Genomic DNA, 288,358 nt, shown 5'->3' with positions numbered 1-288,358 from the left:
ATGTGTTCTCTCTCTCTTCATTACTTTCCCTTACATCCTGATCCTCAGTAACAGTAATGAAGTGCTTACCACGGCCAGGCCCTGTCCTGGGCATTTTATACATATTTAATTGCTTAGTCATCATTCACAATGCCACAGGTACTATTATTGCTATTGTCCTGTTTCACAGAAAACAGACATTGAGGTGGAGATTGATTAATTAAATCATCCAAGATAATACACTTAATAGGTGGCAGAACCAAAACTGGAACCTGGACAGTCTGACTTCAGAGAGCAAACTCATAACCACAATGCAAAATGCCTTTTTGCTGACTATAGTGACTAGAAACTCTTTGGAAAGACCAATTCTGGCCATGGCAAAGTCAGAGTCAATCTCATGCATAATATCAAAAGAATATATTGAAGGTAGTCCATTTACGGGATTCTTGAGAATAACTCAAGAAACAACTAAACTTTACCCATTTTTTTCTCTATTTTTTTCTGCTTCTTGTTCTTTTCTGTAGCCACCTACATTTAGAGAGCATGACCTTCCTATTTTATTCTCCTCATTTTCCAGAGCTTGAGATCATGGTATTGACATCACCTTCTCCAGTGCTTCTTCTTACTTGTGTAATGTATTTTCTTAGGATCAATTCTGAGGTGCATGGTGATCAGGTGGGAAAGTTGAGCTTAATTTGTCATGGCTTAGCAGGTACTAGTAGAAGATGGACATATAGATGAAGTGCTAACAGATCTGCTATCTAACAGATCTACTAGAGATAAATTAAGAGGAAGCAAAGAAGAGTAACAGAATAAAGGAAAGATGCCTACCACTAATGAATACCCTACTATAAGCAAAACAGTCTTCTGGGAAGGGTTTGTTTTCAGCATCCTGGGAAATTAGGAATATGTTCTCTAGTTTATGAAGCCACAAATGATCGTTAGCGGATATGTTTGCCTCTTCACCTATACTAGGAACTCAGAAGTGGGAACTGAGTTAACTTCACTCATATACATCAAGTTTTTTTTTTTTAAGACTCTATATATTAACTACCACAATCCAAAGGAAACAGTTAATATTTGTCTTTTTAGGCCTGGCTTATTTCACTAAGCATAATAATCTCCAGGTGAATCCATTTTGTTGCAAAAGTCAGGATTTCATTATTTTTTATGGCTCAGTAGTATTCCATAGTGTATAAATACCACATTTTCTTTATCTAGTCATGAGCTGACGGACATCTAGGTTTATCCCATATCTTAGCTATATTGTAAATTGAGCTAATATAAACATGGAGTTGCCTCCTCACTTTGCTTCCTTTGCTGTACAAAAGCTTCTTGGCTTGATGTAATCTCATTTGCTTATTTTTGCTTTTATTGCTTGTGCTATTCACATTAGAACAAACAAATGAAATACTTAGCTATAAATCTAAGATAATATGTATCAAATCTATCTGAGATAAACTACAAAACTATAAAAATAAATCAAAGAATAAATAAATGGTGAGATATTCCAAGTTCATGGCTAGAAGGATTCAGTATAGTTGTGATGTTAGTTCCTATCAATATATTTATTATGTCAGTTCTTCCCAATTTGACATAGATTAATACAATGTGAATTAAAATCCTAGAAGATTATTTTCCAGATATGGAAAATCAGATTCGAAAATTTATGTGGAAAATTGAAAGACTCAGGATAACCAGCAGAACATTGAAAAAGATTAGTCACTGACACTGCCTGACCTCAAGACTTACTATAAAGAAAGAAATATGACAATGGTTAGAGAATATACAAAGAGTTTAGGAGAAGAAAACAGATAATCGATGAAAATATTCACACAAATGTAATCAATTGATTTTTGCTAAAGAACAGAAGTAATCCAATGGAAGAAAACAAGTTTTTTCAACAAATGATGCTGGAGCAACTGGGCATCCATATACCCAAAGCAGCATAAATCTACATACAAAACTTACATCTTTACAAAAAATTACTAAAAATGGATCATGCATGAAATATAAAATTATAGATCTTCTAAAAAGTATCATAGGAGACTTTATAGGGGATGATTATGTCTTAATAATGGAAGTTTGTCAAAACTCATCAAATTATATACTTAGGTAGACTTTATTGGATATAAATTATGCAGCAATAAATGAATTGATTAAAATAACTGACAAAAGCTATAACTTAGGCATTGATAATGGCACAAAGATGTACAAATAGATATATGTAACAGAAATATAGAGTCTGAAAATAGACCAGTGAATATTTGGAGAATTTATTTTTGACAATGCTGCCCTGCAGAAAAATATGCGGTATATAAATTTGATTACATTCAATATATGGAAAACACAAAATTTGGTTCCTAACTGAAAAAGAAATCTAGGTATATTATTAATCTAGATGAGAATAAGGCAACTATAAAGCTACTAGAATAATACATAGGAGAATATCTTGATGTACTTGGAATAGAAAATTTCACATCCATGAAGTAAAAGATTTATAAATTTGACTATATTAAAAATCAGTGCTTTTGTTCATCAGAAGAGATTACTAAGACAGGGTAAAGGTAAGGCACAGGCTGCTACTTTAAGTGCAGTGTTAACTTCATATTGCTCAGTCACCTTCATGATCTTTGTTGAGGGGCACACAGTGAAACAGTCCATTCTTTGATGGTTTCTTTTTTTATTTATATAAAGGGAACAAATTTTATGTATTTCACATATATAGTTTTTTTTAAAAAAAATTATTTATTTGAGAGGCAGAGTTACAGAGAGGCAGAGAGAGAGAGAGAGGTCTTCCATCTGCTGGTTCACTCTCCAAATAGCACACAGCTGGAGCTAGGGCAATCTGAAGCCAGGAGCCAGGAGCTTCTTCTGGGTCTCCCTCGTGGGTGCAGGGGCCCAAGCACTTGGACCATCTTCTACTGTTTTCCCAGGCCATAGCAGAGAGCTAGATCAGAAGTGGAGCAGCCAGGATTTGAATTGGCACCCATATGGGATGCTGGCACTGCAGATGACAATTTTACCTGCTACACCACAGCACCAGCCCCTATATATATCTAGTTTTAACAGCATAATGATATTTCCCATTCTGTCCTCCCTCACTCTCTCCTACCTTCTATCTTCCTTCCTTTCTTATTTTTCTTTTGATTTTTACAATAACATACTCTCAATCTACTTTGTAATCACAAACTTAACCCTCCACTAAATAAAAAATTCAGCAAGTAGTAAGTAGAAAATCCACTGTTCCTCAAGAGTATAGACAAAGGCTATAAACAATAACCAAATATCAAAATGTCAATTTCGTGCATATACATTACTTTTTTTGTACTCTATTAGTTACAACAACTTATGCTAAATTTGGGATTCAGAGCATGATAAAGAAATACTCTCTTTCTCTAAAAGTACACTTCCAGGTCATACCTTCTACATATGAAAGGTCAGGATCTAAGGTATAGGGGACAATGTGAGAAAGAGATTGGAGAAAGGAACAATGTTTTTATCATGACATTTTTATAGATAATTTTTTATAAATTCCCATTCTCTTGTATGTCCCCTCAGAATATGTCCCTCTGTTTAGTAGTGATACATAGTCTTTGTCTGTGTTCATTTCTTCTCAGTTTCCCAAAACAACAGAGATTTAATAAGGGAAAATATTTTTGTGCTAAGTCCCTAAATATGGCCAAACATTTACAGTAAGTTAGTGTTTTCATCTCGGCCTAGGCTGAGACATAATTAGACATGGAAGCAGTTACAATTGTGCATTTTTGTAGATGAGTTTAGAGGAAATTTCAAGATACAGGAAATTCTTTCTAGGCACTGATGAGTTCTCGAAGTAATAGAGTTTTGTTGGTAAAATGTGACTTCAAGACAAAGTTGAAGACAAAATGGTGTGACTTGTCATTGCAAAAATCCAAAGAAAAATAAGAAACAAAGGAGTATGAAGGATGATGGTGAGGGAGGGAGGGAGGGTAGAATGGGAAGTATCATTATGTTCTTAAAACTGTATATATGGAATATATGAAATTTGTCTCCTTTATATAAATAAAAAAAATTAAAAGGCATCAGAAAATTTAAGGTGGAGCTTTATAAGACTCTCTGAGAGAGAAAAAAACATGATTTCTAAGAATCTTAAGGTATTCAAACAATATAAATATCTCTTGAACAGTAAGCTTTCTAAGAGTTTTGATTATTTTATCATGCCATTGACTGTCTTACAAGGAGCATAAGTTAAAGAAGGGTTTAACTCTTGAAAGGATTTGTGGATTTGGCATTCATCTAATAGAGTGATTAATTGATACATAAAACTTTATAAAGTCTTTAAAGGAATTATATCAGCATACACCCTTAAACCAAAAGGAGTAGAGACAATATAAAATAAAATGAGATGTTTGGACCCCTTCTAACAGTCACTTTTTATGGAGAAGGCTCAGAGGACACAACAAAAGGTAGAGATGACAGAGCCAAGAATCAGGAAAAACAAGTCCCCAGAGAGCAGGACTTGGTTCCAATTAAAAAAAAGAAAAACCTGGCAGCATGGGTCCAATTGGCTTTAGAATATCCATGAAACTATGAAATTTCTGTGCCTCCTTTCTTTCCCCATTCTGAATAGGAGCCTCTATTGCAAATACCCTATGTGTTTCCCACATTTGTATGAGGTGAGGTAGATAACTTGTCACTTTAGCTCAAAGACCTTCAGATCAAGGAAAATCATAGCCAAGAAATTGAACATGGAAAATTTCATTGACATTCTAGTCCTGATTTAGATGACAAGATCCTGGACCTGATGCTATAACAGAAAGGTACTTTGGATATGGTGGCAGTAGGTTATCTTGAGAGAGACAGAGTGTGTTTTGCCTGAAAGAGGAATAATAATAGGTAGAGAGGTGTGGATTATGGTGGTTTTAAAGTATGATGGAAAATCCTTTGACACTCTTCCCATCAATAGGAGGAAATTCCACTCCTAATGAATCTAAGCAGTCTTGGGTTTGCTTTGACCAGTAAAGTGGAGGTGATGCTATATTATTTCTAAGGCTAGTGTATGGAAGGCAATGTAAGCTTCTGCCTTGTTATTGGAATAGTCATATTTTCTGCCCAAGGCTACTATATATGAAATTCAATAATCCAAGGCAGATCTGCTGTGAGGTGTCCAAACTACATGAAACAGCCACCTGTAAGTGCTTTTGAGTCAGGCAAGCCAATCCTTTAATTGTCCCATCCTCCTTTGTGATAGATATGTAAATGAAGAAGTCTTCAGATACTTCCAGACATTCAAGACATATACCCCAGCCATTCAAATGTTTCTTACTGTGCTCTATCCAAATTTCTGACTCACAGAATTAATGACCAAAATAAACTAGTTCTTGCTTTGTATCCCTATGCTTGGGGTGGTTTGTCACATACCAATCAATAAATGGTATATTCCTCTCATTAACAATATGTAAATAATATAAAAGTTCTTAAGAAAATGGCCAAAAAAAAAACCAAACAAACAAAATGAGAGAAAATGGGCAAGATAATTCAAATAAATACTATCCAGAAAAGAATATCAAAGAGTCCAATATGAACATGATAAAAGTGCTCAACCTTAGTCATCAGGGAAATGTGAATTATACTACAATGAGATACCACTTCACATCCAATGGAATGACTAAAACTAAAATACAGAAACCAAATATATATGTATAGCTAGAGAACTTTCATCAACCCTTTGTGGAAGTAGGAGTTGATTCAAGCACTTTAGAAAAATCGTTTGGCAGTAATTTTCCTGGTTAAACATGTGTATATGTGGCCAGGGAGTGCAGTGGAGGATGGCTCAAGTGCTTGGGCCCTGCACCTCATGGGAGACCAGGATAGGCACCTGGCTCCTGCCATCGGATCAGCGCGGTGTGCCGGCTGCAGCGTGCCAGCCGCAGTGGCCATTGGAGGGTGAACCAATGACAAAGGAAGACCTTTCTCTCTGTCTCTCTCTCTCTCACTGTCCACTCTGCCTGTCAAAAAAAAAAAATTAAAAAAAAAGATGTGTATATCCTGTGGATAGTAACATCACTCCTAGACTTATATTTAACAGACATCCATGTACATGTGCACTAAAACGCTTTACACAAATGTTCAGAGTAGCCCTATTCATTAAAGGTAAAAATTGAAATCTACCCAAATGTGCTTAAAAAAGACTGATTAAAGTATACTGAGGGTAGGTGGATGTTTGTTCTACCAGTTAAACTGTTGAATTGGGAAATCTGAATTCCAAATCAGGATGCCTTGAGTCCTAGCTCTTCTCCTGATTCCAACTTTCTGCTCATACATACCCAGGAAAGCAGTAGGTGATGGTTCACATAACTGGGTCCCTGGAAGACCAAGATTGAGTTCTGGGTTCTTGGCTTCAGCCTGGTCCAGCCTTTGCTTTTGTGGGCATTTGGGGATTGGACCAGAAGATGGATGATCTCTGTCTCTGTATCATATTTACATTAAAATAAATAAATATAAATTTTTAAAATACATAAAAATAAATACATTGTATATTAAATTGGAATATTGTGTATCAATTAAAATGAATGATCTATACCTTTATGCAACAACATAAATTGATCTTACAATATAAATCTTGTTTTAAAAAAGCCAAATGTAAATAATGCATGCTGTATGGTTACATTTATAGATAGTTGTAAAAAACAGGAATAAGTGATTAGTAGTGGTAGAAGGCACAACCACAATTTCTTCAGGAGTGGATGGGAAAAGTAATGATTGTAAAGGAGCATGAGGAAATTCCAAGATCTTAGAATAGTTGTTTCTTCATGTAACATGTTGTTACATTTGTGTTTTTACTCAGTAATAACAATTAGTTAATCAATGAGTATGCAATTTTTGTAAGTAGGTTATATTTCACTAAAAGAAAGTTAAGAAGAGAGGCAGTGGAAATAATGAGTTGGCAGCAGAAAGGAGGTATAAATGTAAAGGGAGGAAGCTGTGAATTCACTCAGAGTAAGACTCAAGTAAGGCCATGTTGAATGAAAGCCCTTTCATCAGATACAAAGTTCTCATATATGTGTGAAGATTTCCCAAATGACTTGCAAGAAAAGGGAAAAGTATCCATTGCTCTTTCTTCATTTAATTGGTTTCTTTTTCATTGCTGAGCTTTTTCAGTTCATTATATATTCTAGAAGTTAACACGTTATTGGGCAAGTAGCTTGTGAATATTTTCTCTCATTCTGTTGGTTGTCTCTTCACTCTGTTGATTGCTTCCTTCACTGTGCAGAAACTTCTGAGTTTCATGTAATGCCATTTATCTAGTTCTACATTTACTGCCTGAACTTTTGGGGTTTTATAAAAAAAATTGCCTACACTAATGTCTTGAAGTTTTCCCTATGTTTTCTTTTAACAGTTTTGTGGTTTCAGGTCTTACATTTAGGTCTTTGATTTGTATTGTGTTGATTTTTGTACATGGTAAGAGACAGTGATCTAATTTAATATTTAAGCATATGTGTATCCAGTGTTGCCAGCACCATTTTCTGAATAGATATTACTCAAAAGGAGTAGTATAAACAATCAATCAATATTTGAATGAATGTTCACTATTACTAGCCATGGGGGGGGGTGCAAATCAAAAGCCGCAATGAGATATCATCTCACTGTTAGAATGGCTATTATAAATCTCTCTGTCTCTCTCTCTCACTGTCCACTCTGCCTGTCAAAAAAAAAATATATATAAAAAAAAAAAAAGAAAGTAACAAATACTGCTGAGGATGTGCAGAAAAGGGAACTTTTATACACTGTTGGCGGGGATGTAAATTAGTACATCCACTGTAGAAAACACTATGGAAATTTCTTTAACTCTAGAGGGGTACAGCATGTTAAGAAGCCAGCTATGACACTGACATCCCATTTGGGCACTGCTCCGAGTCCCAGCTGCACCACTTCCAAACCAGCTCCCTTTCAATGGGCCTGGGAAAGTAACGGAAGATGGCCCAAGTGCTTGGGCCCCTGCCACCCACTTGGGAGACCTGGAAGAAGCTCCTGGCTCCTGGCTTCTGATTGGCCCAGCCCTGGCTGTTGCAGCCATTTGGAGAGTGAACCAGAGGATGGAAGATCTCTCTCTCTCTCTCTGCCTCTCTCTCTCTCTCTGTGTGTGTGTCTCCCTCTATTGATGTAATTCTGACTTTCAAACAAATAAATCTTTAACAATACACATTTAGTATGAACTTTCTGAAGACCCCTCAAGCTCTATAGTGGACAGTCTTCTACCTTTCCCTTTTATCTCTTTTATACAGCAGGAAAAAAATAAGTCCTATCATTCCAACAGGTTTTTAAACATATTTACTCATGTATTTTATTTACTATTTTATTAATGCTTGCTTATTGCCCACTTATTTCCTTTTACTTTTTTGCATTTGCTATATATTACTCAGAAATACTTTTGATTTTTAAACAATGAACATTTTTTATTAATAATACTTGTTCCTATTTTTGGGTTATGGTATGACATTTCAATACATGTATCCTATATGTATTGATCAAATCACGTTAATCAACATTTCCTCCTCTTTGTCCTTACTTTATGAATGGAGCATTCCTTATGAATGGAGCATATTCCTTCTATATAACTGATTTCATACTCCTATCCAAATTCCCTCTATCCCCACCTCCCCTTCCCAGATTCTAGTAATCACTAGTCTGTGTTCAGATTAATTTCTTTTTAGATTCCAAATATGAGGGAGAACTGCACTATTTTTCTTTCTGTGCCTACCTTATTTAACTTAAAAAAATTGTCCACCAGGTCCATCCATTTTCCTACAAATGACAGGATTTCATTATTCTTATGGTTGAATAACATTCCATTGTGTACATACCATATTTTATCTATCTGTTCGTCTGATGATGGAGAACTTGCTTGATTCCATATCTTGTCTATTGTAAGTAGTGCTGCAATAAATATGGTGGGGCATGTATCTCTTTGATATCAGGGATTTCATGCCTATGAATATGTATCCACTTGAGCAATTGTCTGATCATTTGGTAGTTCTATTTCTAGGGTTTTTTTAAAAGATTTATTTATTTTAAAGTCAAAATATTTTGCACCAAAATAAGCTTATCTTTTAATTCAACTTTTCCATGAAATTTTTGAAGTACCCTAGTACATGTCTCTCCATAACAACTGCAAAATACAATAGAATTTAATATATGTGATATGAATAGCTATCTTCTGAAGCAAGAGGAATCACAGAAACTGTATTATCAGGATATCACACTGCTAGAGGCAGCGGAAATAAGGACCTGGGACTCCCACAATCTAGAAGGTGAGAATCCTATCTGGGCTGGTTAGTGAGCTTGCAGGTTTGATAGTTTTTGGTAAGTATCATCAATTACACACGTGATTCAGAGCATCAAACATCAATTGAGATAAGTTGTGTGAAAAAGTTCCACTTTTTCTTCGCCTACTCAACAGATTGTGTGTGTGTGCATGCACATGCAAGCTCTACATGATAGGGCCTACAGTAGGCCCTGTGAAGAAAGATGAGTCCTTTTTCAGATACACAAACTGGTTGGAGACACAGAGGAGCAGTCTGTTCTAAGAGTGCAGCTGAAGTGTTAGAACTCATTTTAGAGCAAGGTACCACCAGGAAGTTCTACAAAACAAGGAGAGAGACACATATATATAAGCAGGAAAGGGCACACTTGGCTGAGTCTCAGCAGGTCGTTCAAGGAAATGAAAGTAACTGTGGCTGGCTGGACCAAAGGGTATTAAGGGAGAAATAGCAAGAGATTCAACGGATGGCAAGACAACCATCAAGACCATGGTATTAGAAACTGTGCAGCATCTGGCATTTTATGCTACTTGTCAGTTAACAAGTTCGCATGCCACAGTCTCATGAATGAGTCCAGGATCAGAAACAAATGAAATTATTACTAGTGCTACAGCAAGAAGCATGAATTTCAAGGTTTTGTCAGTTTATCTTAACTTTTCTTCACTGTTCTCAAGTGCTGACATAGAGTGACCCATTTGGATACTGTGAATGGATTGAGTTAGGGCAATTGCTGTGGAACACCAGGGTTATGAAACTTGAATATTTATAATGGACCATGAGCAAATCTGCTTGATCTTGCCCTGGAAGGAAATATTAGATGTTATCTTTTTTATATTGACATATCTGCCTGTTCCTCTGGAAGAGAAGACCATTTCTATATTCCAAGGATGTTTACTATACAGACACCCTTGAGAGACAAAATGTCAGTTTGTGCATCACCTTCCTAGATACACAGAAATACAACCACCTGCGTCTAATTTTCCCCAATACTACAGTATGAAGTAAAGCAGCTTAAAGGTTATATTCTGAAAGTAGAAGGAAGGTAAGGGGTGAGAGGACTTTTAAACATGGTGGTATTTTGGTTTCTTTGTTTGGCTCTGTTTTTGGTAAATAGGCCTTAGTTTTAGATTTACAGAAAAATTGAGAATATACTGTAGAGTTCTCATATAACTAAGTTTCTCTTAATTCTATCTTACTTAAGCATGATACATTTGCTATAATTAATTAACCAATATTAATACAATATTAATTCAAGCTCATATTTTATCCAGATTTCCTTGCTTTTCATCTAATGTCCTTATTGTTTTCTTATTTTGTTATCCCATTCAGGATGCTACAGTATATTCAATGTCACATTTTTTAAAGTTACTCTTGGTTGTGACAGTTTCTCAGACATTCATTGTTTTTGGTGAACTTCACAATTTTGAGGACCATTAGTTAGGTACTTCATAAAATGTCCATATATTGGTATTCATTGGATTTTTTTTTCAGTTAGATGGGGATTGTGTGTTTTGGGCAGAAGATCATAGAGGTAAAGTGTCATCTCATCAACATAACTCACCATTGCTGATATTGCAGGGATACACCATATCAGTATGACTTACCACTACTCATATTGAATTTGATCATCTGGTTGAGTAGTTGTCAGGTTTCTCTACAACAAAGTTATTGTTTCTCCCATGTCTATACTGTATTCTTTGAAAAGAAATCACTATGCACAGTGACTTCTTTTTTTTAAGATTTATTTATTTATTTGAAAGTCAGAGTTACACACAGAGAGAAGGAGAGGCAGAGAGAGAGCAAGGTCTTCCATCTACTCGTTCACTCCCCAATTGGCTGCAACGGCCAAAGTTGCTCCAATCTGAAGCCAGGAGCTTCCTCCGGGTCTTCCCATGTGGGTGCAAGGGCCAAGGACTTGGGCCATCTTATACTACTTTCCCAGGCCATAGCAGAGAGCTGGATAGAAAGTGGAGCAGCCGGGTCTTGAATCAGCGCCCATATGGGATTGCCGGCATTGCAGGCAGTAGCTTTACCCACTGTGTCACAGAGCCGGCACCACAGTGGCTTCTTTTTGAAAAAGCTGTATATACTTACCTATTTGAAAGGCAGAGAGGGAAGGATGGAAGGAGGGAGGAGAATCTTCCAGCCACTCCCCAAATGTTTGCAGCTTTGGGTCTTCATGTGGGTGGCAGGGTCCCAAGTACAAGGGCCTTCTTCTGCTGCTTTCCCATGCTAGATTACAAGTGGAGCAGCCGGAATTTGAACTAGGAATCTAATGAGTGATGTGATCGTTGCAAGCAATAGCTTAACATCCCCATCCCCTACATAATAGCTTCTATTCCACACCTAAGGAATGGGAATTTATGTTCCTGTCCTTAGGCCTTAGGCCTTTTTAATTCTTCTGTAGGAGGTGTCTGTCTTTCTTTCTTCCTTCCTTCCTTCCTTCCTTCCATCATTCATCATATTTATGTCAACATGGCCTTATAAAAATTTATTTTATAATTTGGGTTGCAATCCAATACTAATAATCTGTTTTATTGCTGTAGCTTTGGGCACTGGGAGCTCTTGCAGTTGAATCTTTGGTCCCTTTGACATACACACATCAATGAAGATTTCTTTCGTGACACTTTATTGCTTTTTGGTACTAGAAGATGCTCTGGCTCATTGTGTATATTTCTTGTCTCAGTTCTAGAATCATTTCTCCAAAGACTGTTGTTTCGTTTATTGTAGAATTGTTGTAGAACTCTAAGTCAACAGATATGAGTTCTCTTTACTACTGGAAATATATTACTTCTAGGCTTTCTCAGCTGACAGAATGAGAAGATAATGTGTGTATACCAATATGTGCTTTTGTGTGTATGTTTAATATATTAAACAATCTATATTTATATGATACAGAACATGAGGTTAAACTAATGTCTCCAACTGTAATTCATTGCTCTCTAAATCATTGTCTCCTCTTGCTTATCTAAAATCTAACACTTAATAAGTGAAAAATCAGGTTTTCCCAACTGCCATATATTTACTTAATTGTTCGACTTCAGCATACAAGAATGGCTAATCTGTGCTCCCCAGGGAAAACCATGTTTTCAAATAGAAACATGCTTATGTGCAGTTCATTTTGCCTTAATCTTACATTTCCAAAGTTACTTTGGTCACCAGCTTTTCCCTCAACTCCTTCACTAAGATTGCATCATATACTTATAATACAGCCAGATTGTATTGTCACAGTATCCTTCTTCACATCATCCTAATTATTTTTTAATGTACCTGTAATGAGATTTACTCTTTGCATTGGAAATTTCCATGGGCTTTTACAAATACATAATATTATGTATCTGCCACTAAAGTCCCATATGCAATACTTTTAACCACCCTAAAAATCCCTTGTGCTCCAACTTTTTAATCCTCCTTCCATCCTCTAAACACCTAGCAACCACTGTTTTTTCACTTTCTCTATAATTTTGCATTTTCCAAAATTCATATACTGTGGATCATACATTTTTCGCCTTTTCATATTTGATTCTTTCACTTAGTAATATATAGTCAAGGTACACACAGGTCTTTTCATCACTTTATAACTATTATCTCTTTTTAAAATTATTTATTTATCTGAAAGGCAGTGTTACAGAGGGGCAGAGGCAGAGAGAGAGAGAGAGAGAGAGAGAGAGAGAGGTCTTCCATTTGCTGATTAATTCCCCAATTGGCCGCAACGGCCAGAGCTGTGCCAATGTGAAGCCAGGAGCTCTGGGTCTCCCACATGGGTACAGAGCCCCAAGGACTTGGGCCATCTTCTACTGCTTTCCCAGGCTATAACAAAGAACTGGATGGGAAGTGCAGCACCCAGGATTTGAACCAGTGCCCATATGGGATGCCAGCACTGCAGGTGGTGGCTTTACCCGCTATGCCACAGCACCAGCCCTGATTTCTTTTTACAGTTAAATAAATTCTAGTGTAAGGATGCACTACAATTTATTCATCCATCCACCACTGAGAGGAATATTAGTTGTTTCCTGCTTCTGCTTATTATGAATAAAGCTGCTACATACATTATTTTTGTGTGAACTTAAGTTTTCAAATAAATTGTGTAAATACTCTGCAGCATGATTGCTGAATCATATATATTGCTTTTTAAGGCTATGTTAATTTTTGAATTTGTTGTTTATTTACCTTATTTATTTGAAAGAGTGAGAGAAAAGAAGGAAGAGGAGATACAGAGAGAGAGAGAAAGACAGTGATGGAGATCTTTCACTGTAAGTTCATTCCCCAAATGTCTGCAATGGCTGGTGCTGAGCCAGACTACAGCCAGGAGCCATAAACTCAATCTGGGTCTCCCACGTGGGTGACAAGGACCCAAGTACTTGATCCATCACCTACTGTTCTCCAATGTATGCATTAGCAGGAATCTGGAATTAGGAGTTGAGCCTGGACTTAAACCCAGGCACTCTGATATGGAGTATAGACAATCCACATGGTGTCTCGATTACTATGTAACAAAACCTGCCCTTGTGTTAGCATTTTAAAAAAACTGCAAACTGTCTTCCAAAGAAACTGTGCCTTTTTACATTCTCATAAGTAATGAGTGAAAATTCTTGTAATTCTGCAATTTGTCAGTATTTAGTAATTTTTAAAATTTATAACCATTTTTGAAAAATCTATTCAAAAGTGGCAGACGGAGTGAGAAGGCCTGTATTTGCAGGTTAACTTCTCAAATGCCCATAATGATTGGACCTGGACCCGGACCAGATCCAGAAGTAGGCAATGTAATACAGACTTCCCCAGTGACTGGCAGGGACCCAATCACATGAGCAATCACCTGCTACCTCCCAGGTTCTACGTTGGTAGGAAGCTGGAATTGAGAGCTGGAATTAAGACTTTAGAACTGGATGTGGGCATCTTATGTGGTGTCTTAACTATTATGTCAAATGACAACCTTAAATTCTAACCAATCAGAGCTGGCATTGTGGAGTATCGGGTTAAGCTGCCATCTGCAGCACTGGCATCCCATATGGGCAATGGTTCGAGTCCCAGCTGCTCCGCTTCCAATCCAGTTCCCTGCTAATGCATCTGGGAAAGCAGTGGAAGATGGCCCAAGTCCTTGGGCCCCTGCACCCTTGTGGGAGGCCCAGCTGATGCTCCTGGCTCCTGGATTCAACCCAGCTTAGCTCTGGTCATAGAGCTCATTTGGGGAGTGAACCAGTGGATGGAAGATATCTCTCTGTAATTCTGACTTTGAAATAAATAAATATTCTTTAAAAAAAAAGTCTAACCATTTTAATAGATATGTAGAGGTACCATGTTGTTATTGTGGTTTGTTGTTCTCTAATGACAAATGATTTTGAACATCTTGTATGCTTGATTCATATCTGTATACCTTATTTCGGTGAGATCTTTGTTAAGATCTTTTTCTATTTTTGTTTGGGATGTATGTTACCTTATATCTAAGTTTTAAGTCTTCTTCTTTCATTAAGCTCTTTACTTAGTGTAAGGTTAATCTTATGAGTATAAAGTAAACTGAAAACAGATTTTTGTAAAAATTGAGACTGGGAATAGGAAAGGGAGAAGGAAGACTGGTGGAAGCATGGGCTGGAGAGAGGGTAGGATGGGAAGTATCACTATGTTCCTGAATCCGTACATATGAAATACATGAAACTTGTATACTTTAAATAAAGTTTTTTTGTTTTGTTTTGTTTTTATTTTTTTCATTTATTAAACTTTTATTTAATGAATATAAATTTCCAATGTACACCTTATGGATAATAATGGCTTCCCCCTCCCATAACTTCCCTCCCACCCACAACCCTCCCCTTTCCCGCTCCCTCTCCCCTTCCATTCACATCATGATTCATTTTCAATTCTCTTTATATACAGAAGATCAGTTTAGTATATATTAGGTAAAGATTTCAACAGTTTGCCCCCATATAGCAACACAAAGTGAAAAAAATACTGTTGGAGTACTAGTTAAAGCATTAAATAACAGTGTACAGCACATTAAAGACAGAGATCCTACATAATATTTTTTTAATTAATTTTCTATGCCATTTCCAATATTTTTTTTGGACAGGCAGAGTGGACAGTGTGAGAGAGAGACAGAGAGAAAGGTCTTCCTTTGCCGTTGGTTCACCCTCCAATGGCCGCCGCAGTTGGCGCGCTGCGGCCGGCTCACCGCGCTGATCCGATGGCAGGTGCCAGGTGCTTTTCCTGGTCTCCCATGGGGTGCAGGGCCCAAGCACTTGGGCCATGCTCCACTGCACTCCCTGGCCACAGCAGAGAGCTGGTCTGGAAGAGGGGCAACTGGGACAGAATCCGGCGCCCTGACCGGAACTAGAACCCGGTGTGCTGGCGCCACAAGGCGGAGGATTAGCCTAGTAAGCCGCGGCGCCGGCCTGCCATTTCCAATTTAACACCAGGGTTTTTTTTTTTTTTTTTTCATTTCCAATTATCTTTATATACAGAAGATCGATTCAGTATATAATTAGTAAAGATCTCATCAGTTTGTACCCACACAGAAACACAAAGTGTAAAAATACTGTTTCAGTACTAGTTATAGCATCACTGCACATTAGACAACACATTAAGGACAGATCCCACATGGGATGTAAGTACACAGTGACTCCTGTTGCTGACTTAACAATTTGACACTCCTGTTCATGGCGTCAGTAATCTCCCTAGGCTCTAGTCATGAGTTGTCAGGGCTATGGAAGCCTTTAGAGTTCGCTGACTTTGATCTTATTCCAATAGGGTCATAGTCAAAGTGGAAGTTCTACCTGATCAGCTCTTGTCCTGACTCTAGATGTACAATGTAATACTTTATCCTTTTTAGTATTTGTTGTTGTTGTTGTTGTTCTAGTACTAGTGGTTGAACTCTGTAATTAACACACAATTATTCTTAGGTGTTTAAATTTTAACTGAAAAGTGATCCCTGTTAAATATAAAAGTGGAAAAAGAGAGGGAGGAGATGTACAATTTGGGACATGCTCAATCGGACTTCCCAAATGGTGGAGTTAGAAATGTGCCAGTGGATTCCAATAAATTAAGTTTTAAAAAATCTTCTAATTAATATATTGGATACATGTTCACTTTCATATATGTATTTAGAAAATATTTTTCACAGTCCATGGCTTGTATTTTCATTCTCTTAGCAGTGTATTTCACAGAGAAAGATATTTTAATTTTAATCAAATCAGTTCATCAATTTTTCTTTCATCATGTTTTTGACATAGCATGTAAAAATTCATTGTTAAAGCAAATATCATCTCAAGATTTATCATAATATTCTGATAATTAAGACAGTGTGGTGTTGTTTCAAGTAAAATAAACCAATGGAGCCCAAGATAGATTCCAGAAACAAATCTATATAAATATATGCTTTATGACAAAGGTAGCATTGCTGAACAATGGTGAATGGATGCTTCATTCAATAATATATTTAAAATTATTTATGTATTTATTTGAAAGGAAGAGCTACAGAGAGAGAAGGAGAGGCAGACAGAGCTTCCATCCACTGGTTCACTCCCCAAATGGCCACACAACCAGGGCTGGGCTGGGCTGAAGCCAGGAGTCAGGAGCTTCTTCCAAGTTTCCCACATGAGTACAGGGGTCCAAGGACTTGGGACACCTTCCACTACTTTCCCAGGCCATTATCAGGGAGCTGGATCAGAAGTGGAGCAGCTGAGACCTGAACCAGCACCCATATCGGATTCTGGCACTGTGGACGGTAGCTTAACACACTGTGTCACAGCACCGGCCCTTCATTCAATAAATGTACTGGGGCAAATAAAAAGCCATATGGAAAAAAAAAAAACAGAATTTGACCTTTACCACACAATCCACACAAAAATCAATTCTATAAGGGTCATAAATCTAAATAAGAAAAGTAAATCAATAAAACTTCTAGAAGGTAATAGACATGAATATTTTTGTGGCTGTAGGGTACGTAATGACTAAGCAAAACTCAACATAAAGCACTAATAATAAATGAAAAGAATGATACATTAAAAATAAGAACTTTGGTTATTATATAAAAAACATTACAGCCGGCGCCGTGGCTTAACAGGCTAATCCTCCACCTTGCGGCGCCAGCACACCGGGTTCTAGTCCCGGTTGGGGCACCGATCCTGTCCCGGTTGCCCCTCTTCCAGGCCAGCTCTCTGCTATGGCCAGGGAGTGCAGTGGAGGATGGCCCAAGTTCTTGGGCCCTGCACCTGCATGGGAGAACAGGAGAAGCACCTGGCTCCTGCCATCGGAACAGCGCGGTGCGCCTACCGCGGCGGCCATTGGAGGGTGAACCAACGGCAAAAAGGAAGACCTTGCTCTCTGTCTCCCTCTACTGTCCACTCTGCCTGTCAAAACAAAACAAAAAAAAAAAACAACAACAAAAAAAAAAACAAAACATCACAACAATGAAAGGGCAAGTCGCATTATGGTAGAAGACATTTGTAACGCACTGAATAAACCAAAGGCTCCCGTCTCAAATGTATAACTAACTCCTTCAAATAATAATAAAATGACAACATAATATCAAAATGTTCAAGAGAGTTAAACAGAAACTTCATAAAAGATACACAAATACACAAATTATAAAACAGTGATCAGTCTATCTGTTAAACACAGAAATGCAGATTCACACCACTGTACGACACTACGACATACCCACCACAGCTGATAACATTAATATAATTGTTTTAAATGAGTTATTGATAAAAATATAAACTAACAGGAATGCTCAATATACACAACTGGTGGTAGTGTAAATTACTGTAACTACTTGGAAAAACAATAGGGCATTGTTCACTATGTTTGATGTAATGATAATATATTCCAGTAACTTTTGTGGATATACTTGTGAACTTTTGTGGTATTCTTAATAGCTTTTTCTTAGTACATTTTGTTTTTCCATAATAGAATAACTGATACTGAGTAATTTTTGAAAAAAATTTCTTACAGTTCTGGAAGCTCAAAAGTCTAATATCAAGGTGCTGGCAATTAACAAGGGCCTTCTTGCTGCATCATCCCATTGTGAAAGGCAAGAGGAAGGGAGAGAGAGAAAGAAATGCAACTCAAAGTCTCAAATCCTTTTATATAATCACCAATAATCCTTTCATGAGGGTAGAGACTTCCTACTGTTAGACTCCACCTTCCAACACAGTTGTAGTGAGGACCAAGTTTCCAACACAAGTGTTTTGCAAGATGTATTCAAACCATAGCAACTCTCAAACTGGAAAATCCTTAAATGTCTACCATTTATAAATGGATTTTAAAATGGTGGATTATTGATGGAATAATATACAGCAATAAGGATGGAAAAACAAATTTTAAATCACCAACAGGGATGAATCTTGCAAATATAAATCTGAATTTAGAAAAATATCCTTACAAAAATAATATATGCTGTATAATTCTGTTTATATAAACTCAAATATATGAGGTTCTAGAAACAGAAATCTAATCTGTAATAGCAAAAAACAGATAAGTACCTGTCTTAGTTCTAAAGTGGGGTCAGATTAATTACAAAAGGACTTGAGGAAACTTCTCAGGGTAATAAAAATGTTCTGTATTTTGATGATGGTCGTGGATTAACAGGCTATACATTTGTCAAAACTCTGAACACATAAAGGGGTGGATTTTATTGCATGTGATATAGTCCTTAATAGTTTCTTTTTAAAATTTAATTATTTTCATTGTGCATATTTATGAATTACAGTGTGTTAATTTGACACATGTATTCAGCAGATGATGATCAAATCAGGTTACTTAGCATTCTCACCTCCTAAAATATTTGCAAATTTTAAAAATTAACACTCAATAATGTCATATATGCGGTACAATGTGACATTTCAGCAAATGTACAAAATATGTGCCAATCAAATCAAAGTGATCAGTTACCCATTCTCTGTAATCATAGTTAAAGTTGATTTTTAAATAAAAAGTGTGCATAAATAATTTATAATGATAGAAATGATTATTGATAAATAATGGATATTGCTCGGTGAGTTGCTAACTGATAAAACACAAAAGATATTTCTGGGATCCTAATGATATTCCAAGTTAGGTTTGGGTGATAGTTAAATGACTATTTTTACTTTGGGAAATTGTATCTTTACATTATCTGTACATTATACTTTGTGGTCTTCTGTATGTATACATACAGTAAGATGCTTCTATTAAAATCTTCAATGAAAATATCACCAAGTATATGAAGAAAAATGAATTTTTATAAATTGCCAGAACAAATATAAAAGTATAAATAACCACTTTGGAAAGTGATTTGACAGTACCTACTAATTGTGAAATATGTATGTAGCCAGAAATTGCTATCCCAGGCATATACGTTAGAGTTTTGTTTCCCAAAATACATGTATAACAATGCTCATGGTCACAGCAGCATTTTGAAATCAATTAATTAGTTTTTTTTAATTTTAGGTAAAAAAAATTCATGTATTTCAAATATACAGATTTAGAAACATAGCGATACTTCCCCCACATTCTCCCTCCTGTTCAGAAAAAGGAAAGAGAGGAAGCACAGAAGTTTCATAGTTCCATGGATATTCTTTTTTTTTAATTTATTTTATTTATTTGAAAGAGTTACAGAGAGAGGTAGAGACAGAGAGAAAGGTCTTCCTTCTGTTGGTTCACTCCCCAAATGGCCACAACGGCCGGAGCTGCACTGATCCGAAGCCAGAAGCCAGGTACTTCTTCCTGGTCTCCCATGTGGTGCAGGGGCACAAGTTCTTGGGCCATCTTCTACTGCTTTCCCAGGCCACAGCAGAGAGCTGGACTGGAAGAGGAGCAGCCGGGACTAGAATTGGCACCCATGTGGGATACCAGCGCCACAGGCCAGGGCTTTAACCTGCTGCACTATAGCACCGGCCCTTCCATGGATATTCTAAAGCCAGGTAGACCCATGCTGCCAGGTTTTTCTTTTTTTTTTAATTGGAACCAAGTCCTGCTCTCTGGGAACTTGTTTTTCCTGATTCTTGGCTCTGTCATCTCTACCTTTTGTTGTGTCCTCTGAAACTTTTCCATAGAAAGTGACTGTTAGAAGGAGTCCAAAGATCTCATTTTATTTTATATTGTCTCTACACCTTTTGGTTTATGGGTGTATGCTGATATAATTCCTTTAAAGACTTTATAAAGTTTTATGTATCAATTAATCACTCCATTAGATGAATGCCACTTTTTTCTTCCTTCCTCTCTTATTCTCTCTCTTACTTTTTAAATGATCTGCTTTCAGTTTACTTTATATTCGTAAGGTTAACCCTATACTAACTGAAGAGCTCATCAAATACTAAGAAGGAAAAAAAAAAGTACTGTTCCTAGACAGTAGACACAAGGACTGTAAACAATCATCAAACCTCAAAATGTCAATTTCATTCTCATACATTACATTTTTGGTACTCTAGTAGTTACCACAGATCAGGGAAAGCACAGGGTAATTGTCTTTTGGGGGTTGGCTTATTTCACTGAGCATGATGGTCTCCAGTTGCATCCCGGTTATTGCAAAAGACAGGATTTCATTCTTTTTTATAGCTGAATAGTATTCATATATATATATATATATACACACATGTATACACACACACACACACACATATATATATATATATATATATATATATATATATAGCACTATTTCTTTATCCAATCATCAGATGATGGACATCTGGGTTGATGTTGATTCCATATCTTAGCTATTGTGAATTGAGCTGCAATAAACATGGAGGTAAATATCACTCTTTGATATGCTGATTTCATTGCCCTTGAGTAAATTCCCAGGACTGGGATGGCTGGGTCATATGGTAGGTCTATATTCAGATTTGAGGAATCTCCATACTGTCTTCAACAATGACTGTACTAGTTTACATTCCCACTAACAGTGGGTTATGGTAGCCATCCTATTATTAGACAAAATAGACTTTAGCATAAAAGCTGTTTTAAAAGACAAAGAACAGAATTATGTAATGATTAAGGGATTAATTCAACAGGAAGGTGTGACTATCATAAATGAACATGCACCCAATGCCAGGGCACCTGGTTATTTAAAACAAATGCTAATGGATCTAAAGGGAGACATAGACTCTAATACAATAATAATAGTGGACCTCAACAACCTTCTTTCATCAATGGACAGATCAACTAGACAGAAAATAAACAAAGAAATAATAGTGCTAATTTACACTATGAACCTAATTGATATTTACAGAACCTTTCATCTTATAGTTGCAGAACACATTCATATTTGACAGATCTATATACAATCTGAATATGCTTCCATGGTAGTTAAATAACCACTGTGATACACGATGCAATGAAATATTACTGAACAATAAGAAGGAATGAACCACTGATATACATAACTTGAATGAATCTTGAAGGCATGTTCTTAAGTGAAAGAAGCCAATCTCAATAAATCCATACTATATTTTCCATTTCTATTACATTCATAAGAAGACAAAACTACAGTCATGAAAATGTTTAAATGGAAGAATTATGAATGCAAAAATAATCGTATGAGGCACAGTGAACAACCAGGAATGTAACATCAGTAATGGTGAAGTATTAACAATATGATGAATAACTGACTTTTTTTCAAGGCATTTTTTTTTTGGTGAAAGATAATCATGTGTTAGCTTAAGAAGCTATGTTTTCAAAACACATTTAGGGAAACATAAATTGTTGTTGGAAATATATTGCATACTTCTTATGAAAACCAGTGTTTAAAATTTATATGTTCAACCACAAATCAAAGTTAACGGTATTAGTGACTGAAAAACATTTTTTAATACCATGTTTTAATTTGTTTAGTATAAGTTTTTGCTACTGACATATAACTAGCTTTTAACAAAAGACATGTAAACAAAACATGTAGTAGTGAAAGTTATCATGATAATTATACTTGCAGATATCCCCTTCATTCCATCCAATCATGTCATGGCTTACATGAAAATATAATTTCCCTTTTAAAATAAAAGTTACTACTCTTTCAAGAGGGAGAGTATGGAAAACATGATGAACTCTTAGCTGTGAAGCATTGTATTTGAAAGTCCGAGAGAATTTGGATGATAGACATGCCACTTAATTGAATTTCAAAGTTTGTTGTTGTTATTGTTTTTTTTAATACTTACACAAGCAGCGAGCATGTTGGGCGCTAAATATAACTCAGCAGGAAGGCAACCAATATTGCAAACAAACTAGATACAGACTATGTGTTTATTTTTAATAGTCTAAATTCCATGTTAAAATATTTTCAATATTTTATATTTATAATGGTAATTTATATATACTTTAGAAGTATTTATCACATAAATAAGAGAATAAAACATCACCTATAATTCCATAAGCAAGAGAAAACCATTTATTATATATACTCAAGTTCTATATGTGTATATTTCTATTAATATCCATCTATCATGTATCTATCTGTATCTACCTAGCTATTCCACAGTCTTTCCTTCTGATTTTAATTTGACTAGGTTGAAATGCTAGAGCACTTACCATGGACAGATAAATTAAGTTTCAGATTTGGAGTACAGGACTTCTGTTTCCAGATGAGATGGAATAACAGGGACCAAAGTTGCACACCTATCTGAAACAACTAAAAACCAAACCAAAAAGAGAGAGAAAGGAAAAACAAGTGAAGCAAGCCCTGTGAATACACAAGTTTAATAACTAGAGAAATGTTACACATCATAGTGCACAGAAAGGGGAAACTGATTGTTTCCTTAAGCCGAGCACATGGAATTGGGAAGTTCTAAGGTGAGACTTCAGGATTGCTAAGGTGGAGTCTTCGGGACAAAATTCCAAAGATGGCAGGGCTCCAAACAAAGAAATCTCCAGAAATAATGTTATGTCTGATAATTATTCCTGTTCCTGCTAGCTGGAGTATAAACCTCATAATTCATGGAGCATTGGTTGGAGTCCATAGAATCGTTTTTACATTAGAAGTGGGAAATATTAGCTATAGACTAAACATGGATTTTTTTTTTTTGCTTCATAAATGTGAATTTACAAAGTGCAACTTTTGTATTGTTGTGGCTTCCCCCCCAACCTCCCTCCCTCCCGTGGCCCTCCCCTCTCCCTCTCCCATCCTGCCCTTTATCGAGTTTCATTTTCAATTACCTTCATATACTGAAGATCAACTTAGTATATACTAAGCAAGGATTTCAGCAGGCTGTATTCACACAACCGCACAAGGTATAGGGTACTGTTCGACTAGTAGTGTTTTTAAGTTTCATAGTAAAACACATTAAGGACAGAGATCCTACGTGGGGAGCATGTACCCAGTGACTCCCGTTGTTGATTTAACAATTGGCACTCTTATTTATGACGTCAGCAATCACCCGAGACTCTTGCTATAAACATGGATTTTAAAAGCAATATGAGGACGGCGCCGCGGCTCACTAGGCTAATCCTCCCCCTGTGGCGCTGGCACCCCGGGTTCTAGTCCTGATTTGGGCACCGGATTCTGTCCCAGTTGCTCCTCTTCACGTCCAGCTCTCTGCAGTGGCCCAGGAGTGCAGTGGAGGATGGCCCAGGTCCTTGGGCCCTGCACCCGCGTTGGAGACCAGGAGGAAGTATCTGGCTCCTGGCTTCAGATCAGAGAAGCGCGCCGGCCACAACCTGCCAGCCATAGCAGCCACTTTGGGGGTGAACCAATGGAAAAAGGAAGACCTTTCTCTCTGTCTCTCTCTCTCTCTCACTGTCTAACTCTGCCTGTCCAAAAAAAAAAAAAAAAAAAAAAGCAATATGGTCATTTGTCCTTTCAATTATTGTTTGTAGCTATTGTCTATATTCCCACTAAACTAAGGACTTTTTGCTTTTTACTTGTTAAACTTCTTATTCATTGAACTATTAACTCTTTTTACTATAATGTAAATTTAAAATGCTATCTCAAGAACCAAAGAGAGAGAGAGAGAGAGAAAGAAGGAGAGTAGGAGGGAGAGAAAGAGAGGGAGACAGGGAATATCATTAGGTTCTTAGAATTGTATCTACAAATCACATTGAATCTGTTAAAAACTAACTAAAAATTAAAATAAAACCATTTAAAAAGCAAGATTCTCTGCCTCATTTTCTGATTTAAAACATAAAAAATAAAATAAAAGCAAGATTCAAAGTAGTCAAATTGTTTCCAAGTAATTTAATTGCGTATTACAACAAAGCCTAAGAATATAATTTGCATATAGAAACACTAAAATATCTAGCACTCAACAAGATAAAATTCACAATGTCTGACATCCAATGCCAAATTACTGGGCATTCAAAGAAACAGGAAAGTTGGATCAATAGTGAGAAAAAAAATAAAACTGACCTAGAAATGAAACAGATGGTAGAGTTGGAAGGCAAGGACAGGGGCCGGCGCTGTGGCACAGTGGGTTAACACCCTGCCTGAAGTGCTGGCATCCCATATGGGTGCCAGTTCTAGTCCCGGCTGCTCCTCTCCTAATCCAGCTCTCTGCTATGGCCTGGAAAAGTAGTAGAAGATGGCCCAAGTCCTTGGGCCCCTGCACCCATGTGGGAGACCTGAAAGAAGCTCCTGGTTTCTGGCTTTGGATCAGTGCAGCTCCAGCCATTGCGGCCATCTGAGGAGTGAGGCAATTCCAAGAGCCCTAAGGCACATGCATTTGAAAACTTTGAAGAAGAGGAAAAACAAATGATAGGAAAGGTATTGGAGTAAATAATGAATGAAAAAAATCTCCAAATTTAATGAAAACTATAAACCTACCGATTCAAAAGCTAAGGCAGGCAGGAATTTGATGGAGTAGTTAAGAGATTACTTGGGGGACCAGTGTTGTGACAGGTAAAGCTGCTGCCTGCAATGTCAGCATCCTACATGGGCACCAGTTAGTGACCTAGCTGAAAATGCTCACCATTTTAATTGCTGCTGAGGAGTGACAAGGAAAATGCAGTAGCAGAGACCTCTTTCACAGAGGACAGTTTGCAGCAGGGCTACGAATGAAGGTAAAAACAGGGATTAGGGTGAACAGAAAGGAAGAGCCTATGCAAAATCCTAAGAAGGCTGGTGGGTTGAAAGGGGAGATAGCCAGCCCCATGCTGAAAGTGGAGAGTACAGAGTAAGTGACTGGGAGGGAGGACATAATGTGCCTCTGGTTGTTCAGGTGGGTTGGCAGGGTGGGAAGAGGCAATGAGGACTTTGCAAAACCAGAAACTGAATTGTCACATACACACAGAGAATGCCATTTTGGAAAGCCACGGGTTTTTGGCAGTGCCTGGCAGAAAACTGGGATTCAGTACATTTGGCAGAATAGTATCCACATAGATGCTTATGCAGGAGCATGAGAAAAATCTACCTCTAAAGGAAAGTCTTCTATCACAGAACTTTCTCAGCAATGCTCAAGGCTGTAGGGCCCACTTCCAAGAGTAGGTAGAAAAATGTTGGGTGGAGAGAAATTCAAATTTACAGTACTCACTTCAACCAGATTGTTCTGCCTTCCATATGTTCATGGATTGAGTTTCTGTAGAAGACATCATTTGGAATAAGAGTTTCCACGTGTAAAATTTTGAAGACCGATATCTACCTGTTAGATACACAATGCATTGTGTTGTCCTAACCCCCAAATACTTGGACCCAGTATTGTTTTTTGTCCTTTACTATGTTTGTTATGAGAATCTGTGCTTAGTTACTACAAAGCTTCCAGCAGCATAAAACAGCAAACTAGGTTAGAGGAGAAAAGTTTCAGGATACTGGTAGATATACACTTAGCCTTGAGCATTATAAGTAATATTATATACCAGATGTGACATTAAAAATGCATTATATGTAACTGTGTATGTAATATGAGCCACTCTAAATATATATACAAATATATATTCACATAATATAATACATATATTATATAAAAGCATGTATAAGTATATATGCATAATGTGATGTGTAAATGTTTGTATGTGTACTCACATACATATGTTTGTATCTATATGCATATATACACATACATACTTATATATATATATACAAATATATATACACAAATAGACTCATATATACATATAAATATGAATATTTCTCTTTATGGATTTCTGGAGAAGTTCTTTCTTACTTTAATATTATGCCTCTTTTCACCTTTATTAATATCTGCATGGCTTTGGTGTCTTAGTTCACTTTATGCTACTGCAACAGAACATTTGATATTGGATAATTTATAAGGAACAAAAATTTACTGTCTGGGCTGGCATTGTGGCACAGCAGATTAAGCCACCACCTGCAACTCTTGCATCCCATATGAGCATCAGTTCAAGTCCAGCTACTCCACTTCCAATCCAGCTCCCAACTAGTGCTCATGGGAAGGCAGTAGAAGATGGCCCAAGTGTTTGGGCCCTTGCACCCACTTGAAAGAGCTGGATGAAGCTCCTAATTCCTGGCTTCTGGCTTTGACCTGGCCCAGCCCTGGCCATTGTGGCCATTTGGGGAGTGAATCAATGAATGGAAGATATCTCTCTGCCTTTCCTTCTCTCTCTGTAATCTGTAACTCTTTCAAATAAATAAAATAAATATTTTTGGAAAAATATATCTTGAGGTTGGAAAGTCCAAGATCAAGGGGCTGCATCTTTCCAGTGTCTTCTTCTTGCATCACAACATCATGTGACTAGATAGAGCAAGAATTCAAACTTGCAGCCCAAGCCCTTTTATATTCAGCATTCATTCACTCATGACTGTAGAGCTGTTAGCAAAGATAAGGGATCTGTCTGCTTCGGGTGCCATGGAATAATCAGCCTCCAGTGGGAGCTCCTCAGAGGAGAGCTTTATTTACATGTGACAAGTAAAGGAGGTAAGTGAGAAATTGTCTCTTTGAGAGGCAGTTTGCCTGGGCTTTTATAGCAAGGGTTAGGCAAGTGTCCAAGATATAGAAAAGGAGGAGTGAAAGGGTCCTTCCTATCAAGCAACTTACATCTTCATACACTGCATGTTTAAATTCTGACTCATACTGGTTTCTTCCAGCTTTCCGTGGTTCACTGGGGGTCTGAAGTACAATGTCACAAGATAAGCTTTCCCGGAATATCCTCTGAAGAACAAGCTCAGAAAGTAAACTGTTTCAGATTCTTTGTCCCATGCCTGTGCTCCCCTCTTGCCTAAATCCTACATTCTTGGTTACAGAGCCTTCATGACCTAAACACTTCGCATAAGCCATACCTCCCAACACTTTTGCATGGGGGGTTAAATTTATAACACATGTTTTTTTAGGGGGCACATTCAAACCACAGTATTTTGTTAGTAAATAAATGTTTGTAGGAGAAGAAATAGTATCTTGTAGCACGTAGGCCAGTATCTACACAATACTTATTTGACTTTACCTAAATCTATGGCCTCAAATGACTTCTGATGTTAATCCAAGCCTAACGTCTATCAAATGCCCCTCTCCTAGTAGACCTGTGTTTTCTGTTCTCCACAGGACAGCCCTGTCTGCATAGGTACACGGTTCACACTGCACTTATCCTCCGCATGTTCCTTCAGTTCTAACCCTAATTCATATAATCACCAACTCTTCCTCCTCCTCCTCATCTACTTAAAAGGAACATGGCCTGCAGAGGCAGCCAAGTTTCAGAATTTAGGATCCTAGTGGAATGTCCCTGTAATTTCACACAGAACCTCACTTCCTAACTCTCATGAATTTTCTTATTGCCACCCATGGACTGAATTAAGGGCTGTGTCATTTTCTTTGAGTTTGTTTCCTTGGTATTCTTTCTCAGCACGTGTTCAGTAACAGTTGCTTGATAAATGAAAAACGAATGAGGGAATGAGTGAAAATACCATACGACCCCTCCAGAGATTCAAAGTGTGGAGCCTGTCACCACTTGGTCCTTTTGGTCTCCATGAAAAAAGGGCAGAGTTGGCTTAACTGCATTCATTTAACCTCAGAATTCCTCTCCACACCCAAACACCATCCCAGCAGGATGCTGCATTGGACCCCATCCATCCTGGAAGTTGAACAAGGAAGGGAGCCATCTCCCCAGGGTTTCCATCAACCTGCAAATGTCGGCACCAGACTGCAGTGGGGCCTCTGTCCCAGACGACTCCTGCTGGTGACATAGGTCAGCTCTCATGGCTACAGGACACCTGCCCCGGGTGCCAACAATTCAGAAACCATGGGAGTCAGTCTGAGGCAGAGGAATCAACTGGACTGTTTTTCAAGGCATGTGCACAACCAGCCCTTCATCTGCAGAGTTGGATTAACTGGTCCTAGGGCATTCTTCCTCCAGGGACCCGTCCAGGCTGATGACTGTTGCCTTCTACTGCTCATTGATAGTCCCTGCCTCTCTCAGTTGTCCATCAGTCCCCAGCCCTGTCCTTCACCTGCTGTGTGTGTGTGTGTGTGTGTGTTGGGGGGGGGCATAAGCTGCAGACGGGCTCCACTGAACCCAGGGGATAAAACAGCAGCTCCCATCAGATGTTCTGGCAGCTCTCAGTCCTGGGGCACAGGTGAAGGTGCATGAGAGCATGAGAATGGTCAAGAGATATTAGGCACCCGGAAGGATGCAGGGAGACAGCCATCCTCTTCCTGAGGGTGACCGGTGGGGGGCTTGCATGCTGCAGGCCCCTCATCTGCAGATCTCCCCAGGTAGCACTGTAGCTGGCAGCTGGTGAGGAAGATCCCCAGGTGTCTCAAGCCTAATCCTGTGTGTTGCCCCATGTGCCCCCCTCCTCTGCCTCTGGCCCCTTCCCCCACTGTGTGGAATTCTGGGTTCAGAGTTCTGAGCACTGGCCTGCCTGGGTTGCCGTACACTCGGTGCTTGATGTGTGTGGTCTCTCACAGACACTGGCCATTGCTCTTTCCTGGAACCTCCAGATGTCCATTGCTCTCTGAGGATTTCTTGCCTGTTCTCTTACCTTGGATGCTGGTCAGTCTGACTTATTTTTTTTGTAAAATTAAGCTGTCTCAGGTATTTTTGTTATAATGTTAAAAAGCTGACTACTACAGAGGGTGCTCTGGGGACAAGTGAAAGGTGCTGTAATGCAGAGAGTACTAGAATGTACAAAAATGTCAGCACCTGGTTACAGTCAGCTCTCAAAGAACCCTGGGGATTTGGACAAGAGGATCTTAAGTTAATAAACCACAGATAATGCACAGATTGTATTTGATCCTCACTGTCACCTTCTTTAGGCCTGCCTTTAGTACTTTGACAACATGTGTTTTCTTTTGTGTTTTTTTTTTTTTGTCCCCAGAGAGACATCTTGCAATCCTAATGAGAGAAATCAATTAGAGTCAGTAGGTTGGCCTCAGGCTGGAGAAGGAGGAGAAAAGTGTGGGACCCAGATAAATTCAGACCAGGGATCTCCTAGCCTGTCACTTCCTAGCCAAGGGTCCTAGGAAATGCCTAAGGTCTGAGCCTCAGTTTCTTTCTCAGTAAAATGAAGCCATTCATCCCATGCAGAACTGCTAGAATGTATGTACTATACATGAAGTACCTGGTGCAGTGTCTGGCATATAATGAAAATTTAATGATTGGAAGTTATTTTTAGTGTTACTTCGACCCCAAGTCCTGCCACCCTCTCCTCTGGAATTGTTATCTGATACATATCAGAACATGCAACTCATGTATGATGTGTAATACCAAACCAGCCAAAATCCTTTGTAAGTAAATTTAGCAAAGTTTCCCTCTTGGGGGTTATCTTTTAAAATTTGAATATGACAGAATCACCCACTGGATAGAATTCAAAGCTTCCAGAATTTGATAAAGGACCAGCTCCTTCCCTAACTCCCAGCTGATTTTCCACCCAAATCACTATTTTAACCCCACCCAGAACCTAGTCCTTGTTTAAAGTTGTCCAAATGACATGAAAGGGTAACTTAATTGAAATTTTCTTCTAATTGAGTTAGCTTAAATCCAGACATCATTCTACATGCATATTTATCTAGAAATCCTTATTTCTCAGGAAATCTTTGCAGATGCTGAGTATAAAATACCTAGTCTGCACACTGTTAAAAAAGCACTGACAAAAGAACTCAGGACACCTTCCATACATGCTGCAGGTGCAGATTCCTTTCTGCTTTATCCAACATCCAGAAAGGATTGTACATAGCATTATTAAGTCCCATGCTTTTCTCTCAGCCCTCAGACCCACTCCCTGAAGGAGTAGCCTCTTCCCCAACCCAGGCCCATCACATGGAACTCCTACAAAAGGAAACATAGTTTTCCAAAGCCTCAAACTGCCTTGGCTCATAGCATTTACACTCAACTATCTTCACTTGAAGCCCCAGCTGCTCAGCCGACTTTCCCTGATTCTGCGGGTCTCAGAGGACATCTCTCCATCTTCCTCCTATCGTGGCTGCTGCTAGACTCAACCCTTCTCTGGTAGGGTGGGTGTGGCCTGAACCAGAATCTCCACTCAGCACAAACAAAGCAGAGACTCCACACAAGTTTGGGGAAGAAATAAGCCAGAAAACAGGAGTTGTGTTTATTACAGTTTAATTTGCACCTGAATAATCTAACAAGATCCAGAAACTTATCTTTTAATCTTTCAGAGTAACACACTGAAAGGGATAAGGGAATCAATATGTTAATACTTAACTTTTTTTCTCTATGTATTGCTAAATCCTTTTACTTTTCCAAGGATACAAATATTCTACTGCCATGGAACTTTGTTCCAAATTACAAACAAGATGGAGGGCGTCCCAATTGGTTTTACAAAATAGCAAAAACTCATTTGCTTATTCTTGAAAAAAAATGTGAGAACTATAATTAATTAACAAATATAACAAATATTTAGAAGCTAATCAACCTTTTAGTAAAAGTAACAACATTTTAAAATGTCTGAGATAAAGAAGATAAATCCCTAAATCCTCTAAAGAAAACAGTAAGACAAAGATATTATACAATTCATTACCTCTAGGCCCAGCCTGGCCCTCCACTACTGAGACTTTTGACTTCCCTCTGAAAACAGAGTGAAGAATCTGCCTGATTTTACTCAGGGTAGGAGATGCTGCTACTGGCACTAGAACTGGCACTGGCCATGGCAGTAGTATCTACTGTGGTAATTCTGGCCTGGGCTCTCTCTGCCTCATCTCTCAAAGCCTCCTCATACCATACTGGGAAGGATCTTGGATCACTTCCATTGATCTTGGCCAAAAACTCCAGAAGACTCATCTTGCTGATCTCAGCATGGGCCCTTGGACCCCACAGCAACTCATAGCGAGCAGGATCACTGTTGGGTACCTGACGCCACTCCAAGTACCCTTCTTGCACCCAATCTTCTGTGAGGAGCTTTTCGGGCTTCCCATAGATATAGTGCTTCTCCCCAGGAGACAACCCCATCCCAATCAGCACATCCCAGATCTCTTCCTCAGAGGCATAGTTACCACTCATGAAAATGACACTCAGGATAAGTATCAGGAGGCCAGTCTTGGGCATGCCCTGGACATCACTAAGCAACCCATCATAGGTGAGGCCCAGGGAGATAACGAGGGCATAGGAGTGGTTAGTGGGGTCCACTTCCTTTACATCAATGCCAAAGACCAGCTGCATGCATTCAGAGGCTTCACTGAGGATCACAGGAAAATGATCCTGGTAATTCTGAATGACACACATCAGCATTTCTTCCTTGGTGGTGGGTGCATTTGTCTGATACTTGAAGAGCAAGAACTCCACCAAATTAGACACCTTTTCCTCTATCTTACTTCTGAGCAAAGACTCAGGCTCTCTCAGGGCCTGTGAGGTACTAGGATCCTCCTTATCTTGGCTGCTGGTACCCTCACTGGATTGGCCCCATGGAGTGGAGGTCATGCCAGTAAAGGAGGAACAGGATACCTGAGGACTCTGGAGAGAACTCTGTGTGCTGTCATCAGCAAAATCCTCCTCTGAGGTGCTTGACATTAGAGGATAGAAAGAGGAGGATGTAGAAGAGGAGGAAGAGGAGGGGAAAGAGGAAGAACAGGTAGAGGAGGATGAAGAAGCATCCTCATCCGTAATGTTCTGTGTCTCAATTTGGGCCTGAAGGTCTTCTTCAAGCACATACCGCCGACGCTTTGGAGCTCGAGGCATGATGACTCTCGTTGGAGGCAGCAGGCAAAAGAATGGGCAGCAGCTGAGTTATGGGGACCCACAGGCCTAGGGGAGAAAGGGACCAAGTGAGTGACATCAATTGAAAACTGCATCCTTGGCTCTTTTGGCAAAAGCCCACTTACAGGTTTTCTCTTTGGGTTGTGGTGCACTAGTGCCTCACACGGATCCTGTCCTACTGGTGAGACAGTCCCATGAGAAGTGCAAAGAAATGGGTCAGCAGAGAGTGAGACTCCAGGGCTGTCAGTGAGGGTGGGCTGGAGTCAAGCACTTTGGGGTTCCTTCTGTTCTGCTGGTGGGTTGCAATCCACATTCAAGGGAGGTACCTCACCTTGAGTCTTGGCACTGCTTCAGCCTTGTCTTCTCTGTGACCTAAGTGCACTGTCTCACATAAGTCTTTGACCAGCAGGTTTCTGGAGCTCCTGTAAGAAGAATAGAGGGGAGTCTAGAGTTCAGACTGCAAGCATTGTCCTGGGCCCACCAGTCAGGAGAGTGTGCTAGGTTCTGAGAGGTCCTCACTGTTAAAAGGTGGAAGATCCCCTTTGCACCCATTTAGAGTTCTCAATTTCCTCTGGCAGTCTAGACTCTAGCACTCCGCTGTCCTGAAGCAATAAAAAGCAGAAGTTCACCTCCCTAAGAGGCAACAAAAAGCAGTGAAGGGTCTCACATCTGGCAACACCTGGCAAAGCCTCATAGCAACAGTTTGTGACCCTGCTGTTCCATGTCTGATCCAGTTCCTTGCTATTGGCCTGGGAAAAGCTGCAGAAGACAGCTCAAGTGTTTGGGCACCTATCACCCACGTGGGAGACCAGGATGAAGCTGTTGGTTCCTGGCTTTGGCCTGGCGCAGCCCCAGCCATCGTGGCCATCTTGGGAATTAACCAGCGGATGGATTATCTTTCTGCCATTCTTTCAAATAAATAAATATTTTTAAAAACAAAAATAAAAAAGAAGAGGACAGCAAGTGTGGGGTCCAAATATATTGAGATGAGAGGGTCCCCCAGTCCTAACTTTTCTATTTGGTTGGGCCTGAAATAATTCTCTCTGTGATCTGAGTCTATAATTTTCATGAGATTTTAAGGAGGAAGTGTTGCATATCTTCTCATGGCTTACTAAAGGGCAGAATGGGGCTGGGATTCTTTCTGTTCTGTTGAGGGATATTTCCTCAGTCCTCAGCTTGAAAAATGGCATTATCTGGGACTCTTGCCTCTGCTGATTTGAGTCAAAATCCCTTAAACCAAGGTTTTCCTCTCCCTGAAAACGTCTACTTTAGATGTGTAGGCTACTGGATGGTGGTGGCCCACAGACAAAGGGACGTAGAGGAGTTTGTTTCCTTAGGGGTTAGAGGTCCTCTGAGTTCTTCCTCAGAGCCCTCATCTTGACTCCTGGCCAGGTATGGGGTCTTTGCTGTGATGACATGAGTGCAGCTCTCTCAGACCAAGGCCCTCACCTCTTTGACACCACCAGGCTAAAAATGGAGGGTACCTCAAACTAAAAGTTCTGCTTTGTGTTTTTCAGAGATGGGTGGAGAATCCCCTTGGTGCTCTCCCTCTGGGTATTCATATTTATTCCCGGAAGTACTTAGACCCTTGTATACATTACTTGTACGCATCTTGTATACATCAGTCCCTCAGAGCAATGCCTCCTCTCCCAAGAACCCTCCCCCACCCCCAAAAGTGGGAGCCTGCCACAACCAGCTACCTTTATGAGGGCCCTCCTAGGGCTAACAACAAGCAATGTTTAGATTTCTATGAGATTCCTTGTTTCTGGGCTGGGGATACAATTAGTCCTCAAAAAATCTGCATTTATAGTGCTGGTAGAACCTCGGACTCCTCCCTCTTCTAACCTGAGGCTTTCCCCTCAGTCGAAGTCCTTCCCCTCTCTGAGAATCCCTAGCTAAAATCCCTAGCTTGGTATCCCTTCTGGTTGATAGTGGGGGTAGGGAGGGTTTGTATGGGCCCTTTTGTGCTCTAGAGTAGGGTCTCCCTCATTTCTCCCTCTTAGTTCACACTTTGACCAGTCCTGGCGGGGCCTGGGCCTCCCACAGCTAACCTGACGCAGCATCTCTTAGACCATGGAAAAAATCTTCCTCAGATACCAGAAGGCAAACTAAGGGGTAGCCTCAGTCGGTAATTTATTCTGAAACTTTCCACAGCTGACAGCAGGAGCGGGGTAAGAGTAACCTACCTTCACGGCCTTTCCTTCTGTTTAGCTGACATCACGCACCTAACAAAAACCGTCAGTTCCTTTCTTCTCCCGGAAGTCAGGAAATACCACATCCGGAAGTCAGGAAATACCACATCCGGTTAGATGCCCCGGGGTCTCTCAGAGCTGACAGCAGGGGCGCTTTCTGTTCTGGAGCAGTTTTGTAATCTAGGATCTTCTCCATTCTCCCTTAAGATCCTAGCTTTATTCTTGAAACCTGGGACTTCGTCTTCTGATCTGAATTAGACCATTCACATGAAACTCCCCCCCCTCCCCCCCCTCCCCCCCCCCCGTCTTAGGGGAAGTTGGTCGCCGCCATGTCAGGCTGCATTCCTTAAGTCTCCAAGGGCTGTGGAACCAAGAAGCCTCCCAAGCTTTGACTCCTGTCAAGGCCCGGGATTCCTTTCTCTGCTGATTTCAGCCCATATCTTCAGATTCCAGCCCAGTCTTCACTTCTTTATTTTTACAGTGAAAAGACAAGCTTCAGGAGTTTGGGATGTCCTGACATTTAACTGCCCATTGCAGGAATTTCCATTTTTTTAACCTTCATTCCTAGTAAAAACATAGCTTTTACATCTTTACGAAATGTGTTTTAGAATATTCATAAATTTCATAAAACAATAGCTACCCTTACTATGTGTGATTCACTTGAAATTGTATTTTTGGTTCATTTATTATATTCTATTGAAAATTTTTTCAAAAAGGCCACTAGACACTAAGATGGAATCAGGTGGTGTTTAGCACAAACTCTGAAGTCACACTGTCCCAATCAACCCCATTGTCTGTAGGCCCTGATGCTACATGTGGGCTACCAGCATCTGTGGTGTGAGATGCTGTCTCAGGTTGTGCAATGAAGTGCGGGCAGAAGTTAAAACTGCCCTCCTGGTCGTCCTGTCATCTGTCATCTATGCAAGCTACAGACCCACTCCAACTTGTATACTACTCCCTCCAACCCAAACTCCAGTGACATTTCAACTGTCTCTTCAAGGGCTTTCTAATATTTGCTGTTTAGATATTTTGTGTGTGTTTTAATACTGATTTTTGGTGTATAAGAGAGCAATATACAGTTGATGCTCATCTTGGCCTACAAGTAAAGCAGTAACTCTGTAAATAATTTGAGGATCACGTACATCTTTATAATGTTCTTTCTTGCATTAATGAAAATGCTGCTCATGCTCTAATTGGAACTCTGTCACCTGAATCTATCAGCAAACTTAATTGTTTTCTCTATTAAGATCTTGTTCATTTTTGTTACGATTTCTTTTAGGTAATGTTTGGATTTTATTGCTCTTGTAAATGGGATATTTTCTATCACAGGTTATAATTTTTAAATTTCTTTTGTTTGGTAAGTTTCTTGACTTTGCTATAATGAACTTCAATACAAAATTTTTCTGATGTCCTTTATTCATTTAAATACTCCACATATATATTCTTTTGAATTTTCTTGAAAGTTAACCTTGTCATCAAATGTTACCTTTTGATCTTCAATATTTGTATCTCATTTGTTTTAATATCCACAGCTCTGGTTGTGTATTCCAGTGCAGTTTTGGACAGTAGAGAAGATAGCGTATGTATACATTTTGTCTTTCTCTGACTTCAATTGGAATTCTTCTATCATATAACTTATATGAGTGTTTGCTATAGATTTTAGCAAATGTAAATTTTGTTCTGGTGTTGATGTTTATTTTATTTTGATATACTTGTGTTGAATTTTTTTTCAAAAATTTTTTATTTACCCATTGATGTGATCAAGTATATTTTCTCTTTTCATTTAGGTACAGGGAATTACAACCGAAAGCATTTTCTAATGTTAAATCATACTTTCATTCCTTGTATAGAGCCTGTTTGTTCATTTAATTTACTGCTGTGTTGAATATCTATTAAATTATTTAGAATATTTGTTGCTGTGTGATGGAGCTTGGCTCAAGTATTATTTTCATGGGGTGTTCTCATCTGTTAGTGGAATCAAGGAGCTCTAGCCTAGCAAAATGAATGAATAATTATCCACCTATTGTATGCTTTGGAATAGTTTACATAAGATAGTGATTTGTTCCCCCCTGACCATTTCATGTAACTAACCTCCAAAACTACCTTGTCCTGGAACATTTGTTAGTGGTTTGAGTTTTAAATACAATTTCAGTTTATATTGTTTGATTAAACCTTTCAGTGTTCAATTTCATTTAAAGCATCAAATTTAATGGAAGGATATTTATTAAAGATTTTATTTAAATTTTAAATTATTTATTGATTTTATTTGAAAGGCAGAGTGGCAGAGAGAGAGAGAGAGAGAGAGAGAGAGAGAGAGATTGTTCTTCCATCTACTAGTTCACTCCCCAAATGACTGCAAATCCAGATTAGGACAAAATTGAAGCCAGAAGCCAGAAACTTCATCCTGATCTCCCACATGGGTGGCAGGGGCACTACCACTTCAATCATCTTCCACTGTCTTCCCACTTAAATCTGCAAGAATCTGGATTAGAAGCAAAGTAGCAAGGACTAAAACCAGCACTCCTATATGGGATGACAGTGTCGCTTTCAGCCACAACAACAGCCAATAAAAAAGTTTTTATTACAAAACTTTCAGCTCTTGCCACTTTAATAATTTGAGGCATATGTATACATCATATATTTTTATTTCTAAATATTAAATATGTTTTATGAAAGATAACTCCTTTATGAAAATAAATGCAATATGTTCCCTAAAAATTTGTTTTTTTGCATCGGAGTTTCATCATGTAGATATTACATGTATTTTGTTAGATTTAAATTTGGATATTTCATTGCTTTGGGTGCTAATATTTATTTATTAAGATTTTTTAAATTTATTTGACAGGTAGAGTTATAGACAGAGAGAGGGAGAGAGACGAAGAGCGAGGTCTTCCATCTACTGATTCACTTCCCAAATGGCTACAATGGCAGGAGCTGTGCCGATCCAAAGCCAGGAGCCAGGAACAACTTCTGGGTCTTCCATGTGGGTGCGGGGGCCCAAGGGTTTGGTCCATCCTCCACTGCTATCCCAAGCTTCAGACAGAGAGCTGGATAGGAAGAGAAGCAGTTGGGAAATGAACCGGTGCCCGAATGGGATGCTGGTGAAGCATGTGGAGATTTAGCCTACCATGGCACAGCGCCAACCCCTAATATAATTTATTTTTAATTTCAAGTTCCATTTATTTCATGCTAATACATAGAAAAGCAATTGACTTTTGTATGTTAATCTTTTTAAAATTTATTTTATTTGAAAGTCAGAATTACAAAGAGAGAGGGAGAGACAGACATAGATATATAGGTAAATAGATAGATAACCTTATATCTTATAGATAACATATATCTTATAGATAATAGATAGAAAGATAAATATAAAAATTTACATAATTATCAAATGCCCACCTATTTTTCACTTTTATTTGGCAGACATATACTTCAAAAAGTTATTTGAATCAGCACCCAAATATGATCTTCTCATTACAATTGTTTGTCTTCCTTAAGTCCTTTTAAATCTCTCTTCCCATTGCCTCTTTTTTTCCTTGTAACTTAAAAACAGATACAGAATAAACAGGTCTTCTGTCCAGTTTCCCATATTATACATTTTGGTAGATTTAATACTTGTGGTGCACCTTAAGTTTTTCAGATCTTATTTCTGACACTAAAAAATGCTTCAGGCTCATAATTGCGTTCATACTCTAGTTCTAGAATCCATTTCTCAAAGAATTCCTTAATCCTTTCACTGGATGATCATTTTAGAAACCTAGATCTCAGAGCTAGGTATGTCTGTTCCTACTGGACAATTATTATTTATAGGCCCTCTCAGGTCACAGAACAAGGAAATACCTATGTATATGAACATATACATATAAATATTGATATATGTAAACACATTTTTCTATGTTAAGCTGAACATGAGTTTATGATGATGCCTCCAACTCTAATCCACTAACATAAATATATTTCTAAGACCCTCCCTTGCTTAATTAATCACTCAATTCCGGTACATATGTGTAGTGGTTTCAGAATTATAAACATATTCATCTGAGGAAACAACGTTACCAACCAAAGTATAGCACTTACATACAGTTCTTTTTGACTTCAGCCTTATGACATTCATTGCCAAGTTACTTAGGGCAATAAGCTCTTACAACCTTCAGTAAAGCTTTTTTTCATACATTTTTAATAGTTAGAACATTCCACTACATTCTGTATCCCATTTTGAAATATCTTTCTCTCCTAAATTATTTTTTCAAACATTAGCTTTACTCTTGATGTATTAAAGTTCTATAACTTTTGAAAAATGCATACTGTCATGCATATACCATGACAGTTTCTTAAAAATACCTTCACTGTCTTAATAAATATCCTGTTTTTAACTTGTTTACACTTTTCTCTATGTGTTTACCATTTCTATTTTTCTCTTTCCAGAATGTTATATAAATGAAGTCATTTACTTTGCAGTCTTTTCCCACTGGCTTCTTTCATTTAAAAATATGAATTTATAATTTATTCATGTCTTTCTATGTCTTTTGGTCATTCTTTTATTGATGAGTAATGTACTATTATAAGGTTGTGTTACAATTCATCCATTTATCTGTTAAAGGACATCTTACCTCCAGTTTTTTGTAATGATCAAGTAAGCATCTATAAACATTCATGTACAGGTTTGTATGTGGATTTAAGTTTTCAAATTATTTAGTTAAATGCCCTGGAGTGTGATTTCTGTATCTATGGTCACACTGTTTATTTCTTTAGAAAATATTTATTTATTTATTTATTTACTTGAAAGGCAGAGTAACAGAGAAAGAGGGAAAGCCAGAGAAAGAGAGAGCGAGAGAGCGAGATCATTCTTCCATTTGCTAGTCTGCTCCCAAAATGGCTGCAACAGCTGGGGTTGGCTCAAGCTGAAGGCAGGAATCCAGAACTCCTGGTGTCCCAAGTGGGTGGCAGGGACTCAAATACTTGAGCTTCCCAGATGCATTAGCAGGGAGCTGGATGGGAAGCAGCATAGCCAGGACTGGAACCAGCACTGTGTTATGGGACGCTCACTTTGCAAGTGGCAGTTTAACCCTCGGAATTACAATATCCACCCCATGGTTAGTATTTTTAAGAAAATAACAAACTATTTTCCAAAGTGGCAGTACTATTTTGCATTCCCATCAGAAACAAATGAGAGTTCCCACTCTGCATTCTTACCAATTTTTTCACTTTTAGGTACTCTGGTAGGTGTGTAGTGGTATTTCACTGTTTAATTTTCAATCCTGTGATAACAAATGATATTCAGAATCTTTTCCTATGCTTATTTGCCACTTGTTTACTTTCTTTGGTGAGGTGTCTTCTTATATGTTTTGCTCAGTTTTTAGGTGAATTGTTTATTTTCTATTACTGAATTTAGATTTACGAGTTCTTTGTATTTTGCATACAAGTTCTTTATTCGATTGGTGTTTTGCATCTGTTTTCTCATTCTCTGTGGCTCCTCTTTTCATTTTCTTTATAATATCTTTCACAGTGCACATTTTTAAAAATAGCATTCAACTTTCGTGGATCTGAACACTCATTACCAAATCTAAGGTCACACAGATTTTTTTCCTATGCTTTTTCTTTGAGATTTTAGAGTTTCTGCACTTTACACTTAGATCAATAAGCTATTTTGCGTTAGTTTTTGTGGGAACTGTAAAATTTTGTCTAGACTTCTTTTTCTTTCTTGGCCTTTGTCTATACTCTTGAAGAACAGTGGTTTTTCTACTTACTACTTGTTAAATTCTTTATTTAGTGGAGGGTTAAGCTTGTGATTATAAAGAAAATCCAAAGCATGTCATTATAAAAATTAAAAAGAAAAGAAAAGAAGGAGGGAAGGTGGAAGTGAAAGTAGGATGGGAAGTATCATTATGTCCTTAAAACTGTATATATGAAATATGTGAAAATTTTTTCCCTTTTATAAATAATTTTTTAAATTATCTTTTTCATAAAAATTCTTTTGCATTTTTCAGAAATTTGCTGACTATGGATATAGGTCTATTTCTGGTCACTATTTTGTTTTATTAATTTACATTTCTATTCTTTCATCAATTCCATGCTGTCCTGGTTACTGTAAAGCTTAAAATTGGGTACTCCAACTTTGTTGTTCTGCATTGTGGTGGCTATTCTAAGACATGTTTTTCCACAGAAAATATAGAATAAGTTTGTTGACATTTAGAAAATAGCTTACTGAGAATGTGCTTGGTTTCATGTTGAATCTATGGAACACCTTAGGAAAAACCAGCTTATAACAGTTTTCTGTCTTCCAACCCATGAACGTGAAACAACTTTCAATTTATTTTGATCTTTGATTTATTTCACCAATGTTTTGTAATTTCTACACACAGATTCTCTGTTCTCTTTACTGCAGAAAGTTTGTGGAAATGGAAATAATAGATATATTTATTTTCATGCAAAAATATTGAAATCTATGCACAATTTTTAAAATAATGTACATTGTCATGAACACTTTGAAGACCCCTCATACACATGGATTCCAATTTTTTGGATCAAAATTACCTTATATTTTAACTCCATTTTCCACAAACTGAGGTATGCCCATGCATATTTGTTAGACTTATACCTAGATATTTTATTGAAATTTTTGAATATTGAATCAGACTTGCATACCCTATTTAGCTATTTAAACCATTACCTGCTGCCTCCCAGGATCTACATTGGCAAAAAACTTGAACTGGGAGTGAAGCCATGACTCAAACCAGGCACTGTGGTATGGGATGTCTCTAGTGGTTGGTGTCCCTAGTGGGGTACTAACCACTGCACCAATCACCTGTCATTGTTTTTTCCTTCTTTAAGCTGCAATCCTCTGTTATTCTGGTGAAGACCTGTTGATGTAGAAGTACAATGTAGGAGAGAGGAAGCCTTCTACACTCTTGTGATTAAGTCTCAGTTTTTATTTTATTTTATTTATATAAAGGGAACAAATTTCACATATTTCATATATACAGTTTTAAGAGTGTAATGATAATTCCTATCTTACTCTCTCTCCCTCCTTTACTCTCACCCTTCCCCCTTATTCTTTTCTTCATTTTCTTTTAGTTTTCACAATGACATGCTTTCAATTTACTTTATATTCTCAGCTTAACTCTTCACTAAATAAAGAGTTCAACAAGCAGTAACTAGAAAAACCACAGGCCCTCAAGAGTATAGCCAAGAGCTATAAAATGATCAAATATCAGAAAGTCAATTTTGCTTATATAAATAATTTTTGTACACTCTATATTAGTTACCACAAATCAGGGAAAACATAAGATAGTTATCTTTTGGAGACTGGTTTATCAGTTTTTTAGTATGTTGTTTTACAGGGCTATGTCCTTAATGGTCTTTTGTGTTTTGTTTTTATTTTATTTGTTTTGAATATTACCATCCTTTGCCACTTAGATGGAACAGAAGTCAGCTGAGTGCTCTTCTAACTGTGTGATATAAGGCTCTGGTAATTTTTTTTCATGAGACAGTAGGTCTTTGCACAGGGTATATTTAAAAAGTGGTAACGTTCTCCTCACACTGCCAAATATATGAGATTATTATTATTATTATTTCTTTGGTTCCTCATTATGAGAATCTGGTGGAGCTCTTGGAAGCAAAATCTAAGAAGGTATTGGGGCCTCCTTAGACTATCAGTCTAAGAATTTAACAATCTCATACCAGTGTGTCCTCTGCCTCCAGCAATTTATCAATGTTCCATTTAAGTATACCCATCAATTTGTAGTTTCAGTAGCTTCTGCTCCAGGTGTTGGTCTATGCCATGTTTGTGTTTATTCATTTGTCCTTCACAAATTCTCTGACAGATCCAAGAAAAGTTATTGATTTTTAGCTTGTTCAGCTTTTTCCTTGTTATAATGGTGAGAGTGAAAATTTCTAAGCACTTCAAATATGAGAGCTGAAAATGAATATTTACCACACTTTTAAATGAAAATTTTAAAATTCATTTTGGCAAATTAGAAAAAAAAACATAGAAGTACAAAAATAACCTTACAGAAACCTGTACCCATTAACAGATATTTATTTTCTACAGATTACTAAAATTTCAGTTTGTGTCTTAATTACAGGGAATGAGACTAGAGTCTCAGGCCAGTCAAAAGTCTATCAGCCAATGGTATTAAGTACAACAAAAAAATACTAAAAGGAATAAAGTAGTAAGTTGTTCCTCGACAGTCAGGACAAGGGCTGATCAAGTCACTGTTTCTCATAGTGTCCATTTCACTTCAACAGGTTTCCTTTTAGGTGCTCAGCCAGCTGTCACCAATCAGGGAGAACATTTGATATTTGTCCCTTTAGGACTGGCTTATTTTACTCAGCATGATGCTTCCATAGAGGCTTCCATAGCCTTGGAAGTTCATGACAAGAGCCTCGGGTGATTACTGACATCATAAATAAGAGTGTCAATTGTTAAATCAACAACAGGAGTCACTGTGTACTTACTCCCCTTGTAGGATCTCTGTCTTAATGTGTTGTACTATGTGAATTAACGGTATAACTAGTACTCAAAGAGTACTTTACACTTTGTGTTTCTGTGTGAGTGCAAACTGTTGAAATCTTTACTTAGTATATACTAAGTTGATCTTGTGTATATAAAGATAATTGAGCCGGCGCCATGGCTTAACAGGCTAATCCTCTGCCTTGCGGCGTCAGCACACCGGGTTCTAGTCCCGGTTGGGGCGCCGGATTCTATCCCGGTTGCCCCTCTTCCAGGCCAGCTCTCTGCTATGGCCCGGGAAGGCAGTGGAGGATGGCCCAAGTCCTTGGGCCCTGCACCCGCAAGGGAGACCAGGAGAAGCACCTGGCTCCTGGCTTCGGATCAGCACGATGCGCCGGCTGCATCGGCCATTGGAGGGTGAACCAATGTCAAAAGGAAGACTTTTCTCTCTGTCTCTCTCTCTCTCACTATCCACTCTGCCTGTCAAAAAAAAAGATAATTGAAAATTAATCTTGATGAAGAATGGGATGGGAGAAGGAGTGGGAGATGGGATGGTTGCAGGTGGGAGGGAGGTTATGTGGGAAAAAGCTGCTATAATCCAATGTTGTACTTTGGAAATTTGTATTTATTAAATAAAAGTTTAAAAAGATGTCTATCAGAATTTTCCTGGGCCCATTCTAGGGGCATCCAGTGTGTTCATAAGGGGCATTATGGCTTCAATAGATTATTAGATTTTTTCTATTGTTTTGCTGTTATAAGGTCTGGCACTACAAGTAACTTTGAATATATGTTACTTTGTACATTTATGACTACATCTCTAGAATGAGTTTATAGTAGTGAGATGTTTCTAGGTCAGAGGATAAGTGCATTTTCTATTTCTACTTTGCAATTTATTTTCTAGTATATTTCCATTTAATATAAATTGCCATGTATTCTGGCTACAGATTATTCATTGTACTTTGTTACATTTTAAAACTATATAATGGATTTCTATGTCACTCCTTTTTCATGTCCAGTTCAGTTTTATTTATCTATATGTGCTAGAGTTTTGTCTTACTGTTTTTAATATTATTTATTAAGTTTATTTTTCTTCTTTTCATATTTTTATTTCCTTAGATTCTTTTTTATTTCTTTTATTTTTTTTTATTTCATAAAATGTGAATTTACAAAGTGCAACTTCTGTAATGTTGTGGCTTCCCCCGCCAACCTCCCTCCCTCGACCCTCCCCTCTCTCTGTCCCTCTCCCTCTCCCATCCTGCCCTTTATCGAGTTTCATTTTCAATTACCTTCATATACTGAAGATCAACTTAGTATATACTAAGCAAGGATTTCAACAGGCTGCACTCACACAACCGCACAAGTTATAGGGTACTGTTCGACTAGTAGTGTTTTTAAGTTTCATAGTAAAACACATTAAGGACAGAGATCCTACGTGGGGAGCATGTACCCAGTGACTCCCGTTGTTGATTTAACAATTGGCACTCTTATTTATGACGTCAGCAATCACCAGAGACTCTTGCTATGAGCTGTCTAGGCTATGGAAGCCCCTTGAGTTCACCGACTCTGAACTTGTTTAGTCAAGGCCGTGTCACAGTGGAGTTTCCTTCCTCCCTTCAGAGAAAGGCGCCTCTCTCCTGTTCCTTCTGCTGGGGTCTTGTTCACCAGGATCTTTCATTTAGATTGTTTTTTGCCACCGTGTCATGGCTTTCCATGCCTGTGAGACTCTCATGGACCTTTTAGCCAGATCCGAATGTCCCAAGGGTTGATTCTGAGGCAGGAGTGCTGTTTTGGGCATTTGCCATTCTATGAGTCTGCTGTGTGTCCTGCTTCCCCCGCAGGATCATTCTCTCCCTTTTAATTCTATCCTTCATTATTTGCTTACACTGGTCTTATTTAGGAAATCTCTTCGACACATACCCTATCTTTTTGATCGGTTGTGTATTTATACTTATCACTTTACCAAGTGCGCTGGCATTGGTACCTGCCTCCTTGGTAAGATTGAGTTGAAATCCCCTGGCACATTTCTAGTTCCACCATTGGAGGTAAGTCCGAGTGAGCTTGTGCCAACCTATATATCTCTTCCCTCTCTTATTCCCACTCCTATGTTTAACAGAGATCACTTTTCTGTTGATTTTAAACGCCTAAGAATGATTGTGCATTGATTACAGAGTTCAACCAGTGGTCTTATGTAGAACAAACAGAGCAACAACAACAACACCACCAACAACAAAAATACTAAAAGGAATAAAATAGTAAGTTGTTCCTCAACAGTCAAGACAAGGGCTGATCATGTCATTGTCTCTCATAGTGTCCATTTCACTTCAATGGGTATCATTTTAGATGCTCATTTAGTTGCCATCGATCAGGGAGAACATATATTTGTCCATTTTGGACTGGCTTATTTCACTCAGCATGATGTTTTCCAGCTTCCTCCATTTTGTTGTAAATGCCCGGATTTCATTGTTTTTTACTGCTGTATAGTGTTCCATAGACTACATATCCCATAGTTTCTTTATCCAGTCATCCGTTGATGGACATTTAGGTTGATTCCATGTCTTAGCTATTATGAATTGAGCTGCAACAAATATCGAGGTGCAAATGGCTCTTTTTTTCTCCCCTTTGACTCCATTTGGGTAAATTCCAAGGAGTGGGATGGCTGGGTCCTGTGGTAGTGCTATATTCAGGATTCTGAGGACTCTCCACACTGTCTTCCATAGTGGCTTTACCAGTTTGCATTCCCACCAACAGTGGATTAGTGTCCCTTTTTCCCCACATCCTTGCCTGTATCTGTTGTTGGTTGATTTCTGTATGTAAGCCAATCTAACCGGGGTGAGGTGAAACCTCATTGTGGTTTTGATCTGCATTTCCCTGATGGCTAGGGATCCTGAGCATCTTTTCATGTGTCTCTTGGCCATTTGAATTTCCTCTTTTGAAAAATGTCTGTTAAGGTCCTTGGCCCATTTTTTATTGGGTTGTTTGTTTTGATTCTGTGGTGTTTTTTGATAATTTTATAGATTCTAGTTGTTAATACTTTATCTGTTGTGTAATTTGCGAATAACGTCTCCCATTCTGTTGGTTGCCTCTTCACTTTCTTGACTGTTTCCTTTGCTGTAAAGAAATTCTTCAATTTGAGGTAATCCCATTTGTTTATTTTATCTCTGATTACCCATGCCTCTGGGGTCTTCTCCAGGAATTCTTCGCCTGTTCCAATATCTTGAAGGGTTTCCCCTATGCTCTCAATTAGTTTCATGGTGTCGCGGCACATCTCTAGTTCTTTGATCCATGTTGAGTGGATTTTTGTATAAGGTGTAAGATAGGGGTCTTGCTTCATACTTCGACATGTGGACATCCAGTTTTCCCAGCACCATTTGTTGAAGAGGCTGTCCTTGTTCCAGGGGTTGGTTTTAGGTCCTTTGTCGAATATGAGTTGGTTATAGATGTTTGGATTGATCTGCGGTGTTTCTATTCTGTTCCATTGGTCTATCCATCTGTTTTTGTACCAGTACCAGGCTGTTTTGATTATAACTGCCCTGTAGTATGTCTTAAAGTCTGGAATTGTGATGCTTCCAGCCTTGTTTTTTATTGTAAAGAATTGCTTTAGCTATTCTCGGTCTCCTGTTTCTCCATATGAATTTCAGCATCTTTTTTCTAGGTCTTTGAAGAATGACTTTGGTATTTTGATTGGTATTGCGTTGAACTTGTAAATTGCTTTTGGGAGAATGGACATTTTGATGATATTGATTCTTCCAATCCATGAGCATGGCAGGTTTTTCCATTTTTTGGTCATCTTCTATTTCTTTCTTTAGTGTTTTGTAATTTTCATCATAGAGGTCTTTGACATCCTTGGTTAAATTTATTCCAAGGTATTTTATTGTTTTTGTGGCTATTGTGAATGGGATTGATCTTAGAAGTTCTTCCTCAGCCCTGGCATTATCTGTGTATACAAAAGCTGTTGATTTCTGAGCGTTGACTTTGTATCCTGCTACTTTACCAAACTCTTTTGTGAGTTCCAATAGTCTCTTATAGGAGTTTATTGGGTCCCCTATATATAGTATCATGTCATCTGCAAATAGGGATATTTTAACTTCCTCCTTTCCCATTTGTATCCCTTTAATTTCTTTTTCTTGCCTGATGGCTCTGGCTAACACTTCTAGGACTATATTGAATAGCAATGGTGAGAGTGGGCATCCCTGTGTGGTGCCAGTTTTAGATTCTGATATTAGTTTCTTGATCTCTAGATAATTTATAACAAATTCATTTAAAATATACATTTTCTCTGAATGTCCTTATTCATCATGAACCACATAGATATGTATTATATATAGTGATGTCATTGTCTTTCATGATCACACATTCATGGTTTTTTATTTCTTCTTTCCAGACATTTTCCATATGGTTTTTATGTCTATTATCTATATCTATCTATCATCTATCTTTCTGTCAACCATCTGTCTCTGTCAGACTAACAAATTTGCTGATTTTTGAAGCCCATTAGGGTACAAGAATTTGGCTTGTATGATTTCTGTGTAGGGAAATTGAGGAATGTTTAGTTTCCTAGTACATGTTTCAGCTATATTTTTAAGAAAGCTTTTATTTAATGAATACAAATTTCATAGGAACAGCTTTAGGATATAGTGGTTCTTCCCCCATACCCTCCCTCCCACCCCAACTCCTGTCCCACCTCCTACTCACTCTCCCATCCCATTCTTCATTAATATTTGTTTGATATTTTTTCCTCTGAGCATTTAAAATATATCACTATCATATGACCTCCATTGTTTCTGAAGGAAACAATGTTCTCTTGTAAATGACAAGTTATTTTACTCTTGCTGCTTTTAAGATGTTTTTATAGGTACCAACATTGTGGCACAGCAGGTTATGCCACTGCCTATGATGCCGGCATCCCATATGAGCACTGGTTCAAGTTTTGGATGTTCCACTTCTGATCCAGCTGCCTGCTAATGAGCCTGGGAAAACAGAAGATGGCCCAAATACTTAAGCCCTTGCCACCCATATTGGAGACCCTGATGGGGTTCCATGCTTCTGGCTTTGGCCTGGCCCAGCCTTCATCATTGAAGCCATTTAGGGAGTGAACCAGTGGATGGAAAATCAGTCTTTCTCTATCTGTCTCTTTCTCTCTGCCTTTCAAATAAATAAATAAAACTTCAAAAGAAGAGGATGTGGCATTGGCACTGGACTTCAATGTTAAAATGGATTTTCTCCCTTGGTTTTGCAGTCATTATTTTTACTATTATTTGTCTGATTATAAATGTCATTACCTTTACCTTACTTGGAGTCAATCTAGTTTCCTGGATGTCTTTTTCATGAAATTTAGGATGTTTTAACCAAATGTTTACTTGAATATTAGTTTCTGCTCTTTTATCTCTTTTATCATGGATCTTCATATTATCTGTGTGCTGTTGTGCCTAATGATATCTAAGACTATTCAATTTCCTTTTTTTCCCTATGCTTTTCCTACTTCATTATTATATTGATCTTTCTTTAAATTTTCTCATACTTTCTTCTGCCTTTTAACATCACTGATGATAATCTAGTGAAGTTTTCATTTGCGTTTGTAATTTTTTACTCCAGAATTTCCATTTAGTTCTTTTTGGTATAATTTTTATCTTTTTGATATGCCGTATTTGATGAGATATTGTCTTTATTTTTTTATTTACTTCTTTAAGCATGATTTCCCTTAGTTCTATCAAAATATTTATAATGGCTAATTTGAAATCTTTGTCTTTACATGAATCACAATTTTCAATGAAAATGGGACATTTTGGATAATGTATTGCAGCAATTCTTGGAAGGGTCCTACTATTGTTATTTTCAACTACTTGTTCACTTGTTTAATGACTGACTGAGGTATTTAGTGACATCTATTTCTCCCACACTGTGAACTTTTTGGTGTTGCTCTTCAGAGAGCAAAGTTTTTGGCATGTGCACAGTCACCATTTATGACAGTGGTTTCACTGTGGCTTTCTTTGACTCTCTTTCCCTGGCCACATCCAGCTTTTAAAGACTAGTAATTGCACATCATCAGCTCAAGCCATTTTCAGTAGTAGCTTGGAACACAAATAGCTCCATAGACTACCCACTGAAGTGTGGGCTGCTTCACAGAGATAGTTTTTGAGTTCAGTGTTTGAGATTTATCCTGACTCTGGAAGGCTCTTTGCTATTTCTTTCCCTGGTTCTTTCCAGTAAACTACCTGGAGTATGGTTTAGTTTATATGTCTATGAATATACCAGTCTGCTCTCTCTTATCTGATTTTATTGCAACATTCATTGTTCTGGGGATTGCTTTCATGCTTGAAAATCTCCATCTTCCATATCAAATAAAGTCAATTTCTTTTGGAAGAACCTCAGTGATCTCTGTTCATGCACCTTGCCTCTTCTTCTGGTCGGTTTCTGAGCTGTGGTTCTGGAGCTGGAGGCAGAGCCAGTGGAATTTTTTTTAAATAATAGCTCTCCTGCATGTTTGATGTGCCTGATAAGAGGGAAGTATCTGTAAATTCGAGTCTGTTTTACTTACCTGTCCTGACATTGGAACTCTGCTTTATGAATAAGAGTGGCACAAACCAAGCCCCAATACTCCCAGTACACTGTGCACAAGACAGCATTTCTAAGAAGGCTGAGAAGAAAAAGGAAACTTGCATTTCCACTTGCAGTTTTCTGGGACTTAGGATCTGGAGGAGGTAACGTAGGGATAATGAAAAATGATGTCTCGCTCCTCCTGGGAAGATACTGCAGTCTCCAACTGGAGCCTGTGGAAGAACAGGCTCTATATTCATGCCTGCACTCGTCTGGAGTGGCGTTCCCTTCAGGCTGTGATAGGAAGGAGGAGGGAGGAAGTGTATTATGATACAAACATTATAGACTATCACTGTTATGAGCAAATGTAAGTTTTCATAATTTTTTTCTTTATTTGCTATATGTACTTAGGTTCATTTCAAGAGCTTTTTAAATGGATGTTTTCAAAATTGTACCAGGTTCACTGCAGAGTGGGTCCATGGAGCTATCCATGCTGCCAAGGAATGGATCTCCCTTGGTATGATTCTTGTTAGATAGCTTTAATTTTTATACTTATCTTTTTTAAAAAAATTTATTTAGTAAATATAAATTTCCAAAGTACAGCTTATGGATTACAATGGCTTTCCCCCCATAACTTCCCTCCCACCCACAACCCTCCCGTTTCCCGCTCTCTCTCCCCTTCCATTCACATCAAGATTCATTTTCAATTATCTTTATATACAGAAGGTCAGTTTAGTATATATTAAGTAACGATTTCAACAGTTTGCACCCACACAGAACATAAAGTGTAAAATACTGTTTGAGTACTAGTTATAGCATTAATTCACATTGAAGACACTCTGGCAAAAACAAAAAAAGAGGGCCTAAATGAAAGATCTCTGCAAGTGAGATCCCAGTGGAAAGAATGGGGCCATCAAAGAAGGAGGTACCTTTCTCTGAAGGGAGGAGAGAACTTCCACCTTGACTATGACCTTGTCTAAATAAGATCGGAGCTGGCGAACTCAAGAGGCTTCCATAGCCTTGGCAACTCATGACTAGAGCCTAAGGAGATTTCTGACGCCATAAACAAGAGTGTCAATTTGTTAAGTCAACAACAGGAGTCACCGTGTACTTACTCCTCATGTAGGATATCTGTCCTTAATGTGTTGTCCAATGTGAAGTAATGCTATACTTAACTTTTTATAACTATTTTTCTCCATTTTTCCTATTAGCTGAATGGATTCCCTGAGTTCTTATGTTGGAATCTAAACACCTATATGATAGTGTTAATTGGTCATTTATTACAAAGTTATTAAGCCGGATCTGGCATCATGACACAGCAAGATAAGCTGCCGTTTGTGATGTCAGCATCCCATATGAGTGCTGGTTTGAGTCAGGGATGCTCCACTAATGATCCAGCTCCCGGAAAATGTGCCTGGGAAAGTAATGGAAGATGGCCCAAGTGTGTAGGCCCTTGTCACCCGTGTGGGAGACTCAGATGATGTTCTAGGCTCCTGGCTTTAGTCTGCTGCAGCCCCAGCCATTATAGCCATTTGGGAAGTGAACCAACAAATGAAAGACCTTTCTCTCTCTCTCTCTCTCTCTCTCTCTTTGTGTGTGTGTGTGTGTTCTTCCCTCTTTTTAATTCTACCATTCAAATAAATTAATCTTTTTTTAAAGTTATTAAGTCATGAGGGAGGACCCCTCATGAATGGGTCTAGGGCTTTTATGAAAAGACTTGAAAGAATCCGTTCACAATTTTCTGCTCTTCTACTATATGAGGATACAGTGCTTAACCCCTTTTTGCCCGTCATCCCTTCTGCCATGTGAGTACTCAGCAGGAAGGCCCTTACCTGATGCAAAACTTGCTGGAAACCTGATCTGAAATAAATGCCTATTTTTTTAAAATTACTTAATCTATGGTATTCTATTATAGCAGCACAAATGTAAAGAGACAATTGTCTTTTTATCTCATTTTTGTTAGTTGTATAGCATATTTCTCTCCTCTACCATAATCCACTGCTTTGGAAGTTCTACCATTTACTTACATTCTGCAAGTGTTGGCATGAAATTTCTAGTAAATATATTTAAATTTATAATATTCCATCAGCAAAAAATAGTAATCAATTTTAGCTCTCCCCTCAAACAAGATTTTTAGCCAGGTTAGAATACATTTTGCCACTTCCACATTATCTCAATTATATTGATACCAACTGAATTTTTATTTCAAATAATTATTTTCAGTAGTATGACATTTCTATTTTTAAACCATTACCTAAAAATTGCATTAAATTTTATAGCTTAATTATCAGCCATTTATTTCAAGCTATATAAGTTTTATTTATTTATTTATTGTTCACTACTATTTCTTGTACCAACAAAGATTCCTTGCTTGGGGGCTTGATGTTGCAGTACAGTGGGTTCAGCCACTACCTTTGATCCCATATCAGAGTGCCAGTTCGAGTCCCAGCTGCCATGCTTCTGATCCAGCTCCCTGCTAATGCTCCTGGGAAGGCAGTAGAAGGTGGCCCCCTGCTACACATGTGGGAGACTTCAATGGACTGCCTGTATCTTGGCTTTGGTGTGGCATAAACCTGCTGCTGCAGTAATTTGAGGAGTGAACCAGCGGATGGAAGATTCTCTCTCTGTCTCTGTCTCTGTCTCTCTCTCTCTCTCTTTCTCTATGTGTTTGTGTGTCTGTCTATCTTTCTCTGTTATCCTGCCTTTTTAATAAATAAATCTTTTTTAAAATATTCCTTATTTGGACAGCTTTATTCAGGTTTTTGAAACTTTTCCTAAGTCCAATTGTGCATTTCCTTGTAAAATCTAGTTTTAGCCAAGAACTCAGCTAAGTTAGCTTATCAAGAATCCCCTAATCATCTCTGATATATGATCTGGTTTTTCATCTTCCACCATCCCTCAGGTGATGGCTGATCATGCTGTCCTGTCTTTAGCAAGAATCCTGTTAGATCAGTTTAGCCAGAATCTCCCTTTATACTTGTGTTTCCTCTTAATGGCTTTCCTTCTGTTGACCCCCACCCAGCTCCTTGGCTATAAATTTCCTCTTGTCTCTGCTACCTCTGGACTAGAGCCCATTCACTTTTATTTCACTGGAAGATCCCAGATTCTTCCTCTACCTGATAGTCCTGAGTAAATTTTCCTCTCTATTCTTTAACAAGTATCATTGAATAATAATTCTTTAGAAGTATTTTGCCTTCCCTTTGCTTACATTCTGTTTTCCTTTTGCCAGAATATGTCTCAGAATAAATTTTTAAATTATTTTATTTATTTGAAGATCAGAGCCACTGAGAGAAGGAGACACACACACATACACACACACACGGCGGGGGGGAGTCCTCCATCCTCTGGTTCACTCCTCAGATGGCCTCAATGAAGGGCTAGGTCATGCCAAAGCCAGGAGCCAGGAGCCTCTTCTGCATATCCCACAAAGGTAGCAGGGGCCCAGGGACTTGGTCTGTCCTCCACTGCTTTCCCAGGCACATTAGCAGGGAGCTGGATTGGAAGTAGAGCAGCCAAGACTCGAACTGATCTCCATATGGGATGCCAGCATTGCAGACAGCAGCTTAACTTGCTGCACCACAGTGCTGGCTGCAGAATAATTTCTTAAGTGATGTGGCATGAGCTGTCAATTTTCAAAATCTATATAGCCTCAAGAAGACCTCAGTTTTGCTTTCATACTTGATTTATAGGTTTTCTGTTAGGAATTCTGGTTTTAAAAAAAATCCTGGTGTGAGGTTTTACTGCAGTAGTTAAGAATCCATTTGTGATGACAGTGCCCCATAGTGGAGCGATTGCATTTGAGCTCATACTCTGCTGCTGATTCTAGTTTCCTATTAATGTACATCTTATAGGCAACAGGTCATGGCTCAAGGAGTCGGGCCTCTGCCACCTACATGAGAGACACAGGTTGAGTTCCAGGCTCCTGACTTTGGCCTGCCCTAGCCAAAGCTGTTGTGGGCATTTGGGAGAATGAAAGGGAGATTCATTCTCTCTCCTTCTCCCCCTCCCTCACCAATTCAAATACATGAAAGCAAATTTTGAAAATTACAGAAACAATCATACAATAAAACATTTTTCCTCAGCAGTTTACAGAAGTTACTCCACTGTTTCTAACATCTTGTATTGCTCATGAGAAGTCTGATACCAGTTAGAATCACATTTGTTTTTGGAGATAACCTCTTCATTCTCAGTACAAAATGGGAATATTTTGCCTTTATCCACAGAGTTTGAGAAATGACCTAGGATGTGTCTAGGTCTCTTCTAGAAAGTCATTGTTACTACTGCCTATATGTTTCTGATTCTCCCCCCTGGACAAAGGGTTGTCTGTATTTTCAACTCATTTGAAGTTACATGTTGCCATGTGACATGTTTAAATAATAAAATTCGATAAGAAATGACATCATCTCTACTAACAAGCTTGGAGACGAATGTGCATTTTGCTGCATTTTCTTTGCTCTACAATAGGAATTGTAGAAGACTGCATTTATTTAAAACTTCTGTAAGCATGATCCCCAAGTGACTACAATAAGCCAAGCCCTCCTGATGTGTAACTTTGAACAGTCAATATGAAAAAATGCATTTCTTTGTTGTTTCAAGCAACTGACATTTTTGGGTTTCTTGATGTTACAATGTAATTTAGCCTTTCCAGACTGAAACAGGATTTGGTACCTAGAGGTGGGGTATTACTGTAACAAACATAATAACAACATTTATAATAATAAGACATATACACTGGCTGAAGTAGTGGATGGAAGGTACTGAGTTAACTGTTACCAGGAGGTGAAAAATTCTTGTTTTATAGCATCTAAATATTTGTTCAAATAGCTGCCTGTGTTAAATTGCAAGGCAGATCATCTATCCAATGAATGTGTAGCCCTAGAGAGATATTGGAATAGAGAATGCTGGCACTGTATGTTAGTTACTGATGACCACATTTGACAATGTATTGCAAAGAAGAGCTGAGGTCATAAAAAAATTGGCTGGTTTGCAAGCAATTATAAAAGTGAACATAGAGTCCAGAAAAGTAAAGGTTTTCAGGTTTGGAAGAGCTAACTACATCTCAGCCTTAAAGAGAGAAACACACAATAAAAGTTTTATTTTGAATGTGTATGTGTGTGTGTGTGTGTGTGACAAAAGTATATTTAAACTCAGCCTTGTAGCAATGATTGAATCAACAATATAACCATTTGACATCTCTGAATGGACTGTGTTGCTTCAAAGGAAAAATCAAATAAAGACTGCTGCCACAAACAAATTTTTTCCACTGTACAAAATGATTTAGGGAAATCAACATAGTGTGTAGATCTCCCATAAAAGCTGATAGACTCAAAGTACCCACAATGAAGTGGCGAGGGACATGAATGTGAGAAAAATTAGTGTAACAAATATGCAAAGTGATTATAGAAATTAATTGTGGTTCTACTCATCAGGTTTTGGAATTGAGTCAAACTAACTGGATAAGGAGCCTATACTAAGTTGACTGTGACTGTTTGAGGATTGAGTTTTGGGCTCCAAATCTACTAAAAACAGGAAGCAGGTTGTAAAGTTTCTAGTTCCCCAAGGAGTATGTATTTCCCAGTGATCAATCCAGGTGCGGTCAAGGAGAGTGACAGAAAAGCAACTCGCTGAGGACAGAGATGAGGTCTATAAAGAAAAATTAGCTGGGGATCACTCCCTGGAGAGGAGAACCAAGGCTTAGTCAAGGAACACTCCTACTCACTGAGAAGGGCACTCTTTCTGGTTCTGCCTAGTGAGATATCAGAATTGCTATTAACCAGTGACTGTGATTGTGATTCCCATTCTTCTCTTTGGAGATATGTTTATTGTTACTTATGTTTAATCTTCTTGATTAAAAGGAAATACCTCCAGACAGATAAAGAAATTCCTACCTACCCTTCAGAGATCATAGATGCTGAGAGTTAAAGAATGAATCTAGGCAGTTCTCATAAGGGAGTAAATGTGTTGCACGAAAAAAGTAAAGCAAGCAAAATATTCACTGACTAGAATGGACGACTGGGATGGAAATGAATGATATCTACTAAGTAATACAGTCCTCTTCTCAAGCTCTGGATATGATAGAATAGTGTGTCCGTCTTACCCCTTGAAGTTAGGTGTGATCATGTGATTTGTTTTGCCCAAGTAATGCGAGACAAAGTTATATATTTCACCAAAAGATAGAAGTTTTAAGAGCCAGTATGCAATTTCTCAGTTTCTTTACCCTGCTAAGTGGCTATGAGAGTAAGTGTTGTGATGAAGTCACCATTAGTGTGAGCCCCTGGGGAATTACAATGAGCAGAGACCCTGTGTGGACTGCAGTGGACACATCCTGAGAGAGGATATAATCCTTTGGTGGGTTAAGTTCTGTGATTTGAGGTCATTTATTACCAAATCATAGCCCGGCCTAACCTAAGACAAGTTGCACTGTTGACATCTTTTCTGTACCTGAACCTGTTTCAGTTGTCCTATGCCCTTTGGGTAGCCCTGTTACTTATTCAAACTCTTTGGCTAAGCAGGGTTCTTGGTGGCAGTAAGGAACTTGTTAAGCAACCGAGGCAGCAAGCTGCCATAATTGTTATTCCTGAGGTAACACAAAAACCACCAGGAGAAGGCTATTTCCCATCTTCCAGCTCTGAATTTTCTTCCTGTATTGTAAAGCAACTGGTAGAAAATGTGAGGTTAAGTAGATTCACAAACATGTGATCTATTTATATACACTATAACTATGTCCATGAGGGTTGAAGAAGGCTTTTGAGTTAGCTGACTAGGCTTATTAATATCATACTGAATGCACATGCAAGTTTTCTGGAACAGCATTTACTATCTACTTTCAAGCAAATAACAACTATGTGATTCTTCTGTGCTCTGATTTTTTACATTTGGGATGACAGGATGAGAGCTGAATGTTACCCTATACAAACAACTATTTCAAGCAGGTAATGCCCAAGTAAATCTGGGAATTTATACAGAAGATATTAGGGAAATGTTCCTGTTGGAAGGAAAAAGAAAAATTTTTGCTATTTGGGAAAGAACTGATATTTCTGCCATCCTATTGGAATGTGAATAAATGCCTCTATGGAGTAAGATAAGACCATTGTCTCCAGGTTTCCAATCCAGGAATGCCTTTATAGCCCTGAAGTGTAACACATACCTCTGATGATAAACTTCTCTGGAGTTCTTTCATTATCTACACAACTGTAAATTACCTTCTGTGGCTTGTGCTTTTGTCCCAGGCCTCAAGATTCAGTAAGATTTTCTCAGGGAGACCTAATTGTACAGGAGCAGTTTTCTCTACATGTCCACATAGGCCTGGTAAATCCCTTTTATTTACCTCCAGAGTTAACCCATATGATCTAATCTTTTCTGCACTACACAGTCCCCTCCAAACCTCTTTAAGGGGTAGCTAGATCCTTTAAGGGGTAGCTAGATCGATTACTGATTATTTTGCTTTTCTCCTTTTAGTATAAATAACATAAAAAGGAGCCTAAAATTGGGACAGTTTGGGGTAATACTTGTATAGCTAAGCCTTGCATGGAAATGTTACTGAATTCCAACTGAGTTTTTAGATTGTTTTGGTCACAGAAATAAGGACATTTTGCAGGCTAATTATTAACCTATTTGCTTCGTATCTAGCTCTTCCTTGACTCCACTAACTTAACAGTCTAGTTTCATCAACTAAACTCTTCCTGTTTTCCTCCTCCAAAAAATATACTTCTCTTTGATTAATTTTACTTAGTTAGGTGATCACTTTGTATCTTAAAACTCAAGTCTTGGAGCTGGCATTGCAGTGTAGTAGGTAAAGCCACTGCCTGTGATGCGGACATCCCATATGGGTACTGGTTCACGTCCCAGCTGCCTGTTCCACTTCTAATCCATCTCCCTTCTGGTGGTCTGCGAAGAGCAGCCAAGGATGGCCAAAGAGTTTCAGCCCCTGCGACGCATGTGGGAGACCCAGATGAAACTTCTGGTTTTGGCCTGGCCCAGCCCTGCTGTTGCAGGCATCTGGGGAGGAAACCAGAGTATAGAAGATCTCTCTCTCTCTCTCTCTCTCTCTCTCTCTCTCTCTCTCTCTCTCCTCTAACTCTTTCAAATAAATAAATAAATAAAAAATAAAAACTTCAAGTCTTTTCTTTAACTCAGAGAAATTTTGGTTCACTACTTATATGGTTGATTCTTTCCCTCCACCATCTCTGTTCCTTCCTTTTAGGACTTCTATCAGATAGGCATGTTCTCTTTCAGATATGTCCTACACATCTCCTAGCATTTCTGTTATAATTTTCCCAACTTTTTGGCACCACATCTGAGGAGAATACCTCCAATTCGTCTCCCAAGTCTCTAATTTTTGCTACATTTATTATATTTCTGGTATTTAACCATTTACTTGAAGATTTAACAATTGTTAGTTCAAAATCTCTGATTTCTCTTTTTAAAAAGTTGATGCCTCTTGCTAAAGTATGTGCTGCTCTTTTTTTTTTTTAAGAAAGAGAGCAAGAGTGATGGGTGTCTTCCATCTGCTGATTCACTCTCTCTCTTTTTTTATTTATTTGACAGATAGAGTTAGACGGTGAGAGAGAGAGAGAGAGAGAGAGAGAGAGAGAGAGAGAGAGAGAGAGAGAAAGGTCTTCCTTCCATTGGTTCACTCCCAAAATGGCTGCCATGGCCAGCACTCCGAAGCCAGGAGCCAGGTGCTTTTTCCCAGTCTCCCATGCGGGTGCAGGGGCCCAAGCACTTTGGCCATCCTCCACTGCCCTCCTGGGCCACAGCAGAGAGCTGGACTGGAAGAGGAGCAACTGGGACTAGAACCCGGCACCCATATGGGATGCCAGTGCTGCAGGCGGAGGATTAATCAAGTGAGCCACGGCACTGGCACCAATGCTCTTATAGTTTTAGAGAATAATAATGGGACATATTTTAAAGTTTTTTTTTTGTTTTCTATATTAATTACATTCTCAGGAGTTGGTTCTTTTTGTGAAATGAGTATCTTGCATTCATATTGTCTGCTTTCCTTGTCTTAGCAATGCTTGTATGTTAAAAGATACAAATTAAGATTTAACTCTTGTCCACAACCTTGGGATCTTTGAAAAACCCTGATGTATTAGCAGACACTAATCTTGTTTATGTGATCTCTTTGACACTTAATCCTATTATTATGATCAATTGTGAACTGAAACTGATCACTTTCACTAGTGAGATGGCATTGGTACATACCCCCTTGATGGGATTGAATTGGAATCTCCTGGCACGTTTCTTTTTTTTTTATTAAACTTTTATTTAATGAATATAAATTTCCAAAGTACAGCTTATGGGTTACAATGGCTTCCCCCTCCCAAAACTTCCCTCCCACCCACAACCCTCCCCTTTCCTGCTCCCTCTCCCCTTCCAATCACATCATGATTCATTTTCAATTCTCTTTATATACAAAAGATCAGTTTAGTATGTATTAGGTAACGATTTCAACAGTTTGCCCCTATATAGCAACACAAAGTGAAAAAAAAATACTGTTGGAATACTAGTTATAGCATTAAATAAGAGTGTACAGCACATTAAAGGCAGAGATCCTACATAATATTTTTTAAAAATTAATTAATTTCTATGCCGTTTCCAATTTAACACCAGGTTGTTTTTTTTTTTTTTTTTTTTTTTTTTTTTTCCTGGCACGTTTCTAACTCTACCATTAGGGTTAAGTCCGATTGAGCATGTGCTGAACTGTACATCTCCTCCCACTCTTATATTTAACAGGGATCATTTTCAGTTAAATTTAAACACCTAAGAGTAATTGTGTGTTAATGAAAGAGTTCAACCAACGGTATTAAGTAGAACAAAAAAATACTAAAAGGAATAAAGTAGTAAGTTGTTCCTCGACAGTCAGGACAAGGGCTGATCAAGTCACCATTTCTCATAGTGTCCATTTCACTTCAACAGGTTTCCTTTTAGGTGCACAGTTAGTTGTCACCAATCAGGGAGAACATACACTAAATTGATCTTCTGTCTATAAAGATAATTGAAAATGAACCTTGATGAAGAATGGGATGGGAGAGGGAGTGGGAGATGGGATGGTTGTGGGTGGGAAGGAGGTTATGGGGGGAAAAGCCGCTATAATCCAAAAGTTGTACTTTAGAAATTTATATTTATTTAATAAAAGTTAAAAAAAATAAAAAAAAAGAAAAACCTTGATGTGCAGACCCACCCATATACCAATTAAATGAGAATATCTGGAGGTGGCACCCAGACACTTGAAATTCTTTGTTTTTAGTTCCTTATTTTTGTAGATTTAATCTTCACAGTATAGTGTAAAAATTTTAAAGGTATGCAACTCAATAGATCTTTAAGTGCTAATTCAAAAAGTACACAGGTGAATGGAATGAAATGATAAATATTTTAACGGAAAAGTATTTGAAATGTACACACAGTTTTTTCATGATACATATTTTTATGAACTTTATGAAGACCTGTCATATGCATGAATTTCACCATTTTTGCAGGAAATAAACTTATCTTTTAATTCCATATTCTGTGAGATTTTTGAAATATGCATACATTCAAAATGCAGCACAACTGGCATAAAAATATAGGCCAAAGTATGGAAAATTTTTTCTGTAAAAGACCAAATATTTTTTGCTTATGTTCCAGGCAACCTCTATCAAAACTACTAAGCTATGTTTCAGTGGAAAAGCAGCCAAAGAAAATATGTAAATGAATGAGCAAGTCTGTGTTCCACTAACACTTTACAAAAACAAGAGGTATGTCCAATTTGGCCCAAGGGCTGTAGTTTGCTGACTCCTGATACGGACCATTTGTAGCATACCAGAAAACTCCCTCTTGTTCCTTCCCAGTTAATACTCTCCTAAAGTAAGCACTATTTAATGTCAGTATTTTAAAGCTATCTGAGGATTACAATGTGCAGCCAAGTTATACAATCAATGACGTACCCTGATCAGTATTAATAGCTGTATGTATTACACAACTTAAGTAAAATTTCCAACTCCCCACACTGACTCAGGATTCTGAGTATGGAATCATGGCTATGGTGGGGTTGTGGGCAAGCATGCAGGGGCTTTGTATCTCTTATGGTAGTTTGAGAATACCTGCAGAACTATCTGGCTTTCCTCACTGTAGTTTCAGTGAAAGAAATGGCACAATTAACTACTTTGAGAGCAAAATATCAATGAAGCTGCTTGCCAACACTTTAATTACTAAGATGATTTTCTATGACTTGCTTCCACTCTCAGTTATAACTGCCTATAATCTTTAGATCTTCCTGAGTTCAGAGATCATTTTCTCACCTATGTGGATCTTTGGTTTGCTCAATTTTGTTAAGGTCACCATTAATTTTATCACATTTAAATTCTACCTTCCAAAATTTGCTCCATGATTTAGACCATTGATAATTATTTTCCAAGACTCCTAATACTGCAGTGCAACTATTCTTATTTTTACATTCCTTTCACAATACTTTATGGTATTTTGGAAAAGAAGATAGACACACATGAGTTATTAGTCAGACATTGTAAAAGTAAAGTCCACTAAAACAGCAGGGTTTTAAGAACCTGTAAACCTGGAGAGATTTTGGCCATTCTTCCCTTGATTTAGATTCATTTTCAGTGAATACAGGGTTCTTCAAGAAGTTTATAGTTTTTGTTTCCCTATAATTCTGAATGACAGAAAAGTAGTATGGGAGAGCCAAGGGGTGGGGGACCATGAATGAGTTAGAATCTGATGGATGGTATTTCAGATTTTGTCCTCCCCTCACTTCATTTGGGAAAGAGTAGAGATAAGGTTCTGTATCATTCACTATGAATTTGACTTCAAACAAAAGAAAAAGAAATCAACAGCTAGTAGAATCATATAATCATATATAATGATTGGCTATTCTAGTGGCTGAACTCATGTCATCAGGGACCCAAATTCTTTCATATCTGTTGTCCACAGTCTTCCTGCTGTGACTGATTCATCTTGTGTTATACTGTGACTTACACAATCAAATGGGGTTATTTGCTTTCTCACTTGCATTCAAAGGAAGGAGAGATGGGCGGGCCCTGTGGCTTAGCAGGTAAAGCTGATGCCTGCAGTGCCAGCATCCCATATGTGTGCCAGTTCAAGTCCCAGCTGCTCCACTTCCAATCCAGCTCCCTGCTATGGCTTGGGAAAGCCGTAGAAGATGGCCCAAGTCCTAGGGCCCCTGCACCCATGTGGGAGACCAGAAAGAAGCTCCTGGCTCCTGGCTTTGGGTCGGCGCAGCTCTAGCTGTTGCAGCCATCTGGGGAGTGAACTAGCAGATGGAAGAACTCTCTCTCTTTCTCTCTGTCTCTCCTCTTCTCTCTGTGTAACTTTCAAATAAATAAATAAATCTTTTAAAAAGTAGACAAAAGGAAGGAGAGGATTACTGGTAGGAATTCTATTAAAAGAATGGGTGGGAGGAGGGTGGAATGGCAAGCCCATCATGACTGCCTATGCAAGCCAAGGCCACCCATGGAGGCTTAATCCACAATGGAGCTGTTACTTCCATCTGCATCTTTCTGACTCAGATGTCTCTGATCCAGAATTCCCTATGGAAAGAGAGGAGCTATAGATCCCACCCTTGAAATCCCAACTCAGATCTAGTGCTTTGATTGTTATTGGGACTGGTATTTACCTGTGGCCCAGGGATGGGGTCCCCCTCTTGAATTTTTCTCATCAGTCACAGTGCTGTTACCCTGGCCTGGTCCATCTGCAGTTCGCATCTGCAGTTCGACTTAATCCTCAGTTGGTTCCTTGCTACTCCAGCTGCAACCAGGAAGTTATCCTCAGAGTAGTTTGTGGGAAATGCAGGGTCTTAAATTGATCCCTGACCCTGTAAGAATTTGCATTTTAACAAGATCCCTAGGGATTCACAGGCACTTTACAGTGTGAGGTGTACTGACTTCTGACACATGCTTTCAGTATGTGTGGAGGCAGAGGCAGTTTGAGTGGGAAATTAGGCTTTCACAGTGATGACTCAGTCTTTGCTCTGCCCAACCCTCATGCCCACCTGTGTTATTGTATTTGTTGGTTTTGCATTCAAAGACTACCATAGCAGAAAAAAATTATATAGCCTAATATCATTTCCACCCACCAATGGGATTATTGTTGTTTGTTTTGTTTTAAATCCACAGCAGTAACATTTACTTCTGCGAATCCTGTTACAATTATTTATGTCTTTATCTCTTACCAAAAGTATCATCAGTATAATGAGAAGTCAGCAAACAGAAGGCTGTCCTTCTGTGAAACGCAATCTTTACACCCAGGCTTTGGAGGGCTCAGAGCCTCTGCAGCAAATATTTGAAGCATGTCAAAGGCCTACTCAGAGCAGGAAGCCTCACCCTGCTGGAGAATGAGACTTATAGAATGACAACCTTATCCTCAGAGTCTTCTCAAGGGGACCCAAAAGAGGAAACACTTATGAGAACTAACCAGGCCTTTTATTGTGAGGGAGTGGAAAGCAGAAATTTCCATAGAGTACAGTGGGTATCTCCTTTTTTTTTTTTTGTGGAGCCCAGACTTCAAAGACTTAATGCCACTCAGTGCTTTCATGGCAGCCTTTAAATGAGGTATTGGAATAGGATTCAGAGCAGCATCCAGTCCAAGGCTAATGTGTGTTGGACCTCTGAGGACTCTACCTCTTGCTTTCACATCACCTTTGGGAATTTTTTAAAGCCTCTCTCTCTATCCTACTGAATGTAAACCTGGTTCTGAAACAAGGATCTCTTTGACTGGGTCCCATACTTCTCTAGGTCAACTCAGAGAATCCCTTAGACTCATTTTTGATTCATTTGTTTGTTCATTCATGCATGCATGTACTCATCATTTTACTCTGTGTCAGGCTCAGGAGCTGAGAAATAGATATGCAATAATGGTATGAATTTTTTGTAGATATTTTTTCCTCACTCTAACACTAATGTCTTTAATCTCATTTTCAGTAAAAATCATGGCTCCAGGTTCACTCACCCTCATCTTCCCTGATCCAAGTTATTCTATCTTTCTGCATAGCTACAATATCCATATGAACACTCCATCTAACACCCTTGACCACATTACCATCAACATCTTTCTCCTTCAGTAGACTGCAGCAGTCTATTCCATTGATTATACTTTAAATATAATTTTGATATGTTAAATATAAGCATTCATGTCTTGTATTTAAATAGTTATGTCATGCCCATAACTACTATTGTTATAGTCACTCATATCTGTTTTTCAAACTCTTTTTTAAAAATCTGTACCCTCATATTTATTGCAGTGCTATTTCCAATGACCAAGTCCAGCTTAGTATCCAGAAATAGAGGAGATGGTATAGAAAATATGACAATATACACAATGTAATACTGTTCAGCCTTGAAGAGGGAAGAAATCCTGTCATTTGTAACAACATGAGTGATTCCAGACAAGATTACATTAAGAGAAATAAGCCAGACACACACACACACAAAACAAATACTACATAATTTCCCTTATATGTGGAATTACAAGAAGTTAATCCTATAGTAGTAGAGAGCATAATGGTGTTTACAGAGACTGAGCAGTGTAGGGGGAACGCAAGGAGTGGGGGAAGTTTGGTCAGTGGCTACAAAGATATAGTTAGTTGAGAGGAAATAAAAACATGGTGTGCTATTGCATAGTAGGGTGACCATACTTAACAAAAAGGCATTGTATGTTTCAAAATAGCTAGAAGAGAGAACAGTTAATGTATCACCACAAAGAAATGAAAATTTTTTGAGGTGAGGATATGCTAATTAACCTGATTTGATTATTACAAAGTGCATGGTTGTATTAAAACACCTCAATGTACACCATAAATGTGCGCAACTACGTGTCATTTTTTTAAACTGGCATGGTTTCCAGTGTCACAGAGCTTCAAGAATGGAAGGGTAAATGATCACTGTACACACCTTACATGAATGCCTTAATACTTAGATGTGTGTGCATCACATTGAAAAGCAAGTAGCAAAGGTCTTAAAGTCTCTAAGTATCCTGATGGAGGAGTAAACAGATCCTTGGTGGAACAGCATTTAAAGTAGATTTCACGTTTTATTATCCCATAACCTTTCTTCCAAAATTTCCTGAATGTTTCTGTTCACTTGTCAGTTCACTCATGGTGGCTGAGGCAGGAGTAAATCTCATGTTTGCCTTATTCTTGGCTTATGTCATAAGGCAATGGTTTCTAAATCATTTGTGAAGTATCTCTGTTACTGTGTATAGGGAGGTATCACTGTTGCTGTGTTTGGTGGTCTCTGATTTAGGATGGTTCTACTTAACGATTCTTTTTACTTTACAGTGGTACAAAAGTATATGCATAGAAACATTCAGGTTTTCATTTTCATTACACTATAAATTGAACACCTGAGTAAAAACTAGGTTTAGTATTAGATGATATTGCCTGATGGTTGGCTATAAGTGTTCTCAGCATGTTTAAGGTTGGCTACTAAGCTAAGCTATGATGTTTGGTAAGTTAGATATACTAAATGTACTTATTTTCAACTTATGATGTGTTCATTGGAATGTCATTGCATTATAAGTTGAAGAGTATCTGTACTTTTGAAACTAGAAGAATATGCATGTGACCTTTTAAATGACAGTCTTCCCATTGAGTTATGAGGTCTATATACTCAACTACCTGTTAAGCAGAGCTGACACTATTGTTTGCTGGTTACTCACAGATGTCTAGGGTTGTGTCTATAAAGGCTGTGGGCCTCTTTCTGGTTCATTTGGATCATTCTCCTATGGAATCCTTGGCTACTAGATGAAAGCTCCAAATGCCCTGACACTCCCCTGCTACGGGAAACCCAGAACACACAGGAGTTGTTAGTAGGTCCTCCAGTCATATATAACTTCCACAGCACACCTGGGAGTGAAGTCACCTCCAGATTATTTCAGTCTCTTGCCATGGATTCACTGCCAGCCAGTGAGTCATCTCCTCAGTCTCCAGACATCAACCAGAAGAAATGAGCCATTTCCACTGAATCTTATCTGAATTCCTCTTCCTGAAACTCTTAGTAGGCCTTTACATTTCCTCATGACATTGAATTGATTAAGATATTTCACTCTTGACACTTTTTTCATTAACAATCCTTTTCTATTGAAGACTTCAGAGTTAATATTCTTCTCAAACATGGAGGGCTGGGTAGGGTTTATTCCTTTGCAGTGAGCTTCTGGTATCCACTTGCCACCTCCAGTTCTGGTAGGAATCTGAGAAAGAGGGAGTCTTCACAAAAACTGGGGGAAATTCTTTTCAACTTTCCCCACTGAGGTCTAATATTTGCCAAGACATAATGTTGCTAAGAATAGGATATGCCATGTTACAGTAGAAAATCAAACTCCCATTATTTAACCTAGTCATGGTTACTGTACACTGAGAAAGAAACTCATGTTCAGGCTTCTGAGGTGTCTGGTGTCCTCCATTGAGGCTAGGTCATGGATCAGTAGTGGCCTCTCTCATGTATATTTCTTGGTATGTATACTTTACTTTGTTAAAGTGTTTTAAAAATTCTCCTATATTTTCTTGGCTGGGCTGTTAAAGAAACTGGACTTCTTGCTTTCACTGTCTTTGTCCAGAACACAAGGTATGTCCTAAACTACTTTAGCATAATCCTGCATGACTTCCTTGCTTTCAGTGTTGTTGTCATTCTGTTCTACCAGCAGCAAAGAGAGTTTTTAAAATATCATTTGATCATGTATTCTTCTACTTAATGGGCCAAGTGGGTACCCATTGATCATATATGTCCAAACTCTGTACTGCTGTCTTCTACTTATCTCTACATCCATATATTTTCTTTACTATGGGCCTTTATACCCTGTTTTCTGCTCTCCCTCTTTGAGTCACACTTGATGTCTAAAAGTTCCTCAACAACTATTTGCTCTCTTGAGACTCTTAATCTCATGAAGTGGGGGCAAAGGGCTACAAAGGACAATAAGCCACAGTTTTAGATATTCAGACCAAGGTTTATCTTGAGTTTTCAGCTTTGCAAATAGAAGAAAAGGAATATATCTATGTAGCCTTGAAAGTGGAGAGGGAGAGGGAAGAAAGGGTTGTCCTCCTTGATTTTTCTCTTCTTTGCCACCAATCCCACCAGTTTCCACCTCTATTTTCACTTACCCTATCCCCTCAGAGGGTTGGCAGATAAATTAAATTCATTTGAAATATGACTTCAGTGGGTAACTGTGGAGAGAGTACCATATTCCTGACATGCCAGTGACTGGGGCATTGTTACAAGTTGAAGATGTCTGAATGTAGTTCCTGGATAACATGACATCACTCTTGCTTCTTGATTTCCAATAGACCTGAGCACATATACTCTCCCTAGCTTGAACTCCCAGGAAAAAATGTGAAGTTTTTGCCAGCCTTGAAACACAAGAACCACAGAGGAGAGGGACAGGGAATTGACAGTGAGTGAATGGGGGATTTGTTACTTTTTGTCCTGTTGTCCTCATTCTCCAAATGATGGCAAATAATCATCAATGCAGTAGCCTTGGAGTGATTTATTGGTTTATATACACTGTAAGAAATAATTCAAAAACTAATTCTGTGCAATATATGTTTACATAAAAGGAAAATTTTACTATAATAAATCTTGTTTAGGTGAGAATAATATATGAAGTGAAGGAGTCATTGGTTTCAGTTTAAAATTTTCCTGGGAGCAAGGGATAGTGAAGTGCCAGTTCTGTATTCCCTAGGCATCAATGTCTCTCATGTGGAAAGGTTGATGGAATGTGACAGTTGGCAAAATCAGGGTCCTTCCTCTACCAAGAGGTCAGGGAGGACCTGCTGAAACAATGTTCACAAGGCTGTCTCTTCCTGGTAACTGAATTGGTTGCAAAGTGAGAATATTTTACATCTAAAAAATATTTTAATTGTATATATTTATGAGGTATAGTTTGATAATTAAGTACACATATTAATTGTTTGATGATCAAATCAGGTTATTTCACATCTCCATCCCCTTAAACATTTTTTTTGAATTGATTAACACAATAATTATATACATTTGTGGGGTACAGTATGATATTTCAATAAATGTATGCAATGTGTGCTGATCAAGGATAATTAGTGGTATTCTTCTTGTCATAGTTAATCTATGTTTAGCTATTCATAATAACTAAGATGTGGAATCAACCTAAGCGTCCATCAATGGATGAATGGATAAAGAAAACATCAGACATATGCACACACACACACACAATGGAATATTATTCAATCATAAAAATGCTATGATATCTTTCATTTGTAGCTAAATTGATGGAACTAGAGGAGATCATGCCAACTATAACAAATAAGACTCAGAAAGACAAACACCATATGTTCTCTCTCATATGTGGAAGCTAAAAATAAAGTGGCAATCTGAGCTGTTAAGTGATTCCTTAAGAAATACAGATCCTGTACAGAAGACAGAGCTCAGAGGCTACCCCAAAGGGCTACAGATGGACCTTATATACAGCCACGCCCTGCTCCCACAACCCCTTAATTGCTGGAATTTCTCTTCATGGCTGCTTGCCGAGGTCATCTTTCAAGTGAGTTTCGTTTAGTTGTCAATCCTTTGGGGAGGTGGGTGGAAGAGTAAGAAGATCAATAATGGAAGAGGCTTGGAGTGCTGGCAGCAACAGAATAAAAAGGTCAAGAAACATGACCCTTGCCTCCCTTCTCCATTCCCTTACCGCCCTGCTTGCAGAGCTATCTATATCTTACACTGTGGTTTATGGTCTCTGTGTGTTTCTCTGTCCCACTCCACCCAGAGGCAGAGTGTGTGTCTGGAACTTGAAAGATCTGGGAAATGCAGAAATAAATAGTCCCTACTCTCAAGGAGCTCATGGTTTTGTGGGAGAGATCCAGGAAACGGCCTGCACTGACAACATATGGCTGTCCCAGCAAGATGATCCAGGAAGCTAGGACAACCTATCCAGGGATCAGGCAAATCTTCAGATATTCAGACCTTCAATCCTTCTATTTCTTCCCAGTGTGATATTGTTCTCCAGGTAGCATTGTCCTCCAGGTCCAAAGTCACCTCTGTGTCTTTGAATGCCATTATAAATGCTTTGGCCCCGTCACTTATCAAGACCCCAACTTGTATCATTTCTTCCAGCCTACATGTGTCTTTCCCAGGCAATCCAGCCCTTCCCTGTTCTCTCACAGGTTCTCTTTGTTCACCTTTAGGGAGAAGAACATTTCTGGTAAAAGTCACTGACCTATAACAGGCTTTATAACAAGATTTTTCTAAAGGTGCAAAGGATTGGGCATCTGTGCTGCAGGCACCCATTTCTTGTTTCTTGTTACTAGAAACCTCCCTCTGTGCCTTTGCTGTTCAGCCTTGGCTGTTCTATTCACTGCTGTATTCTTATCACCTTGTATAGAGCTGTATGTGCAATAGATATTTGTGGAATGAACTTCACGCCACTCCAAGGAAGATTCTAACAGAATTTTAATAGGAGTCTTGTTTTCTGAGGGCTTTTTAATGTTTGCCCAAATTAGTAAACCAGCACTGAATCTCACATTCTTCAGTGGGGCCTTGGTATTTTCTAATGACTAAAAGCCTGAAAAGGTATAATGGTAATGGGAGCTAAATTGGTTTATTATGGCTAGTATAACAAAATAACTACGGAATCTCTGAATTTAGTTATTTAAAACAACCAAAATATAGTAACTTACAGTTCTGGAGGTCAGAAGTCCAAAATGAGTCCCCGTGGGCTTTATTTCTTCTGGAGACCCTGCAGGAGAATCTGCTTTCTTGCCTTTTCCAGTTTCTAGCATGTGCTACTGCCTTCCTTCTGCCATCTTCAAAGCCAACAATATTGAGTTGAGTTCTTCTCCAGCTGCAGCCTCTCTGGTTTTCTCTTGTACTCTTCTCTCTACCACTTTTAAGGACCCTTGTGTTTGTGTTGGGCCCACCCAAATAATCCAGGATAATCTTATTTTAAAGTCAGTTGATTGGAAACCTTAATCTCCCTTTACTATGTAAGATAACATGCTCAAATACTGATGATTAGGAAGAAGAACCTTTTGGGGATGCCATTATTCTGCTCACCACAAGAAAGATTCTTGGCTCCAAAATCTCAACACATTTCTGATATGCAAGCACATCTTTTCCTCTAAACATCCCTGTGCCTAAAGCCCCACCCAGTTCTAGATATCTTCTTTCTTCTCCTTCCCCTAACTCTCCCTCATTACCTCACTTCCTTTTCACTTTTCTCTCTTTTCTATTAGTTCTTTTCCCTCAGCCTATAAAGCAATTTCAGTTTCTCCCAATATAATAACTAAATTATCACAAAATGTCTAAACCCTACATCCTCTCCAGCTACAACTGTATCTTTTTCTTTTTCATTTTCAGCAAAATGTCTTGAAGGAGGTCTTCATTCACTATCTTTCCTCCCTCACTTATCAACCCATTGTGCTCTGTGTTCTCTCCCTATCACCGCACAGCCAGCATGTTCTTGCAAAATACCCAAAAGTCTTTTGTCTATATATCTAAAGGAGATTTGTGGGTCTTTGTCCTTCCTGAAATCATTACTAGGAGCCAAAAGTGCTGAACACCTTCACCCCTCCTTCCATTTAGAAATTCTCTCTTCTCTCCCTCAGCATTCATCTGTAACATCATCTCCTCCTTGTTCACCTTGTACTTGTCTGGATGGCCATTCTCAGTTTCCCTTGCTGGCTTCTTGTCCCAGGCACACTACTTAAATGCTATTGGTCTTCTTTGGGCTCTGTTTAGGCCACATTTTTAAAGAAGTTTTTTTTAAGACTTATTTTATTTATTTGAAAGGCAGAGTTATAGAGAGGCAGAGCAGAGAGAAAGAGAAAGAGAGAGAGAGAGAGAGAGAGAGAGAGAGATCAACCATCTACTTATTCACTCCCAAAGTGGCCACAATACCAGGGCTGAGCCAGGATGAAGCCAGGATCCAGGAACAAATAACTTCATCCTGGTTTCCAATGTGGGTGGCAGGGGCCCAGGGCCATGTTCCACTGCTTTTCTCTGGCTGTTAGCAGGGAGCTGGATAGTAAGTGGAGCACCTGGGATTTGCGGTGCCAGTGTTGCAGGCTGTGGCTTTAACCATTACACTACAGTGTTGGTCAAGATTACTCTGTTTTTGTTTTGTTTTGTTTTTTAAACTTTTATTTAGTAAATATAATTTCCAAAAAACAGTTTATGGATTACAATGGCTTTCCCTCCCATAACTTCCCTCCTACCTGCACCCCTCCAATCTCCCGCTCCCTCTCCCATTCAATTCACATCAAGATTCATTTCCAATTATCTTTATATACAGAAGATCGACTTAGTATATATTAAGTAAAGATTACATCAGTTTGCACCCACACAGAACATAAAGTGTAAAATACTGTTTGAGTACTAGTTATAACATTAATTCACATTGGACAACACATTAAGGAAAGAGATCCCACATGAGGAGTAAGTACACAGTGACTCCTGTTGTTGACTTAACAATTTGACACTCTTGTTTATGGCGTCAGTAATCTCCTTAGGCTCTAGTCATGAGTTGCCAAGGCTATGGAAGCCTCTTGAGTTCGCCAACTTTGATCTTATTTAGACAAGGCCATAGTCAAAGTGGAAGTTCTCTCCTCCCTTCAGAGAAAGGTACCTCCTTCTTTGATGGTCCCGTTCTTTCCACTGGGATCTCACTCATGGAGATCTTTCATTTAGGTCATTTTTTTTGACAGAGTGTCTTGGCTTTCCTTGCCTGAAATACTCTCATGGGCTCTTGAGCCAGATCTGAATGCCTTAAGGGCTGATTCTGAGGCCAGAGTGCTATTTAGGACATCTGCCATTCTATGAGTCCACTGTGTATGCCGCTTCCCATGTTGGATCATTCTCTCCCTTTTTAATTCTACCAGTTAGTATTAGCAGACACTAGTCTTGTTTGTGTGATCCCTTTGACTCTTAGACCTATCAGTGTGATCAATTGTGAACTGAATATGATCACTTGGACTAGTGAGATGGCATTGGTACATGCCACCTTGAAGGGATTGTATTGGAATCCCCTGGCACATTTCTAACTCCACCATTTGAGGCAAGTCTGATTGAGCATGTCCCAAATTGTACATCTCCTCCCTCTCTTATTCCCACTCTTATATTTAACAGGAATCATTTTTCAGTTAAATTTCAACCCCTAGAATAATTGTGTGTTAATTACAGAGTTCAACCAATAGTATTAATTAGAAAAAAATACTAAAATAGATAAAGTATTAAATTGTACATCAACAGTCAGAACAAGGGCTGATCAATCACTGTTTCCTTTTTTTGTGGTTGGTTAGTTGTCACCTATCAGGGAGAACATATGATATGTGTCCCTTTGGGACTGGCTTAATTCACTCAGTATGATGTTTTCCAGATTCCTCGATTTTGTTGCAAATGACCGGATTTCATTGTTTTTGACTGCTGTATAGTATTCTGTAGAGTCCATATCCAATAATTTCTTTATCCAGTCTACTGTTGATGGGCATTTGGGTTGGTTCCAGGTCTTAGCTATTGTGAATTGAGCTGCAATAAACATTAAGGTGCAGACAGCTTTTTTGTTTGCCAATTTAATTTCCTTTGGGTAAATTCCAAGGAGTGGGATGGCTGGGTTGTATGGTAGGGTTATATTTTGGTTTCTGAGGAATCTCCAGAAAGACTTCCATAGTGGCTTAACCAGTTTGCATTCCCACCAACAGTGGGTTAGTGTCCCTTTTTCCCCACATCCTCTCCAGCATCTGTTGTTAGTAGATTTCTGCATGTGAGCCATTCTCACCAGGGTGAGGTGAAACCTCATTGTGGTTTTGATTTGCATTTCCCTGATTGCTAGTGATCTTGAACATTTTTTCATGTGCCTGTTGGCCATTTGGATTTCCTCTTTTGAAAAATGGACAGAGGTTAATCAAAGCCTCTTATATTGCTACACATTAATACTTAAATGATTGCCTTTCGTACAAGGTTCAGAGACTGCTGTATCTGTCATAATGTCTCCTTCAAGGATACTGTAGTATGATCATGACTCAAAGCCAAATTGCCTAGAACCTCTTCCCAATTGAGGCAACCATTGAGCAAAGCACCAGCCTTTGGCAGCATTTCCCATTGATCTTAACCTAGAAGAGGCCCACTAGTGACACAGAAGCTGGAAATGTTGACTGTAACTCATAATAGGATGCCAGATCAGCATGTATGTGGCTTGAGGAGATTGACAGCTTTGGGGGTCAGTAGCAGATGTTCCTAATATCATCATCATGGGAATGTGATGACTAATGAGACCTTGGATGTCATTGGTTGATACTATTTCTACTAGTAATTTTTTACTTTGTCAATAAACATTCATTAAATTTCCTTAGGTCTGCTCTCATCTAGAAGTGGGGTGGGGGGAGGATAACGCTGTGGCATAGTGGGTAAAGCTGATGCTTGCAGTGCCAGCATCCCATATGGTCACTAGTTTGAGTCCAGGTTGCTCCACTTGCAAAACCAAGCTCTCTGCCATGGCCTAGGAAAACAGTAGAAGATGGTCCAAGTCCTTGGGCTCCTGCACCCACGTGGGAATCCTGGAAGAAGTTCCTGGCTCCTGGCTCCTGGCTTTGGATCAGCACAGGTCCAGCTGTTGCGGCCATCTGGGGAGTGAACCAGCGGATGAAGACCCCCCCATCTCTGCCTCTGCCTTTCTGTAACTCTGCCTTTCAAATAAATAATTAAATCTTAGAAAAGAGGCAAGGAGGGGCACATGCATGATTCTAGTCTAGATATGGATCCTGGGAAGAGGGCGCAACTTGAAGTAGTTGAACATCCTAGAGCTCTCATCCAACACGTCATCTGCATGTAGAAAATTTCATTTGCTAGAATGCAGAGTCCTAAGCCTCCATACTGTTGTCTTTTAGGATTATCTTGAGACTGTGATAAAACCTAGTTTACTGCAACAGAATCTAGCAGTATACTAGCACTCCTCTTCATTCATTTGACCCTTCAGTGACCTGAGAAAGGGTCCGTGGATTTTAAAATAGTGTAACGAAATGTATTTGTTGGGCAGAAGGACAGAGAGAGGTTGCAAGGAAAGGAAACTTGTCCTGAATGTGCAGGAAATTGGCTTGAAATGGTGATACCAACTCCAGGGATCAGTAAGAGCATTTTCACCAGGCATCTCATGGGTGCTACTATCATCTTGCTGGACCTATATAAGCCAACCTTCTGGGTCTAGAAGAATATGGCATGCATCCAGGTTTTTTTGGTAGATGAGATATTGTGTCTCCTATATTACCTTTTAGGTCCAGAGCCACTATAGTCACCATCCACCCTAATATATAGAATATCTGGACAGTTAGAAGAAATAAATTTGGCTATATTATGGTCTCTCTAACTCCTGGATTTTGGAAATCCTGTCTTAAATACCATTATCTTCTTTGCTTGGGAAACTCTAAATTACCCATAAAAGCAAAAATCATAAGTTATTTTATTCAGTAAATATTTGCAAAGTTTGGACTATGGTTTTGGTCCTACATTGTAGTATTCAAGGATGGCTCTCCCTTTCAGTGTTTAGTCTGCAATGATACTTGAGGACTTTTGGAAGAGTGAGAACATTTCTGAGTTCAGTGAAAGCCCACATCACTGGTAAACACTTATTCTGGGAGACAGCAGCATAAAAGACATGATCTTTCAAGTGAGAACTGAGGGATTAGCTAGATATTAGTTTGGCAGTCAGCATAAAGAAGGTATAGAGCTATTCATATATTTCTAAAAGTCTTTGACTCTCTGTGCCTCTCTCCTTGACTCTGAACAGGCCTAAAATATGCTACATGATTTTCCAGGCTAGGACAGTAAAAGTCATGCCGCTTCCATCTGGTTTTATTGGACCACTTATCCTCTGGAGGAAACCCTTTTTGAACCCAGGTACTATTCTGTGAGAACCAATGGAAAGGTCGTGTATAAATGATCCAGTCAATAGTCCCAGGTGAGTGAAGGACCCCATTCTGGAGTTTGGTACCTAGAACATACTTTTTCTTTTCAGTTTATGGTCAAACTTTTATCCTACTGTATAGTATTTGTGTTTGGCAACTAGTACACCTGCATCTTGCTGCAGAATCCTTTGCCAAGTGGGGCTGAGAAGTGGATCTTTCATATGTCCCAGTCAATTAAGTCACCCTGTGCTTGTTTGAGTGTTCCTATCTGTGGCCCCAGGCACCTTGGAGAAGTTAACAGCCATATTTTCTTTGCCTTGTCCACATTCTTGAGTCATGGGTATAATAAAAGGGGATTGTTTTACTTTGAAATAGTTTGTTACACAATAAGAGATAATTGGATTATGTGGTAACTGAAAAGCCATCAGGAGAGATGAGGTCATTCAGGGAGACTATGGAGAGGGAAATGAAAATAGGAACAACTTTGTAGGGAACTTCAGCCTTTAAGGGGAAAGAGAAATTGAATAGAAAAAAGTGACAAACAGAAAGGTGGCAGGGCAAAAGATCAGGGCTATCAGGAGTGCATGGTGTCATGGAAAGCAAAGAGATAGTCTCATGAATAAAGTAGTCGTCAACAGTGTCAAATGCTGCTGACAGGTCAAGTAAGATAACTGAAAAATGCTTTTAGGTTTTAGTAACAAGGGCAGTGGTGAGTCAGCAAGAGCAGCTTCACTGAGAGCTGATAACAAAATTAGAAATCTTTCAAGAGAGGAGCAGAGATGAAGAACAAAGGAGGGGCTGGCCCTAGACCAAAGGGAGGCCACATTTTTCCTGTGACAAAAGAGAAAGAAAGTATGGTGTGTGCAAATCTTGGGAGGTCTATTTGATCCTAAGCCTAGGAAGTTCCCTCCTAAGAATTTCTGTTTTCCCTTGAACTGAATATTTGGAGGACAAATCAAAGGGTGAGGTGTATTTTCCCACACTGCTCTTTGTTTACCTGAAGGCCCCCTGCCTGGCACAAGAACCCCATTAATCTCTGCAATTCAAGATCTAACTTTTTCTATGTTGGGATTGGATCTGGGCCACTAATAATACTACATCTCACCTCAGTACATCGTTACATGAAGCTTAGGGTAAGGATATGGAGCTGGGGGTGGGGACCTGGGGTAATCACTGCTAGACCCGAGTGTCTGACTCTGCATGTCCAGGTTCAATCTTCTAGTTGTCCTTAGTTGGTGTTTAATCAAAGTGTTATTAATCTACCAACCTGAATTGTATCAAAGAGAACCAAAGGATGATGTTTGTGCTCCGGTAGTGGGAGAATAGCAACGTAATCAGGGCAGGGTACATGTGGAGACACTTAAGGGCAGACTGTGCCACCAGGGCAGTGACTGGAAAGGGTACTTGGCTGACTTGGCTTTGATCAGAATTTGATTTTGCTAATGGGGAAACTAAGTTTCAGCTCAGGGGAGGAATTTGCACAACATTACACAGAAATTGTGACGGTATTGAACCCTGGCACAAATTCAGATGTCTATTCTCAGTTTTTCCTATGATATCGAATTGTGTAAGTGGAGGCAAAAGGAAAGTAGATCTAGATTATCCCTGTTGTGACAGCATGAATGGAACTGGAGGATATTATGTTAAGTGAAATAAGCCAGGCAGCTCACTCATATGTGCATTCTTAAAAAAACAATAAAACAAAACAAAACAAAAAAAAACCAAACCAAATCTGAATGTGTTGATTTGAGTGTAATAATCAATTTATTATGCATATGTTTATCAAAACATCATGCTGTACACCTTAAATATATGTAATTAGAGAAGAGCAAAAGATCAGGTAGAGGCCCCAGAAGGCAGCACAAAGACAAAGACAAAGATCTTTGTCCTCACTCCAGAGGGAACCTATGTACTTCAGAAGTTTCTGAAGCTGAAAACAAGAAATCCCTGCCTCCAATTGTAGGGCCCTATTTGACAGGGTTTCCCTCAACTGCTTCCTTCTCCTTCCATTCCTCTTCTTATTCCTTCCAACTCCTGCTGTTCCACCTGAAAAATGTAGCTTTTCAGAAGGCTCCCTTTCCAAATTTGCCCTGAGTCACCCCCAGGATGTTATAGCACAGATGCATCCTAGAAGGCCAGCGAGCTATACTTGAAGCCTGTTTCAGAAGTCTATGTCACTCAGTCATGCCTTCCTCTCCTGCCCCAAGTACTCTAGCATGAGGACCCGATAGATAATTAGATGAAACCCCCAAATTTAACAGCCCATGAGAGCAAACGGTTATTTAATTTGGAGAAAGATATTTAAGGTGGCTTGAAACAGAGAACATTTTATTAGTACAGAGATGCTGTTAGAGCTGCTTTAGAAGACTACACATTGCATTTGTCTTCATTGATTATGGTTTGGCTAGTCTCCTCTCCTGTCACTCTGAAGAAACGCACCCCCATGTAGCTCTGATATTTATTTATTTGGCAGAAATAGACTGACAAACAGAGAAAGAGAGGGAGAGGGAGAGAGAAAGAGAGAGAGATTGATTGATTCTATCTGTTTGTTCACTTCTCAAATGCCCACAATTACCAGGACTTGGCTGAGTCCAAAGCCAAGAGCCAGGTAAGGTATATGGGCATCCTAACCAACAGCTTAACTTCTGCATGAAATGACAGTGCCGGTAGCTCTGACCTAGATTAACATTCATTTATACAACTTGTTGAATATTACAATAAGTGCTGCATTAAGCCTGTGATTATATAATGCATTGGCATTATGGTTTTTGCAAAACATAAAGAAAAAAAGAGAGGAAGGAAAGAAGAAGGGGAATTGAGGGGGGGGAGTATGGTTATCTTAGAATTGTACCTATTAAATACATGAAATCTGGTCTCTTTATATTAATAAAAATTAAAATAATTTAAAAATTTTATAAAAGAAAAATCATAAACACATATTGAGTGCTCTCTATGTTCTAGACACTCTTCCAGCAGCTTCTAGACTGGTACCCTAAATGATCTTCTGAGGAAATCTCTCTTGCTCTAATATATACCATAAAATACTTGAGTTCAGAGGTACCAGTCCCAGCCTGGGGCAGGGTTTCAAACTCTAAGAGAGCTCAACAAAAGAAAGTCTTGATGGCAACAGCTTTGGCTTCCCCAAAGACTAGCGGAATAGCTTTCAGGGGCAAAATGGATTCATGGGGTTCTTAAGGAAACAACAACACTTAAATACCGCTGTCAGGCAATTTTATAAAGGAATTGCCCCCTGTACCTTCTATGGTTCTCAGGGTATGATTGAACCAGTCAGGGACCGTGAGATTGCTGTACCAGAAGGGCATTCATCAGATGATCATAGGGCTGAATTGCATCAGGCATGAGATTGTCTAAGTCTCTGCTATGATTTCAGACATAAAAAACATTTTATCTGATTTGAAATGTTCTCCCAAGAATGTTCCCATCCCTTAGTGGCCAGGTAATTTTCTCAAGCAGATCTCATGAGATTTCCCAGATTGTTCTTAACTCTGTAAGAAAAAAAAGGGTCATCATTCATTTCCCAACATATAGTTCAACCAACCAGACAATCACTGTCACCCTGCCTGGTAACTATTGCCTAAGAGAACTATTGCCTAAGGGAAGGAGTAATCAATGAAAAAAGGGAAGACTTGGGAATCATGATAAAAATATCTTTTAGCAGAGCATGCAACACAGCTGTTTCCTTTTCTTTCATGTTGAATAATGAGACCCCTGAGTCAATCAAAGATATGTTTTCATGTAGGTTCCATTTTGTATGATTTTTAAAAAAATATTATTTATTTGAAAGGCAAAGTGTCAGAGAGAGATGGAGGAGAGAGAAACAGAATGAGAGAGATCTTCAATCCACTGATTTACTGCCCACAACAGCTAAGGCTGGTCCAGGCCAAAGCTACGAGCCAGCAGCTCCATCTGAGTCTCCCACATGGATAGCATGGGATCAGGTGATTGCGGGCACATTATCTATGGCTTTCCCAGGCTCATTAACAGTAAGCTAGATCAGAAGTGGAGCATCCAGGACTGAAACAGGTGCTCTAATGTAGAATGCTAGTGTTGCAAGAGGTAGCTTAACCCACTGTGCCAAAGTGGTGACCCCTGGATGACTGTAGTAGATCTCTTTGCTCTGGGTATAGCTGAATATTCTAATGTTGTTTGAAGTGGAAAGTTACGTGTGTTATGAGAGTGGGGATGAAAGTTAGGAAATGAATAACAAAAAAATTCCCCAGCACGAGTACAATTCAGAAAGGGTTTAATAAACAGCCGCTAAACATTGCACCAAAGCATTTGGAAACACAATTTCTACAGAGAGGCAAAGATCAGGCTTCCATTCTAAATTCCTTTAAGACAATCATTAACAGCCCCACCCACCCCACCCCCATCCCCACATAACCACAAGACTACACTCTTCTAGTCATGAATTTACCTACAGACACAGTCTTAGGAATAATGGGACTGGCATGCATTATCCCAGCAATGGCAAGGAAGCAGGGGATGGGGGAAGATGGATGAAAAGGCAACCAGCAGCTAATGATACACCCCTTAGGAGCTTTGTTCAGGGGGTGGGCAGGGAGAATCTGCTTGTGGTGCCATCAGAGGCATTACCTTGGACTTCTAGGATATTCTGGACTGGTGAAGGTATTCAGATCCAAAGTGGCTGGGGCTGCCCTCTTAAATGGTCTCATTTCCTTAAGTCATGACTACTAGAAGTTGTCTCCTTGGGTGACATATTGTGACTTTCTAAAGACTTTTTTTGTCCTACACATCTGCACCTATGACACAGAAGGCCTTCTGAGAACGTGCTGATTTTGAGGCCAAAGTGGCCCTAGCTTCTCTGTCCTTTCTTTATTTTGGCCTTTAGAAAGAGGTACATGACAATTTTTTATTAAAGACACTGTTAATGAGTCTAGGCAAGTCATTCAAACTTCTGGGACTCCATTTATCTACCTTATAAAAATGTTTATATATATATATATATATATATATATATATATATATATATATCCACAACTCATATTAAGAACAAATGAGATCAAATGGATTCTAAATAATACATTATAAAAGTAGTAATAAATTTAATGGTTTAGCTGACTTAAAAATTGACTAGAGATATTTGTATGAATATCCAATTTACCCCCTCATAGAATCAATGTTAACAGAGGACCAGAGGCCGCTGACATGGTGGGAGCAAAGTGCCTGTTCATGGGCTAGGGTGTGGAGGGTGAATGGTATGGAAAGAATTTTACTATCACCTGCCAGTGGCCTTCTCTCTTGAGCCAAGGTTCAATCCTCCACTACCATCTGCCCCTCTTGTCCCATCCAGTATTTTACCAATTGCCTTGGCAGGGAAGTAATTTTCTTTCTCTCCTATCTTAAACATTTTGGTGTAATCATTTGATCTAGATCTCTTTGTTTCTATTGGTATCTCCTTAGCTGAAATTAAAAATGCTTGAATGCTTTTCTCCTGAAGAGTTTTTAGGCAGCATTAAGTCAAAACTAAGCAGTGCCCAGCTGGCTACAAGAGGATCAAAGGCATTGAGGGAAAATGACCTTCCTAGAGGGAAGATATACCAAGGAAGGTACTATTTTCCTGAGGGGCTGGACATAGGGCACCAGCCATCTTGGTGCCAGACTGGTCCAGCTAGTTCTTACATGGTAGACAGTGGTTAACCTCAATTGTTCTCACTAACTCCAAGTCAAAAAGGGGTTGGGGCTATGTTCAGAGGTTAGTTCTGGCTCTTGCCTTTGCTGTCAATATTAATTCCTAGTAGACCCTGCTGTTGGCAGAGAAGGGAGTAGGCGGAACTGCATGGGATAACCCAGTCATGGTCAGAATCATCTGATCCAAGCAAGTCACCAATTGTCCTTGGTCTGGATCTCCCAGACAGCCAAGGTTTACACTATAGGGAGTGTTCTGTTCTTTCTGCAGTGGGCAGAGTGCAATGAATTACATGCGGAGCCCTCAGCTGGTGGGGGTGGGAGGGGACTTTCAGACTAAGATGGACAACTGGACAAATGTGTTTGTCTCTGATTGGGGTATACCTAGCAATGTTATAGGGACAAGTAGTTTTTCTGTAGTTATTTTTTTTTCATTGAGACTCATAAATATGAATTGAGTGGCACAGTTTGGGAGAGGGTTAAAAAGAAGAATTCTGAAACATATGAAGGGAAACTCCGGAGTAGGGTGCCTGGATGCTTCATGGGGTATACAGTGCTGTGGTTGCTGTGTTGTCACCACCATCTACTGTTTGCGGATCATTCCCTTGATAGCTGACTCCCGGTTGACATATGTGGCCCAATACACCAGATTAAATATGGCAAAGAGCACAGGAAAGATGATACGGGAAATTTTGTCAACCTTGCTGACACTGTTGTAGGTCTTGGTCTCAGTTGGGCTGTCCTGCACATAAGTGGCCTTGGGTGAAGCAATTATTGTCGGGGTTGAGGATGCACTGGGAGCGGCGCCCTTGGAGATGGTGGAGAACTCAGGGTTCTTGGCCAAGTTGATGGGATAAGTGGTTCCCACGATGTTGAATGTGGCGCTGGTTTTCTTTGTCGGAGCTGCTGGTGTTTTCTTCTAGAGGCCAGGAAAAATAGGGGAGGAAGGGAGAACAAAATAAAAGCTAATTGGTTCATTATACAGAGCACATTTAGAAGATGCAGGGAGGAGCCATGAGGGAAATTAAGCAACTGGGGCCACGAAGCCAACAGCAGTAAGTAGCCAGGTTTATGTCTTCCAGGATATTGGAAGATGAGTTTGAAAACAGAACACTTCCATCATTTTGGCTTATTAGCTATGAGGTTTTGGCTAAGTCTCCTGTTTTACTTGAGCCTCAGTTTCTTCATCTGCAAAATGAGGAACAAATAATTGGCAGGATTGTTGAGAGGATCAGATGAGAGAATGGTAGTAGGAACCACTGCTAAACTGTGGAATTTTGGTCATCAGTGGGGTTTATATGTCATAGGATTTGATCCTCAAAGCAAGCCTATGAGGTAGGAAGGAGAGATTACTCCCATTTGACAGATGAGAAAATTCAGTCTCAGACTAAGTGGCACAGCCCCCACTTGCAGTCTTGGCTCCTGACTTTGATCCAGGGCTGCACTGTTCTGCTTTCTACAGGCATGAAACACTTTTTGGTTACCCGAGAAATAACTCCAATAGGCTGCAACCATCAAGTGGCACATCTCCTGTGAGGAAGAGAGCTTGGTGAGTCGGAAAAGTCATTTTGCCATAAAGACACAATCAATACAATGGCATGTTCACATGGATCATTACAATAGCATCCCACCCTTCATGCACTGTAAAACATGGTCAGCAAGCTCAGGGACACACCAAGGTTTTGCACACTTGCAATGTTGTAGGCAGGAGCCATAACCTCCCCCACAGAGCTATGCAAATGACCCCTTCTGACACAGCAAATGCAGTCAGTTGTGGGCTTGCTATGGCACTATTCTTTGTGTTTATTTTTCAGAATAAAATCCTAAATACCTAGTGGGGAGCAAGCACACACACATACATGTTCACTTGTTCTCACATATATGACTCAGGTATACATAGTTGTGGCTCCCTTGATGCCAAAGAAAGAAGAGGAGATAGAGCTATTTCTGGATCAGAATAGAGAGGGTTAAGTGCAGAGAAGGCTAAGGAGGAGGCTACCCCAGATTCAGGCCAAAGATGGTGGTCTATCTCAAATCTATAATATTGTCTGCTGCTTCACTCACAATGTCCTTTTCTTCCTTCCATCCTTCTCTGCCTCTAGGGAAAAGTTGCTAGAGATGAGCTTCACAAATGCATCCAGAGTTTACTTGTTTACTCCTCCACTTCCTATTTGGTTCCTTTCTGAGTTTCTCTCTTTTCTCCCTCTGGTATTGACCCCTTTCTCCTAATCTCTTTTTCTTGCTTCTTTTAGGTCATAGTCCCCAACATTTTAATCTTTTGTCCTTTACACCTCACTGCTATTTATTTTCTTGATTTTATTAACAACTTTTGCCCAACATTGAGTGAATACCAGCTTGGCCAAGAAAAATGCTAGGTACTTAGGGGATAAGTAGGTTAAAAGATGAGTCAAACTTCAGTTGTTGTCTTCTAGGAACTCACAGTCTGGTATGGGACAGAACCTTGTGAACTCATCATTGTATTTTTAAAAATTTTTTTATTTTTATTTAGTAAATATAAATTTCCAAAGTACAGTTTATGGATTACAATGGCTTCCCTCCCCATAATTTCCGATCCATTTGTGCCGCTCCCATCTCCCACTTCCTCTCCCATTCTATTCACATCAAGATTCATTTTCAATTATCTTTATATACAGAAGATCGACTTAGTATATATTAAGTAAAGATTACATCAGTTTGCACCCACACAGAAACACAAAGTATAAAATACTGTTTCAGTACTAGTTATAGCATTACTTCACATTGGACAACACATTAAGGACACATCCCACATGAGGAGTAAGTACACAGTGACTCCTGTTGTTGACTTAACAATTTGACACTCTTGTTTATGGCGTCAGTAATCTCCTTAGGCTCTAGTCATGAGTTGCCAAGGCTATGGAAGCCTCTTGAGTTTGCCAGCTCCGATCTTATTTAGACAAGGTCATAGTCAAGGTGGAAGTTCTCTCCTCCCTTCAGAGAAAGGTACCTCCTTCTTTGATGGCCCTGTTCTTTCCACTGGGATCTCACTCACAGAGATCTTTCATTTAGGTCTTCTTTTTTTTTTTCCAGAGAGTCTTAGCTTTCCATGCCTAAAATACTCTCGTGGGCTCTTCAGCCAGATCCGAATGCTTTAAGGGCTGATTCTGAGGCCAGAGTGCTATTTAGGACATCTGCCATTCTATGAGTCTGCTGTGTATCCCGCTTCCCATATTGGATCGTTCTCTCCCTTTTTTATTCTATCAGTTAGTATTAGCAGACACTAGTCCCGTTTGTGTGATCCCTTTGACTCTTAGACCTATCAGTGTGATCAATTGTGAACTGAAATTGATCACTTGGACTAGTGAGATGGCATTGGTACATGCCACCTTGAAGGGATTGTATTGGAATCCCCTGGCACATTTCTAACTCCACCATTGGGGGCAAGACCGATTGAGCATGTCCCACATTGTACATCTTCTCCCTCTCTTATTCCCACTCTTATATTTAACAGGGATCACTTTTCAGTTAAAATTTCAACCCCTAAGAATAATTGTGTGTTAATTACAGAGTTCAACCAATAGTACTAGAACAAAACAAAACAAAAATACTAAAATGGATAAAGTATTACATTGTACATCAACAGTCAGGACAAGGTCTGATCAACTCACTGTTTCTCATAGTGTCCATTTCACTTCAACAGGTTTCCCCTTTGGTGCTCAGTTAGTTGTCGCCAATCAGGGAGAACATATGATATGTGTCCCTTTGGGACTGGCTTAATTTACTCAGCATAATGTTTTCCAGATTCCTCCATTTTGTTGCAAATGACCGGATTTCATTGTTTTTGACTGCTGTATAATGTTCTACAGAGTACATGTCCCATAATTTCTTTATCCAGTCTACTGTTGATGGGCATTGGGTTGGTTCCAGGTCTTAGCTATTGTGAATTGAGCTGCAATAAACATTAAGGTGCAGACCGCTTTTTTGTTTGCCAATTTAATTTCCTTTGGGTAAATTCCAAGGAGTGGGATGGCTGGGTTGTATGGTAGGATTATATTCAGGTTTCTGAGGAATCTCCAGACTGAATTCCATAGTGGCTTAACCAGTTTGCATTCCCACCAACAGTGGGTTAGTGTCCCTTTTTCTCTGCATCTTCACCAGCATCTATTGTTGGTGGATTTCTGAATGTGAGCTATTCTAACCGGGGTGAGGTGAAACCTCATTGTGGTTTTGATTTGCATTTCCCTGATTGCTAGTGATCTTGAATATTTTTTCATGTGCCTGTTGGCCATTTGGATTTCCTCTTTTGAAAAATGTATATTGAGGTCCTTGACCCATCTCTTAAGTGGGTTGTTTGTTTTGATGTTGTGGAGTTTCTTGATTTCTGTGTAGATTCTGGTTATCAACCATTTATATGTTTCGTAGTGTGCAAATATGTTTTCCCATTCTGTCGGTTGCCTCTTCACTTTCGTGACTGTTTCTTTTGAAGTACAGAAACTTCTCAATTTGATGCAATCCCAATAGTTAATTTTGGCTTTGAGTACCTGCACCTCAAGGGTCTTTTCTAGGAAATCTTTGCCGGTACCTATATCTTGCAGGGTTTCTCCAATGCTCTCTAATAATTTGATGGTGTCAGGTCGTAGATTTAAGTCTTTAATCCATGTTGAGTGAATTTTTGTGTAAAGTGAATGGTAGGGGTCTTGCTTCAAGCTTCTGCACGTGGAAATCCAATTTTCCCAGCACCATTTATTAAATAGACTGTCCTTACTCCAGAGATTGGTTTTGGATCCTTGATCAAATATAAGTTGGCTGTAGATGTTTGGATTGATTTCTGGTGTTTCTATTCTGTTCCATTGGTCTATCCATCTGTTTCTGTACCAGTACCATGCTGTTTTGATAACAACTGCCCTGTAGTATGTCCTGAAATCTGGTATTGTGATGCCTCCAGCTTTGTTTTTGTTGTACAAGATTGCTTTAGCTATTCGAGGTCTCCTGTTTCTCCACATGAATTTCAGCATCACATTTTCCAGATCTGAGAAGAATGTCTTCAGTATTTTGATTGGTACTGCAATGAATCTGTAAATTGCTTTTGGGAGAATGGACATTTTGATGATATTGATTCTTCCAATCCATGAGCATGGAAGATTTTTCCATTTTTTGGAATCCTCTTCTATTTCTTTCTTTAAGGTTTGGTAATTTTCATCATAGAGATCTTTAATGTCCTTTGTTAAGTTTATTCCAAGGTATCTGATTGTTTTTGTAGCTATTGTGAATAGGATTGACCTTAGAAGTTCTTCCTCAGCCATGGCATTGCCTGTGTATACAAAGGCTGTTGATTTTTGTGCATTGATTTTATATCCTGCTACTTTGTCAAACTCTTCTATGAGTTCTAATAGTCTCTTAGTAGAGTTCTTTGGATCCCCTAAATAAAGAATCATATCAACTGCAAAAAGGGATAGTTTAAGTTCTTCCTTCCGATTTTGTATCCCTTTAATTTCTTTTTCTTGCCTAATAGCTCTGGCTAAAACTTCAAGAACTATATTGAATAGCAATGGTGAGAGTGGGCATCCCTGTCTGGTACCAGATCTCAGTGGAAATGCTTGTAACTTCCCCCCGTTCAACAGGATGCTGGCCGTGGGTTTTTCATAAATTGCTTTGATTGTATTGAGGGATGTTCCTTCCATACCCAGTTTGCTTATAGTTTTCATCATGAAAGGGTGTTGTATTTTATCAAATGTTTTCTCTGCATCTATTCAGATAATCGTATGGTTTTTCTTCTGCATTCTGTTAATGTGGTGTATTATGTGGATTGTTTTAGGAACATTGATCCATCCCTGAATACCAGGGATAAATTCCACTTGCTCTTGGGGGATGATCCTTCTGATGTGTTGTTGCATTCTATTGGCCAGAATTTTATTGAGGATTTTTGCATCTATGTTAATCAGGGATATTGGTCTGTAATTTTCTTTCATTGCTGTATCTTTTTCTGGCTTAGGAATTAAAGTGATGCTGGCTTCATAAAAAGAATTTGGGAGGATTCCTTCTTTTTCCATTGTTCTGAATAGTTTGAGAAGAATTGGAGTTAGTTCTTCTTTAAATGTTGGTAGAATTTAGCAGTAAATCCATCTGGCCCTGGGCTTTTCTTTGTTGGGAGGGCCTTTATTACTGTTTCAATTTCTGTGTCAGTTATTGGTCTGTTTAGGTTTTCTATGTCTTCCTGGCTCAATTTAGGGAGGTTGTATGTGTCCAAGAATCTGTCCATTTCTGATAGATTTCCCTGTTTGCTGGCACACAAGTCCTTGTAGTAATTTCTGATGATTCTTTTTATTTCTGTGGTGTCTGTTGTTTCGTTTCCATTTTCATCTCTGATTTTATTGATTTGAGTCTTTTCTTTTTTTTAGTTAGTTGGGCCAATGGGGTGTCAATTTTGTTTATTTTTTCAAAAAACCAGCTCCTCGTTTGGCTGATTTTTTTGTAATGTTCTTTTTGGATTCAATCCTATTGATTTCTTCTCTGATTTAATTATTTCTTTTCTCCTACTAGATTTGGGTCTGGTTTGCTGCAGATTTTCTAGATCCTTGAGATGAATTGAAAACTCATTTATTTGGTGCCTTTCTAATTTCTTGATGTAGGCACCTATTGACATAAACTTTCCTCTTAACACTGCTTTTGCTGTATCCCATAAGTTTTGGTATGTTGTGCTGTTATCCTCAATTACTTCCATAAAATTTTTGATTTCTCTTTTGATTTCTTCTATGACCCATTGTTCATTCAGGAGCATGTTGTTCAGTCTCCATGTGTTTGCATATGCTCTAGGGATTCCTGAGTTGTTAACTTCCAACTTCATTCCACTGTGGTCTGAGAAGCTGCATGGTATGATTCTAATTCTTTTGAATTTGCTGACACTTACTTTAGGGCCTAGTATGTGGTGAATCCTAGAGAAGGTTCCATGTACTACTGAGAAGAATGTAAATGCTTTATGTGTCAGATGAAAAGTTCTGTAGATATCTGTTAGATCCATTTGGGCTATAGTGTCATTTAAATCTACTTTCTCCTTGTTGATCTGTGCTGTTGATCTCTCTATTTCTAAGAGTGAAGTATTGAAGTCCCCCATTACTATTGTGTAGGAGTCTAAGTCTCCCTTTAAGTCCCTTAACAAATCTTTTAAATAAACCAGTGTCCTATAATTTGGTGCATATACATTGATAATCGTTATATCTTCCTGTTGAATTGATCCCTTAATCATTATATAGTGCCCTCTTTGTCTCTCTTAACAGTTTTTGTGTTAAAGTTTATGTTGTCCAATATTAAGATTGCTATGCCTGCTCTTTTTTCATTTCTGTTGGCATGGTATATCTTATTCCAGCTTTTCACTTTCAGTCTGTATGCATCTTTGTTGAAAGATGTGTTTCTTGTAAGCAGCAAATAGATGAGTTTTGTTCCTTAACCCCATGAGCCAATCAGTGTCTTTTTAACTGGACAGTTCAGGCCATTAATGTTCAATGTGACTATTGATAGGTAGTAACTTTGCCCTGACATTTGCCAAAGATATTTTCTAATATATGCTTTGAATTCCCTGTGATCTTTTGCTGTGAGGTTTCCTTCCTTTACCTTCTTTCATATTGATGACCGTGTTTCTGTGTTTCTGTGTGTAACACATCTTTAAGCATCTTTTGTGGGGCTGGACGAGTGGCAACAAATTCTTTCAATTTCTATTTGCTATGAAAGGTCTTTATTTCACCTTCATTCACAGATGAGAGCTTTGCAGGATATAATATTCTGGGCTGGTAGTTTTTCTCTCTTAGTACCTGGGCTATGTCTCGCCACTCCCTTCTAGCTTGTAGGGTTTCTGATGAGAAGTCTGCTGTGAGTCTAATTGGAGATCCTCTGAGAGTAATCTGACGTTTCTCTCTTGCACATTTTAGAATCTTTTCTTTATGTTTCACTGTGGTGAGTTTGATTACAACATGTCGTGGTGAGAATCTCTTTTGGTCATGTTTATTAGGGGTTCTATGAGCTTCCTGTACTAGGATGTCTCTGTCCTTCTCCAAACCTGGGAAGTTCTCTGCAAGTATCTCACTAAAAAGGCCTTCTAATCCTTTCTCCCTCTCCATGCCTTCAGGAACCCCTAGAACCCGAATGTTGGGTTTTTTAATAGTATCCTGTAGATTCCCAACAATATTTTTTAGATTTCTAATTTCCTCTTCTTTGGTTTGACTGTATACTTTCCTGTGCTCTGTCTTCTAAGTCCAATATTCTCTCTTCTGTTTCACTGACTCTGTTTTTAAGGCTCTCTAGTGTGTTTGTCATTTGATCTATTGAATTCTTCAATTCATTTTGATTTCTCTTCACTATCACACTTTCCTGTTCTACTAGTTTCTGCATTTCATTTTGATTCCTCCTTAATGTTTCATTTTCTTGAAGGAGATTTTCCATCCTGTCCAGTATGGAATTCAGTAGCTCAAGCATTTGTTTTTGAAAACCTGTAATTGTTCTTGCCATAAAGTTTTTGAAATCCGTACCTTGCATTTCTTCCATCTCATCATTTTCACAATCTTGGCTTGAGGTGTCTTGTTTATTTGGGGGTGTCATAATGTTTTCCTTGTTCTTGTTTCCTCGGTTTCTGCGTTTGTTGCTTGGCATTGTGGAGATATTCTTTGGATTGTTCTTCCCTCGCTGTGTTGTTTTTTCTTGTTATACTATGACTGGATTAAGTGGACTGTCTGCTTTTGATGGAGCCTTAGAGGCTTGAGATGGGTGTGGCCTGAGAGCTCTGGTTCCCCAGGTTAAGGGTGTGCCAAAGGTGACACTCCCAGGTTAGGCATTGTAAATCTCTCTTTCTTTCTTTTTTTGATTCAAAAGTGCAGCAATTCCACACAGCTGAACAGAATTGGAGGTAGTTAGCAGGCGAATGATATACCCACAGGAGCCAGAGATTGGAAGCTCTTTCCCAAGGACCACACAAGGAATCGGTGCTGCCCTCAGTGTGGGCTCAAATTCTCCTGCAGTCTCCCACTGGGTTGCCAACGTTACTGAGTTGTAGCCTCTCTGGAGAGTACTCATGTGAATTCTGTGAGTTCTCTCCCCCACAGTCTCTTTTTTCACAGTCTCAGTTCATTAGCACCACACATTCACTAGGTCTTAATCTCCTGTTATTTCTTACCCCCCGCCCCCGCCCAGAGTCAGGTTTTTCTGCTAGGCTGAGGGCCGGTGCAGACCTGAGGTCCCCTGCTTATGATGTATGTCCAAAATGGTGTCTGCTCTTTGTCTTGCTCGCCTTTGAGAGGTGAGCAGAGAGAGAGAAACTCGTGTCCGTATCAGTCACTTTTCTCTCTCTCTCTCTCTCTCTCTCTCTTCTAGTTAGCCTGGTGAACTTTTCCCCACGGAGTTTCAAGCCTCGTTCCCTCTAATCTCCTCTTTCCACTTTCCTGCTGGTGTCTTGGGCTATTGAGGTTCGGCTCACCTCGCGTTCCAGCGCTGGTGTGTTGAGTCTGCCGCTGGTGTCCCGAACTTGGGCTCCCACGCTCTCCACGCAGGTCCACTGTGAATCACTAGTTCTGGAAGAGTTTCCTCTGCTGTTTCTTCTCCTACTCTTCCTTGACCCTGCAGTATCTCCACTTTTACTAAACTGTCTCTTCCCGGACTATCAGTGTGCTCCCTTCCTAATCTGCCATCTTGCCGCTCCAATCTCATCATTGTTATTTAATGTAATCAGAGTTCTAAAAGAAGTTAACAAAGTGTTGTGGGAATTCAGTAAAGGGAGGGACTAGGTACCTGCATTAATTGGAAAAAATGGCTCAAAAAAGTCCATGAGGTTTGTGGTCTAGGACAAAAACAACAGGCAGGAGTGCCTTAGATGCAGCAAAGACCAGGGCATAGGTCAGGGGAATTGTTTGAGGGATGACAAGGAATTTGCTGTAGTTGGATCACAGTGTGTAGAGCAAAGAGTTATAGGAACTGACTGTGTAGACAGGCAGAAGCCAGATCTGAATGACCTTGAATACTATGTACTCCTGCTCTGCTGGCCTATGCTGGTTTCATTGTTTTCAATCTGGGAGGGAAAGTGTGTCAGAAACGAAGTTTAAGTGAAGGAATAATAATCTCACTAATAGAACATTGTAAAAGCAATACTGTTTTTTAATTTTTGAGGATGCAAGTCACATTGCTACAAGTGGAAGGGGGACAGAACTGGAAGGCTCCTTAGAACCCTGTGTATTATTTAAATTTTCTACATAGGATTCATTTGTATTTAGCAAATTCATTGTATGAATAGAGTCCTGCTGCTAAACGCTATTGCTATTAAAAGAGCACTTTAGCTGTTTGCCTGCTCATTTATTAATTTGTTTAGTAATCTCTTTTTTCATGGATAAGCCAAAACAATTTTAAAAAGAACAAAGAAGAAAGGAAAAAGGGAAAGGAAAAAAACACTACCATGACTTGATTAGAAGTTTTCACATTCAAGTATGTTATTTCACTTACTCATCTTAACAGCTGGTTATGAACAAATCTCTGAAACAATCATTCTAAACAGCAAACAACTTTTCTTTAGCGCCATAGGCACATTGTGTTCTAGCATGGGAGAGAAAGAGTAATTGATTTAAAAGATTTTCTTAAATAGTAAAGGAAAATTACCTTTAAATTCCTCTCACTATTACTAAAATAAAACATTTTAATCAACCACTATAATTTTTACCTAAATTGTGGAATGAAATCAAAGAAAATATTGTAGTGTCAAGAACACAGGAGCAGGAAGTAGAGATTAATATTTTCCCATTTCTGTCTCTAGTTTTCTAATATTTCTCCTTGCTTTGTAATTTGAAACATACAAATTAGACAGTCTTATTTTTCTTTTCTTCCATTTTCAATTTATTTTTAAATTTTAAGATTTAACAATTTTAACATTTTTTTTGACAGGCAGAGTGGATAGTGTGAGAGAGAGACAGAGAGAAAGGTCTTCCTTTTTGCCATTGGTTCACCCTCTAATGGCTGCTGCGGCTGGTGCATCACGCTGATCCGAAGCCAGGAGCCAGGTGCTTCTCCTGGTCTCCCATGCGGGTGCAGGGCCCAAGCATTTGGGCCATCCTCCACTGCCTTCCCGGGCCATAGCAGAGAGCTGGCCTGGAAGAGGGGCAACCGGGATAAAATCCGGTGCCCCAACTGGGACTAGAACCCGGTGTGCCGGCGCCACATGGCGGAGGATTAGCCTGTTAAGCCATGGTGCCGGCCAACAATTTTAACATGTTGTCATTCACTTCAGGTGGAGATATTATATACATACACAGACACCATTTTTTCTTGAAAATAGAGATATTAATATAAAATGTGGGATTCATGAAAATGATAATAGAGGGAGGAGAGAAGGGTATATTGCCATGTAGATGGTATATTCAGTGAAGACAATATTTATCTTTATACCAAATAAGATGACATCCATACAATTTTAGTTTTATATATATATATATATACACACACATGTGTACACACACATATATATATAAACTTCCACATATAACATAAAATGTGATATTTGTTCTTCTGTGTCTATTTCATTTCAGTTAGCACAATGATCTCCAGTTCCATCCATTTTGTTGCGAATGTCAGGATTTTACTTTTTTTGTGACTGAATAATATCCAATCCTGTGTATATATCACATTTTCCTTATCCAGTTATCAGTTGATATGCAACTAAGTTAATTCTATATCTTCGCTGTTGTGACTGATTTAGCTTTGACCAAGTTTCTCTTCTATTCCTACCTCCCTAGACAAGTACTTAACCATTAGGCACAGTACGAATGGTTACTGAATGAAAAAATGACCCTCTGATTGAAGATTCTCAATGGGATTTCTGGTCCATCCTTCTAGAATTTTGACTTCTGTCATACAGAGAGCATATCACTATAATTCAGCCTGAGGTAATTTCCACACCAAAAACCTGAACATGACTCCTCCAAATTCCCCAAGTAGCCTGATTCCAGGACAAACACCTTTGCTTCTGACAGGTGCCTCTGTATCAATGCCTTTATAGGAACTCAGCTTACCTGAACCCCAATTTCTAGAAGAAGGGCAAGGTAATTGAGTGTATGCTAGGTGGGATTCAAAAATGGATAAGATCAGCATTAAAAACCCCAAGAACCCAATTTAAAAATTGGAATAGGTTGGGACTGGCATTGTGGTATAATAGGTTAAGCCATCACCTACTATGCTGGCACCCCATATTGGTACAAGTTCAAGTCCTAGCTTCTCCATGTATCAGGGTCCCTGCCGATGTGCCTGGGAAAGCAGTTGAAGATGGCTCAATTCCTTGGGTCCTTGGACCCACGTGGGAGACCAGGATGAAGCTCTTGGCTCCTGGCTTTGGCCTGGCCCAACCACAGACATTGTGCCGTTGTGGCCATTTCTCTTGGCCTTTCAAATAAATAACATAAATCTTTTAAAAATAACAATTTGAGGGGCCAGCGCAGTGGCTCACTTGATTAATCCTCTGCCTGCTGCGCTGGCATCCCATATGCGCACCGGGTTCTAGTCCTGGTTGCTCCTCTTCCAGTCCAGCTCTCTGCTGTGGCCCGGGAGCGCAGTGGAGGATGGCCCAGGTGCTTGGGCCCCTGCACCTGCATGGGAGACCAGGAAGAAGCACCTGGCTCCTGGCTTCAGATCGGTGCAGCGGCAGCCATGGTGGCCATTTGGGGAGTGAACCAACGGAGGGAAGACCTTTCTCTCTGCCTCTCTCTCACTGTCTATAACTCTACCTGTCAAGAGAGAACTAAAACATAAGGGAGAAAACAGAAATAAGAAACACTCAGGCATAAATAATGAATCAAGGAAATTCAAAAGAGGAAGGAAGTATGCTGGATTTGAAAGAGCAAGGTAAATCAATAGAAAGGTGTGAGGATGCAGGTGGAAGAAAAGTAATCACTGTATCAATTTCCTGAAAGGGTGGGATGTATCCAGAGTATAAGTGGAGAATTACCCCAGTTCAGAAAACAGCTGAGATCGACAGAATGGATGAGATTCTGATACTATTTACATTTTGTTCGGGAGAAAGGAACACAGTAAATTGAGGCAAATCTCATACAATGGTTTTCACATTCCTCATGAGAAAGGTGAAAGGAATAGCAAACACTTAAAATAGATTTTATAGGAAATAGAGGGCAGAACAGATTAGGGACACAGAAAAGGACTGCAGGTACAGATTGAAGGACCAGAAGAATGCTAGAGTATAAGCTCATAAATATCCATCAATGTGCACAGTTGAACTTTTTAAAAAAATATTTATTTATTTATTTGAAAGTCAAAGTTACGGGGTGGGGGGGGAGACAGAAAGAGAGAGAGATCTTCCATCTGCTGGTTCGCTCCTAAAATAGCCACAACAGCCAGGGCTCTGCCAGGCCAAAGCCAGGAGCCAGGAGCTTCTTCCAGGCCTACCATGTGGGTGCAGGGGCCCAAGCAATTGAGCCATATTCCAGCACTTTCCGAGTTACATTAGCAGGGAGCTAGATCAGAAGTGGAGCACCTGGGACATGAACCCATGTGTATATGGGATGCCGACACTGCAGACTGACTGTAGCTTAATCTACTGCACCACAGCGCCAGCTCCCTGGATTTCTTTTTTCAGAGAGAAATAGAAGACTTGGATTGAAGTGACTGGGGAGGGTAAGGGTGCTGGTGAGTGACTGTAGTGATGCACCATGGTGCCTATGCTGGACAGCAAAGCAGAGAAAACAGAGGGAACTATGTATATACTATATGACAGGTTCTGTGCTCAGAGCCTGGGGTAAACACCCTGTGAGCAGTAGACACCCTTTCAAGGAGTTCAACATGGAGCATATAGTAGACATGTAAACAAACATATACAGCAATGTAATGTCAGGAAGTGAGAGTTATAATGGAGACAGAAAAAGCAGAGAGATGCAGAACGGGATGATGAATGATAGAGAAGGTCTCTGGGAAAGTGAGCAGAGATCTGATCAAAAGAAAAAAGAAACTGTGAAAAGGGCCGGCGCCGCGGCTCACTAGGCTAATCCTCCGCCTTGCGGCGACGGCACACCGGGTTCTAGTCCCGGTCGGGGCACCGATCCTGTCCCGGTTGCCCCTCTTCCAGGCCAGCTCTCTGCTGTGGCCAGGGAGTGCAGTGGAGGATGGCCCAAGTGCTTGGGCCCTGCACCCCATGGGAGACCAGGATAAGCACCTGGCTCCTGCCATCGGATCAGCGCGGTGCGCCAGCCGCAGCGCGCTACCGCGGCGGCCATTGGAGGGTGAACCAACGGCAAAAGGAAGACCTTTCTCTCTGTCTCTCTCTCACTATCCACTCTGCCTGTCAAAAAAAAAAAAAAAAAAAAGAAAAAAGAAAAAAGAAAAAAGAAACTGTGAAAAGATCTGGACAACACCAATTCCAGGGGAGGGATGGAGAGAGAAAGGGAGAGAGAGAGAGAGAAATAGTAATGAGAAAGCACCTTGGTTTGGAATTAGACTGACTTATTCAAGATCATCAAGATGATCACTATGGGCTGAGTGGAGTGAATGAAAAAATTTGTTAAAAGTATAGTAGGCGGTACCATCACAGATCTGGGAAGCATCCTGTAAGGCTTTGAAAGGGATGGTAAGGGCTATAGAATGTAATCTAAGTGTGGTGGGAAGCCATTAAAGTATCTGAAGCAGAATCGTTCTAATATACAATGGAGCCGGCGCCGCGACTCAACAGGCTAATCCTCCGCCTTGCGGCGCTGGCACACCGGGTTCTAGTCCTAGTCGGGGCGCCGGATTCTGTACCGGTTGCCCCTCTTCCAGGTCAGCCCTCTGCTATGGCCCGGGAGTGCAGGGGAGGATGGCCCAAGTGCTTGGGCCCTGCACCCCATGGGAGACCAGGAGAAGCACCTGGCTCCTGCCTTCGGATCAGCGTGGTGCTGGCTGCGGTGGCCATTGGATGGTGAACCAAAGGCAAAGGAAGAACTTTCTCTCTGTCTCTCTCTCACACTGTCCACTCTGCCTGTCAAAAAAATTTAAAAATATATATATACAATGGAAATGGTCTTTCCAATTATTAGGCAGAGAATAGGTGGTAGGCATGAAAGCAGAGGACGAAAATTAGAAAGCTAGTCCTAATGACGCTAGCAAGAGATGTGGTGACTTGAGTGTCAGGGAGAAAAGAAGACAGATGTAAGATATCCTGTGAATGTGAGACAATCAGGACTTGCTGATAAGTTAGGTTTGAGTGGTCTGGGAGCAGGGTGAGAGTACAGGTGAGAAAAACACAATATTCAAGAACGAATCCTAGGATCTTGGCCTGAGCATTTGGAAGAATGGTGGAGCTATTAGCTATACTGGAAAGATTTGAAAATAAGTAGGCTTGGTATAGAGCAAAAAATGCATTTGGATATATTTACTATATTCCTATTGGACATCCCAATGGAGAATATATATATATATATATATATATATATATATATATATATATATATATATATGAATCTGCAGTTCAAGGGAAACATTTGGGCTACAGATATGTTTTTTAGGGCCATTAGTCACTGGATGGCCATCCATTGAATGACTTGGGATTGAATGAGGTTGCCTGAAAAGTGAGAAAGATTGAGTACAAAAGAAGTGTGACTACTGATTCCTGCTCCAATATTTAGGTGTCAGAAAGAAGACAAGGATAGTGCAAAGGAAAATATGGAAGAAAATGAAAAAGGAAATTCGAATATATGAAAATATAAGTAAAACCTGGAGCTTCCCCTGAGACATTTTGAATACAAAAGAGAGTGGGAAAACAGTCATCCTGAAAGCAATCTTGGAAGTTAACAGGATATGAATTAACATTCTGCAAAATAGGAGTTGGAACCAAAATAGGAGAGGGAATAGTTTTTCAGTGAAGAAGCTAATGATGCAGAATGATTTATCTTCCAGAGAATAGTGAGGGAGAATTTATGAGGAGGTAAGGAAATAAATTTAGAAAAAAAAATCCACAAGAGTGTAAGAATAAGAAATGAGAGAGGATAAATGAACATAGAAGAAACTACAATTTGGGCATTGACTAAGGTTGACATGAAGTTGAGCCCTGTAGAACCTATGGACTTAATAGTCCACAAAGAAGTTTATTATGAGGCTTTCCTGCTATCAGGTGACAGTTCAAAACATACTATATGATTATCTGACTTACTTTCTCACGGTCTTCCTGAAAAAACAAAACAAAATATTAGAATGAGTAGACAGGCAATCATATAGGTTCATTTGTAAATATCCTTAGCCTGTGCTAGAAACTGTAACAGTTCCTGGAAATGGAACAACCCAGACCTCATTTGATAGGGTCAATTCTAGTTTATGATGTCACGTAAGACTACTGGGTGAGAAACAAAAGGAATTTGGGGAGGATGCTTGTTATAAAAATCTTCCATGGCCTTGGCAGCTCATGACAAGAGCCTCAGGTGATTACTGATGTCATAAATAAGAGTGTCAATTGATAAATCAACAACAGGAGTCACTGTGCACTTACTCCCCATGTAGGATCTCTGTCCTTAATGTGTTGTACTATGAGAATTAATGGTAAAGCTAGTACTCAAGCAGTATTTGATACTTTGTATATTTGTGTGGGTGCAAACTGTTGAAATCTTTACTTAGTATATACTAAGTTGATCTTCAGTATATAAAGACAATTAAAAATGAATTTTAATGAGGATTGGGATGGGAGAGGGAGTAGGAGATGGGATGGTTTGCGGGTAGGAGGGTGGTTATGGGGGGGAAACCCACTATAATCCAAAGGCTGTATTTTCGAAATTTATATTTATTAAATAAAAGTTTTCTAAAAAAATCTTGTATATAAAATGAGTACAGAGAAGAGACAATAGCATTGGTAAAGTGCTCAAGGTGAAAAACAACAGAGTGATATAGCCAGATGAAGTGGACATCAAAGAATGAATCAATTTGTATGAATTAAAGGAGTAAGTAAAGGCTTGGATACTCTTGGCAAGAGGCAATGGAGGAGTGGCTTCCAATTGCAAGGGTAGTAGCTTCCTCAGGAAATTGATGATGTTTGGGGCTGGCGCCGTGGCTCACTTGGTTAATCCTCTGCCTGCGGCGCCAGCATCCCATATGGGCGCTGGGTTCTAGTCCCGGTTGCTCCTCTTCCAGTACAGTTTTCTGCTGTGGCCCAGGAGGGTAGTGGAGGATGGCCCAGGTGCTTGGGCCCCTGCACCTGCATGGGAGACCAGGAAGAAGCACCTGACTCCTGGCTGGGCACAGGAGACTCCGGATGGGCACAGCGCCGGCTGTAGCGGCCATTTGGGGGGTGAACCAACGGGAGGAAGACCTTTCTCTCTCTCTAATTCTGTCAAATAAAAGAAAAAAAATCCGTTCTCGGTTTGTTTAAAAAAAAGAAATTGATGTTAAACAGACAGACAAAATGGAGAGGGATCATTTTGTTTTCTCCCTCCTATGACACAGTATAACCGTTCTCTGTCTGTATGTATGTCTATTGGTATGAGTATATTTTCCTTACTTGTCTTTGGACCATCAATTCCTGAGCGCTGAGGTCATATAATGTTTACCTGTGCATCCATTGGATATTCTAGAAATCATTACTATGCTTTTGTTTTTCATTCAAGTCAACTGATAGAGTATGATTATTGTAAGGTTATTTATGCTTAGTGTAGAATACTTTGGGAGGACCATTACTTTATGCATAAAATCTACCCCAGTTTAATGTTATCCCAAAGAGAAATAGCAAAAGTGATTTGATGTGGAGCCATATTTATAGGAATGTCCCACAGATTTAAAAGACATTAATGGTAAGAAACTAAACTTATGCAAGATGTGGATAGAAGTTGAGAATGTCTATCAATGTAGGAAAGATAAAATATTATTCCAGAGCAAGATGTCAGGTTTTTCTCATTTGAACAAATAGGAAAATGAGCTTAAGAATTACTCTGTTTCCAAAAAATTTAGGCAGGTTATGAATTTTTTAAAAAAATAAAGTAATATTTATTGCCCTGGGATTTGGTATAGTGGTTAAGATCCATGTATTCCTTATGAGAGTATCTGGGTTTAATGACTATCCTGAATGATTTATTGTTCTTTCAAAATAGTTGGAAGAAAGGATTTTCAATGTGCCCAGCACAAGGAAATGATAAATATTCAAGATAATGGATATGCTAAGAATTTATGAATATTTTTAAAGTAGATCTAAGAATAATTATCTTCTTTTTAAATGTCAAAGTTGAATTCTTCATTTTAATTTGTATTTATTTTAAACTGAAACATAAAATTGTACATTTATGGGGTACCATCTGATGTTTTAAAACACACATACATTGTGCAATGTTCAAATCAGGGTTAACACATGATCCATAAAATGTTCAGTGACCCAATCAAAGTAGTAATTAACATAGTTTTAAAAAATAGAACTTGAAGGCTTATAATAAAAATCATGAAACTCTTATTCAAATACACCCCAAGTTATTGTCCAGCTCCTCATAGCTAATGATTTTCAACTCTCTTAGCTAATACTTAGAAGAGTTATTTCTATTTTTCCAAAGATATATATTCTGTTACTAGTTTTGCTCACTGCCAATTGTCTTTTCTTTATAATGATTTATCTCACTTAAGCAACCCTTCCTACATCCTCCAGTATATTGAAAACAATTTTATTTCAGTTACTAGTCAGTGATAACATCATTTGAAATGACCATACAGATCCCTCTAGTCACCTGTTTCCTGCTAGACTGATTCTTCTGCACTCCCTTTCCTTTCCTTTTAAATTATTTTTTTATTTATTTACTTATATCAAAAACTAACAAAAATTAAACATATTTATCACAGACAACATGATGTTTTTAAATATATATACACTGGGAATGGCTAACTAAGCTAATTAACACGTATCATCTCACAAGCTGTTTTTTTCGTTATTGTTGTTGAACATATTTAAAATCTATTGCCCTAAAAATCACAAATATTATATTGTTATTGCTATTCTCTATAATCACCCTTTTGTACAGTATAAAGCTCATGAAAGTATTTCTCCCATCTCATTGAAACTTTGTACCCTTTGACCAAAATTCCCCAACCTCCCATTCCTGTTGGCCCCTGGGAACCACTATTATGTTCTCTGACTCTTTGAGCTTAACTTTTATAGATTTTGCATATAAGTGAGTTCATATGGTATTTATTTTTATCTACCTGGACTATATGCTTTAATCTAAAGTCCTGTGGGTCCTTCTATGTTTTTGCAAATTATTGTATTTCAAACTTTTAAAAGGCAATTAGTGGGGCCTGCATTGTGGCACAACCGGTTAAACCACACCTGTGGCTAGTTCAAATCCTAACTGCTGTGCTTCCAATCCAGCTCCCTGCTAAAGTATCAGGGAAGGCAGCATAAGATGACCCAAGTGCTTGGGCTCCTGCCACCTAGGTGGGAGACTTAGATGGAACTCCTGGGTCCTGGCATCTGTCTGACCCAACTCTGGAACTCTGTTGCCGCCATTTGGGGAATGAACCAGGGGATGGCAGATTCATGCCCCCCTGCCTTTCAAATAAATACATAAAAATTTTGAAAGTGATAAATATTCCACTGTATATATATGCCATATTTTTCTTTATCCATTCATCTGTTGATGGACACAACATATCTTGGCTATTGTGAATAATACTGCAATGAACACACAAATGCAGATCTCTTCAACAGACTAAATGTATTTCCTTTGGATATATACCAGTAGTGACATTAGTGGATCATATAATAGTTCTCTTTTTATTTATTTTTATTCATTTATCTTAAAAAATCATGTATTTATTTGAAAGACAGAGTGACAGAGAGGAAAAGACAAAAAGAGAAAGATCTTCCATCTACAGTTTTACTCCTGTAATGACCACATTGGCGGGGGCTTGGGCTGGGCCAGGCCAGAGCCAGGAGCCGAGAATTCATCCGGGGGGCCAGAGCTGTGGCGTAGCATATAAGGCCACTGCCTGCAGTGCCAGCATTCCATATGGGTGCCAGTTCAAGTCCTGTCCACTCCACTTCTGATCCAGCTCTCTGCTATGGCCTGGGAAAACAGTAGAAGATGGCCCAATTCCTTGGGCCCCTGCATCCACTTGGGGGACCCAGAAGAAGCTCCTGGCTCCTGGCTTCGGATCAGTGCAGCTCCAGCCATTGCAGCCAATTGGGGAGTGAATCAGCAGATGGAAGATTTTTTTCCCTTTCTTTCTTTGTCTCTCCTCTCTGTGTGTAACTCTGACTTTCAAATAAATAAATAAACTTTTAAAAATAAATAAATAAATTTTTTTTAAAAAGTCCATCCAGGTCTCCCACATTGATGACAAAGCTGTTTCTTCAAGGAGCTGGACAGGAAGTGGAACAGCCAGGATTCAAACAGGCACTCATAAGGGATGCTAGCATTTCAAGTGTACCACAATGCTGGCTCCAATGGTTCTATTTTTAATTTTTTTTCATGACTCCATACTGTTTTCCATAATGGCTACACTAAGTTACATTTCTGTCAACAGTGTGCAACACTTCCCTTTTCTCCACACCCTTATAAACTCTATCTTTTTCATCTCTTTAAAAATATCCATTCTAACAGGCATGAGGTGATATCTCATTATGGGTTTAATTTGGATTTCTCTGAAGGATAGTGGTGATGAGCAATTTTTAATACACCTATTGGCCATTTGTATGTCTTCTTTTGAGAAGTATCTATTCCAATTCTTTAATCAATTTTTAATTGTGTTATTTCTTTTCCAGCTATTGAGTTGAGTTCTTTATATATTTTGCATAGTAAGTCTTTATTAGATATATTATTTGTAAGTATTTTCTACCATTCCATAGGTTGACCTTTCATTTTGTTCATTTTTTTCTTGTAAAAATATTTTGTTTGATATAATCTCATTCTTCTGTGTTTGCTTTTGTTGCCTGTGCTTTTGTCATAACTAAAAAGTTATTGTCAATAGCAATGTCACGGAGCTTTTATTCTATGTGTCCTTTTAGTAGTTTTATGATTTCTGTATTATTAACAGTTTAAAGTTTTAAACTGTTATGACTTTGTTTTTGTTATTGTTGTGAGATAAGGGTCTAATTTCATTTCTCTGTCTGTGGATATCCCGTGATCACAACATCATTTATTGAAGAGACTGTCCATTTTCTACTGTGTGTCATTTAATTGGCCGTGAATGCAAGGATTTATTTCTAGGCTCTCTATTCTTCTCCATTGGTATATGTGTTTTTCTTTATGCTAGTGCTATGTTGATTCACTTATTAAGACTTTGCAGGATATTCTGAAGTTAGATAGTGTGATACCTCCTGCTTTGTTCTTTTTACTAAAGATTTCTTTGGATAATTGGGATATTTTGTAGTTTCATATAAATTTTAGTTTTTTTCTATTTTCATGAAAAAATCATTGGAATTTTGATAGTGATTGCATTGAATCTGTAGATCACTTTGGGTAGTATGGACTTTTTTTTTAACTTTTATTTAATGAATATAAATTTCCAGTGTACAGCTTATGGATTACAATGGCTTCCCCCTCCCATAACTTCCCTCCCACCCACAACCCTCCCCTCTCCCGCTCCCTCTCCCTTTCCATTTGCATCAAGATTCATTTTCAATTCCCTTTATATACAGAAGATCAATTTAGTATAAAGATTTCAACAGTTTGCACCCACATAGAAACACAAAGTGAAACATACTGTTTGAGTACTAGTTATAGCATTAAATCAAAATGTACAGCACATTAAGGACAGAGATCCCACATGAGGAGCAAGTGCACAGTGGCTCCTGTTGTTGACCCAACAAATTCACACTCTAGTTTATGGCGCCAGTAACCACCCTAGGCTCTCGTCATGAGTTGCCAAGGCTATGGAAGCCTTCCAAGTTTGCCGACTCTGATCATATTTAGACAAGGTCATAAAAGACAGAGTGAGGATAGTAACCAATGATCCTAAGAGTGGCATTAACCAGGTCTGAACAATTATACAGCATTAAGTGGGGAAGAGGACCATCAGTACACACAGGTTGGGAGTAGAGCCATTGGTGGTAGAGTATAGGTTATGATTACAAAGGAATGAGGCCCAAGTGCGCTAGACAGGGTCTAGAACAAAGGACAGAGTCATTATTAGAGGAGCTAAGAAAGGTGCTGTCTAAGCTACAATTAAGTTTTCTGACTGAGAGGCAAATAGAACTTGATAGAAGGGGCTTGATAATAATCTGGTGGGCTTTAGGCCTTGTAAGTTAAGAGGCCCAGACCTATCTATCTCTTCACATGGGGTATATCCTAAGGGAGGTGTGAACCTCCTAGGGGAAGGCACTCTGTTGACTTTCATTACTTGGCTGGCCTGGGAGGAGAGCTGGCCAGGTAAAGTATGGACTTTTTAACAATATTAGTTGCTGTAATTGGTGAACACTGGATACCATTCCATTCATTTGGTATTCAACATCTTTCATCAATTTATCATTCCACTATACTGTTCTTTAAGTTTATTGGTTAAATTTATTCCTATTTTTTATTTTTAGATATTCAGAGTAGAATATTTTTCTTAATTTTCAGATAGTTTACTTGTGGTATATAGAAAATTACTGATTTTTAATATTAACTTTGTAGCCTGCAACTTTACTGAATTATTTGTTTAATTTTGTTTGTTGGTGGAGTTTTTAAGGGTTTCTATATGCAAGATCATGTTTACTTGAAAAAAAATCCATATTCTGCTGCTGTTAGGATGTTTTATATATGTCTGACAACTCCAATACAGAATAAAAAGAGGTTATTGAATAACTTATTCTAAGTGAGTTAACTCAAATCTTTTAAAAATATTTATGCACTTACTTGAAAGAGAGAGAGAGAGAGAGAGAGAGAGAGAGAGAGAGAAACACACATTCATTGGCTCACTAACTCACTGCATGTTTGTCCCTCACATTGGTACAAGGATTCAACTACTTGAGCCAATACTTACAGTGAACTACTTGAGCCAACACCTACTGTCAACTACTTGAGCCAACACCTATTGTCTCCTGGGGTGCACATTAAGCTGGAGTTGAGAGTACAGCTGGGCCTCAAACTCATGCACTCTGATAATGGATGCTAGCATCCCGACTGATGGCTTAACCACTGCACCAAACACGAACCTCTTGACTCATATATAAACAAATTTGGACAGTTCAAGAGTTTTAGCACATGGTAGGCTTCCACAAAATTTGTGTTTCCCACGTCGAGCATTTTTTTCTTTACGAATGACATTTTTATTAATAAAAGGAGAACAGATTTAATGTAGTTCATAGATATTCAAAGTATATAATGACTTTCTTTCTTTCTTTCTTTCTTTCTTTCTTTCTTCCTTTCTTTCTTTGTTGTTGTTGAGATAACAGTTTTAATTTCCTTTAATTTATATTCAAAGATTTATTGTCAAATGCTTAGGGCTCCACTAAACAAAGAGTTCAATGAACATTTTTTAAGCTCTCCATTCAAGAACTAATTTTGCACCTATGTGTAAGAATTTTATTTTGCAGATGTTAAACTTCTAAGCTCAGCCTAACCTTTCAATTTTTAGAAATACTTTTTGATCCCCAATTCAGAAATTATTCCTCCTCCAACTAAAAGACGAAGTCCTGGGTATTATTTCCAGGGACCTCCATTGAAGATGAGGTTCCATCAGACAATTCTATTTGACTTCAAAAATATCAGCCTACTTGGTTTTTTTTTTTAACTGTTTTTTTTCTTCATGGACACATAATTTTAAAAGAAAGCTACATGAATGCCTTGATAATATCTATGACATTTCCTGGCCCACCAGCGTGGTAAACTTTTCATGAAATCTCAGGAGGTCAGTTTGACATAATTTCTTATTTGTGAACTCAGGCTTATATCAGTGATTGCTGTTAATTGCTCTTGAAACATACCTTTTCATAATGTATTCTATGGTCTTTTCCATTTACTATTTCAGATTAAGGATGTCTTTGCTCCCAGATCTTCCCTGAAGCTAACCAAAACCAATTAGGCAAATGAGATCTAGAAACCAAAACTCTGTGCTTGATGAAAGTTGGAAGTTTTTATAACCTTGAAACCAAAAAGTAAGGGTACTCAAATACATTGAAAATTGGAACAAGGTAAAGAAAACACTGAGAATGCTACAGACAGAGTCCCAGAAAAATGGGTGATATAACCTGAAAGAAGAAACAAATGTTCCTTGTTTTAAATAAAATCAATTTTCATGCTTGTGGGGAGAACATCCTGGAACTCTGATCACCACATAGTGGTAGAGGAGGTAGAGACTGGGAGAGTAAAAGACACACACACACCCCACTACTACTCCACACTATGCAAACAGGAGTTTCCTAGGAGCAAGGGGAAATTCTTGCTAGTTAGAAGTAGAATCACAACTACAGGGAGAAGTATTCATAAGAGTTTATTTAGACAGCAAATGATATTCAACCTACCTATTCTCTATTAATCACTTGCAACCACTCATTACTATCCTGTTCAGTTGTTCAATCACTCCACAAATGATACTTCCACATATAACAGAGCTAGTAAATAAATGCTCAAAAATAACTTAAAGTAATAACGGAATACAGGCTACAGTGGTACTTATACAAAACATCTTGCAGAAAGGAGGAAATAATTGGTGAAGAACATACAAAAGAAACTTGGAACATAAGAGAAAATATGTCAGAACCAATTACAAAAAAAAAGTGAAGAAAAATAAATGAAGGTAACTGACACTGTTGAAATGGTCAGGACATGCAAGACCATATTGAAAAAAAAAACTGAGCTAAAATGAAATGGAAAATAGAGCTAAATTTTTAGAGAAGAAATTATAACTATTGAAGACAAAAATGTCTAGCATATGTATAATCTGTGACTCTAGGAAAAGAATAGAACAGGTTTATGTTTCCAGAAAGCCTTTTCTAAAACATAGAGTCATAAATCTAAAGATTTAAAGGGATATTTGGTAGTCTAGGAAAAAAATCATAGAGATTGACCAAGATATATTCTTATAAAGTAACCAGACATTACAAAATAAAGGTATATTCATAAGGGCTTCTAAAACGTAAAATCAAGGACCCTGTGATGTGAGAACTACTGAGGCTGGCTTAAGATTACCAGTTAACAACATTCAGTGCCAGAATTGAGTATAGTAATATATGTTTACAGAGTTATCAGAGAAAGAAAATATGGTGCATGAATTGCACAATTGCTCAACTATAATTCAAGTGTAAATGAAATGGACAGATAATTCTACATATGCAGGATGGTAGTAAATAAGGTCCTCATGATTTCTTCCTAAAGAACATTCTAGAATATAGCTTTAAGGTAAATAAGCAATTAATGAAAAATGGATAAAAGGACTATTTTTTAAAAAGTTAGAGTCCAAGCCTCTGGGTGACTTTATGAATACCAGTGAGCCCCACTTGAGTCTAGTAGCATCACACCTAAGTTTGATTGCACACCACTAGACATAAACCCTCCATGATACCCGCCCTCTTTGCTTTTGTCCCACTGACACTCCTGGTTGCCAAGAAGCACTCCAGTTGAGAATTGTATTGATGACCCCAGTGAATAGCACATAGCCCTGCCCAGTTCCTGCAGGCTACAGGCTACTCACTCCTGGTCCCAATACATTTCTCTCAGGGGGTACTTCCTAGCCTCTCGTTTACTACAGCTTACCTTCATCTCCAGGGCCTCAGGCACCTTCTTGCCTTCCCAAGCCCAACTCCGTTTGGTGAAGTAGTTAACAGTAGCAAATTCAATCAGTGCAGAAAACACAAAGGCATAACAGACGGCTATGAACCAGTCCATGGCCGTCGCATATGCCACTTTAGGTAAGGAGTTTCTGGCACTGATACTCAAGGTGGTCATGGTGAGAACAGTGGTAACACCTGGGGAGAGAGAAGATGAGAACCAGTTGCAACTGGAAGATTTTAAGAGCGTAGTTAAATTGAAGACTGTCCTTTTATTCACTTGTAAATTCCATTTAAATTATTTCCTGATCTTCTCATATGTTAGATATGCTAATGAGCAATATACTGTCATAGTAAACAGTATAAGCTTCAGAGTCAGATTGAACAAGACTGAAACCCAGGCAATCTTATTTACTAGTAATATGACCTCGAAAAAGGTGTTTTACTCCATGAAGCCTCAGCTTTATCATGTGTGAGGTAAGTTTGATAATACCAGGTGATACACAAATTTGTTGAGGAATTGAATGAGATATTTATAAAGTTTATAGCATAGCATCTGACACAACATAACTCCATAAAAATCATCTTCTATAATTAACATTGCTATTACTTTTACTGTTATCAACAGTATTGTCTTAATTATAGTAGTATAATTATAAGATTGTTAGCAATAATACTAGTTTTACAATTATTAGCAATAGTACTGTAGTTTGAGTACTATGCTAGAAATTAGAAATCCTGAGTGCTGCTACTTACCTGGTTTGTATGAAGAGTCTTCAAAAATTTGTGGAAAATATGTACTATGGAAAAATAAAACTATGCATGTTTTTAAAGATTTTGCACCAAAATTAACTTATCTTTTATTTTTATTTTCAATTAACTTTTTGATATACCATTGTATCTTGAAAAATTTCCTCAGTCTGTCTGCCTTCATTCTCTTCATGTTTGAATATTTCCTATCATCTTGCTCCCCCAGGATTATAAGGCAGTTGCTATACTCAAGCTCAATGAGAATTGAAGAAGGAGAAATGATTAGAACTCTTTGGCATACAAAGGAAGATGGAATGTGAGCCTCATGAGTTTTGGCCAAGTAGGCCATGGAATGAAATTCTAACGGGGTGAAGTATGCTATATATATATAAAAAAAAAAAAGAGAAAAGACGTGGCTTCTATTATCTCTACCTAGAGTTAGCTCTGTGTGCTATAGCCTCTTGGGCATTCCCTCCTATTTTTCTACCTTGAGTAAGCTTTACTTATTCATTTGCTATCTAAGTGAAAACTTATACTGAAGAAGATTCAGTATAGTTTCAGCAGAGAGTACTGAAAGGATCATATTTGCACATACTGGACAGGGAGTAATCAAAGCTGATTAGCAATAACACATTTTTAGCCATGTCAGGAATCTGCCACATAATTTGTGCCTTTTAACAAACTATCTGAATCTGTAAACTCTGAGAATAGACCCAAAGATCAGTAGCCCTCAGATCATATTAAGTGTTACAAATGGAACAGAATTTGGCTCCCTAACTGATGAAGATGTTTAAGTCACAAAATCATGGATTAATGATACTTACAAGGTTGAAGACTTGAGCCAATTATTCTGTCTGAAAGGTGGATTTTTGGGAAGAGTTTAAATTTGACTACATTACTGTCTGTAACTCTACCTCTCAAATAAAATAAATAAAATCTTAAAAAAAATTTAACTACATTGCTGAGGTGGAGCCCCTGTGAATCATGGTTTCTTTTTAAGGAGAGAGAATGCTCGTAATCTCTGTTTCTAGCTGGCCACGTGATCCTTGTCTGTGTATTCTACTATCCACTACTCTCCTCAGACACCACTTGGTCTGTGACTGTGAATCTTTAAAACCATTAACAGAAATAAACCTTCTCCCTTTATAAGGTGTACATATTCTTCTGTCATGTATTTGTCATAGAGGGAAAAATGATAACTAATGCATTGATCAAGGGATGACTAATAGGTTATCAGCCAATGCTATTGTCCACCTTGGCACATTTGTAGCAGTATACTAGTGCTTAGATGGAGAGAACTTTACTGCAATCTAAGTGTTCCTGTGCCATATCACAATAGCGATTTTTAGAGTTCTAGCCTATAGGGCTTAATTAGAACTGCCATCTTCTGAAGAGCTCTTAGCTCGTCAGAGCTGGTAGGACCCTTAAGCATTCGGCACACTGCATGGATGGATGAAGAGATTCTTAGCATTTTAAAAAAGAACAAGCCTGTCACCCACTGCTTCTCTTTAAAGATTCTTCTAGGAAGATGTCCTAGGCAACCTGGTGAGAGAGACATTGCAGGGAATCTGAGCTTACACTGAGGACTGCACAGATCCTTTGTTTAGTCCTTGGGACAGAGCAGAAAAATATTATACCCACTAAGACTAGTGCTCAGGCACTGATTGCCATCGAGGAGAAAAGGTCAGCTGAGTGGAATTACCTCCCTTCTGAATAAAGAGAGAGAGAGAGAGAGAGAGAGAGAGAGAGAGAGAGATTTACCACGCCAAACCTGGGTGTGTCACCTTTGGCACACCCTTAACCCTAAAGAACCAAACGGAGCTCTCTGACCACACCCACCATAAGCCTCTAGAGATTCATCAAAAGCAGAGAGTCCACTTAATCTAGAGTCATAGTATAACGAGAAAAGCCACCACAGCAAGGAAAAAAAAAAGAAGAAACCAAAGAATATCTCCACCATGCCAAACAACAACACAGAAACCTAGGAAACAAGAAAAAGGAAGACATTATGACACTCCCAAATGAACATGAGACTCCAATACAAGATTATGAAGATGATGAGATAGAAGAAATGCAAGATATGGATTTCAAAAAATTTATGATAAGAACATTTAGAAGTTATCAAAAACAAATGCATGAACTACAAAAGTCCATACAGGACAGGGCAGAAAATCTCTCTCATGAAAATGAAATCTCCAGGAGAAATCAAAATGAAATAAGGAATTATTAACATTTTAACTTGGAAGTTCTCACATTGATGCAGTCAGTGTAAATATGAATTCTAAATTAGTGTAAGGTCAAGTTTGAATTAAAAATGTATTCCCAAGTAATCCCATATTTCACACAGAGCTCAGACCCAAATAATCATGCTTCTGCATTATCTCCCTACACTGATAAGTGTACGTTTCTAGTGCTCTCTTGCATTGAAAGCATGTATAACTGTTCGGTGGTATTGGATTTATGGGAAGGCTCCTTGTATTAATTTCCTATGGTTTATGTAAGAAATTTCCACAAATTTAATAGCTTAGAACTACACAAATATATTCTTACAAGTATTGATGCCAGAAATCTAAAATCGGTTTCACTGGGTTAAGGTCAAAGTACCAGCAGGGTTGCACTCACTATGTAGGCTTTACAGACAAAATCCACTTGGACTTCATGGCTCATAGTTCACATCCTCCTTCTTTCAAACCAACACCTGACCATCTTTCAGTCTCTCTTGTTGCCATCAGCACACTGCTTTCTCCTCTGTAGTCAAATACCACTCTATCTCATTCTTTTTTAAAAAGATTTATTTATTTATTTATTTGAAACTCAGAGTTACAAAGAGAGAGAAGGAGAGGCAGAAGGAGAGGCAGAGAGAGCAAAGTCTTCCATCCGTTGGTTCACTCCCCAGATGGCCACAATGGCCAGAGCTGTGCCGACCTGAAGCCAGGATCCAGGAGCTTCTTCCGGATCTCCGATGTGGGTGCAGGGGCCCAAGGACCTGGGCCATCCTCCACTGCTTTCCCAGACCATAGCAGAGAGCTGGATTTGGAGCGGAGCAGCTGGGACTCAAAGCAGCACACATATGGGATGCTGGCACTGTAGACTGTGGCTTTATCCTCTACACCACAGCACTGGTGCCATATTTCATTCTTAGAAGAACACTTTTGATAGTATTTAGTGTGCATCCAATAATCCAAAATAATCCCCCTCATCTTAAATTCTTTAATTTAATCACAGCTGAAAAAATTATTTTTGCCGTATAAAGTCATGTGTTCACAAGTTACAGGGACTACAACATGGATATCTTTGGGAGCCATTATTCAGCCTCTCAGTCTTAATTCTAGTTGTCTCAGGCTCAGTGCTCTTCTTGTGTAACCTTAAAGCTCAAACTCTTGCTTCCCAAGACCAGTCATCCACCCACTCATTCTCCTGCTACAACAATATCTGATCTTGTGATTTACACTCCAGTTTTTTTTGTTTGTTTTAATTTTTTTTAAATTTAAGTCAGATGAAATTACTTTTTAAAATATTTATATATTTATTTGAGTGCCAGTGTTATAGACAGAGAGATAGAGAGACAGAGAGAGGTCTTCCATCTGCTGGTTCACTCCCCAAATGGCTGCAATGGCCGGAGCTGGTCCGAACCAAAGCCAGGAGCCTTTTTCCCACTTGATAGGTCACCCCTTTTCTCCACTGCTATCTTTTCTTATATCTCACCTAAATGCTGCTTCTTTCTGAAACAGTGTTTGTGCCTCACAGACATAATTACTTTGGAGCAGGGGTAGGGAATAGCTGGCCTGGAGGCCATATAAGGCCCATAAAATCATTTGGTCTGGCCCTGCCAAGGCAACCACAGGCAAGACTTGAATTTCAATAAGTCTATGGTGGGTTAATTTTTAAGGTGGTGATTTTCTGTGGCCCATGAATGATATTATAATTATCCAAATGGCCCTTGGCAGAAAAAAATTCCCTACCCTTGTGGAGCTCAGTAGCCTAAAATAATTAATGAATATATATCTCCTAAAATATTACAGAAGGTAATCTATGGAAGTGAAATTGACACTTTGAGATGAAATGACTATGAACAGCTCTTGTCTCGACTGTTGAGGAACAGTTTTTTCATATTATTTATTTGTTGAACTCTTTACTTGGTATACAGTTAACCTTATGTGTATAAAGTTAATTTAAAATAGATTTTAGTAAAAAATACGAATGGGAATACAAGAGGGAGGAGGAAAAATGGTAGGAGTGTGAGTGGGAGGGCAGGTACGGTGGGAAAAAATCACTATGTTCCTAAAATTATATTTATGAATTGCATAGAGTTTGTATTCCTTAAATAAATGGTTTCTGGGGAAAAATATTACAGTGGGTAAAACAAAATATTTTCTATACTTTTTCTATGAGGAAAAAGATGTTAATGAAATGTAAATAACTTCCTAGATATCAGTACATTCACACTAAAGAAAATTCCTCTGATTATAGGTAGTATAGAAAATCCCTTCAAACTTTGGGCCATCTTTACTGAATATGAAATAATTCTAAATTTCAAAAATGATGGAAGAGAAGTAGCAAGGTTCAGTGCTCAAACCAAAAAAAAAAAAAGTCTTTAAAAAGCCACAAATTCATTTATCTGTTGTCACCTTAGTTTCCCACCGTTCACCTTCTGCAGTTTGTGCACTAAATTCCTCTCCTTTTAACTGAAGTTTCAATTCCTTTCCAGCTCCTGAGGCAACCCTAACTGCATCAAGAATCATTTCAGTAATCTCACTACTGCAATATTCTTCATTTTCCCACTTCTTTGTTAAGAATCCAGTAGCCTGAACCCCATTATCTGATGACTTGATTAATACTGTTAGGCTCAGGCATTGCATCAATTATCTTCAGAAAAGGTCCTTCCATCTTTCCCACCTATACTCTGACTACCCAAGGTTGCAGATATCTCCCCCATTCTCTGTAAAGCAACACTCACCAAAGACTGTGCGGGCAGGAACAGACTCTCTGTTGAGCCAGAAAGACACCTGTGACAGAATGACAGTCATGATACATGGCAAGTAGGTCTGGATCACAAAGTAGCCAATTTTTCGCTTGAGATGGAAGTGAGTTGTCATGACAACATATTCTCCTAGGAAGAGAGTAAAATTAGGCAGTAGGCATCCACAGAAACATTCTTAGATCAAGTTGGGCCCCAGCTCAGTTCACAAAGCTCCTACATCTCATATTCAAGACAAGACATCCCAGCACCCCTCAAGTCCACATAACTACTTCTCTTTAATAATCACAAAATAGTGCATTTCATGTGTGGGGAAAATATGCTAACAACGTACCAATGCAAGTTTTTCAAAGCAATTCTGACACAAGTTCATTCAAATAAATTAATATTCTCATTTAAGTAATATTAAGAAGTAGCAATCTCTTACAGCAGCTGTATGAAGTAGGAACTATTGTTACCTTCATTTTGCAGGTCAAGAAACTGAGAGATTAAACAACTTACACAAGGTTACCCAGCTAATAGGTAGTGGCACTCTAATTTAAGTCCAGATTGGTTAGCTCAGCAGTTTATTCTTTTTAACCATTATGCTCTGCTGTTCTAATGGGCTTGCACAAAGAGCTCACACAGCAGAATGTGGGCTACCCCACCCCAAAAGTAAAAATGAATATTACTGAGCTTTGATTGTGTCAAATAATTTTCTGAATGTTCTTGGAATATTAAATTTATGTTCTTCCAATATTCTTTTCAAACTAAGAAATAGGTAGTAATTATTACCCCATGTTGTTCAATCCAATAGTCGGTTCTCGGTTTTACTGGGTTTGTTAGCAATATTTAATACAGGTAAGCCCTTCATCCTCCTGGAATCAATCTCTGCATGGCACTTCCAAGCCAAGGTGCTCGTCTGCTTTCTCTCCTACCTAACCACTCTTCTCCTGTCTCCCTTGCTGATAACTCCCTAGAGCACACCTTCTGCCTGGATTTCCTATCTATTATGCATTGAATTGTGTCTCCCAAAAAGAGAGGGTAAGTTTCTAACCCCTAGTATCTCAGAATGTGAACTTATTTAAAAATAGGGTTGTTGCATATATAATTAAGATACAGTCATACTGGTTTAGGGTGAGTCATTAATTCTTCTAAGAAGACATAAACAGGGAGAAAACCATTAAAGTCAGAGACAGAGATTGGCATGCTGTATCCACAAATCAAGGAGAGCCAAGGATTGCTGGCAACCATCACGAGCTAGGAAGAACATGGGACAGATTTCTTCTCAGAGCTTCTGAAAAAAAAAGCCCTGTAGATGGCTTGATTTCAGATTTTTTAGCCTTCATAACTGTGAAAGAATCAATTTCTCTTGTTTTAAGTTGCTCAATTTGTGGAACTTTGTAGCAGGAACCCTACATTTTCTATTCAACTCTAAATTTATATATTTACCTGCTAGCCATTACCACTTTGGGATCTAAATGGCATCTTGACCTAAGATGTCCAAATCTTGGCTTTTATTTTCCTATCCCTCATCCCCTTCAAAATTGGCTCCTCCAAAAGATCTTTCTTTTTCAGTAAATAGTAGCTAGCTCTCAAGTACCTAGGCCAGAATCCGACCTTCAAAATTCTCAATATCATCACCATCATCATTGAGTTCTCTCTCTCACACACACATATGCACACATAATCAATCCATCAGCAATCTCTTCAAGTTCTTTCCTCAAAATATACCCATAAATTGACCACTCCTCACAACCTCCACTGCTGCCACTCTGGTCTAAGCCACTGTCATTTCTCATTAACTTTCTAACCAGTCTTCTTTCTTCTTTCCTTTCTCCCCCTTCAATGTATTAGCACAATGCCAAAAACAACCCTATTAAAACATAAGTCAGATCCTGTTTCTACTTGAGACCATCCAATGGTTTACCATCTCTAAAAAGGTAAAATCCAAAAACTTCAAAATAATCCCCCAAAGATCCATGCAGTCTGACCATTATAATCTCTCTCTTATCAGAGCTTTTCATTTGTCAATTCTCCCCCTCAGTCCACATTTGGTTTTGGCAGGGCTCCTGAATGAGGAAACGTCACACATTCCTACCCTTCCCACTCCCTTGTGTTATAAGCCTAGGAAGCACCATCTGGTCATCCCATGCTCAATACTTAATCCATATTGTGTGTGTGTGTGTGTGTGTGTATCTACATTTACATCCTAGCTTAATTATGTGAACATGAAAAATATATACAGCCTTCTTTTTAATTCAGTAAAGAATCTCATACACAGCTATGTGGAATATTTTCCTCATTACACATGTGGATGTCTATTTTCTTTTTCTCTGCCTCTTTGTGAAAATTTCTGTTTCTTTGTTTTCTCTGTCTCTCTGCGAATGTCCAGCTATACTCCTTTCTCTTGTTTTCCTTCCCTTCAGTTTCTCTTCCCACTGATAAGGCACTGAGGATTCCTTTTTCATCGGAGTTAGACTTTGGTTAGCTTGGATAATTTTCTTCCTGCCCCTATCATTTTCACATCCCTGAACCCCTAGCTATTATTGCTATCTCTTTTCCTGTGAAATATTTAATATATAAAGCATATAATAATGTTATTCATAAGTTAGTAACATTTTATGGATCTTAAATATCTTAAAAGCAAATGGACTTTTAAAGATTTATTTTATTTATTTAAAAGGCAGAGTTATAGAGAGAGATAGAGACACAGAGGGGGAGTGAGAGAGAGAGAGAAAGAGAGAGAGAGAGTCTTCCATCTGTTGGTTCACTCCCCAATTTGTAATTTACAAGTGGTCTTTTATAAAGCTTACAAAATTCATTCATTTATAAAATGAAAAAGTTTTCTTAAATACAATTGTAACATTTTGTATCTGTATACAGAGCTTCTCTGCCAAAGTGAGAACTGAAGTTTTACTCAGGTTGGAAGATTTTTTCAACTTCCTCTGTCCTGTTTCCACCTTTATGTCCCAGCTTTTTAACCTGATTAAATACCATTTGTGTTGCATGTGAAATATTCAAGGGTACAATATGAAACATATAGTATGTGCTTATTTTTAAATTAATTATTATCTATGATTCAGAAATGCAGAATGACTTAGCAAGTTGATGCCTTACATAACTGAATATATTTTTCTAAAGTGGAACTTTACATTCCCTTCCTCATTGCCTCTATTTTCTGTCCCTCTCTCTCTCATTTCTTATTAGGAAGGATGACCCCTTAAGTTGTTTGAGAAATATCTCCCCTGCTTTTGCACTCCAGCCTATTAAACTCCATCTGTGTTAAGTGTGAAATACTGGAAGATACAATGTATCCTTAGAAGCTAGTTTCTAAGGTTGTGAAACAAAAGTTTTTAAATAGCCTGGCAAATTAACTCATTATACCAAGTAAGTGAATATATTTTCTTAATCCATGTTTGGTATTTTCCATCTCCCTTCTATTTCTTTAGCTTTCCTTTTGTATTCATTTAATCTCTATCCCTCTAGTTTCTCTTTGTGTGTGTCACTTTCTTTTTTTAAATTTTATTTAAGTTATACACATTTCATGTATTTCATGTATACAGATTTAGGAACATAGTGATGCTTCCCACCCTACCATCCCTATCACCCATGCTCCCACCCTTCCTCCTCCTTCCTCTCCCATTCCCACTGTTAATTTTTACAATGATTTACTTTTAATTTATTTTATAAGATTAACCCTATACTAAGTAATAAGTTTAAAAGTAGTATGAAGAAAAAAAAAATACTGATCCGCAACAGTAGAGACAAGGGCTGCAAAGAGTCATCAAACCTTAAAGTGTCAATTTCACTCCAATACATTACATTTTTGGTACTCTACAAGTTACCACAGTTCAGGGAATATGTGATATTTATCTTCTTGAGCCTAGCTTATTTCACTAAGCATAATGGTTTCCAATTGCATCCATTTTGTTGCAAAAGATAGGATTTAATTCTTTTTATGGCTGGAGTACTATTCCATAGTGTGTATATACCATAGTTTTTTGTCCAGTTATCAGTTGATGGACATCTGAGTTGATTCCATATGTTAGCTATTGTGAATTGTGCTGCAATAAACATGGGGATACAGATAAACTCTTTCATATGCTGATTTCATTACATTTGGTTTATAAATTCCCAGAAGTAGGATGGTTAAGTCATATAGTAGATCTATTTTCAACTTTCTGAGGTATTTCCATACTGTCTTCCATAATAGTTGCAGTAGTTTACATCTCCCACCAACAGTGTATTAGGATACTTTTTCCTCCACATTCTCACTGGCATTTATTGTTTGTTGATTTCTGTATGAGAGTCATTCTAACCGGTGTGAGATAAAACCTCATTGCAGTTTTGATTTGCATTTCCCTGACAGCTAGTGATCCTGAGCATTTTTTCATGTGTCTCTTGGCAATTTGAATTTGCTCTTTTGAAAAATGTCTGTTCAAGTCCTTTGCCCATTTATTAACTGGATTGTTTGGTTTTGTTGTTGTTGAGCTTCTTGAGCTCTTTATAGATACTGGATAGTAATCTTTTTTTTTTGACAGGCAGAGTTAGACAGTGGTAGACAGAGAGACAGAGAGAAAAGTCTTCTTTCCATAGGTTCACCCCCCAAATGGCCGCTACGGCCAGCGCACTGTGCCGATCCGAAGCCAGGAGCCAGGTGCTTCCTCCCGGTCTCCCATGCGGGGGCAGGGCCCAAGCTCTTGGGCCATCCTCCACTGCCTTCCTGGGCCACAGCAGAGTGCTGGACTGGAAGAGGAGCAACTGGGACAGAAAACAGCGCCCCAACTGGGACTAGAACCCAGGGTACCAGCGCTGCAGGTGGTGGATTAGCCAAGTGAGCTGCGGCACCGGCCGGATATTAATCTTTTTTTTTTTTTGGGGGGACAGGCAGAGATAGACAGTGAGAGAGAGAGAGACAGAGAGAAAGGTCTTTTTTCTGTTGGTTCACTCCCCAAGTGGCCACTATGTCCAGTGCGTTGCGGCCAGCGCTCTGCACTGATCCGAAGCCAGGAGCCAGGTGCCTCCTCCTGGTCTCCCACGTGGGTGCAGGGCCCAAGCACTTGGGCCATCCTCCACTGCCTTCCCAGGCCACAGCAGAGAGCTAGACTGGAAGAGGAGCAACCAGGACAGAATCCGGCGCTCCAACCAGGACTAGAACCTGGGGTGCTGGAGCCGCAGGCAGAGGATTAGCCTAGTGAGCCACGGCACTGGCCCGGATATTAATCTTTTAAAGTTGCATAGTTTGGAAATATTTTCTTCCATTGTTGGTTGCTTCTTCACTTTGCTGAGTGTTTCTTTTGTAGTTCAGAAGCTTCTCTATGTGTGTCACTTTCAATCTCTCCTGTTATCTGTACTTATGATTGCTACACATCTAAAGAGATGATATATACAAAGACAATACTAGCAAAACTGCTATACTTTTTCAAAAGAAATATTTATTTGAAAAGTAGAGTTGGAGAGAGAGAGAGAGAGAGAGAGAGAGAAAGAGAGAGAGAGAGATCTCCCACCCACTGATACTCTTGCCAAATGGCTGCAATCGTCAGGCCAAAGTCAGGAGCCTAGAACTCCATTCATGTCTCCCACATGAGTGGCAAGGGCCCAAGTGCTTGAACCATCTACCGCTGCTTTCCCAGGTGCACCAGCAGGGAGCTGGATCATAAATGGAGCAACTAGGACTCAAATCCATGCTTATATGGGCTGCTGGTGCCAAAGGCATCAACATAACCCACTGTCTCACAATGACTAAACCCATAAGTAGGAAATTTCAATAAATCATGTTAAATATGGAAGGATACAGTATGAATACTAAATCCAATCAGGATGTGAGGCAGTGTGCCATATCAAAAAAGTAATCCTGAAGGAACTGCCATCCCAGTATGTACTGAAGTCACAAATAACCCATGGTGCTATGAATAATGTTATTTCTGTTTTTTAGTGAATAGATCTAACTAGTGATGTTGGGGTGTGTCTGTGTGTAGTTTATTTTGCTGAAAATTTTTATTCCATAAACAGACCATTTATTTAAAGTAGGGATAAAATAATTTAATATCAACAACACATTAAACTAAGTAGAAAATACCAATATATATCACATTAATATTCTATCACACTCTAATTATCATTTGTTTTATTTTCCCATGACAATCTATCTTCCTTCTAACCAACACAAGGAGTTTAGCACCCTTTACCTACAATTACCTACTCTTCTCCCTATTAAAAGATAGATTTTATCTCCATGTTTTAAAATTTATTAATTTTAAATTACATGGGGCTGGCACCATGGTGCAGTAGGTTAATCCGTTGCCTGCGGTGCCGGCATCCCATATGGGTGCCGGTTCTAGTCCCGGCTGCTCCTCTTCCAATTCAGCTTTCTGCTGTGGCCTGGGAAAGCAGTAGAAGATGGCCCAAGTCCTTGGACCCCTTCACCTGCATGGGAGACAAGGAAGAAGCACAGCTCTGACTGTTGTGGTCATTTGGGGAGTGAACCAACGGAAGGAAGACCTAGCTCTCTCTCTCTCTCCCTCTCATTGTCTGTAACTCTACCTCTTATAAAAATCTTTAAAAATTTTAAATTACAGCTGGCGCTGCGGCTTACTAGGCTAATCCTCCACCTGTGGTGCTGGCACCCTGGGTTCTAGTCCTGGTTGGAGCGCCGGATTCTGTCCTGGCTGCTCCTCTTCCAGTCCAGCTCTCTGCTGTGGCCTCAGGAAGGCAGTGGAGGATGACCCAAGTCCTTGGGCCCTGCAACTGCATGGGAGACCAGAATAAAGCACCTGGCTCCTGGCTTCGGATCAGCGCAGTGCGCCAGCCGTAGAAGCCATTTGGGGGTGAACCAACAGAAGGAAGACCTTTTTCTCTGTCTCCCTGTCTCCCACTGTCTAACTCTGCCTGTCAAAAAAATTTTTTTAATTACACAACACAAATTGTGAGGTAATAATATCAGTCTTTATTTACCCCACACCCTTGGCCCTATTAACATCTTCTATTAGTATACTTGTCAGAATTAATTAACTATACCCAGTTCCCTCTATTTTATCCAAATTAATTTTATCCTACCATCCTCTATCAGTCAACATTCTGTGTTAAGAATCCTTTTCCTTGTTTAATTTTAATTTCCACGTGAAAGGGATAACATGTGGTAATTGGCTTTCTGTGTCTACTTTTAGAAAAATTCATTTGTGAGAGAGGAGATAAGACAGAAGAGATAAACAGGGGCAGCGGAGACAAGAAAAGAAGAGGGGGACAGAGGAGAGGAGACTTGATATACAGGCCAGAGGGGATGTGATGTGATGATGTGCAAGGCAGAGGAGACATGAAATGATGTAGGAAGTCAAGGAGTTGGGGCAGAGAAGTGGAAATATGATGTGTCATAGGGACATACATAGGGGACAGAGCAGTTAAGATGTGATTTTCACATCCCAGGAGTGAAGGTTGGACCTCAGGTACTGAGCAGAATAACAAGACATGAGATTCAGAGCAGAGGAGTCTGAGCCAAGGAGTTGAGACTTGGCTTGCCAGGCAGAGGAGACAAAAGAGGATGAGATGTACAAGGTGGAAGATAAGGAGACACAACAGGCAAGGCAGAGACATCTGGGCTGAGAAGTTGAGACACGACATGACATGACATATAAGGCAGAGGATATGAACTGTGATGTATGAGGAAGAAGAGTAAGGGCAGAAAATACAAGATGTGATGTGACATGCAGGGCAAAGGAGGCAAGAAGTGACACGACATGATATACAGAGTGGAGGATTTGGGAGCAGAAGAGTCAAGGCTTTATGTACAGGGCAGAGGGGAAAAGACTTGATGTGATGTACAGGGCGGAAGTTATGAGACGCGACATATGGGGCACATAAGCCAGGAAAGAGACTTCAAGACATGATGTACAAGGAGGGGGGTACAAGACATGATCCACAGGGCTGAGGAGACAAGACATCACATGGTTGGCAGTATAGGATACATGCAGGAGTCAGGGCAGAGGAGACAAGACAGCACATGACATATAGAGTGGAGAACGAAAGATGTGGTGAGGGGAACAGAGGAGTCAAGCTGTGTGAAATGCAGAGGAGATAAGACATGACGTGAGGTACAGGTTAGAGGATACAAGACCTCAAATGTGAGGCAGAAGAGACCAAACGTGACTTGATATACAGGGCAGAGGATACAATATGCAAGACGCAGGACAGAGGAATTAAGACAGAGGAGTTGAGATTTGACATGTGGGGCAGAGAGGCCAAGATGTGACATCACATACAGGGAGGAAGATACTAGATGTGATGTGTAGGGTAGAGGAGTCAGGACATAGGAGTTATGCAGGGCTAAGGAGCATGAATTGATGTGTGGAGTAGAGGAGACCACATGTGACATGATGTCACAATACAAGATTTGGCATGCAGGGCTGAGGAGTCCATATATGACATGATGTTTGGGACAGAGATGAGACATGATTAGATGTATAAGGTGCAGATGAGATGTGACTTTTTGGTCCAAAAGGACTCAAGACTGGATGTAAAGGGTGTGAGATGTTATGTGCAGGGCAGATGGTATGTGACATGATGTACAAGGTTGAGGACACAAGTCGTGACCTGGAGGAAAAGGAGAGAAGTCATTACCTGACATACAGGTCAGATGATCTGGGACATGATGTGTGGGCCTGAGGAGTCTGGGCAGAAAATTGGAGATATGATGTGGCAGACAGAGGAGATAAGACGTGGTGTGAGATACAGAGGGAAGGAAATCAGACATGACGTGCAGAGTGGAGGAGTTGGGGGCAGAGGGGTGGAGATGAGTACAGCAGGATAGAGGGAACAAGATAGAGGGAACATGTGTAGGGGCTATCAAGTTGAAACACAGGAGGCAAGATATGATGTACATGCCAGAGGAGATGACACACGACTTGATGTACAGGGCAAAGGATATGACATGTGATGAGTTAAGGGGGAGAAGACAAGACGTGATGTATAGGACCAAGGAATAAAGATGTGTGTGGGGCAGAGGAGACAATATGTGATGTGACATACAGGGCAGAGGATATGAGACATGAAGTGTGGGTTGAGGGATTGGGGCAGGCAGAGGAGATGAGACATGATATGAAGAACATGGCAAAGGATGCAAGAAGTGATGTGTTGGGCAGAGTCAGAGCAGGGGACACAAGATGTGATGTTGGGGGCAGAGGACTCAGGGCAGAAGAGTCAAGACGTGTTGTCACCTACAAGGTGGAGGATATGAGCAGTGTTGTGCAGGGCCCAGGAGTCAGAGCAGAGAAATCGAGACGTGAGGAGACACGATGCAAAAAAATTGTCACAGTGTGTTTCCAAAACTGCTTTCTAACCAATGATCACATTTCTAGGAAAGACAGGGAAATACGATCATGCATCTAAGCCATCTGTCTAGAGAATTAATATAATTTGCCAGATGGGGGAAAATGAACACATTGTCAGGAATCGGCAATGGTATCAATAAATAGACACAGATTTTTTAGGCGTTTCATTCAGTTACTAAACACCTGTTTGAACTTGGGGCAAAAAGTCCTCTGCTTGGAGTTACTTCATACTGAGGACTGTCAGCATCTGGGGAGAAAGCTAGTCATACCAAACAAAACTCCCATGGATTGCGGCTGCGTTGTCTGGTCCAGTTTCCCATGCAAATGCTGGACCCTACATGGAGAAGCATACCCAGCTTCAAAATAGAATGTCCATAATTTATAGTCACAAACAAAAATAACGTACATATATGCAAGGTTACAATACTCATGTGGTTCCTAAATCAAAAATATGTTTAGTATTCTCTTCGTGTATGTGTGTTTGTATGCATATATACTTTCAATACTAGTTTGAAAGCATTTATCTACAATATTTCAAATATATAATACAATCTATAATATATAGAACAATGAAATAACATTAATACACAGATATACGTGTACATATGTGTATGTGTGTGCCCATATGAATTTAGTATATGACCAAAGAAGTATTTCAAATCAACGACGAAGGATGATATTATCCACTAATGGATACCTTACTTTATTGTGTAAACCAAAAAAATTTCGTTATATTTCAGATGTAATTTTTTTATTAATGGAAACTGAAAGTTCTAAAAAAAAAAAGAGGTAAAATTTCAGAAGGACTTCCAGTTCATGATAGTTGACTGAGTAGTTAATTCCTCTTTCTCTAAGAGCCCATTAAGCAATAGTGGGGTTAGTAAAAATGGCATAGACAGGTAATATAGAAGGCAAAAAGAGAGGTATCAGCAAGTGAGTAAGTTCAACATACTTGTGGAATTCAGACAGTGCCAATGAAGGAAGTCAATTAGGAAAGCACACCTAGTGTGGATGGGAAGCAGGAAACCAGGGAGGCTCCCACCGGCAGCAACAAGAGAGGACTCCCCCCTAAAAACTGTGGGTACAATGGGTGGTGGCAGAGTGTCTCAATTTGAGGGCAGAAATCAGGGATGTTAACTGAAGGTATGTGGTATGTTAATAAAACAGTTACTATCCCTATCTCCATGGCCACAATGAAAGTAGTAAGATGTTTATTCTCCCAGGGAAAAGAAAGACATTGTCTTTTTCTGAAAGACATTGAAAAGACTTCCTAGAGAACTAGGGAAATCTAAGTGGGTGGTGGGCCCTTGAGGGAAGTGTAATTCTAATAAACACAGTATTTACAATACTAATGCAAATGTCCCATGCTGGTTTACAACTTTTAAAATCAATACAAGGCTTAATTATTGCTATAGAACTGCAGTACTTTCTTATTTGCAGTTTAAAAAAGAACCACAAACTTGTGGCTTAAAGCAGCACAAACTTATGCCCTTAAAGTCCTGGAGGTCCGAAATGAATTTTACTTTGTGAAATCAAGGTGTTGGTGGAGCTGCATTTTTTTGTGATGGCTCTAAAGAAAACACATTTTCTTGCCCGTTCAAGCTTCTTCAGGCTGCCTGCATTTCTTCACTTGTGGCCTCATGGGTCATCATCTTTAAAGTCAGTAGCAAAGCACCTTCTAGTCACTTTTCTCTGACTGTGGTCTTCCTGCCCTTCCCCCCTTCATAAGGAAGCTTGTGATTACATTGGGCCCACCTAGGTAATCCCAGGTCTGCTCTCTATTTTGAAATCAATTGATTAAGAACCTTCATTTGGGGCTGGCACACAGTGGGTTAATCCTCTGCCTGCAGAACCAGCAACCCAAATGGGCACCGGCTTGAGACCCAGCTGCTCCTCTTCTGATCTAGCTCTCTGCTATGGCCTGGGAAAGCAGCAGAAGATGGCCCAAGCACTTGGGCCCCTGCACTTGCATGGGCAACCTGGAGAAAGCTCCTGGCTCTTGGCTTAGGATTGGCGTAGCTCCAGCTTTTGTAGACATTTGGGGAGTGAACCAGTGGATGGAAGACCTGTCTCTCTGTCTCTCCCTCTCACTGTCTGTAACTACCTCTCAAATAAGTAAATAACTAAAAAAAAATTCATTGGCACTCTTGATCCTCCCTTTGTCATGTAGCTTAACCCATTCACAGGTTCTGGGGATTAGGATGCAGATGTCTTTGGAGGGCCATTTTTTGGCCTTCCACAAGAACTAAATGCACATTTTAATTGGTTTTGACAATAGAAAGCAAAATTTTATCTGGAAGAAGCAAGGAGATGAAGAGATGAAAACAAAAGTGTTGATAAAAACAAGAAATATAAGTAATTGTTCTATGCAGCCACCAAGAGATGGAGTGAGTATAATGGGAAGGGTGTGGTTTGGATAATCCAAGTGAGTGAGGCACTTGTGCACTTCAGACTTCAATATCTGTATTTCACTTCCTCAAGGCAAAATGTGAAGAAATTGTAATATAAATTCAGTGATGGAGGTAACCACCAGAAGTGAAACAAGTGCCTAAAATGAGAAATGCTACTTTTTAGTTTATTTATTTATTTTTTTTTGACAGGCAGAGTTAGACGGTGAGAGCGAGACAGAAAGGTCTTCCTTTTTCCGTTGGTTCACCCCGCAAATGGCTGATGTGGCCGGCGCACTGCGCAGATCTGAAGCCAGGAGCCAGGTGCTTCCTTCTGGTATCCCATGTGGGTGCAGGGCCCAAGCACTTGGGCCATCCTCCACTGCCCTCCTTTGCCACAGCAGAGAGCTGGACTGGAAGAGGAGCAACCGGGACAGAATCCGGCACCCCAAGGGGGACTAGAACCCGGGGTGCCGTCACCACAGGCAGAGGATTAGCCAAGTGAGCTGTGGTGCTAGCCATACTTTTCAGTTTAAATCTTTCTATAATTTGATTTTCCTCTTTTTTCTTTTCTTTTCCTTTCATTTCCTGTCCCTTCTCTTCCCTTCTCATTCCTCCTTTCCTCTCTTCCTTCCACTCTCATTTTCTCACACAATCTCTGTCTCTAAAAAGTAAAAAGTAACAGGACTGCATTCATTTTGACTATGAATGTACATTCTGAAAGCAGATTGCTGCCTGGTTTCAAAATCTCATTACAGCACTTGCCAACTCTGTGACCCTGGGAAAATAATATATTTATATTTCCTTATCTGTAAACTTGAAATACCAATACTGTCCATCTCAGAGTGTTGTTCACTGGTTACATATGTTAATACATGTTCTCAACCAGAGAAGTGCTTGAGATTTATTACATGCTCAAAATTGGTTAATCCTAACTCCACCACCATGCCCAAGTATTACTTGATCACCAGTAAGAAAACCAGAATGACGATATCCTCATGCAATAATTGGCCAAGTCTGTCATAATAAAGTATCACAAACTGTATGAATTCAAACAAAAATTCAGTATGTCACAGTTCTAGAGGCTAGAACTCTGAATACTTTAAGCGAATACTTCCTTGTGTCTTTCTAGCATCAAGTTATTTGCTAACAATTTTTCTTATTCCTTGGCTTGTAGACAGATGATTCAGATCTTTACCTTCATCTTCATTTGGCCTCCTGTGTGCATGTCTGTGAGCTCAATTTCTCCCATGTATAAAGACATTAATACTGTTAGATTAAAGGCTCACCCTACTACATATGACTTTATCTTAACTAAGATCTTCAAAGATCTTATTTTCAAACAGGTGATATTTGAAACATTGGGGGTTAGGGCTTCAGCATACAGTTTGGGGGATATAATATAACCCATGCCATCTACGTTGCCAAAAATTACGGGAACTACCATGCTCATACACTTATAATGGGAGAATAAATTGTTTAACCTTTCAAAACAGCAGTAGGTCAATATATTTTTTAACAAAATATATCTATTTTCTGAAATAGCAAATTCAATATTCCATCTTTATCCCAGGCAAATAATTACACAGGAGAAAAATGCTATGGAGACAGAATGTAATAATACATAATTTCTTAAAAACACATTATGATCCATAAAAGTGAGGCCATTAACAGTAAAAGTATTATATGATTAGGTTTCATAATGAAATGCTATACTTCTTAGTGACAACAATACACGTTTCATCATTGTCAACAATGCTTTGGCTTTGGAAGAGAACATTTTATTTTGTTATTTTGTATTTGAATTAAAACAGATACTTAATGAATGTGTGCCCATGCCAATTTTTAATATATTGTTACTAAGTTTGGGGCACATTTTATTTTGATCTTGTACATCTTATGAGATGAGCATATTTTTTCATGTAAAATTTTATTTAAAATGTATAAACAGTAGTATGACTCCATTTATATGAAAACATGTTTAAACAAAATATGCAAAGAAACATTCTTAAATACCACAGTATACAAGGATGGGAGTCATTGTGCACCTGTTCCCCATGTAGGACCTCTGTCCTTGATGTGTTGTACTATGCGAATTAACAGTGAAACTAGTACTCAAACAGTACTCTATACTTTGTGTGCCTATGTGGGTGCAGTCTGTTGAAATCTTTACTTAGTATATACTAAGTTGATCTTCTGTATATAAAGATAATTGAAAATGAATTTTGATGAAGAATGGGATGGGAGAGGGAGTGAGAGATGGGATGGTTGTGGGTGGAAGGGAGGTTATGGGGGGAAAAGCCACTACAATCCAAAAGTTGTACTTTGGAAATTTCTATTTATTAAATAAAAGTGGAAAAAAGAATCAGTTAAGGTGCCAAAATCGTCTAAGATTTTTCTAATAGTAGAGTTAGAGAACATGGTTGTCCTTCAGTTTACATGGAGAGATTGTTTCTAAGACTCCCATGGATGCCAACATTCGTGAATGGTCAAGTCCCTTATACACCATGGTATATATTTGCATAGAACCTATACATTTCACCTTGGATACTTCAAATTATGTCTATATAACCTATAATACTTAACATAATGCAAATTCTATGTAAATAGCTGCTGTACTGTACTGTTTAGGGAATAATGACAAGAAAAAGAAGTCTGTACATATTCACTATGGGCACAATTTTTTTAAAGTATTTTTATAGGAAAGTGTCGTGGTACTGCTTGTGACACATATATTGCTTATTTTAGTGCTAGTTTGACTCCAGGCTATAGTACTTTTTTTAAAAAAATATTATTTATTTGAAAATCAGAGTTATAGAGAATGAGAGAGAGAGAGAGAATGAATCTTCTGTCTTCTGGTTCACTCTCCAAATGGCTGCAATGGCCAGGGTTGGGCCAGGCTGAAGCCAGGAGCCAGGAGCTTCATCTGGGTCTCCCATGTGAATGCAGAGGCCCAAGGACCATTTTCCCAGGACATAGCAGGGAGCTGGATCAGAAGTGGGGCAGCTAAGGCTTGAACCAGTGCTGATATGGAATACTGGCACTGCAGGCAGTGGCTTTACCTGCTATGCCACAGTGCTGGCTTCAGCTATTGTATTTCTGATCCAGCTCCCTGCTAAAGCACCTGGGATGCACTGCAAGTGCTTGGGTTCTTCCACTCACTCAGAAGACCCTGATGAAGTTCCTGGATCCTGGCTTCAGCCTGCTTAATCTTGGTTGTTGGGGCCCTTTGGAGAATGAACCAGCAGACAGAAGATTTCTGTCTCACTGTCACTCTGCCTTTCAAATGAAGAAATAAATCTTTGATAATAATAAATCTTTTTGATCTGCAGTTGGTTGGATCTGTGAATGTGGAGCTTGTGGATATGTATTTTTAGTACTCAGTACTTGCTGTTCTGTATATTTCTAATTTTCCTATTATGAATTGTATTATCTGTGTGACAATGAAGAAACAATGTTTAAACCAAGCAAAACAGAAGTTGAGACTGCTTGGATAGGCAGTGATTGTTCTCACAAGTTGATGCCATGCCAGACAAGAAATGCTGAGGAGGGAGAGGGGAATGAAGAGTACATGCATACAGGTGATTCTCTCCCACTGCACTGTGCCCCGCTGTACTGTGCTATGTTGCACTGTGTTAGTTCTACCTGTACCACACTGTGCTATCTGTGTTATTCTGTGCCACAGTGGAGTACGCTCACTCAGACATCTGCCCTTTCTGAAAAATAATCTTTCCCTGCACCTAATTCCAGATCTCTAAATCTTGTTCATCCTTCAAATCCATTTCAAATGCCATTTTTCCCAGGTACCCTCCCCTTGTCCTTGGGTGGAGGGAACATGAGGGCAGACAAGATTGCATGTTGGGTGCCATCACAAGATGGAACAGATATGTTCAGAAAATGAAAAAAGGACAAGAGTACCCTACTAACATTCATCATTGTGCATTCACAGAGACAAGCATTGTTTGAAAAGTAATGTTGAAAGTTCTCATCCTTTCACAGCAAAAAAAAAAAAATGTAGAATATGTAGCCCCCAGGCTACGCTCCATTTTGCCATATGCCCTGAGATTAGTTGGGATGCAGGGTACTGCCATCCTCAGGTCCCAGAAACTGATCAGGTTCCAAATAGACCAGGCTTAAAAGTTACAGAACAAGTCTCCAGTTCCATTGACCAATAATTGAGTATCAGCCATTGGGAAGACCTGGTAAATATTGCCAAACAAGCTTTTTTTCTGAAGTATGTGATCCACTCATTAAAATAATTCCATGGTTACTCCCTGGATTTTCTGGTTATGTGCCTGACATCTACCAGGGTTCTTGTTGTACACTTCAGCACTGGCTGAGTTAAGCAAATGTAACAAAACCTGTAGGATCAAAGCTCAGCTTTCTCATCATCATGGCTTCCCTCTCTATTCTCTTCTACCACACTCCAGCACTAATACCTTTAAATTGTTGGCCTAATCCCCAAGAGACAGCAGGGCATAGTAGTTAAGAGGGGCTTGAGATAAAATCTGTTTGTCTTCAGATTTTGGCTCTGCCATTCTATGTATGCGTAACATGGGGAAAATCACTGAGCTTCTACATGCCTTAATATCCTCATGATAATAGTACTTTTGCTATAACACTGTTTGGCAAATTAAATTATTAATAAACAGAAAAAAGGAAATACCTGTACTGGACCGGATTATCTCTGTCCCAACAACATGACCCAGTAGATCATATTGGTTCAGACGAGACCCGTCCTGTGCCACTTCCACAGATTTGTTTTTCCCAAGAGTCCAGGAATAAACCACTTCGGCTGTTGTATAGGCATCTAAGGCAGAGAAGGGTGAAGGATAAGTTGAAGAAAAGGAAAAATGATTAGCTCTGATGCTGAACTAAAATGAGATGGAAATACAACTTCCATTCCCAAAGAGTTCTGGGTTTGTGTTTTGCCTTCAACTGAAATACAATCATTTATCCATTCATCCATCCATCCATTCATACATACATACATCTAATAAGCACTCATTGAATAACTACTAAAGTATATGCTATATACATAGACATGAACCCAATAAACATTTCCTTCTCTTGGAAGGTAGAAAGTATAATTAGGGGAAGAATGACCACAATATTACCTTATGCAGAGTTCCCACACTCAATTGCTTACAGAAGCCAGACAGGTAGTTAAATGAGCAAATCAGGGTAGTTGTAAGAAAAATAAGCTGGCAGAAAAGTAATAAAATTTTCTTTAATTGTAGAGTGAGCATATCAGATAAAGTGAAAATTCATGCTAGGTATATTTTAAATGAAAAATAAAAATTATAAATTAAAAAATAGTAATAATTAATGATAATAATTTTCCTTCATAATTTATTTGTTACCACTTTGATGTACAAACCAGAAACCTGATACCTTTCCTTCTGCACCATCGTGTTAATGGTAGGGCTTGTATTTGGAATTTTAATATCAAGTATAGAATTTTGTAGTGATTAGAAAAGATATAGGAAAAGGAATGGTAGGAGAATCAAGTGGAATTATTTAGTTTTAGTACTCTAAGGAATGAGTTGATTCCTTTACAAACATATTAACTTTTTGACAACAGATTTTATATTTGGGGTGAACACCTTACCCTAATCCAAGCACATAGACTTGTAAAGGGGAGTTGACCACCAAACTATTCAGTTAAGTTTTGTGCTGCTTTGGATGGGGTGGGGGTGGGGAGGATGGGGGTTTGGGGAAGTGTGTCCAACTCATGGTGGCAATAGATATGCTCATGTTGAGCTTTATTTAAATATGTTATTGCAAAATTAATAATTTCTGGCAAATCTGCCAAAGAACAAATGCAAGTGATGGGTCTCTGAAAAACTTTGAAGTGTTAGATGTACGTTTTATAAAAAGTCTGATGTTAATACCTACTCAGGCATAAATTATAATCTGCTTACATTATATTTGTAAGAACTTTTTTCAATATCTCTAGATTAGCCATTTCTTGATATATCTGTAATGTACAAGAGATCAAAAAGTTCTTTAGTTACATCAAAATTCTCATGGACATTATGAAAAACATATACATTATTTTACAGTATTTTTATATCTGTGTTGTCATAAGCTACAAAAGAAAATGCCAAAATAAATTTGATTTTTCCATATAACTTGCCCTGTATATGGTTCCAGTCATTTCTGCAAAAGATGGACAACAATGCATCCAGTTTGTTGCAATTAAATGACACATTTAAAATTTGTGATCTATAAAATATTTTCTTGCCTGGAAAACTTGCTGCTGAAAGCATAATTGCATTTCCCATCAGGAACACTTAGTGTATGCATTCAAATACAAAATCCCTTTAATTTGCAATCTGAGTTTTAAAAAATAATTTCACTTAATTATTTTATTTATTTATGTATTTTGCCAGGCAGAGTTAGACAGTGAGAGAGAGAGACAAGAGAGTCATAGACAGTAAGAGAGAGACAGAGAGAAAGGTCTTCCTTCCGTTGGTTCACTCCCCTAATGGCCGCTATGGCCGGAACTGCACCGATCCGAAGCCAGGAGCCGGGTACTTCCTCCTGGTCTCCCATGCGGGTGCAGGGACTCAAACACTTGGGCCATCCTCCACTGCCCACCCGGGCCACAGCAGAGAGCTGGATGGGGAAGAGGAGCAACCGGGACTAGTACCCGGCGCCCCAACCGGGACTACAACCTGGGGTGCCAGCGCCACAGGCAGAGGATTAGCCAAGTGAGCCATAGCGCTGGCCTGTTTTATTTATTTTTGAAATACAGAGAAAGGCCTCCCATCCACTGGCTCATTCTCCAAATGCCTGCAAAATCCAAGACTGGGCCAGGCCAAAGTCAGGAGCCTGAAACTCAATCCAGGCCTCCCACATAGGTGGCAGGGACCAAATTACTTGAGCTGCCTTCCAGAGTGCCCATTAGCAGGAAGCTGGAGTCAGGGGCAGAGTCAGGATTCAAACCCAGGCTCTCTAATATGGCATGCAAGCATCCCAAGTAGCATCTTAACCATTATGCCAAATCCCTGCCTCCAGTCTGATGCTTTAAGATTCTTTGTATCCTCTCAACATAGTAGATCCCCCTTTTTGGTGGTTTCACTTTCTATGGTTCCAGTTATCCATGCTCAATGCAGCCCAAAATATTAATGGGAAATTCCAGAAATTAAAAAAAATGCATAGGTTTTAAATTGTGCACTATTCTGAGTAATGTGATACCTTCTCACTATTTCTTGCCCAATACATAAATATTTGTCTAGAATATCCATGACACATATGCTACCTACCTATTACTGTGTAGCTGTCTAGGTTACAGATTGACTGTTACATTACAGCATTGCTGTGTTTGTGCCTAAGTAACTCCTACATTGTAGCTAGCACTACCTCATAATGCTACATCACTCATCTCATTGCATCATCTCACATCACCACAAAAAATGCTTAGTACAGTACAGTAGGACATTTTGACATATGAGAGAGATCTTATTCACACTTTTATTACAGTATATTGTTATAATTATTCTATTGTTGTCTTATCGCACCTAACTTGTAAATTAAACTTTATTATAGGTATGTACGGATAGGAAAAAACCTAGTATACATAGAGTTCAGTACTATGTGCACTTTAAGGCACCCACTGGGATCTCGGAATGTACTCCTTGCAGATAAAGGATGAGGCTACTCTATATCAATTAGAATTTTTGATAATTACTTGTATAATTTTGATATCTGAAGTTTTATCTTTTCAGCAAAAGCATACTTTGTATACAAAGTAAAGATGTAGAACTGTTCTTCACTTCTGTAAGGAAATGTAGACTTTCCTTTTTTATTCAAACATAGTCATCTTAGTCTACTTGGTAAGTATGGATACAAGAATCATTTCACTTTCCTCTTACTTCTATGGAGATTTCTTAATACTATTATAAATGAAAATAGAATGCAAGTGAGTGGATTAATGGCAACTGATATTGAACCTGGTCTTCAGGGAAAAAAGATAAAAGTTATGACATTTACCAGGGTAGCCACTACTCAGCTTCAGATGATTATGACCATGTAAGATTTGAACCCAGTGTTGTTAGATATTCTGGTCTCATAAAGTAATTTTTTTTTAATTTTTTTTTTGACAGGCAGAGTGGACAGTGAGAGAGAGAGACAGAGAGAAAGGTCTTCCTTTTGCCGTTGGTTCACCCTCCAATGGCCGCCGCGGTAGCGCGCTGCGGCCGGCGCACCGCGCTGTTCCGATGGCAGGAGCCAGGTGCTTCTCCTGGTCTCCCATGGGGTGCAGGACCCAAAGGACTTGGGCCATCCTCCACTGCACTCCCTAGCCACAGCAGAGAGCTGGCCTGGAAGAGGGGCAACCGGGACAGGATCGGTGCCCCGACCGGGACTAGAACCCGGTGTGCCGGCGCCGCAAGGCGGAGGATTAGCCTGTTGAGCCACGGCGCCGGCCGATAAAGTAATTTTAAAAATCTGAAATTCGATAGTACACCTTCCAAATTTCAAATATTGGTAAATATCCCAAAATTTATAAGCACTATCACATTTGTAGGCTCTAATTTGCAACCTATGGTCTAGAGACATTTTCCTATAAATGGCTTTGGTCCCTTGTAATTCAGCCTTAGAAGCAAATCATTCTCTGATGCCTATGTGTGATCTAGGACTCTTAGCTGTGATTGTAGTTCTTGAAACTACTGTCATCAATAAAAGGAAATCTTCTCAGGATTCTACCTAAAATTTATTCTAATATAATGTGAGAATTCTCATGGTGCCATTGGAGAAACGTGATATCACAAGGTTCTTGTGTCACTTTGCCCTAGTATTTTCTATTTGCAAACACCCCAAGAGTTTCACAATGTAAAAACTAGACAGCTTTGTTTAGAGAAAGTGTAAGCAATTGAAGATTTTTTTTCACCCATAAGAAAGTCAAGGAATTTCTTGCTGGATCTCTTAAGCTGAGGCCTGGAAAAGAAAGCCTTGGATACTAGCCCTAAAAATCCCAGTAGATCCTAGTGCATATGTGGCAAGAAATTATGTAGATTCTAGTGATTCAGAAACTTCAACAGGCCAAAACTGATGACTTCCTTTACACAAAAAAAGTATCATTCCTTTGATAATGTTATCTGGAAAGAGAAGGATTTGTGGGGGAAAATTACTCTTGTAAGCAGGAAAGTCAAGAATTAATGAAGGAAGAGAGAGGTAAATTTTAAAAATTGGAAAGCTACTTGATTGCTAGCTCAGAGACTAAACTTGTATTGATAAGTAAAGGTTAATGGAGTACAGAGGCCACCATCCAGGAGCACAAAAACTGTGGAGGGAGACACAGCCCAATAGGTACAGGGCAAGTTAGTCTGAACATAAAAAGTATGTATACTAGTGAAGTAAAAACAAGTGCTAAATGCAGCCAGGGGTGAGAGCTCTTACTCCTGTTCAGAACGGGGTGTATAGAAGGATCCATGTAGTATATGATACTTAGAAGACCAGGACACTTTTAAAAGGTGAAAAAAGGCATTTCTAGCAAAAGAACAACATAGCAAAGGCAAAAAGTGTGTGAGTGCATGGAGTGGTAAAATAATTAATGGTCACTGGAGTTATAAGCTGCAGAAAAGTGAAGGTAAAATAAAATATTTCACCCAAAGAAACATGGGTTTTCACCCTTAAGCTACAGGGAATTGTAGACTTGGCTGAAGGAGAGATAGGGCATGACCAGATGGATGCTTTGGAAGGATCACCCTAGCTGCAGCATGGACAACTGGTGCAAAATACTTCTAAACAAAGACAACCCAGAAACTGATATTACAGGAATGATATTACTTTGGTTTGTAAAAATCCAGGGACTTTGATGAGTCTGACAATTACAGTTTCAGGTTGGTATACATATGAAACCAAATGTGAGCATGGGTGTGTAGTTTCATAACTGAATCAAATCATTAAATTTCTCAGGAATTTTAATTGTCCAAAATGACAGACCAAGTTATAGTCACTACTTACTGGCAAATCAGGGCCAAATATTGGATTTCTAGCATGGGGTTTATGTGTTTCTGCATCTATTGAGTTATACTTTTGTCCTCAATTTTATTAATTTGAAGGAATCTATTGGTGTTAATTGAAAACAAGAGCAGGAAACATTGGAACATTGAGTAAAAAGTTTCCACATGTTCAGGTATCAGGACTGGAACATATAAGACTGAAGTGGTCAGTCTGATGAGTTGATTTTGTTTAATAAAAGTGTGCATTAGTATCCCTGTATTATGTTAATGCTAATTCAGTCTGCAAATTAAATATTAATAAGTCTATGCTCATAGAATATTGCATTTGTAACACTGTATGTACATATGTCCATAGTGTTCTTTCAAGGAATAACTGGTTTAGGAAGTGGAATAAATCCTTAAGCTGGCAATCTTGACCTTTGAATCTTGGTAATTTTTTACCTTACTAAGAAGTTCAAATGTTGTTATTCAAGTACTTGCTGACATTTTTCAGTGTCTGAGTATCTTCTATATGCTGTCAGACTTTGCTAATAGTTTAAATTTACTATTTCTCATTCTAAAATTTGATGTCCTTAATAATGTATAAGGAAAATTAAGAAGGTTGGACTGTTCTGTGAATAGCATGTGATTTATAAAATTCCTGGGAATTCCAAATTCTTTTTCTTTTTTTTCTTTTTTCTTTTTTTTTTTTTTTTGACAGGCAGAGTGGATAGTGAGAGAGAGAGACAGAGAGAAAGGTCTTCCTTTTTGCCGTTGGTTCACCCTCCAATGGCTGCTGCGGCTGGCGCATCGTTATGATCCGAAGCCAGGAGCAAGGTGCTTCTCCTGGTCTCCCATGGGGTGCAGGGCCCAAGCACTTGGGCCATCCTCCGCTGCCTTCCTGGGCCATAGCAGAGAGCTGGACTGGAAGAGGGGCAACCGGGACAGAATCTGGCGCCCCAACCGGGACTATAACCCGGTGTGCCGGCGCCGCAAGGCGGAGGATTAGCCTGTTAAGCCACAGCGCCGGCCCAAATTCTTTTTCTTGACTATCTTGTTTAGTATGTAAGGAATTTGGAAATACTACCAATAGCAATGATGCATAAAATATTAAAAATCCCAACACCACAGGTTTGTTTAGCCTATCTTTGTGCATGATATAAATTGATTTACATTCTATTAATATGCTTATGTGTCTGGTTTTTGCTCAGCATTGTATCTGTTATTCATGAATGTAATATGTGTCATTGCCAAAGATATTTAATCCATTCTGACAGACACTGGGATAGTTTTTCTTTTTCATTTTAGTCTTTCTAGTGAGTTGTTAGTGGAACCTTCTGATTTTAATTTGCATTTCCCTTCTAATGAATGGAGCACTGTGTATGTATGTATGTGTGTGTGTGTTTGTGTATGTGTGTGCTTGGGTATGTGAGCCAGTAGTTGGGAAGCAATGTTTTTTTAAGGTGTCTTTTCAGTACTTTTGCCCTTTTTCTACAGAGATTTCTGATTACTTCTTATAGATGTATAGGAATATTAGGGATTTGAGTCCTTTGTCACATATATGCTATGCATACTGCTTAGCCTAGAACTTACCTTTGCACCCTCTTAAGTGTCTTTTGATAAAGACACTTAATTAGTGTCTTTATCAAAGACTTTTTTAAATGAGTATTTATTAAAGACTCATTTTTAATATATTCCAAGTTATCCTCTTTTCCCTTTGTGGTTGGTATTTTTCTATGTCATGTTTAAACAATCTCTACCTTTTCCAAGCTCATGAAGTTATTCTCTTTTGTTTTCTTCTAAAAACTAAAAATAGATCTAACATATTATCCAGGTATTCTACTAGTGGGTATACATCCAAAGGAAATGAAACTAGTAGAGAAAATAAATACCTGCACACTCATGTTCATTGTCCCATTACTTACAATAGCCAAGATATGGCATCAACCTTGGTATCCATCAACAGATGAACAAATAAAGAAGATGACACACAAACATGCACACACACACACACACAAGAATTGTTCTCAGTCATGAAAAAAGGAAATCTTGTCATTCATGACAACATAGATGAAGCTCATAGACATCATGCTAAATGAAATAAGCCACACACAGAAAATCTAATACTGTAAGATCTCAGTTGTATGTGGAAGCTAAAAAAGGTTGATATAGGGGCTGGCATTGTGGCATAGCAGGTAAAGCCATCACCTGTCACACAGGCATCCCATACAGGTGCTGGTTCGAGTCCTGGCTGTTCCACTTCCGATCCAGCTCCCTGCTAATGGCCTGGGAAAAGCAGTGGAAGATGGCTAAAGTGCTTGGGCCCCTGCCACCCACATGGGAGACATGGAAGAAGCTTTTGGCTTCAATCTGGCCCAGCTCTGGCCAGTGCTGCCATCTAGGTAGTGAACCAGTGGATGAAACATTCTCTCTCTCTCTCTCTCTCTCTCTCTCTCTCTCTCTCTCCTATCTCCTATCTCCTATCTCCTTTCTCCTCTATCTAACTCTTACTTTCAAATAAAGAAAGAAATCTTAAAGAAAGGAAATGCTATAAAAAATGTTGATCTGTGGCCATTGGAGGGTGAACCAACGGCAAAAAGGAAGACCTTTCTCTCTGTCTCTCTCTCACTGTCCACTCTACCTGTCAAAAAAAAAAAAGTTGATCTGAACTTACAATAGGAACTATTAAAGGCTTTGGAAGGGTGAGAGGAGGGGGAATAGAGGGAGATTAGATAATGGATACTAAAGCATAGATTCTAGTGTTTCCCAGCACAGTGACAAGACTGTGGTTCACAAAAACCTATTATAAAAGACAGGAGCTCCAGGGCTCCAACCATAAAATAGTGGTGAGGAGAGAGAAACATTAATTCCCCTGATTTGATCAGTATCCATTGTGTACATACATTGAAATGTCACACTGTAGCCCATAAATAAATAAAATTATTATTCATCAAAAATACTTCTCTTAAAGGAGATTAAATTTCTAACTTATCAGATTTGATGCTCATGCTTTGAATATATGTGTTGACTTATAACCCTGTATCCCATAAGTATGTACAATAAAATTAATAATTAAAAATTTACATATTTAAATAATAGAAAGTTAATTTATAAGGGCAGTGGCATCACTAATGAGTGGTGAAAGGTGCTGGGACATTTAGTATATTCATTTGTCTATCACTGTGGTCACCCATTCTTGTGCACATTCTCCCTATATTTGGTAGTTTCTCACACATGAGGCTGTTCCTCAAAAGTAAGTGAGGAAGCCAGGTCGTAGAAGACCCAGCTGATAGATCTCTTACCTAAACAGTCTTGTGACACACCTCTGAATGTAACTGCTAGAAGGTTAGTCATTAACTCCAAGACTTTGTGAGCCACAAGAAACCCTTCTTATATTCTGTGCCTGCTTAAACTAGGCGGGTAGATTCTGTAGCTAACTAAGATGATAACTAATAAAAATTAGTCATTGAGTTTAAAAAGTAGTGTTTTACCTGTCACTTTTTTATGCTTAGATCTGCAATTCATCTGGAATTTATTTTTGTGTATGATATAATGTAATTATAAAATTATCTCTTTCTATTATGTGCCATTAGTATATTTACATATCATTGCAACAATGATAATTTGTCTGAATTTCTATAGATTTAAAAAGGTCTAAGATATTTGGGGATGCATTAGATTTAATCATAACTTCTCCAGCTCTTTTCTCCATCAAGATTATCTCAGCTATTTTTGACACTTTCATATTTCCATTGAAATTTTAGAAGCAGCATTTTTAAATTGTTATTTATCTTGCTTGGTGTTTGCATAACTTCTTAAATCTTTGAGTAGGTAATTATCATCAGTTTATGAATGATCAGTCTTTACTTAATAATTGATCTTGCTCCTTTCTCTGCCTGTTATCCTTCTGCAAAATTACACACAGTTCATTTACTGTGTCCCACATGCTTCTTACTCTTCTGTATTTTGTCTTTCTGTTGATTTGGTTTTGCTATTTTCTATTTACTCATTTTCCAGCTATTTAGTCCTGTCTTTTGGTTGTTAAATTTGTCTATACAATTGTTTTTTAAAGATTCATTTATTTGTTTGAAAGACACAGTTACATAGAAAGAGGGAGAGATAAAAAGAAGGGGAGAGATCTTTCATTTGCTGGTTCACTCCCCAAATGGCTGCAACAGCCCAATCTGGGCCAGGCCAAATCCAGGAGCCAGGAACTTCATTCAGGTCTCCAACACATGTGGCAGGGTCCAAATACCTCAGCCACCTTCCACTGCTTTCCCAGTGGAGCACTTGTGACTTAACTGGCACTCATATGGGATGTCAGCACTGCAAGCGGTGGTCCAACCCATTGCTCCAAAATACCAGTCCCTATGCATCCAATTTTGAATTTTAGATTTTGTACTTCTTTGTAAGTAATTTTCAATCTATTCTTGATATATTCTAATGTTCTATTGAAATTATTTTATACCTGTTGTATTCATCTTTTTTCTTCATTTTTAACATATTAGCCATAGTTTTTTTAAAGATTTATTTATTTGAAAGTCAGAGTTACACAGAGAGAGGAGAGGCAGAGAGAGAGAGAGGTCTTCCATCCACTCGTTCACTCCCCAATTGGTCACAACAGTCAGATCTGTGCCAATCTGAAGCCAGGAACCAGGAGCTTCCTCCAGGTTTACCCACATGGATGCAGGGGCCCAAGGACTTGGGCTATCTTCTACTGCTTTCCCAGGACATAGCAGAGAGCTAGATCAGAAATGGAGCAGCCAGGACTTGAACCGGCATCCATATGGAATGCTGGCACTGCAGGCGGCGGCTTTACTTGCTACGCCACAGCGCTGGCCCCTAGCCATAGTTTTTTTTTTTTTAAGTTTTTTTAAAGTCTATAAATGCTGAGATATAAATAACCTGTAGATCCATTTCTATATTTTATTTTTCTGTTTTTTGTTTTTACATCTTGGTTTTAGATCACATATGGGTAGTCATTCCCCTGCCTCGTGATTTTTTGTTGAATTCCAAATATTGTGTATAAAACTGTATAGTTTTCAGATGGAAGCCTCTCTTATCAGAGAATCTTCATTCTTTCCCTTACTATGCAGTTAGTGTGGGAAAAGTATCACTTTAATCTCATAAAGGACTGAGCTGGATTATAGTCTTGCTTAAATCCAGTCTGTTTCTGCTGTTCTCATGCAACTAGGACAAAGTTTCTGAAGTTTAAAATGATAGCCTGGCACTTCTTTTCAGCATATTGGGAGGCTTCAGAAAAGGTAGCTCTGCCTTACCATTTTTTCCTGGTAGTATTTATGCTCTGTGCATGGGGTCAACCTTGAATCTAAGCTGCAAACCGTGGCCCGAATTGGGATGAAGAAACTACAGGTCACACGATTTATGTATAAGAAGTTCTTCCCTTTTTCCAGAACTGTAGTCTGTTAAACTCTTATTGCTTCTGCAGTTTTAGGTTTTCTTGTTATTCATGAGGGGAGCACTGGTCACAGGCAGGCAATTCTGTCCTACCCACATGGAAATAATACTCATCTAATTTGATAGCAAATCCATTGGGATAATAATTTCATTGACTTGTTTCATTTGCTGCTACTCATGGGGTCCTGTTGCCCATGAGATCCAGAATCAGATCACCTCTCTTCAGTTTCACAACTATCACTGTGAACTAAGCCATCATCATCTCTCATGTGAAAAAAATACATCTTGCTTTCATTTTTCCTGTATTTATATTATTTTAAAAACATTTAATAATTATTTTAAAACATACAAAAATATTCCAATCACTCCATATTTTCTCTCAGCCTATAATCCAAAACCCTTTGATGGCCTACAAGTCTCTAAATGATCTGGCTGGTCCTCCTCCATATTATTCTCTCCTAATGTTTCTCCCTTGACCACTCTGACCAAGCACATTGGCTAATTTGATGGATCTTTGAACAAATCAAATACTTCCCTGAATTCACATCCTATCCTTGGTTGGTCCTTCTATCTGGAGCACTATTTCCTCAGATATGTGCATTAAGTGATTTACTTCCTGAAAATGTCTGCTCAAATATCACTTAAGTTATAATAATACATAATAATTACACATATTTATGGGAAATAGTGAGACATTTTGATATAATACACAATATCTGATGACCAAATCATTAGCATTTTGATCACCTCAAATATTTGTCATTTTTTTCCTGGGAACATTAAAAATACTTTTCTAGTAGCTATTTTGAAATAAACAGTAAATTGTTGTTAACTATACCCATCTCCACATGTTGTAGAACACCAAAATATATTCCTCCAATCTAACCATAATTTTTGTACCTCTTGACCAACCTTTTCCCTTCTCTTCACTCCCAGCCCTTTTTAAAATAAAATAGGGTGAGCCTGTTCACCTCATTCTTCAATATTTTCATGTTTTCCAATGGTTCTCCTCACCATAAAATCTACTTTGTATTTTAATTTTTTTCATTGTTTATTTTATTCCTCACCATCACTCTCCACTCTGTAATATAAACTCCAGAAGGATGGGGTTTTGTTTTATTCATGGGTACATTCCAAGTTTCTAGAAAAGAGCCTGGCACACAGGAGATAATCTGTAAATATCTGACAAATTAATGATTGAAAAAATATGTCACACATAATTATTTAGGTCTTTTCAAATGCGGCTCCTATTTCAAAGCACAGAGATAAATCCAATTTAGCCGTGATCAACATGGATCTTGATATATTACTTTGATTGACTCCCTATATAACTTACCTCTAAAATTCTTACATGCATAAATTCACTTAAATTCTGTTCAAGTTTTATTTTTCTAATTCATTTGAAAATGGATTTATGTATCTACTCTTTTGTCTGTGATATTTACAGCTATCAGGAAAGGAAATATGCTCAAAAATGAGCAAATCTCCAGAGTCACTTTCTATCATTTACTGTTGAGACTTGGACATAGTTGTGTGATGATGCAGGTAGAATGGATATTTCAAAACATATAAGCACATTCTGTTTGAGATATCTTACCCTGAGGAAGATGCTATTGTACTTTATGTCAGCTTTTCTCACTCTGTCCTCTGGGCAATTTAGAAAACAGATTTTTTTTCTTTTTCTTCTTCTTTTTTTTTTTTGACAGGCAGAGTGGATAGTGAGAAAGAGAGAGAGACAGAGAGAAAGGTCTTCCTTTTGCCATTGGTTCACCCTCCAATGGTCGCCACGGCTGGCACGCTGCGGCCAGCACGCTGTGGCCAGCGCACCGCACTGATCCAAAGCCAGGAGCCAGGTGCTTCTCCTGGTCTCCCATGGGGTGCAGGGCCCAAGAACTTGGGCCATCCTCCACTGCACTCCCGGGCCATAGCAGAGAGCTGGACTAGAAGAGGAGCAACTGGGACAGAATCCGGCGCCCCTACCGGGACTAGAACCCAGTGTGCCGGCGCCGCAAGGCGGAGGATTAGCCTGTTGAGCTGCAGCGCCGGCCTAGAAAACAGATTTTAATATTTCAATTTAATGACAGAGGAATTAGTCTAAAATGGTGAAATAAGATATGCTGCCTAGAAAGAACACTATATTAAAGGCTAACTTTCCTCTCCTAATCAGTTAGTACAACTCAATCTCACTCCCCTGACTCCCAAAGCAGCCAAGATTAACATTCTCACTTTTAGCAACACCTAAGGGACAGAATAGGATGTGTGAAGTTTCTTTTGTAAGAATCAGGCAAACAAAAAGTGAGAAAATACATACAGCTTCCAAACTTCAACGGGCAGGCATGCACATCCATGGGAAAATCTTCCAAATGCATGGGACACTCAGCATGAATTGTTAATCTAAAAGAAAAGAGGACATGAAATAAAATTGACCTAAAATAAATGCTATTAACACAAGATAAATTCCCACTCTGCAGCAATTGAGTGCCCCTAAGAATAACAGGTAATTTTGTTCAATTAGATTCACTGAAATTCAAATCTTTATGATTACAAGGGATGGGTTAAATAAATCAGATAGCTTGTCAAAGCAGCATTTTGTATTCAGATTTTTAGATCAGATCTGTATCTCATCCTATCTCCTTTAGAAAAACAAATATAATTCATCTGTCCACTTTTAGCCACCCCCTAAGAAGCCTGGAACCATCAGTTCCTGACTCATTCACTCCTGATCATACTTAAAATTATTTCTAAAATAATTCTTGATAGGTTTTTTGTATGAGTTAACCAATTAAAAAAGCTCCCTGAAGAGGTGAAATGTGTAGAAGGAATATCTTCACCCTGATAGTGAACAGACACAAACCACAACTCTGCTACACATAGGAACTGCTATAGCTATATTGAAAGAGATGACTCTTGGAGCAAAACACACACACACACACACACATACACACGTGCATGCTTGCACATGTATACAGTCACACAGCAACTGATGATGTCACAAGAAAAAAATACAAAGGTAATGGAACTAAAGAGTTCACACTTTGTCATGCATGGATTCCTCTGTGGAAATCTGGAAATGGGTACAATTTGCTATGTGCACATACTCATTCCCCTGCATTACTCTGTCTTATCAATCTACTCCAAGGTTTCCTCCTGATTTCTATTAAAATTTTTGAGGCTCCATTTTCATTGGCCTGGATAGTAGCCTCCTATGTATAAATGGGACTTACAGTTATTTGGAACCTACCTCTGATGAGTTGTTTCTATCTTTAATACCTCCTGCTTATATTGGGCCCGATTCCTGCCACATTCTTGGAGTTCTAATAGGTTGAGAAGTTTGTCATCAATTATTGTGTCATTCATTCCCCCAACAGCTTTCTCTTTTACACAGCAACTTCTGCTCATACTTTTCCAGGATTCATAAAATACTTAGCACCAGAATTCCTACTTAATGAAATACCAATCTATCAGTCTAAGGACTTTATCCCACTTCTAGACAATTATCAAAGAAGCCTGTTGGGGGAACTATCTTGTTGAAGTAAAAAAGAAATTCTTGTAATGAATCCCATATGTAGACTCCAGTTCTCACTGCCCTCAATCCCAGTGCTGTTGTAATGGTATCAAAAAGCAAGATCCTAGCAAGAGGATATCCCAAGACTATTGATGCTTTGTACTGGTTCTCTTTAGTTGATGAGAGTGAGCTACCAGGAAATATTTGTTAAATTATAGACATTCACATGTCTAGGAAGGCAAAGAGATTGAATGTATAATAATTATTATTATGATAGCCATTGATAATAACTCATGAGATGCTCACAGCATGTTACAACTTCTAAAGCACATTGTCATCAATAATTCATTCAGATAGAGATACTAGTTGGTTGTAACTGAGAATGCTGCTTATCCATTTGTTCCCTATGGTGATCTGTGAGGGGCATATTACAGGTATTATTTTCATTCCTATTTCAGAGACAAGAATTCATGGAGTTAAAGTGATTTTCTCAGAGTCACATAAAGTAGAGAACTGGAGTACAAGTCCAGTGTTCTTTCTATATCAACTATATTCTCTTCATCTGATGGAAAATATCTTCTCTCCTCTTTCAGTCATGTGAAAGATACTCTAATTATTTGCAGTTACCTTTGAGTAGACATTGCCTAGGAATAAAGTAGTTGTGGGAAGATACAAAGAGAAACAGAAGAACCAGAGTTGTAATCCAGAAATCACACCCTCATAATGACTATTGTAAAGAAGGTGAAAGATAACCGCACATATACCATTAATTGTTATCATAGGGCATGAGTTGAAGACATTAACCTGAGTATAGTCAGGGATTTTTCTGTTGCACAAAAAGCTGGAAGGAGTATTGAAAGTTGTAGCTAGGTGGAGGGAGAGAAGGAGGTCAAGAAGAGAAGTCAGTATGGCACTAGAAGTCAGAGAGCATTAGGATGTGTTTAGGAGCCAATAAAAAAAACACAGCATGTTTGGGCTTGTGAAGTACCCTGTCCCCACAAACATCTGCTATTTCCTCCAAGTTCTGGGCTTAGGTAGGATAGGAGGGAAGTGGATTGGATGATAGGAAAGCTATTATAAATTAGTGCTGATTCTAATCACAAATCACTACCTTTGCATCCTGATTTGATAATCCATTTGTTGTGATCTTATTTTCCACATCCCCAGGACTGCTGAGTAAGCATAAAGCAATTACCCTTTGGCATTACTCACAAGAAGAAGTATCTTGGAATTAATAATGTAAGTGGAGAAGAGAACACGATTTTCTTTATTAAACCCTCGTGGAATCTTTTCGGTATCTAACAAAAGAAGCAAGTTTCTCAGTGAAATATATTTTCCTTGTGTCTGATTCTTTGAGTCATGAAACCCTCTTTGTTCCTTAAGAATAAAAGTCAGATGGTAGGCTATTGCAAGAAAGCTTGAGAACTGAGCTTTTATCCAGGATATGGGGAATTTTCCAAATATCCAAGGGATTAGTTAAGTTTCAAGGACCATTGTCACCCTATTTCAACCTCTTACATTTAGATGGTGTTACTGAAAATAAAAGATGAGTATTTGCTGAAAGACACACACTTGGTTTCTGCCTTCCAGCCTGACAAGCCTAAAGTGAAACTTACAAAGTAGCAGATAGTACAGTTAAGAGACTATAGAGATGTTAACCAAGAGATTAGCAAAGGACATGGAAACAGACACTAAAACTATTAAGTCTTATTTAAGTTTAGGGATTGAAATTTTCTCAACTTTGTTCTCTTACCTGTATAAAGGAATACAGGGGCCAGCATTGTGACATACTGGGTTAATTTACTACCTGTGATGCCAGTATCCCATATTGGTGCCCATTTGTGTCCTGGCTACCCCACTTCCAATCCAGCTCCCTGCTACTGGCCCCAGAAAGCAGTGGAGGATGGCCGAAGTACTTGTGCCTCTGCCACCTGTGTGGGAGACCTGGAAGAAGCTCTTGGCTCCTGGCTTCTGCCTGGCTCATGCCTGGCTGCTGCAGCCATCTAGGAAGTGAAGCAGCAGCATATTGGAAGAGCTCTCTCTCTCTCTCTCTCACTCTCGCTCTCTCCCTCTCTCTCTCCATATGTGTTTGTCTATCTCTAACTCTGCCTTTCAAATAAATAAATGCATCTTTAAAAAATAGAGACAATAATCCCTGCCTACATAACCAATCCAATTACTCATTTGATAATTTCAATTACTCATCAATTACTCATTTGATAATTTCATGGATTCACAGGGTGTTAGGAGGAACAAAGCAAAAAAAGGAAGTAAAAACTTTATCTACTCCAGAATATTATCACTATCATTATTATCTTTATTATATACAGAGCACATTTTCTGAGAGACAACTAAACCACAATTAAAGTCTTTAGGAGAGATGGTTCCCTCTGACTTCAAATCAACAAGATAAACATCCCTGTGAAATTCTTCTTCACCTGTGTCTTGTTGCAATATTTATTTCTATTCATGGACTCACTTGTGGATCTCGACTAAGTCTGCTTGTATTTTGGCTAGTACTCTTGAATGAGATTTTCAAAGAAAGATCTGAGACCCCTCCAAATGTGACATTCAGATCACAGGGCTTTAGTTACAATTCAGAATTTGGCCTGCTCTGGGACCTCTGCAAAGACTAGATGGAAAGTAAGAGGCAATCTAGGAAACCCCCTTCTTTGGAGGAGGAAGATATAAATGGGATCTGAGGCCCTTTTCAGCCTTGCATACACACACATACACACACACACAACACACATACCTCATTTGTTGCCTTCATTCTACTGTTTTTTTTTTTCAACATCTTGGCTCCCTTATAGCCATATCCTTTGCTGTTAACCAGTTGACTTTTATCCTACAACATTAATAAATTAAAATTCTATTACTTCCATTACCTCCTAGTTGTGTCTCTGATTTCACTCATTTCCCTTACAGTATATTCTCTACATAATAGTCTTCTAGTGTTTCCCCATCTTATACAGAGAAAAAGCTGAAGTACTTATTCTGCTGATGGGGTCTGGTATGAATTTATTTTCCATTTCTTTCATGTGTACTTCCTGTTAAACCCTCTTTTTTCACTGGGCTCCAGCTCTTTTGACATGCCAGACTTTCTTAAATCATGGTCTTTATATTTGCTATGCTGTCTTCTAGATTGTTCTTCTCTCAGACACCTTGATGACTAATTCCAGTACTTCTTACAAGTCTGCTAAATTAGCATATTTTGATGGTGTCTACCCAATCCACATTCAGTTTGTTATTCACCCTACGGTAAGAAACCATATCATTCTTTGTTTTTCTATAGCATCTGACATACAACATGTCATATAATATAGATAGATAGATAGGTAATATTTTATTTAGTATCTATTTTCCTTCTTTTCATACTACAAGTTTGGAGTTTGTTTAATCTTATTTTTTCTTTGATGTGTACCAAGGGCCTAGTGAAGTACCTAGCATATCATAGGTATTAAATGAATATCTACTAGATGAATGAATTTCTGAATGATTTTTCTTTTTTAAAGGCATATATTTCTATGGAGACCTTGAAGAAAGCAGGTGCAGGTTGGGCAAGATAGAGTTGAGGTATTCGGGGGTTCTAGGTAAAGTAGCATTTTAATATGATTCATTAATATCAAAATATCTCAATTTATCTCCTTCAATAATATAGCTTCTTTCCTACAATTTCAGACCTGAAAGAATCTTATAGAAAAGTGTCTAACTTTGTCCCCTCATAGATTTTGTGTATGAGAAAACAAGAGGGAAGGAACTTATTCACGATCACCCAATATATCTGGGACAGAAAGGACTACAACTTTCCTGACTCCCTGGTGTACTCAACAAATATTTATTGACCACCTCCTGTGTCCTGGGTACTATTTTAAATAATGTTAAATATGTAAGTAGACTACTGTCCATATTAGACTACTGTCCACTTAGAGCTTACATTTGAGTAGCAGGAGACAAGAAATAAATACGATAAATAAGCAAATTATATAGTACATTGAAAGGTGATGTGCCCTAGGGAGAAAAACAAGAGGATGCAGTAGAGCATATTGAGAAGGGACTGAAATTTTTAATAGCGTGTTCTGGAGTACTTCACTGAGTAGATAACATTTGAGAAATGACCCAAAGAAGATGAAAATATGAGGCTTGTAGAAATTTGGGGAAATGGTATTCAAAGTAGCAGGGGTAAATGAAAAGGCCTAAGGTAAAAATGTGCTCATTGTGCTCAAAGAACAGGAAGTGGGCTACTGCAGCTATAGTGGGGAGACTAAGGAGGGCCATTAACAAAAGATTACTTTCAAGAGGAAACTATGGGACATGGACTATATGGCATAAGGCCTCCCAGCATCTTCTGACTTTCATTCTGAATGATATGTGGCAGCATTGCAAGACTTTCAGTGAAAGGATAGCTTGATCTAACATTTGAGGATTACTCCAGCAACTTTATGGAGAATAAATTGAATGAAGTAAGTGACAAAAGCAAGGAGATGAAACTCAACACTCATTCATGATTCAAAATACTCAAAATCTATGGATGGAAGACAAATTTTTCAATTGATAAACCGTATTTACATAAAAACCCACATTTAGCCTCATATTTATTAGTGAAATATTACGTTGCTTACCCCTAAGAACAGGAAAGGATGTCTACTGTCTCTTAATTTTTATTAGAGATTTTAGCCCATTTTAGAAGGAAAGCAATGAAGACTCACTGGTGATGGTTATGGAATTTTTTTTGAGATGACCAAAATGTTCTGAGATTAGATATTGGTGATGGTTGCTCAACTGAATATATTAAAATCATTTATTTGTACACTTTAAAATGATGAATTGTATAACTTGTGAAACACATTTCAATAAATTCATCTAAAAATTAGGCAATCAAAAGTATATGAGACAAAAGTTGGAAAGCAAAAATAAAAAGTATATTTTGCAGATGGTATGTTCAGACATTCTGGCTTAATAGATTTATAAGATCAAATATCATTAAGATTTCAAGTCTCTACAAATTGCTCTAAAGACTCAATATGCTTATGGGGCTGGTTTCTGATGCAGAGGGTTAAGTCACTTGCTTGGAACACAGGCATCACACATGGGGGCTGGTTTGGGTCCTGGTCGCTCCACTTAGGATCCAGATCCCTGCTAATGTGCCTAGAAAGGCACTGGAGAATGGCCCAAGTAATTGGGCCCCTGCATCCATGCAGGAGATGCAGATGAAGCTCCTGGCTCCTGGCTTCAGGCTGGCCCAGCTCTGGCTGTTGCAACCATATGGGGAGTGAACCAGTGGATGGAAGATCTCTTGGTCTTTCCTTCTTTCTCTGTAACTCTAACTTCCAAATAAATAAATCTTATAAAAATGGACTTAATATATTCTTTTGAAAATACTAATTTTTTTATGAAAGTGGTAAGCTATATCTAAAATTTGTACGGGAATTTAAGGAATCTAGAATTGTCAGAACATCTTTTCTAAAAAAGATTTATTTATTTATTTGAGAGAGAGAGAGAGAGAGAGAGGAGAGAAAGAGAGAGGGCAGTGAGAGATTTTCCATTTGCTGGTTCATGCCCTAGACAGCCGCAATAGCCAGGCCTGCGCCAGGCTGAAGCCAGGAGCCAGAATCTTCATCCAGGTCTCCCACGTGGGTGGCAGGGGCACAAGCACTTGGGCTATGCTCCACTGCTTTTTCCTGTCCATTAGCAGGGAACTTAATCAGAAGTGAAGCAGCCAGGAAACCAATTGGCACTGATATGGGATGCCAGCATCACAGGTGGTAACTTCACCTATTATACCACAACACCAGCCCCTGATAGATCATCTTTTAAAAAAATTGTTAGTGTCATTTCCCAATTTTAAAACATACTATGAATATAATGCTACAGTAACCTCTTTATTGCAATTTTGGCCTAAAGAAAGATACATAGTTAGAAATGGAAAATAACATAACATCTTAAAATAAAATTTTGAACTTAAAAACATATTTATCTATTTATTCATTTGAAGAGTGAGAGAAAAAGACTGAGACTCTCCTCTGGCTTACACCCTAAATGGCCACAATGCACAATGGCCAGGGCTGATCCAGGCCAAAACCAGGAGCCTGGAACTCCATCCAGTTCTCCCACATGAGGGGCAGAGGCCCAATAGGCAATCATCCACTGCTTTCTCATGTGCATCAGTAGGGGCTGGATCAGAAATGGAGTGGAGTAGCAGAGACTCAAACCTGTCCTGATATGAGATGCCAGCACTGCTAGCAACTTCCTATGCCACAACGTCAGCCACAAACTTTGAATGAACCAATGTGTGAAGGTACCATTTCTCAATGGAGAAAAGCATAGCTTTTTTTTCAATATTCAGGGCTAGAATTCCATATCCACATCAAAACAAAAACAAATGAATATAGATTCTTAGCTTACACCATAAGCAAAGGGAACATAACAATGAACTATAGGCCTAAGTTTAAGAGCTAAATTTGCTAAAGGAGAACACAGGAGAAAATTTTCATTACCTTGACTTACTCAAAGTTTTCTTAGGCACAACGCAAAAAGCATGATAAAAAAAGAAATGTAATAAATGTGACTTAATGAAAATTAAAACTTTGCTCACCAAATACAACACTGATAAAATAAAAATATGATATAGGCTATATGAATATATTTGAGAAAGGTGTCCAATCAGGAACTTAAATTACGTCTGTATATCTATACATATTAGGAAAAGAAGAAATGTACCTAAACACACTGAAAACCATACATGAAAAGCCCACAGGTCACATCATACTAAACAGGGAAAAAAGATGAAAGTATTTCCTCTCTGATCTGAAACAAGACAAGGATGACACTAATATCATTTCTATTCAAAATAATACTGGAGGTGCTAGCCAGAATAGTAGCTAAGAGAAAAAAAAAAGGCATCTAAATTGGAAAGGAAGAAGTTAAATTGCCCCTGTTTGCAGATGGCAGAATCATGTATGTAGAAAACTGTAAAGGTTCCACCAACAAACTGTTAGAACTAATAAACAACTTCAGTCAAGTTTGACACACAAAAATGAGTACACAAACAGTGATCTAGCTGAAAAAGAATAAACAAGGCAATCTTAATCATTATAATATGAAAAAACCTAGGAATAAATTTAACCAAAGAGATAGAATATTTCATACATTTAAAACTAATAAACAATGATAAAATACGATGCAAATAAATGCAAAAATAGTCTATGTTCATGGAATGGAAGAACAAATTTTGTGAAAATATCTATAATACTCAAAGTGATCTGCAGATTCAGCATAATGCCTATCAAAATCACAATGAAATTTTTCAGAAGAACAGAAAATCCTAAAATTCACATAGAACCTAATAAAACAATTGAGCAAAAAAAGAATTACACTTTGTTTCAATTTAAATATACTACAAATCAGTAGTAATCAAGCCAGCATGGTACTGACATAAAAACAGATACATATACCAATAGAACAGAATATACAGCCCAGAAATAAATCCAGACATTTACAGTCAACTATTTTTGGAAAAGATGAAAGAACACTCATGTGGAAAGGCCAATGTCTTCAATAAATAGTGTTGGGAAAACAGGGTAATCATATACAGAAGAATGAAATTGAATACTTACTCTCCTAGCATAAACAAAAACAAACTCCAAATAGATAAAGGTTAACAAATAATACCAGGTCGGCTACAAGATGGCGGAATAGGGAGAGAGTTCACTGATAGTTCAGAAAAAGAGAGTTTAATAAAAATGGAGATAGTGTAGTTTCAGAGAAGAGTTAGGGAAAAAACTGCAGAAGAAACTCTTCCGGAATTATTGGGACATGGTGGATCTATGTGGAGGACACGGGTGCCCAGGGCTCAGGAGCTCAGATGCCAAGAGTCTCCTCTGCACTAGTGCTGGAAAGAGAGGTGAGACGAAACCACAGTAGCCTGAGATACTGACGGAAAGGTGGCAGGAAGAGCCTAGAGGGAACGAGGCTTGAATCCCCCTGGGGGAAAGTTCACCAGCCTAACTAGAGGAGAGAAAAAAATAAAAGGGATGGTAGGACATGATTCTCTATCTTCACACATCTTATACAAAGGGGTGCAAGACAATAGCGCAGGCGCCATTTTGGACATATGGAACAGCTGCACCAGCTCAGGGCTGTGTCCGCCCTTAACCAAGCAGAAAAACCTGACTCTGGTGGGTAGTAATAACAGGAGACTAAGACATAGTGAATGTGTGGAGCTTTTGAACCAGGATTGTGAAAAAAAAAAAAAACTGAGGGTGTGTGGGAGAACTCATGGTGTGGCTGAGAGTGAGTAGTCTCATTGGGAGACGCCACAAACTTGGGTTGCCCTGGCTACCTGGTGAGAGACATTGCAGAGGAATCTGAGCTTACACTGAAGACTGCACAGATCTTTTGTGTGGCCCTTGGGCAGAGCAGATGAATATTATACAAACTGGGGCTAGCACTCAGGCACTGATTGCCATGGAGGAGAAGCACTCAGCTGAGCAGAATTACTTCCCTTCTGATTAAGAGAGAGAGAGAGAGAGAGAGAGATTTACCACGCCAAACCTGGGTGTGTCACCTTTGGCACACCCTTAACCCTGAAGAACTGAACAGACCTCTCTGGCCACACCCACCACAAGCCTCTAGAGATTCACCAAAAGCAGAGAGTCCACTTAATCTAGAGTCATAGTATAACGAGAAAAGCCACCACAGCAGAAAAAAAAGAGGAAGAAACCAAAGAATATCCCCACAATGCCAACCAACAAACGCAGAAACCGAGGAAACAAGAACAAGGAAGACATTATGACACTCCCAAATGAACATGAGACTCCAATACAAGATTATGAAGATGATGAGATAGAAGAAATGCAAGATATGGATTTCAAAAAATTTATGATAAGAACATTTAGAAGTTATCAATAACAAATGCATGAAATGAAGAAATCCATGCAGGACATGAAAGAAAATCTCTCTCATGAAAATGAAATCTTAATAAGAAATAAAAATGAAATGAGTAATTTAGTACAACATGAAACTGAGACATTAAAGAGAAATCAAAATGAAATGAAGAATTCAATAGAAAAAAATAAAAAAAACACAGTTTAAAAACAGAATCAGTGAGGCAGAAGAAAAAATATCAGACTTAGAAGACGGAGCACAGGATAGTATACAGTCAAACCAAAGAAAAGAAGAGGAAATTAGAAATCTAAAAAAAAATATTGTTGGGAATCTATAGGATACTATTAAAAAAACCAACATTCAGGATCTAGGAATTCCTGAAGGCATGGAGAGAGAGAAAGGATTAGAAGGCCTTTTTAGTGAGATACTAGCAGAAAATTTCCTGGGTTTGGAGAAGGAAAGAGACAACCTAGTACAGGAAGCACATAGAATCGCCAATAAACATGACCAAAATAGATCCTCACCATGAAACGTTGTAATCAAACTCACTACAGTGAAACAGAAAGAAAAGATTCTAAAATGTGCAAGAGAAAAATGTCAGATTACTCTCAGAGGATCTCCCATTAGACTCACAGCAGACTTCTCATCAGAAACCCTACAGGATAGGAGGGAATGGTGAGATATAACCCAAGTACTAAGAGAAAAACAATGGCAGAACAGAATATTATATCCTGCAAAGCTCTCATCTGTGAATGAAGGTGAAATAAACACCTTTCACAGCAAACAGAAATTGAAAGAATTTGTCACCACTCATCCAGGCTTGCAAAAGATGCTTAAAGATGTTTTACACACAGAAATACAGAAACACAGACATCAATATGAAAGAAGGTAAAGGAAGAAAATCTCCCAGTAAAAGATCACAGGAAGTTCAAAGTATATATTGGAAATATCTTTGGGAAAATGGCAGGGCAAAGTCACTACTTATCAATAGTCACCTTAAATGTAAATGGCCTCAACTCTCCAGTTAAAAGGTACAGACTGGCTGAATGGGTTAAGGAACAAAACCCATCTATTTGCTGCTTACAAGAAACACATCTTTCCAACAAAGATGCATGCAGACTGAAAGTGAAAGTCTGAAATAAGATATTCCATGCCAACAGAAACCAAAAAAGAGCTGGCGTAGCCATCTCTATAGCAGACAACATAAACTTTAACACAAAAACTGTTAAGAGAGACACAGAGGGTCACTATATAATGATTAAGGGATCAATTCAACAGGAAGATGCAACTATTATAAATGTATATGCACCAAATTACAAGCACCAGGTTATTTAAAAGATATATTAAGAGACTTAAAGGGAGACTTAGACTCCAATACAATACTATTCAGAGACTTCAGTACTCCACTTTCAGCAATAGACAGATCAACCAGACAGAAGATCAACAAGGAAACAGCAGATTTAATCGACACTATAGTCCAAATAGATCTCACAGATATCTACAGACCTTTTCATCCTACACTTGAAGAATACACATACTTCTCAGCAGTGTATGGAACCTGCTCTAGGATTGACCACATACTAGGCCATAAAGCAAGTCTCAGCAAATTCAAAAGAAACAAAGTCATACCATGAAGTTGGAAGTTAACAACTCAGGAATCCTTAGAGCATATGCAAACACATGGAGACTGAACAACATGCTCCTGAATGAACTCTGGGTCGTAGAAGAAATCAAAAGAGAAATAAAAAACTTTCTGGAAGTAAATGAGGATAACAAAACAAAGTATCAAAACTTATGGGATACAGCAAAAGCAGTGTTAAGAGGAAAGTTTAGAGCAATTGGTGCCTAAACCAATTAACTGGAAAGGCACCAAATAAATGAGCTATCACTGCATCTCAAGGATCTAGAAAAACTACAGCAAACCAAACCCAGAACTAGTAGGAGAAGAGAAACAATTAAAATTAGAGAATAAAGGAACACAATTAAATCCAAATAAACATTACAAAAAATCAGCAATATGAAGGGCTGGAAATAAACTACATTGACACACTATTGGCCCAACTAACTAAACAAAGGAGAGAAAAGACCCAAATCAATAAAATCAGAGATGAATGAAGGAATGTAACAACAGACACCACAGAAATAAAAATAATTATCAGAAATTACTACAAAGAGTTGTATGCCTGCAAACTGGGCAATCTATCAGAAATGAACAGATTCCTGGACACATGCAACCTACCTAAATTGAACCAGGAAGACATACAAAATCTAAACAGACCCATGACTCAGACAGAAATTGAAACAGTAATAAAGCCCCTCCCAACAAAGAAAAGCCCAGGGCCAGATGGATGCACTGCTGAATTCTATCAGACATTTAAAGAAGAACTAACTCCAATTCTTCTCAAACTATTGAGAACAATCGAAAAAGAGGGAATTCTCCCAAATTCTTTCTATGAAGCCAGCATCACCTTAATTCCTAAACCTGAAAAAGATACAGCAATGAAAGAGAATTACAGACCAATTTCCCTCATGAACATAGACGCAAATAAAATAAAATAAAATAAAATTCTGGCCAATAGAATGCAACAACACTTCAGAAAGATCATCCACTCAGACCAAATGTGATTTATCCCTGGTATGCAGGGATGGTTCAGTGTTTTCAAATCAATCAATGTGATACACCACATTTACAAACTGCAGAAGAAAAACCATATGATTATCTCAGTATAGGTAGAGAAAGCATTTGATAAAATACAACACACTTTCATGATGAACACTGTAAGCAAATTGGGTATAGAAGGCACATTCCTCAACACAATTAAGACAATTTATGAAAAACTCACACTAGCATCCTATTGAATGGGGAAAAGTTGGAAGCATTTCCACTGAGATCTGGTACCAGACAGGGATGCCCACTCTCACCACTGCTATTCAATATAATTCTGGAAGTTTTAGCCAGAGCTATTAGGCAAGAAAAAGAAATTAAAGGGATACAATTTTGGAAGGAAGAACTCAAACTATCCCTCTTTGCAGATGATATGATTCTTTATTTAGGGGACCCAAAGAACTCTACTAAGAGACTACTGGAACTCATCGAAGAGTTTGGCGAAGTAGCAGGATATAAAATCAATGCACAAAAATCACAGGTTATGTGTACACAGGCAATGCCATTCCTGAGAAAGAATTTCTAAGATCAATCCCATTGACAATAGCTCCAAAAACAATCAAATACCTTGGAATCAACGTAACCAGAGATGTCAAAGACCCCTACGATGAGAATTACAAAACCTTAAAGAAAAATAGAAGAACTCATAGAATGGCAGATGTCCTAAACAACACTCTGGCCTCAGAATCAGCCCTCAAGGCATTCAGATCTGGCGGAAGAGCCCATGAGAGTATAGCAGGTATGGAAAGCCAAGATATCATGGAAAAAAAAGACCTAAATGAATGATCTCTGTGAGTGAGATCCCAGTGGAAAGAACGGGGCCATCAAAGAAGGAGGTACCCTTCTCCGAAGGGAGGAGAGAACTTCCACTTTGACTATGACCCTATCGGAATAAGATCAAAGTCAGCGAACTCTAAAGGCTTCCATAGCCCTGGCAACTCATGACTAGAGCCTAGGGAGATTACTGACGCCATGAACAGGAGTGTCAAATTGTTAAATCAGCAACAGGAGTCACTGTGTACTTACACCCCATGTGGGATCTGTCCCTAATGTGTCGTCTAAAGCGAAGTGATGCTATAACTAGTACTGAAACAGTATTTTTATACTTTGCGTTTCTGTGTGGGCACAAACTGATGAGGTCTTTACTAATTATATACTGAAGTGATCTTCTGTATATAAAGAGAATTGGAAATGAAAAAAAAAAACAACCTGGTGTTAAAATGGAAATGGCATAGAAAATTAATTAATTTGAAAAAAATTATGTAGGTTCTCTGTCTTTAATGTGCTGTACATTGCTATTTAATGCTATCATTAGTAATCCAATGGTAGTTTTTTCACTTTATGTTGCTATATGGGCAAAATGTTGAAATCTTTACCTAATATATACTAAACTGATCTTCTGTATACAAAGAGAATTGAAAATGAATCTTTACATGAATGGAAGGGGAAAGGGAGCGGGAAAGGGGAGGGTTGTGGGCGGGAGGGAAGTTATGGGAGGGGGGAAGCCATTGTAACCCATAAGCTGTACTTTGGAAATTTATATTCATTAAATAAAAGTTTAATAAAAAAATAAAAAAAGAACCAGGAGAAGAAGGGAACAGAGATAAAAAAAAAAAAAGAAAAATAGAAGAGGATACCAAAAAATGGAGAAATCTTCCATGCTCATGGATTGGAAGAGTCAGCATCATCAAAATGTCCATTCTCCCAAAATCAATTTATAGATTCAATGTGATACCAATCAAAATACCAAAAACATTCTTCTCAGAATGTAAAAAATGATGCTGAAATTCATATGGAGGCACAGGAGACCTCGAATAGCTAAAGCAATCTTGTACAACAAAAACAAAGCTGGAGGCCTCAAAATACCAGATTTGAAGACTTTACTACAGGGCAGTTATAATCAAAACAGCATGATACTGGTACAGAAACAGATGGATAGACCAATGGAACAGAATAGAAACACCAGAAATCATTCCAAACATCTACAGCCAACTTACATTTGATCAAGGATCCAAAACCAATTCCTGAAGCAGGGATAGTCTACTCAATAAATGGTGCTGGGAAAACTGGATTTCCACGTGCAGAATCATAAAGCAAGACCCCTACCTTACACCTTACACAAAAATCCACTCAACATGGATTAAATATCTAAATCTACAACCCGACACCATCAAATTATTAGAGAACATCGGAGAAACCCTGCAAGATATAGGCACAGGCAAAGACTTCTTGGAAAAGACCCTGGAGGCACAGGCAGTCAGAGCCAAAATTAACATTTGGGATTGCATCAAATTGAGAAATTTCTGTACTGCAAAAGAAACAGTCAGGAAAGTGAAGAGGCAAACAATAGAATGTGAGAAAATATTTGCAAACTATGCAACAGATAAAGGATTAATAACCACAATCTTCAAAGAGATCAAGAAACTTCACAACATCAAAACAAACAACCCACTTAAGAGATGGGCCAACGGCCGGTGCCGCGGCTCACTAGGCTAATCCTCCGCCTAGCGGCGCCGGCACACTGGGTTCTAGTCCCGGTCGGGGCACCGGATTCTGTCCCGGTTGCCCCTCTTCCAGGCCAGCTCTCTGCTATGGCCCGGGAAGGCAGTGGAGGATGGCCCAAGTGCTTGGGCCCTGCACCCCATGGGAGACCAGGATAAACACCTGGCTCCTGCCATCAGATCAGCGCGGTGCGCCGGTCGCAGCACACTAGCCGCGGCGGCCATTGGAGGGTGAACCAACGGCAAAAGGAAGACCTTTCTCTCTGTCTCTCTCTCTCACTGTCCACTCTGCCTGTCAAAAAAAAAGAGAGAGAGAGAGATGGGCCAACGACCTCAATAGACATTTTTCAAAAGAGGAAATCCAAATGGCCAACAGACACATGAAAAAATGTTCAAGATCACTAGCAATCAGAGAAATGCAAATCAAAACCACAATGAGGTTTCACCTCACCCCGGTTAGAATGGCTTACATGCAGAAATCTACCAACAACAGATGCTGGAGAGGATGTGGGGAATAAGGAACACTAACCCACTGTTGGGGGGAATGCAAACTGGTTAAGCCACTATGGAAGTCAGTCTGGAGATTCCTCAGAAACCTGAATATAGCCCTACCACAGGACTAAGCCATCCCACTCCTCAGAATTTACCATTGGCAATTTAAATTGGCAAATAAAAGAGCTGCCTGCACCTCAATGTTTATTGCAGCTCAATTCACAATGGCTAAGACATGGAATCAACATAAATGCCCATCAACAGAAGACTGGATAAAGAAATTATGGGATATGTACTCTATAGAATACTATATAGCAGTAAAAAACAATGAAATCCAGTCATTTGCAACAGAATAGAGGAATCTGGAAAACATCATGCTGAGTGAAATAAGCCAGTCTCAAAGGGACAAATATCATATGTTCTCCCTGATTGGTTACAACTAGCTGAGCACCTAAAAGGAAACCTGTTGAAGTGAAATGGACACTATGAGAAACAGTGACTTGATCAGCCCTTGTCCTGACTGTCGAGGAACAACTTACTGTTTTATTTTTTTCAGTAATTTTTTGTTCTACTTAATACGATTGGTTGAACGCTTTAATTAACACACAATTACTCTTAGGTGTTTAAAATTAACGGAAAAGTCATCCCTGTTAAATATAAGAGTGGGAATAAGAGAGGGAGGAGATGTACAGTTCGGCACATGCTCAATTGGACTTACCCCAATTGGTAGAGTTAGAAACGTGCCAGGGGATTCCAATACAATCCCATCAAAGTGGCATGTACAGATGCTATCTTACCTGTTAAAGTGATCAGTTTTAAGTTCATAATTGATTTAAAAATAGGATTAAGTGTCAAAGGGATTACATAAATAAGACCAGTGTCTGCAAATATTAATTGATAGAATTAACAAGGAGAGAATGATCCAACATGGGAAGCAGGATACACAGCAGACTCATAGAATGTCAAATGCCCTAAACAGCAATCTGGCCTCAGAATCAGTTCTTAAACATTTGGATCTGCCTAAAAAGCCCATGAGAGTATTTCAGGCATGGAAAGCCAAGACACTCTGGCAAAAAAAAAAAAATGACCTAAATGAAAGATCTCTGTGAGTGAGATCCCAGAGGAAAGAACGGGCCATCAAAGAAGGAGGTACCTTTCCCTGATGGGAGGAGAGAACTTCCACTTTGACTATGGCCTTGTCTAAATAAGATTGGAGTTCGTGAACTCAAGAGGCTTCCATAGCCTTGACAGCTCATTCAAGAGCCTCGGGTGATTACTAACATCATAAATAAGTGTGTCAATTGTTAAATCAACAACAGGAGCCACTGTTCACTTATTCCCCATGTAGGATCTCTGTCCTTAATGTGTTGTACTATGTGAATTAACGGTAAAACTACTACTCAAACAGTACTCTATACTTTGTGTGTCTGTGTGGGTGCAGTCTGTTGAAATCTTTACTTGGTATATACTAAGTTGATCTTCTGTATATAAAGATAATTGAAAATGAGTCTTGTGAAGAATGGGATGGGAAAGAGAGTGGGAGATGTGATGATTGTGGGTGGGAGGGAGGTTATGGGGGGAAAAGCTGTACTTTCGAAATTTATATTTATTAAATAAAAGTTGGAAAAAAATAATACCAGAACATAATACCAGAAGCTGTAAGACAGCCAGAAGTAAATAGAAGCAAAGCTCCTATTACATTGGTCTGCACAATGATTTTTTTCAGGAAATGACCACAAAAGCAAAGGCAAAATATAGAAAATAGACAAGTGGGATTACATCGTTCAAAGGAGCTTTTATATAGCAAAGGATACAATCGATGGAGTGAGGGGACTACCTGTAGAATGGGAGAAAATATTTTCAAACCACAATCCGATAAATGGTTAATACCTAAAAATATGTCAAGAACTCCAATAACTCAATAACAAAAGAACAGACAAAGGATTAAAATGCAGACAGAGGATCTGAATAGACATTTTTCAAAAGTAAACATGCAAGTAGCTCACAGGCATATGAAAGGTGTTCAGCATCAGAAATATCAGTTAAATGCATATCAAAAGCACTATGAAATATTATCATATCTATTAGAATGGCTTTTATCAAAAAGACAAAAGATAAGTGTTGGTGAGGACATGTAGAAGAGAGATAACTTAAATACTTTTGTTGAGAACGTAAATTAGTATAATCATTATGGAAAGCAGTATTGGCATTCCTCAAAAAATTAGAAATAAAACTGCTATATGCTCCAGCATTCATACTTTTGTATATACCCAGGAATTTTTCTGCTAGTATCTCACTAAAAAGGCCTTCTAATCCTTTCTCTCTCTCCATGCCTTCAGGAATTCCTAGATCCTGAATGTTGGTTTTTTTAATAGTATCCTATAGATTCCCAACAATATTTTTTTAGATTTCTAATTTCCTCTTCTTTTCTTTGGTTTGACTGTATACTATCCTGTGCTCCGTCTTCTAAGTCTGATATTTTTTCTTCTGCCTCACTGATTCTGTTTTTAAGGCTCTCAACTGTGTTTTTTATTTTTTTCTATTGAATTCTTCATTTCATTTTGATTTCTCTTTAATGTCTCAATTTCATGTTGTACTAAGTTACTCATTTCATTTTTATTTCTTATTAAGATTTCATTTTCATGAGAGAGATTTTCTTTCATGTCCTGCATGGATTTCTTCATTTCATGCATTTGTTATTGATAACTTCTAAATGTTCTTATCATCCATGGGATGCCGATGCCTCAGGCCAGGGCGTTAACCCACTGTGCCACAGCACTGGCCCCATAGTATAACATTTTTAACCACTGATTTGACAAAGTTAAAAAACAAAGTTTTACAAAACTATATTTGTGGCAGTACTGATACACACTAACATTTCCTTCTTTTTTCTTTTTTTTCCTCTCTTTTTTGTTTGTGGGGGTGGATTGGAAGTGGAGCAGCACCCATACAACAATGTCATACGTGGCAGCTTAACCTGCTACACCACAATGCCAGCCTCTACACTTATCTTTTAATTAATTTTTTATTCTTCCATTGATGAACACTTATGTTGACTCAATACTTTGTGAATAATGCTGCAATGAAAATAGGAGGACAGATATCTCTTCAAAATACTGATTTCATTTCCTTTAGATACATATACAGATGCTGGTGAGGATGTGGGAGAAAAGGGACACTAACCCACTGTTGGTGGGTCATTTTTCCCTTTAATTATTCTTTATAGCCATTATCTATATTCCCAATAAACTCGGGTCATTTTGCTTTTTGCTTTGTTATACTTCTTACTTAGTGAAATATTAAGTCTTTTTACTTTAACGTAAATTTAAAATATATTATCTCAAGAACTAAAAAAATGAGAAAGAGGGAGGATGGGAGGGAGAGACAGAGAGGGAGGGAGGGAGGGAGGGAGAGACAGGAGTGAGGGAGGAAGGGAGAGACAGGAGTGAGGGAGGAAGGGAATATTATATTCTTAGAATTGTATCTACAAAGCACATTGATCTGTTTTAAAATTAAAATAAATAAAACAAAAGTGGGAGCATAAAATAAGGGGAAAACCTATAGGAAATAAAAGTTCTCACACTATGTAGTATACCAAAAATTAAAAGTTACTGGATATATGTATTGTTTGTTCAGTTAGGCTATCCTAATTGAGCAGCCTAAACTTCACAGAGAAAAAGGGCTTTTGGGGTTCAGAATGATCCTCACTGCAAGCAGGCTGTCAACTTGGCCTTTAAGAAGTGGAACAATCTGCTCTGCACTCTGAGGAGTGTTCTTTCTAAAAACTGAAATACAGACAACACTACTTCAGAAGCTGCTGAGGTTCCAGGCAGGCTATTTCTATATTCATGGAGTAAAGGGCAGGATTTGAGATTAATGGTGAAAAAGAAAGGATAGTAAATCACTACTAGCCATTATCAGTGCAGAATGAGTCACCTGAAATATACCTCTACCAAACCTCCAAACTAAGAAACACATTAGTCACAAAAATCACAGTTGTCTTAGGGCTTTCATTAAATCCTTTATAGACAAGAGGCTCAGCACTCAGAAATAAAGGCCACCACTTTACTCTTGCTTTTAGCTTGCATAAGATGCACCTCTGAATTTTCAGTTACTTCAAAGATGTTACTCTAGTCTCATTTTCTGACACACTTTCCCCACTCTCCAGCCATCTGCAAATACTTGTGATTGCACTAAAGAAAGCTCTCATGTATCTATCTTTTTATATACATTTTTATTTTTCCTCCTGCCTGGAATGTCATCTGCTCTTTCAAAGGGCAACACATTCCCTTCAAGTCTCTTCTCAAATATTACCTCTGCTTTGTCTATGTCCTACAGGCATAGTGCTTTAGCTCACAGAAATCTCAAAGCACTTCAAAGAAATTCTTTGGTCCTTATCATATAGGATTATCAGTATCTGTGTGTTTGTCTTCTGCACAGGACTGCGAACAATTTGAGAAGGGGTCTCTGTTCATCATTGCAACTTCATCCCTTATATGGTGGTTGGTGCATAGCAGATGATTGATAAATGCTTCTTGGCTCAATAAATATTTTTTTTATTTTTTTTAAAAAGATGTTATTTATTTATTTGAGAGATAGAGTTACAGAAAGTGAGAGGGAGAGACAGAGAGAGAGGTCTTCTGTCTGTTGCTTCACTCCCCAGGTGGCCGCAATGGCCGGAGCTGTGCCGATCCAAAGCCAGGAGCCAGGAGCCAGATGCCTCTTCCTGGTCTCCCATGTGGGTGCAGGGGCCCAAGGATTTGTACCATCTTCTACTGCTTTCCCAGGCCATGGCAGAGAGCTGGATTGGAAGAGGAGTAGCCAGGACTAGAAGTGGCGCTCATATAGGATGTTGGCGCTGCAGGCGGAGGATAACCTACTGCGCCATGGTGCAGGCCCCTCAATAAATATTTTTGTGAGACAGGCAGAGAAAATATTTTCAATCACATTTCTTGGAAGAAGAAACGGAGACTTAGAGGAGGGAAATGTCTTGGCCATAGTTACTTTGCTAATCTGTGCCGGAGTTGATATTCATTTCCAGAACTCCTGACTCCTGCTGTAACATTCATTCCACTGCAACACAGGGTTTTCATTATGGCAGGGGGTGGTGTTTAAAATAGTGGGGTTCTTTGGAACAAGAAGGGCTGTGTTAGTGGTAAATCTCTTTTGTGTTAGTTTTTTTAACAGAATCTGCCTAGAGACTCCCTTCTTGCTTTTGAGAGTAAATGGGATCTTTTTCAAGGCTCTGATTTTTATTTGGAACTGGCAAAAATGAAACAAATGTGAGCAGACTTTCCTCCTGGGTTGTGAGCACTTGGAGGAAATGGGTCGATATCACTGTGTGGAGGCACAGGCTAACTTGTGATTGACTGAAGACTTAACTATTACTAGCTGTTTACCTAATTCTAAGCTCTCTCTGAACCAAAAATGAGCCATACCAACTCTTTTGTTCTCTTATTTTTGTTCATTAGAGTGAGGCTTACTAAGTGTGACTCTGTGAGTTAGTTGCTAGCTTAATGATTAAGAAACCATAGGTGGGATCCCCTACAGCAAAAGTCATTATGAAAAAGAACTTGTCAAATAAAGCTATCAATGCTTGGCTGGTCTGATTACATTAAGTCCTATAGAACTAACAATCTAGCCCAAATACTTTTCTTGGCTCCTAATGACTTCAGAGGCACTTGCTATAATGAAAACTCAAATGAAAGTTCTTTACATCTAAACTAAAAAGTAAAAGCTTTCTGTTAACATTTAGGCAAGGTGAGTTCCTGGAATCACACAGAATTGATCTTTCATATAATTTGTCTTGGAAACATCACAAGTAAATAAGCAAAACTGACCCAATCATATATCAAAAGAGTAAAGGAAGCAGAATCATCTGAATATAATAATAACCCTCTCTTAACTGGTTCAAAACACCACTTTCCTTTTGATGACAACACGGAGAAACTAGTGCCTATTTTCATAGAATTTTCAGCTAAACCTAGACTATTGTCTAGCTAAACCTAGACAATTAGAGGGATATTTGTACAATGTATACAATTTTACAAATTTCCATTGTGTTAGAATTCTCTTGAGCTCTAGACATACATTTCCAACTGCAGTTTGTCATGTCCACCTCAGACTCATTATTTTAAATCTGGTAACCCAACTATTCATTAGAGGAAGTGGTGGGATATAGTGGGGGGGGTTGTTTTAGCATAATAGTGACTTGGCTCTCTCCACTTGCTCTGCCACTTAGTGGTGTGACTTCACTTTATTAAAACCTCAGATTATTAACTATAAAAGTGGAGACAATGACAGCAAAAACAAAAGCCTCCCAGGGTGGACATGTGCCAAGATATATGTCAAGCAAATCACATGCCTATTACATTTATTCCCATTTCTTCTCTGGACTATGAAATGCTCTACTAACTTGTATTGCTGTCTCCAGTTGGTCTTCTAATCTGAAATTGAATTTATTAAATTTATTAAAAAATAAAACTGAAGTCTGCAGACACTTACTATATCCATTTTATCTCAGGCACACAGCAATATTTCTTTTCCCAGCTGCCCTTGCAGTTAGGCATGTCTCCGTGACATAATTATATTCAAAGCAATGTCAGTAGAAATGACTGTGTTGCACAAGACCTGGCCTATAACAACTGCCCCTTTAAAATAACCATTCTCCATGTTCTTTCTTGTTTTCACTTGATACAGACAAGCACAATGGTGCTGAAAAACATATATGGAATGTAGAAGAACCACCAGATGAAAGGAACTTGGGTTCCTGAAACAGCACTTGGAAATGAGATGCCTATTAGTGAGGAGAATCTGATTTGAACTTTAAGGAGCAAAAAATATACTCATGTCATATTTGAACTGTTGTACTTACTTGGATTCATCAATTTGCATTAGCACCAATGAGCTCATCATGTCACTCACTTTTTAAAAGCCAATCATGCTTTACTGTAACTACAGGACAAATGTATTCTATATCACTTCCAGATTATTAACCCTCACCTTTCATGTGGAAATCCTTCCAAATAAGTATGCTATATGGCTATAATTCCCACTGCCATTTCCAAAAGCTTCTTACTCTTTCTCATTCAATGGAAATGTTAACATGGAGGACATCACTTTACTTATAGAGTGTTTTAGTTCTTCCAGTATCCTAGGAGACGTCTTTGCTTACAGAAATGACCCATACAACATCCTGAATGCATAAATCTTCCGTCAGGCACCAAATATTCTAATTTGTGAGCAAATCATATCTTCATATCCTTCTTCAGAATCTCATTTAGTGTGAAAAATGGTATCTTTAAGACAGATACGGGCCGCCGCTGTGGACTTAGCTGGAAAAGCTGCCACCTGCAGTGCCAGCATCCTATATGGGCGCCAGTTCGAATCTCGGCTGCTCCACTTCCAATCCAGCTCTCTGCTGTGCCCTGGGAAAGCAGTAGAAGGTGGCTCAAATGTTTGGGCCCCTGCACCCGCATGGAAGACCCAGAAGAAGCTCCTGGCTCCTGGCTCCTGGCTCCTGGCTCCTGGCTCCTGGCTCAGATCAGAACATCTCTGGCTGTTGTAACCATCTGGAGAGTGAACCAGTGGATGGAAAGACTCTCTCTCTCTCTCTCTCTCTCTCTCTCTCTCTCTCTCTCTGCCTCTCCTCTCTGTGTAACTCTAACTTTCAAATAAATAAATAAATCTTTTAAAAAAGACAGATAGATCTACTTTTTCCTAATAAGGGCGTCATCTTGGGCAAGTCATTTTGATTTTTTCAGAATCAACTACTGGATCAGTGCAAAAGCAATAATATACATATTTTATACCTATATTAAATAGTTGTGAAGATTAGAGATGTTTTACCTAAAGTGTCTTGCACACAGTGTGTGTTCAATACATAGCAGTTCTTATTTGTATTATTTTTCCAGTATTATGGCAGCTTCCAAATTAAGCATCTCATCATCTTCAGGCTTGCCTTCCTCCTGTCTGCCTTCTACACTGCTCCCACAGTGATCTATCTGAAATGCAAATGTATTTGATTCCTTCCTCTGAAATCAACTCCTCAGTGGATACCCATTTTATGCCAACATAGCTTATAAGCATCTCTTCCCAGTCCAGGCTGCTTCTCTTCACTGTACTTTATTCTAGTCACACTGAACTTCTTTACGTTTTTTCCATGTACCACCTCTACATCTCCCTCTCATTCCCATGGCCTTCATATCTGGTGATCTCTCTCTATGGAACAGTCCATCCCTATCTTTTCATCTGATTTACTTCTTACATCTTTTAGGTCTCAGTTTAAAGACAATTTTCGCTAGAATTTATTGTACATATTCCCCCACTGCTCCCATAGTAATCTCTATTTCCCCATCACGCCACACAAGAGGTGTGAGTTTTATCATGCATGAGGCCAATTCACAAATATGAGAATACTTCATAAAGTCACTGGAAAAAGTAGACTCATTTATAGGACTGGCTCTGTGGCACAGCAGGTAAAGCCGCCGCCTGCAGTGCCAGCATCCCATATGGGCGCCAGTTGGAGTCCTGGCTGCTCCTCTTCCAATCCAGCTCTCTGCTATGGCCTCGGAAAGCAGTAGAAGATGGCCCAAGTCCTTGGGCCCCTGTACCCGCGTGGGAGACCTGGAGGAGGCTCCTAGCTCCTGGCTTCAGATCGGCTCAGGTCCGGCCATTGTGGCCAATTGAGAGAAGCAGTGGATGGAAGACCTTTCTCTCCTCTCTCTCTCTCTCTCTCTCTGCCTCTCTGTAACTCGGCCCTTCAAATAAATCTATTAAAAATATAAGGTTTTTTGATGTAAAAAAATAAATTCACACACAATTTTTTTTTGTAATTTGCATTTTTTTATGAGCTGTTTGAATATCCATCATCCATATCTTTGGGCAAGGTATTTCTTCTGTCTGCAATATCCTCAACTATTAAAGTCCTTTACCTCATTTATTTGATTGTGACCTACACATCCCTCAAAATTAAAGAGAGAATATATGCATCACCTTGCTTTGCAGCTCTCCTTGATACCCCCATATAATTTTATGCTTCTTATCCCATGATTGGATTGCATTTTGCAATGCCCTGTATTTAAGGGACTTTATATTCTTGTGCAGTTAACTATACACATGTCTCCTTAACTACTAGACTTTAAGGGCATCAAGAGAATGAACTACAACTTATTTTATCTTTAGCTCACCACATATTCCAGAATTTTGAGCATAATAGGCACTTGTAAATGTGTTAAGTAAATGACTCAAGTCAATGTGATAGAACATAGTTAAATTAAATGAATATTTGTCCCATCTATTCAGTAGTCAGTGGGATTTTGTTTTTACTGACATATATTATGTGATATGTATATAGTAGGTTTTAAAGAAAAATACAATCAGCATGCTTATCCATATCCATATCAATAGGATATCATTAAATGAAATGAAATACTGTGTATAGCTATGTCTGAATAATAGAAAATGCTTCAAAAATGTGTGTATCAGCTTGGACTGGACTCTGTTAATATTTGAGGTATGGTTCCAATTTTGGTGTGCCTGATGGTGAAGTAAGCAGCACATAATGAGCTTTGACCTGCATTTTTATGGTTGTTCTGAGCTCTCAAGATGAGGCAAGGGGAGTCTTCTTTCTACACTGCCCTAATTACTTACCCACATAGTGCTTGGTCAGATTTTTCTAGGAAAATTTCCTTCAGTAATTTTTCCATGGAATCCAGATAAAATTTGCACAGGTCAAAATAATAATAAGAGTGCTACACAACAACTAACACTCCCTGTGTAACACTCCCTGTGTAACAGGCAAGCAGCTACATTAGTAATCAGATGAAGGGCTGGAGAAAGCAGACAGTGTATGAAATACATGTCACTTAGATGAATCAATTGTGGGACCATAAAAAGCCCAGCTTTTTTGTTTTGAGCACAGCTCTTCCTCCAGATCTACATCCTTGAATCTCAGGTGAGCCATTTCGTGTGTAGGGAAACGAAGGGCTTCATCACAGTCCTGTACTTTTTTTTTTTTTAAGATTTATCTATTTACTTGAAAGTCAGAGTTACACAGAGAGAGGAGAGGCAGAGAAAAAAAGAGAGAGCGAGAGAGAGAGAGGTCTTCCATCTGCTGGTTCACTCCCCAGTTGGCTGCATCAGCTGGAGCTGTTCTGATCCAAAACCAGGAGCCATGAGCTTCTTCTGGGTCTGGGTCTCCCACACGGGTGCAGGGGCCCAAGGACTTGGGCCACCTTCTACTGCTTTCCTAAGCCATAGCAGAGAGCTGCATCAGAAGTGGAGCAGCCGGGACTCGAACTAACACCCATATGGGATGCCAGCACTGCAGGCAGTGGCTTCACCCACTGTGCCACAGCGCCAGCCCCTCCTGTACTTTTCATTTCCTCCGTTCTTCGCTTCAGAGTAACACAGTGACATCCCACATATATTCTTATCTAATAAAACTTCACTTTCTTGTTCGAGTTAGGCTAGAATTTATAGCCAGTGGCTATCATATTCCCATTCATTCAACTTTATTTTTGAGTGTTTATTCCTTTGCTCTGCTTCATCCTCTGTCTTCCTCAATCTGTATTTTTTTCTTTTTCATATTTCAACATTCTTATCTCCCCCTATCTTTTCTCCTCCTCCTCCAAAACTGAAACCTCTCCTCCTTTTATTGTTTAGTTTCTCCTCTTCATTGTTCCCATTCATTCCCTATTCTTTCCCCCTGTTATTCTGAATTTCTACAGTATTCAGTCCTTTCCTGCCCATTATTCTCTCTTCCCTCTAGCTCCTCCTCCATTTGCTTAGCCATCTGCATCTCCTCCTCATCACTGTACCCCTCCAACCACCTCATTGCAAATCCTCTCTTCCGTTTCCAACTACTCTAATTCCTTTTTTCAACAATTAATGCTTTTATATCCCCTCTACAAACTCTTATATTTTCTTCCCTTTATTACAAGCATGTCTCCCTTCTATTTATTCCTCTACCAATGCTCTATTTTCTCCATACTCTCCTTCATAATTTTGTTCATTCATATCTCTCTTCTGTCCTTGTTTTCTATCTCATTTCTGCTATTGCACAAGTATGTATCAGTTTCTTCATCGGAAACAAAGGCAGTTATTCATTTGCCCCTTGAATGTAGCTGTTACATTTCTCTCCTTTCCATTGTTAATCAACCCTTTCAAAAGAATTTTCTATATTCATTGTTTCCTCTACCTCTACTCTAACTCCTAAAAACTTTCCATTGTACAAGCCACTTCATTGAAACATATCTGTGAGGAACACGGATGTCCTCCAGGGTACCAAACCTAGTGCATAGTTTAAGAATCTATATTATGGCTGGCGCAGCAGCTCAATAAGCTAATCCTCTGCCTACAGCGTCAGCACACCGGGTTCTAGTCCCGGTCGGGGCACCAGATTTTGTCCCGGTTGCTCCTCTTCCAGTCCAGCTCTCTGCTGTGGCCCAGGAGTGCAGTGGAGGATGGCCCAAGTCCTTGGGCCCTGCACCTGCATGGGAGACCAGGAGAAGGACCTGGCTCCTGGCTTTGGATCAGCGCAGTGAGCCAGCCGCAGCGCACCGGCCACGGCGGTCATTGGAGGGTGAACCAACAGAAAAGGAAGACCTTTCTCTCTGTCTCTCTCTCTCTCACTGTCCACTCTGCCTGTCCAAAAAAAAAAATTAGAAGAATCTATATTACTTGATATCTCTGTAATAACAAATGATATTGTAAAAATGTTTAAATAAGAGCCAGAACATGAATTCTGGCTCGACCATCTACTACCTAGGGGAACTTGGAAACTTTTCTTACCCACTTTAAGTCTCAGTTTCCTAATCCATAAATTAGGGATAAGAGTGTTTATCTCACAGAGACATTATATTATTAAAGTAGTGTGATTAGAACAGTGTCTGGCACACTGTAAGTACTATGTTGATGTTAACTATCATCTTACTACTGTTATTATTCAACACTTTCATCTTTTTAAACTCTTTATTTCTTTGACCACTTCATTCTCTTGCTTAAAGCATATTATCTCATTATCTTCAACTTACTCATTTGGTTTTACCTGTCTAGAATGTCTTCCCTCTATTCCCTCTGTGTTCTACCCCAATTTTTTAAAACATTCTACTTATATAATAATATAAAAGCTAATGTTATTGCCAATACCCAGGAGTTTAAGTGTTCCCTCATCCAGGGACTCTTTGTTCAACCTGACTGAAAACTATGAGTTAAATGACCCTCTACCCTTCCATAATTACCCACATATTCAGCAGTTCAGTTAATATTATTTGTGATTATCTAATTAAGTCTTTCTCTCCTATTATATTGTTATTGTCTTGAGGAAAGAGGTCATGTCTCATTAATATTTGCATACACAGAACTTAGTCTAAGACCATGTATATATTAGGAAGTCCAAACTTGTGTTTGGGGAATAAATAAATGAACCAATACTTATATTTCCTCCATCCAAAATGTCCCTCTCTCTTACTGAATTCCTACCGTGTTCTTTCTTTTACTTCTCTATGTCCTCTCTTCCGTATTACCATATACTACATCCTTTTCATCATTTTTCCTGTCTCTTTAGGATATCTTAATATTTTACTCCATATTTTCCTTTATTATTTCAACATTTCTATTCTTTATTATCTCTTCTCATTTTCTTTCTCTTTTCCCATCTTTATTATCCCAGATTTTATACATATAAATCAAAATCATATACATATATAGCAATGTGATTGGTCTTCCCTTCCCTTCTTCATTCTTCTTCCAATTTTTATGCACATTCCATGTTCTGTTCATAATTTTATTATCTGTTCTATGCTCATTTCTCCTCTAGTCTCTCATCTTCCTCATCTCCTCTCTCATTCAACATTTCTGTTAGGTATTTGTTATCAGTTCTTCCTTAGCCATGTCCCTGCTTCCCAAATTCTCCTAGAAAAACATCAATAAATACCAAATTTGAAGTTTTAAGGGACTAGTATAAGGGCAAACATACTTTACTTGCTCACTACATATTTACCAGGAATGCAATGAATTTCATTGTGTACTGAATGACTGCATTTATCCATTCAGTAAAGGTTAATTCAACACAAGAAATAACAAATGTTTTAGTGTTGGAGCAAAGAATCATATTTTACCGTAAATGCTTTCAAAGTTATCATTTTTGGCAATAAAATTCAATACCTAATAACTAATGACAATAATTAGTCACAGATTATATAAAATTGTGTTAGTTTTTATGCATCAGGAAGTAGAAGTGTATGAAATATATTGTGAAGGCTTCAATACCTCAACACCCACATGCATATAACTGCTTGCTATATATAATTATATATTCTGCATACACACTTCATATATAGGGTCTAAAAGGTAAAATTTTAAATTGTTTAAACACTTCACTTATATCAAACTCCTCAGCATCCTCAGGCAATGTGGCATAAAATAAACATTGATATAATTTTTCATTTATATCTATATATATTTATATATTTATATTTATATTTATATCTATATATATACATATATAGATATAAATACTTTAGGTTCCAGAAAATATCCATCATTATTTCATGTGAGCATCACAATTCTGCATCATAAGTATAGTTTGTTGCTTCAGTTAAATTTAGCAAATTTTGATGATCACAGTGTTCATGCCTGTGTATCTTGTGCTTTTAAGGATCTTTGAATAATAAGTCCCTGTATGTTAGTCCACATGTGTCTCTGAGTATGGAAATATTTTTATGTCATAAACATATATCTCTGTGTGTCTCAGAATAGTCATATGTGTAGCTATTTATATGTATATCTTGAATATTAGGTGTATAAATGCAAATGTGTTAGGCACTATATACATTTATATGCATTTCTAATCTATAAACTTGACAGAATTTTTAATGGATCCCTTACAACATGCCACTTTCAATCCCAGTCCTATACCCAATATACTTTGAGTGAGGGTAACCACTCTCTGACCTCATTGTGTAGAGGAGGGTTCCATTGTCCACCAGTCTGAGTAGCTTGTTGGGTGTGGTCATGTTATGAGCCACTGATTTCTTGCCATTGTGGAAGAATGTATCAGGGGTCCAGATCTTACTAGCCAGGAGATTGTTCAGTGGAAGAATCTTCATGGGTCCATCAAATTTTAGTCTTTCATCATGCCATGTCTGTCGAAAAAATACATCAATAGTGTACTCCTAGGAACAAAAAGAGAGAGAACACTGTCTCAGTAGAGTTCTTGAGGACCCACTGTACTCCTAGCAAATATTAATTACCTTACAAGATCTGATGCAGAGACACAGCAGTTGTTGATGAGTCAGGCAAATTATAATGATAGAGACACAATGCCATGATGAACAACAAACATGGAAATAATATATTTGACAAGGCTTTGCTTACAAAGATTACTGCCAATACACCTCACATATTAGAAAAGCTGACTACAATACTGCTTATGAAAAGGCAAGAGCTTCATTCTCTATATGGAGACATCTCTAATAAGAACAAACTTCTTATTTTGTATTTACTTATGTATGATCCCATATGAACATCAAAAACTGATAGAACAATCACTGTGAAAGCAAAACTTGATTTTTTTTACAGGCAGAGTGGACAGTGAGAGAGAGAGACAGAGAGAAAGGTCTTCCTTTGCCGTTGGTTCACCCTCCAATGGCCGCCGCGGTAGGCGCACTGTGGCCTGCGCACCGCGCTGATCCGATGGCAGGAGCCAGGTGCTTATCCTGGTCTCCCATGGGGTGCAGGGCCCAAGCACTTGGGCCATACTCCACTGCACTCCCTGGCCACAGCAGAGAGCTGGCCTGGAAGAGGGGCAACCGGGACAGGATTGGTGCCCCGACCGGGACTAGAACCCGGTGTGCCGGCGCCGCAAGGCGGAGGATTAGCCTAATGAGCCGCGGCGCTGGCAAAACTTGATATTTTTTAAAGATTTATTTATTTATTTTAAAGTCAGAGCTACACAAAGAGAGGAGAGGCAGAGAGAGAGAGAGAGAGAGAGAGAGAGAGAGAGAGAGAGAGAATCTTCCATCTGGTGGTTCACTCCCCAATTGGCCACAATGGCCAGAGCTGTGCCGATCTGAAGCCAGGAGCCAGGAGACTCCTCCGGGTCTCCCACGTGGGTGCAGGGGCCCAAGGACTTGGTGAAAATAAGCTCACAATCCACAATAAAATTCCTAAGGAAATGGTCATGAGCAAGAGTCAGCAGATGCAACACACAACTAAATTAACCCCCCTCCAAGGACTCTATATAACAAAATTATCAAATAGAGGTTCAGAAATAACTCTAATTAAAATTACAAAGGTTATAGAGAGAAATAAAAAGGAGATTTGAAAAAAAAATCTGAGGTTGACCTTCCATGCAAGAAAAATAGTCATCAAATTTTAAAACTGATGTGTTACATAGAAGATTAGATATCACTAAAGACAGATTAGTGAACTGGAAGATGTACATGAGGAAAAATGCTTGGTTTATATTTCAGGCTGATAAATGATGGAAGCATGAAAGAGCAGTGTAGTACCTTAGAAGACAAAAGGAAAAGATTAAGTATATGTCTATTTAGATTCTAAATATAAGAGAATAAACAAAATAAGAAAAAAACATTTGATGTACTAATAATGAAGTTTCCCAAATTGTTCAAATACATACATCCTTAGCTTAAAGAAAAATGAGTTAAAAACTCAATAGATTAAATAGATGCAAGCCAGCACATAAACTCATTAGAGAATACCAAAGAAGAGATTTTTAAAAATAGTATAACAGAAAAACAATAAAATAAGGACATATTACCTACAAAAATAATTTGATAGTAGATTTCTTAAAAACAAGAAGAGACAGATAATAAAAATACATCCTGAAAATCCTGAAAGAAAAAATAACTGTAAATCCCAAATTATATAGCCAACTAGATTATTATTTAAGAATGATGTTAATATAAAATACCAATACCATAAGACAGAGAATTTACCACTAATACATCCTCACTCTTTTCCCAAATTTCTCATGGCTGGTTCACACACAACCTTCAGGTCTCAAGAAAATCTCACTGTATCAGAGAGGCATTCTTTGGTCATCCTTTAAAAAGTAATAATTCCCCTTCCCCTTAATATGCCTGATTTTTCTTCTTCATAGTGCTGACAAAAATGTCTCTACTATTTCTTTCACTCCAATAACCTAATCACTCCATGAGACCAGAGACTTTGTTTTGTTCGCTGCTATATCTCCAGCACCTAAAACTCTTTCTTGCTTACAGTAGATGCTCTGTAAATGTTTTTGAAGAAATAAATTATTGACCAAATACTCATGAAAAGAAATACTGAATAAAGTTCTTCATGTAGCTGAAAATGAAGCCAGCAAGTATATGCAAGAAAATATGGTCAGCATAATTATTGAACAATTTATAGCTAACCTAAACAAATAATGCCTACCTACAAATGATAATAAGGGCTATGAAAAGAAAGTGGGACAACTAACTAGAGTAAACTAAATGGAAGAGGAGAGTACAAACACGTGGGTTAATGCATCTTTGTTTTCTGAAAGGAGAGATATTGAATGTCATTAGGCTTTAGGTCAGGTATGCAAGTTAATACTTAAGGTAATCAAGAATATGGTAGAAATATAATATTTTATTTTTTAAAGATTTATTTAGTTATTTGAAAGGTAGAGATACACAGAGAGAGAAGGAGAGGAAGAGAGAGAGAGAGAGAGGAGAAACAGAGAGAAAGAGAGAGGGGGGTCTTCCATCCGCTGGTTCACTCCCCAATTGGCCATAACAGCTGGAGCTGGGCTGATCTGAAGCCAGGAGCCAAGAGTCAGGAGCTTCTTCCAGGTCTCCCATGCGGGTGCAGGGGCGTAAGGACTTGGACCATCTTCCACTGTTTTCCCAGGCCATAGCAGAGAGCTGGACTGGAAGTGGAACAGCCGGAACTCCTACTGGCACCCATATGGGATGCCAGCATTGCAGGCGGTGGCTTTATCTATTACACCACAGTGTCAGCCCCAGAAATATAATGTAAAACTTAAAACACAGGCCGGCGCCGTGGCTCAACAGGTTAATTCTCCGCCTTTCGGCGCCGGCACACTGGGCTCTAGTCCCAGTCGGGGCACTGGATTCTGTCCCAGTTGCCCCTCTTCCAGGCCAGCTCTCTGCTGTAGCCAGGGAGTGCAGTGGAGTATGGCCCAAGTGCTTGGGCCCTGCACCCCATGGGAGACCACGAGAAGCACCTGGCTCCTGGCTTTGGATCAGCGCGATGCGCCGTCCGCAGCGGCCATTGGAGGGTGAACCAACGGCAAAAAGGAAGACCTTTCTCTCTGTCTCTCTCTCTCACTGTCCACTCTGCCTGTCAAAAAAAAAAAAAAAACCTTAAAACACAATAGAGAAAAACAAATGGGAATATATAAAGTCTTCAATTTTAAAGAAGGTAAGAAAAAATAAAGCACTGAGAAACATAGGAGAAAGAATATACAAAATAAGATGGTATCAACATATCAACAAACTATAACAGAAGGAGGCTATGTACATTCCAGAGACACACTTAAAGGCATGTACAAACATAAACAGTTTGAACATAAAGTCATGGAGTATGTATGGTTAAATCCTAATCAAATTAAGGTGGAAGAGCTATCCAATACAGACATAATGGACAGCCAGATCAACAATTGATATGGAAGGAAGGAGGGAAGAAGGGAATATCATTATATTCTTAGTCTTGTACCTACAAATTATACTGAATCTGTTAAAATTAATTAAAATAAAATTTAAAATTAAATGTAAAAATTGTTAAAAAATTAGTAAAACTTAGCTGACAAACACAAGCTAATGAACGCAATAGACTTATCCACTAATACTGAAGTGCACATAGAGCACTTACTCAAAAATTGACTATGTACTAAGTTACAAAGCAAATTTTTAAAATCATATGAAAAAATGATACCCTACAGACCATCTTTTTAAAATATGAAACATTAAATTGGGAATTTATAACAATAAAAATTTTATATTAGGAAACTGAAAATCACCCTGCAAAAAATTTGAGAAACATAGAAAGCATAAAGGATATTAGAAAATACTTAGAACTCCATCTTGTTGCAAATGCGCAGGTTTCATTGTTTTTGACTGCTGTATAGTATTCTATAGAGTACATATATAATAATTTCTTTATCCAGTCTACTGTTGATGGGCATTTGGGTTGGTTCCAGGTCTTAGCTATTGTGAATTGAGCTGCAATAAACATTAATGTGTAGATGGCTTTTTGTTTGCCAATTTAATTTCCTTTGGGTAAATTCCAAGGAGTGGGATGGCTGGGTTGTATGGTAGGGTTATATTCAGGTTTCTGAGGAATCTCCAGACTGACTTCCATAGTGGCTTTACCAGTTTGCATTCCCCCCAACAGTGGGTTAGTGTCCCTTTTTCCCCACATCCTCTCCAGCATCTGTTGTTGGTAGATTTCTGAATGTGAGCCATTCTCACCGGGGTGAGGTGAAACCTCAACAAGATGGAGGAATCTGGAAAACATCACGCTGAGTGAATTAAGCCAGTCCCAAAGAAACAAATATCATTTGTTTTCCCTGATCGGGGACAACTAACTGAGTACCAAAGGGAAAACCTGTTGAAGTGAAATGGACACTATAAGAAACAATGACCTGATCAGCTCTTGTCCTGACTCTTGATGTACAATGTAATACTTTATCCTTTTTAGTATTTGTTGTTGTTGTTGTCTAGTACTAGTGGTTGAACTCTGTAACTAAGACACAATTATTCTTAGGTGTTTAAATTTTAACTGAAAAGTGATCCCTGTTAAATATAAGAGTGGGAAAAAGAGAGGGAGGAGATGTACCATTTGGGACATGCTCAATCAGACTTGCCTCAAATGGTGGAGTTAGAAACGTGCCAGGGGATTCCAATACAATCCCATCAAGGTGGCATGTACCAATGCCATCGCACTAGTCCAAGTGATCAATTTCAGTTCACAATTGATGGCTCTGATAGGTGTAAGAGTCAAAGGGATCACACAAACAAGACTAGTATCTGCTAATACTAACTGATAGAATCATAAAGGGAAAAAATGATCCAACATGGGAAGCGGGATACACAGCAGACTCATAGAATGGCAGATGTCCTAAACAGCCCTCAGGCCTCAGAATCAGCCCTTAAGGCATTTGGATCTGGCTGAAGAGCCCATGAGAGTATTTTAGGCATGGAAAGCCAAGACACTCTGGAAAAAAAAAAGAAGACCTAAATGAAAGATCTCTGCAAGTGAGATTCCAGTGGAAAGAACAGGGCCATCAAAGAAGGAGGTACCTTTCTCTGAAGGGAGGAGAGAACTTCCACTTTGACTATGACCTTGTCTAAATAAGAGCAAAGTCGGTGAACCCTAAAGTCTTCCATAGCCTTGGCAACCCATGACTAGAGCCTAGGGAGATTACTGACGCCATAAACAAGAGTGTCAAATTGTTAAATCAACAACAGGAGTCACTGTGTACTTATGTCTCATGTGGGATCTGTCCTTAATGTGTTGTCCAATGTGAAGTGATGCTATAACTAGTACTAAAACAGTATTTTTACACTTTGTGTGTCTGTGTGGGTGCAAACTGATGAAATCTTTACTTAGCATATATAGTGAATCGATCTTCTGCATATAAAGATAATTGAAAATGAAAAAAAAACTTGGTGTTAAATTGGAAATTGCATACAAAATTAATCAATTTTTTAAAAATATCATGTAGGATCTCTGTCTTTAATGTGCTGTACACTGTTATTTAATGCTATAACTAGTATTCCAACAGTATTTTTTCACTTTGTGTTGCTATGTGGGAGCAAACTGTTGAAATCTTTACTTAATATATACTAAACTGATCTTCTGTATATAAAGAGAATTGAAAATGAATCTTGATGTGAATGGAAGGGGAGAGGGAGCGGGAAAGGGGAGGGTTGTCGGTGGGAGGGAAGTTATTGGGGGGGAAGCCATTGTAATCTATAAGGTGTACTTTGGAAATTTATATTCATTAAATAAAAGTTAAAAAAAAAGAAAATACTTAGAACTAAAGAATAGGGGATGATGTTCAGGTGTAGCAAGTTAGCATGTGCTGCCTGCAACTCTGGCATCCCAGATGGGCAAAGGTTCAATTCCCAGTTGCTCCACTTCCTATCTAACTCCCTGTTAATGCACCTGGGAAAACAGTGGAAGGCAGCCCTATTGCTTAGGTCCCTGCCACCCAAGTGAGAGACTGGGACTGCCACCCTAGTCAGAGTCTCTTTGTCTCTTTTAGCTGAATGAATAAATCTTTTAAAAATGATTTATTTATTTATGTGAAAGGCAGTTACAGAGAGAGCAAGAGAGAGAGAAGAGAGAGAGAGAGAAGAGAGAGAGAGAGAGAGAGAGAGAGAGAGAGAGAGAGAGAGAGATCTGCCATCTACTGGTCTACTCCCCAAATAACCACAATGGCCGGGGCTGGGCCAGGCCAAAGCCAGGAGCCAGGAGACTTCTTCAGGTCTCCTACATTGGTGCAGGGGCCCAAGGACTTGGGCCATCCTCCACTGCTTTCTCAGGTGCATTAGCAGAGAGCTGGATTGGAAGTGGAACATCCAGGACATTAACCAGCACCCATATGGGATGCCGGTTCCACAGATGGTGGCTTAAAATGCTGTGCCATAGCATCCATGGCAAAGAAATATTTTTTACATAGTAGGTAAAGCCTGGGGTGCTGGCATCCAATACGGGTGCTGGTTCACGTCATGGCTGCTCTTCTTCTGATCCAGCTCTCTGCTATGGCCTGGGAAAGCAGTAGAAGAAGGTCCAAGTCCTTGGGCCCCTGCACCCATGTGGAAACCCAGAAGAAGCTCCTGGCTCCTGGCTTCAGATTGGCAGAGCTCCAGCCATTGCGACCATTTGGGGAGTGAACCAAGATCTCTCCCTCTGTTTCTCAAATAAATAAATCTTAAAAAAGAACTGAAGAACAATGAAAACATTCACATATGAAATCTTGTTTTGTGTTCTTAAAGCAGTACTTGGAAGGAAATTCATAGCTGTAGAGCAGCCTTAACAAAGAATTTTTACATTGTTGGTGGGAATGTATGTTAGTAAAATTTCTATGCCAAACACTATGGTGTTGCTGTGGATTCGTTTCTGGGAGGAGGAGGGTGGTGGGGGCAAGATGCGCGGAGTCACCACACAGACCCCGGGAGTTGGGTGAAAGCAGGCCTGAGGCAAGCAGCCTGCAGACTCGTTTATTTCAGTTGCTACAGCGGCTTATATAGCCAAGGCAGCCAATCCGGTCAAGGGGCAGTCTATGCCCTAACCAATCACAGCCTGTTGCCAGGCAGACTCCGCTGTCATGTGGTTTCCAAAACCATCTAATCACAGCCTGTTGCCAGGCAGACTCCACTGTCACATGGTTTCCAAAACCATGCAATGACAGCCTGTTGCCAGGCAGACTCTGTTGCCAGCGGCCATCTTGGCATGGCCTTCTCATTCCACCACACTATGGAGATTCCTTAAATTTTAAAAATATATCTACTGTATGACCCAGTTAACACTATAGATTATATATCCAAAGAAAATGGAGTTGTTATAACAAACAGAATCCTGTACTCCCATGATTATTATATCACTACTCACATAGTCAACATATAGAACCAATGGAAGTATCCATCAACAAATGAACAGATAAAGAAAATGTGGTATATGTACACAGTGACATATTATTCAGCCATAAAAAGAAAGAAATCTAGTCATTTGTAGCACAATGGATGGAACTGGAGGACACTAGGTTGTGTGAAATAAGCCAAACAGAGAAAGACAAATTCCATGTTTTCCCTCATAGTGAAAGCAGAAAATAAGTTGATCTGAACTCAGAATAGTGATTAAGAGAGATTGGGAAGAATGGGGGAAGGGAGAGTAGAAGGACATTAGACAACAGGTACCAAAACACAGCTACATAGAAGTGATAAGTTCTAGTTCTAGTGTTCTACAGCACAATGAGGTGAATATAGTTCACTTATTATATATTTTATAAACAAACAATAGAGGAGCTCAAAGGCTACAAACATAGTGACAAGAAGAGGAAAGTGTTAATCACCCTGATTTGATCAGTACTCATTGTATATATTTATTGAAATATCACACTGAGACATATAAATATGTATAATTATTGAATGTTAATCAATGCTTTTTAATGTTTATGGATATTGATATGCTAACTAACCTAATTTCATAATTATACATTCAATATATGTATTGAATTATCACACATTTAGTCCCATAAATATGTAAAATTTAAATAATAATAAGATGAATATCCCCAAAGGAAATAAAATAGATAGCCTTAAGAAAAAGAAATAAGGGACGGTGCTGTGGCATAGGGGTAAAGCCCCAGCCTGCAGCAATGCCAATACCCCACATGAGCGCCGGTTCTAATCTTGGCTGCTCCTCTTCTGATCCAGCTCTCTGCTACGGCTTGGGAAAGCAGTAGAAGATGGCTCAACTCCTTGGGACCCTGCACCTGCATGGGAGACCTGGAAGAAGCTCCTGGCTCCTGGAATCAGATTGGCTCAGCTCTGGGCATTGCCACCATCTGAGTAGTGAACCAGTGGATGGAAGACTTTCTCTCTCTCTCTCTCTCTCTCTCTCTCTCTCTCTCTCTCTCTCTCTCTCTTTTTCTCTCTCTCTGCCTCTGCTTCTCTGTAATTCTGCCTTTCAAATAAATAAATAAATCTTTAAAAAAAGATTAAATGGGAAAAAGAGGCAAAGCCATGAGAAAAGTTGTGGGAAGAGTGGGAATGTAGATTAAATAAGATTGAGGGGGCTGGCACCATGGCGCAGTAGGTTAATCTTCCGCTTGCAGCACCAGCATCCCATATGGGCGCCAGTTCTAGTCCCGGCTGCACCTCTTCCAATCCAGCTCTCTGCTGTGGCCTGGGAAAGCAGTAGAGGATGGCTCAAGTTCCTGGGCCCCTGTACCCATATGGGAGACCTGGATGAAGCTCCTGGATCCTGGCTTCAGATCGGTGCAACTCTGGCTGTTGTGGCCATTTGGGGAGTGAACCAACGGAAGGAAGACCTTTTTCTCTGTCTCTCCCTGTCACTGTCTTTAACTCTACCTCTCAAATGAATAAATAAAATCTTAAAAAAATAAGGTTGCATTAAAAAAAAAATAAGGTTGGGAGGAAAATGTTGCCTGTTTTTAGAACTCCATGATGAATACAGGGAGTTCCATTACACTATTACACCACTACACTTCTCTCTGATTGTCCCTTGTTGTTCATAAGGATTGGTTCCAGAACCAAAATCTACAGATGAGCAAGTTTCTTATGAAAAAAGGATGTATTATTTGCATATAACCTGTGCACACACACACCCCCACCCCGTATACCTTAAATCATATTGAAATTACCTACACAACTGAATATAATGCAGAAGCTGTTAAATAGCTGTTATCCAGTATTTTGGGGAATAATGACAAGAAAAATGTCTGTACATGTTCATTTTTTTCTGAATATTTTCAATCTGAGGCTGGCTGAATTTGCAAATGTAAAATCCATGGATGTGAAGGGTTGACCATATAAAGCTCACTGGCAGCTTGTAGAGAACAGATTATAAAGAATTAGAGTAGAGACAGGGAAATCAGTTAGGAGCTTTTGTCAGTTGAACCTGCCAGAAGTGGATTGGACCAGAATGGTAGCAGTGGAAATAGTAAGAACTGCTTTAATCTGAGAATATCTATGAATATAGACACAGAGACAAAGAATAAAATAATGTAAAACAATTTAAGAAATGTTTTAAAAGTATTATATACTTACCAATTTTGATTCTTACAAGGAATGTAAAGATGGCCTAATGTTAGGCACTCTATTAATATAATTAGCCACGCTAACAGATTAGAAGAGAAAAATGATGCAGTCATATCAGTAGACACCAAAAGACAAGTTGCGTTATTTCAAAGACATTCATAATCAAATGTGCACCCACACACAACAGAAGACAGAGTCTGTATGGAGTTTCTGCTTTTGCAGAAGAATGTAATGGCAATGATGCCTGATCTTTAGTAATGCATATTGGCTACTAAACATAAAAAGATGCTTAATCTAGAAAGCAATCAGGAAAATGCAAATAAAACCAATTAGGTTGCATTTCATATCCATCAAATTGTCAAAAATAAAGTGATACAATATTAAGTCTTAGCAAAAGTGTAGACAAACCAAGTTCTCATATACTGTTAGTGGGATTATAAACTGATATAACATATCACAAGTGTGTTTAACCCTATCTGAAAAAAGTTTAAAATGTGAAAACCTTATAAATCATAAATTTTATCCATAGTTACACAAGTTACAGAAGTCATATATACTCATAAGAAAATGTATACAAAGATGTTATGATTGTTTTCTGATAGCAAAAAAAAAAACTTGAAATAGTGTAGCTGGAAATTAACAAGAGAATCGATGAATGTATGAATAAGTACTCATACAATGTAATGGTACAAGACATTATTTAGTGTTATGGCCAGCATTGTGGGGTAGCAGGTAAAGCCTTCAACTGTGACATCAGCATCTCATATGGATGTCCGTTGAAGCTCTGGTTGCCCCACTTCTGATCCAGCGCCCTGCTAATGTGACTGGGAAAGCAGAAGAGGATGGCCCAAGTCCTTGGGCCTCTGCCATCCACACGGGAGACTCGGATGAATTCTTGGCTCCTGGTTTTGGCACGGATCAGCCTTGGTCACTGGGGCCATCTGTGGAGTGAACCAGTAGATGATCTTCCTTCCTTCCTTCCTTTCTTCCTTCCTTCCTTTCTTCCTTCCTTCCTTCCTTCCTTCCTTCCTTCCTTCCTTCCTTCCTCCCTCCCTTCCTTCCTTCCTTCCTTCCTCTTTCTTTCTTCCTTTCTTTCTTCCTTTCTTCCTTTCATTCCTTCTTTCCTTTCTTTCCTTCTTTCCTTTCTTTCTTTCTTTCCTTTCTTTCCTTCCTTTCTTTCTCTTTCTCTCTTCCTTCTTTCCTTCCTTCCTTCCTTCCTTCTTTCCTCCCTCCCTCCCTCCTTCCTTCTCTCTCTCTCCCTTTCTCTCTCTTCCTTCCTCCCTCTCCCCACCCCTCCTTCCCCCTTCCCTCCCTCTCTCTTTCTTTTTTCTTTCTTTCTTTCTCTTTCTTTCTTTTCTTTCTTTCTTTCTTTTTCTTTCTCTCTCTCTCTTCCTTCTTTCCTTCCTTCCTTCCTCCCTCCCTCCCTCCCTCCCTCCTTCCTTCTCTCTCTCTCCCTTTCTCTCTCTTCCTTCCTCCCTCTCTCCATCCCTCCTCCCCCTTCCCTCCCTCTCTCTCTCTTTTTTCTTTCTTTCTTGCCTTTCTTTCTTTCTTTCTCTCTCTCTCTCTCTCCCTCCCTCCCTTCCTTCTTTCCTTCCTTCCTTCCTCCCTCCCTCCCTTCTTCCCTCTCTATCTCCCTTTCTCTCTCTTCCTTCCTCCTTCCCTCAATCCCTCCCTCTCTTTCTTTCTTTCTTTCTTTCTTTCTTTCTTTCTTTCTTTCTTTCTTTCTTTCTTTCTTTCTCTTCCTTTCCTTCTCTTTCCTTCTCTTTCTTTATTCTCATTGATGAAAAAGCCACCAAAACTAGTAGCCTGAAGCTTGGAATAATCAACTATTGACTCACTAGTCTTCTTATTTAACACTCCCTCCTGAGCAAAACTATTTTCACTCTTTACCTGAAGGGCTTGTTATTAACAGTTCATATCATCTCAACAAACACATATAAGGAGTTATGTCAGTTTCTGTGCTAGGTGCTAAAGATAAAGAGATGCACCTGACATGTATTCTGCTTTTCCGCTGCTTTCACTTAAGTGGAGGGTCATGGTCATAATTCATTCCCCAAATTTAATTTATTTCATTTCACTGACTCTTGTGCTTAACAAATACTTGGGAGTCTACCATGTGCCAAACCTTGAGTCAGGATGGTAGTAAGATGAACCAAACATAAATGGTCCATAACAACATGGAGTTTCTGTCAAATAAGGAGATGGGGGGGCAGTATGTGACCAAAGAACGAAATGGGTGCGAAGTGTTATGGCTGGTGCTATTTCACTGTTCAAACTAGCATTACAATTTTTTCTCTTTTTGATGAAAACATTATTTCCTTAGGAAACTATTTTGGACCCAAATTCTCTGCATGGATGGAAATGAGGTAAGAACTCAGCCAACCCTAATTTCCATCTATTTTTCTAAGCAGTCTGTGGTCTCAGGGGAGCCTGAGCTCATGCTGCAACTAGTTGCTAAAATCAGAGAACTGCCTGGTTCTTTGTCCAGTCAGCTTTGACCCTGAGATCAATTGACACAGACTCTGAAGAAGCACAGGGAGAAAAGAATTTTTAAAACACCAGAAATTTGTTTCACAGCCAGACTAATTGCAGACATTTTGCCTTGTAACAGGATGGAAGTGCTGCTAAAAATAACACAAAATTAATTTGACCAAAGTCTGCCCTCCCTATCAGGAAAGAGCCCTTCTGTTGCTTTAGCTTAATGATGAGGAACAGAAATGAACAAGCAAGTGGGATATGAATCTTCAAAAGATATGGAGAAAGTTTAGATGATTAGAAATGTCATCGGAGCCTCTGCACACACACATGTGCCTGCTTGGGTGGCAAAGGAGCAGGAAAAAGAGGTGCTTGAAGCAGGAACTATGTGTGTGCTTCTGGGGCCACTCAGGGTTTAGTTATCTGTTTGCGTATATGTGTCTATTGAATGCCCGAGATAGCACGTGGGCTATTTGTACTCAAATGCATTTGTTGCATACATGTACATTTGTCTGAATGTATTTTATATGTTGGTGCATTAGTGAGAATGAATATTCATGAGTATATGTGTATTTGTGTTAAAAAGAGTAGCTTCAGTTACTTTCATATAAAAGTTCTAATTGATAATCAGTTCCTAGCCATTCAAAGAAAGAGTTTTACATCCCTGGTGAATCTAAGTATCCCTATGGCTTGTGAGCTCTCTGAATATAGGAATTCTCAGAATTCCTTAATGCATAGTTGGGCTTCTAAGAAAGCTCTCTTCCATTGCTCATAAGTCAAATGCGTGCCTTATTCAGCTCTTCCAGTGTGTCAAGCACCTGGTTAAGTGCCAGGGAAGCCATGAAGACTGGGCACTTGTCCTCAAGGAGTTCACAGGGAATCTTCTGAACCCTTCTCTTTATTCCATGCTTGACATACAAAGTTTATGCCTCTCCCTTTTCCCTACCTGGGCTCCCAACCACTTACATATTGAGGGACTCTCTCCTGAGAAATAGCCTGCTTCTCCAACTGGCCTCTAGATCTGGGCAGTAACTGAAGAGCCATGTAAAATCAACATGTCTAAACCAACTATCAGCCTACAATCATTTCCCCCTTGCATTCCATCCTGCACAGGTCATCGGATCAATCATTCTAAAACAGGTCTTGTATGTTTTCACTATCCTGCTCAAACACATTCAATGGTTGTGCATTACCTCTAGGGAAAACTCTACCACTTCCTTATACAACTATTTGTATGTATTCGAAAGACTGAAAGAAGATGTGTCCTCTGCTATGTTAGTTGCCTCACTAAAGATATATATATATATATATATATATATATATATATATATATTATACACATGTATATATAGATATAGATATAGATATAGATATAGATACACACAAAAAAAGTGTAAGCAGTGAACATGGACACTTAATATTCTTTAAAGATATTTTCCCTGATATTGAGATTCTTATTTGCAACACAAAGTCAGTTATTTGATGAAAATTTATTGAGTGCAAGCTCTGCTGTGCTCTGTCTTATTCCTTGAGTCTGTATCGAAATTCTCCTCCATCCACGTCTGTTAAAGAACCAGTTTCCAGAAGTAGTTTAGACTCTTTTTCCAAACTATTTGTATCACTCTGGTTAATCCATGAGTCCAGTTAATAGAGTCCATTGCAAGGAACAACTTTCTTAGATGACACCCATTGGCTGCTTGACTGAGAATCCCCACCACAGTGTTCTCCTCATGTGAGCTACCTGTACCAATATGAGGGGACTTCAAATATTTTGTAGAAAAAATGAGTCAAACTATAAATTTATTTTAGTGAAAAATATGTTGAAATTCATATACAGTTGCTTTTCATAATGTGCATTTTCTTTTCTTAACTATATGGCTTTTCTTAAGTTTTAAAATTGAGGTGTGAAAGGAGAGGTGAGGGAAGGTTCAATAGAATATGGGGAGCCAAGCTAGGTTTTGAAATATGAATTATGGAAGAAAGAGAAGGCAACATTTGCCAAAGGTATATGCTTCATAGTGAATAGATGGAGATAGCTGGGAATAGACAGACTTGCCAAAATGTAGGGTGGTGAGCATAAGGGATTCAAATGAAAAAGGTCATTTCCTTAGAACATGAATATAAGCATGCATAGTGGGAAAACCTCTATTTATTTTCTTTGATTTGTTACATCATCTTTCACTTTTACTTTTGCAGGAACTTACCATGTCAGTGTCTGACACAGGGCCAAAACTGGTCACATAGATATCAGTCTTCACTTCAGTCACTGCATCTAAGTGAAAGAAAATAGAAAAGCAGGGTCTCATTAAAGGCTGTTACTTTATCTCAGAGACCCATTAGTCAACTTGCTATTTCTGAGAAAGTTCACCTGGCACAGTCATAGTAAAATCCTTCCAAAACTTTGCACCTGTACTATTTCTTTACAGAGAACACACTAAATATAGGTAGAGTCTATTCCTTTGGCTATCATTAAGAATGATGGCAATTCCCCACCCTAATAGCTTGGAATGGGCCCTTAAAGATCTCTGACATTCACACATGTGTGACTCTCACAGCGGGCTTACCCTTTACCTGTGGTAGGTTTCAAATATTGTAATGTCTGACTCTCTTTTGCTTCTAGGAACCTAGGATGATTGTACTCCCTCCACAATGCCCACTTAAAGTATGGAGGAGAGATGAGACTGTTTGTGGTTCTGGGAAGAAGTATTGTGTGGCCCTCCAGGGATGGCACAATTAATTTCTAATGTAAGGCCACCATGCTATGGTGATCACAGAAACACACATTGATTTGGTGTTATTATAAGGTTGACACAGTCTGGAATGATGGAAGAATAACTACCCTGAAGGCCGGCGCCGTGGCTCAATAGGCTAATCCTCTGACTGCAGCGCCAGCACCCCAGGTTCTAGTCCTGGTTGGGGTGCCGGATTCTGTCCCGGTTGCTCCTCTTCCAGTCCAGCTCTCTGCTGTGGCCTGGGAGTGCACTGGAGGATGGCCCAAGTCCTTGGGCCCTGCACCCGCATGGGAGACCAGGAGAAGGACCTGGCTCCTGGATTCGGATCAGCACAGTGCGCCAGCCACATCGCGCCGACTGCAGCAGCCATTGAGGGGTGAACCAACTGAAAAAGGAAGACCTTTCTCTCTCTCTCTCTCTCTCTCTCTCTCTCTCACTATCCACTCTGCCTGGCCAAAAAAAAAATAAAAATAAAAAGAATAACTACCCTGAAGAGTTACCTGGATGCACTTTAGACTGCACTAATGAGAAACAGTTTTGTTGGGTTAAGTGATTGAGATTTGTATATAACTGATATAACTTTATATACTTCCTTTGCAAGTATTTTCCTTTACTCTAATGAAGAGCTTCTGAAATGCATCATCCTTGTTTTATTTCTATATTCTCAGTACACAGAAGACAGACTTGCTACTTAGGTGGTACTCATTAAACATTTATCTCTCTCTCTCTCTCTTTCTCTTTCTCTGTGTGTGTGTGTGAATGTGTGTGTGTGTGTGTGTGTTGGAATGGATGAATCTCATAACATATTTGCCAAGTTCAAAAATGGCACTGTGTTATTAAATTTGGGCTGCTACAACAAAATATCTTAGATTGGGTAATTTATAAAAAATAGAAATTTATTGCTCCCAGTTCTGGAGGCTGGAAAATCAAGATCAAGGCATCAGAAGATTCAGTGTCTGATGAGGATCCATTCCTCATAGTTAGTGCCTTTTCTGCCCTCAAATGGCAGAAGCAGCCATGAAGCTCATTAAGCTTCTTTTTTATTTTTTTTAACTTTTATTTAATGAATATAAATTTCCAGTGTACAGCTTATGGATTACAATGGCTTCCCCCTCCCATAACTTCCCTCCCACCCGCAACCCTCCCCTCTCCCGCTCCCTCTCCCCTTTCATTCGCATCAAGATTCATTTTCAATTCTCTTTATATACAGAAGATCAATTTAGTATAAAGATTTCTACAGTTTGCACCCACATAGAAACACAAAGTGAAACATACTGTTTGAGTACTAGTTATAGCATTAAATAAGAGTGTACAGCACATTAAGGACAGAGATCCCACATGAGGAGCAAGTGCACAGTGACTCCTGTTGTTGACCCAACAAATTGACACTCTAGTTTATGGCGCCAGTAACCACCCTAGGCTCTCGTCATGAGTTGCCAAGGTTATGGAAGCCTTCCAAGTTTGCTGACTCTGCTCATATTTAGACAAGGTCATAAAAGACAGAGTGAGGATAGTAACCAATGATCCTAAGAGTGGCATGAACCAGGTCTGAACAATTATACAGCATTAAGTGGGGAAGAGGACCATCAGTGTACACAGGTTGGGAGTAGAGCCATTGGTGGCAGAGGTTATGATTATGAAGGAATGAGGCCCAAGTACGCTAGACAGGGTCTAGAAATAAGGACAGAGTCATTATTAGAGGAATTAAGAAAGGTGCTGTCTAAGCTACAATTAAGTTTTCTGATTGAGAGGCAAATAGAACCTCACAGAAGGGGCTTGATAATAATCTGTTGGGCTTTAGGCCTTGTAAGTTAAGAGGCCCAGACCTATCTATCTCTTCACGTGGGGTACATCCTAAGGGAACTGTGAACCAACTAGGGGAAGGCACTCTGTTGACTTTCATTACTTGGCTGGCCTGGGAGGAGAGCTGGCCAGGTAAAGGCAGGTGGCATCTCTAACAAGAAATTTACAGTTCTGCCTGCAATGTTGCTGACCCTACTTGGCCGTCCCCTCAGCTGCAGTGGTCACTTTGGAAGTTGGGCTGAGTGAAGGGCTTTTCAGCTTAGAGCCAATAAGATCTGTGGCTCTGACCTGGGCATCCTTCGACTCCAGGGCAGGTCCATTTCCAGTGATCCAACTCTTGGCAGAGCTGCCGGGGCTCTTCACAAGCTGACTTCTGCTGAAGCCCAGGCTTACCACTTTGAAAGCCACTGCAGTGGACTGGCCTGTTGGGTCTCCTTGAGGGCAGATCACTGTACAGATCAGCCATTAATAGGCCTGCCACCCATTGCTTCTGATGCCTAGCTTTCTTTTCCTCCTGGTTTTTGCTAAAGCAGACCAGCGGATGCAAGTCAAGGGAGTGCCCGTATCCCATCTCTAATCTTCGGTGGCCTGAACTACAAGTCTATAGTCACAGGCATGTTCTGTAGCAGTTTTTCTAAGGTAGACAATGCCCATGAGGAACATTATATTCTCACTTTAAAACTTTCTTTCCCTTTGGTCTGAAAGGGAGGTTTTTCTACTTACTGTTTTTTTTTTTTTTAAACTTTTATTTAATGAATATAAATTTCCAGTGTACAGCTTATGGATTACAATGGCTTCCCCCCCCCATAACTTCCCTCCCACCCGCAACCCTCCCCTCTCCCGCTCCCTCTCCCCTTCCATTTGCATCAAGATTCATTTTCAATTCTCTTTATATACAGAAGATCAATTTAGTAGAAAGATTTCAACAGTTTGCACCCACATAGAAACACAAAGTGAAACATACTGTTGGAGTACTAGTTATAGCATTAAATCACAATGTACAGCACATTAAGGACAGAGATCCCACATGAGGAGCAAGTGCACAGTGGCTCCTGTTGTTGACCCAACAAATTGACACTCTAGTTTATGGCGCCAGTAACCATCCTAGGCTCTTGTCATGAGTTGCCAAGGTTATGGAAGCCTTCCAAGTTTGCCGACTCTGATCATATTTAGACAAGGTCATAAAAGACAGAGTGAGGATAGTAACCAATGATCCTAAGAGTGGCATTTACCAGGTTTGAACAATTATACAGCATTAAGTGGGGAAGAGGACCATCAGTACACACAGGTTGGGAGTAGAGCCATTGGTGGTAGAGTAGAGGTTATGATTACAAAGGAATGAGGCCCAAGTGCAGTAGACAGGGCCTAGAACAAAGGACAGAGTCATTATTAGAGGAGCTAAGAAAGGTGCTGTCTAAGCTACAATTAAGTTTTCTGATTGAGAGGCAAATAGAACCTGATAGAAGGGGCTTGATAATAATCTGGTGGGCTTTAGGCCTTGTAAATTCAGAGGCCCAGACCTATCAATCTCTTCACATGGGGTATATCCTAAGGGAGGTGTGAACCTCCTAGGGGAAGGCACTCTGTTGACTTTCATTACTTGGCTGGCCTGGGAGGAGAGCTGGCCAGGTAAAGGCAGGTGGCATCTCTAACAAGAAATTTACAGTTCTGCCTGCAATGTTGCTGACCTTACTTGGCCGTCCCTTCAGCTGCAGTGGTCACTTTGGAAGTTGGGCTGAGTGAAGGGCTTTTCAGCTTAGAGCCAATAAGATCTGTGGCTCTGACCTGGGCATCCTTCGACTCCAGGGCAGGTCCATTTCCAGTGATCCAACTCTTGGCAGAGCTGCCGGGGCTCTTCACAAGCTGACTTCTGCTGAAGCCCAGGCTTACCACTTTGAAAGCCACTGCAGTGGACTGGCCTGTTGGGTCTCCTTGAGGGCAGATCACTGTACAGATCAGCCATTAATAGGCCTGCCACCCATTGCTTCTGATGCCTAGCTTTCTTTTCCTCCTGGTTTTTGCTAAAGCAGACCAGCGGATGCAAGTCAAGGGAGTGCCCGTATCCCATCTCTAATCTTCGGTGGCCTGAACTACAAGTCTATAGTCACAGGCATGTTCTGTAGCAGTTTTTCTAAGGTAGACAATGCCCATGAGGAACATTATATTCTCACTTTAAAACTTTCTTTCCCTTTGGTCTGAAAGGGAGGTTTTTCTACTTACTGTTTACTTCGCTAATGGCGAAGTAAATCTAGCTATGAGATTATTATTTAAGTTCTTATTTTGGCTATGCTATTACAGAAAAATGTTAGCCATCTCTTTTATAAGGTCTAAAGATTAAATTGTGTGTCCTACAGATTCCTTCATAATAGAATTAGTTTCCTACCTTGAAGAGAATAGAGAAATGAAAGAACAAGTTGGGCTTAGAATATTGAAATGAGGGAGCAAGTCCTAGATCGCTTGCTGACAATAGCAATATCACATGAATACTTAGCAAACCGTTTCAACCATTAGATAACAACTTAAGAAAACATTTACCAGAAGGTCCAATGCCTTCTATAAATTTTAAGAATCATGTATTTGAAAACACCTCTTAAATATCTAACATTGTGTACTTTGTTTAACCAGTAAACTTAAGCACAACCATATAAAATGTTTTTAGTTTCTTTCTACCAACAAGTTTAAAACATATGATACACAGATTCAGGTCACACAAATTAAAATGTATGTTTGATTGATTTTAGCAGCTTAAATTTATGGACAATCTTATCTATAAGCCAATTAAAATAAAACTCTTAATAAAATTTCCCCATGTGGACATACAATATGTACACACATATAACATAGCATAGTAGACCAATATAGCAATTTTAATAATAGCTTTTAAAATCTTTAACTCTTTTTGTAGATTGCCAATTGATTTGACTTGCTTTTTGTTTTTAGTAACCTCAGTTAACCATACTTTCTCTCAGTTGGTACTGTTAATACATTATTGGCTTCATCTGTTTACAGAGCCATCCCAAAGTACTGAATACAATAGAAGTGGCTGGAAAAAGTCCATAGGAACCTATAGGAGGACAGCTAAACACAGAACCAACAACGCTTTAGTTTTATGAGCAGCAAATCATATATAACTGTGGATGACAAAAGACTTTAAGTCGCCATGTTTAAAATTATAAACTCATCAACCAACAAGAGGCACTTGCTTACTTCACAGTATTTTTGAAAGCACCTGTAGGATTTTACAATTATTTAACCCTTTAGGCCTCTGGGACTTTCTCATTAATATAACTATCATGTCTAGTAACACAAGATCATTAGACTTTTTAATTCTCAAACATTTGTATTAATAGCATTTTCCATTATAGAAACTTAAAGTCTGGTACCACATCACATCTTGACAGTACTTCTAATATAATCCAAATAGCCTGATTAGTCGGTGTCTCTATAAGATGAGAGACATAGGTCCTTCGATTTTTTCAGTTGGGCCCAAACTGGAAAAACCAAAGTCCAGGATTTACTGGAAATTTTAGAGACCAGATTGTTTGAAACTTTGATTTTTTGAAGGCCTGTCAAGAATGCCAAGAAGGCTCAAAATCCAAAATATCTGGTTGAAATAAGATTCCTTAAAAACATGACATAATATAGACCAAATTTGATCATTGTTACAGGTGATTATTCAAATCTTTGAAAATAAGCACATATTTAAATAATCCATAGCTCTTAATAAAAATTCAGCTGTTTTTGAACAATTAGAATTTAACAGACATCAAGAGAACATAATAGATTACTTTAACACATTGCTTTAACAGAGCATCAGAGTTTAATTCTATGTCAAAGAGAAATTTGCTTCCTGTGATCTTTTGCTGTGAGGTTTCCTTCCTTTACCTTCTTTCATATTGGTGACCATGTTTCTGTGTTTCTGTGTGTAACACATCTTTAAGCATCTTTTGCAGGGCAGGACAAGTGGCAACAAATTCTTTCAGTTTCTGTTTTCTATGAAAAGTCTTTATTTCACCTTCCTTCACAAATGAGAGCTTTGCCGGATATAATATTCTGGGCTGGCAGTTTTTCTCTCTTAGTACCTGGGCTATGTCTCCCCATTCCCTTCTAGCTTGTAGGGTTTCTGATGAGAAGTCTGCTGTGAGTCTAATTGGAGATCCTCTAAGAGTAATCTGACGTTTCTCTCTTGCACATTTTAGGATCTTTTCTTTATGTTTCACTGTGGTGAGTTTGATTACAACATGTCATGGTGAGGATCTCTTTTGGTCATGTATATTAGGGGTTCTATAAGCTTCCTGTACTAAGATGCCTCTGTCCTTCTCCAAACCTGGGAAATTTTCTGCTAGTATCTCACTGAAAATGCCTTCTAATCCTTTCTTCCTCTCCATGCCTTCAGGAACTCCTAGAACCCGAATGTTGGGTTTTTTAATAGTATCCTGTAGATTCCCGACAATATTTTTTAGATTTCTAATTTCTTCTTCTTTTCTTAGGTTTGCCTGCTTCCTTTCCTGTTCTCTGTCGTCTAAGTCTGATATTCTCTCTTCTGCTTCGCCCATTCTGTTTTTAAGGCTCTCTAATGTGTTTGTCATTTGATCTATTGAATTCTTCATTTCATTATGATTTCTCATCACTATCACCATTTCTTGTTCCACTAGTTGTTTTATTTCATTTTGATTCCTCCTTAATATTTCATTTTCACGAGAGAGATTTTCTATCTTGTCCATTAAGGATTTCTGTAGTTCAAGAATTTGTTTTTGAGAACTTCTTAATGTTCTTATCAATTTTTTGAGATCCGCTTCTTGTATTTCTTCGATCTCATCATCTTCATCATCTTGAATTGGGGTGTCTTTTTCATTTGGGGCTGTCATAGTATCTTCCTTGTTCTTGTTACCTCGGTTTTTGCGTTTGTTGTTTGGCATGTTGGAGATATTTGGTTTCCTCACTGTGGTGTTTTTTCTTGTTACACTATGGCTCTATATTAAGTGGACTGTCTGCTTTTGGTGGAGCCTTAGAGGCTTGAGATGAGTGTGGACTGAGAGCTGTGTTTGGTTCCTCAGGGTTGAGGGTGTGTCAAGGATGACACTCCCAGGTTAGGTGTGGTAAATCTCTCTTTCTTTTTTTGATTCAAAAGGGAAGTAATTCCGCACAGCTGAACGAAATTGGAGGTAGTTAGCAGGCAAATGATATACCCACAGGAGCCAGAGATTGGAAGCTCTTTGCCAAGGACCACACAGGGAATCTGTGCTGCCCTCAGTGTGGGCTCCAATTCTCCTGCAGTCTCCCACTGGGTTGCCAGGTTAGATGCTAATCTCCTGTTATTTCACCCCCCTCCCCCCAGAGTCAGGTTTTTCTGCTAGGCTCAGGGCCGGTGCAGACCTGATGTCGCCCTGCTTATGACGTATGACCAAAATGGCGCCTGCTCTTTGTCTTGCTTGCCTTTGAGGGGTGAGCGGAGAGAGAGAAACTCGTGTCCGTATCGGTCACTTTTTTTTTTCCTCCCTCTCTTCTAGTTAGCCTGGTGAACTTTTCCCCACGGAGTTTCAAGCCTCGTTCCCTCTAGTCTCCTCTTTCCGCTTGCTCGCTGGTGTCTTGGGCTATTGAGGTTCGGCTCACCTCGCGTTCCAGCGCTGGTGTGTTGAGTCTGCCGCTGGTGTCCCGAACTTGGGCTCCCACGCTCTCCACACAGGTACACTGTGAATCCCTAGTTCCAGAAGAGTTTCCTCTGCTGTTTTTTCCCCTACTCTTCCTTGACCCTGCAGTATCTCCACTTTTATTAACCTGTCTCTCGCCCGGACTAATAGTGTGCTCCCTTCCTATTCCGCCATCTTGCCGCTCTCCATTAAGCTTCTTTTATAAAGACATTTATCCTATTCATTATAGCAAAGACCTTATGACCTAGTAACCTTCTAAAGACCTCACCTCTTGGTTTAATCATCCTGAGGATTAAATTTCAATAAAATCTATTCAATTTTACACAAATATTTAGACCCCAGCAGATATCCAAATAAGTAATTAATCCCACTATGTAGTTTCTCTTTTCCTGCTTATGTTAGCCCTGTCTACCCCACTGCAGCACACCTACCCCACCTACGTAAGCATTACTCAAATACAGCATAATTCAAAGCAACCTACTCCAGCCGAGCAATATCCATTCTAGACTACCAAACATCTCAACATTAAAGTAAACCAAACCAGTTCCACCCCAATTCAGCATATGTGACCCCAGCTGAGCATGCCAGTAACACAACTAATACCAATGGTGCCCTCCAGGATTTAATGTATGTATATAATGGGGCTGCTTACTGTAGTCTATGATATCATTCCTTTTCTCTCATAAAGAGAAAGGAAACACATCTATTCCATCTGTACTATATTTACTATATCTATCAGCTTTGGGCTCTGGCCCAAATGTAATTCAGATCTTGTTGATTCTCTAGTTTCTAGGACCATCCCTTAGGCTTAATATACTGTGCCCCTACTGAAGCACTGATGTGTTCAACATACTGATGTGTTCAAAGCCACTGTACTCATCCACAAAGATTCCACTTTCAGGCAGGACTATGAGTATCATTTAATAACAATCAACACTATAATCAGTTCACCAAAAGACACAATTTACTCCCAAGCTTAATCAGCAAATAACATGTCTCAGAAAATAGAGCTGTGTTTTAAATAGTTGGGCTCTCATCTAGAGAGCAGGCTTCCCTCTGAGCTATTTCTGTAATTTCAAGAGAAGAGACAACACTTCAGAACCCAGAATAGGCAACCTAAATGCTTGTTCCTTCAAACACATTGCCAGCCTCATTGGCCAGAAAAGCAGATGACCATATACCTACTGTGTGGCATAATGATCTGCAATTGTTCTACTTCCAAGCACATAAAGCAAAATTAATTAATGGAAGATACCACAAGTACATTTGCATCCAATATTCTAGGCAGGACATTCTAGATGCAGAACATTCTACATAAATGTAGTTTCTAGAATTATAAAATAGTCATGCAGACTTTGAACACGTGCCCAGCCTACAGGAAAAAAAAAGAAGAGAGATACTGGGGAAAGGGTACAAAAATTGATGGGCATGATAAGACTGGAGAGTTAATTTGTAGGATGGTCCAATAGCATTTAACTACATACAATGATCAGTGAATTAGACTAAAACTGGTAAAGGCCACAATCAAAAGGCTAGACCCTATTTCACAGCCTACTCAATAGAGATGCACATGAAGTATTAGTTAACAAAAAATGAGAGCAGCTTTTCTTTCCTTAATTTCTTACATATTACATATCCTTGGTTCTTTCTTCATTTGCTTTGGGAATTTAATTTTCCTTCCAGTGTTACCCTCTGAATAAAAGGTGACTAGCTTTATATTTTCCTTCTGCATATCTATTGTGATATTGGAAGTAGTTGAATGCTCTGAAATGCTCTGCAAATATGTGAGTCTTCAAAAGCTTTGTAGAAATGTACACACTTTTTTGAAATATTTATTTGAAAGACTTATAGAGATAGAGAGGCAGAGGCAGAGAGGGATGGAGAGAGGGAGGGAGGGAGAGAGAGATAGACAGACAGACAGACAGACAGACACAGAAAGTCTTCCATTTGCTGGTTCACTCCCCATATGGCCACAATGGCCAGAGTTGGGCTGATCCGAAGCCAGGAGACAGGAGCTTCTTCCAGATCTCCCACGTGGGTGCAGAGGTCCAAGCACTTGGGCCATCCTTTGCTACTTTCCCAGCACATTAGCAGGGATCTGGATCAGAAGTGGAGCAGTTGAGACTCGAACTGGTACCTATATGGGATACTGACACTGCAGGAGTGATTTTACCCACTATGCCACAGTGCCAGCCCCATCTATTCTTTTTAAATTTCATTTTCCATGAACTTTTCATTATGTGTACATACACTATTAATCCTTACTGGGACTCTCATTGGAGGATAACTCATCGACCAGTCCATACATACATTCTACTTGCTGCTGTTCTGAAAAAGTATAGATAAGCCAATGAGCAAGTAGTCACTCTGTTTATGTTCAACATGTTACTCTTAACATGCTGTACTTTCACATGGATGCCTAAGAAATATTGAAATTTCTCCATTGGGCAGAATCCAATCTTTGTAGGTACGCCAACTCTAGCTGCTCTACCCCAACACACACAGACACATTGGTCTTAGCACTGCCCTTTGTACTGAACATAACAAATTCTGTTCCCCATTCCTTTTGAGATTTACAGACCTTCAGAGACTTAAAGAAAGGGGTCCTTGTATCACTAAGTCTATTCTTGTTCTTTTCCAGACAAAATGCCCAATTTCTTTAGACCATGTCTTCTATCTTTTGACATAGTGCTTTTTTAAAAGATTTATTTATTTACTTGAAAGAGTTACACACACACACACACACACAGAGAGAGAGAGAGAGAGAGAGAGAGAGAGAGAGAGAGGAGAGGTCTTCCATCCGCTGGTTCATTCCCCAGATGGCCGCAATGGCCGGAGCTGCACCGATCTGAAGCCAGGAGCCAGAAGCTTCTTCTGGGTCTCCCACATGGGTGCAGGGGCTTAGGCCAAAGACTTAGGTCATCTCCCATTGCTTTCCCAGGCCATAGCAGAGAGGTGGATCAGAAGTGGGGCAGCTGGGACTCAAACCAGCACCTATATGGGATGTTGGCACTGCAGGCGGTGGCTCTACCCACTATGCCACAGCACCGGCCCCTTGACATCATTTTGAGCACTCTCTGTTCCCCATTTACTGTCCTCTCACTTAGATTTTCTGCTGACCTTCTTAAATACATTTTGTGGCAAAACTTTGTCACAATTCCATTAGACACATGTTCACAAAGATGGATGATATGAATCCATAGCCAGCTATATCCATTTATCTCATTATGGGCCGTGATGAAATCTTCATTCCCTCACAAAGCTATTTTTCTTAGTAAGAATAAGGCTTTGAGGATTGAGGCTTTGGCATAGAAAACAAAAATCCTTACGTTCTTATTTTCTCATTTCTAGACCACTAGTGATTTCAGAAAGTAAGTGCTCATTGTTGTGCAAACATTTCATCTTAAAGACTGTGCTGCTGGGAATGAGCTCCCTTGTGACCAGCAATCTGAATCTGGAAGTTACACGGATTTAGAACATGGGCTCCAATGATTCATGGTAAAACTCCTTAGCAGAATTGAATTAAAGTGTTCTGTTCCCATGATAATGACCTATCCATTTGTCTTTGACACTCTTTAAGGACTAAGGTACTATAGGTATTCATTGACCCTACTCCCAAGAGCTTTAATCAAAGGGAACTACTTGTAAGAAGTCCTGAGTTCCAATATAAGCTCTGCAACTGATGCACATCCCCTCTTGCAGGATGTTTGGGCAACCTTCCCCACTTTTGACATTTGGTAGGCTTTAAGTCCAGTACTTGTTTGTTTTTTATGCCACTGCATCTATGTTGGGTACCTGAGACATGCAGCAAAACTCTAAGAGCCAACTATTTTCCTGTTGAGGTCTTCACAAGGACAAATGTACACAATACAAACTTATGACACAGTGGTGGGAAGAAATACCACAAGACTTAAGAAACCATAACCACCACCATCTTAATCACTTTAAGTCCTCATTAACTCTACTATTGCTTGACTATTACTAGACTCTTGACTCTCACAAAGGTAATATAGAACAAATCTCAGGTTGTTTTCCAAAATTCCCAGATATTTCAGTCTTATCCCCCAAAATTAACCTTTCAGTTCCAATAGATATATTTGGTGAACAGTAGACATCATTCAGCTCACTCCACTCCATTCACTAGTTTCATAAAAATTTGATTCCTCTGAAATCATCCTCAGAATCCCACTTCTTTCATCATTATTACATTTCTCAAAAAGTTTTTTTAAAATTATTTATTTACTTATTTGAGAGGCAGATTTACAGACAGAGACAGAAAAAAGGTCTTCCAATACTGGTTTACTCCTCAAATGTCCACCATGGCCAGAGCTGGGCCATCTTCCACTGCTTTCCCAGGCCATAAACAGAGAGCTGGACTGGAAGAGGAGCAACCAGGACACAAACTGGCACCCACAGGCAGAGGCTTAGCCTACTACCCCACAGCACCGGTGCCACAGTTCTCAAAATTAAAATGGATTCATTGTCTTTAACTCATACTGGATATTTCCCACTGCCAGCTCTTCCCCTACACCTAATAACCCAATACTTACCTTGATTATAGTGAAAAAAACACTGAATCTGATTTTGGAAGATGTCAGTGCAAGCTCTAGTTGTATTACTGACAAACTGTGTCCTTGAGTAAGACCTTTGTCTCAATGAGATTCAGATTCCCTATCTACCATACGAAAGGTTTCAGCACAGAGATATCTAGGGTTTATTTTAAAATAATTCTTGAGGACTTGCATTGTGGTGCAGCAGGTTGCAACACTGGCACCCAGATGAGTGCCAGTTTGAGTTCTGGCTGCTACACTTACAACTCCCTGCTAATGTTCTTGGGAAGACAGCAGAATGGTCAAGTGCTTGGGGCCCTGTCAACCACATGGGAGACCTTGATGGGTTCCAGGCTCGTGGTGTCCTCCAGGCCCAAACTTGGCTGTTGTGGGCATCTGAGGAGTGAACCCGCAAATAGATGATCATCTCCCTCTCTCTCTGTAACTCTGCATTTCAAATAAATAAATCTTTAAAATAATTCTATTTATATTTGGTTTTCTGGTTTCTAAGAGAAGAGTAGATAAGAATCACCAAATAAGAACCAAAGATACAGGCCCAATGGTAGAAAAAAGAAATAAGCACTGAAGTAGCAAAAGAGTCAGCAGAAATAAGCAACAATATTGAGACTTTGGTAAATAAGAAGAAAATGACTCAAACAGGATTTATGTTTTTTTTTTTTCTCACAAATGGTTGATGCACGTAATGATTTCAGTACCAATAATACAGCTCTATGAAAGCACTTCCTGGAGTATCTGTTTTCAGACCTTTCTTGTGATATATCTTCTTTATGAAGTTGATGTTCCATGGGGACCAAAGGAAATATTTGGATTTGGAGCTCTAGGTGAAAAGGAAATATGTGTGGAACTAGCCACTCACATAGAAAGAAAGGTTAGTAACCAACATGAAAGAAATAAAAACATCAGAGAGAAGCCTCTTCAGTGGTTTATAGCTCTTCACTGCAAATAGAGTCCACTCCCAAGAGCTTGTATGATGTTCTTATAGCAATATTATAAGAAAATTAAGGAAGGAATTTGAAGTAGTGCCCAAATAATGACCAAAAATAACTCCAAGGCTCACTACGCAATGTCTTTTTTTTTAACAGGCAGAGCTAGCCAGTGAGAGAGAGAGAGACACAGAGAGAAAGGTCTTCCTTTTTCCGTTGGTTCACCCCCCCCCCCCCCCCACAAGTGGCTGCTATGGCCGGCGCGCTGTGCTGATCTGAAGCCAGGAGCCAGGTGCTTCTCCTGGTCTCCCATGCGGGTGCAGGGCTCAGGGACTTGGGCCATCCTCCACTGCACTGCCGGGCCACAGCAGAGAGCTGGACTGGAAGAGGAGCAACTGGGACAGAATCCGGCGCCCCAACCAGGACTAGAACCCGGGGTGCCGGCGCCGCAGGCAAAGAATCAGCCTAGTGAGCCACAATTTCAGCCCACAATGTCTTCTCAACTCTAGAGGCACTGTCCCTGATCCAGGACAAGCTGAGAGTCAGGAGCAGAAACAATAAAATTTTTAAAACAGCTGACGTATTTCAAAATGCTACAAGGATGTTCTGGTAGTTTTCCAGGACCTACAGATACCTAGCATAAAAGTAAAATTAATTGGTCAAGACAAAACTAGTATATAAATGTGCAGATTAAAGTCATTCTTAGTACTACATCAAGTTACCAATGCTTCAGTTTCCTTATCTGTAAAAAAACGGAGTTGATTTTTATTATTCTAATATTAAAAATACTATATTAAGATTTCCAAGGTCATAATGGATCTGAAGAAACTACTAGAGGCAAATACACTCATTTTTAAGTGTTTGGGAGCTCCAAAAAGATGACACAAGTACTGTTGTTACATTTCAATATAGCTTCTTCAAACAAACAATAATGGTAGACTAAATATAATATTTTTGTTTCAAGTTAAAAAAGTACTTGACAGTGTTAGAGGCATATGTATCTTAATCGTTGTTCCAATTTCCCCCTCCCCACAGGCATAAGAATTCAAAGCACAGGCATAAATACAGTGCATAAATAGAAGCAGAATTTATTTAAAAGAAAGAGTGGATATATATTCACATGTGAACGTGGGCCACTCCACACAGAGAGATACTGTCATGAGTGGGCCAGAGAGCTGCCCATAAGGAGAGAGAGTGGGAGGAGGTCAGAGAAGGACCCATAAGTATGGTCCAGAAGCCAAGAGCCAGAGAAGGGCTGTTCCCATGTTATCAGTCTGTTATGAAATTGGGGATGGTGCCATAACTGAATAAGAAATGAAGTGGAGTTTAGCATACATGAGACTTTCTGGGAGTTTCATGGTGTCTCCTTATAGAGCTTAATTTCTACATAGCCATCATGGCATCTCCTCCTTCTTGGTCCTGGATGACACACAGGTGGTTCATGGGAAAGTGGATGTACTGGATTGACAATGAAGGGTGTGGAGTTACAATGCAGGGCTATACAGAAAATATGATAAAAAAATCTTTCAGCTTTATTTATTTTTACCTAAGTCCTGCCTAGTTCCCCCACATCAATAGGAATAGAAAGAGGGTAAAAAACTAAAAATAAGTCAAGATTTAACTGGTTTCTGGTATGGAAGAATAAATACACTATTGCCTTTCTCTCCCATTGATAAAAATAAAATGTCTGAACAAAATATAAAAAGCAACTGCTAGAGACTATGGAGGATATACAACAGCAGATGAATCATAGAGGACAGTTAAAAGTTGAGGAAACAACTCACAGGGGAGTAAAATTACTTGTATTATTTTTCTTATTTTCTTCTACATATTTGTCCCAAAGGTGAAGCTGCAAGGCAGGACTGTGACACAGGTGGCAAAAAACTCTGATGGAAAACCTGTATGTCTTATCAGAAAAAAAATAGGCAAAAGGGCCCCTGAGGGCCAGAGAGGACAGAGGAATCTCAGAGTGCACTGGGATAAAGAAATAGTTCCACCAATTTTGTGTATGATCCCTTGTCCATTAGTGTTACCCTCCAGCTGCACATGCATTGGCTAAACACAAGACAACATACCAAAAGATTTGAGAACTACACTATGATTTAAGTTACCATGTAAACTCCAGACCAATTCCTATATAACAGACATGGGGCAGACACAAAGTTGCATAGTAAAGATATTGCTAATTGCCTCAGAATCAACCCTTAAGGCATTCGGATCTGGCTGAAGAGCCCATGAGAGTATTTTAGGCATGGAAAGCCAAGACACTCTGAAAAAAAAAAAAAAGAAGAAGAAGAAGAAGACGACCTAAATGAAAGACCTCTGCGAGTGAGATCCCAGTAGAAAGAACGGGCCATCAAAGAAGGAGGTACCTTTCTTGAAGGGAGGAGAGAACTTCCACTTTGACTATGGCCTTGTCGAAATAAGATCAAAGTCGGCGAGCTCAGGGGGCTTCCATGGCCTTGGCAACTCATGACTAGAGCCTGGGGAGATTGCTGACACCTTAAACAAGAGTGTTAATTTGTTAAGTCAACAGCAGGAGTCACTGTGCACTTACTCCTCATGTTCCTCATCTCTGTTCTTAATGTGTACTTCAATGTGATTATTGCTATGACTAGTGCTCAAACAGTATTTTGCACTCTGTGTTCTGTGTGGGGGCAGACTGATGAAATTTTTACTTAATATATACTAAATTGATCTTCTGCATATAAAGATAATTGAAAATGAATCTTGAAGTCAATGGAATGGGAGAGGGAGCGGGAGATGGGAGGGTTGTGGGTGGGAGGGAAGTTATGGGGGAAAAAGCCATTGTAATCCATAAACTGTACTTTGGAAATGTATATCTACTAAATAAAAGTTAAAACAAGAAAACTACAAAAAAGATATTGCTTATTGAACTATTAATGTAGATTTTCACCATGGCTCAAGTCTTAGATTATCTACATAGTGGTATATGTTTGAGATAAATTGAATGCAACTTAGCAAATGGGGACTGCTACCCAGAAAGGGCAAGTAAAGCTTGTGAAATGAACTTAAGTGAGTTGATTAACTTTTAAAACAAACAAAAGAAAAAAAAAACATTCTCCAGATAATAAGGCCCAGACTTTACATATTATGATATTTGAAATCTTCTAGACACACCACATCCTTCTAACTCGAAAGAACGGGGGAAAAGTTACCAATTTTCAAATAAAAAGACAATCAAGAAATGTCAACTTTAAGATAACTGACATGTTGGGGCATCAGAGTTAATAGCAGTCATTAAAACCGTGTTCTGGGCCATTGCCATGGCTCAATAGGCTAATCCTCCCGGCACACCAGGTTCTAGTCCCGGTCAGGGCGCCGGATTCTGTCCCAGTTGCCCCTCTTCCAGGTCAGCCCTCTGCTATGGCCCAGGAGTGCAATGGAGGATGGCCCAAGTGCTTGGGCCCTGCACCTGCATGGGAAACCAGAAGGACCTGGCTCCTGGCTTTGGATCAGCGCGATGCACCAGCCGCAGCATGCCGGCCGCAGCGGCCATTGGAGGGTGAACCAACAGCAAAAAGGAATACCTTTCTCTCTGTCTCTCTCTCTCTCTCACTGTCCACTCTGCCTGTCAAAAAAAAAATTAAAAAAAAAAAAAACCGTGTTCTGGGGTCTGGTGCTGTGGCGTAATGGGCTAAGCTTCTGCCTGCATCACCTGAATCTTATATGGGCACTGGTTCATGTCCCAGCTGCTCATCTTCTGACCCAGCTCTCAGCTTATGGCCTGGAAAAGCAGTGGAACATGGCCCTGCACCCACATAGGAGACCCAGAAAAGCTTCTGGCTCCTGACTTCGGATCGGCCGATCTCCAGACATTGCAACCATTTGGGGAGTGAACCAGTGGATGGAAGACATTTCTCTCTGTCTCTCACTTGGTCTGTAACTCTACATCTCAAATAAATAAATAAAATCTTAAACAAAAAGCCTGTATTCTGTGAGGGAAATGAAAACAATTTGAAATTGATGAAAATATAGAATTTCTCAACAGAGAAGTTACAACATTTCAAAATGTCCAATCTGAAGTTTTAGAAATGAAAATGCCATTACCCAATTAAAAGATTCATGGGATGGTCTCAATAGCAGATTGGAGATAGCCAAAGTGGCAGAGAATTTGAAGGGATCCTGATAGAAATTATTCAATGTGAAGAATAGCAAGAAAAATGACTGGAAATTATCAGGTCCCTGCTAGAAGAAGAAGAGAAAGATATTACTGCATAACAATATTTTTTAAGAAATTGTGTTCAGAAAGTTTCCAAGTTTAATAGAAGACATAAATTTACAGAGCCACAAAGCTAAGCAATCACTAAACAGAAATATTAAGGGAAAATCATTCTTAGACATATCATAATCAAACTTAAATATCAAAGCAAAGAAAACTTCTACAGAAACTAAATACACCACATTAAGGGCAACAATGATTTAAAAGATTGAAGATATATCCTTACATATCACAGAAGACATAAGATAGAATAGCATATTTAAAATACTCAAATAAAACCACTATCACACCCCCCTCCCCAGAATTCTCTATCCAGCAAAATCATGTTACAGGAATGAAGGAAAAATAAAAACATCTTAGATTAACAAAGACTAAGAGAATTTGTTATCAGTAAAGTTGTTCTATTAGAAATCCTAAAGAAATCACAGTCCAGTGAAGTAATGCCAAGAGGAAAATTAGATGATCAAGAATAAAGAAAGGGCCATAGAAATGGAAATTATGGGTAAATATAAAAGGCAAGTTTTAAAAACAGCTGTGACTATTACAATACTGTCTTGTGTGGTTTTCAATCAATGTTGACATATAGAAAATACAACTTCAACATAAAGGTCACTTGAGTGGCAAACTGACCTTTAAGGTTGCCAGGCTATTACCCTTTACTGAAAGTGGAATAATATCAACTCTAAGAAGACAGCCTAAGATTAGTTACAAAGATCGCAATCCCTATAGCAAGCTATGAATCATATGTTATAAGGAAATATTTTAAAAGGTAACAAATAAATTGAAATAAAATAATGAAAATATTAAAATAATACAAAAGAAGGCAAGAAAGTGGAAATAGATGAACATAAGAACACATAAGACAAAAACAAAACAAATAAAATGATATATGTAAGCACAGCTCTACAGATAACTATGTTAAATGTAGACATATCAGTAAAGCAGAGATCATCAGAATGGGGGAAAGGAGCCAACCCTACTCAGTGACCAAAAAGAACACTTTAAAGACATAAATATGATAAAAGCAAAACAATGAAAAATGTATACAATGTAAACATTAATCAAAAGGAAGATGTGGTGGCTATATTAAGATCAACAAGATAAACTTTAGAACAAGGACAATTGTCAGGAATTAGCAGGGCTTTACAAAATTACAGGTAATTACAAAATCACAGGTAATGTATTGAAAGGTTAAATGTCTGCGTCTAGCAATGGAGTGTCAAACACATGAGGAAAAAACTGATAGAATTCAAGGAAGAAAGACAAATCCAAAATTAATGGTGAATATTTCAATGTTCCTTTCTCAGCAATCGACAGAAGATGTACAGACATATATATATATATGTATATATATATATTTAAATATATAATATCTAAAAGCCTTTCCCTAAAAAGGAACCTAATGGACATGAATAGAACACTTCACTCACAAGAAAAGAACAATATAACATTCACCACGGTAAGCCATAAAACAGACCTTAAAACTTTAAAGAATTTTATTGTTATGTATAACTGAATTGTGTTTATTGCATAATGAATCAAAGGCTATATATTTAATTTTCAAAAAATTAATTCAAGGAATCTTTATTCTTTATAAAAGCAGAGGATTATCACCTTTTTAATCTAATTAAATAAATTATGATATATCACTGTTTCCCTAGGATTTCACATTGATATTAAGATTTGCAAATTAAATTCACTTGAAAGTCTGGCAATGAAGCTAAAATAGTGATAAGAGGAAAAGCAAAGAATGCACAGAAAAAAGCCATGATTTTCACAGCTTATATGATTGTAGTGACATTTTAAAAATAATTTTGTGTTATATAAGCTGAACAAATTTCATATATACAGACTTATGAGCATAGTTATACTCCACTCCATACCCTCACTGCATGCTTCCACCATCCCTCCCCCTTCTTTTCTTATTCTTTCTTTTAATTTTTACAATGGCATAATTTAAATTTATTTTATACTCTTAAGATTAAACCTCTAATAAGTAAAGAATTCAAGAAATGGTAAGAAGAAAAAAACATATAGTATTAGTCTGTTCGGGACTGGCTTATTTCACTAAATATAATGTTATAGTTGCATCAATTTTGTTTCAAAAGGCAGGATTTCATTCTTTTTATGGCTGATTAGTATTTCATACTATATATACACCATAATTTCTTTAATCAGTCATCAGTTGATAGGCTTCTGGGTTGATTCCATATTTTAGCTATGGTGAATTGAGCTGCAATAAACGTGGGAGTACAGATAATTTTTATATGCTGATTTCATTTCCTTTGGGTAAAATCTCAGGAGTGGGATGGCTGGGATATGTAGTATATCTATTTCCAGCTTTCTGAGGTATCTCCATATTGTCTTCCACAATGACTATACTAGTTTCCATTCCCAGCAACAGTGTATTAGGATACTTTTTCCCCTACATCTTTGTCAGAATTTCTTGTTTTTTTTTAGATTTCTGTATGATAGCCATTCTAACTGGGGTGGGGGCAAACCTCATTGTGGTTTTGATTTGCATTTCCCTGATGGTTAGTGATCCTGAGTGTTTTTTCATGTGTCTAGTGGCCATTTGGATTTCCTCTTTTGAAAAATTCCTGTTCAAGTCTTTTTGTCCATTTCTTGACACAATTTTTTTTTCTTTTTAGTTTCTTGAGCTCTTTATAGACTCTAGATATTAATCCTTTATCAGTTACATAGTTTGAAAATATTTTCTCCCGTTCTGTCAGTTGCTCCCTTACATTGTTGAGGGCTTCCTTTGCAGTGCCGGAGCTTCTCAGTTTTGTGGAATCCCATTTGTCTATTTAAGATTTGATTGCCTATGCTTCTGGGGTCTTTTTCAAGAAGTCATTGCATATTCCAATGTCTTTTAGAGTTTCCCTGAAATTTTCCTCTAGTAATTTGATGGTATCAGGTCATAGATTTAGATCTTTGAGTCAATTTGAGTATATTTTGTATAGGGTGTAATGCAGGGGTCTTGTATCATACTTCAGAATGCAGAGATCCAATTTTCCTAGCACCACATGTTGAAGAGACTGTTTTTTCTCTAGGGATTGATTTTAGCTCCTTTGTCAAAGGTTAGTTGGTTATAGATGTGTGAATTGATTTCTGGAGTTTCTATCCATTGGTCTACAAGTCTATTTTTGTGGCAGCACCAGGCTGTTCTGATTGTAACTGTGCTGTAGTATGTCTTCAAATCTGATATTGTGATGCCTCCTTCTTTGTTTTTGTTGTTTAAGATTGCTTTATCTATTTGGGGTCTCCTGTGTTTCTATATGAATTGTAGCATCATTTTTTTCTAGATCTGAGAAGAATGTCATTGGTTTTTTGATTGGGTTCACACTGACTTTATAAATTGCTTTTGGTAGTATGGACATTTTGATGATATTAATTCTTCCAATCCACAAACATGGAAGCTTTTTTCATTTATTTGTGTCTTCTTCTATTTCTTTCTTTAATGTTTTGTAATCAAGGCAATATATGACAAACCCACAACCAGCATCATATTGAATGGGGAAAAGTTGGAAGCATTTCCACTAATATCCAGAACCAGACAAGAATGCCTAGTTCTGGAAGTTTTAGCCAAAGTCATTAGGCAAGGAAAAGCAATTAAAGAGATACAAATTGGAATAAAGGAAGTCAAATTATCACTGTTTGCAGATAATATTATATTACATATAGAGAAATAAAAAAAAGACTAAGAGACTACTAGAACATATAAGAGTGTTTGGTAAAGACTACTAGAACATATAAGAAAGTTTGGTAAAAGATATAAAATCAACACAAAAATCAATAAACTTTGTATACAAATAATCTTAATAATAATAATATAAATTATAAGTGAGAATAAAATAATAAAAATGGCTCTCAATAACAGACAAAGGGTTTCACAAAATGTAATGAACTGAAAGAACTAAAAACACAACATATCAAAGTTGTGGAATGCCTATAAAAATTCTTAGAGGGAAATTTATAGCATTAAATGAGTACATTAGCAGAGAGTGGTCTAAGGTCAATAATCTGAGCAACCATCTAAGAACCAGATAGATAAAAGAGGTACAAATTAAACACAAAGCAAGCAGAAGAAAGGATATAATAGAAATTGATGACACTGAAAATGGATAAACAATAAAGATCAGTGAAATTTGTTTTGGTATATATTTACATTGTAGAATAATAAAATCAAGCTAATAACAAATCCACTACTTCACATATTTATCTTTTTTATTGTGAAAACATTTAATAACTAAACATAAAATTAATGGAAGGATGGAACTGAAACAGTTTAGTCCAAAAATACTGATACCCATGCATAATTTTTTCTTTTTTTTTCTTTTTGACAGGCAGAGTTAGACAGAGAGAGAGGGACAGAGAGAAAGGTCTTCCTTTTTCCATTGGTTCACCCCCCCAGATGGCCGCTCCGGCCAGCACGCTGCGCCAATCCGAAGCCAGGGGCCAGGTGCTTCCTCCCGGTCTCCCATGTGGGTGCAGGGCCCAAGCACTTGGGCCATCCTCCACTGCCTTCCCGGGCCACAGTGGAGAGCTAAACTGGAAGAGGAGCAACCGGGACAGAATCCAGCGCCCCAACCGGGATTAGAACCCGGGGTGCCAGCACTGCAGGCAGAGGATTAGCCTAGTGAGCCGCGGCGCCGGCCAATTTTTTCCTAATATATATTTTCCATGAATTTTATGAATATCTTTCGTGTGCATGGATTTCAAGGTTTTTTTGTAATTCTATTTTCCAATAACTTTTGGATACACCTACATTAAACAAAAAACATTGATCTATGAAGAAATAGAAAAATGATCAAATTCTAGACAGACTAATCAGAAGACAAAAATGACAAAACTTATAAGCATCAGGGAAGAAGGAAAAGTGGTGTTGTTGTGGGAACACAGGTGGTTAGAAGAGGAGATAAAGTCTGACAGCTCCTTGCAGAACCACCTGATGATGTGGGTCAATGATTGACAGCTCCAGCGAAGCTGAAGTTTGACAACTCTAGCTAAACTAATGTCTGACAGCTTCAGCTGAATCTCGCAACAGAGCCAGTCTATAATTGATAACCCCAAACTGCCAACAGCTTCTTGCTGACCCACGGAGGTTCTTGATTATCAGCTTCAGCCGATTCACATTTGACAGCCACTACTCCCACAGCAGGACAGCTGCAGCCAGCCCATATGACAACCTGGCCCAGCCCACATGACAAGTCCCCTTCTGTTCACCCTCCAGGCTCCCTTTCCTTCCTGGGCACAGGCCAGTCCCTTTCTGTGCAAAGTGCAAGCCCACCTCTCATGTACCAGCAAACCCCACCTCTTTCCAATTAGAAACTACAAGTTCCACAATGTTGTTAATTTGTTACAAGCACTAGCTAGAAATATCCAACATAACTGCAGGATGTGTCCCTCTGAAGACCTTTACGTCATTATAATAAAAATAACCATGGGAAGCATATCCACTATCATCAGGCACCTGGAACCATGACATTTCTGGTATTTCTTAAAATGTGAGCAGAAATGGGTGGTGTTCAAGTGCCACAACTAACTCTGCCCCCTTTTGAATATTCAGGTGGGTTCCACCTCAGAGAGCACCTGTAAGGCCTCTGGAGGGTGAAAAAGGGTAGGCCTAACCTTATCGACAAGGCTCTTTTTCTTAAGGTTTTTTCTTAAGAATTTTTCTTTTGTTATTATTTTTTACATTTGTGGGGGGCTTTTCACTGTTGAAAGTTTCTCCTTGAAGATGGGCTTTTCTTTGGGTACTTTGTCCTTTTTTGAGCTTGTTTTGGCTGTTCATGCATAATGTGGTTCTTGAGCTTGTGCTTTTGTTCTGCCCCAAATGAATCTTGCTCTTCTATGCATGCATTCATGCATGGATGGAAGAACCTGCAGTAAACTTAGCCAGAAGCTCCCACATCTTACAACCATGTCATCAAAATTGGCAGAGTCAAGAATTCTAAGGTTCCAGTCCTCTGCAAAGACTTGAGAAAACCATTAGAAAATCATTAGAATCAACTTTCATAGAACTCTAGAATATAGTCATAAACTTTCAACAAGCAGGTCAAGATGGGATGGAGAAAAAAGTTGCTATATTGAACGCTGTGCAAAAGAGCACTGTGGCATTTTACATTGTCCACCTATGATCTGCCACCCCCTGAACTTGTGGCACCTCTCATTTTTGCACTGTGAATCATTTAAAGACAAAAATATTGGCAGAGGAAGTCCGAGGCTGGGTGTAACAGCCAGAAAAGTTGTAAAAGGAGATACTTGAGTGAATAAGGGATTTTTATAAAGCTTCCATGTACACCATGGAACTGATAAGACTATTCACTTACCCAAGGGTAAACACATGCTCATAAAAGACATGAAAAAACCCTATGCTTATTTCTGAATGAGCTTCAGGCTTGAGAAAACTCTATGGTTTCACTTCTGAATAACCCTTCAGTCTTCATGAAAAGAGGAAGTGAAAGTTAAGGCTGAGTCAGTTCTCCCTAAAGAGATCTACAAATAGAACACAATCCTCAATAAAATTTAAGGGCTTTCTTCATTTTCTTCTCTGCTTATTGTTTTTTGTAGAAATTCAAAAACTGATTCAAAAATCTGTATGGAAAGGCAAAGGATCTAAAATTGCTCAATGGATTTTTCTAAATACATTCTTAATTTGGAGGATATCAGTACAGAATTCCAGCATTTCAAGACTTACTATGAAAGTGTATCAAAATTGTGTGTTTTGGGTGAAAGATTAAGACACATAGATCCATGAAACATAACAGAGTTCATAAATGCCCAGGGCCAGGCATTTGGTGTACTGGTTAAGATATCGCTTGCTATGCCCACATACCATATCAGAATGACTGTGATGAAGTCCCAGCTCTGCTCCCAATTCTAGCACCCATCACAGGTATTTTGGGAGTGATTCAGTACATAGGAATGTGCTCTCTCGCTCTCTCTCTCAAATAAATAAAACAGAAATTATATATACTATACAGAAAAATTTGATAGACAAAACAACTTAATAATAAAGATCCGAGTGAGCATGTGCCGAACTGTACATCTCCTCCTTCTCTTATTCCCACTCTTATATTTAACAGGGATCACTTTTCAGTTAATTTTAAATGCCTAAGAATAACTGTGTGTTAATTAAAGAATTCAACCAATGGTATTAAGTAGAACAAAAAAATACTAAAAGGAATAAAATAGTAAGTTGTTCCTCGACAGTCAGGACAAGGGCTGATCAAGTCGTTGTTTCTTATAGTGTTCGTTTCACTTCTACACGTTTCCTTTTAGGTGCTCAGTTAGTTGTCACCGATCAGGGAGAACATATGATATTTGTCCCTTTGGGACTGGCTTATTTCACTCAGCATGAAGTTTTCCAGATTCCTCCAGTTTTTTGCAAATGACCGGATTTCTTTTTTTTTTTTTTTTACTGCTGTATAGTATTGTATAGAGTAAAAATCCCATAATTTATTTATCCAGTCTTCTGTTGATGGGCATTTAGGTTGATTCCAGGTCTTAGCCATTGTGAATTGAGCTGCAATAAACATTGAGGTGCAGGCAGCTCTTTTATTTGCCAACTTAATTTCCTTTGGGTAAATTCTAAGGAGTGGGATGGCTCTGTCTTTTTTTTCATTTATTAAACTTTTATTTAATGAATATAAATTTCCAAAGTACAGCTTATGGGTTACAATGACTTCCCCCCTCCCATAACTTCCCTCCCACCCGCAACCCTCCCCTTTCCTGCTCCCTCTCTCCTTCCATTCACATCAAGATTCATTTTCAATTCTCTTTATATACAGAAGATCAGTTTAGTATATATTGGGTAAAGATTTCAACAGTTTGCCCCCATATAGCAACACAAAGTGAAAAAAATACTGTTGGAGTACTAGTTATAGCATTAGATAACAGGGCACAGCACATTAAAGACAGAGATCCTACATAATATTTTTTTTTAAAATTAATTAATTTTCTATGCCATTTCCAATTTAACACCAGGTTTTTTTTTCATTTCCAATTATCTTTATATACAGAAGATCGATTCAGTATATAATTAGTAAAGATCTCATCAGTTTGTACCCACACAGAAACATAAAGTGTAAAAATACTGTTTCAGTACTAGTTATAGCATCACTACACATTGGACAACACATTAAGGACAGATCTCACATGGGATGTAAGTACACAGTGACTCCTGTTGCTGACTTAATAATTTGACACTCTTGTTTATGGCGTCAGTAATCTCCCTAGGCTCTAGTCATGAGTTGCCAAGGCTATGGAAGCCTTTAGAGTTCGCTGACTTTGATGGCTCTGTCTTGTGGTAGGGCTATATTCAGGTTTCTGAGCAATCTCCAAACTGACTTCCATAGTGGCTTTACCAGTTTGCATTCCCCCCAACAGTGTGTTAGTGTCCCTTTTTCCCCGCATCCTCACCAGCATCTGTTGTTGGTAGATTTCTGTATGTGAGCCATTCCAACCAGGGTGAGGTGAAACCTCATTGTGGTTCTGATTTCCATTTTCCTGATGGCTAGTGGTCCTGATCACTTTTTCATATGTCTATTGGCCATTTGGGAGTGAGGGAAAGAAGGACAATATAAATTATTAGAGTATAATAGATGCAATGGGAAAGAATGAAGCTGGCCAATGAGATATTAAATTTTGCATAGGGTTTTCAGAAGAAGCTGCTTCAGAAAGGTGTCATTTAAGTAAGAAGTTTACACAATAATTCAGGTTACAGATGATTTTCATTCAGACCAACTTGAAAGGAATAGCATTGGTGGGAAGGGCTAAGTGTTAGGGCCAGCACTGTGGTGTAGCAGGTCAAGCTACCACCTGTGGCACCAGAATCCCATATGGGCTCCAGAAGAGGCAGTTCCACTTCTTTTTTTTTCCCCAAGGTTTAAAAGTGAGGTTTCATTTATCTGGTTTGTACGAAAAAGTTATTCTCAATGCAAGATACTCAATGTATTGTCACAAAATAACTGCCTAACCCCTTGTATCCTTCAGGGTTTAACTGGGAAAATGGAACCATTAGGACTTATATGTTAAGAGATGTATTGCAAGGAACTGAGTTGTGCAGTTGTGGAGGAGGACTAGGCTAGTGACTTCTGTGAGAAGGCAGTCAGCAAGGGTGACTGGAATCTCAAGCTAGAGGAACTGCTGTCCACCAGCAGAATTTCCTCTTCCAGGAAGCCTCAGTTTGCCCCTACATCCATTGAACTGGTTACATCAGGCTTGCCTATGTTACCTAGGATAACCTCCCTATCTCAAGGTCAAGATTAGCTGACTCCACTGCTGCTCATCTTCTGATCTAGCTCTCTGCTATGTCCTGGAAAAACAGAAGATGGCCTAAGTGTTTGGGCCCCTACACCTGGGTAGGAGAGCCAGAGGAAGCTACTGGCTCATGGCTCATGGCTTCAGATTGGCTCAGTTCTGGCCATTGCAGCCATTTGGAGATTGAACCAACAGATGAAGACCTTTCTTGCTGTTTCTCTCTCTCACTGTCTGTAATTCCACCTCTAAAATAAGTAAATAAATAAATATTTTTTAAGAAATTGAGAATGTTTTCATGGTAGTATCAATAAAAATTATTGATGGATTGGATTTGGAAAGAGTCAAGTATCCTAAGCAACTAAAAGGTATGCAGGTTATTTCTGTTTTGTAGTAAATAGAACACAGAAGCTCAGAGACATAAAATGATTTTCTTGAGGTCATCCAGCTAGAATGAGATGAAATAAAGTTGTGAATTAAGGTTTCCCAGTGGTGGAAGACTTCACAGTGAAAATGGTATTGAATTAGGTCTTGAAGAAAGCCTATGATCTTGAATGGTAGAGCATTGTGAATGCATGCTAGACCACCTTGAATGAAGACACACCTAGGCTTCTAAACTGTGGATGGCATTTCTACTAGATAGGAAGCCCCTTAGATAAATGCTGATGCCCAAAAAGCACAGAAAGGGAAAGATGAATGCCTCAAAAAGGAGAGAGCAGGCAATGAAATGAAGGATGACAGTGAAGCACAAACAGGTCAAACATAGCAAGGAGAACAAACATTTATGCAGAGACAGGATGGAACTTCCAGAGCTCTTGGAGGAAATTGAGTAAAGGAAGCAAGAACTAGTCAAAAGCACATATGCTTGCTGATTGAAAACCCTTTCAGTCACAATTCACACAGTAAAATGACTAAGTATCCAAGACAGAAGGCAGTAAGAAAATAAACTCAAGAATTTTGTGTTACCCTTTTAAGGCAAAATTAAAAAGTGATACCACCGAGGCTTAGGTAAAAGAGAGAAGTATCTTCAAAAAAACTTCATAAGGAGGAGGAGGAGAAGGAGGAAGAGAAAGAAAAGAGACAGATAAAGGCCTGTGTGATCAGAAGGAGAACCAATTAATTGTTTGATATTGAGAGTTTTCCCAAATATCTTCTATGGACATGGCTTTGTGCTGGGAACTGGAGGGAAAGAGAAAAATCAACAGGAAACAGTTCCTGCCTTCAAGGAGCTTACTGAGGAAGAGGAAGGCAAGGGGGACAGAAATTAGAACCACACTATTGCCCACTTAATACCGAGAACTCTTCACCATAAAAATCATTTTCAAAAATCTGTTTATTGGACTGCAGAAGTGGTATTTCAGATGACACGAGCTACTCTACTCATTGTTTTCCCTCATGTCTCCCCTTCTAATGTGAAAGCTTCCAGACTGACTACTTTGAGTTTACATCAACGGTTTCCAGTGGCAGAAAGAGAGAAATCCCACCAGTGCTTGAGTAAAGCATTAGCACTGTGTCCATAAAGCTTCATTTAAGGACAATAAGGGTAATGTCCTGATACTAAGAAAGCTTTTTCCAGGATCTATCCTAAAAATCTTCAACTGCTGGGGTTGGTGTTGTGGAATAAAGAGTTAAGCCACTGCCTGTAACACAAGCATCCAATATAGGCACTAGTTTAAGTCCCAGATGTTCCACTTTTGATCCAGCTCCTTATTAATGCACCTGGGAAAGCAGGGGAAGATTGCTCAAGTGCTTGGACCCCTGCCACTCAAGCTCCAGGATTTACTCAGGCCCAGCTCCAGCCATTGCAGCCATTTGGGAAGTGAACCAGCCAATAGGAGATCTCACTCCCTTTTTCTCTCCCTCTTTCTCTGTAATTCTGCCTTTTAAATAAATAAATAAATCTTTATATAAAAGATCTGCTATTACTTTCTTCTCTCATGCTTTCAGAGATAATGGTGAACATTTGGGTATCTTACATGACCACCATGACACAGAAATAATGATACGGTTTCTGAAAGTGAATCTCAAGTTACTTATGTATAATTACCATCAAGAGAAAGAAAACACATTTTTTCATATATGATAAGTGGAGAAATGGTGGTGTGATAAGAAAAGGCAGTTATTTAATGTTATGGAATAAATTGGTGCTATAGCCAAGGATAATATTCAAAAAGTTGGGCCTGACCTTGAGAATATTCCAGCTATCTACACCCATGCCTTCTTTAACAATGGTTGGTAGCCATCTGCTGCTCTGTACTAATGAGATCCCAGGAAAGGAGTGCTTTAGATAAGAGTTACAACAGGAAGGTGTCATATTAGTAGCGAATTTGTGGTAACAAGTAGACCTCAGATCCATTAAAAGGAAAGCCATAAAACAGAACAGCAAATAACTTATTTATAGAAATGGCAAGCAAGCAGTTGTAGGAGCTATTATTGTAAGGGTGACTTGAAAATTAATTTTCTGCTCCTGTATAAAACCAAGAAAGAAATTTAAATATAGAAATATTGGTGATTGCTGAGCAAATATGAATGTGACAATGTTCAATAGGTAATGTGATGTGAAATCTATGCAGATGATAACTCAAAGAAAACTCATCAGCAGGATGATGGCTGCCATCATTAGCTCATGACAAGGGTGCATTGTAGCTAGCCTTTGGTATGACTACACATATATGTAATATTTTATAAATCTTCACTTTTGTACCTCTACTTTGCCTTAGCAGTTCTTTACCTTCTTTTCTATGTATCAATTGCTGTTCCTCTAACCTACACAGCTTTTCCTCTCTGAAGTGTTCCTCAAGTCTCCATTCCACCAACTATGTCTTGTCTTTGATCTCAGTATCAAGCACATGCTTCTCTTGCCACCTCTGTCATATCCTATAGTAATTCTGTTTTCCACTAACTGTTTTCCTACTGCATTTTGGTTCTTGAGGACAGGAATCATATATAGCTTATTTGTACCTACTCAGAAACCAACAAATTAGGAGATCAATAATAACTGTTGAATTATAAAATGAATAATATTCAAGTAGTTCACTCTGCAAAATGTTTTAGAGTAAGATTTTATCATCTCCTTGTTTTAAAACTTTTTGGTGGCTATAGAACATACCTTGAATAAAAACCAAGTCTTTGCCATTACTTTAAATTCTTACATGATCTGATTCCTGATTATCTCTCTAGTTTCATGTCCTTCCTACTAAATCACACTACAATGATCTTACCCCCACTTACTATTTTTCCCCCTTTGTCTCTGGAATGTGTCAAGGCCTTAATCACCTCAAATTTGTCACATATTCAGTTCCTTTCACCTGGAAAATTCTTTACGATGAACTCTTGCTCATTTTTTAAGTCTTGGGTAAAAGGACACTTCATTAGAGAGGCATTTTGTAATTCTTCCCCCTAAATCTGAATTAGGTTTCACTGTTATTCTGTCTCCCATTACAGTTCATAACTAGAAATTATAAGATTATCTGTTTAATGTTGGTCTTTCCCACACATCAGATTATAAATATCAGGAGAATTTTTGTTCATTTTATTTATTCATCTAACCTCTGCATCAAACACAATGGTTGGCACATAGGTGGTGATAAAAATGTGTTGAACATAAATGTAGGTTTATAAATGGCATATCTGCATTTATGTTACCTGGGAGACCTCATAGTCCCTTGACTTGGTCATTCAAAACACTGATCAGAGTAGGAATTAAACTCAGAATTTTATATTTTCAGTTACTTGTTATTCTTTCTCTCCATGCCTCCACCTCCAACCTGATAAGGGCTGGACCAAAGATAACAATATTAAAATAAAGCAAATAAACAAAAGGCATTCTCTGTTGCCTAATTTTTTGTAATCACATCTGTTAACCTACTAAGCACCTGGTAATCCTGTAGTCATATTTGATTATAAATTGTTTTATTTTTGTATGATCCAGAATCTTGTGTGGTATGGAGGTTAAGATATGGCTGAATTAAACTGGAGGACTCAAAGAAGAGAATAAAAGGAAGAGAAATTAGAAAGAAAATGACTTCCTGCCACTTCAGCAAGCAGAGCCTCACATACAGTTAAAGCAATGATTCTCAAACTTGGCTGCATATTCATTAGAATTACCTGGGGGGCTTTTAAAACTTCTGATTTTCTGGTTCAACCCCAGGCCAGTTAAATCGGAACATTTGAGGGCAGGATCCTAAAATAAGCATTTTTTTTTATTTTGGTAAAATACAAGGAAGCAGTATTTTAAAAGATTCCTAGGGAATTCCAATGTGGGTCAAAATTAGTGCATTAAAATTTGGGCACCACTGTATTAAAGTCTCACTGGCCTCACTATTGGTGCTAAAGGCACTTGGGAAAGACTATTGCCATATACTCCCTGAATTAACTTCCAGGCATCCCAGGCATTGGTCTAACACTAGATACAAACCTACCTTGTGGAAATTTATATTAAGCACTATTTTTGTTGAACCTCTTGGGCAGGAAGTGAAACCAATTAGTAAGAAAAGGCTGAGTATTCTTGTTGCTATATGTGCTCTCCCCACCAATATGTGATCAGGAAAATGTCCATGAACTCCATTGTCCTAGTTAGGTGATTGTGCAAGAGAATCTTTTTCAAAGTTTTCAATGACAGATAGTGAAAATTACACAGATTACCAACAGACCTTCATTTCAAGCATGCTAAAAATTTCTCTCTCCCTCTCTTCCTTCATCAAAACACAAATACTAAAGAATTTAGCAGTTCCTCAAAAATTTAAACATATAATTACCATACAACCCTGCAATTTCCATTCTAGATATGAACTAATAGAAAACGGATGTTAAAACAAAAACTTATACAGCAGTGTCTAAAACAATACTATTTGCAATAGCCAAAAGGCAGAAACAGCTCAAATATTCATCAACAGATAAACAAATTGTGTTCTAACCATAAAATTGGATATTGTTCATCCACAAAAAGGAATGACATCCAGATACACGTACCAATACATATATGTATCTCCAAAATACCATATAAATGAAAGAAGGCAGACAAAAATGGTCACATACTATATGGTCTTGTGTATTCTCTATGAAATATCTAGAAGTTTAGTAAGTTTAACTTTTGAGTGGTGAAAAGTTTTGGAAGTTGATAGAAGTGGCAGTTGGACAACACTGTAAATGTACTAAATGTCATTGAATTGTTCACTCCATTTTTCATTATTTTAAATTTAATTTTTCCATTTTGTTTTATTATTTATAATCAATATATAAAAATTATACATATTTATGGGGTAACATGTTAAGCTTCAATACATCTATATAGCATGTAGTATTCAAATCAGAGTAAAAGTATCTATCTCCTCAAACATTTATCTTTATTTATGGTGAACATATTCCAAATGCTTTCTTCTAGATTTAAAAAATATACAATACACTATCACTATCTGTAGCCACCCTACTTTGCAATAGAATGCCAGAACTTCTTTCTCCTAACTATTACTTAGTACCTATTAACCAACCCTTTTCCAACCCCTTTCTCTTCCCAGCCTCTGGTAACCTCCATTCTACTCTCAATTTTTATGATAGCCCATTTTTAGATTACACACACATACACACAAAATAAAAGAAAAATTTAAATTTTAAATACATTCCCTCAAATAGTTAAATCTTAATTAGTCATCCCAATGGCTTTGTCTCCATCAATTACTATCAAATAATTAGAATGGGATATGATTCAGTATTTCTCTCATACCCATTGATAACATTTATTGGTTTGTTTTATTATGTTCTATTTTTCACTTCATATTGAATTTAGCTCTACTACAGGTAGTAGTAGTTGGAGAGCAGTGAACACCTTGCACTGGATTTCAAGAGATCAATGTTCTGTTCTTCGTACTGGATCAACTTGAGCATAGTTTTCCTTTTGGCTATATGCCCAAGTTTTATCATTCATAACCTTATCGTACTCTCATCAATTTTGTAAAAACAAAGTAAGACATGAAAGTAAATATTAAATGGATATGAATGTGCTCTGCCATACATACATAAGGTGTAACAAGGATCCTGAGAATCTCTTCCTTTTTTTTTTTTTTTGGCAGTAAAATTCCAGACAAGATTAGTAAACCAAGTAAAGATTTCAACAGTTTGCACCCACACAGAAACACAAAGTATAAAGTACTGTTTGAGTACTAGTTATACCGTTAATTCACTTAGTACAACACATTAAGACAGAGATCCTACATGGGGAGTAAGTGCACAGTGACTCCCACTGTTGATTTAACACTTGACACTCTTATTTATGGCATCAGTAATCACGCAAGGCTCTTGTCATGAGCTGCCAAGGCTATGGAAGCCTCTTGAGTTCACCAATTCCGATCTTATTTAGACAAGGCCATAGTCAAAGTGGAAGTTCTCTCCTCCCTTCAGAGAAATGTACCTCCTTCTTTGATGGCCCCTTCTTTCTGCTGGGATCTCACTCACAGAGATCTTTCATTTATGTCATCATTTTTTTTTCTGCCAGAGTGTCTTGGCTTTCCATGCCTGAAATACTCTCATGAGCTCTTCAGCCAGATCTGAATGCCTTGAGGGCTGATTCTGAGGCCAGAGGGCTGTTTAGGACATCTGCCATTCTGAGTCTGCTGTGTATCCTGCTTCCCATGTTGGATCGTTCTCTCCTTTTCAATTCTATTAGTTAGTATTTGCAGACACTAGTCTTGTGTATGTGATCCCTTTGACACTTCATCCTACCATTATGATCAATTATGAACTGAAACTAATCACTTTGACTTGTGAGATGGCATTGGTACATGCCACCTTGATGGGATTGTATTGGATCCCCTGGCACATTTCTAACTCTACCATTAGGGGTAAGTCCGATTGAGCATGGTGGCATAGCATTTTAGAGCCATAGCCTGAACAGTGGGCATCCCATGTGGGCACTGGTTCAAGTCCTGGCCGCTCCACATCTGATCCAGCTCCCTGCTAATGCACCTGGGAAAGCACTGGAGGATGGCCCAAGTCCTTGGGCCCTTCACTGACATGTGAGATCTGGAGGAAGCTCCTGGCTCCTGGCTTCAGCCTGGCCCAGCCCTGGTTATTGTGGGCATTTGGGGAGTGAACTAGCAGATGGAAGATCTCTCTCTCTCTCTCTCTCTCTCTCTCTCTCTCTCTCTCTCTCTAAATCTGTGGTTCAAATAAATAAGTAAATGTTATTTAAAAAGAAAAAGAAAGATAACGATGAACAGGAGCTATCTATGGTTCAATAAAAACAAATTATACCAAGCCTGCCTCTTATGTAAAACAAAAGGTCCACATCAGAGAGAGGAACTTTTGACAAAGTGTATCTGGATTTGATCAAGGCATTAACAAACTCTATCATGTACTTAGGAGGACACATGGAACAATGGAATATACTCATGGGGATTTGCATCTGCCTGAAATGTATCCAAAGACTGTTTAGTGGGCCAATGTGAAACATTTATGTAGTCTCTGGTGGCTTCGTGTTTAAATAACTCAATAATTACATTAAAAATAAAATAAAAACATAGAAGGGAAAATGGTTCAAGTATGTAGAAAGCATTACCTAAAAGTTACAGTCAATACATTGATTAACAGAACCAGAAAGTTTTGCGTTGATTGAAATTATTAGTGTGCATTATATAAGAAGAAATTTAATAGTGATAAATATAAATTTCTGCATTTGTTTTCAAACATAAATACTGTAGTAGAGAAGATTCGGGAGATTAGTCAACAGTCATGAGAAAAATATCCAATAGATTTTAGTACATCAAAAAGCTCAAAGTAAGCTAAGGAGGTAATGCTATGATCCAATAAGCTAATCCTATTTTAGGATACATTAATGAATATATGACACATACAATGGAATATGGCTAAAAACCTAGTGTATTGTGTTTAGTGCTAGATAATATACTCTAGATTGGATATCAATAAATCAGTTTCCAGAACAGTGTTTCCCAAAATGGCTTACAGATTAGTTGTATCCCAAGTGGAATTCTAGCAGGTGTTCTTGAGAATAAAAATTCCCATTTTCTGAAACTCGATAAAGGGCGGGATGGGAGAGGGAGAGGGGAGGGCCACGGGAGGGAGGGAGGTTGGGGGGGGGAGCCACAAAAATACAAAAGTTGCACTTTGTAAATTCACATTTATGAAATAAAAAATTTAAAAAAAGAAATTAAAAAATTCCCATTTTCTCAAGAGCCTACATAATAACAGTGCTTCCCACAAGTATATATTCATAATTAACATATAAGGGAAATTGTGTAATCTTGCATTTAAAATGCTACATGGGTTTTTAATTTACCTAAACATTGGACAAAGTAATTTAAAAAAAAAAACTGGATCATTTATTGATTTCTAACAGGATATTAATATTCAGTGGAATATTTTTGAGAAATGCTGACTGAGAAAACATTGATCAGGACTTTGAAAGGCTCTGAAAGCAGATAGTATCTTGAAGACACACTAGAGATAAGATTTACCTCAAAATCTAGAATTCTTTCATGTGAAAAAGGGAATAGACATTAGAAGGAAAGAAAAAGAGTCAACTCCCTTACAATTAATCTGCCCACCCATGGACAGAACTTCCTAGGAAGGTTTAAAGTGGGAACATTATGTCACTTACTAACAGAGAGGTACAAAGGACATTACTGTTCTGGAAGGACCAGAGAGGCTGGTCCAGAAAAAGTTGGACATTGCTTCAGGATTTAATATTCTTTGCTTCATTAAGAAAATCACAGATAATTTCATGATTTAACAAGCACTTCAGCTGGAATATTTCTGCAATATAAAGCAATGTAGTCATGGTCTGTAACTTAGTGAAAGTGTTTGCTTAGGGATACAGAGTGCACTCCTTGGTAAAGTAAATACCAAGTACAGCCAGCCACTGCACTCTAAGGGGCCTAGTAAAGCAGTAAAACAATAGATGTTGCACTTCAGAGTCATTAAATTGAGGAATGAAAGAGCTGCAATCTAAATTCATTTACAGGCTATCAAGTAAAGGGACAAGAAGGGATTTGACTACAGCTGAAAAATTGTGATGGTAGAGCTGTAGCTATAACTAAACTCTCCTCTCAATCCAAGACTTTTCCCATCACCCCAATGGCTATCAAACAGCTGAGGACCTATGACCAATAGTAACCTGGGTCCCCTCAAGAAGAAATATATCCTTAGGTTTTAATATAAACCTAATTACTGTTAAATAAATCTACGTTTAGTCATTAACATTTTCCTTGTAAAGCTGAGTGCCTCATCAGGTAAGTTTAGACTTAGTGTGTTACACCACGATAAATCTTCTTTAATTGCACTATTATGCTCTTTTATATTTAATTATCTTTCAGCTTGAATTCAAACCAACCCATTAAAATGCTGTAGATGACTCCTGATTGCAATGTCTTTCTTATATACAAAATCACATCAATTTTCCAATCTGAAAATAATTCTGTGTGCTGTTCCTTGCCATTCAATACTATAAGCATGACATTGTCAAAAATCTTTTAATATGGTTTCTCAGGAACCTTATTAATATAGCTGCATCATTCACAATTCATAGAAGACAGAATTCTTACAACCATTAATTCATCCCCCTTGTTCCTCTTCCTGAGGGAGAATGGAAACTATGTCCCGAAGCGAACTCTACATAATTGCTGCTTTGGTGAGGTTTTATCTTTTTCTGTCCATCTTCTGCTATTTCACTCCTAGCAATCACTTTCCAGATACTTTCCTTCATAGTACTTAAGTGGAATAAAAGGAACCAAATTAACTCACAGTCACTGAGCAGCTACTTGACAGGTGATTTATGTATTTTTTAATCCCCAGAACAACCTGGTGAGATAAGTATCTCAACTCTTCTTTTTAAAGATGAGAAAGCAGACATGGGGAAGGTAGAAAGTGCCCCATGAATCCACAACTGGAACTGGCTAAGAAAGGACTCATTTCTTGGTCTGCCTGATTATAAACTCCACATTTTCTAGTTCAAACCCTATTAAAAGGGGCAGAGACCCATGCCAAGGCAGAGTCTCAATTAGACATAAACAGGACATAGGTTCTACAATGCTTTTACTTTCATACACAAATATCATTTTACCTCTCATTTTAAAATTTGAGGGTTTGCTCTTTGCCACATCTACTGCAAAAATGAAGACCATTCTCAGCGATCAGACTGTCGACATTTCAGAAAATGCTGACATCAACTGGAAGGAGTACACAGTTATTGTGAAAGGTCCCAGAGGAAGCCTGCAGAGGGACTTATATCACATCACTATAGAATGCAGCCTCCTTGGAAAGAAAAAAGAGGCTCTGGGTTGACAAACAGTGGAGAAACAGAAAGGAGCTGGTGACTGTGTGCACTGTCTGTAGTAAAGTCCAGAATGTGATCAAGGGGACTACACAGGATAAGTTCTCTGTGCAATTCACTTCCCCATCAATGTGGTTATTCAGGAGAATGAGTCTCTTGTTGAAATACGAAATCTCTTCAGTGAAGGGTTTGGACAAAGCCAGGTGTAGTTATTCAGTATCTCAAGTCCAGAAAGATGAGTTAGTCCGCAAAGGAAATGACACTGAACTGTTTCAAATTCAGCTGCATTGATTCAGCAGGCATCAACAGTTTAAAAAGAAAATTTGGGGATGGTATCTATCGCTCTGAAAAAGGAGCTGCTCAGCAGGCTGATGAATAAGATCTAAGAGTTATCTGGCTACAGAAACAAAAATATGGATTAAAGTCTAATCGGTGATATTTTAATAATGAAATAAAAAGACCTATTGATTTGAAAAACATGATGGTCACGTATTCTCTTTGGAGGCATTGGAACTCAAATTCACAACTTTAATTATCTAGATATTGTAATTTCTTTCTAATGGCATGAATAATATATTCATCACATCCCTTTTGTGCAATTCAAACTTGCATATATCATTCGATGTACTAACTTAGAGCACAGAAAATCTTTTGGATGTGAGCAAAGAGCTGAGAATTGGCTACTGGTTTTCTTCCTGACTGTTTTCTAATCTTGTCATTGCTTAGAGGTCAAGGATCTGGGTGTGTTCCTGGTAGAAGTTCACTTTATAGAAACCACCAAAACATTTACTGGATACATGAGACTGGTATGATAAAATTGGAAAATTGAAGGATTTCAAAAACATGACAGGCCTCTCCCACAGAACATATGTTAAATTCTGAGGCTCAAGATGCTTAAGAGGTAAGCCCAAAACATTTGAAAAATAAAACAAAATATCCTGTAGCCTTACAGTCCTTATGAAACAATGATTTGCTAGGGAAAGGAAGAGTGAAAATCAAAAAGGCAAGCATTGAAAGTTTTAACAAAAATCTACATTTTTCATCTGAAAGCACATCAAGTCTAAATGAAGAAAGAAACAGAGTTCATACCTGATTTTTGAAAAACGTTAACTGCAGGAAGACAAAGAAGTCAGAAAAAATAGATTTCAAATGTAGCTGGAGTGATAAAATGAAACTTGAGAAGTCCCAAAATACATGGGCAGTCTCTCCCTGAAGAATTTGCAAAATTAGATGTTTGAGAGTAGAAAGCTAGAGAGATAACCCAATAACAACTAAATGGTACAATAAGATTTCTTGTTGTATTTCAGTGGTGAGGAGACAGAAACCCATGAAGATATACATTAAAATCCTGGGAGGTGGATGGGCATTTGCTAAAGTGGTTAAGACCTCTCTTGGGACAACTACCTCCCATATTGGACTATCTGAATTCAAGTCTTGGCTCCACTCCTGATTCCAGCTTTCTGGAATGTGTACCCTGGGAGGCAGCGGTGATGGTCCAGTAATTAAGTCACTGCAATTCATGTGGGAGACCCAGATTGAGCTCCAGGCTAATGGCTTTGGTCTGGCTCAGTCCCAGTTGTCATAGGCATTTAGGGAGTAAACCAGTGGCTAGAAGAAGTCTCTCTGCCTCTATGGAAGAGTCTTTCCCTCTCTTCCTCTCTCTCTCTCTCTCTCTCTCTCTCTCTCTCTCTCTCTCTCCTTTTTCAAATAAAAATTGCTGAAAAAAATTTTCTTAAAAGAAAAAACCCTAGTAGGGCCACAACTCATGAGAACAGATGAATTGGAAGTAAATTGAATCTTATCAAAATTGAAAGTAAGCCTCAAATCAGATCAGTCTGATTGAACTGAGCTGAGCTGATAGGCCTGTTACATTTGAAGACAAGTTTTACAGTTAATTCTCATAGTATATCTCATTAAGGACAGAGGTCCTACATGAGGAGTAAGTACACAGCGACTCCTGTTGTTGATTTAACAATTAACACTCTTATTTTTTATGTCAGTGTCTAAATTTTATTTTGATTCACAAATTATTTGAAAATTTATGTTTTTTAAAAGATTTATTTATTTGAAAGGCTTTGACCTGGCACAGTTTCAGCCATTACAGCCATTTGGGGAATGAACTAGTAAATGGAAGCTATCTCTCTTTCTCTCTCTCATTCTTTCTCTCCCCATCCCTCTCCTTCTCTCTTTCTCCCCCCTCCCCTCCCTCTCCCTCTCTTCCTTTCTCTCCTTCTCCTCCTACCTCTCCCTCTACCCCTCCCTCTCCTTCTCTGTTACTCTGCCTTTCAAATAAATAAATCTTTAAAAATCATAAATTTTCAATTAATATGAGAATCAAAATAAAATGTAAATACTGATAACAAAAATAATAGTGTTAATTGGTAAATCAACAGCAGGAATCACTGTGCACTTACTCCTCATGTAGGACCTCTGTCCTTAATGAGTTACACTATGAGAATTAAGGGTAAAACTAGTACTCAAATAGTACTTTATACTTTGTGCATCTGTGTGGGTACAAACTGTTGAAATATTAGTATAGAGTTGATCTTCTGTATATCAAGTCAATTAAAAATGAATCTTAATGAAGAATGGGATAGGAGAGCAAGTAGGAGGTGGTACAGGATAGGGGGTTGGAGGATGGGAATGGGGAGAAGAGTCACTATAGTACTAAAATCTGTACATATGAAATTTGTGTTCAGTAAATAAAAGTCTTCTAAAAAACTGATATCTGAAAGGATTTCATAGAAAAAAAATGTATAGGAATGAAACAGAAATCTTATGATCTGATTGCTATTTTTGGTCCTTGTTTACACTCCTTTGGAACTGTGGTCTTTCCATTTTTAACTTGTTGACTATTATGGTTAGTGGTATATTAAGACTGTGATTAATGGAGTGGATTTAAATCACATTTTTGCAAAAAATGAAGAAATAAAGAAAGGAAAGAAGGTGGAGGACTGAAGAAGGGATGGAAGTATGGTTATCTTCTTAGAACTGTATCTAGGGGTGGTATGGTGGTGTAGCGAGTAAAACCACTGCCTGCAGTGCTAGCACCCCATATGGGCACTGGTTCAAGTCCCAGCTGCTCCACTTTAGATCGAGCTCTCTGTTGTAGCCTGGGAAAGCAGAAGATGGCCCAAGTGCTTGGGTCCCTGCACCCACGTGGGAAACCCGGAAGATTCTCCTGGTTCCTGGCTTCGGATCAGCACAGCTCTGGCCATTACGGCCAATTGGGGAGTGAATCAGAAGATGGAAGACTTTCTCTCTCTCTCTCTCTCTCTCTCTCTCTCTCTCTGCCTTTCCTTCTCTCTCTGTGTGCAAATCTGACTTTCAAGTAAATACATAACTCTTAAAAAAAAAGAACTGTGTACATGAAATTCATGAAATCTGTTTTATTTATATTAATAAAAAATTAAAAAAGAAAATAAAGATGAAATAAATTCAGGGAATGGAGTAACAATCCATGATCATATAACCAATACTGAGCTGTTTTTTAAGCACTTTGTATAATTTCAAGGGATTTTGGCTGACATGTAGGGAAGGACATAAGAACGGTTATTAACTTAGAATTGTACCTATGAGAGACCCAACAGGCCAGTCTACTGCAGTGGCTTTCAATGTGGTAAGCCTGGGCTTCAGCAGAAGTCAGCTTGTGAAGAGCCCTGGCAGCTCTGCCAAGAGTTGGATCACTGGAAATGGACTTGCCCTGGAGTCGAAGGATGCCCAGGTCAGAGCCACAGATCTTACTGCCTCTAAGCTGAAAAGCCCTTCACTCAGCCCAACTTCCAAAGTGACCACTGCAGCTGAGGGGATGGCCAAGTAGGGTCAGCAACATTGCAGGCAGCACTGTAAATTCCTTGTTGCAGATGCCACCTGCCTTTACCTGGCCAGCTCTCCTCCCAGGCCAGCTAAGTAATGAAAGTCAACAGAGTGCCTTCCCCTAGGAGGTTCACGCCTCCCTTAGGATGTACCCCATGTGAAGAGATAGATAGGTCTGGGCCTCTTAGCTTACAAGGCCTAAAGCCCAACAGATTATTATCAAGCCCCTTCTATCAAGTTCTATTTGCCTCTCAATCAGAAAACTTAATTGTAGCTTAGACAGCACCTTTCTTAGCTCCTCTAATAATGACTCTGTCCTTATTTCTAGACCCTGTCTAGCGCACTTGGGCCTCATTCCTTTGTAATCATAACCTCTACTCTACCACCAATGGCTCTACTCTCAACCTGTGTGTACTGATGGTCCTCTTCCCCACTTAATGCTGTATAATTGTTCAGACCTGGTAAATGCCACTCTTAGGATCATTGGTTACTATCCTCACCCTGTCTTTTATGACCTTGTCTAAATATGATCAGAGTCGGTGAACTTGGAATTCTTCCAAAACCTTGGCAACTCATGACGAGAGCCTAGGGTGGTTACTGGCGCCATAAACTAGAGTGTCAATTTGTTGGGTCAACAACAGGAGTCACTGTGCACTTGCTCCTCATGTGGAATCTCTGTCCTTAATGTGCTATACATTTTGATTTAATGCTATAACTAGTACTTAAACAGTATGTTTCACTTTGTGTTTCTATGTGGGTGCAAACTGTTGAAATCTTTATACTAAATTGATCTTCTGTATATAAAGAGAATTGAAAATGAATCTTGATGTGAATGGAAGGGGAGAGGGAGCGGGAGAGGGGAGGGTTGCGGGTGGGAGGGCAGTTATGGGAGGGGGAAGCCATTGTAATCCATAAGGTGTACACTGGAAATTTACATTCATTAAATAAAAGTTAAAAAAACAGAATTATACCTATGAAATACACAAAATGTGTTATCTTTATGGTAATAAACATTTAAAAAGAAAAGATTCCACATGAAATACAAATAATAATGAACATACAACATTTCAAATAAATTGAATACACCTAAGTCAGTGTTTAGATAAAATGGGTAGCCTTAATATTATTAACTAGAAAAGGAGAAAGATAAAATAAATGGGAAAAAATAAGCTATGAGAGATAAAATCAATGAAATACAAAAGAAATATAAAAGAAAATGAAACCAGAAACATGAGGGAACATCAAAAAGTTCATAAAAAATGGAGTTAAATGATAAGTTCAGTTGAAAGCATTTCCCTCATATCTGAAACAGGAAAAGAATGTCCACTTTTGCCACTTTTATTTAATGCTATTGGAAATATTAAGATCAATTAGGGAAGATAAAGGAATAGAGGTCATCAAAATTGGATAGGAGGAAGTTAAAATATTTATGTTGCCAAATGACATAATTTTTTTACATGGAAAAACCTACACACTTCCCTGAAAAGCTGTTAGAACTGATGAACCACTTGAGTAAAGTCAAAGGGTACAAAATTAACATTCAGGGTTCCAAGATGGTGGAGTAGGGAGGGAGCTTACTGCTCTAGCCCAGGAGAAGACAGTTTTTAAAAAAGGTGGGATAGTGTATACTCAGGGTAGAGTTAGGGAAAAAATTGCAGAGGAAACTCTTCCAGAATTGGAAGGACACAGTGGATCTACGTGGAGGGCATCAGCGCCCATGGCTCGGGACCCAAGCTGTCAGAGCCTCCGCACCAGCACTGGAAAGAGAGGTGAGATGAAACCACAGTAGCCAGAGACACTGAAAGAAAAGCAGCAGGAAGAGCCTAGAGGGAATGAGGCTTGAAGCCCCATGGGGGAAAGTACATCAGCCTAATTAGAGGAGAAAAAATAAAAGGGACATTATGGACACGATTCTCTCCAATCACCTTACAAAGGTGTATGAGCTGAAAGAGCAGGCACCAATTTGGGCATACATAACAGCTGTGCCAGCTCAGGGCTGTGTCCGCCCTTAACCAAGCTGAAAAACCTGACTCTGGTGGGGAGTAATAACAAGAGACTAAGACATAGTGAATGAGTGGAGCTTATGAACTGGGACTGTGAAAAAAAAAACTGAAGATGTGTGGAAGAACTCACAGTACAAATGAGATATGAGTAGTCTCGGTGGAAGATGCCACAAGCTTGGGTGGCCCTAGCTACCAGGTGAGAGACATGGCAGGGGAATCTGAGCTTATAATGAGGACTGCACAGATCCTTTGTGTGGTCCTTGGGACAGAGCAGAAAAATATTATACCCACTGGGGCTAGCACTCAGGCACTGATTGCCATCGAGGATAAGAGTTGAGTAGAGTACTATTAATTCCCTTCAGAATAATAAAAAGAGAGACAGACAGATTTATCACACCAAACCTGGGTGTGTCACCTTTGGCACACCCTTAACCGTGAAGAAATGAACAGGGCTCTGTGGCCACACCCACCACAAGCCTCTAGAGATTAACTAAAAGAAGACAGTTCACTTATCTACAGAGTCATAGAACAACGAGAAAAGCCACCACAGTGAAAAAAAGTAGAAGAAATCAATGAGTATATCCACAAATGCCAAACAAGAAATGAAAAAAAACAAGGAAATAAGGACAAGGAAGATAGTCTGATGCTCCCAAAAGAACATGACACTTCAATACAAGATTATGAAGATGATGAGATGGAAGAAATGCAAGATATGGATTTCAAAAAATTTATGATAAGAATATTTAGAATTAATCAAAAACAAACGCATGAACTACTGAAATCGATGCAGGACATGAAAGAAAATCTCTCTCGTGAAAACAAAATCTTCAGGAGGAATCAAAATGAAATGAGGAATTTAATAGAACATGAAATTGAGATATTGAAGAGAAATCAAAATGAAATGAAGAATTCAATAGAACAAATAAAAGCACATTTGGGAACCTTAAAAACAGAATCAGTGAAGCAGAAGAGTGAATATCAGACTTAGAAGACAGAAAATAGGAAAGTATGCAGTCAAACCAAAGAAAAGAAGAGGAAATTAGGAATCTAAAAAATATTGTTGAGAATCTATAGGATATTATTAAAAAACCTAACATTTGGGTTCTAGGAGTTCCTGAAGGCATGGAGAGAGAGAGAGGAGTAGAAGGCATTTTCAGTGAGATACTAGAAGAAAATTTCCCGGGTTTGGAGAAGGACAGAAACATCCTAGTACAGGAAGCTCATAGAACCCCTAGTAAACATGACCAAAAGAGATCCTCACCACGACACATGGTAATCAAACTCACCACAGTGAAACATAAAGAAAAGATTCTAAAATGTGCAAGAGAGAAACGTCAGATTACTCTCAGAGGATCTCCAATTAGACTCACAGCAGACTTCTCATCAGAAACCCTACAGGGTATGAGGGAATGGCGAGACATAGCCCAGATACTAAGAGAGAAAAACTGCCAACCCAGAGTATTATATCCGGCAAAGCTCTCATTTGTGAATGAAGGTGAAATAAAGGCCTTTCATAGCAAACAGAAATTGAAAGAATTTGTTGCCACTCGTCCACCCTGCAAGAGATGCTTAAAGTTTTGTTATATACAGAAACACAGAGAAACACGGCCATCAATACGAAAGAAAGTAAAGGAAGGAAACCTAACAGTAAAAGATCACATGAAGTTCAAAGCATATATTAGAAAATATCTTTGGGAAAATGGCAGGTCAAAGTCACTATTTATCAATAGTCACATTGAACATTAATGGCCTGAACTGTCCAGTTAAAAGACACTGATTGGCTGATTGGGTTTAGGAACAAAACACATATATTTGCTGCTTACAAGAAACACATCTTTCCAACAAACATGCCTGCACACTGAAAGTGAAAGGCTGGAAAAAGATATACCATGCCAACAGAAATGAAAAAAGAGCGGGCGTAGCCATCTTAATATCAGACAAAATAAACTTCAACACAAAAACTGTTAAGAGAGACAAAGAGGGGCACTATATAATGATTAAGGGATCCATTCAACAGGAAGATATAACGATTATCAATGTATATGCACCTAATTACAGGGCACCAGCTTATTTAAAAGATATGTTAAGAGACTTAAAGGGAGACTTAGACCCCAATACAATAGTACTGGGGGACTTCAATAGTCCACTCTCAGAGATAGACAGATCAACAGGACAGAAGATCAACAAGGAGATAGTAGATTTAAATGACACTATAGCCCGAATGGATCTAACAGATATCTACAGAACATTTCATCCTACATCTAAGGACTTTACATTCTTCTCAGCAGTACATGGAACCCTCTCTAGGACTGACCACATATTAGGCTATAAAGCAAGTCTCAGCAAATTCAAAAGAAACAAAGTCATACCATGCATCTTCTCAGACCATAAAGGAATGAAGTTGCAAATTAGCAAGTCAGGAATCGCTAGAGCATATGCGAACACATGGAGATTGAACAACATGCTCCTGAATGAACAATGGGTCATAGAAGAAATTAAAAGAGAAATCAAAAAATTTCTGGAAGTAAATGAGGACAACAGCACAATATATCAAAACTTATGGGATACAGCAAAAGCAGTGTTAAGAGGAAAGTTTATAGCAATAGGTGCCTACATCAAGAAATTGGAAAGGCACCAAATAAATGAGGTTTCAATGCATCACAAGGATCTAGAAAAATTACAGCAAACCAGACCCAAAACTAGTAGGAGAAGGGAAATAATTAAAATCAGAGAAGAAATCAACAGGATTGAATTCAAAAAAACATTACAAAAAATCAGCCAAACAAGGAGCTGGTTTTTTTAAAAAATGAACAAAATTGACACCCCATTGGCCCAACTAACAAAAAAGAAAAGACCCAAATCAATAAAATCAGAGATTAAAAAGGAAATGTTACAACAGACACCACAGAAATAAAAAGAATTATCAAAAATTACTACAAGGACTTGTATGCCAGCAAACAGGGAAATCTATCAAAAATGGATAGATTCCTGGACACATGAAACCTACCTAAATTGAACCAGGAAGACATCAAAAACCTAAACAGACTCATAACTGAGACAGAAATTGAAACAGTAATAAAGGCCCTCCTGACAAAGAAGAGCCCAGGACCAGATGGATTTACTGCTAAATTGTACCAGACATTTAAAGAAGAACTAACTCCAATTCTTCTCAAACGATTCAGAACAATAAAAAAAGAGGGAATTCTCCCAAATTCTTTCTATGAAGCCAGCATCACCTTAATTCCTAAGCCAGAGAAAGATGCAGCATTGGAAGAAAATTACAGACCAATTTCACTGATGAACATAGACGCAAACATCCTCAATAAAATTCTGGCCAATAGAATGCAACAACGCTTCAGAAAGATCATCCACCCAGACCAAGTGGGATTTATCCCTGGTATGCAGGGATGGTTCAATGTTCACTAATCAATTGATGTGATACACCACATTAACAAACTGCTAAAAAAAACATATGATTATCGCGATAGATGCAGAGAAAGCATTTGATAAAACACAACACCCTTTCATGATGAAAACTCTAAGCAAACTGGGTACATTCCTCAACACAATTAAGACAATTTATGAAAAACCCATGGCCAACATCCTATTGAATGGGGAAAAGTTGGAAGCATTTCCACTGAGATCTGGTACTAGACAGGGATGCCCACTCTCACCACTGCTATTCAATATAGTACTGGAAGTTTCAGCCAGAGCTATTAGGCAAGAAAAAGAAATTAAAGGGATACAAATTGGGAAGGAAGAAGTCAAACTATCCATCTTTGCAGATGATAGGATTCTTTATTAACGGGACCCAAAGAACTCTACTAAGAGACTAATGGAACTCATAGAAGAGTTTGGCAAATTAGCAAAATATAAAATCAATGCCCAAAAATCAACAGCCTTTGTATACACAGGGAATGCCATGCCTGAGAAAGAACTTCTAAGATCAATCCCATTCACAATAGCTACAAAAACAATCAAATACCTTGGAATAAACTTAACTGAGGATGGTAAAGATCTCTATGATTAGAATTACAAAATCTTAAAGAAAGAAATAGAAGAGGATACCAAAAACATGGAAAAATCTTCCATGCTCATGGATTAGAAGAATCAATATCATCAAAATGTACATTATACCAAAAGCAATTTATAGATTCAATGTGATACCAATCAAAATACCGAAGACATTCTCAGATCTGGAAAAAATGATGCTGAAATAAATATGCAGGCACAGGAGACCTCGAATAGCCAAACAAACCTTGTAAAACAAAAGCATAGCCGGAGGCATCACAATACCAGATTTCAGGACATACTACAGGGCAGTTGTTATCAAAACAGCATGGTACTGGTACAGAAACAGATGGATAGACCAATGGAACAGAATAGAAACACCAGAAATCAATCCAAACATCTACAGCCAACTTATATTTGATCAAAGATCCAAAACCAATCCCTGGAGTAAGGACAGTCTATTCAATAAATGATGCTGGGAAAACTGGATTTCCACGTACAGAAGCATGAAGCAAGACCCCTACATTTCACCTTACACAAAAATTCACTCAACATGGATTAAAGACCTAAATCTATGACCCGAAACCATCAAATTATTAGAGAACATTGGAGAAACCCAGCAAGATATAGGTACAGGCAAAGACTTCTTGGAAAAGACCCCAGGAGCACCGGCAGTCAAAGCCAAAATTAACATTTGGGATTGCATCAAATTGAGAAGTTTCTGTACTTCAAAAGAAACAGTCAGGAAAGTGAAGTGGCAACCGACAAAATGGGAAAACATATTTGCAAATTATGCAAAGAATAAATTATTAATCACCAGAATCTACAAAGAAATCAAGAAATTCCACAACAACAAAACAAACAACCCAATTAAGAGATGGGCTAAGGAACTCAATAGAAATTTTTCAAAAGATGAAGTACAAATGGCCAACAAACACATGAAAAAATGTTCGGGATCACTAGCCATCAGGGAAATGCAAATCAAAAAACAATAATGCTTCACCTCACCCCGGTTAGAATGGCTTACATATAGAAATCAACTAACAACAGGTGCTGGCGAGGATGTGGGGAAAAAGGCATACTATCCACTGTTGGTGGGAATGCAAACCTAGTGGTAAAGCCACTATGGAAGACAGTTTGGAGATTCCTCCGACTCCTGAATATAGCCCTACCATAAAACCCAGCCATCTAACTGCTTGGAATTTACCCAAAGGATATTAAATTGGAAAATAAAAGAGACGTCTGCATCTCAATCTTTAATGCAGCTCGAGTCACAACAGCTAAGACATGGAATCAACCTAAATGCCCATCAACAGAAGACTGGAAAAAGAAATTATGGGATTTTTACTCTATACAATACTATACAGCAGTAAAAACAATGAAATCCGGTCATTTGCAACAAACCAGAGGAATCTGGAGCACATCATGCTGAGTGAAAAAAGCAAGTCCCAAAAGGACAAATATCACATGTTCTCCCTGATTGGTGACAACTAACTGAGAACCTAGAGGAAACCTGTTGAAGTGAAATGGACAGTATGAGAAACAATGACTTGATCAGCCCTTGTTCTGACTGTTGAGGAACAACTTACTATTTTATTCCTTTTAGTATTTTTTGGATCTACTTAATTCCATTGAACACAATTACTCTTAGGTGTTTAAAATTAACGAAAAAGTGATCCCTGTTAAATATAAGAGTGGGAATAAGAGAGGGAGGAGACAGTTAGGAACATGCTCAATTGCACTGACCCCTAATGGTAGAGTTAGAAATGTGCCAGGGGATTCCAATACAATCCCATCAAGGTGGCATGTACCAATGCCATCTCACTAGTCAAAGTGTTCAATTTAAGTTCATAATTGATCATACTGATAGGTCTAAGAGTCAAAGGGATCACATAAACAAGACTAGTGTCTGCTACTACTAACTGATAGAATTAAAAAGGGAAAGAATGATCCAACATGGGAAGTGGGATACACAGCAGACTCATAGAATGGCAGATGTCCTAAATAGCATTCTGGCCTCAGAATCAGCCCTTAAGGCATTCAGATCTGGCTAAAAAGCCCATGAGAATATTTCAGGCATGGAAAGCCAAGACACTCTGGCAGGAAAAAAAAAAGTGATGACCTAAATGAAAGATCTCTGTGAGTGAGATCCCAGCAGAAAGAAGGGGCCATCAAAGAAGGAGGTACATTTCTCTGAAGGGAGGAGAGAACTTCCACTTTGACTATGGCCTTGTCTAAATAAGATCGGAATTGGGGAACTCAAGAGGCTTCCATAGCCTTGGCAGCTCATGACAAGAGCCTTGCGTGATTACTGACATCATAAATAAGAGTGTCAAGTGTTAAATCAACAGTGGGAGTCACTGTGCACCTACTCCCCATGTAGGATCTCTGTCTTAATGTGTTGTACTATGCAAATTAATAGTAAACTAGTACTCAAACAGTATTTTATACTTTTTATATCATTGTGGGTGCAAGCTGTTGAAATTTTTATTTTGTATATACTAAGTTGATCTTCTGTATATAAAGATAATTGAAAATGAATCGTGGCTGATTCATTTCAATCAAGGATATCCACAAAACCAGAAGTTGTTTCTTTGAAATTAATGAGTGGCCTATGTTGTGGTATAGCAGGTAAAGCCACAGTCTGAAATACCAGCATCCTGATGGGTGCTGGTCCATGTCCCAGCTCCTCCCTTTCTGATCCAACTCCCTGCTAATGGCCTTGGAAAAACAGAAATGGCCCAGGTGTTTGGGCCCCTGCCACCCACATCTGGGGAGTGACCCAGCAAATCGAAGATCTCTCTGTCTCTATGTCTCTCTCTGTAACTCTTTCAGAAATAAATAAATCTTTTAAAAAGAAAAAGAATAACAAAACTGAAGAAATCTTAGAAGAAGCAATAAATAAATAAGAGAGAAAGCACAAATTATGAAAGTGTAACTTAAGACCTCACTATCACCTTCTGCAAACATTTAAAAGAAATGTATGCCGGCGCCACGGCTCAATAGGCTAATCCTCCGCCTTGCAGCGCCGGCACACCAGGTTCTAGTCCCGGTCGGGGCACCGGATTCTGTCCCGATTTCCCCTCTTCTAGGCCAGCTCTCTGCTGTGGCCAGGGAGTGCAGTGGAGGATGGCCCAAGTGCTTGGGCCCTACACCCCATGGGAGACCAGGAGAAGCACCTGGCTCCTGCCTTCGGATCAGCGCGGTGCGCCGGCAGCGGCAGCCATTGGAGGGTGAACCAACGGCAAAGGAAGACCTTTCTCTCTGTCTCTCTATCTCTCACTGTCCACTCTGCCTGTCAAAAAATTTAAAAAAAAAGAAAAAGAAAAAGAAAACGAATCGTGATGTGAATGGGGTGGTAGAGGGAGTGGGAGATGGGATGGTTGCAGGTGGGAGGGAGGTTATTGGGGGAAAAGCCGCTATAATAAAAACGTTGTACTTTTGAAATTTATATTTATTAAATAAATGTTTTTTAAAAATCAACATGAAAACACAGTACTATTTCCACACAGCAATAATGATCTTGCTGAAAAAGATGGCAAGAAAGATTTTCGATTCATAATAGCTACTAACTTTTCAAATATTTAGGAGGAAATGAAAGATCTCTGCAATGATAATTATAAAACACTGATTAATGAAATCATCAAGGACACAAAAAATGGAAATATATTCCTTGTTTATGGATTTGGAGAGTTAATATCATTAAAATGTTCATACAAAAAACAAAGTTAAAGATTAAGTAGGAATCAATTTTCAGTTAAATTTAAACACCTAGCAATAATTGTGTGTAAATTAAAGAGTTCAACCAATGATATTAAGTAGAAAAAGAAAATACTGAAAAAAATAAAACAGTAAGCACTTCCTCAACAGTCACTTACTCCCCATGTAGGATCTCTCTACTTAATGTGTTGTATTATGTGAATTAATGGTAAAACTAGTATTCAAGCAGTACTTTATACTCTGTGTGTATGTGTGGGTGCAATCCTTTGAAATCTTTACTTAGTATATACTAAGTTGATCTTCAGTATATAAAGAAAATTGAAAATGAATCTTGATGAAGAATGGGATGGCAGAGGTAGTGAGAGATGGGATGGTTGCCAGTTTGAGGGAGGTTATGGGGGGAAAACCACTATAATCCAAAAGTTGTACTTCCAAAACTTATATTAATTTATTTATTTTTAAACTTTTATTTAGTAAATATAAATTTCCAAAGCACATTTTATGGATTACAACGGCTTTTTCCCCCACATAACTTCCCTCCCACCCGCAACCCTACCATCTCCCACTCCCTCTCCCATTCCATTCACATCAAGATTCATTTTCAATTATCTTTATATACAGAAGATCAATTTTGTATATATTAAGTAAAGATTTCATCAGTTTGCACCCACACAGAACATGAAGCGTAAAATACTGGTTCAATACTAGTTATAGTATTAATTCACACTGAACAACACATTAAGGACAGAGATCCTACATGACGAGTAAGTGCACAGGGACTCCTGTTGTTGACTTAACAATTTGACACTGTTGTTTATAGTGTCAGTAATCACCCTAGGCTCTAGTCATGAGTTGCCAAGGCCATGGAAGCTTTTTGAGTTCGCCGACTTTGCTCTTATTTAGACAAGGCCATAGTCAAAGTGGAAGTTCTCTCCTCCCTTCAAGAAAGGTACCTCCTTCTTTGATGGCCCATTCTTTCCACTGGGATCTCACTCGCAGAGATCTTTCATTTAGGTGTTTTTTTGTTTTTTTTTTTTTTTTTTTTTTTGCCAGAGTGTCTTGGCTTTCCATGCCTAAAATACTCTCATGGGCTCTTCAGCCAGATCCGAATGCCTTAAGGGCTGATTCTGAGGCCAGAGTGCTGTTTAGGACATCTGCCATTCTATGAGTCTGCTGTGTATCCCGCTTCCCATGTTGGATCATTATTTCCCTTTTTAATTCTATCAGTTAGTAGTAGCAGACACTAGTCTTGTTTATGTGATCCCTTTGACTCTTAGACCTATCAGTATGATCAATTATGAACTTAAACTGAACACTTTGACTAGTGAGATGGCATTGGTACATGCCACCTTGATGGGATTGTATTGGAATCCCCTGGCACATTTCCAGCTCCACCATTTGGGGCAAGTCCAATTGAGCATGTGCCAAACTGTACATCTCCTCCCTCTCTTATTCCCACTCTTATATTTAACAGGAATCACTTTTCAGTTGAATTTAAATATCTAAGCATAAGTGTGTGTTAATTACAGAATTTAACCAATAGTATTAAGTAGAACAAAAAAAATACTAAAAGGGTAAAGTGTTAAATTGTACATCAACAGTCAGGAAAAGGGCTGATCAAGTCACTGTTTCTCATAGTGTGCACTTCACTTCAACAGGTTTCTTTCTTTTGTGGTTGGTTAGTTGTCACCGATCAGGGAGAACATATGATATTTGTTCCTTTGGGACTGGCTTATTTCACTCAGCATGATGTTTTCCAGATTCCTCCAGTTTGTTGCAAATGACCGTGTTTCATTGTTTTTGACTGCTGTATAGTATTCTATAGAGTACATGTCCCACCATTTCTTTATCCAGTCTACTGTTGATGGGCATTTGGGTTAATTTCAGGTCTTAGCTATTGTGAATGGAGCTGCAATAAACATTAAGGTGCAGACAGCTTTTTTGTTTGCCAATTTAATTTCCTTTGGGTAAATTCCAAGGAGTAGGATGGCTGGGTTGAATGGTAGGGTTATATTCAGGTTTCTGAGGAATCTCCAGACTGACTTCCATAGTGGCTTAACCAGTTTACATTCCCCGCAACAGTGTGTTAGTGTCCCCTTTTCCCCACATCGTCGCCAGCATCTGTTCTTAGTTGATTTCTGTATGTAAGCCATTCTCACCGGGATGAGGTGAAACCTCATTGTGGTTTTGATTTGCATTTCCCTGATTGCTAGTGATCTTGAACATTTTTTCATGTGTCTGTTGGCCATTTGGATTTCTGTCAGTTCCTTCTTCAATTTCCTGACTGTTTCTTTTGCCGTACAGAAACTTCTCAATTTGGTGTAATCCCAATTTTTAACCCTGGCTTTGACTTCCTGTGCCACTGGTGTCTTTTCCAAGAAATCTTTGCCTGTGCCTATATCTTGCAAGATTTCTCCAATGTTCTCTAATAATTTCATGGTGTTGGGTTGTGAGTTTAGATCATTAATCTTTGTTGAGTGGATTTTTGTGTAAGGTGTGAGGTAGGCGTCTTGTTTCATGCTTCTACATGTGGAAATCCAATTTTCCCAGCACCATTTGTTGAATAGACTTTCCTGGGTCCAGGAATTGGTTTAGATCCTTGTTCAAAAATAAGTTGGTTGTGGATGTTTGGATTGATTTCTGGTGTTTCTGTTCTATTCCATTGGTCTATCCACCTGTTTCTGTACCAGTACCATGCTGTTTTGATGATAACTGCCTTGTAGTATGTCTTGAATATTGTATTTTGAGGCCTCTGGCTTTGTTTTTGTTGTAGAAGATTGCTTTAGCTATTCGAGGTCTCCTGTGCCTCCATATGAATTTCAGCATCATTTTTTCCAGATCCAAGAAGAATGTTTTTGGTATTTTGATTGGTATTGTATTGAATCTACAAATTGCTTTTGGGAGAATGGACATTTTGATGATATTGATTCTTCTCTCTCTGTCTCTACCTCTCTTTGTAATTCTGTCTTTCAAATAAATAAAATAAATCTTTCAAAAATAAGATAAAGCAAATATCCATATTATGTATAGTAATCTACATATTCAATGCAATATCTTTTTTTAAAGATTTATTTTTTATGTGAAAGGCAGATTTACAGAGAGGCAGAAGCAGAGAGAAAGAGAGAGAGAGATTGGTCTTCCATACCCTGGTTCACTTTCCAGATGGCCACAGTGGCTAGAACTGCGTCAAAATGAAGTCAGGAGCCAGGAGCTTCTTCTGAGTCTCCCACATGGGTTCAGGTGCCCGAGACTTGGGCCATCTTCTACTTCTTTCCCAAGCCATAGCAGAGAGCTGGATCAGCTGGGACTCAAACCTGCACCCATATAAGATGCCAGCACTGCAGACCAAGGCTTTAACCTGCTGTGCCATAGTGCAGGCCTCCTCAATACTATTACTATTAAAATATCAGTGACACGCTTTACAGAATAAGTAAAAGAAATGCAAATATTCATATAAAATCTCAAGAAATTCAGAGTCACGTAAGCAATGTTATCAAAAATGCTAATAATAAGCTGGAGGCATCACATTTCATGATTTAAAAGCATACTGCAAAGTTATAATAATTAAAGCATCATGATACTGGCATAAATATCCACAGATAGATGAATGTAACAGAATAGAGAGCCTAGAAATTATTCCACATTCATAGAGCCAACAGACTTTTGACAAAGGTGCCAATAACATACTTTGGAGAAAGGAGAGTCTTTCAATAAATAGTGCTGGCAAAACTGGATGTATATGTACATATGAAGGAAATTAGACTCTTATCTCTCGCCATATACAAAATCAACTCAAGATGGATCAAAGATCTATATGTAAGATGTGAAACTTGAAATTGCTAGAAGAAAACATAGAGGAAATACTTCAAGACATTCATATAGGCAATGATTTTTTGGATAAAATCTCCAAAGCACAGGCAACAAAAGCAAAACTAAGTGGGATTATATCAAACTCAGAAGCTTCTGTACAGCAAAGGATGCAACCAATAGAATGAAATTATATGCGACAAAATGGGAGAAAATATTTGCAAGCTACTTATCTGACAAAGGATTGATATCCACAGTATATCAGAAACTCATAAAAAATAACCAAATAAAAAAAGAAGAAAGGTAAACAAGTCGAGTCATGAAATGGGCAACAGACCTGAATGGAAAGTTCTCAAAAGAAGAAATACAAATGGCCAACAGATACATGAAAAATTCTCAGTGTGACTAGCCATCAGGTAAATGTAAATTAAAACTATAATGTGATGACACCTCAAACTTGTTAGAATGGATATTATCAAAAGAGATAGGAGGTAACATATGATGGTGAGAACATGGAGAATGGGGAATTCTTATACACTATCGGTGGGAATGTAAAGCAGTGCAGCCACTGAGGAAAACAGTATGAATATTTCTTTAAAAACTAGAAATAGAACTGCCATATGATCCACCAACCCCACCAGTGAGAATATACCACAAAGACATGAACTTATTTCATCATAGAAATAACTGATCCACCATGTTTATTGCAGCACTGTTCAAAATAGCCAAGTTATGAAATCAATCAAGGTATCCATCATTGGATGAATACATAAGGAAAATTTATTATATACACACAATGGAATAATATTCAGCCATAAAAATAATGAAATCTTAGCATTCTTCACAAAACAGATGGACCTGGAGGTCATCATGTTATGTGAAATAAGCCAGACACAGACAAGTATTTTATGTGTTTCCTCATATGTGGAACCTAAAAATAAACAAACTAACTAACTAAACCTGAACACAGAATGGTGATTTCTAAAGGTTGGGAGGGATAGTGGGGTTTGGATAATGGTTACCAAATCAGAGGCAAATTGAAAGAATAAGTTCCTAGCATGGTAGGGAGAATATAGCTCAAAATAAACTAGTGTGTATTGAGTGAGCAAACTTAAGAAAGAAGCTTCACGCCTCCAATCAAGAGTAACATGAAAGAAGGGGAAACATTGATTACATTGAATGAATTAATCTCTTTCAAGGAGAATGCCTCCAGTCACCTAATTATCTTCCACCAGACCCCACATTTAAAAGGTCCCACCACTTCAACATTGCCACATGAGGGAACAAGCTTCCAGGACATGAAGCCTTGGTGGAAACTTTCAAACCATATCCAAACCATAGCAGGCAGAAAAAGTGGGAAAAAATAACAACAGATTAAACAAACAGAAAGCATATAACAAGGTTGTAGATTTAAAGACAATCATATCAATCATCATCACATTAAATGTAAATCATCTAAACACCCACATTAAAAGAGACAGAGACAGGGTTAACATTTAGAATCTGTAAAGAGCTTAAGAAATTCACCTGCAACAAAACCAACAGTCCAGTTTAGAAATGGGTAAAGGATTTGAACAGGTATTTCTCAAGAGAAAAAACTCAAATGGCCAACGGACACTCTAGAAAATGCTCAGGATCACTAGCCGTCAGGGAAGTGGAAATCAAAACCACAGTGAGTTTTCACCTCATTCCAGTTAGAATGTCTCTCACACAGAAATCAACAAGCAACAAAAGTGCAAGGATGTTGGGGAAAACGTACCCTGGTACACTGTTGGTGGGAATGTAAATTGGTGCAACCACTGTGCAAGACAGTATGGGGATACCTCAGAAATCTGAATATAGACACCCCCCCAATATGATCCAGCCATCACAGTCCTGGGAATTTGCCCATACCAAAAGAAATCAGACTATTAAAGAGTTTTCTGTACCCCCCCCCATGTTCACTGCAGCACAATTCACAATAGCTAAGATATGGAATCAACCCAGATGCCCATCTACTGTTGACTGGATAAAGAAACTATAGTATATATTCACTATGGAGTACTACTCACCTGTTAAAATAATGAAATCCTGTCTTTTGCAACAGTATGGTCATACCTGGAAACCATCATACTTAGTGAAATAAGCCAGTCCCAAAAATACAGATATCATATGTTTTCCATGATCCAAGGTAACTAATATACAGTACCTGAAATGTAATGTATTGGCATGAAATAGACTTTTTGAGCATCTATGATTATTTATAGTCCTTGCCTCTTCCTTTGAGGAAGTTTTGTTTTGTTTTCATTTTCTTCCTGCTATTTGTTGAATTCTTTTACTTAGGGTTGGCTTAACTATACAATCATTAAGTATGCTGAAAATAGATCATTGTAAAAATTAAGAGTGGGAATATGAGAGGGAGGGGGAGGAAGGGTTGGAGTGTGGGTTGGAAAGAGGGTAGGGGTGAAGTGCCACTATGTCCCTAAACCTTTACATATGAAACGTATGAAACTTGTATAACTTAAATAAAATATTAAAAATAGGCTTAGTCAAACTTTGACTAAGTGAGATCCAGACCTTCCAAAATCTAACAGGCAGATTACCCACTGAATTGAGGACTAATTTCCAGTGCTCAGAAGGAAGAAACTCAGCTTTACACTAATAGCATTACTGAAGGTACCTCATGACAATGGCCAAAAAGATCTTAAAATAACTGACCTCCAAGCCCAGGTCGTAGCCGGTTGTCATAGCCATCCAGAAGACGATCCAAGATTCTGGTGAAGATAGTAATATTGTCAGTGCTGTCATCAGGAATATCCGGGGCATGCTTAGGAGAGAGTCTGAGGCAGTGCATGAAAAGAGAAAAAAAAAATCTTAATAGGAAACAACTAGGTGTCTAAATATTATAATTTAAGACTATTTCAGCCGGCGCCGCGGCTCACTAGGCTAATCCTCTGCCTGCGGCGCTGGTACCCCGGGTTCTGTCCCGGTTGCTCCTCTTCCAGTCCAGCTCTCTGCTGTGGCCTGAGGGCAGTAGAGGATGGCCCAGGTCCTTGGGCCCTGCACCCACATGGGAGACCAGGAGGAGGCACCTGGCTCCTGGCTTTGGATCAGCACAGCGCGCCAGCCCTAGTGGTCATTTGAGGGGGTGAACCAATGGAAGGAAGACCTTTCTCTCTGTCTCTCTCTCTCTCACTGCCTAACTCTGCCTGTCAAAAAAATAATAATTTAAGACTATTTCAATTAATAGACTACACCCAATAAATAACCTTATATGTTAGCCAAAACAGTAAACACATTGTATTTGTCACAATGATTGCCTGTATAGGAAGCAGACAGTAGTCAATACCTGAGCTCTTACTCCAGCATTGGTATGAAATTTACCAAGCATATGTTTCAGCCCTATCCCAGCAGAGGAGAGACATAAGCAGAAATCCTAGACAGAATATCAGTGGGAACACTACCTGGCATACAATTGATTCATTAAATTTTGTTGCATGAATGAATGGGCTTCAAAATAAATTAGGGAAATGTTGTTACTGAGAACTTACCTCTCTTCTAGCCCCAAGAAACATAAGTACACAGAACAACAAAGTCAGACAAACCTTTGAATTACATCTTACCTACCCCTTTCTCCACCCTATGGAAAATAGGGCAAACAAGTAGTAGCAGTTATCAAGTGTTAAGGCCACCAGGACTCTTAGGAGACTCCACAGTCTTTCTTATTTCATACATAATGAAACTAGCTCAGAGAAGAAATAAAATTTTCCCACAATTACATTGCCAGTGAAAGGCAAAGACAGGACTGTAATCCAAGTTTTCTGATTTTCTAGTGTTCCTCAGACACCTCCTACTTCTCCAGTTTGGATGCCTTTTGCAAGCCTTTCTGAGCACTATGCACCTTGCTAACCACCTAATTTAGACCCAGGCACTATGTATGATACTTTTACCCTTTAATGAGGAGCTTGGTTGTTTTTACAGAATCAAAAGTAGAAAGGTCCTGGAGGTAGGTCAGAGGGAAGAGGGATAGGATGAAAGAAAACAGATGTCACCGAGGATCAAGAAGCAAGGGTTGCCAAGGGGTATAGAATCAAGTAGTGGACCACGAGTTAGAATCTTGAGTCTCAGTGCCAGTTCTTTGTGAGCTGGGGTAGATCATTAATCAAATTACAGTATATATGTCTTTACATCTCAGTTTTCTCCATCCTTAAACCTACAAAGATAATTTTAACAGTCATGTAATAACTATTCCTAGCATCCAGTTAATTAGAACTGTAAAACTTATAGCAGTAAAGAGGCATTCCTAAGGGACAGTCAATATGTCTTCTCATCAATATTTATACCTAGCAGCAAGGTTCTTGTTCTGAAAAGACTCAACAGAAGATCTACAGAATAGTAGAAACATCAAAATTGAATACCTCTCACACCATTACTCTCTAGATGACAACTTTGTAAAATTAAATTTGAACCAAAGGTTTCTTAAATCATAAATCTAATTCAATTCGCTTATCATTCAATATATTGGTATTGGGTGTTATCTATGTACCTATTACTGTCTAGGTGTTGTGACAAAGTAAAAAAACAAAACAAGTAATCCTTCCCCTGCTTAAGTTAAATGATTGCTGAGATAATAAAATTATAAAATAGGTAAACATGGAAAATAGGATCTAGGCTACAAGAGTCTGGAAACAAAGTTTATTAGTTGTATAAACTTAAGCAACTATATTAGCCATTATTATATTACCTCTAGTAATAGCAATGGCATCTTAAAATTAAAATAACTTCACAGATATATTGTACTGATATTAAATAATATATTATACTTGCTAGGCTTAATGTTTCATATCTAGAAGTATTCAAAGTTTGTTTTCTTTTTTTATAATAACAGTTTATGGACTTGAATGAATTATTCAAATATAAATATTAAAAAATATGGCACTCCATTCAACCTAAAGCCATATGGAAAGCTTCAGCTAGAGAGGCATTGGCACCTTGTCAAGAGTAGAGATGACTGGCCAACTTTGCAGACAGATCACAAGAGGTGATACAGGTACGTCATCGGGAAGATGAAGGAAATAAGGGAATTGTAGTGCAGAGCTAACAAACTGACATTAATATGCTGAAGAGATTAAATACAAATACCTATCAGGTAACATTCCACCCTTGGCTCATCCCATCAGTCTTCCAGATCTGCCTGACATGGATTGTGGGGAGAGGCTGTGGAGATCAACTGATTCTGTGCAAATGTCTTTGTTATTATCCCTTTACTCTCACCAGGGGTAGGGAGGTTGATCTTGACTCTGCCTTGCCTAATTCAGTTTCTGGGAAATATGAATTGAATGAAAAACAATATATTGAATTACTAAAAGGGAGTAGAAAGGAGAATTCTCATAGAGTCACAGACAACTATCAAGATTCAGATGTTATATACTCCAGGTGGATTTATAGATAGGAATACAAAATTCTCTGACAAGAATCTTGAATCACCCAAAGAGTTAATGGGAAAGCTAAAAGTTGTACCTCAAATACCTGAATGTGAGGGCAATACACTGTGACTTCTCTCTTAGCCAAATACTCTCATGAGAATGCATTTCCATTCCCTACTGACTCTACTTATATATTAGCAACATTCTTCATCAATAAACTTAAAGCTTTTAAGTTAAAAGTCAATGCTAAATGAAAACACAAAAATATTTTCAATAGATTCATTTATGATTCATACATGATTATTGATATATTCTCCTGATGGTCACTAAATTATTTCATAGGTAGTTGAAAATTGGTTTAATCTGAAGCCAAGAACAGAACTTTCTGTTCTTCAATAATTGAACTCCAATGAGTATAGTTTATGTCTATCCAGAGGTAGCTTGAGGGAAAAGGAAATAATCATGGTATGTCAGGATTATACTGTAACTTTGAGATCATATAATTTGTTTTCTTCATTTTATAGATGAGACACCTAAGATATTGACACCAGTGATAGAAAGAAATTTTCAAAGCTCCATATTTATTAAGTTGATGTGACTGGCACAATAAACAGACCTATTGTGCTTCATAAACTACCTCTACTTCTTGGATTGAATATTACAATACTAATGCATTATTTAAAATGAAAATGATGGCCGGCACCATGGCTCACTTGGCTAATCCTCCACCTGCGGTGCCGGTACCCTGGGTTCTGTCCCGGTTGCTCCTCTTCCAGTCCAGCTCTCTGCTGTGGCCTGGGAAGGCAGTGGAGGATGGCCCAAGTGCTTGGGCCCTGCACCAACGTGGGAGACCAGGAGGAGGCACCTGGCTCCTGGCTTCGGATCAGCGCAGAGCGCCAGCCGTGGCAGCCATTTGGGGGTGAACCAACAGAAGGAAGACCTTTCTCTCTGTCTCTCTCTCTCTCCCTCTCACTAACTCTACCTGTAAAATAAATAAATAAATAAATGAAATGAAAATAATGTTACCAGTACAGAACTCAATTCCCAATAAGATACGGAATCAATTCAGATTGTCCATCAACTGAAGACTGGATAAAGAAATTATGGTGTATATATACTATGGAATATTACACAGTGGTAAAAAAAATAAAATCCTGTCATTTGCAACAAAATAGATGCAACTGAAAACCATTATACTTAGTGAAATAAACCAGTCCTCAAAAAAACAAAGACCATATGTTCTCCCTGATCTGTGGTAACTAATAGAGTACTCAAAAGGTAATCTATAGAAGTGAAATTGACACTTTGAGATGCTATTTTTTTTAACATCCTTTGTCTCGACTGTTCAGGAACAGTGTTTTTTTTTTTTTTTCTTCATACGATCTGTTGAACTCTTAGTATAGGGTTAATCTCATGAGTATAAAGTTAACTGAAAACATATCTTCAAAAAAGAAGAATGGGGGGGGCAGCACTTTGGCTCAATGCGTTAATGCCCTGGCCTCCAGCACCGGCATCCCATATGGGCGCCGGTTCTAGTTGGCTGCTCCACTTCCAATCCAGCTCTCTGCTAAGCTGTTGCGGCCATCTGGGGAGTGAACCAGCAGATGGAATACCTCTCTCTTTGTCTCTACCTCTCTCTGTAACTCTTTCAAATAAATGAAAATAAATATTTTTTAAAAATAAGAACGGGGATAGTAGATGGAGGAGGAAGAAGGGTAGGAGTGCAAGTGGGAGAGAGGGTAGGGTGGGAAAAATCACTATGTTCCTAAATTTGTATATATAAAATGCATGAAATTTGTTTATCACAAATAAAATTTTAAAAAATATACAATCTGTAGGTTTGGCAAGTTTAATCATTTACCTAATCCTAAAGACATCTTTGGACTAATACATTAGTTAATTGTTCAGATCATTTCTCTGCACACTCACAAACCTTCCATATCTCTTCATAGCTTAAAGTAACTCCTTAGCCTGACAGTCAAGGCCTTCTGTAATATGCTGCCAATATACTATTTTTAACAGCCTCAAATTCTACTGCTTCTCTTTTGGACCAGAAATCATGCCCAAATGAGACTACTAGCCATTTCCCATATTCTTTGTGTTTTCATTTACCAAGCCCAGTCTTTTCTATAAGTGGAAAGGTCCAAATGAAGATTTAGCACTGGGGAATGCCAGTTATATACAGCGGAGGGAATGAGAAACAACTGGAATTCAATATAACACATTTTGACATCTTTATAGAAGCTGCTTGAACAAAAAAATGCATAATTTTTGGCTAGAAATATGCTCAACCAATCTAAAAAGCAGCCATTCTTTTCTTGACTTTTATTTAATAAATATAAATTTCCAAAGTACAACTTTTGATATAGAGGCTTTTCCCCCATAACCACCCTCCCACCCGCACCATCCCATCTCCTACTCCCTCGCCCATCCCATTCTTCATCAAGATTCATTTTCAATTATCTTTATATACAGAAGATCAATTTAGTATATATTAAGTAAAGATTTCAACAGTTTGTACCCACAATGATATAAAGAGTATAAAGTACTGTTTGAGTACTAGTTATACCATTAATTCACATAATACAACACATTAAGGACAGAGATCCTACATGGGGAATAAGTGAACAGTGACTCCAACTGTTGATTTAACACTTGATACTCTTATTTATGATGTCAGTAATCACCCAAGGCTCTTGTCATGAGCTGCCAAGGCTATGGAAGCCTCTTGAGTTCGCCAACTCCAATCTTATTTAGACAAGGCCATAGTCAAAGTGGAAGTTCTCTCCTCCCTTCAGAGAAAGGTACCTCCCATCAACAGAAGACTAGATAAAGAAATTATAGGATATATACTCTATAGAATACTATACAGCAGTAAAATAAATGAAATCTGGTCCTTTGCAACAAAATGGAGGAATCTGGAGGTCTCTGTGTGTGTGTGTGTGTGTGTGTATATATATATATATATATAATGTATTTCTATATACATATATTTTATTTCATAGTAAAAAGATTTTAAAGATCAACCACATTGGATGCTATTAAAGAATAAATGAGGAATAAAAGGACAGAAGTCTTGAGTTTAGCAACTAAGCCAACATTGTACATCTATGTTCCAGAAGTTGCATTAGAGTCACTAGATTGGAAGCCAGACAGCAGTGGGTGCAGTAATTGGTGAGAGGTAAACAGAGACAACAGAGAATATCAATCCTTTAAGAAGCATGACTTTAAAAAATAGAAGAATGGGTTGGGGTCAGTGTTGTGGCACAGCAGATTAAGCTGCTGTTTGTAATGTCAACATCCCATATCAGAGTGATGGTTTGAATACCTGTTGCTCCACTCTCAATTCAGCTTCTTACTAATGTACCTGCAAAGGCAACAGAAGATAACCCAAGTACTTGGGTGTCTGACACCCCTGTAGGAAACCCAAATTATGTCCCTGGCTCCTGGCTTTGACCTGACCCAGACCTGACTCTTGCAACCATTTGGGGAGTGAGCCAGCAGAAGAAAGATTTGCATTCTCTCTCTCTTTCTCTCTCTCTCTCTCTCTCTCTCTCTCTCTCTCTCTCCTCCCACTCTGCCTCTCTCCCTCTCTTGCTCTTTCCGTCTCCCCTCTCCCCCTTTCCCCTTCCTTCCCTACTTCCTTCCCTCCCTCCATCTACTCACATTGTTATTTCAAATAAATACATATTTTAAATCAAGAAGTATGATCTACATCATGCAGGATTGGGAGGTAAGAGTTTCAAATTTAACATGAGAGACTCTTGATCATGTTTACATACAAACGTGCTAGATTCAGTAAAAGTTGCATAATAAGATCTAAGAGAAAAGAGATAAAGTTTAGAGCAAAAGGATAGAGAGAACTGTTTTTAAGATATCTCATGAAGATTCCAGCATGGAGTAGGGTGTTGCCCAAGAAGACCTTTGTGATTTATTTCAACCTGAAGAGTCTGGGTTGCTATATTTGAAAAAGGTTACGAGTTTTGTATTGGTCTGAGGTAAACACTTATCATTGTCATTTTTGTTTCAAGAATTAAGCGTTCTTACCCGCCAATATCCTGCTTTACAAAGTCCCCAGGTTCTTGTCGTCTTGATTCTCCTTGGCCAGTGGTTCCAGGGAAAATATTAATCAGGAAAAGAAGCCCAAGTCTGATCATGTAGAAATAACTCAGCTCTGTGACCATCATCTTCTTGGGCATCAACTCGAACAAACCTGTAAGATCCAGTTCAGGGAAAAGGGGAAAGGGAAAAAGGTAGAAAAAGACAGGGAGGAGGAACAGTAAAAATAATATTTTATTTAACCCCATTAGAACCATTTAACTTCTCTAGTATCTGGTTACTCAATGCTTGACAGTCCTTTCCCCAAAATAGCAATTCCACCAAAATTCATTCCCAATATACAACTCTCCTGAACATATCAGAGCCTATCCAATAAAGGGTGCATAGGGTAGTACAATGAGTTCTAGACCAGTAATCAGGAGTATTAGGTTACAGTTCCATCTCTGTCTTTGTCTTCCCATATGACTGAGGCATGGAATACCCCTCAGTCTCAGTTACCTCCTTATAACACAAGAACTTAAAAATAGTCCTTCAGGCCTTCATTTTCTCTCTCTCCTCAGCCCCCTGTTTGCTTTCTACTGTCACAAGGAATTTGGCCACTGTTAACAGTGGAATATTGTGGAAAATCCTAGTATATTAAGACTTGGAGTCTCCTTTTAGCATTTTTGGGATTGGGTCTCATGTTGAAAAAGTTAAGAAATTTTCCAAGAAATCAAAGCACCTGAAGTAGAAAGATTGTTTCTTCAGAATCATGTTGAGAAAATGCTGAATGATTGGACACCATGTCTCTTGAATAAGCATATACTGTTTCTCAGGGCTGATATTGTGGCACAGTATTAAGCCACTACCACTGACACTGGCATTCCATGTCAAAGTACTGGTTTAAGTCCCGACTGCTCTGCTTCCAATCTTGCTTCCTGCTAATATACACCCTGGGAAAGCAGCAGATGATGGCTCAAGCACTTGTGCCCCTACCACCCACATTGGAGACCTGGATGGAGTTCCATGCTCCTGGCTTTAGCCTGGCCCAGTCCCAGCTGTTGTGGCCATTTGGAGAGTGAACCAGCAGATATGTTTGTCTCTGCCTCTCCCTCTCTATCTGCAACTCTGGCCTTCAAATAAATAAATAAATCTTAAAAATATAATATTTCTTCACAAAGAAATAGCTGAGAGAAAAGCCAGCTCCTTTATAGACAGACCACAACATAACTAAATAACCCAAGCCTTGCTTCCTAACATATAAGTCCTTAAGGAATAAACAAATGCATTGATGAACGAATTAGTGGTTTAGAGTTGCCCATATGTAGGGTTGTTTTATGAACTCTGGACAAGTAGAGGTATACTCAAAACATGGGGTTAAGTAACCAGCCAACAAAGTGACACTTGCTATCCTTGAACTGTGTGTCTTCTTTGAATCTGAGACACAGACTTCTTGACTGACACCTAACTCTGATCAAACACCTTATTAGTTTTCAGTCATATAAGTGGATTAATATTCACAGGGAATGGAATGATACTAAACTTTTTTTATTAAAGGAAAATGTATACAAGAAACCAATATGCAAAACATGTTGGGGAGCTATTCTGGTTAATGGGAAGATTAAGAACAAGAGTTCTTCTGAGTTCATCCTATCCCCAAAAAAGCAGCTACTGAGTGCTATACTAAGCTGGGTCTTCATTAATCTGATATAGGCACATGAAAAAAACTATGATTCTAGAGAAGGTAGACTTCTGATATGATTAAATATCTACACTGGAGATAGACATATGAAATATATGTCATCATATGAAAATAGTATATATGTTTATTATATAGTATCTGCATTTAAGGTAATTTGGAAAAATTGTTAAAATGTTAAGAACTGTTAAATCATAAAATTAAAAATTAGTTAATTAAAAATAATATTATGTGAAACTGCTAATATTTGACATATTTATTTCACATAAACAATAATTTTTCATGGTCTACCTAATGCTCAAATATATGTTGTGACATTCATGGTTCATAATCTGTACAAGAGCTGACAGATCTTTTAGAATAATGGAAAGGAACACAATAGTTCAGAAAGCCATAGCATATGAATACTAAACTATGGTGCATGAAAACATCCATGTTACAGGTAGTAACTATGACATGCTCAAGTAGCCACACTGCTTTAAAAGACCCTAATGACGTATGATCACATGACAAAGGTTAATGCTCAAATATTCATGATGTATGAATTGAAAACTTTGCTATAGCAACAGAGAGATGTGGTACAAACGAGCTCCAGATTATAGAAATAATCTATGGGATATAAGACCTAACCAAAGTACATGATTAGAAAACATAAGCTTATGGGTAACAATCCTGAATATAGGAGAAGACATGCTATAGAAATAAAGAGATACATAGTGCAAGTCTAATGATGTTATTCTAGTACATAGCTTTGGGTTATGTTCAGATTACAGGAAAAAAAAAAGAAAACCGTCATACTAAAATAGATGGCGATGACCCAGAAGTAAATTTCCATTAATTGGAAGGAGACCACTATGACATATAGTGTGATGCCGAATAAGTCATCAGTGTTACATGAAACCATAACTAATGCACATGTCCAAATATCCATTATACATAAGAAGATAGCCATCATATATGACATAGAAGACACTGGTCATAACAGGTACCTTCTAAAAATCAAAACATTTTGTTAGTTAACATAATTATTATGATACATGAGTAGGCATGTATGGCATGAAACCATTTGACCATGGTATATGACCAAAAAAATCATAGCACATGAGTCTAAAAGAGAAAATGGTCTTTGTACACACTCCATTAAGACATCATCTATGATTAAAAGCTGTTGTTGGATTGTTGCACAACAACATTAATACAATTAACATTACTGAACTTCATACTTAAAATGGTTAACATGGTATATTTTATGTTATGTGGGGTTTTGGCACAATTAGAAAATTTATATTTAAGAAATGTGGCTAGAACAGGTAATCTTATTTAGCAACTAGGCACAGAATAGGACCAAAACATGATACAGGAGCAGAACACATGGCACATTCACAGATATTAGTAATGATTGTACATCCATGGTATAACCAGTCAAAATATCAAGGACATTCTCAGTTCTAGAAAAAAAACAGCACTAAAATTCATATGGAGACACAAGAGACCCCAAATAGCAAAAGCAATCTTAAAGACCAAAAACAAAGCCGGAGACATCACAATACCAGATTTCAAGACATATTATATGGCAGTTATAATCAAAAAAGCCTGGTACTGGTACAAAAATAGACATGCAGATCAATGGAACAGAATATAAACCTCAGGGGCTGGCGCCATGGCTCAATAGGCTAATCCTCCGCCTTGCGACGCTGGCACACCAGGTTCTAGTCCCGGTCAGGGCACTGGATTCTGTCCCAGTTGCCCCTCTTCCAGGCCAGCTCTCTGCTGTGGCCCAGGAGTACAGTGGAGGATGGCCCAATTGCTTGGGCCCTGCACCCGCATGGGAGACCAGGAGAAGCACCTGGCTCCTGCCATCGGATCAGCGCGGTGCGCCGGCCGCAGCATGCCGGCCGTGGTGGCCATTGTGGGGTGAACCAACGGCAAAGAAAGACCTTTCTCTCTCTCTCTCTCTCTCTCTCTCTCTCTCTCACTGTCCACTCTGCCTGTCAAAAAAAAGAATATAAACCTCAGAAATTAATCCACACATCTACAACCAACTAATCATTGACAAACAAGCTAAAATCAATCCCTGGAGCAATGACAGTTCTTCAACAAATGGTTCTGGGGAAACTGATCTCCTCATGCATAGGTATGAAACTAGACCCTTACCTTACACCTTACACAAAAATCCACTCAAAATGGATGAAAGATCTAAATCTATGACCTGATACCATCAAATTACTGGAGAAAAGCATCAGAGAAACTCGGCAAGACATTGGCATAGGCAAAGACTTCTTGAAAAAGATCCCAGAAGAACAGGCAATAAAAGCAAAAACAGACAAATGAGATTGCATCAAGCTAAGAAGCTTATACACTGAAAAGCAAACACTAAACAAAGTGAAGAGGCAATTGACAGATGAGAGAAAATATTTTCAAGCTAGGAATCTGATAAAGAAATAATATCCGGATATATAAGGAGCTCAAGAAACTCAACAACAACAAAACAAAGAATCCAGTTAAGAATTGGAAAAAGGACATGAACAGGCATTTTTTCAAAGAATGAAATTCAAATGGCCAAAACACACACGAAAATGTGCTCAGTATCACTAGCCATCAGGAAATGCAAGTCAAAACCACAATGAGGTTGCACCTTACCCCAGTTAGAATGGCTATCATCCAAAAATCAAGAAACAAAAAATGCTGGCAAGGATGTGAGGAAAAAGGTATCTAATACACTGTTGGTAGAAATGTAAACAAGTACAACCATTATGGAAGAATATATGGAGAGGTCTCAGAAATCTGAAAATAAATCTCCCATATGACCCAGGAATCTCACTCCTGAGAATTTACCAAAATGAAATGAAATCAGCATACAATAGAGTTATCCGTACCTCCATGTTTATTTCAGCTCAATTCAAAATATCTAAGAAATGGAATCAACCCACATGTCTATCAGCTGATGACTGGAAAAAGAAAATGTGGTATAAACACCATGGACTACCATAAAAAGAATGAAATCCTGTCTTTGCAACAAAACAGATGCAGATGGAGATCATTATGTTTAGTGAAATAAATATTATATGTTTTCTCTTATATGTGGCAATTCATATAGAATACAAAAAATATAGGAATGAAATGGACATCATGTGATATGATTGTTGTTTTCAGCCTTGTTTATACTCCTGTGGAGCTGTTGTCTTTCTACTTTTTACTTGTTGAATATTATGGTTAGTGGTCGATTAAGCCTGTGATTAAAGAGTTGATTGAAAGCATTTTTTTTGCAAAAAATTAAAGAAAAAAAAAGAAATGAAGAAAGGAGGTTGTTCGAGGGAGGTGTAGGGGGAGTAAGGGAAGTAGCTTATCTTCTTAGAATTGTACCAATGAAATACATGAAATCTGTTCTCTTTATATTAAGAGAAATGTTTAAAGTAATACAAAATTGGAAACAACAATAAAAAATGTGGACAAGGACTTTAGAAGAATAGATACTTGGGGGCCGGTACTGTGGCATGGTAGGTTAAGCCTCCACCTGCAGTGCTGGCATCCCATGTGGGCACAGTTTCGAGTCCCAGCTGCTCTACTTCTGATCTAGCTCCCTGCTAATGGTCTGGGAAATCAGTGGAAGATGGTCCAAATGCTTGGACCCCTACATCGAAGTGGAAGATTGAAAGAAGCTCCTGGCTCCGGGCTTTGGATTAGCTCATCTCCAGCTGTTGCAGCCATTTGGGGAGTGAACCAATGGATGAAAGACCTCTCTCTGTCTCTCCCTCTCTTTTTAACTCTGCCTCTCAAATAAATAAATAATAATAATAAAGGACACTCAAAATACTTATTTTTGAAAGAAATTATTTGTTTACTTATTTATTTATTTGAAAGAGAATGAGAGAGAGAGAGAGAGAGGGAGAGAGATAGCTTCCATTCATCAGTTCACTTCCCAAATGCCTACAAAAGCCAGAGCTGGGCCAGGCTAAAGCCTGGAACCAACAATTCCATTTGTTCTCCCATATGAGTGGCAAGGGCCCAAGTACTTGAGCCATTACCCTCTGTTTTTCAAGGTAACTTAGCAGAAGGCTGAATTATAAGCAAAGTACCTGGGACTTAAACCAGCATTCTGATATGGGATGCTGGCATTACAAACAGCAGCTTAACCTGCTGCACCATAACATCAGCTCCTCAAAATACTTATTATGACAAACTTGATGAGTTTTTCAAGTAACCATAGTGCATAAACGAAACAAAATATGACAATGAAACAAAGAGCCTGAAAGCATGATAAGGTATCTATATAGCTTGAGAAAACTATGATAGATATTTAGAGAACCATAATGTATGTGAAGAGGTATTTGGTATATTCATACTTAGCCATGATGTATGGACACATAATATGTGTATATGACAACCATGATACGAGAATTAAGTGACATAGTTTAAGAACAGATAACCATGCTTTGGGACTAAACTGCATGGTGTAGGAACAGATGATCATAGTTCATGAGTAGGCAGACATGATAAAAAATTTTTCACTGAGAAGTAAGACATTTTCTCTGAGAAGTAAGACATTTATGTGAGTCACCATAATGAAGGATTGATATTCTTGGGGTAATGGTCGTGATGAACAGTTATCCAGGAATATAACATGAGCACATTACGTATAGTGCACACATATTTAGCAAATAAATTGAAAATTAAAGGAAATAAAGATCACATAATGGCATTTACTATAATGCATGAACAAAAAGTAAAACGTGATCCTGTTTTTTAAATTAGTATGAAAAAGTCATGCTATATTGCAAAAGTAGACAACCATGTTCATATAAGTATGAACTTACATGTATGTTTATATAAGTAGTGTGCATGGAAGAGCACCAACATCTTATGAATTTAGCTGATGTCTGTGGTAGAAGCAGGCTAGCTATGCTTCAGGAGAAAATCATCATATATGCATATATGATCATAATGTTAAAATAGATTATCCATGATGACATAATGATGTCACATGCTTGGGTCACCATATGTGATTGCATAGCCAAATTATCAAATCGTCATGCAACCAATTCACTCTACTCAAGAGCTAAAGGAGGGTACAAAGAACAAAGAGGAAAATATCCTTTATAAGCTTATGTTTACTAATTAATATCTCCATCCCAGATCTCCTTAGAAAGCCATATTTGAACCTGGACCTAGAGCCACAGATACGGGTTACAGGAGACAACCCATATCTTAATCCATGTGTCAACCTGAGATTCATATTCACTTCAACATAGACACATGGAACTGGTCCTTCTGCAATCATTCCCATCTGAAGTTAAAGTAAAGGCATTCCTCCACGTTCTTAGAGTAAAATCTCTGATACCATTCTTTATTCTTCTTTGGTTCTTATATACCACATCTAGTCTGTCAGTAAGTTCCATATACATTCTATTTGGAAGGAAATACATCCAGAATAAAGCCACTGGTCATCATCTCACTATTACAACTCTAGATCACCATCTCTTGTCAAGATCATTATAAAAGCCTCTTAACTGGTCTTGTTGCCTCTGCTATTGCTTCCCTACAGTCTGTTCTCCATATAGTAGCCAGAAGAAACTTTAAAGGTATTATATCAAATCATGTTTCTCCTATGCTTAAAACCCTCAATTTCTTTATTATTATTATTATTATTATTTTTTATTTTTGACAGGCAGAGTGGACAGTGAGAGAGAGAGAGACAGAGAGAAAGGTCTTCCTTTGCCGTTGGTTCACCCTCCAATGGCCGCTGTGGCCGGCGCACCGCGCTGATCCGATGGCAGGAGCCAGGTGCTTCTCCTGGTCTCCCATGCGGGTGCAGGGCCCAAGCACTTGGGCCATCCTCCACTGCACCCCCAGGCCACAGCAGAGAGCTGGCCTGGAAGAGGGCAACTGGGACAGAATCTGGCGCCCTGACCAGGACTAGAACCCGGTGTGCCGGTGCCACAAGGCAGAGGATTACCCTAGTGAGCTGCGGCGCCGGCCAAAACCCTCAATTTCTTAAAAAATGTTTTTAACAATAATTTTATATATTTACAGGAAGCTGAAATGACAACTAACCTGATTTTTTTCTTCACACATTGAATATATGTATTGAATTCTCATACTATACCCCATAAATATATCCAATTAAGTTTTTTGAAATTCCTATGTCCTCCCTTTCCAAAAGCCTATGATCTTCAAGAACCTACATGATCTAATTCTCAAATAGTGCCCAAGCTCCATTTCTACTACCCTCTTCTCTCATGCATTCCACTTTAGTAACTGTGGCTTCTTTGCTACTCATTGAATATGTCAAGTATTCTCTCACTTCAGATTTTTTGCACATGTACTTGCCTCTACCTGGAATGTTCTTCATGCAATTTTCAGATAATTTGTTCCCTCAATCCCTCAGGTTTTTATTCAAGTATCAACTTCTCATAGAAGCCCTCCATGGAGACTGTATCTAAAATTTCAACTATTCAAATAAGCAGAACAAAATAATCCAATATTCCCAATGCTAGTACTATTCAATGATCCTTTGATTTGTCATGAGCTAGCCCTTTTCGCTATTCCTCTCATTTGTTATGCATCTGTCTACCTATTCGCAAGTATCCTTTTTAAGGAAAATTCCATCCATTTTCAGCAAAAAGGAAATCAAGATTATCAGGAGAGACAAACAACTGATAGCAGATTCTAACAGTGCTTTACTCATATCCCCACGGATCTCTTCATCAGTTTCATGTATCCTGACTACAATGTGCCTTTCTCCCAAAAAGCAGCATCTGCATCTTTTTACCTAATGGTTGCTTCCAGATTGCTGAAGTTAGATTTTACCTGTGTACACTGGGAATTGGATGTGCCTGAGAATGAGTTCCCAGCAGGATTGACAAGTACAGAAGTATAATTACTGTGGCTCCCTGTCCCCAACTCACATAGTTTCCATGGTATTTTGCTTGATACACCACCTTTGCATGTCCTCCTTTGCTGTCTTGCCTCATTTACTACTATTCTACTGATTTTTCCTGAGATCACTTCTGAAGAAACTACTTCACATAAAACCAAACTCGGGATCTGCTTCTGTGGAACTCAATTTAAGACAACAGCCCTTGGAGCCGGTGCTGTTGTACAGTGGATTAAAGTCCTGGCCTGTAGTGCTGGCATCCCATATGGGTGTCAGTTCTAGTCCTGGCTGCTCCTCTTCCGATCCAGCTCTCTGCTATGGCCTGGAAAAGCACTAGAAGATGGCCCAAATCCTTGGGCCCCTGCACCCATGTGGGAAATCTGGAAGAAACTCCTGGCTCCTGGCTTCGGATTGGCACAGCTCCGGCCATTGTGACCATCTGGGGAGTGAACCATTGGATGGAAGACCTCTCTCTCTCTGTCTCTACCACTCTCTGTAACTCTGTCTTTCAAATAAATAAAATAAATCTTTTTGTTTTTTGACAGGCAAAGTTAGGCAGTGAGAGAGAGAGACAGAGAGAAAGGTCTTCCTTCCGTTGGTTCACCCCCCAAATGGCCACTATGGCCGGCGCGCTGCGCCGATCCGAAGCCAGGAGCCAGGTGCTTCTTCCTGGTCTCCCATGGGGTGCAGGGCCCAAGCACTTGGGCCATCCTCCACTGCACTCCCGGGCCACAGCAGAGAGCTGGACTGGAAGAGGAGCAACCGGGACAGAATCTGGTGCCCCGACCGGGACTAGAACCTGGGGTGCCAGCGCCGCAGGAGGAGGATTAGCCCAGTGAGCCAAGGCACCGGCCTTTTTTTTTTTTTTGACAGGCAGAGTTAGTGACAGAGAGAGAGAGAGACAGAGAGAAAGGTCAAAATAAATCTTTATGATAAAAAAAAAAGACATCAGCCCTGTCCTGACCTACAGAATTAACTCACTTTTATATTTGTCTCTACTTTTTCTTCCCTTCATTTTAGAAAATGAGGTTAATCGTCCCCCTATTTGGATAATTCCTCTACCTAAGCTCCTAGATACATGACACTTCTGAAGGTTTGTTTCTGATATCTTTTGTGGGTTTCTTTCTGTATGGATACTCATCTAGAAATTTGAGTGTAAATTTGAGTCTCCTAGTTCTGAATTAAAACAATTAAAATTAAATCTCCTTCAAATATCTCATTTTTAAAAAGGCATGCAGCCACAGAAAGCAGTGGGGAAAGGAAAGCTTGGTTGTCAAGGATATTAGAAAATAGGCAAAAATCCAACATCTAAAATAAAACTTTATTATAAACATGGCTTTTGATGATGGATTAAGATAAACATTCTTGGATTATGTAACTCATATTTCATCCTTTGAAACAGAATATATAGATCTGAATACCGTTAGGAACAAACAAAACACAAATATCATTACTTAGCAACCTACGGTCTAAATTAGCCAAAAGCGTGGGTCACTCTCTGATATAATGCAATTTTGTAGTATACTGTTCTTTGAGGTGTATTCAGATATAATTGCTGTTATTCCACATCCCAACTACTAGTAGCAACTCATAAAACTCCCTGCTCTCAATAAACTACTAAAGAATAAATAAAATGAAAATGTAGAAATAAAAGATAAATGAAAGACACTGGGTTGTCGAGGTAAAATTAACACACTACTCAGCCTGCAATAGATTAAATTACAAAAAATAAAGGGAAAACTCAAATGTCGCAATTACTACAATTGAATAAACAAAAATTGAAATTAATTCTCTAAATAACACATACTACTAATTCTTCTAAGCACCATCCCAAGAGTAACTAAGAAAACTAACCTAGAAACCAAAACTTTATTTTGAGGGGTAATGAATCTAAGGCTATACAGGTGGATACATTAACAAATCGCCATTATTTGGGTGTTTTGATGCAGCTGTTTAAGCTGCCACTTAGGAGCCCATACCCCATATCAGAGTGCCTAGGTTTGAGTCCCACCTCCACTTGCGATCCAGCTTCCTGCTGATATACACCCTGGAAGGTATCTGGTGATCACTCAAGTACTTGGATGTCTGTTACCCTCATGGGAGAATTAGATGGAATTCTGGGCTCCTGGCTTTTTCCTGGCTCAGCCCCAGCTCTTACAGGTGTTCGGGATCTAAAGCAATAGATAGTAGATCTCTCTCTCTCTCTCTCTCTCTCTCTCTCTCTCTGATTTCAATTAAATAAAAATAAATAAATAAATAAATAAATATTTAAAATTGGCAGTCTTCAGTGCCTTTATGATTAAACAAGAAAGAGGGCAAGACAGCTGAAGAAAACAAAGTAAAATCAGTCATCCATGGAAATGTGAAAGAAAACAATACACAGTTACAAAATCAAGTTGTGGTATTCACATCCTCAAAGATTAAATTGAGCATAAACCAAAGCCTAGAATTTTCCAATGGTGAGGAGTCTGAACACACATACACGCACACACACACACTCACAACGCTGCATGCACTCCCATGCAGAAGGGATGCCCCAAAGGTTACAATTTCAGGGCATCAGTGAATTAGAAGTAAGCCTTTTCTCCCCTGCAGTGCCCAATAGACTACAGAATAATTGTCTTACTTTGAACAGAGCGCAGAGAAATAAATACAGATAGATAGAAAAATGCCTCCCAACAGTTTTAAACCACAAACTGACTTTCCTTTCTCTTGAATTTGCAACTCAAATTATATTAATATTCAGTCTAAAACACCTCAAGTCATAAATTTAGTTAAAAGTACCTGCAAACTGTACTACAAGTGACCTGCAAAGGTAAGTAATCACAAATAATTTTTCAGAGATATTGATAAGTACATAGACAAAGATAATCAAACCCAAGGAATTTAGGCACCATAGGAAAGAAACAATAGCCAAAAGCAAATCTACTATACTTCAGATATTGAATTTATCAGATATATGCAGATTATAAAAGATTTATGACTTTCATAAAAAACCTCCATAACAGAACATTATATAAATAGAATAGGAAACTTTAAAAAGAATCAAATGTAACTTATAGAAATAAAAATAAATTGAAAACTAAAGTATGTGTATTGCTAGAATATCCTCTAACTATAAATAGAAACAGATTATATATCTTTTACACTACCGAGGGCAAAGATGATTTTAAAATTATCAATACAAATAAAGAGGAAATTAAAATATGAACATAAAATGGTCAATGATTTATCAACATTTTAAGTCTAAATGAATTAAAATCTACAGTTCAAAAGGTTATCAGAATAGATTAAAAACAACTTAAAAACCCTAAACCAATTGCACACTGTTCATAAGAGTTATATTTAAAACTTAAGGGATGGCGACAGATTGTGGTGTAGCTGGTTAAGCTGCCGCCTGCAATGCAGGAATCTCATATGGGTGCCAGTTCAAGTTCAGGCTGCACTACTTCCAATCCAGCTCCATCTTAATAAGCCTTGGAAAACAGTAGAAGATGACCCAAGTGCTTAAGACCCTACACTCATGTGAAAGACATGGAAGAAGCTCCTGGATCCTGTCTTCCAGCTGGCTCAGCCTTGGCTGATGTGGCCATTTGGGAAGTGACTTAGTAGATGGAAGATTCTCTGTCTCTCTGTCTCTGTCTCTCTGTCTCTCTGTCTCTCTCTCTCTCTATATATATATATATCTTTATCTCTCTTTTTTTCTCTCACTCTCTCCCGGTGACTATGACTTTCAAATAAATAAATCTTAAAAAGAAATTTTATAAAAATAAAACCTAAGGGAACAGTAAAATTGGAAGTAAAAATATGTGTAAATGTAAACACGAAATTATTTTTAATATAAGGAAATAGACTTCAATATGAAAAGTTTTGCTAGAAATAAAGTGTAAAATCCCTATATAAAAGATGTAATTTACCAGAATTCAATAAATTTATGTATGCCTAATAGCAAAAATATGAAATAAAGGCAACAATTGACAAAATTAAAAAGAAACACCAACATATTTCTCATTGTAAAGGAAGATTTTCACAAATTTAAGAAATTAACAGAATAGACAGAATAAAGAGCTCAAGTCATGTATAAGAAATTTGAACAAGATAGAATAACAAATTAGACCTAGGAGAAATATATAGACCACTTCACCCACAAATGGTAGATATGCACATTTTAAAAATCTCACAGGGACCAGCACCGTGGCACAGTAGGTTAATCCTCCTTCTGCAGTGCCGGCATGCCATATGGGCACAGGTTCTAGTCCTGACTGCTCCTCTTCCAATCCAGCTCTCTGTTGTGGCCTAGGAAGGCAGTGGAGGATGGCCCAAGTCCTTGGGCCCCTGCACCCGCATAGGAGACTGGGAGGAGGCTCCTGGCACCTGGCTTCACATCGGCCCAGCTTGGGCCATTGTGGCTAATTGGGGAGTGAACCAGCGGAAGGAAGACATCTCTCTCTCTCTCTCTCTCTCTCTCTCTCTCTCTCTCTCTCCCTCCCTCCCCCCGCCTCTCCTTCTCTCTCTGTATAACTGACTTTCAAGTAAATAAATAAACATTTTTTAAAAAGATTCATTTAAAAAATCTCACAGTATATTTACAAACATTTACTAGGTTATAAACAAAGCACAACAAATTTCAAATTATTGAAATGTAGAAGATTTTAGCCTTCCACATGTAATTAAGGTAGAAATTAGTAATTAAGTGATAATGATGAAATCTGTAAATGAATAGAGTTAAGAAATATACTTCTAAATAACTCATGGCAAAAGAAAAATATAAATACAAATTAGAACATATTTTAAATGCACAATAACAAAATCATTATCAATCTTATGGCACACAGCTAACACTGTACGTGAGGAAAAATATGACACCTTAAACATATAATTAAAAAAATAAAATTTATGAACTAAACACCTATCTCAAACAGAAAAAGAAGATTAAAATAATCTTAAAGAGGCAGATGACAATAGAAAATAAAATTTTAAATAGAAAACATAACAGTGTTTATTAAGAAAGCCTAAAGTTAATTTACTGAAATTCCTAACATTAGATTTTGAAAGGGCAGCTGAACAACTTTACAGGAATTCATGCAAAAATTTATACTGAAAAAATAAAAAAATTTCCAAAATTCAATAATTTACTAAAGTAGAATCAAGAAGAAATGAAAGAAAATGAATAGTCCTCTATGTAGTAAAGAAATTGAAATAGTAGTAAAAAAAATCAGCCCACTAGGAAAACCCAGAATCAAATGGCTTTCCTACTGAGTTTTGCTGAACATTCAGGGAAAAAAAATATATACACAAATTAATCTCCAAAATAATAAAAAAACTAATTTATGATACTAAATTGTCATAAACTTTACACCAAAACATAACAATGACATCAAGAAAAGAAAATTATGGTAAAAATCCAGGATAAATTTAGCAAATCACATTCAGCACCTAAAATGAATAAATACTTCATGGCCAAGTTGGTCTTATGCCAGGAATTCAAGGTTAGTTCAATATTAGAATATCAATTGATGAAATTGCTCATACCAACATATTTAAAGAGAAAACATTATAATATCAATAGAAGAACAGAAGAAGGCACTGGTGCTGTGGTGTAGTGGGTGCCAGCATCCCATATGGGAACTGGTTCGAGTCCTGGCTGCTCCACTTCCGATCCAGCTCTCTGCTATGGTCTGGAAAAGCAGCAGAGGATGTCCCAAGTCCTTGGGCCCTTACACCCACATGGGAGATCTGGAAGAAGCTCCTGACTCCTGGCTTCGGATCAGCACCGCTCCAGCCATTGCTGTCATCTAGGGAGTGAACCATCAGATAGAAGACCTCTCTCTCTGCCCCTGCCTCTCTGTAACTCTGTCTTTCATATAAATAAATAAATCTTAAAAAAAGAAGGAAATTCCCAAAATCTGATGAAGGGCATCTATAAAACAATACAAAGCAAACCACATACCAAAAGGTATACCACGTTTTTGTTTTTTTTTTTTTAATACATTCTCTCACTGATGGATACTTAGGTTGATTTTATATTTTGGCTACTGTAAATAATCTTCCAATGTGTGTTACAATACAGATATCCTTTCAACATATTGATTCCAATTCCTTTGGATATATCCCCAGAAGTGGAATTAACTGGATCATGTGGTAGATCTACTGCTGTTTTTTTTTTGTTGTTGTTGTTTTTTTTTTTTTTGTTTGTTTGTTTTTGAAGGGAAGAGTTACAGAGAGAGAAGGAGGGAGGAGAGAGAGAAAAAGGCTTTCCATCCTCTGGTTCACTCCACAAATGGCCGCAATGGCCAGAGCTGTGCCAAGCCTAACCCAGGATCCAGGAGCTTCTTCCAGGTCTCCCACATGGGTGCAGGGGCCCAAGGACTTGGGCTATCTTCTACTGCTTTCCCAGGCCATAGCAGGGAGCTGGATCAGAAGTGGAACAGCAGGACTCAAACCAGCACCCATATGGGATGCCAGCATTGTAGGCAGCGACCTAACCCATTATACCACAATGTCCGCTGCTCTACTATTAATTTTTGAGGATCCTTCATACTATTTTCCATTGGCTAGAAAGAATTTATATTCCTACCAACAACGTGCAAGAGTGCTCTTCTTTGCATCCAAATCAACACTTGCTTATCTTTCATCTATTTGATAATGATTAATCTAACAGGTTGAGGTGATATCTCATTATGACTTTAATTTCTATTTACCTGATGATCAGTGATGCTTAGTATTTTTAATGTAGCTGTTGGTTATTCATATGTCTAAATTGAGAAAGATCAGTTTAGGCATCTTGTCCATTTTTTAACTGGGTTATTTGTTTACTTACTATTGCATTGTTTGGGTGTCTTATATATTTTAGGTATTATTCTCATACCAGATGTAAGGTTTGAAAATATTTTTTCTCATTATCTCAGCTATCACTCTACTTTGTTATGCTGTTTAAATTACAATCACTTCATGATACACTTGCAAATCATAGAGTGTGATGCCTCCCGCTTTGGTCGTTTTGCTCAAGAATTTTGTGGCTACTCAGGTCTTATGTGGTTTCATTTAATTTAAAAATTATTTTTTCATTACCCTGATACCAAAGCCAGACAATAATGCTACAAGAAGAAAAAATTATATCCTTGATGAAAATAAGTGCAAAAATCCTCAATAAAATATTAGTAAACTGAATTCAACAACACATATAAAAGAATAATTCATCATGATTGTGGTAATTATTCATCATCATTATTCCAGAGATTTAAGGATGGTTCAACATATACAAATCAATTAATGTGATATCCCACATTAATAAAACGAAGCATAAAAATCATATGATCAGTTAAGTAGATAAGAGGAAAGCATTTGAAAAAATTCAACATTCTTTTGATAAAACCTTTCCATGGATTAGATATAGAAGGCATTTACTCCAACACATTAAAAGCTATATATGACAAATTTATAGCTAACATTCCAAACAGAAAAAGATGTTTGTCTTTTGTGATCAGCAACAAGACAAAGATGCCAACAGAACAAGATGTGAAAACATCTCTATTTGCTGACAACATGTTCTTATATCTAGAAAGCCCTAAATACTCTCACAAAATTTTATAATTGATAAACAAATCCAGTAAAGTTGCAGGACACAAAATCAATTTACAAAACCCAGTAGCATTTTTGTATACTAAAAACAATCTGAAAAGAAGTCCAGAAAATAAATCTCATTTAGAATGACTAAAACAAAATACTTAAGTATACATTTGACCAAGGAGATGACAGACATGTATGTTGAAAACTACAAAACACTGGTTAAAGAAATTAGAGAAAACAAAAATGATGAAAAGATAGCCTTTGTTCATGGATTAGGAAAGTTAAAAATGTGAAAATATTCATAATACCCTAAGCAATCAACAGACTCAATGCAATCTATCAAAATTTCCATGTTGCTTTTCACAGAAGTACAAAAATGGCTACTTTTTTCAAAGTAAAGTTGCAATTGAAGCATAAGGTATCTGTGCCAGGAGAAATAAAGGGCACAGACTCAGACACTTGATTTATGACTCAGGTCACCCTGAAGAACTGTCTGGCAAATACAGGATTTTTCAATAAATGTTACTAGGACAATTGGTGATTTTCATACTTCACACAATAATTAAATTGGAACCTTACCCATAGTGAACTACAATATACTACAGGTGGATTGAAGATCTCATTATGAAAGGTAAAACTATAAAACCTATAAATAGAAGTGAACTTCACACATCTGAACTAAGAAAGTACTTCTTAAATATACACTTAGTGTTAACTATAAAGGAAGAAATTTTTAAAAGAGACTACATTAAATGGACTGAGACTATTTTTTTTAAATTTACTGCATGAATGAATTTGTTATCCTTTCATTTGATTATTATGTATAGTCATTGCCTATATTGCTGCTGAACTAGGGTCTTTTAACTTCTTATTTGTTGAGCTCTTTATTTAGTGGGGCATGAAGCCTTTGACTACAATGTAAATTAAAAGCATGTTAGCTTAAAAAAGAAAGAAGGGAGGCAGGGAGGAAGGGAAGTATCAATATTTTCTTAGAATTTTATCTACAAACTACATTGAATCTGTTCTCTTTGTATTAATATCACATTAACATGAGAATTGTGTTGTAGCAATTATAATGAATTTGCTGTGACCTCCAAGAATCTAATGTATTAATAAATTCCTTTAAAAAAATTCAGAACTCTGTTCAACGAAACATTCAAGAAGGGGCAGGCTTCTGGCACAACAGTTAAGAAGCTAACTGGATTTCTGCGTCCCATATCACATTGCCTGAGTTTGAGTCTCAGCTCCATTCCCTATTACAACTTCTTGCTCATATGCACCCTGGGAGACAGCAGGTGATGGCCTAATTTGTTGAGTCTCGGCCACTCACACAGGAGACCCAGATTGAATTTTCAATTTTTGGCTTCTGCTTGGCCCAGCCCTGGATGTTATGGCCATTTGGGGAATGAACCAATGGACAGAAGATCTCTTTCCCTCTGCCCCTCTCCCTCTCCCTCGTTCACCCTTTCCCTCTCCACCCTCTCCCTGTCACTCTCCCTTTCAAATAAAATAAATCTTTTAAAAAAAGAAAAAGAGAAAGTCTAATAGAAAGATGGATAAAATAATTGAAAAAATACTTCATAAAAGAGGAACTCTAAATTGTCATTAACCATAAGAAAAGGTGTTTACCTCATTAATAGTGATTAAAATGAAAATTAGGGATAGAATAAGCTCTAATTACACACTCACTGATTGTTAAAAATTTTAAAGTCTCATAACATCAAGTTTGACAATTATATGAAGCAAAAGGAGTTTCCTACTCTGCTGGTAGGAATATAAAATATTGCAACCTCTTTGAAATAACTGTTTGACATTAGGCTGTCAAGTTGATTATGCACATACCCATGATCTATGACATTCATTGCTAGACATATACTTCAAAGAAATTTACATACATATGCATAAGTATAACTATGAAAGAATGTTCATAGCACCACTGTTCTAAAAAAGCAGAAGTGGAAGTAATCTGAATGCCCATATTATAATAGAATGGATAAATTGTGCTGTAGTCATACAATGGTATAACATACAATGAAATGAAATTAAACTACAATCACATGCAACAAATTAGACATGTCTCAAATATCTAACATTAAACAAACAAGCAAACCTCAAAGGAACATAATATGATTCTATGTAAATTAAGTTCACAAATAAAGCTATATTGTATCTTTCCACATAAAATTTACTTTATGGTTTGTGAAAGGTAGAGAAATGGACACAGACAGACCTCCTATTCTGTAGTTCACTCCTCAAATGCTCACAACAGCCAGGGATGGGTCAAGACAAAGCCAGGAGCCATCCAGGTCTCCCACAGAGATGGCATGGCAGGGACATAAGCTATTGAGACACCACCTGCTCAAGTTGTCATGGGAGCAGAGTCAGGACTGGAACCCAATGACTCCTTTATATAGGACATGGGTGTTCCAAGCAGCATAACTGGTATGTCAGAAGCTTGCCTCTAACTTTCTTCTTTTCTCTTGGATATACCAAAGTGAAGACACAAAGGGCCTCCTTCTTTTATGTATTTCAAGAACTTTTATTAACAATAATTATACATATATCAGGACAACAGTGCAACATTTCAATGCATGTATATAAATGTGCACCAATCAAATCAGGGTAATCAACATTTCCTCATCTTTGACATTAGTATATGATTGGAGCCCTGGAGCTCCACTATTCCATTTGCTTATAAAATACATAATAGGTTATTATGAACTATAGACACCCCATCATCCATGTAACAGAAGGGACTTATTCCCTAAATCTATTTCTGATTTTGTACCTATTTTCCAAACTTCCTCTATCACCCTCTACCTCTCCCAGCCTCACCATTCTATGTTCAGATCGAGTTTTGTCAGCTTCTAAATATGAGAGAGAATATATGATATTTGTCTTTCTGTGTTTGGTTTATTTCACTTAACATTTTGCTGCAAACAATAGGATTTCAATCTTTTAATGGCTGAATAATATTCCCTTTGTGTATTGTACCACATTTCCTTTATCCATTCATCTGATAATGGACGCCTTGTTTGATTCCATATCTTGGCTATTGTGAACAGTGTTGCAATGAACATGGTAGAGCAGATATTTCTTTGATATAATGATTTCTTGTCCTTTGAATATACACCTAGTAGTGAGATTTCTGCATCCTATGGCAGTTCTATTTTTAGTTTTTTAATATTTTTAAAATGTATTTGGTCGTAACAAATACTAACCCAGTGATTGAATTTATTTAGTATCAGTTAAGAATAATCTAACATAAAATGAAAAGTGAAACACATTTTGAAGTATGTATGTGTACATATCATTTCAAAATATGTACATGTACATATAATTCAGAGGGCTGCTCCAATAAAGAATATGATCGCTGTATGTGTTTTTAGACAACTTCCACCGCTGTGTAGTTTTTATGATAATCAGATCTTTTCCCATTTGTGAACTACATTAGTTGCTTCTGTTTTTGAGTTTTTTGAGTTTCTTATATACTTCAGATATTAATTCTTTGTTGAATGAGTAGTTTGCATATATTTTTCTTTTTCCATCAGATGTCTCCTTAATCTATTGATTATTTCCTTTGCTGTACATTTAATAAAGCTATAAAAAAAGATTGAGAATAGTGGTTACTTCAGAGGGGAAAGGAAAAGGTTGAGATCAGAAATAGATTCCTAACAGGCCTCAGAAATACCTACAAATTTATAGATCTTGACTTAGATAATGGGTGGATAGGTGTTCACTTTACTCTGAAACAGTATCTTTACAACATATTCCTACATGTAAGTTGTATTTCACATTTTTAAATTAAAATAAGTCCTGATCATAGTTAATGTTGAAAGTTTTAGAATTTTGATTGCCTAAGTAAAATTATTTAAATGCAATCTTAAGATTAAAGAAATATAGTTAGAGCAATGAGGCATCATGCCACCTATCAAATGAACAGAAATTTTTTAATGTTGAACTATTCTGTGGAAGATAGGACAACACAAGAATCTCAAGTATATCAGTTGATTAGAATATAAATCTATGCAATCTTCCTTGAAAGCAATCTGGCAACATGAAAAAAAATCTGCTAAAAAAAAACATACTCTGACTCAGTAACTGCACTATATGGAATCTACTCCACAGAGAAAAATCAAAGATGCAAAAAAAAATTATGTTCAAACAATTCTATCACACTATAACAATATATTGGTGAAAATTTTAAAATATTTAAATGTGCATATTAAGAGTATTTAGATAAATAATGGTCATTGATACATCTGAATATTATACAGGTTAGAATTATATTTCAGGGGGGCCATTTTGTTTAGTGTTTAAGAAATTGCTTGGGACACCCACATCTCAAATCATAGTGCCTGGGTTTGAGTTTCAGCTCCACTGCTGATTATAGCTTCCTGATAATGCACACTTTTGGAGGCAGCAAGTGATGGCTTAAGTACTTAGATCCCTTGATACTAAAGCGGGAGACCACAACTGAGTTCTGGGCTCTTAGCTTGGAACTGGTGCTGTCCTGGTTATTGCAGGTATGTGGGGGAGTGAACCAGTGGATGAAAAATCTCTCCTTCCCCCTTTCCCTCTCCTCTTCCTCTTTCTCTCCCTCTCCTTCCCTCCTTTTTAAATAAAATGAAAATTTAAAAATTTAAACTTTTTAAAAATTCTGTTTTAAACTTTCATTTGGTAAAAATGTACATGATATATTAAAATATGCAAAATCAGGATATATATCCCAGAAAGGTAGTTTTCAATCAAGGAGATTGAGTGACTTTCGCAGTACTATATCAGTAAAAACAAAAAATGGAAGTGAACCCAGAAATTCTCAAAGAGAATCACTATGGTACAAGAGCATGAAATCAATATGAGTGCTCATCTCATCATGGTGTAAGCTTTCCAGAGTGGATATATAGACATTAACAAGAGCTTCATAATAAAACTACGTGAATGAGTAGTCTGTAATGATAAGCAGAAAGCAAATATGGATTCTCAATTTGCATATATTCAGATAACCCTGACCACAGATGATCAGATGTCCACAATGTATAAGCTGACAATCATGTATGTCTGTCAGTACCCCAAGAGTACTTACTCAGGATGTATACTGTTACAATGGTAAACGTGTAAACAGGCATATTAAAATAAAAAACTCCATGATATAATAATCAATAATATGAAGTCATTCAACCACAGAACATGCCATCATCATGCTGAGGAACATAATTGTAAAATGGTGATTATTCAGATAGATATTGCATATTTTTTAAATGCTGAAACAAATTGATTTGTCTTAGGTAGATACTGCATATAATTAACAAAAACAAAAAAAGGGGATTTTCAAAGGGTCATACTAGTACATGCTCAAGCATCCATGGTGCGTGAATAGCTACCACTTAAGTTTGAGCAAGTGATTATGATGGGAAATAGTACACATTTGGACATGGAAAAAAGTAGAACAGTGATAGAAGAGTAGGAAAATGTTAGATGAGCTAGCCATCTAGCACATCATAGTACTGGAGTAGATAATCATGGTTGTAGCAGATACACACAGTAAATAAGAACAACTCCAGAACCTAATGATCTTCTCACCAAAGTGTGTGCGTTGCATGACTTAAATACACACAAAACATGAAAATACGTGGTTTTGGCCTAGAAGCAGAGAGTAATGGTGTAAAGGTGTTCATCATGACATGGATCAAGAAGGCCATAACATAATACCCATCAATGTTTTGAGACTTCACCCATCACGCATTCCAAACAATCTCAACATGAGTTAAAACTTACAAAACAGGAAGACATCAATGTGGTGAAGAAATACATGGACATAGTACATATTCGGTCACAATGCAAATGGAGATCCCACAAAACATGCTCAAATGACCATGATGCATGATGAAGAGGTACCTTTGGCATCAGCATTTGACAGATGCATAGTAATAAAGTCCTGAAACATGAGCTGGTAGATATTATAGGAAGAGAAAATAATGGCTCAAAAGCATATCTACGAGTATGTGGCCCAAGTGCAGACAAGTGCCCAAGTGATGTGTGAATGGTTAAAACAGATGGAAATCATGCAAAAGGAAACCATGAACACCATATGATCACAATGCACCCTAAGGAAACTCTGCAAATTGAGCTCTCAGCCATGATATAGGAAGGTGGTTTAGGAGATGGTAGTGATGGAGGAGAACACCTCAGAATATGATCTGAAGACCATCATGCATAGGTTAGTGCATGGTCCAAGATACAGAAGATGGAATTCTCAGTACAAGATCAAACTATGTTTCATGCTCAGAAAGTTGTGATTTACATGGTTCATATACAGGAGAATCATGCTAAAACATTGTAGGAGCAGAGGGATGTGGCTTAGAGTTTCTCATGGATACAGAACAGTATTTTTAGAACTACAACACAGGAACAAAGATTGGGGGTGGGCAAAAGCAAATGAAATGGAAGACATAGTAAAAAGGAAAACAGCACAATATATGCTTAAGTTTCAAGGGTCTATTAAAAAAAGCACTGTTCTAAATCTCAGAATAAAATCTGCTAATCATGGCAGAGAGCAAAGGGAAACAGTTCCAGTAGCATGATGATGCTGATGGAAATCAATCTATATTTATTTGGTATATTTATTTATTGTATGACAAACATAATAATTTTATATATAATAGTTATTTTATTCTCACATTAAGCATATGAGGTATTACTACTACTATTATTCTAGATACAAGGAAACTAAGGCAGAAGAATGTGAAGTGACTTGTACATCAGAAAGTCTAACTTCAATGTACAACAGTAGAGCTGTCCTCCCTCTGATGGATATGGTAGGAAACTTTAAAACACTTACACAGTAGAGGAACTAACAACTGTACTGTTAATACAGACAGAAATCGCTACTGCATAAATAAATATATAGTTCATTGTCAAGTATTCATGGTACATAAGCAGCCACTACAGTAGTCAGAATAGTCATACTCAGAAGATCCTTCAATTTGAACTGACATCTAGGATGATGGAGATATAGGCAAACATGATTCTATCACAATTAATAAACTGTTATTGACTAAATAGAAGAGTCCATTCTTCTATTCTCAGTTCAGGAGTAGACGGTGGCTGGATTTTTATATAATCATAGTGTAAAAGTAACAGTCTGTAGTACAACCTCAACCATAGCAAATGAGCAGAAATTTCTTATGCATGCTCAGTCTACCATGGAAAATGAGCCAGAATCTATGTGGATGAGAAAACAGATATGGTACAAAGAAAACACATAGTGGAAACTGTACATATGATTGTAACACAAAATTAAAAGCCACTTTATGTGGAATACCTTGATCTAGGAGCAAATGGTAATGGTGGAACAAACCATGATATATGCTGGAATGATCACATCATGATATATGCTGGAATGATCACATGTGAGAAAAACTATCACTAGTGTTTGGATAGTTAACTATGAGATACATAAAGATACCTTGAAAAAAGGTGTCAATTATGATATTGTTACAAGTGGAAATGGTACAGTACTATTCTTGCTCAGGAAGATGTGATGAATAATCAAAAGCAAAACACAGAGACGAATGGCCTTAACAAAGAAATAGAGGACATTTGTGAAAAAGGAGAAACCAAGGAGCATCAGATGACCATTGACAGCCATAAAAGTAATTAGTATGTAACAGAAATGCACAATCACACAATGTAAGAATACAAGCTGGCAACCACAATAAAGAACAAAGAGGCATAATACAAGTAATAAAACAATATAAGCTAACACTTAGCATTTACCTTGTACCAGGCACTAATCTAGGCATTTTACATTTAAGTCTTTGAATCCTCACAACAACCCTATGAGGTAGGTATTATTATCATTATTTTACAGTTTAGAAAACAGAGACACAGAGGGATGAAATGACTTGCTCAAGGACACCACGCTGTTAAATGGAAGCATTAGAATTTAAATTTAAATGGTCTGGCTTCAGAGTTGTTATTATCCATATATACTGATGGTGTCATGCTTCCTCAGATGAATGTAGTACAAGATTAAATACATAGAGCACAGGAACAAATGGCTTTGGTCCAGAAGTAGACGTCAATGTAGCTAAAGTAGACACCGTAGCACATGCTCAAACGTCCGTGGTGCATGAGCAGCCACCACAGGAGTCTGAGCATTTGACCACGATGCACACTCAGAAGGTTCTGCAACACAAGCTGACATCCAGTATATAGGAGTAGATACTGAGGACAAAGGAGGAGGCAAACACATTGAAATAACAAATAATCATGATTCACAAAATGATATTTGTGGTACAGAAAATTCAATTTTAAGCACAAGTAGACAATGGTGTATTTTTACACAATCATCATGAATTAGCAGAAGATCATAGTAAAACTTCAAATAGTAAAATAGCAGAATGCATTATGTACATTTATACAATCATGGAAAATGAATGGAAACCTCAGAGATGGATGGATATGGTACAAGATCAAAACATCTCAATACACAAATGATTGTTTCAGAACAGACGGAAAAGGTGCATGTTTGACAATTTGATCATGATATACACAAGTACATAAAACAATCTACACTGACATAGTAGTCATGTCACAGGAGCTAGGAGATGTACACATGGAATACAAACTTGTTTTCAGAGAAACACACCATACTGTGGTGCACACTCAAATAGATATTGTACCTTACAAGAGAGCCATGGTACAGGAATGAACGGTTTCACTCCATTAGTAGATGTCAGGTATGACTAAGGAGACAACACACCATGTACTCAGATGGCCATGTTGTATGAACAGCCATTATTAATACTTGATAATTTGATTATTATTCTTAGCTACATAATCCCATGAGACAAATCGAAAGTGAAATACAGGAACAGATAGTCATGATACTGTGCTTCCTAAAATTCATATGGCTGGTAGTTAAACCATCACAATTTCATTTAGCTTAGGAGCAGATGTCAATGAGGAAACATGTGAAATATTGGTACATGCTTAAATAACCATGGCATGAACAGCCACCATAGACATTTGACTGTGATGCACAACTGAACAGTCCAGCGACATGGAATAATATCCATTTTTTAACAGATAGACATAGTACAGGAAAAGGAAGAAGTGGTCCAGGAGTAGAGAGCCACAGATGGAAGTAACTTATAATAAAATACAAACAGATATACGAGTACATAATGCATAAAATACCATTTCCCTGTAGAGCAGTAGGCAATGAAGATTCCTGCTCAGGAACCATGGTGTATGAGCAGACAAGCATGCTGCATGCTCAGACAACCATGGTGCATGAGCAAAAACCTATAGAGTAAAAAAGCAGATGAGTGTGATACTTGAGCAAATAAAATTAGGAATATGCCCAGATGTACAGGAGATATGAATAAGGGAAACAATAATACACTAGTACATTTTCTTTAGGCCAATAGGATATGACAATGATGCTAGAGGGGATACCATGGCATATGCTCAGACAATCGTGGTGCATGAACAACTACCACTGATGTTTGAGCATTTCACCATGATGTACACCCAGACATCCTGAGAAAACAAGCTGATGGATACAATCTGGGGCATATGAACAAGGATATTAAGGGAGACGGTGATGATAGAAGAGCAGAAAACAATAGTTTAGGAGCTAATGGAATACTACAAACGACAATGACTCAAAGGGATACATCCATGGCATATGCCCATATCATGGTGCTTTATACACTATTACAAGTATCAGCATTTGACCATAATTCACACTTATAACTCCAGGATTTGAATGGACAATAACAACACAGAATGAAGGGGCACTATATCGTTATCATCAGTAGCAGCAACAGCATCACCACCACCATCTTCATCATCAGTATCATGAGCATCACCACCATCATCATCGTCATTATAATCTCCATCACATACATATAACTATATGCTAGGCAGTATTTGAAATAGTTTATGTGCTATAATTAATATAATCCTAACAACAATCCTGTGAAGTGTTTTTCTTGTCATTTCTTAGGAACCATAAGAATAGACACATGGATTGATATGTCCAAGATCTAACAGCTAGAAAGTAGATACTCCAGGATTCAAATCCAGTCGTTTTGGCCCAACTACTCATTTTCTTAAATTTGACAATAAATGAAAATATGCTGTGATTCTTCCAATAGGCATGATACAAGATTTTAAAAAAAGAGTAAAGAAATGAATGGCTTTGTTCCAGAAGCAGATGGCAATGTTGCAAAATTAGACACCATAGCACATGCTCAAACATCCGTAGTGCATAAGCAGCCACCACAGGAGTCTGAGCATTTGACCACGATGCACACACATAAGTTCCTGCAACACAAACTGACACTAGGTTATAGGAGTAGAGGTTGATGGCAAAGGAGAAAGAAAACTCATTGTAATAGCAAAAAACATGGTGTAAAAACAAATAAACATGGCAAGAATATTCATTCTCAGTACAAAAGAAGACAATGACAATGCATTATACACAAATATGATGTGTAAGTGAAAATTCATACTACAATTTTGAACACAGTCTATAAGCAGAATTTCACTATACATGTTGAGATTATCATGGATTATCATGGAGAATGAGTCAATTCACATATTAAAGAAGGAATAAATATGTTATCCCAGGAAGAAATCAGAGTGAAAACTGTTCTAATGGTAAAGGAAAAATACAGTGATGGATTCATTGGCCTAAAATCAGATTAAAATAATTCAGGATGCTCAGATGACTAAGATGTAAGAAAATTATGTTTCAATATGTGTTCATGATGCCCAAATATACACTTATAGGAGATAGATCTTCAATTATAATACAGATGTAAATGGACATGGTATAGATATCTATTCTATGTTTCTTACACAGGTAGACATAAAATATAATAAAAATAACCACACAAACAATGAAAAAGTTTGGTTTTAAGGGACAATGCCTATGGTACAAAAGAGACTCACATGGACATAAAGCCCTACAATAAATAATCATGGCAAATGGATACACTGATATATACTCAAATTATCCCATTATATGAGCTAACAGCTATGGCACAATTATTAGGCACTATAAAAGAGCAGACAGCATCTCTTACATTTGAAAATCTGATCATGATGCTCATCTTGACAATCCAAAAAGCATGAAGTATGAATAGAGAAGAAAATATCAAAATATCCAAACATGTACATGGTACAGGAGCAAAGATAAATGTTTTAGTTGGAGCCTGATATATGAGTTAGTAACAATGATGCACAATGTGATAGCCATTGACTTAGAAGATAATCACATATCAAGCTCATACAAATGAACAAACAGCCAAACTGTGATCTTACTTAGATGGTCAAATGCCTAACTTAAAAGCCATAATACAAAAGTAAATGTCCTCAAGCATAAATGCTATTGTTGGTTGAAGTATGCCCCCTCCAAAAAACACAAGACATGTTGAAGTTCTAACTCCTAGAAACTGAAGGTGTGACCTTATTTTGGAATAGAGTATTTGTGGATGAATCAAGTTAACATGATGTAATACTGTGTTATGATTTGAAAATGGGTTGTCCCCTCTGAAACTGAAATTTGATTCACTGTGGTAGAATGCAGAGATGGTATATTTGAGAGATGGTTAAGTCTTTTTTTTTTGACAGGAAAAGTTAGGCAGTGAGAGAGAGAAACAGAGAGAAAGGTCTTCCTTCCGTTGGTTCACCCCCCAAATGGCCACTATGGCCGGCGCGCTGCGCCAATCCGAAGCCAGGAGCCAGGTGCTTCCTCCTGGTCTCCCATGGGGTGCAGGGCCCAAGCACTTGGGCCATCCTCCACTGCACTCCCGGGCCACAGCAGAGAGCTGGCCTGGAAGAGGGGCAACCGGGACAGAATCCGGTGCCCTGATCGGGACTAGATCCTGGGGTGCCGGCGCCGCAGGCAGAGGATTAGCCTAGTGAGCCGCGGCGCCGGCCAGAGATGGTTAAGTCTTTAAGAGGAATTAATATACTTCTTTCAAGAGTGGGTTAATTCTCATGGGAGTGACTTAGTTGTTGTGAGAGTGGGTTGTTGTAAAGCAAATATACCCTTCATGCTCTGTATCTTCCACATGTGCTCACATGCCCTCTGTTTGTTCACCATGTTATGATGCAATATGAGGCCCTTGTCAGTTTCACTCACCCAGTATTGGGCTTCCACACTCCAGAACTGCACATTAAGTAAACTTATTTCCTTATAAATTCCCAGTGTCAGGTATTCTGGTAGAGTAACAAAAAATGGACTAAGACATCCAATCACTGGTGTTCTTGTAAGATGCTGGAAGTTTAGAGACAGAAAGACAAGGAAAGAATACCAAATGACAATGTGGAGAGAGATTGAAGGGATGCTACTACAAACCAAGAAACACTTGGAACTATCAGAAGTTGGAGAGGTAAGGAGGTGTTGTCTCTCAGAGGCTGCAGAAAGAGCATGGTCCTTCTAACAGCTTGATTTTGTACTTCCAGCCTCCAGAATTATGAGACAATATATTTATGTGGAGCTAAACTGCCTAGTTTGTGGAACTTTGCTATGGCACCCCTAGAAAACAAATATAGATAGCAGTGTTATAAATGGAGATGCTAGGGAAAATGTTCAAACTACTATGTGGCATATAAATAGCCCACTCTGCAGTTCTACCACTTGCATGAAAAGCACACTTAAGAAAACCCTGAATATTATCAGAAATTCATAATATATGAGTTGATGGCCATAGTACAATGTGCTCACAAACATCAATTAGAAGTAGAGAATATTCATTTATAAGAACCCAAGTGTCTTGCGACTACATTCAACACTGCATATGAGAATACCACATTGATATGTAAGTATACTAAGAAAATAATGGCTTATGAGGAGGAAATCACAGTAATCTTAAGCTCTGGTGCAGGAATATACTGTCATAGCAAATGTTCAGTATGCTACAAATACGGTAAGCTGCACATAACATAGAAGTAATTGACTCTGGCTCTGAATGTGCAAGTAAGCTACAAATAAGGTACATTAGTAAGGAACTAGATGGGAAGTACAGCAGCCAGGACTTGAATTGGTGCTGCTATGAGGGATGCCAGTGTCACAAATGGTAGAATGGATAAATACACACAATAGAATACATAAGTTAAAAAAAACCTTCCATGACATAAAACATTCTTTAATGTTAAAACAATGCTAAACAAAAAAATCTAATACCTAAGACTACACATTATAGAATTTCATTTATATAAGGTATAAAAACTGATACATGGTGACACAACTTAGAACATTTTGATAACTGGGAAGGAGCAAGAAGGTAGCTCCTGATATGCTGCCAATATTCTCTTTATTTGAATGACAGTTTTACTGGTGTAATATTTGTAAAGATTCTTTAAGATGTTAAAGATTTGTAAATAAATAAAAATTAAAATTCTATCTCAAAGAGAAATTGAGCTTCCTGTGATCTTTTGCTGTGAGGTTTCCTTCCTTTACCTTCTTTCACATTGATGACTGTGTTTCTGTGTTTCTGTGTGTAACACATCTTTAAGCATCTTTTGCAGGGCAGAACGAGTGGCAACAAATTCTTTCAATTTCTGTTTGCTATGAAAAGTCTTAATTTCACCTTCATTCACAAATGAGAGCTTTGCAGGATATAATATTCTGGGCTGGCAGTTTTTCTCTCTTAGTACCTGGGCTATGTCTCGCCATTCCCTTCTAGCTTGTAGGGTTTCTGATGAGAAGTCAGCTGTGAGTCTAATTGGAGATCCTCTGAGAGTAATCTGACGTTTCTCTCTTGCACATTTTAAAATCTTTTCTTTATGTTTCACTGTGGTGAGTTTGATTACAACATGTCGTGGTGAGGATCTCTTTTGATCATGTTTATTAGGGGTTCTATAAGCTTCCTGTACTAAGATGTCTCTGTCCTTCTCCAAACCTGGGAAATTTTCTGCTAGTATCTCACTGAAAATGCCTGCTAATCCTTTCTCCCTCTCCATGCCTTCAGGAACTCCTAGAACCCGAATGTTGGGTTTTTTAATAGTATCCTGTAGATTCCCGACAATATTTTTTAGATTTCTAATTTCTTCTTCTTTTCTTTGGTTTGCCTGTTTCCTATCCTGTTCTCTGTCTTCTAATTCCGATATTCTCTCTTCTGCTTCACCCATTCTGTTTTTAAGGCTCTCTAATGTGTTTGTCATTTGATCTACTGAGTTCTTCATTTCATTATGATTTCTCGTCACTATCACAGTTTCTTGTTCTACTAGTTGTTTCATTTAATTTTGATTCCTCCTTAATATTTCATTTTCACGAGAGAGATTTTCTATCTTGTCCATTAAGGATTTCTGTAGTTCAAGAATTTGTTTCTGAGAACTTCTTAATGTTCTTATCAGTTTTTTGATATCCGCTTCTTGCATTTCTTCTATCTCATCATCTTCATAATCTTGAGTTGGGGTGTCTTTTTCATTTGGGGGCGTCATAGTGTCTTCCTTGTTCTTGTTACCTCGGTTTTTGCGTTTGTTATTTGGCATGTTGGAGATATTTGGTTTCTTCACTGTGGTGTTTTTTCTTGTTACACTATGGCTCTATATTAAGTGGACTGTCTGCTTTCGGTGGAGCCTTAGAAGCTTGAGATGAGTGTGGCCTGAGAGCTGTGTTTGGTTCCTGAGGGTTGAGGGTGTGTCAAAGGTGACACTCCCAGGTTAGGCGTGGTAAATCTCTCTTTCTTTCTTTCTTTTTTTTTATTCAAAAGGGAAGTAATTCCACACAGCTGAACTTAACTGGAGGTGATTAGCTGGCGAATGATATACCCACAGGAGCCTGAGATTGGAAGCTCTTTCCCAAGGACCACACAGGGAATCTCTGCTGCCCTCGGTGTGGGCTCCAATTCTCCTGCAGTCTCCCACTGGGTTGTCAAGTTAGATCCTAATCTCCTCTTATTTCACCCCCCCCAGAGTCAGGTTTTTCTGCTAGGCTCAGGGCCGGTGCAGACCTGAGGTCGCCCTGCTTATGACGGATGTCAAAATGGTGCCTGCTCTTTGTCTTGCTAGCCTCGAGGGGTGAGCGGAGAGAGAGAAACTCGTGTCCGTATCGGTCACTTTTTTTTTTCCTCTCTCTCTTCTAGTTAGCCTGGTGAATTTTCCCCATGGAGTTTCAAGCCTCGTTCCCTCTAGTCTCCTCTTTCCGCTTGCCCGCTGGTGTCTCGGGCTATTGATGTTCGGCTCACCTCGCGTTCCAGCGCTGGTGTGTTGAGTCTGCCACTGGTGTCCCGAACTTGGGCTCCCACGCTCTCCACGCAGGTCCACTGTGAATCACTAGTTCCGGAAGAGTTTCCTCTGCTGTTTCTTCCCCTACTCTTCCTTGACCCTGCAGTATCTCCACTTCTATTAAACTGTGTCTTCCCGGACTTTCATTGTGCTCCCTACCTATTCCGCCATCTTGCCGCTCCCCGAAATTAACTTAACTTTTAATTCCACTTTCTACAAACTTCTTGCAGTACTCTTATCTTTAGGGGTGAATGACCATATGTATAATTTAAATGTAGGAAAAGTTGCCTATGAATTTTGCCAATATGAAGATGGTATAGGAACTTTGTATGAGATGACCATGGTATACGAACTTACAGTATAATTAAGTTCAGGTTACCATGACAAACAGCATTGGCACGCACTCAGATGACCATGCCATTGAAGTAGATGCCAATGGAACAGGAGTAAAGAATGTTCAAGTGACCATAATGTGTTAGTTCATCATCAAATGTGACACTTTACTTTGATGTCTATGACAGAGGAACAGTAACACTGCTGACAATGATAATCATAGTAAGAACCATCACCAGACAATCAAGTAGAAACCAAAGTATTAGTGAAATGGTGCCATCTTATCTGAGGTGCCATCTCAAGCCCCAGACGCCATCTTAGGTTCTGGCCCAGGCACCTCCCTGTACACTAAGTTCAGCCTCTCCAATACCCAGCCTGGCTTACTATGAGTCAAGTGACCAAATGGTTCAACCATAAGCAGCAATTCCACCCCCACTGTAACAGGATTCACTGTTCCCACTCCCTCATCCAAAAATCAAAGCTGTAATAAGACCTGTTATTCTGCACAAGCTCCTTTTTCTCACCTTCTCCCTCCAGCAATAAACCATTCCTTTAACTCAGACGTTTGGTGGGTTTTCTGGTGGCCTTACACAAAGGCTACAGTGAAGAGTACAGAATCAGAAAATGATAATGAAACCACCAGATAATGATAATGAACCTAAGTTTACAATTCCCTACAGAGAGCAATAATGCAGAAGCAAACAACTACTGTATTGAAGCAGACAGTCCTTAAGCAGAAGTAGACAATCATAACATATTTTTTAAACAAAGGTACAGGGTTGGTGTTGTGGTGCAGTAGGTTAAAGCACCACCTGCAGCACTAGCATACCATATCAGAGCACCAGTTTGAGTCCAGGCTATTCTTCCAATTCAGCTTTCTGCTAATGAGCCCTGGAAAGAGCTCATACACTTGGGCCCCTGGCAGATAAAGATGGAATCCCTGGTTTCTTTCACCTGGCCCAATCCCAGACATGGTGGTTATTTGGGGAGTAAATCAGAGGATGCAAGATCTCTTGCTCACTCACTCTCATTCTTACTCTGTCTTTCAAACAAATAAATAAACCCTTTTTTAAAAAGAAAACAAAGGTGCATGAACTGTTGGCCAAAGTATCTAAAAAGATAGCCATAGCACTTTATATTAAGATAGCAATGGTTGAGTCTGGCGCTGTGGCATAGTGAGTAAACCCATCTCCTGTGGCACCAACATCCCATATGGTCACCAATTCAAGTATTGGATGCTCCACTTCTGATCCAGCTCCTTGATAATATGCCTGGGAAAATAGCAGAGGTGCTCGGGCCTCTGTACCCACTTGGGAGATCCGGAAGAAGCTCCTGGATTCTGGCTTCAGATCAGCCCAACTAGGCTGTTGCGGATATTTTGAGAGTGAAGCAGCAGATGGAAGACCTTTCTCTTTCTCCCTCTCTCCCTCTCTGTAACTCTGCTTTTCAAATAAATAAATAAATAAATCTTTTAAAAACTTTTTAAAAATATAGCATCGGTGTGGAAGCCAAAGGCCATGGTGCAAGAGTAGGTCTCAAGTATAAAAGAACACAACCTTGTTGTGTGCCCAAAATACTGTAGTGCACAAGCAAACAAGCATGGAGGGAGAATCAGATGGCCACAGGAAGTAACAAATAAAAGTAGCAAGTAACCGTGGTGTAGGAACATATCTCCAAGATGTGTGTAGAGATAGTTATGATTTATCAATATGTAGTTTTCTGCAAGGGAAAAATAACCTTTTAAAGCCTCAGAAAACACAAAACTGTTTTGCTATTGGATTGGGGAGAACTGAACTCTGGTTATATAATAACCACACTTGAAATGGACAATGAAATTTAGGTTCATTATCAGATAAATAACATATAGATCATGGCTGGGGAAGTAGACAGGTGATGCAGGATTAACCCCAGTTTGAATTCTTGTATCTTAAGATAATCAATATGTACTATCACAATCACTCAGACTAACAGAGTAAATGCTTAAGCAGACACAGTTTTTTTCATTAATTCATATTATGAGGAAAAATTTCACCATATTTCTAAGTTCTGAAAATGCCATGTTCAACAAAAGATCTATGATGCTCAACTCAAGGGTTGATAGTCTACTTAGAGGACTGTGAATTATAATAATGTAAGACTTTGGAACTATAGGAAGATATCATGGAGGAAATGAAATCTGAACTGAGACATAAATGATGAATAGGAACTGGATAAGCTCATATTGTAAAAAGGGGAAGAAGAATTTTCTATCACATATTAAACTGAAAGGGGCAAGATATCATACTATGCTAAAAAAAAAATGAACCAGCTCAGTACTCCTGTAGAAAAGAGAGAGAGGAGAATGGATCAAACTAAGGTGAGGGCAGGGGTTGAGCAGAAAAGTTCATGTGTGATCTGGTAAGCCACTTCAAATTGTTAAACTTTTTATTTCTAGAACAAATAAGAAGCACAGGAGGGTAGTCCGCATAGTAAAGAAAGCAGTCTGGCTGGTAGTTCCAGCTTGGGATCAAAAAACAGTATTTTTAAACTTTGTGTTTCTGCGTTGGTACAAACTGATGAGATCTTTACTAATTATATACTGAATCAATCTTCTGTATATAAAGATAATTGGAAATGAAAAAAAAAACCTGGTGTTAAATTGGAAATGGCATAGAAAATTAATTTTTTTTAAAAAAATATTATTTAGGATCTCTGTCTTTAATGTGCTGTACACTCTTATTTAATGCTATAACTAGTACTCCAACAGTATTTTTTTGCACTTTGTGTTACTATATGGGGGCAAACTGTTGAAATCGTTACCTAATATATACTAAACTGATCTTCTGTATATAAAGAGAATTGAAAATGAATCATGATGTGATTGGAAGGGGAGAGGGAGCGGGAAAGGGGAGGGTTGTGGGTGGGAGGGAAGTTTTGGGAGGGGGAAGCCATTGTAACCCATAAGCTGTACTTTGGAAATTTATATTCATTAAATAAAAGTTTAATAAAAAAAAGAAAGAAAAGAAAAATCTAGGTTAAAAAAAAGAGTTAAGATTGGAAGCAAAATTGATGCTGGAGAATGGAGCAAGAAGTTGGGGTCAGATGTAGTGAAATCATTCTGTAATAGAAGAAAGACAGCAAAACTCAACAACAATAGTTTTGAAGCTCTTAGAACCCCTAGATTTCTCTTTTTTTTTTTTTTTTTTTTTTTTGACAGGCAGAGTGGACAGTGAGAGAGAGAGACAGAGAGAAAGGTCTTCCTTTGCTGTTGGTTCACCCTCCAATGGCCACCATGGCCGGCGCACTGCAGCTGGCGCACCACGCTGATCTGAAGGCAGGAGCCAGGTGCTTCTCCTGGTCTCCCATGGGGTGCAGGGCCCAAGCACTTGGGCCGTCCTCCACTGCACTCCCCGGGCCATAGCAGAGAGCTGGCCTGGAAGAGGGGCAACCAGGACAGAATCCGGCGCCCCGACCGGGACTAAACCCAGTGTGCCGGCGCCGCTAGGCGGAGGATTAGCCTGTTGAGCCACGGCGCCAGCCAGAACCCCTAGATTTCTAATCTAAAGGAACTCTAGAAGCTTATTTATTGGACAAATATATTATTAGAGAGCCCAATACAATCTTTTGCAGTGTGAATCGAGGTCTCTATGTTGAAGAACTAACATGAATAACATACAGTGGGAACCTCAACATTACAAGTAAAAATCTGGGTCAGAGAAGTTACAAAAGCAACATCTCTGCCCTTGAGCAGGGAGGACACACATACACATACACCCATACTTTTAAATCTACAAAATATTTTCTCACATTCATTATGTTTTATTAATATTATTTTTACTCATTTATTAAGAAAATAAGCAATAAAACTAAATAAAAGTGACTGTTTTACTGTGGTAGGAAGATTTTGGCCTCCAGGATCTTTGTCCCCTCATCTTATGTCTGTGAATATTGCTAGCATTGTACAGCTAAAATGTCTTTGCAAATGGAATTAGTTGATAATCAGCTGATTTTAAAACAGGAAGTTTATCCTGGGTTATCCATGTGGGGCCAATATAATTACATAGGATTTTAAAAGCCCCACAGGAAGGCAGGGGAAGTCAGAGAGATGCAGCAGAAGATTCAAAGCCTGAGAGGAACTCAAGCCATTTTTATTGCTTTTGAAAGTGAAGGGATCCATTGGTCAGGGACTGCTGATGGTCTCTTAAAACTGAGGGGGAAAAACCTCTGTCTGCCAGCCAGCAAAGAAACAGGGAAACTCAATTCAACAAACACATAAAACTTAAATCTGTCAACAACCTGAGTGAGCCTCGATGTATAATCTTCCCCAGAGTTTTCAGGAAGAAATGTAGTGCTGACAACACTTTGATTTCAGCCTTGTGAAACTCTTTAAACAGAGAATACAGCTCAGACAACATGACTTCTGATCTATGGAGTTGTGAGAGAAAAAGATGTGTGTTGTTTTAAACTACCAGATTCATGGTAGCTTGTTATCTCAGCAAGAGAAAACTGATACACTTAGTTTCCTCATTCTTAGGAGGAGAATTCTATTTCTTTGGATTGTGTGATGATTTAATGAATATATATATATATATATATATATACACATGCACACTTACAATTTGTATACAGTTGCTTATTATTTACAATTGCAATATATACAAATAGTTGATTATAGAGTATACACAAATAATGAGCATCTAATAAGTGATTGTGAATGATGTTATATTAATAATAAATTCTGGGGCTGGTGCTGTGGTGTAGAAGTGTAAAGCCACCACCTGCAGAGCCAGCGTCCCATATCAGGCCCTGTTCGAGTCCCAGCTGCTCAACTTTTGATCCACCTCCCTGCTATGGCCTGGGAAACCAGTGGAAGATGGCCCAAGTCCTTGGGTCCCTGCACTCATGTAGGAGACCAGGAAGAAGCTCCTGGCTCCTGGCTTCAGATCACCCCAGCTCCAGTCATTGCAGCCACTTGGGCAGTGAACAAGTGGATGGAAGACCTCTTTCTCTGCCTCTCTGTAACTCTGCCTTTCCAATAAATAAGTAAATAAATCTTTAAAAATAAATAAATAAATTTTATCTCTACACTTAAAATATATTTTACCCTTAATTATCAAATTTTATTTTTTTGACAGCTAAAATTAGACAGTGAGAGAGAGAGAGAGAGAAAGGTCTTCCTTTTTCCGTTGGTTCACCCCCCAAATGGCTGCTACGGCCGGTGCACTATGCCGATCCGAAGCCAGGAGCCAGGTGCTTCCTCCTGGTCTCCCATAAGGGTGCATGGGAGATGCAGGTGGTGCATGGATGGCCCAAGCACTTGGGCCATCCTCCACTGCCTTTCTGGGCCACAGCATATAGCTGGACTGGAAGAGGAGCAACCGGGACAGAATCCGGTGCCCCAACTGGGACTAGAACCCGGGGTGCTGGTGCCGCAGGCAGAGGGTTAGCCTAGTGAGCCATGGCGCCAGCCCAGATTTTATCTTTTTTTTTTTTTTTGACAGGCAGAGTGGACAGTGAGAGAGAGACAGAGAGAAAGGTCTTCCTTTGCCGTTGGTTCACCCTCCAATGGCCGCCGCGGTAGGTGCGCTGCGGCCTGCGCAATGCACTTATCCGATGGCAGGAGCCAGGTGCTTATCCTGGTCTCCCATGGGGTGCAGGGCCCAAGCACTTGGGCCATCCTCCACTGCACTCCCTGGCCACAGCAGAGAGCTGGCCTGGAAGAGGGGCAACCGGGACAGGATCGGTGCCCCGACTGGGACTAGAACCCGGTGTGCCGGCGCCGCAAGGCGGAGGATTAGCCTAGTGAGCCGCGGCGCCGGCCCAGATTTTATCTTTATCACAATCCCAATAGGCAAACAGAGTAAGCATTTTTTAAAACTACATAATAGATAAGAATCTAAACCACAAAGGGGTTTTTAGTTGCTTACATCAACTTTACATCTTTAATAAACATCAAAGAGAGGACTGAACAGAAAACTTCTGATTCCTGATCAAGTGTTACTTTCACAGTTCATCCAAATTGTGAGTACTTCCCAAAGGAGTTAATATCATAGGAAGAATAAAGTTATACTACTGGGATTGGGAGACATACTTTTTTGGCCAAGTTGTTATTTGATGCCTCCCATGTTGCACATTGCTGCCAGGGCTCTGGAAATTAATCCTTAGAATTTACAAGAAACATAATTTTGCAATGATTCTGCTTCCTTCTGGGAGAGTAGTGGAGACTATGGGATAGTTAGATTCGCGTAAGATCATGTAGAAACCAGCACTAAGGGGTTTAAGAATCTGATATAGTTGTTTGAAGAACAAAAACCACGGATTCTTAAACCCAGAGTTTCTGGTTTCAGCCAAAGCATTAATCCTCTCTACTTCTTGCTTCTTCAGCTCACCCTAACACCCCTCCCCGCAGCTCTACATCTCAAAGTTTAAGAATCTCAGATATAAATTCAGCATGACACCTGAAGCTAGAAAGCAACCACAGGTAACAAAAACAAAGGATATCAAAGGTACTTTCCAGATATACAAATTTAAAAATACAATAGTATAGGATCTGCCTTAAGGAATAGTATTCATATCTGGAAAAATGGTAAACTAACATAGAATCTGCTATTCTAGAAGCTGATAAAAAAAAAAAACACCTCTTTTCAGAACATTGTACAAAGCCTCAAGACAATGCTAATCTCCATGCAGCTACTGCATATTATCTACATATAGAGATGAGGTAAGAAGGAATAGCAAGAAATTCATGACAGTTATTACAAAGCAAAACAAAATTATATCTGTATGATGAGATCTCTTTTTACTACACAGGTAAATTTACAGAACATATTTTTATATGAGCTCTAGATTTGGGGGTATTTTTCTTCCCCTACTGGACCCTAGTTTATTTGTAAAATAACCAGATAATAACTGAACTAGATAATGACTAATACTCTATAATTCAGATAAATATCAACTGAAAACAAAACAGAAGCATAAGTAGCACTGGATCCTTATTTATCTTTCTTCAGGTCTAAGATTTGCTTTTGGATTAGAAATCTTCACCTCTACTAATTCTGGGGTAATGATAAAGGAATATGAACAGTCATTTATTGCAAAATGCTAATAAGAAATAAATTTATAAAAAATTATTGACTACATAGCATGTGATTAAATACTGTACAAAGAATGGGAAAACAAATATAAGAAAGACAAAAATGTCCTCTGGGAAATAAACCAAACACCTAACATTTACTTTAAGACAGAACTAAATAAATCACCAAAACATTGTAAGTACTATGCTGGTAACCAACTGCCGAATAGCTAGATAATTATTTGGAAATCCCGAAGAGATTGTAAAATTGGAGAAAGAATGTTGCGTTTTAACCAAAATATGAAAAGTATTTCAATATAAAAAGAAATGAGATGATGGATGTTTTACAAGAGTTAATATTTATACCGGTTAAAGAAAATTTATTTTCCTAACAAAGGAAAATTATAAAAATAAACATTCAAATTTGGTAACAGATATTTATGTAATTTCTATATAAAACTTCATACTGAATTGTAAAACATTAGAAGGATCCCCTCTAAAGTGAGAAAAGAGAAAAAACTGGCTGTTAATTCACCACTATTCAATATAGTCTAAAATTCTGGCCAATGAATTAAGCTAAGG

At 38.5% G+C, this 288,358-nt stretch overlaps 2 protein-coding genes across 2 annotated transcripts; both read right to left on the bottom strand.

Annotated features, from left to right (window-relative positions):
- Positions 1–31,199: 31,199 nt before the first annotated feature.
- LOC133752433 (melanoma-associated antigen 10-like) lies at positions 31,200–32,276 on the bottom strand. Its single transcript, XM_062182924.1, has one exon. It carries the CDS (start codon positions 32,274–32,276, stop codon positions 31,200–31,202), a length of 1,077 nt encoding a protein of 358 aa, XP_062038908.1.
- Positions 32,277–80,590: 48,314 nt separating this feature from the next.
- On the bottom strand, positions 80,591–249,180 carry GABRA3 (gamma-aminobutyric acid type A receptor subunit alpha3). The gene is made up of 9 exons (XM_062182925.1): positions 249,008–249,180; positions 242,253–242,374; positions 184,937–185,004; positions 170,431–170,651; positions 140,737–140,819; positions 127,724–127,867; positions 111,345–111,497; positions 105,624–105,835; positions 80,591–80,926 (listed from the first exon to the last, which is right to left on the bottom strand). Exons 1-9 carry the CDS (start codon positions 249,157–249,159, stop codon positions 80,591–80,593), a joined length of 1,491 nt encoding a protein of 496 aa, XP_062038909.1. The 5' UTR covers positions 249,160–249,180.
- Positions 249,181–288,358: the final 39,178 nt, after the last annotated feature.

The sequence above is a fragment of the Lepus europaeus genome, chromosome X, assembly GCF_033115175.1.
Source record: "Lepus europaeus isolate LE1 chromosome X, mLepTim1.pri, whole genome shotgun sequence".
In the NCBI taxonomy this organism is placed as follows: Eukaryota; Metazoa; Chordata; class Mammalia; order Lagomorpha; family Leporidae; genus Lepus; species Lepus europaeus.
Note: the sequence above shows the minus strand (reverse complement) of the source record. Positions and strands in the feature narration are given on the sequence as shown.

Bases quoted from the DNA above. Each gene is read 5' to 3' on its own strand.
- LOC133752433 (XM_062182924.1), bottom strand. From the start codon at position 32,276: ATGCCTCGAGCTCCAAAGCGTCGGCGGTATGTGCTTGAAGAAGACCTT.
- GABRA3 (XM_062182925.1), bottom strand. From the start codon at position 249,159: ATGCCCAAGAAGATGATGGTCACAGAGCTGAGTTATTTCTACATGATC. The intron at 242,375-249,007 runs GTAAGAACGCTT...GCACTGCCTCAG, and splicing joins GTAAAGCAGGATATTGGCGG to ACTCTCTCCTAAGCATGCCC. The intron at 111,498-127,723 runs GTATTTCCTTTT...CTCTCTTCCTAG, and splicing joins GATAATCCGGTCCAGTACAG to GAGAATATGTTGTCATGACA.